Source organism: Podarcis cretensis (assembly GCF_951804945.1).
Source record: "Podarcis cretensis genome assembly, chromosome: 7".
Taxonomy (NCBI): Eukaryota; Metazoa; Chordata; class Lepidosauria; order Squamata; family Lacertidae; genus Podarcis; species Podarcis cretensis.
The window spans coordinates 1,378,598-1,596,929 of NC_137176.1; the positions used below are offsets into that span (position 1 = coordinate 1,378,598).

Sequence of the window (218,332 nt, forward strand, 5' to 3'; positions counted from 1 at the left end):
CCACAGGCAGCAAGAGCCTGTGGCCGTGGGACTCGGCGGGCGCCAGAAGCGCCCCCCGAAACGGAGAGGGGACCTCGTAAGGGGTCTCTGAACATGGAGGGGGTATCGCGGTGCTGTGAATCGATCGCTATTCCCGTGGAGTGAAGCCGCATAGCTGCTGTCGGTGAGCGCTGACCTTTCTTCCTGGAAACATCCAATTTTGAAAAGCAACAACCCGTGAGTAAGAAAAGACAATTGGAAATAAATAAATTCTTATAAATTCGCCCGAAAGCGGAAAACATAAACAGGAAGTCCGTCTTCCGCTTCTGTTTAAGATTTAAAGCAAAAGACTTTGATGTTTGGAGCCTTTGAAGAGGCGTTAAAAACAACCAATCTGTGCATCCATTGAAGCTGCTTTTAAGCTAAATCAGGACTTAACTTTTCTAAGTGACTTATTTCTTTTATGGACTGTGTTTCACTTCTTCTGGAGTTTACAACTTTATTGAGAACCCAGGTAGTGGAGCTGCCTGATTAATAGAACTGTCAGAGTGCAGATTTGGATACTTTGCAACTTGGGCTTGTTACAATCTGAGTTTTTGTGAATTTGCTACACTGAAACATCCTTTCTGGCACTTATTAGAGACATTGTAGTGCTTTTTAAACCAACTCTGCCAACTGCAAGAAAAATTGAAGGTTCTTTGGAATTTAGTGGGGCTGTGGAAATTAATTGGACTTTAACAATTTGGCTTTTTCCCTCAAGACATATTTGAACTCCCCCTAGAGGTCTTTGGATTTACAGTTGTATGTGACTTTGCTTTTTCTTTCCTCTCCTCCTATTTGACTGTTTATTCTCTGGGCTGCTGGATTCTCATGGGAACAACTTAGTTTGACCTTGACTTGTAGACAAAACTGGAATGAGTGGCACTGGAAGAACAAGAGCGGCTAAAGCGAAAGCTAGACAAACAACTTTAAATTTAACTTCACAGCCGCGCAGATCATCTGTTCCTACTGTTTTGCTGCCAGAGGAAGAAGATACTGAGCAACTACAGCAAGAAGATATGGCTGCAGGAGGAACTGGCTCAATATTAGAGAAAATTTTTGAAAAACTGGAGGCTTTGGACAAGAAAGTGGATGAACAGTCGGCTAAGCTTGATCAAAACACAGCCAGTGTAAATAAATTAACTGAACAAGTTGCTTTGAACACTCAATCAATTGGAAGGTTATTTGAGACCACTGCAGAAAACCGCAAATTGGCCGAGGAAGCCAGCCAAAAAGTAGAAGAATTAGAACAAGAGGTAAGACCACTGCACAAATTGGTCGGTGAACAGCAGGCGTATTTGTCTATGATTGAATTGCGGAATCGGGAAAATAATCTGAGATTGAGGTCGATACCAGAACTTGAACAAGGGAATCTAATTGAGTTCCTGACAAAAGAATTTTCCAAGTTTTGGCCTTTGGAGGAAGAAAAGGACTTTAAGATTGTGACTGCCTTTAGACTTGGAAGAGTAGCAAGGAAAGTTAAGCCCAGAGACTGCTTGATTACCTTGAGATCTAAGGAGGAAAGAGACAAAATATTAGGCCTACACTACGCAAAGTCACTGGATATTTCGGACAAAAGAGTTGAAATTTACAAAGATATCCCGAAACAACTTTTGGACCTTAGATCCACATACACTGAACTAGCAAAACTGCTGAGGAGTAATTCAATTGTTTTCAGGTGGGAATTTCCCCAAGGATTATCCTTTACTTTTAGAGGGAAGAAGGTTAAAATTAAAACAGCCGAGGACAAAGATAAATTTTTGAGGGCCTACGGAGAGAACCTTCAGAAAGGGATTGAAGGACCTTCAGGGTCTGAATCACCACCTGTACCTGCACCTTCGGGATCTGAAGAACCGGAAAAGATACCACCACCAGAGGAATAACAGATTTGTTCAGGATGTCTCTGCAACTTCTGAGTTGGAACATTAATGGCTGTAATTCCCCGGAAAAGAGGAGAATTTTTCACATATTGAGAAAAGAACAATAGGACATAATCTGCTTGCAAGAAACGCACTTGACTAGGCTCCATAGAAAAGTGCTAATAAATAAAAGATTAGGCCAAGAATTTATCTCTTCGGATCGAGTTAAGAAAAGAGGAGTGGTGATATATGCAAAGGAGAGCCTGTCACCAAAATTTCTATTTAAAGATGAGCAAGGAAGAATTTTGGCAATTGAAATACAAAATCAGGGAGAAAAGTTTTTGATATTAGGAATTTATGCACCAAACGAGGGGAAATCGGAATTTTATAAGAAGTTGCATGAGATAATGCTGGACTATCTGGACTATGACAACATCATCATGATGGGAGATATGAATGGGGTGGCATCAACCAACATGGACAAGTCTCAAAGCCAAAATGTGACAAAAGACGGCAGACTGCCTAAAACTTTTTTTGAACTGACTGACAATATGGACTTGATTGACATCTGGAGGACAAAGAACCCCCTGGAAAGAGAGGGAACATTCTTCTCTGAAGCCCAACTGACATGGACAAGAATTGACCAAATATGGATAACTAGAGGTCTGGCACCCAAGACGAGAAAGGTGGAAATCTGCCCAAAGACCTGCTCCGACCATAACGCTGTAAAGATGGACATGAGACTAATCCCAATTAGTCCTTCCATCCTTCAGATGGAAGATGAATGACAACCTGTTTAGAGATCAGGAGATTACCAAAAAGGCCCAAAAAGCTTTGAAGGACTATTTTGAGATAAACTTGAACACTACGGTGGAAAAAAGAATCATCTGGGATGCAAGTAAGGCAGTCATGAGGGGGTTTCTGATACAACAGAATGCTGCAAAGAAAAGAGCTCAAAATGAGAAAAAAGATAAGATCTTGGAGAAAATCAAAGATTGTGAGAAGAGGTTAAGAGTGAAACCGAAGTCAAAGGAGATTTTGAAAGAAATTAAATTTCACCAAGCACAATACTCCAAATTGATAAATCAGGAAGTGGAGTGGAAAGTTAAGTTGATGAAACAAAGATCATTTGACTCGGCAAATAAATGTGGGAAACTGCTAGCATGGCAGTTGAAAAAGAGACAAAAATTAAATACGATCACCAATCTAGAGATTGAAGGAAGAAATATTCAGAACCCCGTGGATATTAGGAAGTCTTTCCAGAGATATTTTAAACAATTATATACCCAAGGGCCGCAAAATGAGGCGGAGATAAAACAATTTTTGTCAAAGAATGGATTACCAAGGTTGTCTCAAGAAAACAGATCAATCCTGAATTGTAAAATAACACCACAAGAGATTGAAGTTGCTATTCAGAACATGCAACTGGGCAAATTCCCAGGGCCTGATGGGCTTACCTCCAAATATTATAAGACATTGAAAGATCACTTGATACACCCACTAATGGAGGTTTGCAATGAGATTATGGAGGGGAAGAAAGCACCGGAAACGTGGAAAGAAGCTTTCATCACATTGATACCCAAATCAGAATTGGAAAAGACACAACTTAAGAATTACCGCCCCATTTCCCTTCTCAGTGTGGATTACAAAATTTTTGCAGACATTTTAGCAAATAGATTTTAAAAGGTTTTAAGTGAGGTGATCCATAAAGATCAGGCAGGCTTTCTCCCAGGAAGATATTTGTTTGCCAACACAAGGAATATTATTGACATTTTGGAACTTCTGCAAACAAATATTAATACAAGAGCAGTGTTAATATTTATAGATGCGGAGAAGGCCTTTGACAACATTTCTTGGAAGTTTATGAAGAAAAATTTGGAAGGGATGGGAGTGGGACGGGGATTTGAAAATGGGATAGATGCAATCTATTCAGAACAAAAGGCCAAATTGATAGTTAACAATGTGGTGACAGAAGAGTTTAAAATTGAAAAAGGAACACGACAAGGTTGCCCTATTTCCCCTCTGTTAATCATCTCGGTCCTGGAGGTGCTCTTGAATATGATTAGAGGGGACCGGTTGGTGGAAGGAATTCAGGTCGGAGCGAAACAGTACAAACTCAAGGCTTTTGCAGATGACCTAGTTTTGACTCTACAGGAGCCAGAATCTAGCACGAAAAGGGCATTACAATTGATTCAAGACTTTGGTCGGGTGGCGGGATTTAAACTAAATAAACAAAAAACTAAGGTACTGGAAAAAAATTTGACAACTTCAGAGTCAGAGAGGTTTCAGAAAGAGACAGAGTTAAATGTGGTTAAAAAAGTAAAATACCTAGGGGTGAACATAACAGCAAAGAATCTGAGTTTATTTAAAGACAATTATGAAAAGTGCTGGTCAGAAATCAAGAGGGACTTAGAAAGTTGGTCAAGACTGAAACTTTCCTTGTTGGGCTGAATTGCTGCTATAAAAATTCCTTGTTGGGCCGAATTGCTGCTATAAAAATGAATGTATTGCCAAGGATGCTGTTTCTTTTTCAGACTTTACAGATTGTGGACAAAATGGAGTGTTTCCGGAAGTGGCAAAGAGATATTTCTAAATTTGTCTGGCAGGGCAAAAAGCCCAGAATTAAGTTTAAAATACTAACTAATGCTAAAGAAAGAGGGGGGTTTGCCCTGCCAGACTTAAGGTTGTACTATGAATCAGCAGCTTTTTGCTGGCTGAAAGATTGGCTGCTTCTTGAAAACACTGATGTTTTAGATTTGGAAGGATTTAACAATGCTTTTGGATGGCATGCATATTTGTGGTATGACAAGGTTAAGATTCACAAGAATTTCAAGAACCATATTGTAAGCTATCCATATAGCTTACAATACAATTTCAAGAACAGCTTACAATACTCTTCTAAATGCTCACAGAGTGACTGTTGAATTATCTGTTCTAGGACCTTTCCTGGTATTGATGTCAAGCTTACCAGTTGGTAGTTACCTGGGTCTTCCTTTCCTCCCTTTTTGAAGATGGGGACAACATTTGCCCACTCTCAGGCTTTGGGGAATCAGATCCCTTCCCCAGTGGCAGTAAATAAGCAGATCAAACAAAAGTAGCATTCTTATCAGTTAGTTTCTTTAATAATCACAGTGAGAGACAAAGGAATGCATCTCTCTCTAGAAATGGTGTTGCTCCCAGTTAAGGTTCACCCCCTCCGTCCCCCTTAATCTACGTCACTCCTACGTCAGTTAATCTGAGCTTGTTGCCATTGTGCTTTCTGTTCTATCACTCTCAAAGCCCGTCTAGTCTTAGGCGAAGGGGGAGTCAGGAATGCTGTCCAAGGACAATGAATCTGCCAGCTCTCTCCTGGTGTTTCCTCTTCTAGCTGTTCCTCATCCAGTATTTCCCAGCTTTTCCCCTCTGGACTGTGCTCTTCTGCAAACCACTGTTCGAAATCAATAGTGTCCTCCTGCCCTTGGGAAGGTTCAGGAGAAGGAGTGGGGGCTCCCACCATTTCTCCTCAGTCCAGCCCCTGACACCTGCCTCCAGTCTGTAGGGACCTCACCTGTTCTCCAAGAATTCTCAAAGATCATAGACAAAGGCTCTGAAATTACATCCATAAGCTCCCTTTAGTACCCTTGGATGCAGCTCATCAGACCCTGGAGATTTGAATTCATTTAAAGTAGCCTGGTGTTCCCTTACTCGTGGCTGATTAGCTGCTCTCCCGGTGCAAAGGTCAGAGGGGGCAGGGTTTCTGTTGAGGCAGGTGATTAGCTGTGGGAGGAGCTTATCAGAGCTTGCAGGGCAGCGGCGCGCGCCTAGTGGCGTGCACAGTTTGATCCATCTCTTAGATTTAGGGGAGCTAGTCTCAAACGTTTCTTGGGGGAGACCTAGGGTTTTTTTTGGGGGGGGGAGTTATTTGTCCTGTCTGCACGCTTCTTATGATGGAGGACCGCTGTAGCCACCCCCAACGACACGTTCTCAAGATGGAGAGTGAGGGAACAGCTGCAGTCACCTGCGGTTCCTGCACAATGTTTGCCATCTAGTACAGTGCATTGGTTTTTGCTTTCATTTTATGGATCAATGGTCTCCTTAAATGTTCATGTTAAATTGCTGTTTAGGGGTTGTTTTTAAAAGTCTGGAACGGATTAATCCATTTTGCATTAATTTCTATGGGAAAGTGTGCCTTGGTTTTGGAACGCTTTGGTTTTGGAACAGACTTCTGGAACGGATTAAGTTTGAGAACCAAGGGACCACTGTAGTACTTGATACCTAGACAGGCTGGTGCTGCAGCTGCATTGAGTTACAAACATGTTGTTATAAATCACTATAAGTCAGCTCTCACAGAAAACAGTAGACTGAAGCAGTTTGCTAATGACTCTGTAAAACAGGAGTGGATACAGGGTGTTAATTCTAGGGCATGGAGAGGAACAATATGGAAGCAACTGCGGTTTGACTCTCTGTAACAAAGTTGCTGATATTATGTGCCAGCATCCACACCTGCAAATTCTGCTGCAGGAAAATACCGGGTGTGAGAGCTGAGTTGTATGTTATGCAACTTATTTGTTGTTTGTTCATAGAATCATAGAATCATAGAGTTGGAAGAGACCACAAGGGCCATCGAGTCAACCCCCTGCCGAGTAGGAAACACCTGCTTGTTATTTAGTCATTAGTTGTGTCCGACTCTTTGTGACCGCATGGACCAGCGCACGCCAGGCACTCCTGTCTTCCACTGCTTCCCACAGTTTGGGCAAACTCATGCTGGTAGCTTTGAGAACACTGTCCAACCATCTCGTCCTCTGTCATCCCCTTCTCCTTGTGCCCTCCCAGCATCTTTCCCAGCATCAGGGTCTTTTCCAAGGAGTCTTCTCATGAGGTGGCCAAAGTATTGGAGCCTCAGCTTCAGGATCCGTCCTTCCAGTGAGCACTCAGGGCTGATTTCCTTAAGAAAGGAGAGGTTTGATCCTCTTGCAGTCCATGGGACTCTCAAGAGTCTCCTCCAACACCATAATTCTAAAGCATCAATTCTTCGGTGATCAGCCTTCTTTATGTTCCAGCTTTCACTTCTATACTTCACTCCTGGGAAAACCATAGCTTTAACTATACGGACCTTTGTCGGCAAGGTGATGTCTCTGCTTTTTAAGATGGAACCTGGAATGTAAGAACCATGAACCTTGGTAAGCTGGATGTGGTCAAAAATGAGATGGCAAGAATAAATATTGACATCCTGGGATTACTGAACTAAAATGGACAGGAATGGGCGAATTCAGTTTGGATGACCATCATATCTACTACTGTGGGCAAGAATCCTGTAAAAGAAATGGAGTGGCCCTCATTGTCAACAAGAGTGGTGAAAGCTGTACTGGGATGTAATCTCAAAAATGACAGAATGATCTCAAAGAAGTAGGAGGCCCAGGGTTCGCTCTGATTGTTTAGAAATACACAATCGCTTTGAGGTCCTCTCCGCTAGCATGGAAGACGAAGAGCAGACTCCATTTGAGGATCTCTCCCTCATTACAGTCGATCAGGTATATGAAGACGAGCAGCAAAGTCAGTCCTCAGGGAATGTGCAGGCGACCTTGGAACGGACAGCTCACGGAAAAACCCCGACCAAACCTAAGAGGAGGCGTGTAGTGGTGATAGGGGATTCCCTACTGAGGGGAACAGAAGCAGTGATCTGTGGGCCTGACAAGATGTCTCGGGAAGTGTGCTGTCTCCCCGGGGCTAAGATCCAAGATGTAACTGAACGACTGCAAGGAATCATAAAACCCACTGACAAATACCCCTTCCTCTTGGTTCATGTAGGAACCAATGACACTGCAAGCAATAGCTTCCAGAAGATCAAAAGAGACTACAAGGCTCTGGGCAGGAAATTGAAGCAATTAAATGCACAAATTGTCATCTCATCTGTCCTCCCAGTTGAACGACGTGGCCCAGGGAGAGAGGGAAAAATAGTGGAAGTGAACAGCTGGCTTCGCAAATGGTGTAAACAGGAACAGTTTGGATCACGGACTGCAGTTTCTTGAAGACTTCTGGCAAGCGATGGGCTGCACCTCACAACGGTTGGGAGGAATGTTTTTGCCAAAAATCTCAGAAACCTCATCAGGAGGGCTTTAAACTGACTAATGTGGGGGAGGGAGACAGTGCTCCTGAAGGTAGGAGTCTATCAATTGATGAAGATGATCATCCAAATGTCATAGACCAAATGGAGCAAACAGCACGCAGACCTAGTGGTGGGAGGAAAAAATCCTTAAATAAGAGACACGGGGGAATGATTAATGGACTTCAATGTCTGTACACTAATGCGCAAAGCATGGGAAATAAACAAGATGAGCTTGAGCTCTTGGTACAGCAAACTAAATATGACATAATAGGCATCACTGAAACCTGGTGGGATAAGTCCCACGACTGGAATGTAATAATGGAGGGATACAATCTATTTCAGAGAAACAGGCCAGACAAGAAAGGAGGCTGGGAGTTTGTTAAGAGGGAGATAGTAAAAGCACAACTTCAGGCAATACCAATGAGACGGAAACATGGAAGGTGCCTAAAGAAGCCAGGGTGGCTATCTAAAGAACTTTTAACTGAGTTAAGATTAAAAAAGGATGTGTACAAAAAATGGAAAAGGGGGGAAACCACCAAAGAGGAATTCAAACAAATAGCCAGCACGTGTAGACACAAAGTCAGAAAAGCTAAAGCACAGAATGAACTCAGGCTTGCTAGAGAGGTTAAAAGCAACAAAAATGGCTTTTATGGATATGTTCGTAGCAAAAGGAAGAACAAAGAAACAGTGGGGTCACTCAGAGGAGAAGATGGTGAAATGCAAACAGGGGACACAGAAAGGGCTGAACTCCTCAATGCCTTCTTTGCCTCAGTCTTCTCCAATAAAGAAAACAATGCCCGACCTGAAGAATTTGGAGCAAATGATTCAGCAGAGGAAACACAGCCCAGAATAACTAAGGAGATAGTACAAGAATACTTGGCTAGTTTAGATGTATTCAAGTCTCCAGGGCCAGATGAACTGCATCCAAGAGTATTAAAAGAACTGGCAGGTGTGATCTCAGAATCACTGGCAGTCATGTTTGAGAATTCCTGGAGAACAGGCGAAGTCCCGGCAGACTGGAGGAGGGCAAACGTTGTCCCTATTTTCAAAAGGGGAAAAGAGAGGACCCAAATAATTACCGCCCAGTCAGTCTGACATCAATACCAGGGAAGATTCTGGAGCAGATCATTAAGCAAACAGTCTGTGAGCACCTAGAAAGGAATACTGTGATCACCAAGAGTCAGCATGGATTTCTGAAAAATAAGTCATGTCAGACTAACCTGATCTCGTTTTTTGACAGAATTACAAGCCTGGTAGATGAAGGGAATGCTGTGGATGTAGCCTACCTTGATTTTAGCAAGGCATTTGACAAGGTGCCCCATGATATTCTTGTAAAGAAGCTGGTAAAATGCGGACTTGACTATGCTACCACTCAGTGGATTTGTAACTGGCTGACTGACCGAACACAAAGGGTGCTCATCAATGGTTCCTCTTCATCCTGGAGAAGAGTGACTAGTGGGGTGCCACAGGGTTCTCTCTTGGGCCCGGACTTATTCAACATCTTTATCAACGACTTGGATGATGGACTTAAGGGCATCCTGATCAAATTTGCAGATGACACCAAACTGGGAGGGGTGGCTAACACCCCAGAGGACAGGATCACACTTCAAAATGACCTTGACAGATTAGAGAACTGAGCCAAAACAAACAAGATGAATTTTAACAGGGAGAAATGTAAAGTATTGCACTTGGGCAAAAAAAATGAGAGGCACAAATACAAGATGGGTGACAGCTGGCTTGAGAGCAGTACATGTGAAAAGGATCTAGGAGTCTTGGTTGACCACAAACTTGACATGAGCCAACAGTGTGACGCGGCAGCTAAAAAAGCCAATGCAATTCTGGGCTGCATCAATAGGAGTATAGCATCTGGATCAAGGGAAGTAATAGTGCCACTGTACAATGGTGCCCCTCAAGACGAATGCCTCGCAAGACGGAAAACCCGCTAGACGAAAGGGTTTTCCGTTTTGGAGGTGCTTCGCAAAACGAATTTCCTATGGGCTTGCTTCGCAAGACGAAAATGTCTTGCGAGTTCCTGCGGGTTTTTTTTCCTTTCCCCCCCTTTTTCTAAGCTGCTAAGCCGCTTATCTGCTTATCCGCTAAGCCGATAAGCCGCTAAAAGCCGCTAATAGCGCTAATCCGATAAGCCGTCAATGGGCTTGCTTCGCAAGACGAAAAAACCGCTAGACGAAGAGACTCGTGGAATGGATTAATTTCGTCTTGCGAGGCACCACTGTATTCTGCTCTGGTCAGACCTCACCTGTTCTGGGCACCACAGTTCAAGGACACTGACAAACTGGAACGTGTCCAGAGGAGGGCAACCAAAATGGTCAAAGGCCTGGAAACGATGCCTTATGAGGAACAGCTAAGGGAGCTGGGCATGTTTAGCCTGGAGAAGAGGTGGTTAAGGGGTGATATGATAGCCATGTTCAAATATATAAAAGGATGTCACATAGAGGAGGGAGAAATGTTGTTTTCTGCTGCTCCAGAGAAGCAGACACGGAGCAATGGATCCAAACTACAAGAAAGAAGGTTCCACCTAAACATTAGGAAGAACTTCCTGACAGTAAGAGCTGTTCGACAGTGGAATTTGCTGCCAAGGAGTGTGGTGGAGTCTCCTTCTTTGGAGGTCTTTAAGCAGAGGCTTGACAACCATATGTCAGGAGTGCTCTGATGGTGTTTCCTGCTTGGCAGGGGGTTGGACTCGATGGCCCTTGTGGTCTCTTCCAACTCTATGATTCTATGATCTCAATATGAATCCAAGGCAGACCTTTTAACATCACTGTAATCCAAGTTTATGCACCAACTACCGATGCTGAAGAAACTGAAATTGACCAGTTCTATGAAGACTTACAACACCTTCCAGAAATGACACCAAAGAAGGATGTTCTCATTATAGGAGATTGAAATGCTAAAGTAGGAGTCAAGAGATAACAGGAACTGGAAAGTTTGACCTTGGAGTTCAAAACGAAGCAGGGCAAAGGCTAGTAGAGTTCTGTCAAGAGAACAAGCTGGTCATCACAAACACGCTTTTCCAACAACACAAGAGACGACTCTACACATGAACATCACCAGATGGGCAGCATCGAGATTGATTATATTCTCTGCAGCCAAAGATGGAGAAGCTCTATACAGTCAGCAAAAACCAGACCTGGAGCTGACTGTGGCTCAGATCGTCAGCTTCTTATAGCAAAATTCCAACTTAAACTGAAGAAAGTAGGAAAAACCACTGGGGCAGTAAGACACAATCAAAATCAAATCCCTTATGAATACACAATGGAAGTGAGGAACAGGTTTCAGGATTTAGATTTGGTGGACAGAGTGCCTGAAGAACTATGGATGGAGGCTCATAACATTATACAGGAGGCAGCAACGGAAACCTCCCCAATGAAAAGGAAATGCAAGAAAGCAAAGTGGCTGTCCAATGAGGCCTTACAAATAGCGGGAGAGAGAAGGCAAGCAAAATGCGAGGGAGATAAGTGAAAGATACAGGAAACTGAATGCAAATTTCCAAAAAGTAGCAAGGAGAGACAAAAGGGCCTTCTTAAATGAGCAATGCAAAGAAATAAGGGAAAACAAGGCAGCCCAAAAGGTTGCACATGGAACTGCTGTAATGCTCTATGGTTCCGGGTGCTCTTCAATAGCAGCTGCTGCTGAGGAACATCTGAGCCTCCCAGCAGCCTCTTTGTAAGCACAAATCAATAATGTCCAGTTTCTCCGCTTATTCAATCTTTAATGCCTTCCCCATTGCTTTATTTGTTTTTTTAAATAATATTTATTCGGAATTTAAAAATTACAAAAAGAAAAAGGAACAATACAAAATACAGAACCAAAAAAAAAAAAATACGACAGCAACAGAAAAAGAAATAAAAAATAAAAATGCATTCACTTAAAAAAGGAAAAGAACAAATTAAACCGTTACATAACTTTCTTCCTTTACTTATTTCCTTGACCTCCTCTCACCTCCCAATTTTGTATTCTAGTTCAAATCATTATTTCAGCAAATCCTTCCAACCTTATTTTCATTTAAATAATTTAATTTAGTATATTATAATTTAACATCCTCTCTTTCGTCAATTTCATCAATTCATTTTTACTTAATCCTTTATATCATTTCTACCAAAACCACCTAGTTTTCTTTTTCCAACATCTTTCTAACAGTCCTTAATTTTACAAGATTTTTGAAGATATACTTTAATTTTTTTCCAATCTTCTTCCACCGACTCTTCTCCTTGGTCCCGGATTCCGCCAGTCATCTCAGCCAATTCCATATAGTCCATCACTTTCATCTGCCATTCTTCTCGGGTGGGTAGTTCTTGTGTCTTCCAATACCTTGCAATAAGTATTCTTGCTGCTGTTGTAGCGTACATAAAAAAAGTTCTATCCTCCCTTCGCACCAATTGGCTGACCATGCCCCATTGCTTTAGCACCTTTGGCCCCTCTTCCAGATGGATGCATCCCCATCATTGATGTGGGTGTCTCACATTTCGGAAGCTATACAACATCATACGGAAGACCCTGTCCAGTGAATTCATTCTCAAGCCCAGCTTTAGTGATCCTTGTCAGATCCAGGAATACTTGTGGCCTTTTGCTGCAATCTCCTCTAGACAAATTGGTTTCAAGCTCCTTTGTTCACGCAGAAGCAGCTTTTCTCAGCCTTCCAGTCTCCTTTATATGTTGTCTGACATCACAGTTAACACAGACCGTCTCTTAGTAGACCGTCTCTTAGTAACCAAAGAACGCAGCAAACGGGGGGGGGGGGGGGCTGGCTGGAGAAAAAGCGGCCACTGGAGCCCTGAAGGCAGCCAGCCTGCCTCCCAGCAAAGCTTTTAGGCTTCAGTAGGGAATGCAAGAAGCCCAAAATGGGGAAGAACTGGGAGCAGAAGAGGAAGAGTTGGAGGAACTGGGAGGCATCAATGAACAACTAATAAGGAAACACCAGCTGCCACTCTCAGCACAGTCAGCCTTCAGCTATGTTCCCCCCCGACGCAAAGATCCCCCTGAACTCAGCTATTTTCACCAAGAGAGCAAGGTGCGTAGAGCAGAGGGGAAGGAGCAGTCGTGAGGAGGAAGGAATCCAGTTTTGAACTGCTGTTTCACTGAAGGAACAAAGTGGGAAGGAGGGGGAGAGAGTGAAAGGCAACTCAAAACTTTAAGCAGCTAAAAGCAGCTAAAAGGGAGCCAGTGTGGTGTGGTGGTTGAGAGCAGTGGACTCGTAATCTGGCGAACCGGGTTCACGTCTCTGCTCCTCCACATGCAGCTGCTGGGTGACCTTGGGCCAGTCACACTTCTCTGAAGTCTCTCAGCCCCACTCACCTCACAGAGTGTTTCTTGTGGGGGAGGAAGGGAAAGGAGATTGTGAGCCGCTTTGAGACTCCTTAGGGTAGTGATAAAGCGGGATATCAAATCCAAACTCTTATTCTTCTAGCAAATTCTCTATTAGCAGTTATATCTGTGCTACAGGTAATTTCTCAGTATTTGCACACACACAACCTTCCATTGGTGCCAGCTCTGGACTGGCCCATTTGGAAAATGACTTGTCCAGACTTCCACTTGTCCTGCGCCAAGAAAGCATGGGTCCAAGCGGTTTTCTGTTTGTCCTTCCACTTTCCCTGGGAAAACCCAACCTTTACTGCTCAATCCCTGGAACATCAATCCCTGGAAAACCTGACTGCCGTTTGTTAAGTGGTAAAGTTCAGCTTTCCCTGGGGAAAAGTGGTGGGAGAAGTGGAAGTCTGCATGAGCCCTAAGTGGTAAAATGAGGGTCATGTGTCTGCTTTTTCTCCCTCACAAGGAATAGTCTCCCTCACAAGGAATAGTCTGTATTTGTCCTTGGAGTCATTCTGCTGGTTCTTGTTTCCTTAGACTCTTGTTTCTTCTTACTCCTTCCTAGATCCTTCTGTTTAGTCCCCCCTCTGGGATCTGAGCTTTTCTGTCCCTTAGGAGAGTTCTGTGTCTCAGAAGGTCACTATCGAGAGGCTTCAGTGGCCTCCATCTTCACAAAAGCTCTTTAACCTATTACATGATACATTAATTGGGAAGAAGCGTGTTGCCCCGACCTGTGTGGGACAGTTGTAGCAATGCCAAAGGCAGTGCTCCAATCTATGCGCAGTTCTCGGCTCCAGATCGATTTTCAGCATCAGGGCTGAATGTGGTGCTGCCGTCATGAAAAGCGCACGTGGGCGTTGTGCTCACAGCAGACTCAACCAAACCTCATTATATCTGTCAGTTTTATTGGTATGATTCTTTGTAACCTGTGTCATCTTGTCAGTTAACGGCATGGCATTTCTTCCCCCCTTTATTTTTAAGCCAGGAATTGTTTCCCTGTACGACTGCATCTTTAAAAGACCCATGAGCTATGACGAAAAACTCCACCGCTGTGACAGAGAACACGCCAAAAGCAGAGGACTTCATATTAATGATGAGGTGACCAAATTGATGATCTCTTGACTGGGCTGCAGTTTGACGGCAATCACTATTTGCTCATCTTTCTGTTCTCCCAGTCATGAGAACTGTAGCTCCCCTCCTCCTTGGCCACTGGCCATGCTGGCTGGAGCTGGTGGGAGTGGCAGTTCATCAATAGCTGGGGAGCCACAGGCTGCCACACCTGCTGCAAAGTGCTTTGCAAATGCTAAACGATACGTGTAGGTTTGAGGAGGCGACAAGAGCAGCTAGTGGTCACTCTGAACCCACTTCATGGACCATAGCTGTGTCAATTTTATGAATGCTCCTCTCTCCCACCAGCAACAGTAATGATACTAAAGACTATAGACAGTAAAGGACACTGACAATGAAGTGCACCTAGAGGAGGGCAACCAGGAGCACCAAGAACACAAATGCAAACCCAAAGCACAGTCCCATGAAACACCCACCACCATTTATAGAACCAAAGAGTTGGAAGGGCCTCCCGGGGTCATCTAGTTCAGCCCCCTGCAATGCAGAAATCTTGGCAGTTTCCCCCCATCCAAATTTAAACCAGACCAGACCCTGCTTAGCTTTGCAAATGTGCTAGCAATTTTATTGCTGCACCACTAGGAGGACACAGGCCTGTCCCTCCACCCCCACCCTGTCCCCCTCCACCCTGTTCCACCTTTGCTCTGGATGTGGATCAAAAGTGGGAAGGCACCTGACAGAATGATACCACAAGATGGGCAGGGAGCGGAGGAAAGAACATTTTGGCAGCAGCCCTGCACTAACCACCAGTTTCACCCTCTTGACATACTCAGAAATAACACCTAACATTTCTTAACAGGAAAAAGCAAGGCCTATGGCAGTCTTGTCCTCCTCTGAATATGGGCGACGCATAGACAAGCCCGTGGAGCAGCTGGTCCGAGACCATGTGCGCATTAAACACGTTCAGGCGGAATTCTACAGGAAAAACGGAATAGCTTGCTTGATAGAAAAATCATCCAGAAACATTGAAGCAACCTAAGGCTACTTGTTGTGATTGATAGCAGGGAAGAATTAATGTGCCTGGGTTTTGTTTCTGTATTATTTCCTGTACTGTGCTCCTGGGATTTTGGGGGAAATCCAATATTGCATCATATCATCTGATGAATTCTTTGCAGGGTTGCTAAATTAAGTGAGGCATGTTTTACTTGAATGTGCCTGTAACATGGCAACATTTATGCAACGAGCAGCTCAAAACAGCATTCTACAAGGAGCATTAGCTCGTAATACAATATTCGGGGAAGAGGGCGCAGTTGCTCCCATGACAAGGGGGTTTCCGCTTTTTTCAGTGCATCCTGCTTGCTAAAGCAGCCATGTGCTTGTCTGTGAGTACTAGACTCAACCATTTCTTATGACATGCTAATAATATGCAGGTTAGAGCTTTGATTCACAAATCAATGGATGTTAGATCACAAATGAAGGTGCTGACAACATGCTTTTGCTTAATGTGTCTTTTCTCCCCTCATTCTTGGAAACAAAACCTTGTTGCATATCTCATCGTTACCATGTCTTATAGTGTTAACAGCTTAGTATAGTTATAAAGCAAAATTCTTCATCCATGCATTCAGAATGCTCAGATAATGATAAATCTGCAAAATAAAAAAGCTTAGGAAAAGATATGCATTTATTTGACAGTACAGTATGGACATCATGATTCACAGAGCCAAAGGCAGCCCACCAAACTTGGGCTGGAGCTGTGTCCAAGTTCAAGGGTCACCAACCTCACATTCAGGTGTTATGGCGCCTGCAAAGGCCTTCTTTGCTGCATCTGGGATGAACCATAATCCCCAGATTCATTTTAAAGAAAAGCTTATAGTATTTTAGAATCTGAGATATGAAGCAAAATATATAAGCAGCATTCCGCCAATTTTTTGTGAAAAACTAGCCTGCTCCAACCCCTCTCACTTACTTCCCCACTCTGGTCTGGGGAAAAATCCCGTGGGTGCCCAGAGGAAGAGCTGCCTGAGTAGTGAGAAGGGGAGGGGGAGCATAAGTGCTCTTTGAGAGAAGGAACACAGGCATTTGCGGTCTGCGAGAGAGAGATGTCTGTGTGGGTGGCAGACCAATGGCTGCGTTCCTGCGGTCGGTCTGTGTCTGCTTTGTTGAGATTCCTACACTGCAGGGGGTAGGACTAGATGACTCTACAGTTCTATCACCTGATGGTTCTACGTGCACCTGAGTGGGAATGTAGTGTGGGCACCATGTAACTTTCTTGGTACTGGGGAATGCTCCCTGTTGCAATTAGCAGCAACATCCTCTGTGTGTTTGTCTGAGAGAGAATCAATATTGTACAATCTCCACACTCAGGATCAGCAGGACATAGCAGACTTCCCATTGTAAGCCAGAGGTTATCCAGGTGTGCAAATGATGGCAATTACTAAAGTCTCCCCAATTTTCTATTACGCCACTCCTCCATGGCAGCCATTTTTTGAAGGGTGTCCATGGCACTTTCTCAGAATTCAAAATGTGCCAGGCGATCCCTGCCCTAGTGCTTGAAGAAGGGAATTATTCAAATCAAGATTTACAGCCCCAAATATCTATTTAAATCTCTATTTCCATACAGTATTGTTATTGTTACAGCTCTTGGCCTGTAGCTGTAAAAAGCAGGCAGACACAACCATGGCTGGAGGTGAGAAGCAATTTGGAAGAAACTTACGAGCCACTTGGACTGGCAGTGATGTTTCTTTTAGTGCCATCACAGGTATTATTGTAACTTTAAGGGGCCAGAAGCCGAAGGGCAATGTCTAAGCGACCTGACACTTTGGGGTCCAAGCAAATGTGTCTGGAAGTTGTGTCTGGGATGGGTTTTCATTTAACTGCTTTAAAATGGTTCTAAGATGTTGCAACAAGAAGGGGAAGGACTTCTTAGGGGTGAAACTAACAAGGTTGGAGCACTTTCACTGCAAATGTGGGTGTTTTTTCAGTGAATGAGTTTAATCCTTTCCCCCCCTGTATAGTCCAAATGGTGGAATTAGCCCTAGAAGGGGAGTTTCCATTAGCACCAATATAGCAGCTTCAGTGTTAGTCTTCATCAGGATTGCAGTGGGGAAGAAATAACTTAACACACCTTCCTGTAATCCCTTAGTAAAACAGCCTCTCCTTCTAGCTATTAACATTAAACATCACTTTAATGTCACTGCTAGTTCAGCTCACAAATTCAGGCATCCGTGAAGAGTCAATAGCCTGAAAATAACAAATCTCTTGGCATTTCCTGTGGCAATTTGTTTTGGGCCGGGGGGGGGGGGGAGTGTAGCAAAATATTTTTCCCAGTTTTATTTGGGATGAATACAGTCACACTAAAAAATAAATTTAGTTGAATTTTACCAGCCTTTTGGCACATTCTCTTTATGTATTGTTAGAGGACTGAGCTGTTCCACAGTGGAACGGTCTCAGGAGGTGATGGACTCTCCTTTCTTGAAGGTTTTTAAGCAGAGGTTGGATCTGTCATGGATGCTTTAGCTGAGATTCCGGTATTGCAGGGGGAAGGCCTAGATGACCCTTGGGGTCTCTTCCAGCTCTACAATTCGATAACTCAATGACTGGCCCAGAAAACAAGATTCAGTTTTTTAAAAATCACAGTAGCTTACCAAGTCCCAAATTTAAAATAATAATAATAATAATAATAAACCAATCTTCATAGATCTGTCAGCATCATTTGGATTCTATTTCAATCACCAGCTGAGCCTATAAGAGTTAGAAAAAATTTTCTTGTGCAGGTATTCCACTATATCACTTCTGGTCTTCAGTGACTCAAATTCAAAAAATGGAATCTGAAAGTTAAAAGGAAGGAAGAATGTATTACTGAAAGCATTTTTCAGGAAGCAAACTCAGATAATTTTTCTTCTGTGAAATTAGAGGAATTGGTCTGTTGCTTATTTTTTCTTATGTATTGTATCCTATAGTTTTTGATATAAGAAATAAAAAGAGCAATAAAATTTTAATTAAAAGTCAATCCACAGCCACTATAGCACATCACAACTGATACAACAGGCAGAAAAACAATTGAGTGGTCTGCTGAGTGATCTTCAAGTGGTTCATGGGGGGGCAGGAGAAGTTTGGAAACTACTTTTATAGATCTATTCCATCTTTGGGAAGAATTATATACACCCAGGGTAGAATTCTCCTAGCAATCCCATTCACCAGTGGGGAGTGAACCACCCAATAACAGTACCTCTGCCTCATCTGGAATGAGTTTCCATTTATTAACCCCAATCTAGTCCATTACTGTGACCATGAATTGTTTCAGGATGCCCATAGCCTTGCCTGAAGTCAGCGACAAAGAGATAAAGTTGGGTGTCACCTGTATATTGGTGACACTTGACCCCAAATCTCTGCTTCCATCTGCTTCATGTAGATGTACCACAGCCTGGAGCAGAGTGTGGAACCTTGTGGGGACCCCAAGCAAAGCTGCCATAGGGTCAAGCGGTGTTCCAACAGCCCCACCCTCTGGAACTGCTCCTCCAAATAGAAGCAGGACCAGTCCTAAGCAGTGCCTTCAACATTCAGCTCAGTCAGACTGTTAAGAAGGATGCCATGGTGAACAGTACTGAAAGCCGCTGAGAGGTCTGAGGAATCCAGCAGAGCCACGCTCCCCTGCCCTTCTCTTTCTTGGGAAAGGTCATTTCGTTATGGCCAAGGCAGCTTCTCTGTGCCAAAGCCAGTTCTGAAGCCAAATCAAAATGGTTAAAAAAAACCCCAAAACAAAACAAAAACCCCAGCTTCATCCAGAAGTATCCTAGCATTTGCCAGCTGCCACTCTCTTCACCAACTTGCCCAGGAATAGGATATTAACCACTGGCCTGCAATTGTTGACATTTTCCAGGTCCAGATTAGCATTCAATGGGGGTAGGTATCAGCTCTTAAGAGCCCAAGCTTCAAGAGAGAGTCTGAGGCAGCAATATGGATTTCCAGTGCTACCTGCTGTTCACACTATCTTGCCTGCAATTTTCCTATCTGCTTTGAACAGCCACCATTTGATTCACCCCAACTACTACAAATATTTACCTGCACAACTTCGTAACCAGCTAGCCGTAGGTGCCTTTGCTTAATGGCCTCTTTTCCAAGAAGATTGTGACTGTTGGTGCAAAATCTTCTTTGATCATCAATGCAGAGAGCTATTCTGCCAATCAAACACAAAATAAGATTAAATATTTATCGCATTTGAATCAAACTTTTATGACATCCTGCATAGTTGTTGTTTTTTAGGTTATTACACGTCTTGGGTAATACAAAGACCTGACAAAACCTCCATTGTGCAATGTAGCTGCCATTTCCCTGCGGTGGGATGTCCTATTGCTCTTAGCATTTGAACCACAGAATCTTGTGAAGTACCTCGACCCCAGGGGAAGATCCCACAGGAGGAGCACACCTTGCCATGGGCTGGTGCCACAGAACAAGTTCTTTGAAAGTGGTCTGTCTCTCAGGGCAATTGTTTAACTGAAATGTTTCTGGAGTCCTGTGGGATGCAGCCCCAGGGAAGCAACAAGCAAAGACACAAACTGAAAGAACAGAAAATTGTACACCACTTGCACTACTTTGTTTATATTTAGCATCTTGCTTACCTTTGGTACGCCTCTTCATGTCTATTAGCTGGTAGTACAAATCCTTCATCATTGAGTTTAATCTCAATATCTGGTGCGAGGAAGGAGCATGAAAAAAGTTACTATGTTTCTATAGCAGGGATGGTCAACAGGTAGATTGCAAGGGCTCTGTGGTAGATCGCTGCCCTGCCCCCCCCCAACTCAAAAAAAGAAAAAGGAAAGGAAAAAAGGCCCAACAATTTTGACTTCCTAAAAAAATCTCTACAATTTTGGTAGATCACTGCCAGTTTTTTTAATAGTGGGAGTAGATCTCAGTCTCTTGAAAGTTGGACATGCCTCTTCTATAGCATATACTATAAATGATGTGCCTCTTTTTGTTTGGGCAAAACCACCCAAAATACTTGAGCATTATTCTTCTTTACCATCTGGAATGTGGAAAGCATATGTGGGCCTTTCTGCTTCTTATCTACACTTGATATGAATGCAAAGTATGAGATCTGTTAAAAGAAATCCATCTCTCATAATAGAAAAACATTAAGTATTAAAGGTAGCAAGAGGATAAAAGTATCCTCTACAGTGGTGCCTCGCAAGATGAAAAGAATCCGTTCCGTGATTCTCTTCGTCTAGCGGTTTTTTCGTCTTGCAAAGCAAGCCCATTGACGGCTTAGCGGATTAGCGCTATTAGCGGCTTAGCGGCTTTTAGCGGCTTAGAAAGGGGGGGAGGGGAAAAAAGTTGGAAAAACTCGCAAGACATTTTGTCTTGCGAAGCAAGCCCATAGGGAAATTCATTTTGCGAAGCGCCTCCAAAACGGAAAACCCTTTCGTCTAGCGGGTTTTTCGTCTTGCGAGGCATTCGTCTTGCGGGGCACCACTGTACATCCAATTTCCAACTCATTTAGTCTGCATGTGAATGGAAAATGGGGGGTAGGGGGTGGATGGGTCAAAAGAGGATTTCTATGATGGTAAGGACCCCTTTTCCTTCTGCAGAATAGTATAGTATCTGGCAGTCAACCGGATACTGACACACACAACCATGGGAATTTCCCGCAATATTATGCTGAGCAAGGAGGCATTTGGCAAGTAACTCTACTATTTAGGAGAAGCAATCGTGTCAGGGATCAGCTATAACTTTGTGAAGGGTTTGTTTGTTTGTTTGTTACTGCATTCATTCATGCAAAGTACAGGTCTGTTGAAGATTAATGCAGCATTACTTTACACACTGAAACAGAAATTTTCATAATTATGGGACTATGACCATTAACATTTGCATTCAGCAAGACACGCATTAGCAACAGCTTCCCTACCCAGAGTATAGCAGTATGGTGTCAACACGTGAGAGGCAAAATATATCCGGGCCCCCAAGAGGTCAGTGAGGCCAGCCTTTACTCTGCTGTAGAGGTGACTGTCTACCAAGGACTCCATTGAACGATCTGGCGTGAGAAAGGACTTGACAATGTACTTGGGAAGGAGTTGGGGACCCTATTAAGAAAGGAGAGAAAAATAAGCAGTTTCTTCCTGCAGGTAGAAATACTAATAAATATGCAAGCAGTTTGGTACAAGGACAGGAATGGGTTGTAAGGGAACACTTGGTGGCACAGAACAAGTTATTTGCAGTCTTTTTTTGGAAGGTCCTTATATAGCTACTCCGCTGAACTGAAAGCCCAACGGGCCACGCACGGAACACTAAGCTACCAGCAAAATTCAGTATGACTGCTGCTATTGACAGTTACTAATTAGCATCATTACTTAAGGCTGCTTATTTTATTATGCAACACTGTTGCCTATTCTGAATAAACATGTGCAGGATCAAAACATGCACAAAAATGAATAGCATATTCTCATACCTCGTAGGAAGGACACTCCAGTGTAACTGTTAAAAATAGCTGGGTCAACTGAGAAAGAACAGACTTCTTCAAACCAGGTCCTTCAGCTGGGATAAAAGAATCAGAGGCATCAAGAAAGATGGTTACACAATTTATTTCCCTTTTTTTTAAAAAAAAAAAGGGGGGCTAAGAAACAGCTGCTTAAAGCTATTTCCTAAGCTTTCATTTCACAGGAAAGCTACTAGAGTCACCAAGGGGAGTGTAAAGTAAGATTTGCTACCAACTCTGCTGTACAACTAACAAAATACTGGGAGGCTACCCCTGAGCTCCTGCCCCACTTCAATCCTACTGCAGATGTAATTTCCCAAGGTCTCTCCAAGACCCACTCCTGTTCTCCAATGTGAACTCACAACTTCCATTACTAGCCCATGTGAGTTAACAATGTTACCAGGGGCATGTCATTTATATGAGGTGACATTTCTGAACATCCACATCCCTAGACAAGCTATATACTTACCTTGCAACTGCTGCAGAAAATAGGGACTAAAGACTTTTGCCAGGAAATTCAGGGGATAGCGTTCAACTAGGGTGCATGCATGAAGAAGCCTCAAGAATACATGAGGCTGAAACTGGGCCGATCGAGTGCTGAGTATCCTTTCAAGCTTTTGGAAAAGGGAAGGAGCACACGGAGGCAAATAGTTGAGTTTCCCAAATGGAATAATCTGCTCAGCGATCTGAGCAGTGGTGAAGTTGTCAGCATTGTAGATGAAACTTTCTGCCACTGCATTGAAGATGCTTTTAGAAAGGATGCGCTTCCTGCTGCAGAACTGCATGACTTTGGAAACGGCACAGGGATGCATGGTGAAGGCGTATTTGGCAACATGTCTTTCTAGAGCTTCAGTGAAGAACTGGTCGTTGTGTCCAAAATGAATGAAAGCCTCCAGCACCTTTTCTAGCTCATTGTCAGTGAAATATGGGATGTGCCGTACTGAATGCTTGCAAAGCTTTATCACTAGAGGAACGGCTTGGGTTTGATCAAGAACCACCAGAGCATTTAACACTGTACTTGTCATTTCGGGGCTGAACTGAGGAACCCGAGTTACAGTTAAATTGCTCATTTTGTTTAATAGGGCTTGGTACTTTCCTCTCTCCCCGACACCCAGCTGCAGCATTTTGTAGACCATAGCCATTTCATCAGCCTTCCAGTCCTCCAGGTTTGTACTTTGAACTTGGTCCATAATTTGTTCCAGAATAGCACAACTTGGACCCTCTAGATTGAACAAGGATTCTCCAAGAACACACAGATTTCTAATAGTCATCTGGCCTTTATCAAGACGTTCTTGGCTCTCTGACACCAAACGAACCATCAAGGTACTCCAGGGATCTACACGTAATTTTATCAAAGCATTTAGTGAATTTACAAGACCAGATTCAGATAGGCTTGGTGATTCTTGTTCCAGCTGGAAGCAAAGTGACCTGAAGACTTCATCCTCCATCACCTCTTCTGGATTATTCAGCATACTGTCCTCCAGTTGAACATCACACAACCGCTGAAGGACAGCTGCCACCATGGTGTCAGATAAACTTTCCAATGTGCTTACAAATCTGAAAATGTCTTTGTATGAACAGAAACAGTTCAACTTCAAAAACACCTGTTCATCTGTCCACGTGCTGCCAGATTTTACACTGTTACCAGCTTCTCCATGGAGTTGCACCATTCCCGTAACATAGCCGGGGTGATTTCCCAGTTCCATATGGTAGTTTCTACAAGCCGTGCACTGAAAACCACAGACTGAACACACTGTTCGCAATGTTGAAGAACCATGGGGACATAACCTGAACTGCCTAATTTGCTGGCCAAAATGGTTCAAGGCTGTGCCTCGAGTTAGTAGCTGCCTACATGCTTGCATTCTACAAATAGATGCCTGGATACATCTAAAATTCATGGAAGCCATTTCAGGTCTGCTTTGAACATTTCTCCCTGAAAGAAAAACAACAACTAAAAGTCAGAGATATCCTGGTTAGCCTTCGAGAGCTTTTATTATTATTATTTATTTTTTAAAAAACAGCATGAAAAGAAAGGTCAAGAGATGGCACAATGAGGACTGTGTCCATCCCATAGTTCTACAGAAGGGGAGACTAATTACATAACATAGTACTGTCCACAGAATCAAGTGTCTTAATAACCTCAAATTTCCATATTCATGGAGAATCACATTTCTAGCCATTATAGATGCAAAGAAGCTATGCTTCAAAGTGTGATGGGCAGTAGCTGTTGAAATTCCAGGAGCCTGGAGTAAGGGTTGGCTTTTCTTAGTATGGAATCTGGATTTCCGCCGCATGGAATTTACATTATTAAGCATGGAATACTAACTTCTTTACAGTGAACAAGAAGTGAATAAATAAATGCACTGAGCTGAAATTACAGGCAGACTGATGATCCACTGGCCCTTGGCCTAAGTATTAATCCTTTACTGGCATACACAGGTTACAAGTATAAGTCAAAGTGTAAAATTGGCATCTGTTCATGAAAGCAGATACTTTAAGATAAAACAGATAAACGTCATAAGGTTAAAAAGTGCCTCTCGAGTCTTACAGCAACATCATTTCATGGCATCTCTCAGAAATTTTGCTACATTCACCATAATGTCAGTAGAAAGGAAACCTTGGATAAATCAGGGCAATTAAACCTTTCTTTCAGCATGAGATTTAAGTATTTCTTGCCAATTTCAGCATAAAAATGGACAGTAAAATAAAACATGTTCAATGGTTTCAACCTGTTTTATACCACAAGGACAATGCCTTTCTAAATATGGGATTTTCAAGAAGCTTCCTTGCAGAAGCAAGATGGAATGAAGTTACATCTTGCAACGGGGAAAGCTCTATGTTGGTGGGGATAGTATAGGTGATGTAAATATGGAGTGATCAGGCCAAAGAAAAGTAAGATCCCTAACCCCAATCAAGAGAAAGATTTATGGGCTGTAAGGCTGAGATTTTGGAATTCAATCTCTAGAAACCTGTGCTTGTTTGAAATGCTTCTGACAGTGATCTAAGCAAATGGTACCAGTATGGGCAGCCAAGGAAATCAGTGCATGCAATTGGTCCTAAAGAATTAGAATGTTAAATCCTTGTGCACTCTCAGTCCTTGGAGGACTGCTGGCCTGTGGGGGTCAGGCACCACTGCTTGCCATATCTTCCTTAATCACACAGATGCACATTGGTTTGCCTGCTACTGAAAGACAGCATAGAACTGGGAGAGCTGGTTAGGAGGGCAAATTTCCTTGCCCACCCCACAAGCATTTGTTAGACTTAAGAGCCTCAGTAAAAAGAAACCATAAGACATCCAAACAAACATCAAATCAAACTGTACCACATTCTGGTACAAACATTGCAAGCTATATCTCTTGTGCTGAGCTGTGGCGAGAAAGGACTTCAGTTACGTTCTCAAGAGGCCACCCCTCCCGCACAACACAACACCAGCTGGTTCTACCAGAAAATGTTGCATTACATTATGACTCAGGCGAAATCTATCTAAACTTCAGATAGAGAGGTCACTTTTAGCTAAAAGCATGGGGGTTCATTAAAGGACAAACATATGTGTGTGCTTAAAACATACAGATAATTATCACAAAAACAGCAAGGCAGCAAAGAGGGAGCCAATTTGGCTTCCCTGTGCAGGGAGGAGCCACCCCCGAGAAGGCCCTCTCCTGCGAGAAGGGCGGGCCTGAGGGAAGGGAGTCCTTGGCGGGAGGCGCTTCCTCCCCGCCTCGCGGGGCCGGGCCTGGGGAGGCCTCCCGGCTCTGCCCTGCGTCTGGGGCGGAGGCAGCGCTCCGCACATGCTCAGGCGCGCGGCCTCCTGAGCCCTGACATCCCGCGCGCCAAGGCCGGAGGCGAGGCTTCGCTCGCCCTCTTCTCCGGGGCTGCCAGGGAGCCTTACCCGCTTCTCCGCGGAAATGTGGAAAGAGCGGCGCTTCCCCTCCACTACCCGCCTTCCGGTTGGGGTTCGGCCTAGTTTTTCGGCAACAGGAAGCGGGGGTTCAAATGCACGACCCCGGAAGTGAAAGGGCCTTCGAGCCGCCTGATGGAGCCGGACCACAACTCCCATCACCCCCCGCGAGGGCCCGGCGCGCAGACTCAAGACCGGTACTTCAGAAGAGTGTCCTTGTTTCTGCCGGAATGCTTGGCTCCCTTGGGCGGGTCAGGCCTCGCCCTCCAGCAACCACGGGAGCTCGCCCCGCGAGACAGTCCGGCCTCGGCGCGTGCGCACTGGGCAGCCCTGCGCCGGGGGGAGTCGCGGCGAGGAAAAAGAGAGAGAGAGGAGCCCCGAAGCACCGCCTTCCCGTCCCTTCTCTACTTCTCCAGTCTATGGTTCGAGTGCCGAGCGCCCAATCGGGCGCCTTGTCCCGCCCCCCTTTTGCTCCGACTGGCAGCTCTCCTCTTCCGCTGCTTCTTCTTCCCCGGCGGGCGGGCGAGCAGGTCTGGGCCTGGGCAGGCGCGCGGGGGGACGGGACGGGCCGGGCCGGGGGGGCCCGGAGGCCATTTCGCCGGGGCGGGAGCCAAGCCTGGTCCGGGGGCGGCGGGGCTGCCTGGCCGTCGCCTCCTCCTCCTCCACATGGTCCTTTCCGCGTGTCTCCTTCAGGCTTTCCTAATGCAGCTTCTCTTTTCTGTCGCGGGCAAGAAAATGGAACGTAGGGAAGCATTTTGCTCCGTCCACTTGCACAGAGTGAGGGGGGTCTGACTGCAGTCAGGAAAATAGGACCTACTCAGTTGCTGCCCCCACTGCTGTGATTATGTTTTCCTAAGCAAGAATCAGGATGATGATCATGATGATAATAATAATAATATAATAATAATTTATTACTTCTACCCCGCTCATTTGGCTGGGCCTTCCCAGCCACTCTGGCCATCTTCCAACAGGTGACTAAAAACACAATAAAAGATCAAACATTTTAAACTTCCCTGAACAGGGCTGCCTTCAGATGTCTTCTGAAAGTCATATAGTTGTTTCTTTCCTTGACATCTGGTGGGAGGGCGTTCCACAGGGCAGGTGCCACCACCGAGAAGGCCCTCTGCCTGGGTCCCTGTAACTTGGCTTCTCATAGTGAGGGAACTGCCAAAGGCCCTCGGAGCTGGACCTCAGTGTCTGGGCTGAACAATGGGGTGGAGATGCTCCTTCAGGTATACAGAAATAAGGATAGAGAGGTTTTTCCTAGAGGGGTTTTCCAATTAGCCTTGAGCTCCTGGATTTCTGCTGCCCCAAGCAGTAGCCTGTACTGCCTATTTTGGTTGGGCCACCTCACTTGGGGTGGGTAAAGTATGTCTAACCTGATCCTGCACATATATTCTTGGAGGCAAGTCCCACTTTGTTCAGTAATGTGTATAGAATTTTGGCCCTGAACTTGCTTTCTGAAGGGTAATATATTTGGAAGGCTGGGGGGAGAAGAGAAGCAGGAACTGCCGTTTCTGGAAAGGATTACAGTCTCATTGTTGCATATGAAGTAACCCCTTTGCTTTTCTCTCTCTTTTCTTTTCCCATGTACTGTAGTTGATCTTTGAAAGATGTGCTGTAAAACAAACCGTAGGTTTTTGCTCCTTTATGCGAGCCAGAAGGGTCAGGCAAAAGCTATAGCTGAGGAAATATACCATCAGGCCAAGGACAGTGGGCTTGAAGCAGATCTTCACTGCATCAGTGAGTCAGACAAGGTAAGATTCTTTGAACACCCCGTTCAAATATACAGGAGTGGCATATTTGCAAATGACTTTCCACAACATTTCTTTGGATCATTCAGAGCTTTCCTTAGAAATCTTTCCCCTCAAAAGGTGCATCTTGATTTTGTTCTCTTTTTGTTGAAGTCTTTGGGTAAAAAGGGTAATCAACGTAGATGGTAGTAACATGTTAAAGATTGCACCTTGTACCAGGTTGCTCACACTGCAGATTTTGTCCAAGGGAAAAGAAATTGGAGAGGGGGAAAGGGAGGGTCATGGAATCATAGAAATGTAGAGTTTCAAGGGATCCCGAGGGTATAAGAAGGCAGAAATGTGAGCAAATGCACTTATGCATACTTGGGTTTCATCTTGATTACATTTGCATTTCTTCTTATGCCCCCTCATGGAAGTTATCCTGTTTTATCCTTAGGACAACCCTATGAGGTAGGTTAGGTTGAGAGAGTGATTGGTCAAAGTTACCTAGTGACGTTCATGGCTGAGCTAGGATTTGAATACAGGACTATCTTACCTAAGTTCAATACTGCAGGAAATCTACTACACTATGCTTATATATTGCATAGATTTGTTCGTGGAGAATTAGGATGCAAGAGGTTAAATTGTGGACTGAGTATATATAATTTGTGAGAGTATGTGATTTTTTATTCCAAGCTCAACTATTGCATCTAGCTTTGGATCCTTGCAACATGTAAAGTCCTACCTACTGTACAAGCTGAGGCAAGACTTGGAATTAGAACCATTATTCTGTTTCTTTCACTGGTTGTAAAACTCCACTATTTGTGTGGGATTCAACGAATGACTCCCATCCGCAGAAGCCCTGTGCAAGGACTTCTGCTTCTGCAACAGGGCCTTCCTCCCCTCTGCTGCCCCCATGCACCCCCTCCTGAAATTGGCTCAGGGGTCTGTGTCAAGAAAACTCCTGGGACAGCCCATGTGGGGAGGAGGGGGGGGATTCTTCTATCTGGAAACCAAAATGCTTGCGCAGATGGAATCATCACCTTAGTGTGATATTAAATTCCTCCCCGTAGGAGGCTCAGAGCTATCAAAATAGATTTTAAAAAGCTAATTGAAAAACCTGATGAATTGAAACATCACAATGGCTTAACCCCACATTACTGGATGTTCAGCTCTGATTGTGTGCGTCCAAATACCACCCAGTTTTGAACGTTTCTGCATTATGCTCCAACTTTGTTTCTTTCAATTTACAGTATAACTTGAATAGTGAAAAAGACCCCGTGGTTATTGTTACTTCTACTACGGGTACAGGAGAGCCACCAGACACAGCAGTCAAGTTTGTTAAGGAAATTAACGATAAATCTCTGCCGTCGGACCACTTTTCCCATTTACGATACGGATTGCTAGGTAATTTGCTTGTAAGCTGCTATTCGTATAAAGCAGGGGAGAAACCTTGTTGCAAAAAACTGCAGGCTGGATCCAATATATTTTTGATCAAATTGCTTAACTCTGATCACAGTTAGTATAGCTGTGCAGCCCTCATTACGAGTATTGATGAGGCACCACACAGAATCAGGGCACAATTCTAGCCTCTCTGAAATAAGGATTTAGCTGTACTTTCTTCATTGCGAAATATGAGCTATATATTCTTAAATTTTACAATTTAACATCCTTTGTATTTTTAGACTGTTTTTGCTATATCTTTCCGTATTTTAAAATTATGATCCATGAAAGAACTCTGATCCAACAAATGTGATTCCAAAGTCGATGGCAAATTGGTATGAATTTCAATTGTATAACCAAAGGGGATTATTTCATTTATGATAGTGAAATAAAAAATAGCACTATACATTTTTTTTACTTCATGTGTGCTGTTGAATAGGAAACCAGTAAAAAAACCAACATGACTTGGTGTCTTAAGTTTACTTATTGAATTTGAACATGCTTTTCTGCTTTTAAGGTACTATCAGCCATATATAGCCAGCTATTCTGCTAATTAATTAATTTTGTCTTTTAAAATTTGGAAGTCTGAAGAATAGGATGATGACTTAAATACAGGCATCCAAAACTTAATTGTGGAAGAGGCTTTGCCTATTGCACTTTGGCGATTGTGAATATTGCCCATAATTTATTGACTTTTTCACTGATAATTCTGGTGCCTGGCTACTTACCTTTATCAATGAGCAATTTTTAAAATTATTTTTTTTGTAATAGCGGTTGATTCCCAACCAGATTGCACGGCGGTAATGGTTTTCTCTAGATAGCTGTTTGGAGGGATGGGTAGGAGCAGCAGCCTAAGCCTCCAGGTTGCTAAAATGGCGCATGGCCCCACTTTCTGCTTTTGTGGCCCCCTTTCTTTCTCCTTTCTGTTTCTCCTGCTGCACAGAGGAAGTGGCTGTTCCTAGAGCAGGTCTGTGTGCTTCGCAGTTACTTCCAGATAGCCTGAGAGCACTACGACACCATGTGGGGCCGCTGCCCAGCAATTGTGCCACACGTCATCTATTTCCAGCATCACCTGGGGCAGGCAGGGAGGGGTGAAGAGTGAGAATGAGAACCATTCTCTCTGTTCCAGTCCTTATGCCAAACATTTCAAGCTGCGTAGAAGAGAAGTGCTTCTTTCTGAATTAGTATCTTAGGGCCAGTCCAGATTGGACTGATGGTGGCGGCGGCGGCAGCATCAAGGAGGTGCCAGTTCCCAGTTCAGAAGAAACATTCTTGTTCTCCTCTTCTGAACCGCCTGAATGGTTTAGAGACTGAGATGGGTGAGAGAGTCAGCTTTGGAAAATTCCACCCTGCCTTACACAGTTGGACTCTGCATGGAAGAAACCATTGTCTACTTGGCACCATCCATGTTTGCACAAGGAGGCCTGTGTTGGCAATCCTAGGAACTTGTGCTTCTTGTTTTGTAGTTTGTCTTACTGCTGCATTAAAGCTGGAGGGCAGAGTTTGATTTATTCTGAAACACCTTCTCCAGGGAATTGATCTGATGCAGGTTTTCTTGGTTTGCCTTTTCCCTTACTTTTATTTGCAGGCCTGGGAGACTCAGAATACACATTTTTCTGCAATGGTGGGAAGATAATAGACAAACGATTTCAGGAACTTGGAGCACAACGCTTTTATGAGGTTGGACTCGCTGATGATGCTGTCGGGTAAGAAACCTAAATTTCTCTGATGAGGTTTTGGTTAAGTCGCCTTGTGTGGCATTTGTTCCAATCCCCACCCCCACTATTTATAGCCCCATCTGGACACCAATTTAGAAACTGAGGAGGAGCAAAATAGGAGAGATCTGCCAGTGAAATAATTTACTTTTCCTCAAATTAAGCACAAGGGTGGAATGACTCTCCACTGCTCCTAAAAATTTCATCTCTATCCTAGATGAAGATTGCTCATGCATCATGCTTCCTTCATTCCCCCAGGAAATGTTCCCAGAAGCAGACAGTGTGTCAGCAGTAGCCATGGGCAGTTGTGACGGTTCAAGTTAAGAGCATAGCTTGCTTAGCCTCAGCTGAAATGACCCCACTGAGTCTTTTTGCCTACTGGTTCTGCAGAGCTCCTGGGCAGAAACATTCCCAAACTCCTGTGTGCAGCTGCCTTCACTGCTGCCTTGCCCTCCCGCTCCATAGCTCTTCTTGGAAAGAGCCTCTTGTGACTTGATCTCCCAGAAGAAGTAAGAGGAGTTGAAATTGATAGACATGGTTGAGTTTCTCCTTCTTTGCCTCATTAAGTACTGCTATTGTTTTCGGGTTTTTTGCAAATGCAGTGCAAAGAGCAGCACAGCACAGCCCAGGAAGTAAATATCTCACTGGGGCTCTTGTGATTATATCAGCTCATAGAGGGCTCTGGTGTGCTGCTTTTAATAATGGCTTTTATGTAAAATTAATGAATGTTAAAATGATGTTGGATTGAAATGAAACGGCTTTAGCAACAAGGCTAAAAAAAGTATGTAAAAAATGGATTGATAATCAGATGAAAATATGAAGCTATAATATGTTAAGATATAGAATTAAGATAAAAACAAAGAGGGAAAGGATTTGCTGAATTAACCATGTGAACTGGAATACAAAAAAGGGAGGTGTGAGGAGATCAGGAAACAAGTAAACAAAATATAAGATATGAAAAGATTGATTTTTTTCTTTTTTCTCTTTTTCCTTTTTTTCTAATTGTTTTTTATTTTCCAGGTATTGTGTTACAGATAGGTAGCCGTGTTGGTCTGCCATAGTCAAAACAAAATAAAAAAATTCCTTCCAGTAGCACCTTAAAGACCAACTAAGTTAGTTCTTGGTATGAGCTTTCGTGTGCATGCACACTTCTTCAGATACACTGAAACAGAAGTCACCAGACCCTTCTATATAGTGAGAAGGTGGGGAGGGGTATTACTCAGAAGGGTGGTGGGATTGGGTGATTGGCAGATAGCTGTGATGTATTGTGTATTTTTGTTCGTATTTTTGTATTTGTAATTTTTTTCTTTTTATTCTGTAATTACTTTCTTTTTTCTGTTTGTAAAACCCCAATAAATATCTTCGAAAAAAATAATAATAATGGCTTTTAAAGTGGGAGAAAGCCAATAGCCTGCACACGTAGCCAGAAGAGCGAACTCAACCATCATAATTAATAAAGTTTTAACCTTAATAGTCTTTTCAAATTCATGTATCAGTGGCATTTAACACCCTACAGGATAAGCAAAATTTACAAAACTCTACTATAAGATGCTGGAGATCCAGAGCAATTTGAGCAAGAAACTTCATACACGTTTCCTGACCACATGTCATTATAAAGAAAAATTCTGGAACAACATATGAAGAAAACCCAAAATGATTCTTTTGTTCGCAGTCCAGACAGAAATAGAAAAGGTGGACATACAGTTAGTCACATAACTTCTGATAGGTGCAAGGCTGTGCCTTAATCATCTCTGGAGAAACAAAAATCTACCTCCTGTATCAGAATAAAAGGAAAATATGGGAAAAGCCTTATTATTTAGATTAACATACCAAATAAGAGCTAGCATCAGAACAGTAAATAAGAAAACATTTTTTTAAAGATGGGCACTTCTTCTAAGTTTCTGGAATGAGAAAATTAAATATAATACCACACATTGTAACTTTTCCCCACTACTATAAAGCCTGTTAAAATATGTTAAAGTCCTGTCTAGTGAGATATGAGTGCAATGTCTCAGTTCTTGCTTTTTCTTTTGTAAACCGCTCTTTAAAAAAACCAACATAAACCTTTGAAATAACTTGTAAACTGTGTTTAAATAATCTGCAGGTGCTGTTTGGGTGCTGACATTTATCCTGATCTTTTCATACATACTTTTTAAAATTCACCTTTTTTGCTTGGTTTCAGTTTGGAACTGGTGGTTGACCCTTGGATTGCTGGACTTTGGCCTGCCCTCCACCAAGAATTTGCATCCAGAAAGAAAGAAAGAAACCACACTGAACAACCTCCATCTCTTTGTGCTGATGCAGTTTGTAACTCATGCATAAACTCCAGAGTAGAGCGTTTGAAGCTAGAAGTTTCAGGTGTGAACAATGATCTCCTAGCAAAAGCAGTTACTAAGTCAGAACTTCCCCTTCAAGGCTCTCAGCCTTCACTTTTCCACTCGGTTCCTCCACTGTCACAGTTGGCTCTTAATGTTCCTGCTTTGCCACCAGAATACCTAGAAGTGCACTTTCAAGAAAGCTCTGAGCAGGTAGGTCTCCCACAGGGACACCATTTCCAGATGTAAAACTCCGATCTTCTGTAAGTTTGCATTTGGGAACTAAAGATGCAACATGATTTTAAAGTTACTTATTTGTGAAGAAGGGAAATGATTTTATTATTATGTTTATATCCATTTTTTTCCTTCAGGGAACGCACATTGGTGCATGTGGTTCTCCTTCCCCCCATGTTATCCTCACAAGTGGGGAGAGGAAGATAAGAGATGATTGTTTTTACTGGGAAAGACCACAATGGCTTTCTTCTAAAGTTGGAAAGTTAAACATGTTCTCAGCTCTTTCATTGAAATGATAGGCCTTGATGTGCTGGGGGGCAGGGCAGGATCATGTATATATTTTACTGTTATTTCATATAATGGTGTACAAATATTTATGTGCTTATTCCTTTGATCTAAATTTACGTCAGCTTGTTTTTAGGATCCCAGCCTGTGTTGCGTTTCAGAGAGCTCCGTTTTCCAGGTTCCTGTCATCAAGGCTGTTCAACTTACTAGGGATGATGCAATTAAAAGGACTTTGCTGCTAGAACTTGATATTTCTGTAAGTTGAATTAGTTTGGATTTTTCTGATTAACTTGACAGAAATGATAATGATGATAAACCTACAGTACAAGACAACCCTTTTGAAGTCCACTGTCCCAATTTTAACACTAAACAAGTTTTAAAATATGATTTTACAAGGGGAATCTGCAATAAATGTTGCAATGTGAAGTGCTCCTCTTTTGTGTTCCAACCAGGCAGCTGTTCCCTTTTCCAAGACATTCCATTCCCTCTTCCCAGGTTTCTGGGTATCACCAGATATATCCAGTCCATCATTTCATGTCCACTGAGACTTCTCAGTCCACAATGAGTTGGTTTGGGCTGCTCCTGCATTAAGTTCCTCCCTCCCAAATTCTGTAAAACTTTGGGATTACCTGCCAGTGCCTCCTTTTGATGTGTCAGTGGTGCCATTTGGACTACCTAAGGATCCAGACATGGCCCTCAATTTGGTAAACAGAAGTGTATCAGTACATGCTGCAGTAGATGTTCAGGTTAGTATAATGAAACACTTCCTTCACGGGAGTTTATAGTTGCCAATGAGCTGCAAAGGTCCTGGAGGACAAGAAGGAGCACACATCCATTGCTTTGACAAGTGTTTATTTTCACAAATTGTGGCATTAAAAGAGGGGATTGTATCTGGCTAATATGTGGAGAAGACCACTGATTTCAATAAGTCTAAAGATTCCTGACTGACTTATTTCCTTGTATTTATAGCACACCTTATGGTGTCCATGTAGTTCTGAGGCAGTTTCCACTCAGACCCAAACCTGCTTAGCTTTAGCAAGGTGGTGTGCTCATGCACCGTCAGCCCATACCTTGGGATCAAGTCTGTTGGAATCATGGGTTTCCTTGGCTAGGTCTTGCTGAGATAGAATAACCCACAATGTTTGCATGCAATGTAATAGAGGGAAGGAAATGGTGTATGGCACGTGTCTTTTCAGTTTCACATGGACCAACTTGTATTTTAAATACAGAAAACCACATTTAGCTACCAGCCTGGAGATGCCTTTAATGTCATTTGCCCTAATTATACCAGTGAGGTGGAAGAGCTTCTTCATATCTTGGGACTGTCAGAGAAGAAAGATTACTTTGTTTGCTTGAAGGTTAAGGCAGGCACTAAAAAAAGAGGTAGGTTTTATGCATTTACCATGATATTGCATGTGATACTGCCCTTCAGAGAAGAGAAGAGAAGGGAAAACTCATTTTGTGTAACTGCCCCTTCATTTTGGGATCTCAGGAGTTCTGTGCAAATTGCATTTCAAGTTAAAATACCTGAGGCACTTGTTAGACAGTCTTGTCCCCAAACCTGTGCCATCTGTCTCTTAGAGCCTTGTGACATATGAGCAGGACTTGGACTCCAAAGCTGAAATAATTTTAATCTTTTTACAGCTTCTAAATCATTGCCCTTTCTCTTCTCTTTTCTGAGATTTTGCATATGTGATCCTTTGACCAAGTAGCAGAGTATCTAAAAATGTACTCCAGTTTGATTTTGAAAACTCCCAAAGTTACAGGCAGCAGATGTACTAGCTGGATATCCTATTTGATGTCAGTGGGAAAACAGAAACAAAAATAGACATAGATGGGTTTTAAGGCATTTCAATTTCCATTAGATTTTTAAACTGAAATGTTTGGGGGGCATTTTGTTCTTTCTATTCATTTTAAAACTAATGCACACCCCTAGTTCATATGCCACCAGCATATGTGTGAAGTTGGGGAGCGTTGTCTCAATGTACACCCCTTCCTTAGTCCTGAATATTTTCAAATACAAGCCTAATTTATCACAATGTAACTTACATAAATGTAACAAGTGTAACACCTTACTACTATTTTGTTTGCCCATTTGCCTAGTTTGTGGAGATTCTTTTGGAGTTTTTATTGGTCTCATTGGGATTTCGCCACAATGAATAATCTGGTGTCCCACTGCAAATTTGGCCACTGCTCTGTCTGCCTCTGCATTCTGATAACTTCTGTACAAGTTAAATAGTCCTGATTTAAATGATTACAGAATCTGTGGAGAGCTTGTTGTTTACTTCCCTGCTTTGTGACACTGTCAGTCTACTTTTGCTTACTTAAAAAAATTACTGATTGTTAAGGACCTGTCCTCTTATTCCATGACTGCTAGGTAACAGTCAGCTTCTTGATGTAAATGTTAAGGAATCCTTGATAAGGTTTGAAGGAAACCTAGGATTCCCTGGAATATAATTTGAAAGCTGCCACTCTACATGAGTGAGTCTTCTAGGAGGTAGCTTTTACAACTCACAAGTAATCATAAAGAAGAGTGGAACTGTTTCTCGATATGTTCCCAATTTAAATTTATTTTTTCTTCTTAAACAGGAGCAGCTGTGCCACTGTATATACCTGAAAATAGTACTGTGAAATTTATTCTGACGTGGTGTCTGGAAATAAGAGCAGTTCTCAAAAAGGTGACTTTTTACTTTTTCAAATAACTTTATTATATCCATTCTTGGTACTCTCTAAGGCAGTGTTTCCCAACCTTGTGCCTCCAGCTGTTTTTGGACTACAATTCCCATCATCCCTTGCCACTGGTCTTGCTAGTCAGGGATGATGGGAGTTGTAGTTCAAAAACAGCTGGAGGCACAAGGTTGGGAAACACTGCTCTAAGGCCTAGACTGGTTGGGTGGTTCAAGCCTACATTGGAGAAGTTTGGAACTTGGAACCATGGACATCAGGTAGCTGACACAGGGACTTCCCATATAAATTTATTTTTGCCTGAGGTCAAGAGGAAGACATTCTCAGTTGCTCCGGTTTTAACTGTTAGTCTCTGAGCAGTGCAGAATCTTTGCAATAAGCTCTCAGAAAGTAGTTTGTCCCCTGAAGCCGTCAGCCCATTTGTGAGCTGTTGCGATGCCATGGAATGTTCATGGGGTGGAGGAGGCCGGATTCCTATCATACTGAAGCCAAGGAATGAGGCTTCCCTTGGCCAAGAGCCTCCCATGCTTAGAGCAGCTCCCATTTCCAGCTACTGCCAGACCCATCAGCAGAGAATCCCTTTCAGGTTCTCTCTCTGCACTGCCACTTGCTCGCTCACTCGCCCTTGGCTTGCTGCACCAGGCCTCTTTTTCTGGACCTGGAGCAGCAGAGAGGATTAGGAAATTTTCTGCTCACGACAACTGCCTTGTTCCTCTCTGCTGCTCTGAGTCCAAGAAGAAGTCAAGTGCTGCTAGTGAGAGGGCAGAAGAAATAAGTGCTGAGAGGCGCTGCCTTTGCAGGGCTCAAAGTTGTGGAAGAATAGTTAACAAATACATGTTTGAACAAGCAGGCTGTATTGATATCTGCTATCAACGCTCTTCCACTAACTAAAATAATCAGTAACTGGATACCAGCAACGATGAGCAGCCAGCCAGATGAAAGGCTTTGTAACTTGAATACAGTGAACCCTCTGGATACAAATGTAATTCGTTCCAGGGGGTCCGTATGTACCCCGAAAAATCCACAAGAAGAGGTGCCACTTCTGTGCAAGCACGCAGTGCAATAGAGCGCCTTTGCGCATTCGTGCGCAGCGAAACCCGGAAGAATACACTTCCAGGTTTGCCACGTTCACAACCCGAAAGTTACGTTACCTGAAGGTAATGTAACCCGAGGTTCCACTGTACATCTTCCCTTGGTGCTAGATTAAACATGTTTGTGGGTTAATTTTGGTGGGCCTTTCCCACTAGACCACTAGATGTCATCAGTAAACCACATGTAGCAGCCTCTATGAACTGCTGTACCTTCTAAACACACATTTGAAGGCTTGGAGACTGATTTCCCATGAGCAGAACTTCAGTTGCGTGGTCCTCCTGCTGAGCTGCTCTGGAGACAGTGTTGCGGAATGTCTCCCTGCCCTTGGCCCCTTCCGTGCTGCTCTGGAGATTGCAGAGCAGAGGGGGAATTGTCTAAAGTCACTGCCTCTTTTCAGCAGGAACCTCTGCCTGATTTCAGGAGACCTTCCGTTCACAGAAGTCACATTTGACTCAACCCTGGGCGTTCATAAATTACAGAGTTATAGGTCAGAGTGCTATCCAAAGCACTCATCCCGTGTATATGTTACTCAGCATGGTGACTTACATACTTTATGCAGTTTGCTTCTGTCAGCTGTTATTGTGGTGCTTCAGTGCGCAAACTGCTTGGGCAAGTCACTCAAGTCAGCCTAAAAGATATGTAATTGGCCTCTCCTGGTTCCCTTTGCCAAGCAAAAGCTGCCTAGGTGACTAGACAGGAAAGCTTTACCCAGCTTGATCCTTCTCCTTGAGCCTTCTCCTTTTAGACCAAGAATGACAGACACACTGGGCCAGAAGGCTAATAGGAAGCTCTGTGGGCGAGTACCCTTTGCAAACTGATTTTCAAGACTTGCCTCAACAGTTTTATTACAAAGGATATCATGAGATAACACCATGTGTGCAACCCTGAGCTCCTTGGAGGAAAGCCATGTATCCTTTTCTTAAAGCATTTTATTAAAAATATTGTAACAATGCAAAATACCTTTTTTCAGATAACACAACAAAAATTGGGACCATAAAAATATGCTACGTGTTACAATGGAGAGAAGAGTAAGGCAGTGACAGTGGTACATTTCATCAGCCATTCATCCAGACCTATCCAAAATCATCCAGATCTCTGGGGATTGCAGTCCATGCTGCCTGGATATCTGAAATAGAGCTATGGCATGTGCCACAAAATGAGTCTGAAGCCTGTTAGTTTTCTGGTTGCTTTCAGTTGGCAGGTCAGCTTTTCAGCCAAAGCAAGCATCCAGACCTGTGCACACCAAGTTTTGGGTAACCCATTCCCTCCAAACCTTCAAGCACCTAGCAGTCTCAAGTCTTGCCATCCATAGGAGAAACACCACAAGGTCTTTATCTTGCCCTTACAAACACCCAATAAAGCTGAAACTACTATTGTCTGCAAGAACACTCTACACCAGATGTTTTGCATTGTAAAATATGACCGGAATATGTTAAATTTTGTCCCCCATGCTGCACCCCCTCCAACATTCTGGAGTGGTGGAGCCCCTAATAAAGGAGCAAATAAATGGGAGGGGTGTGAGGTACCACCTGTGGACCAATTTCCTCATACTAGGATTGGGACCTGTATCCGTATTTCCCACCCACAACCTGGAGCATGGCTCTCCTGGTACAGCAGTCCCCAGGCATGTTCCCGTAACATCCTCAACCACCTGGTTTACTAGGAGCCGATTCACAGAGGGTTGTCTGTACCTGTTCTGCGTTCAAAGGCATATTATTAGCAAAGAGATACCTAGAATGGTACAGCCTGACAGCCTCCCTTCCTCTCAGCTGAAGTCACTTCCTGCCTGACTAAAGGCTGGGTGTGCTAAGAGTGGGAGCAGAGATGACCATAGTTGGGAGAGTTTTTTACCACTAGGTCCAAACAACGAAAGGACATTTTAGCAAGAGGTTATTGATGTTTGTGAGGTTCTGCAGAGCCCCTGCCTTACAGGAATCCTTAGGAACACTGTTTATCACAGATGTGACAGAGGATGCGGAACATAAGTTGAGAATAATCAAACCAAATTAAAAACAGACTCTTCTCTTCCGCTAGGCATTTTTGCGCTCTCTGGTAGAATACACCACTGATGCTAGAGAAAAAAGGAGACTGCAAGAGCTGTGTAGCAAACAAGGATCCTCTGACTACAATGCTTTCATAAGGGATGTGGGTGTGTGCTTGTTGGACTTACTCCATGCTTTTCCAGCTTGCAAGCCTCCCCTAAGTCTTCTCCTTGGTGAGTAGTTGCATGGAATAGACACAGCAAGAAAAGGAAGATATTGTGACCATTGTAGCAAATGGATGTCTTGGAAATAAGGTTCACTGATTGCGGGAAAATTATAAGTCTGGGCAGAGTTACCAGAAATGCAAAGTAAGATTTTCTCTTGCAGCTACCGTATTTTTTGCCCTATAGGACGCACTTTTTCCCCTCCAAAAATGAAGGGGAAATGTGTGTGTGTCTTGTGGGGCGAATGCAGGCTTTCGCTGAAGCCTGGAGAGCGAGAGGAAGCTATCAGCAAGCCTGGGGGCGCACAGAGCGCCCCCCAGGCTTCGGGCTTCGCGCAGCTCTCCGCAAGCCGTGGGAGGGCTCCGCAAAGTCGTGCAGCTCTCTCACGGCTTGTGGAGAGCTGCCTGTTCTGGGGGCTGGGGTCGGGGGAAGCTCGGGCTTCCCCCGCCCCAGCCCCACGCCTGGGGGGGGGGGAATATATTTTTTTTCTTTATTTCCCCCCAAAAAAACTAGGTGCGCCCTATGGGCCAGTGCACCCTATGGGCCGAAAAATACGGTATCTCCATCCTGGCAGCAGCTAAGAGAAAACAGTCTAGAATTCAGGGTAGAACCCCAGGGCCAGGGTCAAAGATAACATTTGCAATCACTGGAACCAATTGTGATACTGCATTTTTAATAAAATCAAAAGGTTGACACCTGTTTTCTGAAACTTGTACATATGGGTGTGTCTTCTTTAAAATGTTACAGGTAAATAAAGGAAAAATAATTTCTGAAGTTGCTCCGATTCTTAGGAGCAGTGGAAGATGTAGAAATACATACTAGTGAAGCTTATTTTCCTGCTGAGACCATACAGGAAACGTGTGTGATTAGAATAATAGAATCATGGAGGTGGAAGGGACCCCAAGGGTCATCTAGGCCAGCCCCCTGCAATGCAGGAATCTTTTGCCCAAGGTGGGGCTTAAGCCCACAACCCTGAGATTAAGAGTCTCATGCTCTACCAGCTGAGCTATCCCAGATGTATTTCATTTGAAAACATTAAATGTAAGATCCATGCATTGCTGTATTTTAGAATTGCACATGTGTGAGCAAGTGCGCCTGACTTACAGCCCTTTGCCCCACACCTGTGGCCAGAAAGCTGTGAACTAGAAACTAGAAATCTTATATATTCAGTAGTTTAGCTTTGGCTAACCATCTTTCTCTGCCTCCCTTCTCCCCACTCCTTCCAAATTATTGAGATAATAGTACTGGAATATCTGGCAAGGTTGTTTATAAAAATTACCGAGATAACGTATGTCGAGCTCTTTGGAATGCTTTAAAGCGTTATGTAAATGCCTGTCATTTAGTATTGGAAGTGTCTTGATGCTGTAGGTAGGTGAGAGTAGAAGGAAGGATGAAATCTTGCATTCATTCACTTCTGTTCTTTTCAGAACATCTTCCTAAATTGCAAGCCAGACCCTACTCGGCTGCAAGGTAATGCAATATCTAAGTTTAATTTTAATTATAAACTGGGTGTCTTTCTTTCTTTCTTTCTTTCTTTCTTTCTTTCTTTCTTTCTTTCTTTCTTTGGACCTCATCCTCCTAGGATGGAGAAGGCTCCTAAGGTGCTAAACCGGGCTTCTTCAACCTTGGCCCTCCAGATGTTTTGAGACTACAATTCCCATCATCCCTGACTGCTGGTCCTGCTAGCTAGGGATCATGGGAATTGTAGGCCAAAAACATCTGGAGGGCTGAGGTTGAGGAAGCCTGTGCTAAACTGAAAATGTTTTCAATAAATAACACATTGATCCCAGGCATCTGGAGGCATTTCCCGTATGCCTCTACTTCACTAACTCTCATTGCTTCATTACTGAACAACTAGATGACTCACAGCCGAATGCATGAAGGAACTTTTTGGAACCTGTTGTTTCTGAGACATTACAGAAATTCTGTGTGTGGTGCTTATTCTGTGATGGCTCATTGGTGCACGCAAGTAACAATGTGATGTTACAAGATCCTCAGTAAAAATCATTTTAAAGGTCTTGTATAACCATTATCAGGAGAGAAAATGATTTACTTAATTTTTTTTCCAGATGGGGTTTTTCATACCCATTTGCGGCGTGGGGGGTGAGATGCAATATCTGCTCACCTGACCTTTCCTACACTGAGATAGTTGTTTCCTTTAACTGTCCCAAGTGTTTGATTTCCTTTTAATTGTTTCATTGCAGCTCCAGTTTATTTCAGTCTGGAAAGATGAGTTTCATCTTTAATGTTCTGGAGTTTCCCACCCATCTAGGTGAACTGCGAAGAGGGGTGTGCACCGGGTGGCTGCTTCAGCTGGTTTCCCCAATCCTTCAGTCAAGTACAAAAGCAGAGGAGCTCCTAATTCCAAAGGTATCAGAAGACAGCTAAGTTCTTGGGCTTGTGTGTTCCTAAAATAAAGGCCATCTTTTCCACTTTGTTATGATTTGGGGGCTTGGAAGCGGCAGCAGGAACATCAGCAGTAACTGATGTTGCAACTATTTTAGGAAATGGAGTGGGTTTTTCTTTTCTTTAGATGAATCCAGTTAATAGGATTTTCCAGTGCCTGCATCTCTAACTGTGGGGCCTGGGGCTTGCAGTTGCATCCCACTTTGGAAGTAAAGGAGGGTTGCATAAGAAGTGAAAGAACCAGGAAAGGACATGTGGAAGATGGATGTATATGGTTAAAAATGAAAAGTAGGTTTTGCATGGCAAGTTTTAGTTCCAGACTTGAAACTGCTGAAGTCAGTATTGTTCTAAGACAGACTGAATGGTTCAAGGAGGAATGAACGTTCTAGGTTTCCTGCTGGAGTTGATGATTGCTTTTCCACCCCTCTGCACCTGACGTGTGGTTTAAAAAACACAAAAAGCTCCTTACGACTTAGTTGACAGGATGGTCCAGGATGGAGCAGCTAAGCTGCTCCTGGGGGAGACAGCTCACTCTTGCATATTTGGGTCATCTAAATTGAGAAAAAATGGGCAATTAATAAAAGAGTGCATGTTTTCTGCAAGTGTTCTGTTGAAGTCTGTCTGGGAGTTATAAGGATTTTGGCATTCATTTGAAAAATGAAAAACTTGGTTACAGGGATTGGTTTGTGGCAGTATAAGGCACTTCGTAGCCAAAAGAGAAATGGCAGCTACTCCAGCTAGTTACTTCATGGCACCCAAATATTTGCTGCTAGCAACAGCAAGTGCCTTGGGTTGTGTGTCACAACACAGGACTTAATGTGCCTTACAGTTGGAGAAAGAGTGTTTTACATGGAAATCTGTGAAATACCCTATTTCCCTGAAAGTAAGACATCCCCCCAAAATAAGACCTACTTCCAGTTTTGCCTCTCGCTGTAATATAAGGCCTCCCCCCAAATATAAGGCCACCCCAATAATAAGGCCACCTTGGAATATAAGGCCCCCACAGCTACCGTAAGGCGTTGTACCATATACAGGTAATAAATTTCCTCTTTTTTTTGTTCAACAATAAATGTGTACCGTATTCGTCTTCATGGAAAAATAAGACATCCCATGAAAATAAGACCTAGCGCATCTTTGGGAACAAAAATTAATATAAGACACTGTCTTATTTTGGGGGGAACAGGGTAGCTGTGCTGATTTTAGCTCATGGCGTATCTAATTCTTATGAAAATGTGGAAGACCTTTATTTTAGTGGGTGTTGTGGCAGTGCATTTTTTAATACAAATCTTTGAAGAAGGGTATAGTTTATAAATGTATCTGCTAGTTCTCCTCATCTACATTTTAATGATACTGAACTGCATTGTAGATTTCCATATCTTCTCGTCCAGCAAACATTTTTCACTTACCAGAGGATCCATCAATTCCCTTTATTATGGTTGGTCCAGGAACTGGAATTGCACCATTTATTGGTTTCCTGCAACATAGGTAAGCCCATGATTTATATTTTTAAAAAACCTCTCCTCCCTGCCAGCTTGTAATGTTTAGGAAAGTAATTCACAGCACCTGGAGATGCCCGTGGCAGAGGACAGGGGGGAACAGAGTGAAAAATACTAGTGGGAAGCAGACAGATTCAGCAGTATATATCAGCCACCACAAAGGCACAGAGTCCTTCATCCCCTGAGGCAGGGAAAGTTATCTGGTGTCTTGTATAATGTACAGAAATGGATCTTCACCCACGCACATGGTGTGGGCTGAGGCTGGGCAGCTGACACCCTCGTCATGTCCTTCCTGGTGACAACATCCCACATGGTTATGACATGTGCATGAATACTGTAACCGCATGATTCTCCTCTCTCTCTCTCTCTCTCTCTCTCACTCACACACACACACACCCACACACACACACACCCCTCTACCTCCAGGGAAGGGGCTCCCATCTGATGGTCTCTGTGTGTGTTTGTGAGTAGAAAGGAGCCCTGCCTTGGGAAAGGGACTCTTAACTTTGTGTTGCCCCAAGGGAAATCACAGTTAAGTTGGTGGGTTTTGTTTTGTTTTTTATAGTGTGACCATTCCAATTCAATGTCAAAAAAGAAGAAGAAAGGGCAACCATTATTTATTTATTTTCCACATTTTACTTCCCACTGAATTACATTAATCATTTAAGGATTTTTTTTCATACTGAAGGGATGTGACTATAAAAGAAGGGGGTTGTTGTTTTGCTTTTTTGTTTTACTTGTTTACATCCTGTATTTTATTCTGTGGACCATCCTGAGATCTTATAAGGAAGGGCGATATATAAATCTAATGAATTAAATAAATAATGAGGAGTCTGTTAGATTGGACCATGAAGTGAATCAGTCTCCAGTGTTATTCTCTATGGGATGTTGCAGGCCGCTGGTAATGTTCTGCTGCCTTTCCTTCAATTAATATCTCTTAGTTTTATGAATTGCTTTCTTTTTAAAAAAAGGTAGTCAACGCCACCTTATCTGACATGCGCCAGGTCATGGAATGAAGGCTTGATGGGAATGTTGTACACTTTAAGCTATACATTATGACCACAGATGTATGGAAGGGCTCAAATGCAGGATTGCACATTCCAACTCTGTTTTGATTTTATCTGTTGTGTTTTCATTTAGCTCAGTAATTCTGAGCAATGCATTAAGGCTAACAGATTGTTGTTTTCCACACACCAAACACGTTTTCTTGTAGGGTGTGTAGATTTATATTTTTTCCCCCGCACATCAACCAGGCTTGAAGATCATTGTTGTTGAAGTTAAGCTGTGCATGTACCAAATGTCCTGCCTTTAACATTTGACTCTCATCTTTGTAGTTCTGTGTTTTCCAAATTCACATTTGATTTAACAGGATTTTAAAGTGTCAACTTGCTGCCTTGGTTTTTGTAATTTAGGGTAGAGAAGTAGGGAAAATAATCTAAAGACGTATCTGTATGTGGAGCATGAAATTGAATTGTTGCAAAGCCAAATGATTTCTTTTTTAAACTGGGTAATAAATTCTTGGGAAAGCGTTACATGGGACAGCCAGAAGCTGTCTTCCAGAATGAAGGGGAAACAGATTTGCTATCATTACTGCTAATAATGAGAACTCGTGATGTTTAACAAGCTGCTGTGACTAATTTATTCAATATTATTTCAATGGCTTGAGTATTTTATTGAAAGGCAGCTTGTAGCAGCTGTGAATTAAAGTGGGCTGAAACTTTGATGTAGTTACAATAGAAAGTATTTCAGAGTTATAATGCCACTGTGAGCCCACTGTTGGTGCTTAGCGGATATCACATAGTGCAAATGGAGAATATGATAACCTAAAGGGAGGGAGTTTGCATTCACCAGGCATTTAAATAGTCACAGAAACCTTGGGCAATTTTTAATGAAAAGTTAGGGCATAAATTAATTTTATTTATTTTCATCATTTATAAAGAATTATATACTGCCCTTCATCATAAGATCTCAGAGAGTGATTCAGAGAGTAAAATACAGGATAAAAACATGAAAATAAATAAAATGAAACAACAAAACAATAAACCCCCTTCCTACATACACATTTAAAAGACTTCAGAATATTAATCAGCCCAAGGTCTAGTTGAAGAGGAACATTTTCACCTGGCACCTAAAAATATATAATGAAGGTGTCTGGCGAGCCTCCCTGGGAAGAGCATCCCCCAAATGGGGAATCACTACAGAGAAGGCCCTGTTCTTGTGTTGCCCCCCTCCGGACCTCTCTAGGAGGAGGCACACAAAGAAGGGCCTCGGAGGATGAATGCAGAGTACAATGTGGTTCATATGGGGAGAGGTGCCCCCCCAATTCATTTTCAACTTTAATTCAGCAGGAGCTGCATATATGATGTATACCAGTGCCCCACATTCTGCTAGATCTCCTTCCCTCATAGATGCCCACTCAAGGGCTTCAGACTTGATGAATGAACTCAGAATGAACAGAATGAACTCAGGCTTGTTAGAGAGGTTAAAAGCAACAAAAAAGGCTTTTATGGGTATGTTCGTAGCAAAAGGAAGAACAAAGAAACAGTGGGGTCACTCAGAGGAGAAGATGGTGAAATGCAAACAGGGGACACAGAAAGGGCTGAACTCCTCAATGCCTTCTTTGCCTCAGTCTTCTCCAATAAAGAAAACAATGCCCAACCTGAAGAATTTGGAGCAAATGATTCAGCAGAGGAAACACAGCCCAGAATAACTAAGGAGATAGTACAAGAATACTTGGCTAGTTTAGATGTATTCAAGTCTCCAGGGCCAGATGAACTGCATCTAAGAGTATTAAAAGAACTGGCAGATGTGATCTCGGAACCACTGGCAGTCATCTTTGAGAATTCCTGGAGAACAGGCGAAGTCCCGGCAGACTGGAGGAGGGCAAATGTTGTCCCTATTTTCAAAAAGGGGAAAAGAGAGGACCCAAATAATTACCGCCCAGTCAGTCTGACATCAATACCAGGGAAGATTCTGGAGCAGATCATTAAGCAAACAGTCTGTGAGCACCTAGAAAGGAATACTGTGATCACCAAGAGTCAGCATGGATTTCTGAAAAATAAGTCACGTCAGACTAACCTGATCTCGTTTTTTGACAGAATTACAAGCCTGGTAGATGAAGGGAATGCAGTGGATGTAGCCTACCTTGATTTCAGCAAGGCATTTGACAAGGTTCCCCATGATATTCTTGTAAAGAAGCTGGTAAAATGCAGTCTTGACTATGCTACCACTCAGTGGATTTGTAACTGGCTGGCTGACCCAACCCAAAGGGTGCTCATCAATGGTTCCTCTTCATCCTGGAGAAGAGTGACTAGTGGGGTGCCACAGGGTTCTGTCTTGGGCCCGGTCTTATTCAACATCTTTATCAACGACTTGGATGATGGACTCAAGGGCATCCTGATCAAATTTGCAGGTGACACCAAACTGGGAGGGGTGGCTAACACCCCAGAGGACAGGATCACACTTCAAAACGACCTTGACAGATTACAGAAGTGGGCCAAAACAAACAAGATGAATTTTAACAGGGAGAAATGTAAAGTATTGCACTTGGGCAAAAAAAATGAGAGGCACAAATACAAGATGGGTGACACCTGGCTTGAGAGCAGTACATGTGAAAAGGATCTAGGAGTCTTGGTTGACCACAAACTTGACATGAGCCAACAGTGTGACGCGGCAGCTAAAAAAGCCAATGCAATTCTGGGCTGCATCAATAGGAGTATAGCATCTAGATCAAGGGAAGTAATAGTGCCACTGTATTCTGCTCTGGTCAGACCTCACCTGGAGTACTGTGTCCAGTTCTGGGCACCACAGTTCAAGGAGGACACTGACAAACTGGAACGTGTCCAGAGGAGGGCAACCAAAATGGTCAGGCCTGGAAACAATGCCTTATGAGGAACGGCTAAGGGAGCTGGGCATGTTTAGCCTGGAGAAGAGGAGGTTAAGGGGTGATATGATAGCCATGTTCAAATATATAAAAGGATGTCACATAGAGGAGGGAGAAAGGTTGTTTTCTGCTGCTCCAGAGAAGCGGACACGGAGCAATGGATCCAAACTACAAGAAAGAAGATTCCACCTAAACATTAGGAAGAACTTCCTGACAGTAAGAGCTGTTTGACAGTGGAATTTGCTGCCAAGGAGTGTGGTGGAGTCTCCTTCTTTGGAGGTCTTTAAGCAGAGGCTTGACAACCATATGTCAGGAGTGCTCTGATGGTGTCTCCTGCTTGGCAGGGGGTTGGACTCGATGGCCCTTGTGGTCTCTTCCAACTCTATGATTCTATGACTGCACCAGGTGCCACATAAGAAACCGATCTTCTAGCACCTACAGTTTGGAACTCCCTATTGACACCAGGCAGGCACCTTCACTTTTTTTGCACTTGCTAAAAACATTTTTGTTCAGGCAAGCCTATACAGATAAGAAAAAGTTTGACAGGTGCTTTTATCTGGTTTTTAGCGTACTGTTGATTTCAATGTTTTTTTTAATGTTTTAAACAGCTGTTTTTAACTGTCTTTTTACTGATAATTTCATTGTTTCATTCATTTTGTAAACCACTTTGAGGGTGTGTGGCTTTTTACAATCAAGCAGTATATAAATTTTTGATCTAAATAAATAAGCGTTCTCTAAAGGTTGGAACTAGCTTCATTGTTCGTGGCAACCATTCAGCTGCTTTCAAGGAAGTTTGGAAGCTGCCTTGTGTTCATTCAGACTGGCTGGCTGGCCCAGGATTGACTGCTTTGGCTGGCAGCCGCTGCTCTCCAGGGTCAGCGTCTCAGGAAGGTCCTTCATTCCCCCCCCCCTTTTTTTTCTTTTTTGGCAGTATTTTTATTAAGTTTACTTATCATTACAGTTATTCGATTCATTATTCAAAGCATCATAAGATACATAAAGAAAAACCAGAATAATTCAACATCTTTGAAAATGACTTCCCTTCACCTCATTGTGGGTCCTTACTTCTTCTTTTTCTTTTTAACTGTGTCCCTTTTCAAATTCAATTCATTGATCTCACATAACGTAAATTATCTGTCTGTTAACTAATTTGCCAAAATTAATCAAAGCATATTAGAGATTTTGTTTGGGAACAGTGTTTTTCTAAGTATACTCTGTAAAACTTCCACTCAGTTTTATATTTTTGGTTTGTTTGATTCCTGATTGCCTCTGTCATCTTTGCTAGTTCTAAGTATTCACATAATTTATTTTGCCATTCTTCCTTGGTTGGAATTTTCTCTCCCTTCCAATTTTTGGCAATCAACATTCTTTCTGCTGTTTTTGCTTACAGGAAAACCCTCTTATCATTTGGAATATCATCTGTCAAAATGCCTATAAAAGGCTTCAGGTTTTTTCGCATTTGTTTGTTTAAACATTTTTTTTTTAGTTTTTTATGTTGCAGTTCTGAGCCATTTAAGGCTTCATAGGTCAAAACCAGCAGCACTTTGAATGATGCCTGGGAATTAATTGGCAGCCATTGCAATTGGGGCAGGATCAGTGTAATATTCTCAGACCGCCTTCTCCCAATGATAAATGCAACAGATTAAATAATAAGGATGAAAAGAAAGGTGTTTCGGGCCTCATGTCTACTTCAGAAATCTTCTTTCTTTAAATTGATTTAAAGAAATGAGGACATCATTTCTAATCATTACTGAGTTCTCTTGTTCCAGCCTGCAAGAGGATCCATGAATAGGTTTTTTAATGGTCATTCTGATTCTTCATGTCACTGCAGCGTGCCTTCAAGTAACATGTGTAAAAGATTTTGCTGTGAACTGCCATTAGAAAAGGCACCTGGCTCCCTCTTTGACTGGCTTCATCCATATCCCTGCAAGCAGCAGAATCGTCATTATCATGAGGCCTAGAAACTTACGAGGCCAAGGGAGGATATTCACATTTTGCAGCAGTGGGCACACTCTGGTCCAGAATCCTTTGTGCTGCTATATATGCATGTTTATACCCTGCATGGGGTCTCCATGTTTACTTTAATGGAGGTGACATCTAGATATCTACAGCTCAGCCCATTGCACACTGAATGACTTCATCTAGTGATGTGAGTGAGGAATTTTGTATGCATCTTGGATCCACTGCCCATAAGATGCCACTGAATTGAGTGGTTAGGCTCTCTCCCTCCTCCTTCCTTCCTTAGTGTTTATCTTCCTGTGTTGCAGTATTGTAGCACAGAATATTGAATTAAGGATCTTTTCAAACAGCCGTGATCAGGAGCAAACCTACTCATAACAGTGCTCACAGATACTTGAACAGAGGAAGTGGAAACTAGATTTGAAGTGTGCCCTTAGTGCAGATAATTAAAAAAAATCAGGGCTGTATGTGCACACTCCCCATGACAAGAAAGGTAGATTGGCTGGATCATGGGTAGGCAAACTAAGGCCCGGGGGCCGGATCTGGCCCAGTCACCTTCTCAACCCAGCCCACGGATGAATCAGCGTGTTTTTACATGAATAGAATGTGTCCTTTTATTTAAAATGCATCTCTGGGTTATTTGTGGGGCATAGGAATTCGTTCATTTCTTCCCCCCCCCCCAAAAAAAAAATATAGTCCGAGAGTGTCTGAGGGACAGTGGACCGGCCCCCTGCTGAAAAAGTTTGCTGACCCCTGCTAGATGTTACGGACAGTGTTTGGTGAAATCTCAGACCTGATAATAGGGCTTTGTAGGATTTCAGGTAGTCAAGAGTGTTGAAGATAAACTTCTTGGCCCATCCCATGACAAGCAGAGCCAGAATGAATGATGCGAAATAAATGTAAACCAGCATAACGAGTGCAGGCTTCCATCAACTGGGGCCATCTTGAGGTTTGGCCTCCAGCTTCCATCAGCCCCAGCCGGTTGGAGAGAGCTGTAATACAGGATGCAGTATAGGGCATGCACAGTCTTAAGTTACAGGTTTTTTCAAAATTCTCTTTCAGACAGAAGCTCCAAGAAGATCACAAAGACTGGACATTTGGAGAGACATGGTTGTTTTTTGGCTGTCGCCACCAGGTCAAAGATTACCTGTTCCAGTAAGTTGTTGCCTTGTGCTCTCTTTCCTCTCAGCCCCTTGCCCCCTAAGCTGCTGTGCAAGGGAATTATGTCTTTACCCTTGCAGTGATTCTTAACTTTTATCTTTCAGAGAGGAGCTCAGGTGCTTTGCTGAAAGTGGCACATTAACTCACCTAAAGGTTTCTTTCTCAAGAGACGCCCCAGCTGCAGTAGAAGCTGCCACTCCTAAATACGTTCAAGATAACCTTCGGCTTTACTGCAAAGAGGTTAGCAGGATTCTGCTGCAGGAAAAAGGGTATTTTTACGTGTGCGGGTGAGTCATGCCGAATTTTATGAAACTTGGATTTGCAAGAACTTGTAGAAACGTTAACTGCTTTTAGATTAGCAAGAGCTGGGAGCAAAAGATGAGAAAACAAAATTAATGGGAGCCCAGGTGTGGTGGTGGGTTTGTTTGTCTTTTCCTGAAGAGAATACTCCCTTTAGGCACAGTTTTATAACATCGCTGCTTGTGAGAAGATGAGGATTGCAGAAAGAGCTGCCCAGAGAGCTTAACAAGCTGAAAAGTGAACTGGAAGGGAGGGCAGCAAGCTTTGTATGGGGCTTGTTGAGACAAAACAAAAGAGCAAGCCAGGGTGCAAGTTAAGGCAACAAGGGCGTTAGAGAGAAATAAGAAGGCCATGTTAAATGCCCTAAATGCCCTGCTGACACAAGCATAGTCTCCACTCATCTGGCTCTAACAGAAGGACTGATTGGTGTCATTTTTACATGGACATGATCTCACCCAGTGGAGCTGCTCTTAAGTTGCATATGCTAACGTAAACTTCATGGTTATTACCATCTCGGTGGTTAGCCCCTGTTATGTCCCATTAATTTCAGTACAGTGGTACCTCGGGTTACATACGCTTCAGGTTACAGACTCCGCTAACCCAGAAATAGTACCTCGGGTTAAGAACTTTGCTTCAGGATGAGAACAGAAATCACATGGTGGCAGCAGGAGGCCCTATTAGCTAAAGTGGTGCTTCAGGTTAAGAACAGTTTCAGGTTAAGAACGGACCTCCGGAACGAATTAAGTACTTAACCCGAGGTACCACTGTAGCGGGAATCTGAGAATGTGCATAAACTCACCTATCAGTAGAATTTAGAAGTGTTTGAACTTTGGCTGGACCGTGCCTTGTGTCTATAAAATGCATAAACCTTATTTGAGGGATCTTTGAGAAGGTTGGGTAGGCTGTTAACCTAAAGGAAAATGCAGTGGTTCAAGATTGTGGAATTCAAGGCTGTAAGAGGTGCATTCAGTTAGCATTATCAGAGTTTGTACTGAGCCATGACCTCTAATCTCATCAAAGCTTCCACCTCTCCAGTATCCTTGAATGTAGAAATGTCAAAGTCAGCAGTTTGTGGCGTAGGGCGAGAAAACCTCCTTCAAGTGCCAAACGCTTTGGCAGCATCTAATCTTCCTGCAGGTCAATAGCTATTTAGCAACTTAACCTCAAACATCTCAAGAGCCCTATTCTATCCAACTGCCCCTCTTTTAGTTTAGATGCTTGGCAGATGAAATAATGCCTAAACATTGGTCAGATGTTCTAAGTATTTATTTAGTACAAATGTAGTTAATTGAGAGACTTGTTTGAATCCTAAAGCCCTATGGGCATAATCCACTGGGTGGTTCTCCTGCACAAGCTGTATTGGGGGGGCGGAATTGGAAATGTGCAAAAGCATAGCAGTACATTTGAACAACTCCCATTCATTCCAGTGGGGCAGGAGAACCTCCCAGTCTAGCATGTAGCTTAAATGTTACCAAGTTAAATTCTAAACCTTTGTTATACTCCAAATTCTGGGGGAAACAGAATTTGTATTTCTACATACACAGTCTAGCAGGACTGCAGAGCAAAAACTTCTGCCTTTTCAGGTGTGCAGTTAGAAAGGGGTAGTCAACTTACAATGGTGTGATTGACTTTATACAATATGTCAGATAATACATGGCCAGTTGACCAGTCAATTGATTTTAAATGTGACCACTTCATTTACGCGTGCGCGCACACACATATTGTACTCTTCTCTTTCTGATAATTGTCTGAAAGTGACCCCACCTCCATCAACGATACTGGTTTGTCTGCTTGACTGATGATGATTTTTCCCATTTTTTCAGAGATGCAAAGAATATGGCTAAAGATGTGAACGATGCTTTAGTAGATACCTTAACTTCTGAGAGAGGAGTTGATAAACTGGAAGCACTGAAGATGCTTGCTCTGTTAAGAGAAGAAAAGAGATATTTGCAAGACATCTGGGCCTAGGAACTAGCCACTCTCTGCTTAGTCCATTTGGCATTGATGATCTATGGATAACCTTTTTATGCATATGCTGGTTGGTGGTGACACAAGTCCTCAATATCAATACCTAATTGATATTATCCTACTTAGCCTGCACAGTTGGAATCACTCATTTCAGAGAAATTTTGCACAATGAAAGGAACTCTTCAAATATGCCATCTGTCAGTGCCTTTTAATTTGTAGGTATTTTCTCAGCAAAAGTTGTCAGATGGCGTTTATTTTCTGGCTTGGAGCACCAGATGAAGTAAATATTTAAAGCAATCCTACATGTGCTGGTCTTTCTCTTCTGTTGATCTGGAGATGCATTCAAAAATAAGGTAGTGTGTGCAGCCTCTACCACTTCTGCTTGGGCAATAGGGTTTTCTTATTGACTGCCTCATCAGAGATCATCCACCCAACTTTTGCACCTTAGGATGGAGGTGGAAATTGTAGAGGAACCCAGTCTTTTAAATAAGGAAACTATTGATAGTTGATTTATTAGCCTTTTAAAGTGTTGATAGTATCAATTTCAAATGATTAATAGGACGATCATGAAATATCCTTACAGAAAAAAGAATAGGACTGCAGCCTTCACATGACTACATAGAAGTTAGAAACAAGATAGACTGGTTTTAGATCACTATGAGAAAAGATACTTAAACCACTAATTTAAATTGTGTTTCTTGCTTTGTAATTAATGAATTACCTGATGATGAGTGGATACGGATTGATTGCTACAAGAAAACAGACCAGTTTACAGTTAAAGGGTTTACAGTTATACGTTGCTTTACGAGGAATGTCCTGTGAACTCAAGCGTTGCAGCTTGCCAGGCAGACTAATCCCTCCTCCCCCCCCCCCCGCATGCTAGGTGGAGATTCTTCCCATCGCCCTCCACAAAGCCAATTGTATTGGGGCAGGGGGAGAATGGAGGAAGCTCCATTGTGCAAGCAAAAGGACTTGCTAGGTGAATCCTGCCCAGTCTTCCTATTACCCAGGAGCGTCATCCAAAACCTCTGCACAATTCGATCTGAGACAGGGGGAAACATCGGTTAATGGGCTGCTTTTTGGCCTGACGTTCAGATGGTGGAATCCTCAGCAAGATCATTGGCTTGGCGATGAGGTCCACAGTCCAGTTTATTAGCTGTAATGAGTTATGGCCAAATGCCCAGGAATTCCAGAGCCAAGGTTAGTAATTGATTACTATTACTGGGCAAAGGAGAAGAAAAGTAAATTTTACATTTAGTTAAGTCACATATTTATAATTTTTTGTAATAATGCACGAGCTGTTTAACACTTGTTTCAGAAGTCAAATATTTCTCCCCATATTTTTTTCTTGCAACCTTCAATCAACCTTTGCTTCAATGTCTTTGACAGAAGGTTGTGAATTTTTTAAGAGCTAAATGGACATATGTCCTTAGATTTCATTTCAAAATTATTTTCACAAATTATTTTCACTATAGCACCTGGATGGGCTGTCAGGATCCTGGAGTAAAGCAATGGACTTGCTTTTAGGCGCAAATAATTATTCCAGTACACTAATTTTCACCTCTGAAGTTGCATCCATGGGTCATGTCCAGTGCTCGTGGTTCCACTTGCTCAGCAGAACCAAATTGTTCCATGTGCGTAGAACAAAGAGGCAGTGAAGCATTCCACAGTGACACTAGAATTTGGGGACATCACTAATGGTTGAACACTGGAAGGTTTAGGACAATCAAAGAAAGTATTTCTTCACATAGTGCATAGTTAAACTCTGGCAATCGTTGCCACAAAAAGCAGCAATAGCCACCAACTTAGATGGCTTTGAAAGAGAACTTTGGGGCTGCGAAGACAGGAACCTGACTCATGTAACGTTGGATACAATGCATGGCTATGGTTTTAAATGCAAACAGTATAATTCCAATTGTTTTGATGGAAATTAGAGCATTGTTTTGATGGAAATTAAATTATTTTAAATTGTTGGGACTTAAATGTGTTGAAACTGGACTGAAACATGCCCAGTGTTTGTGAGAAAGTGCAAACTGATTTTATTTTCAATATATATTTTAAAACTAAAGCGGTTCAGAGTTTTTCTTATCTTCTTTGAACCATTTGACTGGGTTACAAGGTTGTCCTTAGACCAGGAAGCAAATAAACAAAGCAGATTCTCTTTTAACACCTGCTTGAAATCCACACATAACGTTCTTTGTGGCAGAACATTTTGATGTTAAAAGCAAAGGAGCAGTGCAAAAACTGGCAACTCCCTTGGATCTACCTTGATACTTCCTATAATTATTTCAAATGTAACTTCTGAAGATATTAAGGGAACAGCTCAGTCACCCCTGCAAAGAATTCTGTAGTTTCATTTCCCTTTTAGCATTGCTCTTAAAATGTTGCTGACACTTAGTTTAGGTGGTTTATGGATCTCTTAATGCTAATGCTGATGGATTTCTGATGACCTCTAGTTTTTATAGATGCTGATTACTGCATCTGTAAAGAACTCATAGAATTTTAAAAATGGAAGTGCTGTTGTGGGTTTTTTGGGCTTTCACTGGGTGGTCAGTTTGTTTCCAGCTGCCACATGTTCCTTCTGTAGTTTATTGCCGTAGGTTTTCATCTTCCACCTTTGCTACTTACCAGGGTAGCACTCAGTGGAACTATCACCATTCAAAGAATGATTTGAAAAAATGAAGCAGTGAACTCCCCACCCCCACCCCAAGTTTAAAATGTGGAAGTTAACACACGCCACCCACACGTTTTCACCAGGTACCTTCCCAAGGAGAGTGTTCCATAACACTGGAATGTAGTGTAGTGTTCCTTCTCCCCGTGTTAAAGAAATGTGACTTAAGAGAGAGAGGACTTAAAGACTTAGGATAACTTTGTTAATAATCTGTTTATTTACAAATGTACAAGTTGACTGTGATGGAGGCACAGCAGTCCACAAAGGCAGTGTCACTTCCAAAGCAACCACAGGCTCCCCAGCCAGCCAGCTCTAAACAACCAAGACCTGCTAGGCTCTCTCCAGCGTCTCTTGTAGTTCCAGGCAAAGCAGCCTCCATCCTTGCACCATCCTGGGCATTGCTGTCACTGTGCATGCCGTGTGCACAAGGCCAAGACAAATGTTCTAGGGGGGATTTTTAATTGGTAGTTTTATATATACACACAGACACCTGCTCCAGGAAGGAGACAGTTGTCCTTTTCGTGACAATTGAGCTGTTCACATACTGCTCAGCTGGCTTCAAACGTCCTAGGCAAGAGGTTGTGGGAGAGACTCACCTTGCCCCCACGCTGGTTTTATCATAGAAAACATTCCAATAGAAACAACAGGAATTAAATGCTTATCTGCACACCTAGCAGCTATGTGCCAATGGGGAAGAGCACACTGGGCTGTACAAAACTCGATGGTGCATTGATACCGAAAGGCTTCCTAATGGCAACACAATCCAATCACAAAGAGCCTCAAATTTCAGTGAAGTATCAAAAAAATGATACTGAGTTGAATGCAACAGTGTACACACTCTGAAATCAATAAGCTTAAGCTCGTTGTGCCCATTGACTGCTGTGGGGTCTCCTCTGAGGAGGGCTTAGTTAGAGTCACCTTATAGCAGGGGTGCAAATTTCCAAGGGCCTAGTTGGCCCAAAGTTCCAGGTGGTGACAGAGAAGGAAACATCAGGCCCTCCTTTCCCCCCATGCAGAATGAAGGAACAGGAGTGAAACTTGACAGGTCAACTGTGCCGGCTGCTGCTAAGTTCTACTTGGGTTTCCATGGAAATTTAGCAGCAGCAAATGAGCTGTTGTGTGTCCACCCTTTCACACTGCCCTGTGCCAGTCTATGAGAAGGGGCTCTTGGGAAGGAGGGTGGCAAGAGGAACATGCTTTGTGGCTTCTGCAGGTGGTGGGTGGGTTGAGAGCTGACTTCTAAACACAAAACAACCCTAAGCATGGGTGTAAAACATGAGTATTCCTTGATGGAGAGAAGGGAGGATGCAGTAAAGAAGAAGCATGAGATGGAAGGAACAGGAAACAAGGGCGGGGAGAACTGATGAGCAGAGGAAGGTGAGGCAAGCGGAGGAAGCACTGCATTTTCAGGTAGGAGAGAGCTCCGGCCTTGTTTTTTCATCCAACAAATTTGAGGCATGTCTGTTACTTCTTAAGGTCAGTTCTATGCCCAAAGATTTGTGGACAGCATCCAGCAAGAAAAGTGTGTCCCAGGTTAGACAATGGAAGAATTCTGTTGGCTGAAGGAAAGCTTTGTCAATTCATGGATCTGGGGCGGTTAGGTGAGCAGAAAGAGGCAGGCAACCCCTTTTGCCACAGCAGAAATGGGCTTCCAAATCCCACTGCTCTATTGACACAGTTGCATCACCACAGGAAGCCCTAGCACAATCCAAGCAAGAGGGAGGAGTTTAAATACACTGAAATCCATGGCTGAAGGCACAGCTGACTCTAACAGGTATGACATTTCCTGTTCACTTAAAGTAAACCATGGTTAAAAGTTCAAAAATTCCCATTAACCCTGAGCAGGAATGTAAAATAGGTAAGATAGGAATAGAGCCTGAAAAACTCAACCAGTCTTGCTAAAAGAATTGAAAATGTTAGTGGCCTCAGATCACTAATTCCCTCAGATGGAGGGAATCGGCAAAGTCAGGATATGATGAGAAGAGAAACTAGGCCAGAACCATAGTCATGGTACCTGCGTTTTGTGTGAAGAAGAAAAATCTCTCGGGAATCAATACTGCAAAATGGGGAATGCCCATAAATGAATATAAGGTTAAATACTGTAAATTAAGGGGTAGAAGTGGTTCCCGGTTGCAAAAGGGTTGGGTGGTGGTGGGCAGTAAGAAGGAACCCTGTAAAAACTGGCTTTGAGCTTTCAGGCTTTTTATGCAATACAAGGGGTAATTGGCTATTCTTTGACAACAAAATGGCAATGTGCATCCTAATGAACTACTTGACTCGCCAAGGCATTTTAGCATGGCTGCAGTCCTACAGCCACCCATCATGTCCCCCAGTAATCTCACCTGAGATTTTAGATGCTCTTTCCTCACCAATACAGAGGGATCCTTTGCAGCTGCAGAGGGATGGGGAACCCCAGAGGCAGAAAAGGACAGCTGCGGGAGGGGAGCCAATTCCCAACTTGTTTTAAGAAAACCATCAAGGGAGATTGTGTTACGTTTAACAAAAAAGGTGTACTGCAACTGTAAATTCGTCTCAAGCAGTGCCGATTAAGAAACTATTTGTGCAGCTGCCTCTGTGTGTTTATTCCCTCAAACGGTTTGGCTCTTAGGGAAGAAATGTGTTCTCAGGACCAGGTATAAAAAACAGGAAGGAATCTGAGGAAAGAAACACAGTGTCTTCTACAGAGGCACAGAAAAAAATATCCACTATGCTTTGCGTTTCCACACTGTAGCTCTTGCATTTCCTCTTAAGGCCTGACTGCCGCCTTGTGAGTGTCAGTGGCCAATGGTCTCTTGCTTCAAAATAAGAGGCCATTTCCATTGAGCCAATGCTGTCTGTTGCTGAAGACAAGCATGGGGTTGCTAGCTTAAGGTGAGACACTGAGCTTCAAATTTGTGTGCTTGGAGGGAGGGCAAAAGCAGTCGTGTGTGTGCAGAGCTAAAGAATCAAGCGCACATCCAAAGAGCATAGAGCCCTGGCTTGCTCTCTCCTTTTTCGCTACCATGAAATGTTACATCATATTTGGTATTTACTTTAGCAAATAGAACATATACACCTGAGCTATACATGCTGTGAAACCAGCTGGCTGAAGCATTTAATGTAATAACTCTGACATTCCTTGCAACAGAATAGTAGTTTTTCTTTGAAAAAAGGCAAACCTATCATTATTGATAAAAGCAAGCAACAGCAAGAGGGCAGTGAAACTGGTACAAAATTTGGAGCCCCAATTTATTTCCTCTAGTTTGTCATCAAGCACTTCCACTATTTACATAACCAGGCATGATGAGAAATCTCACTTGATGCATCAAAACTATTGCAATAATGCTTTGCTTAATATACTTTATGCTGTTTTTAACTTCATGAATAATAAAAAAGAGCCATTAAAAATAGAAGCATTTGTGCTTTCCATCTCTTCCTAAGGGAGGCAGACAAAGAGTGTGATGGATCTGCAAGCCAGTCCGGGGCCATCTTTCTGCTCTGGTGGCTTTGTGAATGTCCTAATGCACAATCCAGGTGGAGTCCATGCAGATACATTGCAGGGGCCACCCATCAGGCAGAAGTAGATCCTTAGTAACATGTGGAAATAATTTGACATGTCTTCCCTGCTTCCGTTTCACAGAATCATCCCAGCAGATTGAAACAGACAAAGCATGCACATTTCTGATGGGTTCTATCACTCAATGGCTCCATTTCTCTAGCACCTCTTTTACCAGCATCCCTTGTGCCAGAAGTAGCTTGTAGTCCTGCCATAAACTATTCCCGGTTTCCACAAGGTCCAAAACAAGTTCATGAGTCCCAAGTATCCAGCCAAGAAGGTGCCAATGACCCTTGAAGGGGAGAAGGACTTGCTTCCATACAAATCAGGATCATTCCATTCAATAATCTTATTTGTGGCAGGGAGGAGGCCTCCCAGTTGTATAAAAGTTTTCTCCTAGGCGGTCTCTAGCAATTAGGAGGATGGCAGCATGTTGACCAAAACACGATTGGCCAATGCAAAAGGACCCCATGATCTAATTCTACAGTACAAATATTGTACTGAAATGCAACATTTTAGAAAGGGAAACCTTTTACCCACACAAGTCAATGTTTTGTTGACGATGGCAGCAACATGATGTCTGAGGATCCAGGCCTTGGGGACGAATGTGAGTTATACAGATTTTCCCTCTTAATACTCATCATAGTGGTTCAGATCTGTAAAATAGGCATTGGAATATGCCTTTGCAGTGAGATGTGGATTAAAGTACTTGTTTTGCTCTTCTAGTATCAGGTTATTTTTGTTAAATGCCTGGGAATAAGAAAAGGGAGGGGGAGGAAGAGTTTAGAAAACACATCATTCAAACTGAAATAATAAAATGCAAAACAGGGCAACTGATCACTAAAAGATATGCACACTTATAACATTATCTAGGAGGAGGAGGGGTAGAGAGGGCAAAAGCAACACCAGAGGTTGAAATTGGAGAGATAGCAAGAGGAAGCTATTGTAAGAAATATAGATTTAATAAGGAAGGAGGTTGAAAAAGAGAACTGAAGTAGCAAGAAGATGTTCAGGACAAGAAGAGTGGGAAGAACACGAGGAGGAGGAAACCCGAAAGGTATGACTTTGTAAATGTGTAACACCTTTGAGGAGGCAGCAGACACTGCCATGGTTACTCTTATTCACACAAGAATGACAAGAAGGAAGTCTTCCTGTGGAAATCTTTTCCTGTAGTCTCCGTGTGAGTAAAATAATGTGTGTAGTTTTTTGTTTTGTATTTTTGCCTTCAAGCCCCCCCCCCCTCAAAAAAAGTTTTGACCCATTAGAATACTGGTTCCATAAATCTGAAACATAACAGCAGCAGTCCCTTTTTGGACCACAGTAATTGTCCAGAGTATCTGCACATCTAACACCTTTAAAGAGCACCAGCCCTATCCATTCCTTACCTTGATGGCTTCTACAGAGTCGTACTTGTCCAGCTTGTTGATGTGATTAGTGATGTTGGTATTCAGAGGAGCCGGTGATACTGGGTGGATGACAGTTGCATCGTGCGACTGCTGCTGGTACCGTTGGCAGTAAGTGTAAACCAAAAGGGTCAGAAGGCACCCGAGAATGCAGCTGCTCAGCCCCACAGCAGTCATATGGAACATATTAAACTCTACAGGGTGGAAGAGGCAAAGCAGAGTTGGCAGGTTTTGCTCATGTTTGATTGATATCCAGACAACCTGCTTATGCATCGCTATGTCAGCACATCGTATGCACCATGCAAAACAGGCACAGCGGGGGAAATAGACATAGTAAAACTACATGCAGGTCTTTCTTTTTTAGTAGGCATGGCTGGGCTGTTCTCTCTCTTCATTCTTCATGCAACTTTCTGAGAATCTAGCATTCTTTTTTAAAAAAACAACAACAAAAGAACAAATATGTTTCTTGTCCTCATGACTGGGAAAGGCTGTGGTGTGGGATTAGGAGTTCCTGTGATCATAAGATGCTCTCATTGGAGAACTAGAAGAGTGTTACTATTCTGATTACTTATATACTTCAGTTTATCCAAAGATCCCAGGGTGGTGTACAACATTAAGAACATAATCATAAGAACAGCCCCCCCCCCCCCCATATTTAACAGGCCATACATTATCTAATGGCCAAAGGCCTGGGGAAAGAGAAATGTGTTCACCTAAAGATATGCAAGCCTCTCTGGGGAGAGCATTTCACAGTCGGGAGCCACCACAGAAAAGGCCCATTCTCATGTTGCCACCCTCCAAACCTCTCAGGGAGGGAGGACACAGAGAAGGGCCCCGTTCTGTCTTCTTGCCCGCTTTGTCTTCCCCCTGAAAAACTCTGCTGGAGAGCCTCCAGAACAACAAGTGGCTGCAGGGGGAAGGGAAAATTATTTCCTCAACACTTTCCTCCTGTGGGAGCCTCAGCTTGACTGCAGTGCCTTCCGCGAAGGGGAGGAGTGAAATCTCGAAGATGTTTCTCTTTGAAGTGGTGGATGAAATAGCTTACTTATTTTACCAGCATTTCTAAAAGTAGAGAACTGGTGCAAAAGGAGTAAGAAGCTACAGGGAAAAGAGTTCCCAAGAATACTGGGAAAAAGAACAAGCCAGTATTAAACTTAAATCTACTGCTGCTTCCTCTGGAACCCCTTTATTCACTCACTTTTTACAGTATATCTAAATGATATTGCCATCAAACTGTTGTTCTCTTGTGTTTCCCCCATGCTGCTTTGTCTCTTTGGGGACGGACATTAATCCAACTTTTTTCCTTTTTTATAGACAAACGGAACAGCAGAGCAATCTCTGCAAGTGGAGATAGCCTTTTCCGTCCCTGGTGCTTTCTAGATGTTGTGGACTCTTAATAGTCCCAAAACATCTGGAGGGCACCTGGTTGGCAAAGGTTGTCTTCATGTTACTCTTCTGTCTGCTTAGAGGGGCATTTGCAGTCACATTTTGGGGTGTTTTAACCAGGCCCTGAGAACCCACCTTTCTCATGATTGCCATTGTCGGAGGTGGGGGTGTTCCTTTCTTTCATTCAATTGATGATGATAAACACTGCTACAATGTAAGTTTGCTTCATTTTCTTTTTAATTATTAAAATATTCATACAATAGCACTTGAACATAATTAATCGCTCTGGAATAAGTCCACAAATTGAAATAGAAGAATGGGGAAATGGTGGTTGCTAAGGGAAAAGCAATTAAAGGAGATGGGGCCAGAGAAGACCATTTCAGGAAATGGCCAGTTAAGAAGCAGGTTGCACCGCTGCTGGGAGAAGCAGGAGCTACCATACTTTTCTGTGTATAAGACTAGGTTTTTTTACTTTAAAATAAGGTTAAAAATATGGGGGTGTCTTATACATGGATAGTGCATATGTCCATTTTCTAAATTTGGGGTCCCCAAAAGTAGGGAGTGTCTTATACATGGTGGCGTCTTATACATGGAAAAATACGGTACTTTCAGCCACATCAGAGAAGATGCCTTCACCAACCTAAGGCTACAGTTCTAAGCACACCTTCATCCACACTTCCGCTTATCCCATCGCTTTCCCCTGGGAAAACCTGCTCTTTAGCACTGAATTGGAGGAAATATCAATCGAGTTTCCCACAGATCGACGTTTGCTCTGATTCAGTGGTAAAGAGCAGGTTTTCCCAGGGGAAAGTGGTGGCGCAAATGGAAAGCCGCACGGGACAAGCAAAGTGCGGACGAGCCCTAAGTCCCATTAAACAGAAGGAGCAAAGATACTTTTAGGGAACTTGCTACAAAGCTGCCCGTCCCATCTCAGTACGGCTAGTCCACTTTTGCCTTTGCTGTGGTGGCAGAGCAGCGGAAGATTTCCATGGGGATAAAGTGCTAAGGACCCAAGAACAATGCTCCAGCATCACTAAAAGGCTCAGAGGGACATTCTGCAGAGAACACCTGGGGCTTCAGAGGAATCCTAGAACGGTAGAGTTGGATCTAGTACCTTTTGATGTGTGTTTTATTGTTTATGACTTTTGTTATGTTGGTAATTATGTAAATCCTGTCGTGTTGTAAGCCGCCTTGAGCATTGTATTAACTATGGAAAGGCAGCATACAGTTGATGATAATGATCTAGTCCAACCTCCTGCAGTGCAGGAATCTCAACTAGGTTGTCCATGACAGATTACAAGACTTCCATCCAACCTCTGCTTAAAAACCTCCAAGGAAAGAGAGTCCACCGCCTCTTGTGGAGGTCTGTTCCACTGTCAAACAACTCTTATTCTGGTTTGCTTCACTGCTACAGTGCCCCCAGGCAGCAGCAAGGCAGCGCTGAGAAAACAGGACAAACTGCAGCAGAATGAATCCACCACTGGTGCAGCCTTTTTGCGTTAAGACCATGTTGCGAATTACACCCACAATAAAACACCAGTCCGGGGGGGTGGTTAATGTCATGCAAGAACAACAGCCTTAAAATTCTGATTTCAGGATTCTGCTTCACACGAATCTCAGTTTTCACTGTATTTTTTAAAAAAAGCATGTTTCTAATACTGTGGGTTAAACTACAGAGCCTAGGACTTGCCGATCAGAAGGTCGGGGGTTCGAATCCCCGCAACGGGGTGAGCTCCCGTTGCTCGGTCCCTGCTCCTGCCAACCTAGCAGTTCGAAAGAACATCAAAGTGCAAGTAGATAAATAGGTACAGCTCCAGCTGGAAGGTACCGCTCTGGCAGGAAGGTAAACGGCGTTTCCGTACACTGCTCTGATTCGCCAGAACCATTTAGTCATGCTGGCCACATGACCCGGAAGCTGTACGCCGGCTCCCTCGGCCAATAAAGTGAGATGAACGCCGCAACCCCAGAGTCGGCCACGACTGGACCTAATGGTCAGGGGTCCCTTTACCTTTACCCCTGATTCTTATTTATACATGCTATGAAGCCTGCGTTCCTCCAGTGAAACCTCCAGCCAGCACAAGGCGATAGATAAGAGGCCTTCCTGTCCTTACCTTTCAGCGCCAAAAGGCAGCAGTGGAGACAGTGGGGGCTGCAGCCAGCCCTTTCCAAGAGTGCAGTTGCCAAGTGGATGGCCCCATGCCAAGGTGACCATCCACTGGCGTGGGGACACCATTGAGCAAAACTCCACGAAGCCATACCCTCCCTCTCGTGTTGTGGTGTCTGGTATTCATCTGCAGCCACCAAATGTATTCTTTAAAATGTGAAAATAATGTTTGCCAGAACCTTGGAAGTCAGTGTAGTTTCTCAGTAAGATTTACACTCACTATAAAACCAGGCTAGGGTGGCCCACAGAGCTCCTTGCCCTCCCCCTGACTAAGAGAAGCAGAATAAATGCTTCAAGCTAAGAAAACTCAATGTCACTGTTTTCCATAATTGACTCTTTTCACTTTGCATAACTGCTCCTGATAACATAAATCCAGCGTTCATTGGCTTTTGTAGATATGGTGCACACTTTAAATTTTAACACTGAATGCACACGATTTATAGTACAAATCTGACCCAACTTCCTCTTGAAAGGAAACCGAGTACTCTTTGAGGTATCAAGGACCCTAATGGAGAAGAAAGTTGTTTTCTGGCTTCCTCGTTTCAACCCATAATTTAGAAAATAGTGGTGTATGGATCTGTACATGGATTGAAAACAAACACTCTCCTTATATGGTTGAAATACCCCGTTTCCTTCACTGACAATATACAGGCACCAATTCTGAGACATTGTAAATACTGTTCCCAGAGCTCAAGTCAGCAATTACATGCCTATTTTCAGACTCTCATTTAAGAACTTTCCTAGTCTCATCTGAGATGCACAAATCCCCGGGTTAAGTACTCAAAATGGGTATTGATGGTTTCTCTGATTATAAGGATGATGGCAACTTATGAGTGGGAAGACTCGTCTTTTGGGACTCTGGAGGTGAACTGAAGATGATCTCTGGACTAGTCCTGCCTTGGAGAGTCTTCTTTTGCCATTCCTCTCCTCTTTGCTTTAAACAAATCACAGTCAAGTTGTTGTAATAGGCCACTGAAGGACCTTTCTCCTGTAAGGCTGTGTGCTCCCTGAACTTTTTTTAAAAATCCTGCTTTAAGTATAACATATGCAAGGTAAGCAGCTGTGCCTAGTTACTCTTATTTTTACTATTTTTCAAAATGTATTCTGCTTCTGTTAGTCACAAGGAGGGAAGGAGTGAGGAGATTTCAGCAGGCATTGTTTTAGGACTCCTGCATAGATTGCCACTTATTTATTTAAATTGTTTTATTTATGTGTTCCTGATTTAAATTTGTACCCTGCATTTCCAATCAAAGCAATTTATACTGATCAATCTGCAAATGTACTAGTAAATAATATTATCTCAGACAAATGCCAAATAATAAAAGGTACTAGACAAGGCTATCCCTTATCTCCGTTGTTCATTTTGACATTAGAAATATTGCAGCAGAATATAAGGAGAAACAAGGAACTCAAAGGAATAGAGGTGGGACTCAGAGCCTATAAATTAAGGCCATTTGCTGATGATGTGGTGTTAACATTGGAACAGCATATGGTAAGCATTCCCAAAGCATTAGAAGAAATTAAAAGGTTTGGAGAAGTGGCGGGTTTCAAAATAAATACAGATAAAACAAAAATGTTGGTTAAAAACATGGATGAGCAGTAAAAAGGCCTTAGAAAAGATTTCTGGCCTAAAGAGGTTAAAAAGTAAAATATTTCAGGATTTGGCTGTTGGTGAGAAATCTCAACTTATTTCAAGATACCGGTAATTATATTAAACTGTGGGAAGAGATTAAGAAAGAATTGGAGATTTGGGAAAGGATGAATAAAACTTTCACTATTAGGCAGAATTTCAGCCATTAAGATGAATGTACTACCTAATATGTTGTTTTTATTCCAATCTATTCCGATTGTAAATAAGTTGCCTCAAAGAATGGAAAAAAGATGACTTTTTCTGGCAGGGGGAAAAAGCCATGAATCAAACAAAATCTTGATAGAATCATAGAATCATAGAGTTGGAAGAGACCACAAGGGCCATCGAGTCCAACCCCCTGCCAAGCAGGAAACACCATCAGAGCACTCCGGACATATGGTTGTCAAGCCTCTGCTTAAAGACCTCCAAAGAAGGAGACTCCACCACACTCCTTGGCAGCAAATTCCACTGTCGAACAGCTCTTACTGTCAGGAAGTTCTTCCTAATGTAAGAAAGATGTAAAGAACGAGGAGACTTTGCCTTGTCAGACCTACAACTGTATTATGAGGCAGCCTGTTTGTGTTGGCTAAAGCAATGGATCATATTGTAAAATGCAGACATTTTGGATTTGGAAGGCCTGATATAAAATTTGGCTGGCATGCATGTCTTTGGTATGGGAAAGCTAAAATTTATAAGTGTTTTACAAACCACATCATTAGGAAGAATTTATATAGAGTTTGGGAGAAAAACAAAATTTTGTTGGAAAGAAAAATACCTTTGTGGTTATCCCCTATTGAAGCAATTACAATTAATAAAATTAATATGGATAGACAATGGGTGACAAATAGGGAACTGCTGGATTTTACAGGTAGGGAACCCAGACTGAAACCTATGGAGGAATTAAGGGTTGATTACAGTACCACAAGTTACTTGATACGTTTAAGATAGATTCAAAAAATGGATTCCTGGACTGTTATGTAGTGAAGTTTCACCCTGGGCCAGCAGGGGGATACTGTATATAGTTTTCACTCAGGTCTGTAGATAGTTTTCACTCAGGTCCACGTCAGTTATTTTAGGCGGGAACTCTGGGCTGTTGTTGCTACAATGTTGACAGCCGGCTGCCTATAAAAGCAGGCCGGCTGAGCTGTTTGCAGTCAGTTCTATTCCAGCTTACAAAATAAAGAGCTACTTGGAGAAATCGCTGTGTCGTCTGCTATGTCAACCCACAACTTAACACGGACCAAAGTTCACAATTTGAAAAACAATTATTACAGAATAAGGGCAAGCCATTATCTAAAAACTATAACTTTTTATTAGAATAGGAAACAAAATACGAGCTAGTCAAAGCTTCAATGACACATTGGGCAATAGATGTAGGATACAATATAGACTTAAACCTCTGGGAGAAACTCTGGAAAAACGATTCAGAATTTACTGCATTCTATTAAATGAAAAAGAACTTTATGAAAATGATTCATAGATGGTATTTAACTTCAAGTAAGTTGGCTAAAATGCTTAAAGCCGAATCAGATATGTGTTGGAAATGTAAAGAAATGGAGGAAACTTTTTTTCATATGTGGTGGACATGTAAAAAGGTAAAAGAATATTGGGAAATTATTTATAACAAGTTGAAAAAAATGTTCAAAACAACTTTTTCAAAAAGACCGTAGTCCTTTTCGATGGGAATAATTCAGACAGAAGTTCCTAGGTGTCAGGAAAAAAATATTTATGTACGCAACAACAGCAGCTTGGGTTTGATTGCTCAAAAATGGAAAGTGAGGGAGTTTCCAAGCAAAGAGGACTGGCAACTTAAGATGTTAGAATATGCAGAACTTGTAGGTTTAACATATAGAATAAGAGAGCAAGAAGAACATATATTTAAAGAAGAGTGGAAAATATTTATTTAGTATATGGAAAATAACTGTACACAGCTGAAAACGCTGGCAGCATTAAGATAAAATCAACAGTGTAAGTAATTTTGAGTGTTGTAAAAGTGGAGAACTGATAAAATGGCTAGAGTAAAATATGCAGGAACGAAAGATAAACAGAATGAACCATGGAAGGAGAAGGAGAAGGAGAGAAGTCGTTGGATATTTAACAGTATGTAAAATGTTTATTTTGAACTGAATAATTGAAAACTTAATTCAAAAAATGGGGGGGGGAATGTACCCTGCATTTCCAAACAATCACTGGTGGACGAAGGGGGGGCGGGGTGAGGGGTCTGCCCCAAGTGCCATCACAGCTATCCCTGGGACGCGTGCCACACCCCCGCGGGTGGTGCACCACACACCCAGGAACCTGTGCCAGCCCCGCCCCCGCCTGTTCTCTGCTCCCGGGGCCAGAGCACGTAGCTCCGCCACGGCATGCAATATAAAATGATCCTAAAGCAAGAAGGTAAGAAACAAAACAATGACAACTGCCAGTTTTACTGAGTTGCAGACTTAATGTCTGCACATTCAAGGCTCAAATTCTGTATCATTCTACGATTCTTCCCCCCCCCTCACTTTTTTAAAAAAACCCAAAGCAGCCTGAGCAGGTTGTGAATCTGGGCAGAAGAAGAATGGATGGAGAAAGGTTACGTAACCCACTCAGTGTCCTCTTCGGCTTACAACTACCCTTCCCAAACGGCTTCTTCATCTGGGGTCATCTTCCCACCCCAGGTGGAAATGCAGCTTGGGGAGGTTGAACTGAACACCATCCAGGGTCTTGCCTGATTGGACTTTCTTCCATGCAGGTTTGTTGCTTTACATTTAAAAAGCAAGGAGAATGGAGGAAAGCATCACATCCAGGGTAGCAGAAAACAGCACAGAAAGAATCAGGGAAAGAATGCAGAAAAATAATCAGGGGTGGAAAGAAACCTGGGGAGGAACACTTACCGCCACATCGTTGTTCTTTGATGCTGCTGGTCCTTGCTACTGTTATGTCTGCAACAGCAAACAATTCAATTATGCAGAAGTCATAAAGAAAAACAGCCCAATATAATTCTTTAACATTTCTGTTCAAGTGTGAACAATATATATATCAGTCTGGTATGAATAATTCTTAACTCAGCAAGAATGCTCTTCACTATCAATCACACACTTTGCTAATTTGCTGTGGAAAAAGAAAACACGCTTCATTCTGCAAACATAGCTGCTGTGGCCCCAGTTATTTCCAGTAAATGCTAGCAGGACCCCGTTTGTGAGACTTCATTGTGAAGCTCTACACACCTCCCCTTCCCACAAAGAGTTGGCAGAGCCCACACACTGTAGGCAGCTTACGTTTTTGTAAAATGATTTGTAAAAATTACACACTTACTGGATTCCAGATTAGAAGACAGGAGAAAGAGATAAGCAATACCTGGTATGAAATTGGAATCAGAAATACATGGGTGACTCTCAGTGGTATTTCCAGAACACTGGTTACCCACAGGAAATAAAACATTGCACTGGCGGGTACGGAACTGGACTCCGGATGAATCGCAGCCAGACCACTCTGACCAGTCCGACCAGCTATCTGTAACAGCCAAGAAATAAAGAGGCACATGAAGGGGTCAGCCCACACAGCAAATTGTTTTTAAGTGTTTTGTATACTTTTCCTATGAAATAATCCATTTTTATCGCAAAGTTGCCCTGATTCTGCAAGGAAAATCCATGCACACACAAAAAGGATTGCTTAACTTGAGGTGGTTACCATGCACAAAGGATGCTGTGAATGTTCAAGAAATGCACATCTAGATCTTGAGACTGCATGTGGGGTGTCCTCAGATGGACTAGGACTGAGTCAAAGCCAATCACCAGCTTGGAGGGCTGGGGGCGGGGGATGAATCCAGCTATTCCCTCCTTCAACCAATAACAAGTCATCAAAGAGTACAGTGTACTGACAATTTGTACAATGAAGAGATGCTCACATCCAGCAACAAGCAAGGAAGCCACTGCTATGCAGGAGGTCACAGAGTCTGAGGCCCAAATGTGCATATTCTTTTGATTCTTTCTTTGAATAAGCAAGGCAGGCGGCATCTCTTACAAATCCTGTGGCTGCATAGCTGACCTACAGCGAAACCAGGGCTGGCACCACATCTCACATTCAGTACAGAAGGGCTGCTGTCACAAAAAGGTACCTCTGTGTCAAGTTCTCATCCAGAAAGAATACGACCACAGACCCTACGACCTGACATCAGCACACAAAGTTCCATGGCCACTTCTTTGCATCGCTAGCAGAGGCTCAACGCGTGATGTGACAACATCACAATGCAATGTAAATGAGCCCTCCTCTATAGGGGGGCACTGAACCTGAGGATGCTCTTTGTGGTGGCAGCTCTTAGTGATGTGTGGGGTCGGTCTAGGACATTGCCGGTATCAAGGCAGAGATTGTTTTACAGCCTGGTGTGGAGACTTGGCACCACCACGGAGCATCTGGGCGCCTCAGCCTCACCATTTTCACAGGGTTGTGGAGATAAAATGGGGGTAGGGAGCTATTTTGTTCTGCAGAAAAGCAAGAGAATGAATGAGCTGGGCTTTCCTGTACCTGGGCATTGCTGTGTATTGCAGAGTGCTTCTTCGGTGTGGAGTCCTAGGCAGATATCACCTCCATAAGCTGGTGCTGGGTTGCTGCATGAGCGAGTCCTCATATAATGGCCACTTCCACAAGTAGTGGAGCACTTAGACCACGATGACCAGCAGGACCAACCTCCATCAACTGGGAAATGACAAAACTACATTGTTTCTTTCCTCTCAATATGGAGATAAATAGTTGAATTAAGAACACAAGAAGAGTTTGGCAGACCAGGGGCCTTTGGGAACCCCATAAGCATGAGGGCTTCAGCACTCTTCCCCCGGTAATTTCCAGCAACTGGTATTCTGTGACATGCCACCTCAGACACTGCAGGTAGTACACCAGGGGACAGCAAACTTTTTCAGCAGGGGGCTGGTCCACTGTCCCTCAGACACTGGGGGGGGGCAGACTGTATTTTGAAAAAATAATAACAAACGAATTCCTATGCCCCACAAATAACCCAGAGATGCATTTTAAAGGACACATTCTACTCATGTAAAAACACACTGATTCCCAGACCATCCGCGGGCCGGATTGAGAAGGCGATTGGGCCGCATCCGGCCTCTGGGCCTTAGTTTGCCTGCCCATGTAGTACAAACTCATCATGGCCAACAGCCAATTAGAATCAAGGGTCATCTAGTTCAGCCCCCTGCAATGAAGGGATCCTCTCCACAGCCCCCCCTGGGTGGGCTCAAACCACCAACCTTCCAATTCACAGCCAGATGCACTGACCCACTGAATCATTTTCATTTGTATTTCATAGCCAAAACCCCCATAAGCAATGGCAAGAGTCTCCAAGCAAAAAGTTTCAGGCATTTTTCTAGATTCCAAAAATTCAATGTTTTAAAATTGCCCCTCTAGAAAGAGATCACAATATTTTTATTGATATAGGACAGAGGGACAAAAGCCCATCCCAATGGTACATTTTCCAAAGTAGAGGATGATGGGCCTAGTGGCATCTGACAGAAAAATCAAGGAAATTTGAAGCCCTTTCAAAAGTAACTTTTGTGCCTTCTTTCTACATCTCACTTAAAAAAAACACCCCAAAGAAACCACCACCACCATAACCATCATAATTTAAATAATAAAGCAAAAGGAACAGTAAAACAAGTCAGCAATCCAACTGTAAAAATTAATATTTACACAGTGATTAAAAGACAGCAGAGACAACAAAGATACATCTCCTAATTAAAAGTCAATTGAAATAAAATGCTAAGCACTCTCAGCTTGGAGTAAGTCCCACTGAAGTCATTGAGGCTTACTCCTGTGTAGACATGCATAGGATTACACTATGTGTATAAAATCTCTACTACTGTCCTTAGAAACTTTTTTTTTTAAAGAAACCCTTTTGTTCATTTCCTTGGCCACTTACCTGGGCAAGGGAGCATGTTGCATTCCTGGTATTCCAGGGGTGGTCCCAGACATGGCAGCCCCCCATACTTTGGCTCAGGATTGTTGCAAATACGCTTGCGGTTTCGAATGCCTCTGCTGCAATCGCGGCTGCACTGGGACCAGGGAGACCAAGGGGACCAGGCACCATTAATGGTGTGAGCTGAGTGACGCCCAGAATGCAGGAATTCACCTGCAAGAAACGGATGCACATGGTACACAAAAATGTGCATACTAAGGAACACAATGATGGTGTTTTGTTTTTTAAAAAATACTGTTCTGATTTAATTTGAATTCTCCCACCAGTAATTTTACTATTGGGATATTTAAAAAGTGTACACAAAAAATATAATTTGGTATCAAATCTGACTGTAGTGCAAAGCTGACAGTGGCATAGACCCAAAGTGGCCTTGCCAAAGTCATGAAAAACAGCAATCTGGAGGCAATTAAACAGGGCAGGGCTAAATACTGAAAAAACCAACTGAAGCCCAACAAAAGCAGAATAGATGTATAAAATTCAAGAGCGTTAATTTTAGTCAAATTGATTCTTTTCCAAAAATCTACTGAGCCGTATACAACAAATATGGGGACCTGCAAGGCATATTTAATGAACCCAAAGTCCAGTCTACATTTCTAATCAATTCTGTGTCCTTTTTATGAGATATTTCTGATGATTATTTTTGTGTAGCATGATTTGTGTATGACTCTTATGAAGTTTTATTTAAAAAAAGGTTATTAACTGATTGATTGACTGACTCTCTGCACAACCTACATTAGGTAGGTAGGTAGGTAGATGCAGTGCTACCTCGAGTTACAAACGCTTCAGGTTACAAACTCCGCTAACCTGGAATAATTACCTCGAGTTGAGAACTTGCCCCAGGATGAGAACGAAAATCATGTGCCGGTGGCGCAGTGGCAGCAGCAAGAGGCCCATTAGCGAAAGAACGCCTCTAGTTAAGAACAGTTTCAGGTTAAGAACAGACCTCTGGAACAAATTAAGTTCATAACTAGAGGTACCACTGTAGATAGGAAACCTTTTTTTATCACAGCCCTGTATACCTGTTTGCTTAGGGGCAAATCTCATTCCTCTCAGTAAGGTTAAAGGTAAAGTGACCCCTGACCATTAGGTCCAGTCGTGGCCGACTCTGGGGTTGCGGTGCTCATCTCGCTTTACTGGCCGAGGGAGCCGGCGTACAGCTTCCGGGTCATGTGGCCAGCATGACTAAGCCGCTTCTGGCGAACCAGAGCAGCACATGGAAACGCCATTTACCTTCCCGCTGGAGCGGTATCTATTTATCTATTTGCACATGACGTGCTTTCAAACTGCTAGGTTGGCAGGAGTAAGGTTACTCCTATGTAAATGTGCATAGAATTGCAGCCTTATGTATCAGATCAACCCCCCCCCAACCTCTCTGAATGTATCTGTGGTCTGTACAGCAACATCCCTCCCTCTCATAGGAAACTCCCCCAGGGCCAGACTTAGGGTAGCACGGGTGGTTCCCCCACACAGGGCGACAAGCTGAGGGGGTGCAAAATTGGGAAGATCCATTTGAGGGTGCCAAATTTTTGTACAGGGTGTCATATTACGAAAGATAATCAAAGTTCCCACATGACACTTCCCAAAACTGGGCCTCTGAGAAACAAGAGGGAGGTACTGTCTTGTTCAAGAAACACCAAGATTTGCAGAAGTCAACGTGCTTAAAGGAAAAGGACCCTAAAGAGGCAACCCCATAGTCCAGCAGGGACTGAGCTTGCTTCCTGGACACAGAATGCTGACTGGACAAGGAGAATAAGGGCCTGGCTGGCTGACAGGAAACCTGAACAAGATCAGTCCACAGCATTAGCATTTCGTTGCAGGCCCCAGTTGTGTGGACATTCACATATAGCAGATAAGAGATGTTCTAAGGATCTCACGAACATTATCTCAATAATCCGTACAAAATATCAGCAAGGTAGGCCAATAGTATTTCTCCATATTGTAAATGCTGGACGAAAAGAGTAGCTAGACTGAGACCACCTAGTGAGTTAATGACAGAGGCAAGATTTGAATCTTGGGTTTCTTGGCTCAGTCTCCTAACCTGCACATTGGTTCTTTTTCGCTCTCTTCCTTCAATCTTAGAACTACTTTCATTTCCAGACTCTCAACCGTTGCAATTACCAGGCCATTTTTAATTAAGAAAAAAAATCAAAGTTAAGGGAGACAATGATAAAAGCCTTTGGATATTTGGGATGCTGCCAGAAAAAGGAGCGTCTGCTATTGTTGTCTCCTGGCCCAGAGTCAAGGATGAGCTGGAGTAATGGACAAGTTGTAACAACATAAGTTTGGTGGAGCCTTAGGAAATGCTGCACAATGGCTACAATGTTGCTGCAGTGAAAGATCTGTCCCTGGGAGATTGTTTAAAAATGGGGCAGGAAGGCACTGAGATGAAGAATGTGGCAAGAAATGGCACCGCAAGCATTTCAAAGCAGCCATATTTCCACATTGTACTTAAGCACTGGGTGAGAAGGAATTCCATGTGGGCAAGAGGACAGACTGGAAGCGCTCTGTCCTCCTCTGGGCTCAGCTAAGAAACCCAAAGGACTGTCAGAGAAGGAAAGTCCCCTTCTCTGGGCTCCTTTTGGCAACCTATTTATTGAGCATTCATTCTTATTTACTTGCACAAAGCTTATGCAGAGGTCATATTATATCGAACATTTGTTCTGATTTGTTTGCAGGGAAGTTAAGACGACAATGAGCAGCCATCCTGCGCTGCTCACACGGCGGTTATACATCTTCCCATTAATCATTTGTTCATTCCACACTTTTCAGTGCCTGTTTCGAGCAGCAAAAGGGTGCCAGAGAGAGTGCAAACCTATATTTCCAAGAATGTGCTTGGATTCATCCCACAAAATAGTGACAGTTTTGAAGGGGCTTCTGTTTGCAAGCTGCTATACTATATTCTGAGTTTTGCTTCACAGACACATCATGCTTCCATTTTCACCAGAAATTCACCTGCCTACCTCTACACACATGCAAACAAGAATCAGAGAGCAAGGGAGCTCTAGCCAACACCTGCATGTGCTGTGGCAAGCTGCACTACAGCAATAAAAAACTGAGGGAAAACAGTGAGGATAGACTAAGCCCATTCACTTCACCTGTCTCAGTCTCTGGCTTTTAATAGCACAAAAAAGTACTACGGCTGTGGCTGATTTCAAAGGAGGGTTTGGTTGAGGGATAACCTGGCTGAATTGCACCTGGCAGTATTGCCACAGCTTCCAAAATGGAAACTACACATTATCTCAGGTTCCCAAACTGAAGGGGAAGCTTGAAATCAGTGGCTGGGGGCAAAAAGTGATTATTCTTCCTCTCTCCATTCTTCCCAGCTGTTGTCCCCTCAGGCTTATTTAATATTTTGCCATCCAGCAGGAGATATGTGATTTTTAAACTCCAGGCAAGGAGCACTGGTGACTCTCCTAGAAATCTTTTTTAAAAGGTAGACTTCATGAAGCTAAGATTAGGTGGACGCATGACATGCAACTGACTGACAAGCTACCAAAATACGGGACTGGAACTAGGTACCAAATGCTATTTTGCAGGGATTTGTGGTGGGTGAAGCAGCATGTGAAAGAATGGGCTGCACACTCATCAAAGGAAAGGATGATATAAAAAACGGGGGAACTGCCGACTTTTTAGAGGTTAAGATACAAGTTCAAACCAATCTCAGACTTGACAGCTGGGCAGACAGTATTAAGATGAAACCTGTTAAGGGAAAATATAAAGTATTACTCACAGGGAGCAAAAATCAAATGCATGAGATGGGACATAACTGGAAAAACTTTTAAGTTTGCCAAGAAGGGTTTGGGATAAATAATGAATTACCAGGAGGCTGATGTTGTGCCAAAAAGGGAATATGCCACTTTAACTGGGAAGCACCATCATCTCTGAATTCTGAGAAATTTCAATAAGATTCTATGGAGTACTGGCAAATTGGCACACAATGTAAAGTTCTGGGTGCCACAACAGAAAGAAGCAGAAAACACATTGAAAAAATGCCCCGTTCAGATGAGAGCAATGAAGATGATTAAGGGGGGGGGGGGATCTAGACTGAAAATTGTAAGAATGAAATCAGAAGCCTGGTTATATTTAGCTGCAAGGAAGGAGACTGAAAGTTGAGAGGTTTCAAATATGTAAAAGATGTCAGGAAATGAGGAAGAGCTATAGCTTTCTACCAGTTTCAATGTTAGGAAAAATGTCCCAATGATAAGAGCTGTTCAGCAATCAATCCAGCTACCTAGGAAGGTTACAGAATCTTCTGTGAGATTTTCAAGGAGAGGCTGAGCAGGCAAGAAGGCTTCCAGTGCATGATATATTGCATTACAGAAGAAGGCTGGGGAAAGGAAGGCACCAGATTCTGCCCAATGTTCCTACCGTATATCACCACACTTTGGGACATGGTCTCCCCCGCAGCAGCATTTTCTCCTTTGCCACAGAAAGGAATGGCTCCCGTTGACTGTGCAGTGCGCGCGGGAGAGATGTATGTGCCACAGGAGTCAATAGCTAATTTACTTTCTTAATCAAAGAGCACAATGTCAAAGGGGAGCCACGAGAGATGGGCAAATTCTGCCACACTACTGACACTGGAATCATCAGTATCTGACAGAGGCAGTATGTTTGATCCTCACCTGAACTTTGTCCTTGAGAACAGCATGTGGTCCCTTAATCAGTAACAGATTTCCTGCAGTAGCAGGAAAGGTCTCAGCTGATGACCTTTGAGGACCCTTTTATGCCTAGGGACCCAATTCAGGCTGATGGCAAAGTTGGTGACTTCTTGGGGCGGGGGAGGTTGCTCCTGGACTGACGATATTATTGGACGCACCTCATTATGATCTTCCACAAAGCGTGTCCTGCTTTTGCCCACTGTGGCAATAGGTGCTTTGCTAGTGGTTCTGTCAGTACCAACAAAACCAAAGTCACCTCCTGCCATAGCAATGGCAAGAAACCTAAGATTCTGATGCACGTGGCTGCTTACCATCTGTCGAGCATCCAGTGGTCCCGTCGCTGGAACAGTAACGCATTTCAATCCTCTGCCTTCCCACATCTAACAAACTTGCATCAGGCAGCCGTGCCTTGCAGGTGTATCGGAATCGTTGTTCATAGTGCCCACCGTTGTCGGAGATGTTCACCGGAGTCCATGGGGTCCAAGGAGTTGTCTTTTTCAACTCTGGGCAGGGGCTGGTGTTGCAGCCTTGATACTCCTGAAGGAAAGGGGTTGATTACTTCTACTTAGTGTCTAGCATGGCCCACAAACACCTTGAAACTTTGCATACACTCTCTGGGCCAAAGGGGTTTAGAAACTATAATATCATTGTTTAAACATGGAAATTAAGGTTATTTGGGTGCTCCTATACTCACAATGCCTGCATTAATAAAGCACAACCTTACTATAATATTCATTATGAGACAAACCCAAGAACTAGACTGTAGGATTCCGAGGCAGCAGCTGCTACCTTTGACGATTTTTAGTTGGTTTATTTCTTTATTGGATTTTGTTGTTGTTGTTGCTCCCAGAATAGCTTTTAGAATTTTTCTTGGCACCTGTCTGTCTCGAGGGACAATGGAGTGCATCCCCAATGTGTGTGTGTGTGTGAAATCACAGCACCTGCTGTGGCTGCAGAAACTGGTAACTCATAACTGTTGCCTCCTGTGTTGTTTCTGCTGCATTACCAGCACTGAAGTGACCTCCCTGGGGTGCAAGACTGGGCAGTGTATATGAAAGTCCTGGGCTGCCCAGATGACAAGACCCCCCTCTTGGCCTCACTGATGTGGACCAAAGGAAAGCAGAGCAATATGTTTGGCACCAGCTTGGCTGCAGGAATTGCCGGAAGGAGGCGTACAATACGCCACCCAACTGTCTTAGGGACTCCACTCCGAATTTGTGTAGGATTTACTCCTTAGTACTATCTTCTCCCGAAGATTTCCCCTTAAGGTAGTGGGTAAGTATTTAGAATGCCTCTTACATAACAGAATGGCAGCGAGGCTCCGAAAGGTTGGCTGACTCTTTTCTAGATTCCCACCCCCAAAAAGTGTTGCTTTATTGGGAAACGATGGATGCCACATCTTTTGTAAGCTCAGCCTGCCCCAATCTGGTGCCTTCCGAATGTTGTGGACTACAGTTCTATCAGCTCAGGGTTCTGCTGGCTGGGACTGATGGGATTTGCAGTCCAAAACATCTGCAGGGCACCAGGTTGGCAAAGGCTGGCAAACCACTTTGTTCGAACCAGCAGCCACTGAACCACTCACATTTTACTACAAAGTCTTCTCGTTTTTAGGCCCTCGGGTTAATGCTGCTCAGCACATAATCTCTGGCTTTTCCTTCTAAATATACAGTTAGCACGAACAAGCTATAACGCAGCTTCAAACGAGAGTCATAATTACAGCAGCTAAAAAGAGTAGCATTTCCCCCCTTCTACCCTGTGCACTGCCATTGACTTTTCACGGGTAAATGCCAAATCACACCCTTCAATATAAAAAGCCACGGCAGGTCAACACAGGTCTTTGCTTGTGCTGTCTTACGACATTGCACACTCTCTCTCTCTGACCTTTTTTTTAACCATTCGGAATTAAAGGTTCTCCAAGGAAGATCAAAATAACCCTTTCCACTCCGAAGACTGAAAGGGCACCATTCCAGAAGCCTGAATCTGCCATTCCCAGAGGCCACTGAGAAGAAGTGAGGGGATCGGGAGCAGGAGACTCTTTATTTATTTAATTTATGGGTCACACTTCAGTAAAACTACAGGGAAAACATGCAAGTGAAACAACAATGAAAACAAGGACACAGAGCAGATCAACACAGCAGTGAAACTCAACAGAGCAGATCAAACAATCATTAAATCCAGCTTGCATCCCATGCTAGAATGCCTGGACAAATGAAAACATCTTTCCCTGGTGCATCACGGTTGGCACCAGTTGAGCCTCCCTAAGGAGGGCATTCCAGAAGCAAGGGGCCATGACCAAAAAGTCCTTCTCCTTGGTAATCACCCAGCTCGCCTCAGGTGCAAAACAGAGCCGGTGCCGAGGTCTCAGGCCACTCCAGATGTTAGAGGGAAGCGTCAGGGCTTTGTGTTGTGCCCTGAAATGGACACGCAGCTACCAGCATTGTTTAAGAGCAGGTTTTGAATCATCAGTCCCAGTTAGTAATCCAGGCTGCATTCCTTGCCCTCACTCCCCCTCCAGTGGGACTTTGCAGGGTGGGGGAGTCACTGGAGCAACCACAGCCCAGCTGTTAATCGTGGCTGCTATGGAGGGTGGTGCTGCGGAGAATGACCAGGCCAAATCAATGCCAGATCCTGGCTGATACAGTGATCAGCTCTAGGTTGGTCCCAGTGCCTCACCCAACAGCCAGGAGATCAGCTTAAGAGCCATGGGATCCTGGGCCAGCTCAGCCCCAACCCTCCTCCCCACCCTGGATAACCCCAGCATGTGTCCCTCCTACACAGTTGAGCAGAAAGACATCTCTGCTCAATACACATACACCGTACAAGACAAAGGAAGCAACTGTTCTGCCAGTTGCTGCATTGTGTACCAACTGAAGTTTCTAAGAAGTCTTCAAAGGCAGCCCAACAAGCAAGGAATTGCAGTAGTTTAACCCAAGAGGTTTCCACACCTGGTCAACACAGGCCAGGCTCTTACTGTCAGTATACATCTATCTATTTATTTATCTATCTATCTATCTGTATCTATAGGTAGGTTGGTTGGTAGGTAGGTAGGTAGATATTAGGTTTCACCATTACCAGTTTGTGTCAGTATCTCTGTCACAGCTTAGTATGCTACAAAATCACCTCATGAATTAAGGTCATAAAAATATAAAATACCATATTTTTCGCCCCATAGGACGCACTTTTCCCCCTCCAAAAATGAAGGGGAAATGTGTGTGCATCCTATGGGGCGAATGAGGCTTTCGCTGAAGCCTGGGGAGCCCCACCGCCAGCCCCGCAAGCTCGGGGGGCAGCGGGTGGGGAAATATTTTTCCCCCTTTATTTCCCCCCCCAAAAAAAAATCTAGGTGCGTCCTATGGGCCGGTGCGTCCTATAGGGTGAAAAATACGGTATGCATATACACATTTAGAGCAATTAATGTGTGACTCACCACGCTGCAGCCGGGACAGTCAGGGCCATTCTCACAGGTTCTGTGGCGGGCCTGGATCCCGCCTCCACACTGGGATGTACAACGCTCCCAGGCACCCCAGCCAGTCCAGAACATGTGTGGAGAGCACAGCAGGTGCTCGTTGCAATACCTGTGAGAAGGAAAGCAAAAGAGAAAAGAAACAGTATACCTGGTCACAGCTATTTGCATTATTTAAGAACAGGGTTTAGTGCTTTCACTATCAAGAAGGTACACATACATTTCTGAAGACCAATGTGAAGCTGAATATGATTGTGGTCTTACCATAATATTTTGTGGTAATATATAGGGCTGGTCTCTGCCTCAAAAAGGTTACATTCAGAATTTTGAAAAAAAGGGCAAGATGGAGGATGGGGAGACGAATTGTAACAATAAGGGATGCATGTGAACAAGTGTGAGTAAAAGAACCTACATACACACATGGTGGGACTGTTGTCTTTTGAGAAAACACTGTGTAGTTATTTTACATATTTTATGTGCCATAACAAGGAACTTATTACCACATGTACCAGTGGTACAGTGGTACCTCGGGTTTCATATGCTTCAGGTTACATACGCTTCAGGTTACAGACTCTGCTAACCCAGAAATAGTGCTTCAGTTAAGAACTTTGCTTCAGGATAAGAACAGAAATCGCGTGGCGGTGGCATGGCGGCAGCAGGAGGCTCCATTAGCTAAAGTGGTGCTTCAGGTTAAGAACAGTTTCAGGTTAAGAACGGACCTCCAGAACGAATTAAGTACGTAACCAGAGGTACCACTGTATTCCTGTCAGGATATATTCAAGAGACCGTGACCCATCTTGATTTAGTTTTTGCTGGTAGCAGCTAAGATCTGACTTGCTAGATTTTTGAAACATGCAAATAGACCAAAAATTTTAAAAGGTTGTCTGAGTTCTAGGCTATTGCAGCTATGGAAAAGAGGGAGTCTGTTCCGCTGTCAAACAGCTCTTACTGTCAGAAAGTTCTTCCTGATGTTTAGTCAGAATCTCATGTCTTGTAACTTGAATCCATTGGTTCAAGTCCTTCCCTCCAAAGCAGGGGAAAACAAACTTGCTCCATTGTCTATGTGACAGCCCTTGAGATATTTGAAGATGCCTAGCATATCTCCTCTCAGTCTCCTCTTTACAGGCTAAGCATAGCGTACACAATTCCCTCCACTGTTCCCCATAAGGCTTTGTTTCCAGAACCTTTATCATCTGGACTGCACACATTCCAGCTTGTCAAAATTGACTATGAAGGCCTTTTCAGTTGTGGATTTTTCAGCTGCCAAAGTTTTTGCTGCTGTTTTTTTCCTGCTTTTTTCTATGTATTGTTGTTTGTTGTATGGCTTTTATTGTAAAGCATTGTTCTTTTCTCCTGGTGCTATGTTATGCTTTATTTTCTTATAGTTTTGTAAGTTGCTTAGATACTTTTTCTGTAGCAACCAACTTATAAAAATTAATAACATGATACCTGTCAGATGCGGGTGGTGGTTGCTCGTGAGTAACCAGGCAGGACTCCAACCTGTCTTTTACAAGTTTTATTGGTGCAAACTATTTACAGTGCAGAACCAACAAGTTCATGTCCATCTTAGTCACTTGCAGGATCTGGGAGTGGCCTCTTCTGGCTTCTCCCCAACATAAGAACTTAGTCACCCCAAATCTCCTCCTCCCCTCCTTGCGTTTCACCCCCCTGTGCAGGCTGGGCGATGGAAGTGGCGTGTCTGCCTCCTGGCCAGCCTGGCCAGGTGAGGCGCTTGGGCTCTCAGCAGCATCTTCCAGCCCTCTCCTCGCTTGGCTGGCCCCTTCCCTTTCTGCTCCACTGGAGGTGTGGCTTTCCCCACCGCTGGACAAGGAGCTGCTCCTCAGAAGCCTCATAGGCTCTCTGTATTCCCCTGCCTCCCTCCCCTGTTCCGATGGCAGTCCCCTGACAATACCCAACCGAAAATTGCCCCATATCAAGCACTACGCGTTCAAGGATATTGTCTCTACTGGCAGTTATGGAACTTCTCTCTCTCTCTCTCTCTCTCTCCCTCCCTCCCTCCCTCCTCCCCCCCCCCTCTCTCTCTCTCACACACACACAAAAAAAGCACAGCAGACAACTCAAGCCCAGTACATGCACAGGACTCTCGACTGCAGCCAGAGAATTTGTAAAAACTGCTTTGCTTTTAATAAAACAAAACGAGACATGAAGCCAACTTCACATTTTCCTCCCAGTCAGAATGAGCCACGGCACACATGTTAAATTGCTGCACCAAGCAGACAAGCCCCAGAAGCCTCCAAGTCTCATTGTGGGGGTGAATCTGCTGGAACGCAGGATTTTGAGCAAAGTCTGATTAATCCTCTTTCTGGAAGCATTTCAAGCTAGCAGGAAGTGCTTTTCCCCAGCTGCTCTTCCCCTGCCTGTTAATTTCTTCTTTTCTGAGGACCCAGAGGGCTTATGTTTTGCAGCGATTCTGCAAAACAAGCAATGCAAGGGTTTTAGATCTGTGAAACTGGAGACCTCTGCACTGACCCTGCGTCTGAAAGTGATGAGGGCAGAAGTGAGAGGGTGACATGGAAAAATTGCCAGGCCAGTGACATGACCCTTGATGCATCGACTGAGGCCATAGTCAATCTCCCCAAAGATAGCAATTGCTATTTGAAGGTGTGGAAGGGAGAGGGGGAGGAGCGACAGATGATTAAAAACATGCACACAAGCTGGTCCCTTCCCTCCAGTGACTCCAAACTCAAGCTTGTTTCCTGGAAAAGAATTCATTGTGCTCACACAGACTTCATATTTCCCTCCATAGAATGGGAACAGATGCTCGTTCTTATGGTGACTGAGCACCTCACAAACGCAACACCAGCACACTTACAGGGTTGGGGGCAGCAATACTGGCGGTATTTGGTGATGTAGCTTAGTAATAGTTACGATGAGGCAAAAGGAATTAACTACAGCAATTATCTCCACGTGTCCCAGGGCTGGGAGAAGGCTGGCAGTGACCTGCTCCCTTGCCACACCATTTACTTGCATGAGCAGTTTTTGCTTCTTTCACAGCGGTCTGGCTAGTTGCATTCTGCTTTTCATTCCACAGAACTTAGAAGATGCCATCAAAGATAAAAGCCTGCTCTTTTCCACGCAGCCTGACCCTTGGCTCCCCTCCTTGGTCATTATACCGGTGGGAAGTTTCAGACTGCGCCCAGGAAAGCCCTGGAGCTTCTGAGAACTCAGCAAGAGTGGACAGCCTCCCCAAAGGGCAGCTCTTCCTGCATTATTACAGATCTTCCCTTGCAAAGCCCATCTGCAAGGAAGCCTTGGGCATGTTCTGGGTTGCTTCCCCTGAAAACATGCTCCAGAAGATTTTGCAACGCCCCAGATTTTTGTTTCAGATGTGCTGGGGTCCGGAAGCAGACAGGTCAAGTTGTAAAGAGTATCCTGACAGCAGGAAATTTTAAAACCTCTGCTTTAAAGTGTGATGGAGCCTGTGTGGTGGAAGCATGAGGAACCCCAGCTCTGCCAAGCTGGAAGAGGTGAGCTTTATATAGCAATTAAAATACTTTTTAAGTATAGTCTGCTTTAATGTAACATAGATTGTTAGGCAGCTACAACCTTGAAAGCATTCTCTAGAGCTTTACAGAGCCTTAGAATACTCAGTGAAGAAATCAAAAACCAGCTGGCTAACAATCCAGTGCAGAGATCATACACTTTCCCCTGAATTGCAGGTTTTGAAGGCAGTCATGTGCCAGGCTAAAGGCGCCTCAGGGAGAGGCAGAACTATGTGGCAATGCTGATTTGGGGAGATCCCAACTAAGTGAAAACTGCAACTGAATTTTTATTCCCTCAGTAACTATAAGGATGCTACAAGCAGAAATAGCAGAAATCGGAGGAGCAAAGGCTGATTGACACAAAGGAGGAGAAATGAAAGAGGTTGATAGAATCAAGGAGACACCTAAAGGTTAAGTCAATGACGAGGAGAAAGCAGCTTACCTTTCTTCCCGGTTCTGTCCCACACACACACGGCCTCCATGCCGAGGGCTTGGGTTGGTGCAAGAGCGCTGGCGGACTTGGAAGCCTATCCCACAGGAAGTGCTGCAAGGGGACCAAGATGTCCAAGGAGTCCAGCCTCCATTTCTAGAAGAATAAGGGAGCAGAACTCTGAACCTACGTGGGAAACAGCTGTTTGGAAGGGATTGTGGAAATCTGGACTGAGGGGAAAGGGCAGGCAAGGAAAGAGTTAAGCACCCCTTTCTCCCACTACTCCAGTGATTTTTTCTTTAAAAAATTACATCCTATACACATCCAAAGTTGACATTTTAAGGTTTATACCTAAAAGATCCTACATTTACACCTAAAACATGTATGGAGTGGCCCAAAGTGCGACATCAATACCCATTTGCAGAAAAGTTCCCCACCCCTTCAAGGTCCCCTCCTCTTTCTTTGGCTCACCTGGAGCAGTTGGCCACTTCTAGACTTGGCCCTTCACACTGCCGCCCTCCGCATTTTGGAACTGGGCTGTCACACGAGCGTCTTCTGCAGAGGCAAAAGCCCACACTGGAGCCGTCCACGTGGGAGCAAGACTTCCACTCTGACCAGGCTCCAAAATGGCCATCCACAGTCAGATTCCTTACCTAGAAAGCAAAAGGCAAAAAGACAAGCTCTGGTTGCCATAGTTAAGGTAATAATCACAGCAGTCATGGAGCTCAGCTCTTGCTGAATTATACTGCTTTCATATGCTTGAATATTTCTCATTAAAAAAAAACAAAAAACACTTCTGCATTTCAAAAATTAGCATGCCTGGGGAATAGGGCTTTATTTCCCTAATGTGACAGCTTTCCATACGCAGGGAGTTTTTGCATATAGGGAAAATTTAAACATGGGACTTCCTCACTTTCATCATGAAGTGATACAGTCCTATGAGGACTGTACTATGATGCGATTCTGCTGGCAATGTGTGTCAATCGCTGTCATTTTACCATTTCCTCAAAATTCTAGACCAAAAGGCTTTCTCCATCTTTTCTACAAAAGGGGAAATTATCTCATTGCACACAAGACATTTTTCATTATGCATGTTGAGTATTTTTGCCTCTTCAAGACCCAGCATGTACAACTGGAGCTGCTGGATCATGGCCACAGTGTGCCCAAAACGTATTACCAGCTGTCTCACATACCAGCTGTCTCTTAGCAGAGGCAGCCAGGGTTCATCAAGCCATTCAACACCCCGAACAGCTGTGCTATATGCAGCAATCTGCAGATACTATGATTGTGTATCAAAAAGACTGGCTTCCTGCTGCCATCAACATTACCTTAGGTTCTTCGGGGAAATTGTTCAGTTCACAGTTTTGCAATTCAGTTCATACATATAGACCAGAAATAAATTGAAGTAGATACTTGGTGCATTGAGTTGAAACATAGGCTTAAAAATAAATAAGCTGAAAGTAGACAGCCATTTTAAGTGTTGGGGAAGTTGTTTCAATACACAATCTCTACCTTAAAAACCAAACACCTTGGAAGGCAGTGAATGCATGTCAGAAACCCTTCAACCACCCAACAGCATGCCTGTCTCCCTTCATTGATAGTCCACTAGCTGTAATCATTGATGATATATGATTATGTGAATGACATTGGTCACCAGTGCAACATACCTCAAGCTTAGAGAAAAGCAGCATATTCAACTAGCATTGACACAGATAAAAGGCTATCATGCAGTGCAAAGGTGTAAGAATGAAAGAAAATTAGTCTGGACTCAACAAACCCATCAGGCAGATCACCGGGAGCAAGTGTGACATTACCAAGTCCCATGAGCAAGTTAAACAAGGCTGGGAGCAACAGGCTCAAGAGTCCTCCAGCCTTGCTCCCATTTGCCTGGCCTGGCATTCCTGCCTCTCCAACCCACAGCCCTCCGGGGCCAGCTTACAGCATCACTTGTCACTGGGCCCCTGGGAGGCTTCCTGGCAGTCTTCCTCTTTATCAACCTCTCCTTTCACGGAGCCCCTTCTCCTCAGACTCGGGCTCGCCTACCTAACTTGCTAGATTTTGACTGCTCAGCCCCCTGCTTCCGGTCTGAACTCTTCTGCCTCAAGACTCCCTTCTTCCCACTCTGCTCCAAACCTGCATTTCCCTGAGTGCCCTGCAGCACAGCCTTGGATTCCTTCCCACTTCCTGCCAACAGCACACATCTCTTGGGATGTCCCAATCCCTGTGCGAGGCTTCCGCAGCCAGCCTGACGTTCCACTTCTCTGCAACAACTGCAATTGCCAGCATCCTACAGCTGCAACAGACGGATCTTCTCTTGTTATGCATGTGAGACTGTTGGTGGATAACTTAATGACTCAGACATACAAATCATGCTGCGTAACAGCTTGCAGAGGAAAGAAGAAAGGTTCAGCCTGTGGCTCAGATCAGAGAGACAAGAAGGCTTGAACTGACATTATTTGTGCATAATCACTTCCTTGACCCAAATACTCAGACTTACTTCTGCGGGAATCACTTGGGCTCAGGGAAAAGAAGAATCTGAATTGAACTTACTGGACACAATGAGATGCTTTGCTCCCACTGACTCATACTCAGGCTTTCTTCCAGTGGTGTGCACTTCTTGAGCACCAGGTCCCAGCCGCAGTAAGGATCCTGGGATCCAACACATGCGCTGGAAACACAAACCCAAAACATCAGACTGCAGTATAATCGTGCACCAGGAAGGGCTTCAAGTGGGTCCACGCTCAAGAAGGCATGTGCTGTAGAGGGGCACAGAGGACTTGTCAACCTGGGAAGGGAGCCCATCTAGGAGAAGGAAAGCTCTGATCCTAAATCTCTGCTGCCTTGTGACTATATTCATTCATGAGAAAGGCTTTGGGATTAGACCCTGAGGAAAAATCTGTACCACCTGCCTTGTGGGACACATTAAGGAGAAGAAAAGGCTCAGGAGTGAACCCTGCACAAATCCAGAGTGGAGTCCTGAAGGCAGCTGGGTGGCGCCTGGTACACCCCCTTCCGGCAACACGTGCAGCCAAGCTGGGGCGAAGCCTTTTGCTCTGCTTCCATCTGGACATCAGCAAGGCTGAGAGAGGGGTCTTGTCATCTGGGCAGCCCAGGACCTTCATACATGCTGCCCAGCCTTGCACCCCCGAGGTCACTTCAGTGCTGCTAACACAGCAGTTTGACTTTACCCCCTGGAGGAGCACTCCATTGTCCCTCGAGACAGATGGATACAAACAACCTGTGCTTGAGAAAGAGCTGCTGTTTCTAGCAAAAGACCTATCACACTTGACAAGTAGGGCAGAGTAGGAGGGAGAATTCTAGCCCTTCCCCAACTCTCCTCCCCATTCCAGAGAGGTCTCAGAGGTTGAATTTCCCTACAGATAATCTCCATTTGTTGGAGCAATTACGGTAATAGTTTTCTGGAGATGTTCTACTTTGTCCCAAAAGGAAAAGCACTGTAGATTACCATATTTTTTGCACCATAACACTCACTTTTTTCCTCCTAGAAAGCAAGGGGAAATGTCTGTGCGTGTTATGGAGGAAATGCCTACGGGTGGCATGCCTATGGATTTTCCTCCTCTAAAAACTATGTGCGTGTTATGGTCGGGTGCGTGTTATAGAACGAAAAATACGGTATATTACTGAGATTAGATAATTATTAAACCCTTTAATTGGAATATTAAACAACTAAAGCTTCAGCTGATTAATTGATAGGAGGCTATTTTGGATGGGTGCAATGGACCTCAACTGTCCTTGAGCACATGTGCAAACCAGAGAAACTGTGGCAACCATGCACATACCACAACTACATGCACATACCACACCACTTTCTCCTCAGCTAGCAGTAAGTCTTGATTCCCCCCCCCCCCCCCAAAAAAAAAACCTCTTTATTTTATGGGGGTTGATCTTCATAGATAATGCATCTTGGAGGAACCCCACCCCCCATTCAATTAATAGATTAAGTGGAAGTTGAATGATCAACTAAAATTCTTTTGGATTGGCTGGTGGCCCCAACAGTAATGCGTTTTTACAAATCCCTGATATCTTTGAATTCTGCACTTCTCACAGTCAGCCAGCCAGATACCTGTGTGTTTTGTAAAACAGACATCTCTTCAGTGGGATCTTCACCACACTTCTCTGAAGGCCCACATATAGAGCACTCTGGCTGTGTAAAATCTGCAGACTCCTGATGGGCTCCCACTGCTTCTTTGGGAATATGTCAATCTCCTCCAGCAAGCAGCTGCTCGATGTTTGATTAACTGGAGCAAGTACTTTCTTAATAGTGCCATGATCTGTAACGGCAAGAGAAGGGAGTTATTTGTGAAAACAATGATGCAAGTAGAGGATGCATGAAACCAACTGACACTGAATTGACCAAATGGCCCATCTTGCAAGGTGTTGTGTAATCTGACTGGAAACAGCTCTCCAGGATTTGGACTTTTAGGCAGATATATGCAATAATTGCTGCGCTGCGCAGGAGTGTAACTGTGCTCCAGAGCACTGATTGGCAACTAGTTTCAACCCAGGGCCTCTTAGAATAAGGGATGGGCAATGGCTGACCAGGGTACTGCCCCAACTGGACAACCAGTAAATCTCACTCCTATGGCCACTATTCAATCCTTATTCTCCTCTTGCCTTAGGCTTCCAGTTGCTGATCCATGGGGTGGTGAACCTGCAGCACGGGTGGCACAAGTGATACTGGTATCATAGAATTGTAGAGTTCCAACTATAGAGTTGGAAGGGACCCCAAGGGTCATCTAGTCCAACCCTCTGCAATACAGGAATCTTTTGCCCAATGCGGGGCTCGAACCCATGACCCTGAGATGAAGAGTCTTTTGCCCCACTGGCTGAGCTATCCCGGCTGTGACAGAATCACACCTGCACTTCTGCCTGCCTCTCCTGATGGATGCTCTCTAGATCAACAGACTACAAGCAAGAATGCCACTCTCCCACCCTTTAGACTGGCAGCACACTTGACCAAAAGGTTAATCACAACTCTTGTTTGGAGTTCCTCTGGGCAGCCAGCCACTTTCCCTTCATACAAAACAAGACCAGGAATGCAATACCATGTGCAGAGAGACCCCTGAACCGTGCAACGGACTCCTGTTTGCTCCTCCCGTGGCCCAAGGGCAGCCAGCCATTCAAGGGAAGGGAGGCCTGAGAGCATCTCCTGTCCAGCGCCTCTTGTTGCCCAGTTAGGCCTGCAATTGTTGGATAAAATACCATGGGAATGATCCAGTCCAGTGAACAGGGACATAAGCATAGATTAACTCCCACTCTTCTCTTTCCCAGTGCTTCCTTTGTATTGTGTGGAGGCCTAGATACCTAAGCTTAAGTCAAGGAAACATTCTGTTTGTTCTAATATCCCATTCTGTTCATTTCTGTTTCTGTAATTATTACCATAGATCATATTCTGTCTGGGGCTTGGAGGGAAAACTGCACTTTTTATGATTTTTCGATCGCTCAGATATGCTATCCTTAGACTATTACACAGGAAAAGTTAATTTAAAATTAAATCAAAATGTAACACTGTGAATATTAAATCTTCGTCAAGAAAACGCAGCTAGGTCCAGAGAAGCGGACACGCTCCAGAGAAGCGGACATGCTCCAGAGAAGTGGACACGGAGCAATGGTTCCAAATTACAAGAAAAAAGATTCCACCTAAACATTAGGAAGAACTTCCTGACAGTAAGAGCTGTTTGACAGTGGAATTTGCTGCCAAGGAGTGTGGTGGAGTCTCCTTCTTTGGAGGTCTTTAAGCAGAGGCTTGACAACCATATGTCAGGAGTGCTCTGATGGTGTTTCCTGCTTGGCAGGGGGTTGGACTCGATGGCCCTTGTGGTCTCTTCCAACTCTAGGATTCTATGATTCTATGAGGTACACAAGCCTTTGTTCGAGACAGCGAAGGCGGGAGACAGGCGTGTACATATTCTGTGGACAGAAAACAGCACCAAACTTCTGAGGAAACCAGGGGACAAAGTTCTACATATCTCTGCCTGGATCCAAAAAGTGATGAGTGGAAGGAAATAGTGCTCTTTTGAAAACGTGCTAAAGGGAGGACGCCACACTAACTATAAGGGGTAGGCTCTATAGCAATCCTCTTGTGAAAGGAGAACATGGATTTAGTTTTCCTCTTCTCATTCAGTGCTCTGAACAGCTCTTCCACACAAGGAAGAAGGGCATTTTGGGATCCATCCCTCACTGCAGTTCCCTTGCTTGTTGCAACCTTCCATGGGTCTCCACTTGCACACATTACAAGCTGGATCCTGAACACAAACTGGTTCTGACCTGATCTTCTAAAGAGAGAATTCTGAGTCTTCTGCTGTGCTGCCATAGAAATTAAATCTGGTGAGGACAGGAATCTTAGCATTGCAGCTGTACTGCTGCTGTAACCAGTTAATCCCGAGAGTATTTCAGATGTAGTAATAGTCCCTTAGAAAAAGCTAATATGAAATATTTCAGTTAATTTCTTTCCTTATGCAACAGCATCAGGCCAGAGAAGCTGCGGTGAAGGAGGAGCAGAATTTGCAGTCTAGGAGCATCAGTCTGGAATGGCTGTGTGCAATCCCTTAACCACCAACCGTTTCCCCTCTGCACCTCCCCAGCTCCACTTATGAAGCAAGCTTACTTATGGGTGTCCTGGCTGGAGGGGCAAAGGTGTGGGGGAGGAAAAGTGGCTGATGAGAGAAGTAGGCAGAGAAAGATTTATGCAGGTGATGATCCATTAAAAATGTGCAGATAAGTGAATTCATCTGCAAACTCCTCAGATACATTAAAAGGCACCATCCAAAATGATAATTCATTTGAGTTCCTTGAGTCTATCTTGAGGACGCCATGAGACAATCCGCTTTACATTTTCAGAATCAAGTAAGTATTTTGACAATTGCTTGTCATGCTGTCCAAATGCTTATTCTACAGCAATAGGATAATTATGGTTATCTTTTCACATCCCTCTGAATGAGATTTCTCTCATTCAGCCTTGTCCTTTTCCGAGTTGTGCTTTTAATGGCTTCATCTCTACACCCGGTGATTATTCAAAAGAAAAGGCTGTGCCCTAGTCAAAACAAAGAGTTTTGATGAAGAACAAAAGAATCAGGGAACAAAAAATTCTGTTTTCCTAACCCGTCTATCATGAGACAAACCTGTTTCTGAATGGGATGTGACTGCCTGGGTTTCCTCCCCAAAATCAGGCAATGCACATGCTCATGAAACAAAACCCAGGCCAAGCACCACATCACACATACCTAAGGACACCTCCCTCTTCTGGCGTACTATATCAGGCCTCCTGGAGAATGATCGCAACATGCCAGTCTGCGCTATCAAACCTCTTGAATGGATGCAGTCCTATCACTCACTCGATCGAGACCAGGATGCTGAGTCCAATCAGCTAACAGTATCCCCAGAAAATTTACCAGCCTGGCCTCCAGTCAAAAACCTCATTATGCAGCTAAAAAACAATAAAGCACCAGGCATTGATCACTTGCCTCCAGAACTCTTGAAATCCAATATTGATTGGTGGGCACCCCTGCTTGTGGTAATCTTCTCACTTATTGACTCATCTGGTCTACTCCCAGATGCCTGGGCCACAGCGGTATATTCAAAAAGGGCCTCACATCTGATCTGGCTAGCTACAGACCAATCAGTTTGTTACCTATAACTAGTAAACTATATGCAAAGCACTTCTATAACAAACTAGCCGACTGGATAGACGATGAGGCTATTCTCACTGAAGAGCAAGCAGGATTTAGGCAAGGCAGATCCACTCTAGATCATTGCTTTGTTCTAGCATATCTCATAGACAAGTAAGCTAAGAAACCATGTGGTGTGCTTTACGCTGTTTTCATCAATTTGAAAGCTGCATTTGACTCAATTTCGCAAATAAGACTCTGGGATAAGCTGAACTCCTCAAGTATAGACAAAAGACTACTGTACTTGATCAAATGCTTATATGAAGATACAGTGTTGAAAGTGTGCTGCTCCACAAATGGACAACTTACAGCATCTATACAAGCCACAAAGGGAGTCAAGCAAGGGTGTATCCTAGCCCCGACACTGTTCAACTTGTATATAAATGACATTGTCCAGTGTCTAACATCTCCACCCCTAAATTGGCCACAAAACCCATCTCAATACTATTATATGCAGATGATGCGATTCTTCTATCCCAAACAAAAGTAGGCCTAAAAAGACTAATCAGAGCATTTTCAGGATATTGCCAGAGAGAACAGCTGGCCATGAATTATCGTATTTTTCGACCTATAAGACGCACCGTATTTTTCGCTCTATAAGTCGCACCAGACCATAAGACGCACCTAGTTTTTGGAGGAGGAGGACAACAAGAAAAAAAATATTCTGAATCCCATAGGCCAGGACAGCAAGCGGGATCGCAGCTCAGTGATCCCGCTTGCTGTCCTGGCTTATGGGATAGCTGCGCGCAGCCTCTCCCGGGCAGCGGCATGAATTCTCCCCCTGCCCGGGAGAGGCTGTGAGCGGCTAAGGCTCCCCCAAGAGCCACGCTCCCTTTAAAGAGCGCGTGGAGCGTGTGTGCGGCTCTTTAAAGGGAGCACTAAGCAGAGCCTCCCACCTGCATTTGCTCCATAAGATGCACACACATTTCCCCTTACTTTTTAGGAGGGGAAAAGTGCATCTTATAGAGCGAAAAATACAATACAAGAAAACAATAGTCATGGTTTTCTGAAGAAACTATAGGGCCCATAGATGGCGCATGGACAACCAGCTAATTGAACAGGTCAAAGTTTTCAAATATCTTGGCCTTATTTTCCAGTCTACAGGGTCATGGGGAGCACACCAGAAATGTGCAAGGAAAAAGCATCCCAAAGCGCCAAAATTCTGACACGCTTTTTCCACACAAAATGTGGTAAACATATACTCTCAGTCCTGGAAGTGTTCCAAGCTAAACCCCTAGCACAGTTGTTACATGGGGCTCAGATCTAGACAGGCACTCACCTTGCATCTACGGAAGCTGTCCAATCAAAGTTCTTAAGGCAAATTTTCTCTGTACTACCCTGTGCCCCAAGCACATCATTGCGCACAGAGGCTAATCTTCCCTCAGTAGAATTACGGATCTGGCCTAGGACACAACTCTTGGCTTCACCTAAACTCAAATCCCCCCAGTCTAATATCCCTAGTGCTGCAAGATTGTCACAAGAGCGCCTGGACTAAAATTGTCTATCAAATATTTCACTCTTGTGGTTTATCACCACAACAGCTACTCACTTTGGGTTTTAGTAAAGCAAACAGTCTAATTTGTCAACACCTAAATGATATCGAGCGCCAGAACAACTTGGTTTCAATAAGGAAATTTTGCCCATGGTATGCCTATTTTCCACCTTCCTTCCCATTTTGACTCTCTGGCACCCTATCTGCATAACCTAGCAATTCTAAAATATAGATACGCTTTTACTCTCACAAGATTGAATGTATTGCCCTTGGCTGTACTTGAGGGACGATTCCAACAGATTCCACATGAAAAACTCTTATGTCCCTGTGGAGATGGCAGTCCCGAGTTGGTGGCGCGTGCCCTTCTGGCTTGCACTCTTGATTAAGACTTGAGGAATGAGATTATCACCCCTCTTTTATTGTCCATTCTAGGTCGCTCAAGCACTGCCACAGGGTCCTTTCTCTTGGCAGATTAAGATGAGCAGGTGACAGCAAAGGTTGTAAGGTTTTTAGCTGGGGCAATCAGAATAGGATCCACTATTTGACTATTGATTCAAAACCCTAAAATGTATTTTAGATAACTGACTTTTTATTTCTATTGTTTGTATAACATTTTATTGTTTTATTGCTATGACCAATGGCTGACGCAAATAAAGATTCATTCATTCATACCCCAGAAGCTTTTGCTCCTTACAGCCTTCTAAAACAGGTTGCTAGAAGCAAGCAGCCAAGTGGGGGCCCTTTCTTGATTGATTCTGTCCTTCTACAGTACCGAGGGAGAAGGCATTTTAAGACTGGTTAGGGTAAGGCAGAGGGAGCCAATGTGATACCTTCGAGACATTATTGGACTCCAGTTTCCACATCTTCCCCAGCCAGCATACTCAATGCCCAGGGAAGACGTGAGCTATGGTCCAACAATATCTGGAGGGCCCCACACTGGGGTATGGCAAGGGGATAATGACCTCTGTGACACTGAGGTATTCCTCCAAAAGAAACCTTCTCCCTGCAAATAATGGGCTTTGGCAAGACAAGGTGCAGCCTGTTTGTCTTCTGCTGCCAACCCCAGATACCGGGCCCTTTGCCCATTCCCCAAACCACATGAGAGCCACTGTCCCATGGGGCTTCCATGGGGCTGGGATAATGTTCAAGTGACCCAAACACATAGACATGAACGGACGCCATAGTGACTTTAGCTTCCTATGGAGTTTCTGAACAGTACTCACACACTGTCCAGCTATGCCATGTTTAAAACTGCTTTTAATACTTCCTTCATTTTCAAATGTGATTTGCTCAGTGGCCCAGGAGGTCTCGGGTGAGAAACACTAGACCAGAGGTTATGAGCACAAAGTGCTGTTTTGTAGCCATGCCATGTATACTGAAGCAGAAAGGAAGAGGGTGCAACTCCACAAAGGGCTGATGCAGGAAGATATACTGATGCTTCAAAAGTAATTACTATGCACCTTTATGGAAAACTGGAGACTACAGGATAAATCTCTACAAGAAAATGTGATACTTAATTTTCTTATTTTAAAAAAATTCTATGAGACTGTATTTGAGCACTTGGAAGGAGAGGGAGAGAGCGAGTGAGGAACAAGGCAAGGCAGATAGAAATAGAGAAACCACTAGTAGTGGCTCTTTCAAGATTTTTGTCAGCTCAAAGGTTCACTTCTGGTTCCTGCCCTGAGACCACGCACACACTAGAAACATCCCTGATCCACATATCCAGACTTGCACATGAACTTACGGTAAGTATGCACAGTCCAAGCACAGAGAGATTTATTCTGCTGGGCTGCGTGATAAATTGCGAATGGGCCAAGGCACAGATTTATATAGCATAGCAAACAAGTACAGTGATACCTCTGGTTACGTATTTAATTTGTTCCGGAGATCCGTTCTTAACCTGAAACTGTTCTTAACCTGAAGCACCACTTTAGCTAATGGGGCCTCCCGCTGCTGCCGTGTGATTTCTGTTCTCATCCTGAAGCAAAGTTCTTAACCCGAGGTACTACTTCCAGGTTAGCGGAGTCTGTAACCTGAAGTGTTTGTAACCTAAAGCATCTGTAACCCGAGGTACCACTGTATATGTATTTGTGGCTGCAGAGGTGAACAATGGGAACCTGTCTCATTTTACCTAAGTCTGGCACTAACACCTTCCAAGCTTCAGGGTTAATTTCTCTTTTTTGCTGCAACTCCCAGCCCCCCCCCCCGACCACTAGCCATGCTGGCTGGGGCTGATAATGGGAGCCACAGTCCAACAACAACTGGAGGGTAAGGTGTTGGCTACAGAGGCAGTTTTAGCTCAACAACTTTGGGTCTATCCAGAGTGTAAATGACAACTATCCAGAGTGTAAATGACACACCACTGTGTCTCCAGTTACTATGGGCAAGGACACTGTGGTTCTCCTAAACAAAAAACATACCCATATACGAGGGTCAGGGAACATTCCTATATGATACAATGGATGAACATTCTTGAGCTCTGTCTGCAATTAACAGCAGCCAAGTTGAAAGAAATCCAATAATTACAACCTTGCTGCTAAAAAGACTTCTGCTACAGACACACTTTCCCAGCTAAACACAGCTCACTGTTGTTAGTTATAAATAAAAATGAATGGAGGGAGAAGTTTTGTACACTACAGTGGTACCTTGGGTTACATATGCTTCAGGTTACAGACTCCGCTAACCCAGAAATAGTACCTCGGGTTAAGAACTTTGCTTCAGGATGAGAACAGAAATCGTGCTCCGGCGGCACGGCAGCAACAGGTGGCCCCATTAGCGAAAGTGGTGCTTCAAGTTAAGAACAGACCTCTGGAACAAATTAAGTACGTGACCAGAGGTACCACTGTATTAGTGTTTTTAAAATCTTCAGAACTCAAAAGACATACAAAAGATCATCAGTTGCATCTGAGTAATTTCTGTCTCTTAGCTTTTTCCTGGCTCCTACTGCACCCCTTGGCCCTGTTTCACTTGCTTCCTTTGCTTCCCATACTATTTAATGTTTCGAGGAAAACATGCAATATGCAGATTCAAGGCTCTCCACTATAAGTCCTGCCTCCATTAGTGCTGCCAGGTAGGAGGGTAAATATCTGCAACACTACACTGTCTGAAAGTGAAGAACTCTGCAGGGTGAAATCTGGTTTAAAACTACTAAGCTGTAAATTATATATGACATTGTATTTTTAAAGCCCTGTTTTATGTATGCACACAAAGTGTGATGCATCTACAGTTATGTACTCATCATTTTTGTGAATGTTATTTTATGAGTCATTTAGTGTGCATTTTGAACAGCTGGTTTTAAATTGTTGTGTTTTTATCATTTCATAAGCTATGTTGAAGGAGGGGGGTTGTATATCCTATGAAGAAGAATTTAAATGGGAAATAAGTAACATAAGATAAGGTACCATGTGGTTGCTTTGAATGAAGCACTTCAAAATTGTAAAAATATAAAAGCTGCAGCACACAGATAAACATGTAAAATTTGAAATAATATGTGATCCACATCTACCTGTCACAAGCAATGCCATGAAATTCCTATGGGGATTTTGAGATGGATAATGAAATCAAGGAGACTGCAGTAATGGAAGACTTCAATTACTCCAATATAGGCTGGGTACATATGTGTTCTAGTCACAACACAGAGATTTTTTTATTTTTAAGATACCCTAAATGATTGTATGGGGACGCAGGTGGTGCTGTGGGTTAAAGCCTCAGCGCCTAGGGCTTGCCGATCGAAAGGTCGGCGGTTCGAATCCCTGCGGCGGGGTGCGCTCCCGCTGCTCGGTCCCAGCGCCTGCCAACCTAGCAGTTCGAAAGCACCTCCGGGTGCAAGTAGATAAATAGGGACCGCTTACCAGCGGGAAGGTAAACGGCGTTTCCGTGTGCGGCTCTGGCTCTGGCTCAGGCTCTGGCCAGAGCAGCGATGTCACGCTGGCCACATGACCCGGAAGTGTCTCCGGACAGCGCTGGCCCCTGGCCTCTTAAGTGAGATGGGCGCACAACCCCAGAGTCTGTCAAGACTGGCCCGTACGGGCAGGGGTACCTTTACCTTTACCTTAAATGATTGTACCCAGAACTTTTGGTGATGGAACTGGCCAAGTAAGTGCACGTGTGTCAGGGTGGAGCACACAATCCTGGACTTAAGTGGTGTCCGGAACCTGGTGTGAGATTTAAGCGTTGTTGTACCAACCGGGAACAGTGACTATGCGCTATCAAATGCAACATGTATGAAAGTGGACATTTGCTGGGAAGGTCAAACATGGTCACAAGTGATTTGAAAAGAGGAACTTTGTAAAAAGGACGTTGAAAGGCAAAAACAAGGGAGTGAAGTTTCTCCAAAAAGCTTGGGGGTTATTTAAAACCATGGTAATAGAAGCTCCATTAACATGTATTCCACAACAGATCAGAAAAGGTACACTGGGGCCAAGAAGATTAACAAGCAGAGTCAGACTGGTTAATGAGCAGTCCCTCCCATCAAACACCTCCACCACCTCTCCCCCCCCAAAAAAAAATATCCGAAGCAGGGGATTTCCCAGTGCTGTTAACAAAGCATTTACCTGTGGCCAAATAGATGATGTGAAAAAGCATGTCCTTGCCTTGAACCACATCCACCACCACGTGGGAAAAACGGCTGTTGTCTTCCATGAAGTAAGGAAAGGGTGAGATGGGCTGGATCACTTCATGCATCAAAATAAATTTCTGGGCATCTTGGAGATTCCTCTCTGTCAGATTCAAATATGCACCCTGGTCCATGGTGCCACACTGAAAAGGCATAGGTTTTCTACTATTGTCATAATAAAAGATTTAGCGAATGAAGACAAACCCTACATATCCCTAGATAAGAGAATCCCCAAGCTAGTTCTTACATAAATTTGTGCAGTAATGACTGGTCATTGAGCTACACAATGTACTTCAAAGAAAAATGTTTTTCCACACTGGCAAGCCATTCATACTTCCTCTGCAAATATATGACAAAATAAATATAGCAAATAATACAATAAAGGGCAATGAAAGAAAAAAGGCAGGAGAAGGTTTTTTTGGTGGCCATATACATGTATCCCAAATATATGAGAAGAGAATGTAGGGTTTTGACAGATGCCTCCTCCTGCAGCTGCAGCAGCAACTCTTCAAGGGCCCTCTTCTCTGCCATGGGGCCTCGCCTGAGACAAAAGCCAGGGTGGAGCAGGACATTCCTTGCCAAGCTCCATCTTGCCAGACCAAAGAGAGCTGGCCGGAGGCAGACCGTCTTGCTGTGTTCTCTCAGGCTGATTAGGAAGAGGATGACCTACATATCCTCAAATTCCAAAGGGTCTAAAATCATGCTCAGGTTGAGGGTAGATTTGTCTACATGTTTCCACACCACCTTTCTCCTGCCTGTACAAAGTTGCCTCCTTCCTTTCCACACAAGAGGCATGCAGAGGAGGATAACAAGCAGAAATAATTGTTTTCCCCCTCCTGTTGAGCAACCTCAAGGTTTCCCTGCCTTCATGTTGCCTCTGGCACTTGTACTTAACAGCCAATTAGTCACTGATGACTCTGATGGCTCAGATAGGACATCTTCCTTTTTTATTTTTCAAAACTGTTACTGGTGAGTTAGTTTAAAGTTATTTTTTTTAAGAATAAAATGCTGCATGTGGTTACATTTAAGCAATCTTTTCTTTTTTAAAAAACCAACAACCTACTTTAAAGAACAAAATCAAGTTGTGACGTTGGTCTGAGGAGGGGTGGGGTCCATGATGTCATAAGGCAGCAGCCAACCCACAGTTTGTCTGAAACAAGACAACTGTTTCATAAAATAAAGTCTTTAAGCTCTCTTTGGCTTTTAATACTCAATCATTTTGTTCTTTAAATGAGGACTGGGTGTCTTGTTCGACATCTGAAGGGGAGAAATTATCCAGTTCTGTATCCACTTGTGACTTCACTTGTGTTTGGACAGAATAATTTTGTCTCCACAGAAATGAAGTTGGGGAGAACTTGCTAAAGCCTCCATAATAAAAATGGGCATTCTGCGTTTGCACACTGCCTACTCAGATTCAATGATATTTTTCTAAGGACATTCAAAGAGTACCATGTCCTTTCAAAGTTTTTCTTGTGGGGGCTGGGAGACACTTGCAGAGAAAGAGTTGTACTACTGGTCTCATCAAGCCTCATTCTATTGCTCTTAACCTTCCTTAGAGGCTTCTCCAAAGCAGGAATTTCCAAGATTACCTCACGATTTTAGGTGACTTTTGATGGCAATTCTAACCCCAGGTCTTACCAACTTTGGCCACTGGTTTACCAATCCAAGACTTCCCAACCGGACACCCAGTGTATATAAGAAGCACATCCTGAAAGAGCCACGGGTAGGCAAACTAAGGCCCGCGGGCCAGATCCGGCGCAATAGCCTTCTCAATCTGGCCCACAGACGGTCCAGGAATCAGCGTGTTTTTACATGAGTACAATGTGTACTTTTATTTAAAATGCATCTCTGGGTTATTTGAGAGGCATTGGAATTCGTTCCCCCCACAAGGTCTGAGGGACAGTGGACCGGCCCCCTGCTGAAAAAGTCTGCTGACCCTGTGCTAGGCAGTGCTTTTTTCAGGGGGTACTCAAGTGGCACAGTCCTGGCACTTCTTTTTTGTTGTTAAAAAGTGTGGCACTTAGTGTAGCAACTTCATGGTGAGTGAAGTTTTTCTAGAAAAAAGCACTGCTGATAGAGCTATGCCACAACTTAGACTCATAGAATCATAGAGTTGGAAGAGACCACAAGGGCCATTGAGTCCAACCCCCTGCCAAGCTGGAAACACCATCAGAGCACTCCTGACATATGGTTGTCAAGCCTCTGCTTAAAGACCTCCAAAGAAGGAGACTCCACCACACTCCTGGGCAGCAAATTCCACTGTCAAACAGCTCTTACTGTCAGGAAGTTCTTCCTAATGTTTAGGTGGAATCTTCTTTCTTGTAGTTTGGATCCATTGCTCCGTGTCCGCTTCTCTGGAGCCGCAGAAAACAACCTTTCTCCCTCCTCTATGTGACATCCTTTTATATATTAGAACATGGCTATCATATCACCCCTTAACCTCCTCCTCTCCAGGCTAAACATGCCCAGCTCCCTTAGCCGTTCCTCATAAGGCATCGTTTCCAGGCCTTTGACCATTTGGGTTGCCCTCCTCTGGACACGTTCCAGTTTGTCAGTGTCCTTCTTGAACTGTGGTGCCCAGAACTGGACACAGTACTCCAGGTGAGGTCTGACCAGAGCAGAATACAGTGGCACTATTACTTCCCTTGATCTAGATGCTATACTCCTATTGATGCAGCCCAGAATTGCATTGGCTTTTTTAGCTGCCGCGTCACACTGTTGGCTCATGTCGAGTTTGTGGTCAACCAAGACTCCTAGATCCTTTTCACATGTACTGCTCTCAAGCCAGGTGTCACCCATCTTGTATTTGTGCCTCTCATTTTTTTTTGCCCAACTGCAATACTTTACATTTCTCCCTGTTAAAATTCATCTTGTTTGTTTTGGCCCACTTCTCTAATCTGTCAAGGTCGTTTTGAAGTGTGATCCTGTCCTCTGGGGTGTTAGCCACCCCTCCCAGTTTGGTGTCATCTGCAAATTTGATCAGGATGCCCTTGAGTCCATCATCCAAGTCGTTGATAAAGATGTTGAATAAGACCGGGCCCAAGACAGAACCCTGTGGCACCCCACTAGTCACTCTTCTCCAGGATGAAGAGGAACCATTGATGAGCACCCTTTGGGTTCGGTCAGTCAGCCAGTTACAAATCCACTGAGTGGTAGCATAGTCAAGGCCGCATTTTACCAGCTTCTTTACAAGAATATCATGGGGCACCTTGTCAAATGCCTTGCTGAAATCAAGGTAGGCTACATCCACTGTGTTCCCTTCATCTACCAGGCTTGTAATTCTGTCAAAAAATGAGATCAGGTTAGTCTGACATGACTTATTTTTCAGAAATCCATGCTGACTCTTGGTGATCACAGTATTCCTTTCTAGGTGCTCACAGACTGTTTGCTTAATGATCTGCTCCAGAATCTTCCCTGGTATTGATGTCAGACTGACTGGGCAGTAATTATTTGGGTCCTCTCTTTTCCCCTTTTTGAAAATAGGGACAACATTTGCCCTCCTCCAGTCTGCCGGGACTTCGCCTGTTCTCCAGGAATTCTCAAACATGACTGCCAGTGGTTCTGAGATCACATCTGCCAGTTCTTTTAATACTCTTGGATGCAGTTCATCTGGCCCTGGAGACTTGAATACATCTAAACTAGCCAAGTATTCTTGTACTATCTCCTTAGTTATTCTGGACTGTGTTTCCTCTGCTGAATCATTTGCTCCAAATTCTTCAGGTCGGGCATTGTTTTCTTTATCGGAGAAGACTGAGGCAAAGAAGGCATTGAGGAGTTCAGCCCTTTCTGTGTCCCCTGTTTGCATTTCACCATCTTCTCCTCTGAGTGACCCCACTGTTTCTTTGTTCTTCCCTTTGCTACGAACATACCCATAAAAGCCTTTTTTGTTGCTTTAAACCTCTCTAGCAAGCCTGAGTTCATTCTGTGCTTTAGCTTTTCTGACTTTGTGTCTACACGTGCTGGCTATTTGTTTGAACTCCCAGCCATCATGAACTCCCTTTCCTTTTAGTATTACTGTCCATGGAATCTCACCCAGCACTTCCCTAAGTTTTATGAAGTCGGCTTTCTTAAAGTCAAGAAATTGAGTCCTAGTATGCTTGGCTGCTCCTTTCCGCTGTATAGTAAACTTCAGAAGAGCATGATCACTCGCGCCTAATGATCCTTCCACTTCTACCCCACTAACCAGGTCATCAACATTGGTTAGGACCAGATCTAAAATGGCTGTTCCTCTTGTTGCTTCTCCCACTTTCTGGACAACGAAGTTGTCTGCAAGGCCAGTGAGGAATCTGTTTTACCTCATGCTCTTGGCTGAGTTTGACATCCAGCAAATATCCGGGTAATTGAAGTCCCCCATTACTACTATCTCCCTTCCTTTTGCATGCTTGGCCATCTGTTCCAGGAAGGCATCATCTATGTCCTCCGTTTGGCTTGGGGATCTATAGTAAACTCCCACAATGAGGTCCCTGTTATTCTTCTCTCTCTTAATTTTGACCCAAATGCTCTCACTTTGGCTTTGAGGTTCTAAATCTTGGATCTCTTCACAGGTATACACATCCCTGACATATAACGCCACTCCTCCTCCTTTCTTGTCTGGTCTGTTTCTCTGAAATAGATTGTATCCCTCCATTATTACATTCCAGTCGTGGGACTTATCCCACCAGGTTTCAGTGATGCCTATTATGTCATATTTAGTTGCTGTACCAAGAGCTCAAGCTCATCTTGTTTATTTCCCATGCTTTGCGCATTAGTGTACAGACACTGAAGTCCATTAATCATTCCCCCGTGTTTCTTATTTAAGGATTTTTTCCTCCCACCACTAGGTCTGCGTGCTGTTTGCTCCATTTGGTCTATGACATTTGGATGATCATCTTCATCAATTGATAGACTCCTACCTTCAGGAGCACTGTCTCCCTCCCCCACATTAGTCAGTTTAAAGCCCTCCTGATGAGGTTATATCCTGATGAGAATATAACTAATGAATAAACTGAAGTGATGCAAACCAGTAGTTTTTGCTGCTCTAATCTTGCTCCCCTGATCACATGCTCCATAATGCCCAAGTTGAAACATGGAAAAATCACCAACCCTCGGGGTGGTCACCTGCCATGTGCGATGTGCTGCTTTGGGTGTGCTTCCTTCTTAGTGTAGAAGTGCCCTCAGTGATCTCTGCGGATGGGACATTCTGGAGCTTGTTTGTATCAGGTGATAACATATCATTCATTCAACCAATGTAGAGGCATGGAAGGTAATTATAAGACCTCAGAGGATGCTGCTTGGAAGGCCATTTGCTTTGAGCCTCGCAGAATATTCATCCATTTATCACTGTACACTAACACACACTCTCAAGTCACATTAGTGGGAATGATGGCTCGATTTGCTCATGTTTTATTCAGTCCACAGCCACATTGCCCGTGGGGGTCTGCTTTATTCCCTGGTCTAGATTAATGTCACCCATTACCAAGTGGCTGCTTAGGAAGATTTCTGCCCGTTGGCTCAAAGTGAAGTTGGGCACACCACCTTCTGGTGAACCCTCACAGGGGCATTTCCTATAGCAATTTAGATAGAGCTTCTTTCTAATCATCCCATCATGACAAGGAAACTGGAAGTATGCTGGGCTGAGACACAACAATCCGCCCATCATCTCAGCTACTTTTTAAAATGCAATAGCAGTTTAAAGACAATTCATATAATTCAGTACCTCCCCCCTGCCCCCACCCATTTCTCTCCAAGTACCTGAAAGTTGGGGTTAGGGTTGGGGTAAGGCAGCCAAGCAGAGCGGGAGTTCTCTTGGAACTTAAATGGCCCACTGAAGACCTGAGTTATTGCAGTCATGTTGAATACACAAACGGCTGAAACTGCTATGCTGTTCCTTAAAAAAGAAGAAGAAACACACACAAGCAACACCACACACAAACAAAAGATGAAGTACTTCAAGCAGACTGAAATACAACTCTTTCCCTTCATAGCTATAAAAGGGCACTGCTAGCATGTTAACAAAGAGGTGGGAAACCCAAGGTCCTCCTTGTGCTGCTGGACTACAGCTCCTGATCAACAGCTGGTTGGCAGATGCTGATGTGAGTTGGAGTCCAACGATATCTGAAGGGCCACAGGCCACCCCTGTGCTAATACCCACATGTAATTCAACTGTGAAAGAAAGAGGCAAGAATGGTGTGGTTTGCTCATTGTCAATTTAGGGTTTGGCAGGGAGAAAAGGCATGCTCACAGGTGCAACATCTTACTTCATTTGTTTGTCCAAACCCCTCAAAATTCTGGATCTAAGGAGGGCTGAAAGCTCTCTCTACTTATCCAGGATTTTTTTAAACAACTATCACCCACTAACATAAATTGAAATAATGAAATCTGCCACTCTGAAGCTAATAAAAACTGTCTAGGTGGTGTGTTGTTCGATAAGAGATTGAGTGTTTGGGGGGGGGGGAGGCTCGTTTAATTTCATTTTACACAGGTTGTACAATGACAATAAAGGTGTTGTTGTTGTTGTTGTTGTTGTTGTTGTTGTTGTTAGCTTCCGTTTAGTTCCAGCGTCACTGCAGAACAGCATCTCTATGCTTCTTGACTGACTAGCCTGTGTGTATCTTAAAACACATTAAACATTTGTTTAAGATCATCATTGACCTGGGTCGGCTAATTACCCAAAGGTTCTGCCCTCCAGGGAAAGAGATGGCACAATGTAGAGCTCCTAAGTAGGAGCGCTTTCAGTTGAGTGGCTCAGATACAGAAGCAAATTACAAGCTGGTGCTGTCAGAAAAGCACAAGGAAAACTAGCTCAGCAGAACAGCAGATTGAATTGGAAGTTTTAAGAATATTGATAAAAAGTTTAGCTGAAGCAAGATAAAAGATCTTCAGTGCTGAGTGGAAGCAGATATGGAAGTACTTCAACTAAATAATTCATGGGGTAAAACACCAGCATTATATTTCTGTCTAAGAAAAGATGTAGACAGGAGTTGGTAGACTTTAACACAAAACATTCTGTTTAAGTGAAACTGTTAGAGCAATCCTACTCCCTAAAAAAAGTATTCCACTGCCAACACTGGGGCTACCACAACTACCAGAAAGAAGTTGATTTATATAATTTGCATTGGCTTCCAATTCAATTCAACATGTTGTTCATTGCCTTTAAAGCCCCCCCCCCAACCCCCAACTTAGAACCAAACTTATTTGAAGGACTGTCTTCTCCTGCATGACCTTGCCTGGACACTCAGATCTGGGAGGACGGTCCTGTTATTACAGAAAAGGTCCTGTGCTGCATTCTCAGCAGGTGAAGCTCAGCTGGTGGAAACAGAGGACGAGGTCTTCGCCTTTGCAGGCTCTGCAACTTTGCACCCTGCCTTGAGAGGCCCTCATGGGTCCTCCTTGATGAGATCTGAACAGTATTGCTCTTTAGGGCCTTTGGCCTATTATCAACTGCTCTCCCACACTACATAATATTGATGCTGCGCTGTGGTGACTATAGGTGTTTCCTTGCCTGCTTGTTTTTATGCTTCTTTTGTTTTTAAAAAAGGATCTCATGATTGTTTTTAATGGACTTGTTAGTAGCACTGAAGATTCTTGATGAAGCCGAAAGCACAGGAGACAAATATTTCAATTAATAAATAACTGCTCCCTTAGACATATAATCACAGACTCATAGAATTGCAGAGTTGGAAGGGACCCCTGCGGTCATCTAGTCCAACCCTGCAATGAGGGGATCTCAACTAGATCATACTTGACAGGTGGCCATCCAATCTCTGCTTAAAACTCCTTTCAAGGAAGGAAGTTTCCATTTAGTTGTGTTAAACTAAAAACTCCATCAACAAAAGTTTTCTGGTTTGAGAAGTTTGCCTGCCCTCAGGTACCTGCACTTCTATAAGCAATGGATGGATGTATTTCCGTCAACACTTCCTATTCTGTTCCTCCAAGAGCCCTTGTCTCAGAATTTTTTCAGTATCAATTCTATTTCCCAGGAGGAGCAGGCAGCACAACTCTTTTCTCTAATTCATTCTGAATATTCTAGAAATAAAAATATTTCATAAACTACATACATATTAGTGGTAAAGATCCCGTAGATTAAGTCCAGTTCTGGCAGGAAGAACGTACTCTGTAATTCATTGTAGTAAAATGGGATTTCTCCAGGGCGGGAGCAGTTCAAACGAGCTTTCATGAAGGTGGTCCAGGTGTCCTCCAGCAGGAACCTGCCTCCAATGTCATTCTTGCAAACTCGAGCAGCTCGGGAAAAGACTATTTTGCCACAGTCATACTCCACTGCGTTCTCTCGGAAGAAGAAATAGACGAAGTTCCCAATGTCATAAGAAGACACAAAATTTGGTTCTGAAATGCATCGATAGACAAAATATCAGAAAACAACTATTTTCAAAAGGAGAAACAAATGTTACACTGGACTGCTGCTGCTGTTTAAAAGCCACATCTACTTGTGATTGTGACAGTACCTATCTGTACATTTAAATTGTTGATGCTTTATTTATTATTTTATCCCTGTTTAGGGAAGCTTTTAATGTTCAATGCATTATTGTATTTTAATATTTTGTTGGAAGCCACCCAGAGTGGTTGGGGAAGCCCAGCCAGATGGGCGGGGTATAAATAAATTATTGTTGTTGTTGTTGTTGTTGTTGTTGTTGTTGTTGTTGTTATATCCTGCCCTTCCTCCTAAAGAAGCCTAGGGCATGACTTGAGAATATTCCAGCCAGGTGGTGCTTACTCCCCCACGCTCAGCTGCCTTACAGACACCTGCTCTTTTAACTGGTTCCATCCATTCACTCCAGGTCCTTCCTTTGGAAAGGTCTTCCGCTGAGTCTTTTAGTCCTCATCCCCAATTGTAATCAAGCTGAAGCACAGCTGACGCATTTGTACACATTCGTCCCTTGCCATCTTTGTCTCTCTCACCATGTTGTATTCCTCCATTTCCAGTTCCTTGGGGATCAAAGCCTGTCTTTTTTGCTTTTGCTCACTCAGCTCTGTAAATTGCCATGTGCATTAAAATAATAGCAATGAATTTAATGATGCAGTCCAAAGACTGAGAAGGAGTCCATGTGTCAAGGATCTTTATAGCTGACAGTGCAGGAGACTGAACCCATAACCTTCTGCTCACAAAGCAAGCCCTCTGCGACTGAGCTGTGGACGTGTCCCTGCCTCTTCTTACACTCTCTCACCTCCTCTCTATGTTTTCCTCTCCTTTTCCTCCCCACTCACCCCCTCCATCCATGCTGAACTGCCAACTTTAAACCATCAGTGGTTGAAGACTTTCCCAGAGTCTGCAGAAACTGGCAACAACCTTTTCAAAAGCACCAAGAAAGGACTTGTGCTCCTTCAGAACAATATTTACTCACGTAAACAACCAGTTGTCTCTGCACTCACCATTAAGCCACTTAGAGTTGTACTGTGCAGTCCGGAGAGGAGGAGACACCCCCAAGCTGCGATAAATTGCAGGATCCCTTCCTGGGAAGTCCATGACTGTTGCTGCATACAGCTCACCAGTGCTTGCAAGCAGAGCGGTGGAGTTGTGCTGGGGGCTGTATGGACAGCGAGCCATGCCGCTGATCTGATCATGCGTCTCTTCCAGGTTATTTAGCTGCAGCGGAGGGAATTAAAACCATATTACTGAGCAGGAAACTATAAATCAATCTACAACATTACGTGCCACAACAGAGCGTGCATCTCTCAGTCCTCTCACACAGAGGAACAACCACTTTCTAGCTCTGTGGTGAGTATCTGAAAAGAGAAGGCGGCACTCCCACTTGCACACTTTGCAATCGAAAGAAATCTAATAGAAAATCACTAGCATTAACTCTAATTGCATTGCATGGTCTCCCTGTTAATGATACCACCTGTGCATCAAATTCAAACAGTAAGAATGCAAAGAAAGGTGTTCCAAAAGGAACCTGCCCCATTAACTGGAGTACACTCATCTCAGCAGCATTGTGGGACTAGCCTGTTTCCAGAGTTAATCCAGCAGAGATATGATGGGATATGGTTCTCTTTTGCTAGAATTCTTTTGCTTTCATTACCAGCCTCAAGCCTTCAGGATACAAGCAGCTTATAAATGAATACATAAATGAGCACAAAAATAAATAATTTCTAGCAGAAAATAAAACCAGGGGCAGAGTGATAGATCTCTTGGTGTAGGAGGCTCTGCCATCAAACATGCATCCAGAATCTATGTTCTGCTATGTTATTTTTCTTCCCAAGTTCTAGACATTGCTCAAAGCGAGAGGCACAGTAGTGTAGGAAGCCCCCAAAGGACTTTTTTTTAAGCTTCAAAAAAGTTACATGTTGCATTTAATATGGGATTTCTAGTGAATCCAGGGACTAGCAAATCATCACAGGTACTGAAGGTATGAGAGGAGATGCTATACTGGGCCATCCTTAAAGTACTTATTTTTCTACTCTTGCTTCATGCCTGTCAATTTTTTTACTTCTGCAACATATTCAGACAAAATATGACTATTTATGCACTTTTCAACCTGATACCTAAAAACATTTGCCTTGTTAACTGCGAGTCCTGTACAGACATTCTGGATACTTACAACGTGGTTGTTGGATCAACTACCTGCTCTTACTTAATATCCTCACAGGTATATAGAAAGAACCGCACACAATTCTGCTCCTTGTCTCTGAGCGGGTATAATTCTGCAAGGCATACGCACATCATGACCAAAAGGTTTATATTGTGCTTCTAGATAGCATAAAGACTCCATTTGGTTGCAAGCCAAAATGACTTATTTGTGATAGAAACCAACTATAAATACAGGAACTTCAAAAAGGGGAAATCTTAATTTAAATTGGCCTTATTTCTCGATTATTATTTTAAAATAATCTAAATTTGCTTAATTTAAATTAACTAATTCTGACAACAATCAAACTCAGGGTCCTTCTCACCATCCCAACAGAACAAAATTTCAGTCTCCTTCCCTTTACATAACTTACATAGAGACTCCTCCCCACGGCTCATGAAACTCAGTGCTGGCTTGCAGGCTGAGGCTTAAGTGGGGCTGTAACCAACTGCACGGCCAGGGAAGGGATTGATAATGATAAAAATGAAATTGCATGAATAGTATTCAGGTTAGCCCCAATATTAAAGCAAGCTCTCCCACAGATTTCATCTAATTTCAACCTATGAATTGCCATGAACAGCATCAGCTAAGCAACCTCCAGATATTTCCAGTTACCTCTGCATCTTTCCTCCAGCTGGCAGCAATAATCATGACTGCTTACCTACTTTATTTGTCTCTATTTATTATATTTCATTCTATTTCTATAGAAGCAACGCCTCCCTTTTTATGGATGCACATGTTGCAGCTACAGCAAAGCGGCATTTTTCCACCTCCGGCGTGCTAAGCAGCTGGTCCCTTACCTTTCCCGCCCTGACCTGGCCACAGTGATCCATGTGATGGTCACCTCCAGGCTTGATTATTGTAACTCGCTCTACGTGGGGCTGCCCTTGAAGCTGACCCAGAAACTCCAGCGGGTGTAGAACGCTGCGGCGAGGCTCCTTATGGGGCTCTCACCGCGGGATCACATTCATTCAGTGTTTTACCAGCTGCACTGGCTCCTGGTAGAGTACAGGGTCAGGTTTAAAGTGCTGGTTTTAACCTTTAAAGCCCTATACGGCTTTAAAGCCCTATACGGCCCTATACTTACGGGACCGCCTCTCCTGGTATGTCCCACAGAGGACCCTATACAGTCCACAAAGAATAACATCTTGGAGGTCCCGGGTCTCAAGGAGGTTAGACCAGGGCCAGAGCCTTTTCAGCTGTGGCCCCAGCCTGGTGGAATGCTCTGTCACAAGAGACATCTTTCCGCAGGGCCTGCAAGACAGAGCTGTTCCACCGAGTCTTTGGTCTGGGCCCAGTCTGACCCCCTTCTTTCTATGGGACCCTGTATGTAAGTGGCCTCCTTGGCTCTTTCTATCGGCCCATATGGGACCAGCATGGGTGGCTGGGCCTGGTGAACTTTTAATTTTATTTTGATTTTAAATGTGATTTTGAATTGTATTTTAACTAATCATTTGATTTTGTGTTTTTAATGTATTAATATATTTGGTGTTAGCCACCATGAGCCCGGTCTTGGCCGGGGAGGGTGGGGTATTATTATTATTATTATTATTATTAATAATAATAATAATTCAAACTAACTTTTGTATTGCCACCATGCACTCTTCCTATCTTGGAAACTGTAGTTTGGTAGAGCGCTGAAAATCTTCTCTTAACTTGCCAACAGGACCAGAGCCTAGCATGTAAAGAACTGCAAAAAGGGCCCCAGGTGGATCTCCCCAGAAAGGGCGTTCTCCCGGGCAGCCCTAGCATCCTTCCACCCCACACAATCCCAGAATCCAGGGCTCCCTGAGAAGAAGGAATGAGTTCTGATCCAGTTTAATTCTGTAGTGTGGATTTGTCCATATTCTTACCGTCCGATTAGTGCAAATGGGCGTAAACGCATTAGTTCCACATGCAAAGAGTCTGTCCCCACCAATGAGAAGGACACGGATATAATTCTGGCACTCCTCCTAACATCAAAAAAGAAAGAGAAAACAGGATCATCAATGTCCCATAAGCAGTGTATGCTAAGCAAAACCTCTTTTCCAAAGGGGAAAAGAGAGGACCCAAATAATTACCGCCCAGTCAGTCTGACATCAATACCAGGGAAGATTCTGGAGCAGATCATTAAGCAAACAGTCTGTGAGCACCTAGAAAGGAATGCTGTGATCACAAATAGTCAGCATGGATTTCTGAAAAATAAGACATGTCAGACTAACCTGATCTCGTTTTTTGACAGAATTACAAGCCTGGTAGATGAAGGGAACGCAGTGGATGTAGCCTACCTTGATTTCAGCAAGGCATTTGACAAGGTGCCCCATGATATTCTTGTAAAGAAGCTGGTAAAATGCGGACTTGACTATGCTACCACTCAGTGGATTTGTAACTGGCTGGCTGACCGAACCCAAAGGGTGCTCATCAATGGTTCCTCTTCATCCTGGAGAAGAGTGACTAGTGGGGTGCCACAGGGTTCTGTCTTGGGTGCGGTCTTATTCAACATCTTTATCAACGACTTGGATGATGGACTCAAGGGTATCCTGATCAAATTTGCAGATGACACCAAACTGGGAGGGGGGCTAACACCCCAGAGGACAGGATCACACTTCAAAACGACCTTGACAGATTAGAGAACTGGGCCAAAACAAACAAGATGAATTTTAACAGGGAGAAATGTAAAGTATTGCACTTGGGCAAAAAAAATGAGAGGCACAAATACAAGATGGGTGACACCTGGCTTGAGAGCAGTACATGTGAAAAGGATCTAGGAGTCTTGGTTGACCACAAACTTGACATGAGCCAACAGTGTGACGCGGCAGCTAAAAAAGCCAATGCAATTCTGGGCCGCATCAATAGGAGTATAGCATCTAGATCAAGGGAAGTAATAGTGCCACTGTATTCTGCTCTGGTCAGACCTCACCTGGAGTACTGTGTCCAGTTTTGGGCACCACAGTTCAAGAAGGACACTGACAAACTGGAACGTGTCCAGAGGAGGGCAACCCAAATGGTCAAAGGCCTGGAAACGATGCCTTATGAGGAACGGCTAAGGGAGCTGGGCATGTTTAGCCTGGAGAAGAGGAGGTTAAGGGGTGATATGATAGCCATGTTCAAATATATAAAAGGATGTCACATAGAGGAGGGAGAAAGGTTGTTTTCTGCGGCTCCAGAGAAGCGGACACGGAGCAATGGATCCAAACTACAAGAAAGAAGATTCCACCTAAACATTAGGAAGAACTTCCTGACAGTAAGAGCTGTTTGACAGTGGAATTTGCTGCCAAGGAGTGTGGTGGAGTCTCCTTCTTTGGAGGTCTTTAAGCAGAGGCTTGACAACCATATGTCAGGAGTGCTCTGATGGTGTTTCCAGCTTGGCAGGGGGTTGGACTCGATGGCCCTTGTGGTCTCTTCCAACTCTATGATTCTATGATTCTAAAATGTCAATTTAGAAAAAAAAAACACAAAAAAACAAAAAACCCACAAAAAATAGGGGAAGCCGGAGCATGAGCGAAAAACCAAAATCTAGCTTCCGTTTTGAATCAGCCTTTCATAGAAAATTTTTTGAAAGACAAGTTGTATTACTATATTCCTTCCACTAGGGTCGTAAGCTCCAGTCCTGCGTAATTAAAAGTTCTCCAAATAGCCGGGGGGGGGGGGAGAGAGATAAGAGAGGTTTTTATATCTTCAAATGACAATAATTTTGTTTGGCTAGGGTCCTAAATAGACTTTTTCAAAATACAAAAAAGCGACCAGGTGTGCAAATTTTATTTACTTCACCTCCCTTCTGCCTTTAAGTTCAACTTTTTAAAGTATTAATGGCGTTGGAAGTCCTTTTTCCACTACGCAGTTCTTTGTTCTAAAACCGAAAGTAAGCAACAACTTCACGTTCTTTACCCTCCATTACATCAAAGGCTGTTATTTTCAGAAATAAAGTCACTCTGTCCCCCCTTTTAACTTAGTAGTCTTTTGTTTCTTTTTGGATGAAAAAAAGTTAAAGGAGAGAAGGCAACAGTAACCACTAGCAGCAACTCACTTTCCTTTTTCGCTGCTCTGTGCGACACGCTGCGTCTGTGCTGATCCCAGATGACAGCTGAGCTCTGTAAGCTTCTCACTTTTTCAATTCAAATCCTTTCTTTATTAATCACCATCCAATCTGTACTTTTGGGTCCGAAATTTCTTATAATTGAGAGCGGAGCGCTTTCCCTGCAAGCTCGGGGCTTCGCTATTCGGAAGTAGATAATGGCTTCCCTTCGCCTGCTATCCCCACTCCGCCGTACTCCTCACTCCTTGCGCCCTGTAGCACCCCTTTCTTCTCGAAATAGCACGTGATTTCGCTTGCGGCAAAACCCCCCTTGCGGGAGGTTCGCGCTCCACCGGAAGTCCAATCAATTCCTAATTACAAGAAACCCATTGATCCTTTTGAGAAGCTCTGCTGCATCACTTTCTCTATGCTTTGTTGTAGCAGTTGACTCAACTGTGGCAAGGGCCACTAAAAAACTTAATGCCAGTAATTCAGGCTCTTTTTTCCTCCAACCTCCAACAAACAATGAAGTACTCCATTCTTTGCTGTATTGCACATTGAATTTTCTAATACTAAAATGTCACAATGGTCCTCTCTAACTCTACGATTCCTTTCTTTACATGCGCTCACATTTTGCACCCTGTAACTCTTCCAGGCATTTTAGATTTGGTATAACTCTTTGGGGCCATACTATCTCAGGTTCATAAAGGAAGCTGTATGAAGCCCACCCTTCCCCGTGAAAGAGGGAGAGATGGGGAGGGAGAAAGGGAGTATTGTGGCAAACTCAGTTATTGATATGTGGGGGTCATTTCAGAGGAACAGACACTCCTTGGAGCAGGCACTGCACCATCCACACCTGGCGATGCAGAAACTGTCAAACATTCGTAGAGTTGGTCAAAGGAATCAATCAATCTCCAAGTTTTTCTGCCTCTTTCAAAAGTATGATTCAAGGGTGCCTTGGCTGTGACTGTGCTCATAATTGTGCAGCTGGACATTTTTGTGGAGGTCAGCTTGTCCATACAAGAACTGTGTGCGTTGTGGGCAATGCCAAGGCAACCCTTTGTGGTCTATATATGCAGCTACCATTATATGTGGCATGAAACAGACCGACTGCAGTCACAGAATGCATTCAGCCCATAGCTTTGAGGTATGCAGAACAAAGAGTATTCAGATTTCTACCTTGAAGTACTATCTCAAGGTTAATTATGGATTTTATAAGATTTGTAAACGCCAAATAATCTCTGGTGTCTGTACTATATGTTGTCATGCAAGCAGGAAACAAATTTGGTAAGGCTTGTTTCTATTTTCATAGTCCTAGTGTTTTAAAATTGCATCTGCAGATTTTTAAACCTCCAGCCTGACTTTTTCCGGAAGTAAGAATGCATTATGATTGGTTGTTATAACTGCAAGGATATGCTTCCTGCTTTTATCACTCTACCCCCCTCAAAGGACTGAATTTGGAAACAACAACAAAGGTCTATTTGCTGTACCATTCAGGTGCTTCCAGCACCCCAGAAAGTCTGCAGACAAGGCTGAGTGAAATTCAGTCTGGTTACCGACTTTGTCCCAGGACCAAAGAACAAAGCCTAAGGAGTTCACTGTAACTCAAAAACATGTACCCAACATGGTAAATACTAGCAGGTTCCCATAATAATATAGCTCCAACTGTTCTGCTGTGGTGTGAGAGCAACCACAGTACAAAGACTCTTGAGTGGGACTTTAAGCATGCATGCACAAAGGTGAACCCTCCAGTTCCTAAGCCTGCCAAGTGTCCATGCACTGGATGCAATATCTGCATGAGGTCTGTGTGTGTGGGTCCAAACTGGAGTTAACTCACATAGGACACTGCACAAATGTGCAATCCAGTAAGCAGATCCCAACAGGTCTTTAGGCAGGAAAGATGCACACACTGAGCAGTGTGGTCTTGTTCCTTCACTATGTACAGATGCTAACTTGATTAGAACCTTGCTTGAATGAGTCTGCAATCCTGTGAACATTTTCAAGTAAACATGCATAGGCACAAGTGGACAGATGAACTTTCTCACTCAGATCTAGGAAATTAATTATTTAAGAAGGAGCTACTCACCTTTGATTTGCCTTTACTGTAACAAGCCTTTGTAGTAGCTTCATCACAAAACCACTCCACTCCCTAGCACACAGAAATAAATAAAGATTAGATGCAGAAAACAACAAGCAAAATGCCCAGGAGCAAGCTTGGAGATCGTGTGTTTCCATTGAAATAAACAACAATGATTTAAAATTGCATGGGAGAGAAAATATAATGGCTGTATTTGGGCATCACGGTAAACCATAAATCATGGCTTGCTGGGCACGAGTGAATCATGCCTGTTTTGCTTCTCCACGCTAGCACTGGGAGCAAGCAAACCGCAAGCCCTGGCTCAGCATCGCTTCTGAACCAGAAGTCGTGGGTTGTTTTGCTCCAGATGATGGTAACTCACAGTTTGCTTTTGGCTTAGCAATCACGGTGTGCTTCTTCCGCACTCAAGAGGCAAGGAGTGAAGCAAGTAAATTCATTCACGCACAGGATGACGAAAGACCAAAATATAACTGTGGAGAAATTAATTCAGGGCCACACGGAGCCACATTTGTTCACCTGTTTCCCTTGTTCATGTATGAGGTGTGGCTGGGGTGGGTGTGCGGTTCAGGGTCTTGTTTCAGCATCAAAACCCTTAATGTGCTGAACAAGCACATTAAGAAATAAACATGTTTTTTATTATTTAGAATGGCCAAAATGTTTACGTGTTTATTTTAAAAATCTGTATGCTGCCATTCACCAAATGATTTCAAGACAGTCCAGGACAGCATACTAAAAACCATGAAATACTATAAATAACAAATAAACACTATAAGGGATTAAAACAAAACATGAGGATGCAGGATGGATAAAGATGCATGTTAAAATCAAAGACATTTTAAAGACCTAGGTGGAAAAAAGCAGTACCTTGAAAGCCAAGGAGATGACTGCAATTTAGCTCCCAGGCTATATAGGGCATTGCTGGGAAATCTCCAACGGGTCATTTTCCCCAAACCACGTCCCCCTGCTCTACATCTGACATCATATAAGGTAAGGCTCCCTGTTGAAAGCAGAATTTGCAGGAGCCTCTGATCAGCTGATGCCTGCAAATCTTTGTATCTTTGCCTGTGCAGTATATTGATTTCTGCAGTACTGCTGTTGAAGTCACAGAGTAGGCCATTTACCTCCCTGTTCTATGGACAACCTTTGAACATTCATTCCCTGCATTCCTTGCAACCAAGTCAGTGTTCATGTGAACCTAACCAGTGTGGTGTCATAGAGCACCAAACGAGGACTGAGGAGAACGGTGTTCAATTCTCTCTCTCCTGAACCATGAAGCTCACTGAGTACCTTTGGAGCAGTCAGCAACACTCACCCCACTTCACTGGGTTGTGAGGATAAGATAGGGAGAAGATAGTATGTGTTGCCTGGAGGATATAAATATTATATTTATATTTATATATTTATTTTCAGGGTTTCATTTTCCTCTCTAAAAAACCTTACACTATTCAGTCAGATATTAAAAGTACATAAAATTAGTATATTATTAATTATTTATTAATAATGCATTATTAATGTATCATTCTATATGATTAGAACTTCCAAATTATACTAAAGATTATTATACTAATAATCCAAATTATACTAAATCCCTATGTGGGACTGATATACCACTGTACTGCTCCAAAGGGTTCCTCCCTTGACAAAGGGGGGAGTTGAAGGAAGAGTTGAAGTCATCAATTCTTTGTCTGCTGAGGGACCAATTTCCATGGAGACACAGCCGTCAGCTGAGACAGACTGGAAGAGGGAGGGAGACCCACAAGATACTTTTTCTTTCCAGGCATAGGCTGGATATCTGTAGAACCTTTGCAAGTTTTCACTTGACTTGGCTAGTGCAATTGCCTGTACCTGACTTCAGCAACCCTACAATTGGCACAGAAACTAGAGCTGTGACTTCTTGATTCTTGTTTAAATAAATTCCCAAAGCCAAGAATCAACACTTGGCAAGTAGCATCATGCAAGCAGCTTTTCTTGGAACCTATACTTAGTTTGCTGTGAAATAATAGGCGGGGGTGTGTGTGGAGAGTATTTAACAGCAGGGATAATAGCTCAAAGATAATGTGATTTTCCAAACTTTCTACTGTCAAGGAACCTTGTTCACATTGACTCGCATGCAAAGTAATCAAGCTGTGATTGTCCCATGTGTTGGAGAAACTGCCCCATAATATTCCACATTTCAGAAGGAATTGGTCCTGATTTATCACTGCATCCGAAAGAAACTCATTGATGTGGTTCATTGTAAGTCGGGGAAAGTGTTTCCTGGGGTTTGGAGAGGGCTCACCCTGAAATGTCAGCGCATCATTTTTTAAAAGTCTCCTTGAATCAGGGAGGGGAACAGCAAATTCTGGAAGCATATTAAAAGCAGACTTTCGGATAAAAGTCAACAAATTCATGGTTGCGGGTTCATCGGGGAAGGAGTAGGACGTGTACCTTGCGGCTGATAGGAGCGGAATTGTTTTTAAAGGCTCCGTTCCTGAAAGTGTAAAAAAGTAAAGGGAAATGGCCAAGCATACCAAGCAGCATAGCTGTCAAGCGTCCCTTATTTGGCAGGACAGTCCCTTATCCCAGCGCCATGTCCCGCTGCTGTCCCTTATTGATGATGTCCCTTAAATAAGCTACTGAAGGTAATGGGGCCCTTTCTATCTCCAGCTGTGCTTTGTCAACAACAAATTGTTGCTGTTTTTTTGTGTTGAACATATGCTATATGGTAATTTATGTACCTAATGGGTATCTAAAGCAATTTGCACGCAACAAAATATGTATTTTATCAAAGTAATTGTTGATCCCTTATTTTGGCTGCTGATCCCTTATTTTCAAATCTGTAAGTTGACAGCTATGCCAAGCAGACTGCCCATACGTCCACTGGTGGCAAAGCTCCACGTAAACAGCTGGCTACCAAAGCTGCTCGGAAAAGTGCTCCCTCTACTGGTGGATTCAAGAAAACTCATCGCTACAGGCCTGGTACTGTGGCGCTGCGAGAGATTCGTCGTTATCAAAAGTCCACGGAACTTTTGATTCATAGAATAGAATCATAGAATCATAGAGTTGGAAGAGACCACAAGGGCCATCGAGTCCAACCCCCTGCCAAGCAGGAAACACCATCAGAGCACTCCTGACATATGGTTGTCAAGCCTCTGCTTAAAGACCTCCAAAGAAGGAGACTCCACCACACTCCTTGGCAGCAAATTCCACTGTCAAACAGCTCTTACTGTCAGGAAGTTCTTCCTAATGTTTAGGTGGAATCTTCTTTCTTGTAGTTTGGATCCATTGCTCCGTGTCCGCTTCTCTGGAGCAGCAGAAAACAACCTTTCTCCCTCCTCTATGTGACATCCTTTTATATATTTGAACATGGCTATCATATCACCCCTTAACCTCCTCTTCTCCAGGCTAAACATGCCCAGCTCCCTTAGCCGTTCCTCATAAGGCATCGTTTCCAGGCCTTTGACCATTTTGGTTGCCCTCCTCTGGACACGTTCCAGTTTGTCAGTGTCCTTCTTGAACTGTGGTGCCCAGAACTGGACACAGTACTCCAGGTGAGGTCTGACCAGAGCAGAATACAGTGGCACTATTACTTCCCTTGATCTAGATGCAATGCTCCTATTGATGCAGCCCAGAATTGCATTGGCTTTTTTAGCTGCCGCGTCACACTGTTGGCTCATGTCAAGTTTGTGGTCAACCAAGACTCCTAGATCCTTTTCACATGTACTGCTCTCAAGCCAGGTGTCACCCATCTTGTATTTGTGCCTCTCATTTTTTTTGCCCAAGTGCAATACTTTACATTTCTCCCTATTAAAATTCATCTTGTTTGTTTTGGCCCAGTTCTCTAATCTGTCAAGGTCATTTTGAAGTGTGATCCTGTCCTCTGGGGTGTTAGCCACCCCTCCCAGTTTGGTGTCATCTGCAAATTTGATCAGGATGCCCTTGAGTCCATCATCCAAGTCATTGATAAAGATGTTGAATAAGACCGGGCCCAAGACAGAACCCTGTGGCACCCCACTAGTCACTCTTCTCCAGGATGAAGAGGAACCATTGATGAGCACCCTTTGGGTTCGGTCAGTCAGCCAGTTACAAATCCACTGAGTGGTAGCATAGTCAAGACCGCATTTTACCAGCTTCTTTACAAGAATATCATGGGGCACCTTGTCAAATGCCTTGCTGAAATCAAGGTAGGCTACATCCACTGCGTTCCCTTCATCTACCAGGCTTGTAATTCTGTCAAAATACGAGATTAGGTTAGTCTGACACGACTTATTTTTCAGAAATCCATGCTGACTCTTGGTGATCACAGTATTCCTTTCTAGGTGCTCACAAACTGTTTGCTTAATGATCTGCTCCAGAATCTTCCCTGGTATTGATGTCAGACTGACTGGGCGGTAATTATTTGGGTCCTCTCTTTCCCCCTTTTTGAAAATAGGGACAACATTTGCCCTCCTCCAGTCTGCCGGGACTTCGCCTGTTCTCCAGGAATTCTCAAACATGACTGCCAGTGGTTCTGAGATCACATCTGCCAGTTCTTTTAATACTCTTGGATGCAGTTCATCTGGCCCTGGAGACTTGAATACATCTAAACTAGCCAAGTATTCTTGTACTATCTCCTTAGTTATTCTGGACTGTGTTTCCTCTGCTGAATCATTTGCTCCAAATTCTTCAGGTCGGGCATTGTTTTCTTTATCGGAGAAGACTGAGGCAAAGAAGGCATTGAGGAGTTCAGCCCTTTCTGTGTCCCCTGTTTGCATTTCACCATCTTCTCCTCTGAGTGACCCCACGGTTTCTTTGTTCTTCCTTTTGCTACGAACATACCCATAAAAGCCTTTTTTGTTGCTTTTAACCTCTCTAGCAAGCCTGAGTTCATTCTGTGCTTTAGCTTTTCTGACTTTGTGTCTACACGTGCTGGCTATTTGTTTGAATTCCTCTTTGGTGGTTTCCCCCCTTTTCCATTTTTTGTACACATCCTTTTTTAATCTTAACTCAGTTAAAAGTTCTTTAGATAGCCACCCTGGCTTCTTTAGGCACCTTCCATGTTTCCGTCTCATTGGTATTGCCTGAAGTTGTGCTTTTACTGGCAAAATATAGTATTTCCAAAGGTGGTTTGATTACACCGCCTCAGAAAACAGCTACATAATTTCATAATTCCATTTAGTTGCGTTTTTACTATTGTTATCTGTTTGCCTTCACATCTTATGCCATGTATTCAAACACCATGTTTTTCAAAGGTGCAATGCAACCAAGAATATAATTTGACAGAACAAAATGACAGTAATCAGTGCAGGCTTCAGGTTTGCAGGGCTGGTGAAAGGGGGCTCTGGCAAAACCCGTCATCCTCCACCCCAGGAGTTTGCTAGCTGATCAGGGAGAGAGAGGCAGTGGGGAAGCAGCTTCTCCTTTGCTGCCATTGCTACTCACTTGCTCCCCCTCCAGGCCTGGGTTTGGTGAGCACATGGGCAATGACAGCCAAAGGAGAAGCATCAGGGGCAGAAGGTCCTTGGCAGAGAGCCTCTGCCAACCTCTGACCGACACAGATTGACCGTACCCATGCGACAATGGAATAGCATCACTGTGCATCGTTCCAAGATGTGTTAGTTGTTGTAGCTACTGAATCATAGTCAGGGAACGGAGTTTATTGCTTACTGAAGGAACCAGGGGTGTTTTACCAATAGAGGCTAGTGGTGCAGGGCACCAGGGCGCCAAGTTCTGGAGGGCGCCAGGGAAGAGGCGGAGGCTGGACGCGGCGCCTCCCAGCATCAGCTCACCGCCGAAGCAGTACTGCGCCCAGCGCCTCCTTCTGCCATGGCCACCGCAGCACCAAGCAGCCAGTTGAGCCGGGAGGCACCGTGTCCAGCCTCTTCCCTGGCGCCCTCCAGAACTTGGCGCCCTGGTGCCGCCCTCCAGCCACTGCCTGCCACCTCCAGCCCCACCGGCAGCACCATTCTCCCTAAATGGGGGGGGGGGAGCGGGCACCGGAGGGAGCTTTGCACCATGGCGCCGGATATGCTTAAGACGGCCCTGGAAGGAACACACGTGAACATGAGAACTGCCTTGCTAGATCAACTCCAGTCATTTCTCCAACAACCGTAAGACAAGACAGCTCTGGAAACTTACAAGCAGAGCACAAGGGTTATGGCCAAGCCGAGGTTTAATTTAGCAGTAGTAGTTAACAGCAGTAACGGCCTCATCCTCCATTTAAAGCCATTCTGCTGCCGCCTGTGGTGTCTCTCATGGAGACAGAAGATTCTTCAATCCAGTAGAGGTTTTACTCAGTGGAAAGGAGACTGAGGTGAGTTTTGTCAATTCGTTCTCTCCTCTGCAGGTCCCCCTTCCCTCTGAATCTTATGTGCTGTTCTGAAGGGTCCCCCATTCAGGAATAGATGGGGGCTGCAGTGAGGACAAACTGGAGAAAATCTCCTCCTTCCCGGTTCTGCTAAAGCCTCTGCTGGATCAAAGTGTCTTCTGTCAGCAGACGGTCACCAGTGGATGCAACCCATTTAGCTAGTGGGGACTGTCACATCTAGCCAGACCCCCAAAAGGAGTTATGCACTTGAGACTGGTGAGACTTTGCAAAATTGGGGTGGCATGAGCAAGTTCTTTTTACCAGTTCAAAATACTCTCCCTAAGACTTGTTGCACCTGGAAGAAGTGCTGCTTTCTCTGTCGCAACAGCTCATGAGGAAGAAAGGAAAATATCACAGCCCACATTCAGAGAACCTGCGACGTTCTCTAGCTGCATGGTAATCTCAGAGGGAGAGAAGCCACTGCCTGAAGAGTCATCACCTCCCGCTCCTCCCAGACTACCCTGACCAGAGGATGCACTATTGTCAGACTCCATCAGATCCTCCAAGTGTCCCTCGATTACAGGGACAGTTCTGGATTTACAGAAACTGTCCCGGTTTCTGACTTGATCCCGGAATGTCCCCCTTTTCCTTAGGACATCCCTATTTTCATTGGAGTAATGTTGGAGGGTATGGAGTTATCTGACCCCCGAGCCATCTGAAGGGAAGTTTTTTAATGTCTGGAAGTTTTTTAATGTTTAATGTTTTATTATGTTTTTATATATGTTGGAAGCCACCATGAGTGGCTGGGGCAACCCAGTCAGATGGGTGGGATATAAATAGTAAAGTTGCTGTTGTTGTTATGGACATCTCTATTTTCGTCACAGAAATGTTGGAGGGTTGTCAGCTCAGGACACCCCTCACTTCCTCCAGCCTGCAGGAGGCAGCTTTTACAGAATAGGGCGATGGCCCTTTAAAAGAACAAACCATTCTCCTGAAGGGGTAGAGCAAATGCAGGTGGCTCAGGCCAGCCAACCAGCTTTTATGTGACTTCAGGATGCTCCTGAGGTAGCAGTTCTCCTGTCTAAGACTTAGTCAAGATGACTGAGACCAGGATAGGCAACATGGCAGCCTGCAGGTATTTTGGACTACAACTCCCATTATCCCCGATTATTAGTCATGCTGGCTGGGGCTGGAGGGCACCATGTTGAGAACCCCTGACCTGACTCTGTAGGACATTCTGAGTTCTGCCTGGATATGCCATTACTGGAACTTTTGTATGCAGTGCATATGCTCTGCCAACCAGCAATAGTCCTTCCTCTTTCTCATTCCTAATAATAATTCACATGGTGGTTGTCTTTAAAAAAACAACAACAAAAAACAGTACTGCATATTTTCATGGAGCAGCCCCCTCAGAAGCCAGCATCCCTCCCAGCTCCTCTGAGCAGCCTGCATTTTAAGTTACTTTTTCAAACAGTTATGGTACCAACACATGGCAGCTGAGGGCATCTTAGAGATGCAATGAGCATTATTCAAAACACTATTGAGAAGCAATTATGAGAAAATTCTTCAAGCTGTGTCAAAATGTGCTCAAACAAATTTGGCATTTATTTCCAGCCGTACCCTTTAGCAATGCTTGGCAGGATTTTTGGAATAATGCTGTCAAACTGGTAACATGTACTGTGGTCTTCTGTCAGAGAAATTCTGTAATCAAACTGAGGCAGAACTGAAAGGATAGTGGTACATGCTTTAAAATAAAAGCTGATAAAAGCCAGAGTGTGTATGATATCAATAGCTGAAGAATCTATATGGATGGCTGTAGAGAAAGGTTAGTGAAATATATAATGTGTTGTGCTATGCAAGCAGTCTTGCAGGGAACCTGGCATTACAGCAGATAAATAACTGTCAGGCCAAAAATCCTATGAATTGTAGTTTCTACATTTCTGTTTATTACAATTATAATTCCAACTTTTTTGAACTTCAGTCCTTGGTGAAGTAGCACATAGCTGCATTTGTTCTTACCTGTGCACACATTTAAAAGACATGTGGACATGCATGAATATTACCCATAGATTTATAACTCAGTCCTGTGCATGCCTAATCTCCAGTAATACCCATTAATTTCACTCGTCTCTCTCCTAGGCAAGTATCTATGGGAAGCTCTGGTAACCACACAACAAAAATATTTGCCTGGCAAAGGGTGAAGCCGCCCTCAATAAATACCCCATATATGCTAGTATTTCAACTTCACTCACCATTAACCTCATTAATGCACGGAGTAAAACACCTGCACGGCTATAGTGCATGACCGTATGCCTCCTTCTCCCCCTTTCTAAAAAAATTGTAGGCGGTTAATTTGGACACATTGTGCCCCAAGAGCACAGTGAAAATGGCCCTGAGTAGGTTCCTCTTGTAGCGGGGCGGCTTCTAATATACAGTGGTGCCTCGCAAGACAAAAAGAATCCGTTCCTTGAGGCTCTTCGTATAGTGGTTTTTTCGTCTTGCGAAGCAAGCCCATTGACAGCTTAGCGGATTAGCGCTATTAGCGGTCTAGCGGCTTTTAGCGATCAGCTGTTAAGCGGCTTATCAGCGGATCAGCTGATAAGCGGCTTAGTGGCTTAGGAAAAGGGCGGAAAAAGCGGAAAAAACCCGCGGGAACTCGCAAGACATTTTTGTCTTGCGAAGCAACCCCATAGGGAAATTCGTTTTGCGAAGCGCCTCCAAAACGGAAAACCCTTTTGTCTAGCGGGTTTTCCGTCTTGTGAGGCGTTCGTCTTGCGGGGCACCACTGTAAAGGCCTTTGGCTGCCAAGGCAAGCAGGTGTTTTGTATGTTTTTTAAAGGCATCTTTACAAGATGGAATATAAAGGCAATTCAGTAACAGCTGAAACCCTCTGTGCAATAGGAATACAAAATGCAGACTCAGGTAGGGATCATACGCACAATTAGTTTCCATGATTATGCTTAGCTTATGGGGAATAATGATGTGAATGCCATCCACATCATGGCTTCACAAACTAAGAGCCAATTTATACGTTAGATTTTGAAGATAATTCACACATGACCTTTTTAGGTTAAGAGGAACATGTTTGGGAAAGTATTAGACACAAGGGCGTATTAGCAAAGAGCCAGGATTGGCTATAGTTCTCTCTGACATACTTGGTTGCCAGCCCAGGTTTTCTGTCAAATAATGTGTGGCAGAGGTGCTAAGTTGCGCCTAACATGGGGGGGGGGGAGGCACGCAATACAGGTGCACTGGGCTTCTCAAAGGGTTGCACACACACACACACACACACACACACACACACACACACACACACCTACCTTACCTGGCTGCATAACATATGGAGCTAAGACATAACTAAACCTTATCTATCTATAAGAAATGTAAATACAAACCATCAGCAGTAGCAACCATATTGAGCATGTACAAGTCATGGTAGATACATTTGTCTATAGGTCACTGTAGGTTGTACCCACTTCAGACTGCAGGTGGGAATTCACTTGATGAAATGCCCAGAGAGAGAGAGAAAACCCTCTGCACAGAAAACTAGCTATCAAGGACAGAAGGCAGCAGAACCACATGCTCATAGTCCCTGAAATGCTAATTGCTAGAAGAAAGATGTATTAAAATAAGCCTACACAACTTGTCCCAAAAAGCTGTTCTGAGATTTATTTTAAAATACTGTATAGTGAGAAATAAAATATACAAGAGAAGCCAACTGTGCGGATAAAATTCAATAAAAATGCTTTAAAGGGGATAAAAGAAGGGGGAAACAAAAGAAAAGTCAATTGCACCATTTGACATCCAGAAGCTTTTTCACATCTTCACTGGAAACGTTTTAATGTCCATTTGTTTTGCTTCTTTTTTAAAAGAGGGAGGGGTAAAAGTTAACTGCTTACCTGGATGAGAGAAAGATCCTCACTATGTAGCCTGAAGAGGTAGTTTCTAAAAGAGGGAAAGGAGAAATGGCATCAGTTAGGCAGGTGAACCAGGAGACCATGGCTCTTGGATATTCTTGATTTAGAAGCTTAAAAGCCTTTGTCACAGTAAACCTGGATTTACCACTGACAGTGCACTTGACAAATAGCTGCAGCCGCCCCTGGCTCTTCAATAAGGAGTAAACCTATATAATGTATCTGTTAACTACACATTGTGTTTAGCTTAGCAGAACCAGGAGTTTGGAAGATTTCCTACTGAAATCAAACAAGCCCCTGCAATTTTGGAAATCTACTGCCTGCTGAAAACATTTCTATTTTGCAAAGAAGTGTTGGCCACTTGTTCTGTATTTCATTATTTTATAGTTTTATGATGTTTCATGATTTTATTGTACACTGCCATGGTATTTTTCAATGAGTTGTCAATTTAGAAATATTCTGACAGAGAAATAAAACGTTTCAAAACTTGTTTGTCTTGTTAGGTGTTTCTAAGTGTACACTGAAGCTTGTCAAAAGCAGAGAAATGTTTGATAATTTTACTGTAGGCATCTTACCTTAAGCAACTTAGGATGAGATCTACATTTTCTTTCTTAGTTTCTCTAAAGTTTACTCCCACTGACATTTTGAGTGACTAGGAGGAGGAGATACAAATATCTGTGTGTCTGTTATATATCAAATATTTAACTCTATAGACTCTTGACATGTGGAGCATAGACAGAGAGGAAGTCCCAGAGCCCAGGGTTGTATTCAAGTAGCACTAAGTAGGAATGACCTAGGCTTGTACAATGTGACTCTCCTCCCCTACACCTTCCCCTTCAGGAGCAGTTTTGGGGACAGTGGGGGGTGCAGGGAGAGAAGGGGAAGGGAAGGGGAAGGGAAGGGGGAGTCCCATTGCACAAGCAGAAGTCACTCTGTGCAATTATTTGGTTGAATACTGCAAAGGTCCTTTAAGGACCTTCCTTCTTTTCTTTCTTAATCTACAGGAGCTCATCTTTTCATACATTTTACATGAATATTTCTGTAGACTTTCCTGCAGCAAGCACAAAAATAAAATATTCCTCTAGACAGCAACTAGATTTTCAGGAGCTTGATAAAGATGGGGTGAAAGTTGTTGGAGAAGCTTCCTCTCTCCAAAGTGGACTGTCAGTGACTATCGGCTCAACCCCACATATCTTGTTTCTGAGTTGGCCAGATAATAGCCCTCAGAGAAGGGCAGTTTGGCCTATGGGCCTTCAGCTGCTTATCCCTAATTTATGCAGAATAGAAACCCAGTTTTAGGAATTGCAAGGCTGAAGGTTTTTTTCAGTTGACAGCCTCTCTCAGATTGCCTTCCTGTAGCAGCAGTGCATCTGCTGTTTTCTATTTGAGAAAAATGAAGAGCCGGCCAGGAAGAAACAACCTTCCTTTCCTACAGTAGCTCATTGTCAAAAACTTCTTTGAAATTTTCACCCTCACTACTGTGGTCTCCATTAATAAAACTCCTATTTCTCTCTCACACACACATTTTCTCTGACAGCATCAAATCCGCAATGTGTAAAGACAGGACATCTCTAGTGCAGCCATGAAGACCTTCTTATACAGGCATCCATATTCCAGTGGCACTTTGGATCTCCCATTTCCAACTCTCACTCGCTCTTGGTTACAAACTTTAATGAAACATCATAAAAATAAATGTACTGTTGTGGCTGCTGGCTAACCATTATTTTTGTTAGGTGGTTGCTGGGTAACAGCCCAAGATAATCTGTTAGTTTCATTAATTAACATGAATATCAGAAGGTGGTCTTTGATGCAGTCCAGTCATATAGATATTTATAAAATCTGTAATAGGAGTTAGGGAGGTTTTTTCTGACTTTGAAAACAATTCAAATTCAGGTTTGGCCATCATCTTGAACAACTGTGGCAATGATTAATGAGAGGAATAACCTAAAAAATTCCTTCACCTTTTGATGAGCAGCTGTTCCACTGTTTGAAGCCATAAGGTTTTAGAAACAAAAAACCAAAGCAACCTGCTTCAGCCCAGATCTGAAAAACCATATTTTTCTTTTCTGCAGAACCTAACCACCACCACCTGCACAGATCTCTTTTGGTTGTTTTTACAGCCAGGGCACGGGTGGTAGAGCTATATCAAAGGCAAACCAGGAGAGTACAAGCTGGGTAGGATTCATGGAGTATCAGGGCAGAGCAGGCGGAAAAATCAGCAAGCAGGTTCATGGCACATTCCAGGAGTTCCAAGTGAGAGCTTTTCAGCAGCCTGCTAACATTCTCTTCCTACTTCCTTCTAGAGGGGCTGATAGGAGCATAGCTGTCAACTTTTCCCTTTCCTTGCGAGGAATCCTATTTGGAATAAGGGAATTTCCCTTTAAAAAAGGGAAACGTTGACAGCTATGGGTAGGAAGCTCAAATGAACTGGCATTGAAAGGCAGGACTGGGCTAAGGAGCAATGTTCACCAATTTGATCAGAACTGAATTTTAACAAACGTAAGAAAGAACTTTCATCCATGCACACTGCAGGTGGTGACATGACATGTTTTATTTAAGTTGCATTGCTTCATCAAAACAAAAACAACACTTTGGGGGTTAGCTGTTTAAATTTTTTGGGCAACTAATAAAACAAACCACCAGTCATCATCTAAGCCACTTCCTTAAAGCAGTATTATTATAGCTCAGTCTGACCCCAGAAACCCAGGACAGTCAACATCTGTAGATAGCTGGAATCAAAAGCAGGATAATAAAAAGGGCAAAAATATTGCATGCTTAGGGCCACAACAGTTGTCTCCCAAATTAGAATCATAGAATCATAGATCATAGAGTTGGAAGAGACCACAAGGCCCATCGAGTCCAACCCCCTGCCAAGCAGGAAACACCATCAGAGCACTCCTGACATATGGTTGTCAAGCCTCTGCTTAAAGACCTCCAAAGAAGGAGACTCCACCACACTCCTTGGCAGCAAATTCCACTGTCAAATAGCTCTTACTGTCAGGAAGTTCTTCCTAATGTTTAGGTGGAATCTTCTTTCTTGTAGTTTGGATCCATTGCTCCGTGTCCGCTTCTCTGGAGCAGCAGAAAACAACCTTTCTCCCTCCTCTATGTGACATCCTTTTATATATTTGAACATGGCTATCATATCACCCCTTAACCTCCTCTTCTCCAGGCTAGACATGCCCAGCTCCCTTAGCCGTTCTTCATAAGGCATCGTTTCCAGGCCTTTGACCATTTTGGTTGCCCTCCTCTGGACACGTTCCAGTTTGTCAGTGTCCTTCTTGAACTGTGGTGCCCAGAACTGGACACAGTACTCCAGGTGAGGTCTGACCAGAGCAGAATACAGTGGCACTATTACTTCCCTTGATCTAGATGCTATACTCCTATTGATGCAGCCCAGAATTGCATTGGCTAACCTGCTGGGCAAGTTTAAGCATGTCTGACTCTTAACTGTTTGCAAGATTTGTTCGTTGGGCTGATTTGAAATTAGTAAAAGTCTAGGCTCATAGCAGTGTCAAGATGCACTCTACTGCTAAAAAAATCCACTCTTGACAGAAATACAAAGAGCAGTAACAGACAGTGCTTTAACCTGTTGTGAGTCAGCTTCACAATTTGCATGAAAGGGAGAAACACCCACAAATCAAATGCTAATTCAGCCACTCCCTCCCTTACTGTGACAGTCTAACCAGAACTGTATAATATGATTCTCTTGGCTGCATCGCTGAGCTTCAAGTCCTAAACACTGCAAGGACTGCAGAATCTAGTTTTCTTAGAAAAGTGGTTACCAAATATCACAGCTAATTTTGAAGTCCATAGCTTGTTGGCATGTTACATGGATATAAATGATGTATTTTAATCAAATATGCATTCAAACAAGAAAAGTAACCATCTGATAAGAGAGAATTTTTAGAAAGCATTGTCTCACCTTGCTCCAACAACAAGTTCTTTTTGTCTTGGATCAAATGTTATCTGAGAGAAGTCGACAGCATTTTCTGCTCTGAATATATGTAACCAAGGAGCAATCTCTATACAAACATAAATTTGATAAATACATAAAATCAGATTATTAGCATTAAAAATATTTAGCATTTACATAGATTTTTCAATGCTATCAAGGAACTCTGCCTATCTTATTTCATGAATCCTTACAACAGCCTTGTAAGCTGCTGTTTCTTTAGCCCTGACCTTGGCATAGTGCTAGCCTAAAGCAGTCCTCTTGATAGAGAGGTTTCCAGGCACAGACTCATGTGCTTCTTTCTGTCTATTTCTCCTCAGAAGAACTGGAGGTGGTTTCAAGATTCACACGTTTCCTGGTTTTGCATGAACCTGGTCCCCTTACACAGCTACCTGTAAAAGCAACTTCAAGCTATGGTTGTCAACTGTATGGTTTAGGGTGGATTTATGCTTCATGTAGGTGCACATGCATCGTGAAAATGTGGTGTCATGGTTAAGGTTATCAGACGTCCCCGTTTCCCGGGGATAGTTCCCAGATTTACAAATCTGTCCCCAGACAAAATCCATCCCCAGATTTCATTTAATGTCCCTGGATTTATATTTTAAGTGTTGCAGATTTATTAGTGGGGAATGAATGTTGCGTGATTGGTTCAACGGCACAAGACACATCATATGGGGACTTCTGGCAAGGCAAAATGGTGGGCACCATGGCAACAAGCAGCTCCAGAAGCCAGCCAGAGTCAACTGTGCTACCGCTGCTGCCGCCACTGCCAAGCGGGAACTGGGGACGCCGGGCGCATCAACTGGGGGAGCCACTAACACACCCCCCCCCGCGACCCAAATCAAGCGGGGCGCAAGAGCGCCCGGCCAACTGTCCAGAGGCGCTCCGGGGCCAGGAAAACCATGGAGCCGACGCAGGGAGAAGGGGGAAAGGAGAAGGAGGAGGAAGAGAGATAAAGAGGAAGGAGAAAGAAGAGGGGAGCCCTGACCTTGCCGCGCCACCGCCGCTGCTGAGGAAGAGAGGTAGGAGAGAGCACCGGGAGGGCAAGGGCGCATGACCAAGCCCAGACCCAACCCGAGAGAGCAGGCAGGGGCCCCGAGGAAGGCCATGCAACAGAGGAGAAATATTACATTTTTTATAATGTTAACGAAGAAGAAGCCATTTGCGTTCATGTAAATGCAATACAGTCCAGAGTTAACACAGATTGGTGTTCCTGCTTTCCTTCAGTTGCCCAAGGCAATATTTGCTTCTGTCGTTCTTATTATGTGTTTTGTATTCCAACTGAAGTTGAAAAGTGTCCCCGGATTCACTGGGAAAAAATCTGGTAACCTTAGTCATGGTTCTCACACACCCTTTCGGCTATTCAATGAGAATGCAAGGAACTGGGTTTTCATTTTTTAAATGGAAAGGCCAACCATGTAACAATCAGAGGAGAGAATAAGAACAGACAAAACCCCCTGTAATTTAGCAAGAGGACATGGTTTGTAAAATTACAGTGAGCAGGTTTTGGAGGGGTGTAAACAATAAAAACAACACTAGTATAGATGAAACAGAAGTTGCAGCTGAAGACTGTGACCAGTCAAGACATTCAATAAATTTAGATGAAAGAGAGGGGAAGATAGCAAAAATGAAAGGATCAATGAAAACAGGGAATATTAGAGTTTGCTTACAGTTAAAAGGCACCCAAACAGACAAAAAGAGAAAAGGTTAAAATATAAGAGGAGAGCAGCAGGGTCAACTGACACCAAAAAATCAATAGGATTCAGACCATAGGAAGAGCCCTGCTAGATCTGACCGGGCACATGCTGCCTGTTCTTCGCTTCTCACTGTGGCCAGTCCCTGGAATGCCTCAAGAGAACAAGGAATGAGCTGACCATTGCTTTTAAGAAAGGAAAGAGGAGGAGACATCAATGGAAGGTAAGTGGTGGGGGTGATAAGGGATAAGGGAGGCAAGAAGATGAGACACATGAAGAAGATGATGAAGAAGAAGAAACAAGAGATGAGTCAAGAGTGTGGTGGACATCATTGCTACCTTCCTGCACCCAGCTACATTCCTAGGTTATTCAACTGAGTTTTTTCTGTTTTGCTTTGCTTTCTTTGCTGGGCCTGCTGTTTTTTTCTGTCTTTCATGAAACTAAAAACAAATATTTTTTTAAAAAAGCAAGAAAGGAAGGAAGGAAACTTTATGCATAAAATAGTCAGCAGACAGTGGGAGAAAATTACATGGAAGAAGAAGGGCTGGGAAAGGAGATGAGGATTAATGGGGGGGGCGGGAATACAAGAAAGAGGAAAGGATTGATGAAGGAGGGGGGAAAGAGTGAAAGAAAAAAATGCAGATGAGGGAAACGCAGAGATTAAAAATGAAGAAAAAGCAAATGAGAACGAGGTTTCTGCCAAAGATGCTCAAAGCTGCAAGAGATCACAATGGGTGAGGCAGTCATGAGCAGAACCTTGAACTGTGCTCTGCAGGATGCATTTATTCAGTGCATTGACAAAATAGTTAAGACACCCCCCCCCCCAGGAGATGAGCTGGTGATGCTCTGCCCCAGCTGAAGCTTCTAAGCAATCTTTGAGGCATGTGGTACTTGAAGAGTATGTGGACACAATCGTCTCAATCTGCTGTTTCCCCCTCTAATTTTCTTGTGGCATCCATTTATATTCCACTCCTGCTTTATCTGTTATTGTTCTTATTGTGTTTTTTGGTTGTTTTTAAAATAAAGCTGGAAATTGAGCGCGGATGTTCTGTAACGCCAAGAAACTGAAGTGAAGTGAAGTGGAAAGCTAATGCTTGGCACTTAGAGGATATGCCAACCCCCTTCCAATATAACAGAATGTTCTGCAACTACAACATGAAGAGTCTAATTTATCATCTTCGTTAAGTCTATGTGCTCAATCAAAAATTCTGTTTCAAATGGGCAATGAAACAAGACACACACAACCGCATTTCAAGCTACTCTCCCTTTCCATATGTCACCAGGGCAATTCCAGGAGGCTTGTAAAAGTTTTGCTACATTTGTTCTGCCTTCTGTTGCCGGAGATGCTCATTCAATTAATCTTCATTTATGACAGACTGCAATCAGCCCATTTGTTGTGGACTTCATAAGGATCGGATGCCTGAGAGAATCTTTTCCCCCAAAAGGCCTTCTGTTTCTGCAAACTAGGATAATGCAAGTTGATTTACAGCTCAAAGAGGAGTCTAACAGGGCTTCCTCAAGGTAAGTGTGCACAAGATTGTAGCCTGTCCGGTTTAAAGGGAGATGATGGAATGATATCAAACTCTGAATGAAAACTTCAAATTATAAATTCAAGGTGACTAAATGGGAAATCATTCTTTTAGGATTCTGGCCACAGCCCCTGATCCTGTGTTGGAAGCTGCACCGGAGGTTGTTCTGGTCCAAAGAGTAGCTTTGGGAGAAAGATATGGGAAGATGCTGTAGGGAGGAAGAGCCAAAACAGGTCCTGGTGCATGCAGAAGCAGCCTTGCAGTTCTCCAGATCCTAGCCAGAACCTGCCCTTCAGAAAATATTGTTCTTGTGCTGAATTTCAGATGGCACAATCAGTGGCTCCATTGTTCTTCCACAAACCCTTTTTTAACCCTTGCCTGGCCTGTGCCCTCCACTGAATTTTACAGAGCTGATTTCAGCAACTTTAATTGCCAAGTAAGTAAATGAATCTATTTCAGCAGATCGTCATTACAGTTGCAGCAAGCAAGGGAACTCAGCTGTGTGTAGCAGTTACTTGCATCAGATTGTTGTGGTTTAATTCCTTGGGGTGTATGCTAGTTATGCAAAAAAAAAATAAAAAATAAAAAAATACTGCAAGAAGAAATTGGTGCATTATTTATTTGTTCGCCCTGATGACTTCCTATCATCCCACTGAGTAATCACTGTTTACTTTTAACAGCATCTGTGCTGGTTAGTCCCCTCATTCATACATTCTAGTATGCCCCTTCTCCCATCTGTAGCACCATTGCTAACTTTCGTAGCTGCTCAAATTGCCAATACGTTCACTGCTGGTACCCTGAAAGAACACTGGCAATTATGGCAGTCCCTGTGGAGAAAAGGAGGCTGATTAGCAGCAAAACCCACAAAGACATCTTTAAGTCTGGTCATTAAGCAGTCGTACGTCTGATCAGAATCAATCAGAAAGAAGAACAAGGAGTCTCAAGTACAAAGAATAAGGCCTCACACCTGAAAGCAGCTTACAACCACAAGTAAACACCACCTTTATGTTTATGCAATGTTCTTTCTCTAGCTCTCTTTCATCAGGATTTAAAAGAGGTTATGGAATCATTTTCAGCTCCCTGCAAATGGTGGGAAAGCAAAAAGCAATATGGTTGTCATGAGGAGCAGTAGCTGAGTGGGCTGATGAATGCCAGCATTATTCTCCCTTGGTTTTGCCCTATTTTTGCTTCCCTGAGCCCCTGCCTCATCCTACTCTCTGTCCCTTAGGATCTGTCTGCTTCCCCATGTTCCTCTGGCACTATCACTTAGTTGCATTTCCAGAAAGCAGTTGTGCTGTTTCTTGCTTTCATAGCCCTGCCTTAAACCTCAACATTTGGCTTCTAAGTCTGTTAAGTATGGCAGTCTGCCCCAGCATGAAGTGGGCTGGTTGCTAGGCATGCAAATAGGTGTGAAACGGGCGGGGGGGGGGGTGAGGATCAGAGTAATGGCTGCTGATGTCACAAAGTAAAAGTGCTATTCCCATATGCAATCCCTTTTTTTAAAAAGTCCTTTGACATCTCAAATGAAAGCTTGCTAGTTTCTCACATACAAGTCTATCATCTTCTGCTTCCTCCTAAATTTCAAATGGTCTTGGGTCTTTCCTGACCACACCAGCAAAGAGGTTCAGGAAGAAAAAGCAGTTAGGTTCATAAAGGTGTGAAATGCTATGAGTGTGTGTCATTTTCTTGGCCTAACAGAACGTCAGTGATTTCTGGCTACTGCTAAACTTAAATAGAACTATCATAATTAAACACAGTAATTTTGAAAATGTAATAGTAGTGTTTCCTTTTTATAGCATTATGGGTTAAATTCAGATGTAGTACTCCAAAATTTCCACTCTCTGTTGACTCCCCTTCTTTGTGGAGTAAAAACAGGCTGTAGCTTGGCCTATGAATATATATTTGCATAACTTTTCTTGCAATATCTTTGGGGAGAAGCAGCTTCAGGACAAACAGATAGAGCTTTCTTTCCTGGTGCAGCAAAGCTCTGGTGCTTGGCTGTCAAAACCTGCTGGCATTTGGTCTTTTGCCTTCATTGCTCATTCCATAGGTGCCCCCTTTCCACCCAACTGAGCAAGAGGGCTGCAGAACGACAGGTAAGATTCAACGTAAGGGAGTGAAAAGTGATGCTTACTGAAGCAAAGAGTCCTAACTCCACATATATACTAAAGTCAAAATTGGCTATAGCTCCACAGGAGATGGAGGTCTTGGGATCATATACAGATACAGATATAGGCGCAGGCACACGTGCACACGCACACCACACCAGGAAATAATGAAATCATTCAATTCAAACCCGGAAATGGTGAGAGAGAAATGGAGAGTTCTTGTGGCTCGTGAGGAGACCCTCCCTGGAGCCCGAAGAGGATGTCAGTTTTGCCTGACCTTGTTCATCTGAACTTACCCTCTGCTGGTTTGACCTTGCCTCACCGGAACCTAACCCATGCTTGACATGGCTCTGCTTCTTGGGTTTGGAAAGGATGCTAGCAGTATGTGATCTAGAGTCCCTGGGCTCTGTGCTTGGGATAGGTCTCCCTTTGGCTAGAACCCCATCTGCTAGCTGGGGCTACTGCCCCGGACAAAACAACAGCAGCCTTTTAACAATGCTGGCTTGAGAGATAATGACTGTTCTTGGGAAAATAGTGCGCCAAACATTTTGTGGACTCACAGCAGTCGTTCCCCCCCCCCCCTTGGTGAGCATTTATGAACTAGCCCACTGATTCAAAGGAGTGAAAATTAAAATGCAGGTCAATTATGAGCAGAGATTTCCAACCAATCTGTTGCAATCTCAGATTTTCTTAATACAGACAGAGGTCTATAAGGAAACTAGCCAAAGAACAACAAATCAGTGCCAATTTTGCTATTCTTTGCCAATGTGGTATAGTGGTTAAGAGCGGTAGACTAGTAATCTGCTAAACTGGGTTCGCATCTCCGCTCCTCCACCTGCAGCTGCTGGGTGACCTTGGGCTTGTCACACTTCTCTGAAGTCTCTCAGCCCCACTCACCTCACAGAGTGTTTGTTGTGGGGGAGGAAGGGAAAGGAGAATGCTAGCTGCTTTGAGACTCCTGAAGGGGTGTGAAATGCGGGGTATCAAGTCCAAACTCTTCTTCTTCTCTTCTTCTTTATTTGGAAATCGCCTTCTCAATCACTTACCTTCACTTGTAACAACAGGATGCTCCACCCGCTGGCACTGGGAATCCTCTGTGGACACTGTTCCGAAGTATATCATCCCCAGACCTGTGACCAGTATCACCATCCAAATGCCATCCTGCACGTTAGCCATGTTTTCCTGTGCACCGGTCACATCTCTCTTAGCCGGGAACTCTTCTTGTCTTCAGATGCGAAAAGGCCCTAGAGAATGTCACAACATAATTACAACTAAACCAACAATGGCCAATCTTCGGTGACAGTTGACTCTTGAGATGTTGGCCCAAGGACCCAAAGTGTCTTTGCCACTTGACTCAACCTCTTCTTTTTTTTTTTTTATAATAATTTTTATTAATTTTCCACACAAATAATAAACAGCAATGTAACACAATATAACTTCATACTCATCGGTTCATAACCTTTTTTCTTTGACTTCCCCATACCTCCCCATCCCTGCATCCTTGTTTGATAATTCTTTAGCAACCCTTAAGTCCATTATCTTAATTCCTTTTCGTAAATATTTCTTAAGTTTTTTTTTGTTTACTGCTGCAATTCTTTACTTCTTACCCCCTGACATCTTAACATTCCTCAATTTTACAATTATTTTTAAGATATATTTTGAAATTCTTCCAGTCCTCTTCCACTGTCTCTTTCCCCTGGTCCCGGATTCTGCCCGTCATCTCGGCCAGTCCCATAAAATCGATCACCTTTGTTTGCCATTCTTCCAGAGTAGGTAATTCTTGCGTCTTCCAATACTTTGCCAGTAGAATTCTTGCTGCTGTAGTGGCATACATAAAGAAAGTCCTATCCTTTCTTCACACCACTTGGCCCACCATACCCAAAAGGAAAGCCTCTGGTTTCTTAGGAAAAGTCCACTTAAGGACCTTCTTAATTTCGTTATAGATCATTTCCCAGAAAGCTTTAACCTTTGGGCAGGTCCACCAAAGGTGGTAGAAAGTGCCTTCAGTCTCATTACATTTCCAACACTTATTATTAGGCAAATGATAAATCTTTGCTAGCTTGACTGGGGTCATGTACCACCGGTAGATCATTTTCATAATATTTTCTTTTAAAGCATTACATGCAGTAAATTTGATACCGGTGGTCCATAATTGTTCCCAGTCAGCAAACATGATATCATGACCTATATCTTGTGCCCATTTGATCATAGCTGATTTCACCGTTTCATCCTGTGTATTCCATTTTAACAGCAAGTTATACATTCTTGATAAATTCTTAGTATTGGGTTCCAACAATTCTGTTTCTAATTTTGACTTCTCTTTCTGAAATCCTATTTTCCTGTCCTGTTTAAACGTCTCATTTATCTGATAGTAATGCAACCAATCTCGAACCTTAGGTTTTAGTTTCTCATAACTCTGAAGTTTCACCCTTTCACCATCGTATTCTATGATCTCATGATATTTTGGCCATTTAGAATCCATATTAAGCTTTTTTACTTCCCTAGCTTCCATTGGTGACACCCACCTAGGGGTTTTACTTTCCAACAAGTCTTTGTATCTAATCCAAACGTTATACAATGCTTTCCTTACAATATGGTTTTTAAAACTTTTATACACCTTTACCTTGTCATACCATAAATATGCATGCCAACCAAAACTATTGTCATACCCTTCCAGATCCAAAATGTCAGTATTCTCAAGAAGTAGCCAGTGTTTCAACCAGCAGAAGGCTGCTGATTCATAATAAAGTCTTAAGTCCGGCAGGGCAAACCCCCCTCTATCCTTTGCATCAGTTAAAATCTTAAATTTAATTCTGGGCTTTTTGCCCTGCCAGACAAATTTTGATATATCTTTCTGCCACTTCTTGAAACAGTCCATCTTGTCCACAATCTGCAACGTCTGGAATAAAAACAGCATTCTAGGCAATACATTCATCTTAATAGTAGCGATTCGGCCTAACAAGGAAAGTTTCAGCCTTGACCATATTTCCAGATCCTTTTTAACTTCTGACCAACATTTTTCATAATTATCCTTAAATAAGTTCACATTCTTGGATGTTAAGTTTACCCCCAGGTATTTTACCCTTTTTGTAATTTCCAAACCTGTTTCTTTCTGAAAACTCTCTCTTTCTTCCATTGTTAAATTTTTTTCCAACACTTTCGTTTTTTGTCTATTCAATTTAAAACCTGCTACTCGACCAAATGTTTCAATTAGTTCTAATACTCTTTTAGTACTAGTGTCTGGCTGTTGCAAAGTCAATACTAGGTCATCTGCAAATGCTCTTAATTTATAATGTCTAACTCCGACCTGAACTCCTTTAACCAACTGGTCCTTTCTAATCATGTTTAACAAAACCTCCAGGACCGATATAAAAAGCAAAGGGGATATTGGGCAGCCCTGTCGTGTACCTTTTTCTATAGGTATTTCTTCTGTTACCACGTTATTTACAATTAATTTGGCCTTTTGTTGAGAGTATATTGCACCTATACCGTTTTCAAAACCTTGTCCTACCCCCATCCCTTGGAGATTCTTTTTCATAAAAGTCCAACAAATGTTGTCAAAGGCTTTCTCCGCGTCCACAAAAATCAAAACTGCTTTCCTATTAATGTCAACGTCCAGCAGCTCCAAAATGTCTATAATGTTCCTCACATTGTCTGACATATGTCTACCTGGGAGAAAGCCTGTTTGGTCCTTATGAATCTCTTCTGCCAACACTCTTTTCAATCTTTTTGCCAAAATGTCTGCAAAAATTTTGTAATCCACATTGAGTAAAGATATAGGGCGGTAGTTTTTAACCTGGTTCTTCTCAGTCTCTGTTTTCGGTATAAGTGAGATGAAAGCCTCTTTCCACGATTCAGGTGCCTTTTTCCCCTTCAAAATTTCATTGCAAACTTCCTTCAATGGTTGTATCAGCCATTCTTTCAGCATTTTGTAGTATTTGGCCGTCAGGCCATCTGGTCCTGGTGATTTTCCCAATTTCATATTTTGAATGGCACCCTCTATTTCTTGTTCTGTTATTTCCTCGTTTAAGTTCCTTTTACTTTGTTCTGAGATTTTTGGTAAACCGTATTTTCTGATGAATTCTTCTATTTCTTGCTCGTTGGTTGGCCCTTGTGCATACAATTTCTTAAAAAAGCTTTGAAAACAATTGTTGATCTCGTTGGGTTTGTGGATAGTCTTTCCATCCATTTCTAAACTTGTTACCGTATTCATTTTCTGCCTTTTTTTCAATTGCCATGACAGAAGTTTCCCACATTTATCCGCTGATTCAAAAGTTTTTTGTCTCATTTGCTTTATCTTCCATTCTATTTGTTGGTTCATGAGTTCCATGTATTGCATCTGATGAAACTTTATTTCTCTCAAAATCTCATGGGACTTTGGTTTGGACCTCAACTTCTTCTCTCCTTCTTTTATTTTTTCTAAAATTTTTTCCTTCTTTTCATTTTGTTGCTTCCTCTTAATAGAATTTTGTTGAATTAGGAAACCTCGCATCACGGCTTTGCTTGCGTCCCAAATTATTCTTTTTTCCACATCTGTTTTCCTGTTGATCTCAAAGTAATCTTTTAATGTTTTAAGGGCCTTCTTATGGATCTCTTCATCCTTGAATAGGGTGTCATTCATTCTCCATCTAAAGGAACCAGTTGTTGTTAGTTTCATCTCCATCTTGACCGCGTTATGGTCGGAGCACGTTTTTGGGCAGATTTCTACTTTTTTTGTTCTTGACGCCAGACTACTAGAAATCCAAATTTGGTCTATTCTTGTCCATGTCATTTTTGCTTCTGAGAAGAAAGTTCCCTCTCTCTCTAAAGGATTCTTTGTTCTCCAAATGTCAATCAAGTCCATTGTTTCAGTCATTTCAAAAAAGATCCTTGGTAGTCTCCCTTCTTTCGAGATCACTTGTCTCTGTGCTTTATCCATGTTTGTTGAGACAACTCCATTCATATCTCCCATCATTAGGATTTTATAATCTAAAAAGTCAACTAATGTCTCATGCAACTTCCTAAAAAATTCAGCCTTCCCTTCATTTGGGGCATAAACTCCCACAATTAATATCTTTTCTCCTTGAATTTGTATTTCAATTGCCAGGTATCTTCCTTGTTCATCTTTAAATATTAATTTTGGAGCCAACTTTTCCTTTGCATAGATCACCACACCTCTTTTCTTTACTTTGTCTGATGAGATGAATTCTTGACCGAGTCTCTTATTTATTAGTAATTTCCTGTGTATCCTGGCAATATGGGTTTCTTGCAAACATATTATGTCTAATTGTTCTTTCTTCAAAATGTGAAAAACCTGTCTTCTTTTCCGAGGAAGGTTCAAACCATTACAGTTCCAACTAAGGAGTTGCAGAGACATTTTGTATTTAGGTAGCTGTTCCTCCAACTGCTCCAAGCTTCTGCTCTTCCTCCGATGGTGGTAGTGAAAGTCCAAATGACAAATTTGCTATATCGGGTGGTTCCCTCTCCTCCACGGTTCCTTTCTGCAGATCCTCCAGGTACTTCTCCAGAAATAGTTCTTTGTCCTGAATTGTTTTTATTTTAATCTTCCTTCCATTGAAGTTAAAGGACAATCCTTGTGGAAACTCCCATCTGAATGGTATAGTGTTTTTCTTCAGCAGGTCTACTAAACTCTTGTAATATGTTCTCACCTCTAAAATGTATTTAGGAATGTCCTTAAAAATCTGTATCTGGCAATTTTGGATCACCAATGCCTTTTGATAATGCAAATTCAATATTCTATCTCTTTCTTCTTTTGATCTCAGTGTAATTAGGCAGTCCCTTGGTTTTTTGTCCTGCCTTCTACCCAGTCGAAAGGCTGATATTATCTCAAGTTCCTCATCTTCCTCCCATTCCTCCTGCCAAAAAGTTATGATGTTCTCTGTGAGAAATTTCACAAGGTTGTCCCCTTCCCCTTCAGGCACCAATCTAAATTTTAAATTCTTCTCTTTACGTTGAAGTTCCAGTAAGGAGAGGGCTGCATCATGCTCATTCACTTTTTTAATAATAGGCCCAAATTTTTCCCTTGTCTCTTCAGCCGTTATTTTTGCACTTTCTGCAATCTTTCGTGTTTCTGAACTTTCCTGAATTAATCTATTTATAGAATCTGTGTTCGATGCAACACTAGCCGTATTCACATCCAACCTTGTTGTCAACTCTGTTAATTTTTTAGAATTCTCTGTCGAAAGTTTTGTCAATGCTTCCAGGGATTGATTTATTTTAAGTAGAGCCTGAGTCATAGGATCCATAGAAGCTGGTGTTTTTTCCTGCACAGCTGCAGTTCCTGATATAGAGGCCCTTTTCTTGTGAGATTGTTTTGCTTTCTGCCTTGTTACTATCTCTTCTGTAGGGGCACTCATATCCTCAAGGTCGTTTTCACAGAGTTGATTCCCAAGTGGAAAATCCCACTGTTACTTTTTCAAGTGCAACAGTTTCAGATAGAGCCCTCTAGAGGGAGCATTCAATTGTATCCAAATGGCAAAGATAGAAGAAAACAAAGAAGCAAGGGAGTATAACAGTAGCCAAAAGTTTCCAATGTCCAAATTGTAATGTCTCTATTTTTCTATGTGGCCAAAATGCAGCAAAGTACATCTAAGGTCCGATAACTTTTTTGCAAACAAGTCCCCACTTCTCAAAGTTTGACAGTCCACGTCCCGGTGTCTTGTTTGGGCAGCCCGACCCCAGGGGATTTGGCAATGGAAGGTCTTAATTTTCCATTAATTTTCCAGCAGGTTAACAACGTTCCAATCCCTTCCCCCCTTCTCCTGCCAATCTGGGGGGAGGTTTTAAGTCCGATGTCAGTTTGACAGCTTAAAAAAATTAGAAAGGTTCCCTTTAAGTGCAGCTTGATTTTCGTTGCTTTATTCCTTCTGCAGTTCCGGGGAGGCAGACTTCCTTAATTTTTGCCTTTCCCGTTTTCAGCCAATTTTTTTTTTTTTTTTTAAAGTCCCGTTACTTTTCCAATCTTACTCACGGGTGTTGTGGTCAAATTCCAATTGCAGGAAGGAATCGGCGCTCTCCGCTCATGGCGACGCGGCTTCACTCCGCTAGCTGGGTGACGACTCTCAGCACCGCGCTTACCCCGATGCCGCTCAGAAGCCTTTAAAAAGGCTCCCTCACAGTACCGGGGGGCGCAAAGGGTGCCCACCGAATCTCCTTTGTTCACAGGCTCCGCGCCTGTGATTTTAGGGGTCCCCCGCTTGCCGTAGCGGGTAAGACCCGAACTAACGGAGCAGTCCTGCCTCGGAGCTCGAGGCTCGGACCGCCATTAAGCGCTGGCGCCGACCGGAAGTCACCTTGACTCAACCTCTTCAAGGGTGATCACCTGACACCTCCAAGTGTTAAGTGGTCCCTAATTTAGGATACTCAAAGGCAGGACAACAATTTATCTTCCCCTCTTACAGGAACTAATTATTCTTATTTAAAGAGATTTATAGTCTGCTTTTTTAGGAGGAAGTCCTCCCAAAAGTGGTTTACTACATGCGTAAAATACAAATCCAACTCATAAAATGTTCTTAAAATATACTATCAACAGTGACAGCAGAATCAAACACAACAAAGTAGCAACAATAAAACTTAGCCATGACCCAATAAGCAGCCACTATTTATGACCTTGTGGAGAAGAAATCAGCATAAGGCCCACTTTAAAAATGTGAGGGATGGGGCATGCCTGATCTCTGTAGAATGACCGCTCTCCCCATCAACCGGAGGGCGCCCTTTGTGTGGCCATGCGCAGCACCCCCAATCCTTTGAGACTCCCGGCAGAACGCTCCTGCTCCACCTCCCCACATCACAGCCATTGAGGTTCCCGCCAAACCTCAGGTCAGAATGAACCCATTTTGACGGGCGGAGGCAGAGCCAGGAGAGCGGACCAAGAAGGGGTAGCCATCACTCCTTTGCATATGAAGGGGGGTGGAGCCTACTTGGGAGCCCCCAGTCAGCTCCAGAGCTTCACCCGCCCTACTCTCCCTTTGTTTATGCTCTTTATTTCAGGTTAATCTCTTTACAGGTATGCGGGCGCTGCTATGGTAGCAAAATGTCACAACTTTGGTGGTCACAACTTTAGGCCTTGGGTGGAATCCTTTAGTCTATCTTCCCTAAGTGTGTGGTGTGTGTGTGTGTGTGTGTGTAGCGGTGACACATGCCTCCACCCCCCACAGTGGTGATCCCACGGTTCCCTGTTAAAGGGGCTGTGTTGATTGGAGTCACTGGCCATATACTGAAAGGTTGTCAGTGCACTCCCCTGTGTTGTGGTGAAATGGGGGTGGGCTCTCTGCTTAAATCCCCAGACAGATCTGTTAACCCTGATGTGCCCCAGATCCCCAGCTGGGGACTGGGAGCGATAAACGCCCAATGCCAAGGTCTAAGCTAGCTCTCAGAGTATGGGCTGGAAACATGGGTGCAGTCCTTTAAGTAAACTGGTCCCAAACATATAAAAATGTAATTATATTAGTTAAGTTTCTATTTTCATCATGTAGCCTTAAGAGCACAGCGAATAATGCTGCCTGCAGTGGGAGAACCAGAAGAGGAAGGAAACATCCATGCAGCTTTTTTCTCCATGAAACAAGTTATGGAAGCAGCAGCAAAAAAAAGTGTTGCATTTATACAAGTATCACTCTTCTTTTAAAATAGTCTATAGAGGTCCTTCAGAATGCATGTGTTCCAGGGCAGTGCATCTCTGCTATGAATATTCTATGAATCCATGCTCAGAGTTTCCATGTGAGAGCTTTGTTTCATACATCTCTGTTATATATGTAGCAATGTTGTCATCCTTTTTATATAGATTGCCCAAGAGGAATATAAGAATAAATGAGACCTATTAGAGAATGCTGCTATTTGCACCAAGGCAAAGCTCCATTTTATCTCTTAGCAGGAAATGATTCAATGTACTTTTCGTTTATTTTTCTTTTTTGCTTAGCCACAAAAGCTTGCAGGGCAGCAGCTGAAGAAGGAGCAAAAAGGGTTTGAATCTCTTAGTTAAGATTATTTCCTGGTGTCCCCTTTAATTCCTCTTAAAAGAATAAAGGCACAAGAGTCTGAGTGAAGTAACAAAAGTAACAGCTTGCAGGGCAGCAGCTGAAGAAGGAGAAAAAAGGGTTTTCTCGTGTGTGTGTTTGTGTGTGTTTGTGTGTGTTTCTTTGTGGCTGATTAGCTGCTCTCCCTGTGCAAAGGTCAGAGGGGGCAGGGTTTCTGTTGAGGCAGGTGAGTAGCTGTGGGAGGAGCTTATCAGAGCTTGCAGGGCAGCGGCGCGCGCAGTTTGATCCATCTCTTAGATTTAGGGGAGCTAACACCCCAGAGGACAGGATCACACTTCAAAACGACCTTGACAGATTAGAGAACTGGGCCAAAACAAACAAGATGAATTTTAACAGGGAGAAATGTAAAGTATTGCACTTGGGCAAAAAAAATGAGAGGCACAAATACAAGATGGGTGACACCTGGCTTGAGAGCAGTACATGTGAAAAGGATCTAGGAGTCTTGGTTGACCACAAACTTGACATGAGCCAACAGTGTGACGCGGCAGCTAAAAAAGCCAATGCAATTCTGGGCTGCATCAATAGGAGTATAGCATCTAGATCAAGGGAAGTAATAGTGCCACTGTATTCTGCTCTGGTCAGACCTCACCTGGAATACTGTGTCCAGTTCTGGGCACCACAGTTCAAGAAGGACACTGACAAACTGGAACGTGTCCAGAGGAGGGCAACCAAAATGGTCAAAGGCCTGGAAACGATGCCTTATGAGGAACGGCTAAGGGAGCTGGGCATGTTTAGCCTGGAGAAGAGGAGGTTAAGGGGTGATATGATAGCCATGTTCAAATATATAAAAGGATGTCACATAGAGGAGGGAGAAAGGTTGTTTTCTGCTGCTCCAGAGAAGCGGACACGGAGCAATGGCTCCAAACTACAAGAAAGAAGATTCCACCTAAACATTAGGAAGAACTTCCTGACAGTAAGAGCTGTTTGACAGTGGAATTTGCTGCCCAGGAGTGTGGTGGAGTCTCCTTCTTTGGAGGTCTTTAAGCAGAGGCTTGACAACCATATGTCAGGAGTGCTCTGATGGTGTTTCCTGCTTGGCAGGGGGTTGGACTCGATGGCCCTTGTGGTCTCTTCCAACTCTATGATTCTATGATTCTATGAAAAGGTGGCAATTGTTATGACACTGGCTTTGGAGCAGCGTCCTGGGAACCCTGGAGTTGAGTGGAAGGCAAGCTCCTCCAAAAGACACAATCCCTTACAATGTGCAGGTGCACAAGGAACAATGGTGGGGGCCCCCTCACATGAGGTGGCATGCATCCCTGCTGCTTCCTAAAGGAGGCGCGCTGAGTGCCAGGACTGAGGTGCGGTGCCAGTGCAGTGCCAGGAGCAGTGGCTTGGCTCTGATGTTTGCTCCCATGCGTTGTCCCTTCTCCTGTCAGTAAGCGGCAGCAGTGCCTGCCACTGGGAATCCACGGCCAGTATTGTCCAAAGTGACTGGCAGCAGCTCTCCAGGCTTCATGGAAAGGGGCATTCACTGCCCTCCATGGAGGGGCCAAGAAATGACCCTGGACACAAAGCAGACACTCTACTGCCAAACTACAGTCTTGCTCAAGAAATATGAAAAATGACTCCGGAGCAAATCCCATTAAATTCAGTGGAACTGATGTGCTCAGGAATGAAGCCATACAACCTAATCCTAACCAAGACTTCCCACACCAGCCGACAAATATTTATTTATTTGTTTGTTTTTGTTTGTTTGATGGAGAACAATAAAGGCCATGCCAGAAACATACCATCTTTGTGGCAGCATCAAAGGCAAATACTTTGCTCCAAATATAAAGGACCGGTGTGTAAAGTTTCCTTCACACATTGTGGTTTGTTTTTAGGTTTACACTTTTGCACCTAAAACCTTGTCTAAATGAGATAAGCAGAGGCTTCAGGAATAATTTTCAGATTGCATCAGCTGTTCTGACAGCAGACAGACTAGATGATCACCTATAAACAAGCAATAGGAATGCATTTCATATACTGCCAAGGAGTTGGCTGACCTCTGAGGTCTTTTCCAACTCTATGATTCTGTGACTGAGTTAACTGTCAGCCTTCACTGGTATATATATCACCAAATGTCAGTGAGATTTGTTTTACCCTATACATATCAAACCTGCCTCCATCACCCAGCCCCAAAGAAAAAGCCTCTATCCCCATGGCTTCAATATTTCTGGGAATTTTGTATCTCTGCAAGACTATTCTCGGTTTGGCAATTATATAACATTCCAGCTTTACATGATACGGACACAACATTCACTGCACTGAACTGAAGATGACTTAACAGCCAGCAAGTTGTTTCACCCACACATCCAGGGTAGCCTCTGCTTGGAAATAAAAGGCTACTCAGACTGATAAACAGAAAAGGGAAATCCCATAAAGCAGCATGGAAAAAGTCACGAGGCAAATATTGCTTTCAACAAATGCTGATCACCAAACATAATTGTTTTATCAAGCAGCAGTCAAGGAAAGATTAATTGCTGTGGTCTTCCTAGAACTGATGTGCTAAACTCATAAAGTCTTCATTCCCCACCCCAAAAAGGTTAAATCAGATAAAATATATGGGCTGAGAGGTGGGGGGGAAGAAAGGGGAGAGGGAGAGGGAGAGGGAGAGGGAGAGGGAGAGGGAGAGGGAGAGGGAGAGGGAGGGAGGGAGGGAGAGAGAGAGAGAGAGAGAGAGAGAGAGAGAGAGAGAGAGAGGGAGGGAGAGAGAGCGCTAATAGCCTTGGAAAGCTATTTCCAAGATGTCAACTTATTCTTTAATTATGCACAATAGGTTGACAGCCTGAGGAAACATTATGAGTTGCCTGTGAGAGCCTTATGACGGAAAGTTTACTTCTGGGAAAACTCCACTGACTTCTTCCTAAGCCTTCCACAGGAAGTGCTCAAAAAGTGCAGGGCCATCTAAGAGAGACCAGTCCTCTCCCTGAATTACGACAACTCTCTTAATGTGAAGAACTGGCACCTGAGTTTATTTGCTTTCCTCTTTCCTCTTCATCCCTTTTTTTCCTTTTGTGTAACATATTTTATTTTATAAGCCTGAGAGCAGGGACCATTTTTGGGTTGGTTTTTTTTATCTGTAAGCTGCTCTGGGAGTCCTGTCTGCTGAAGAAGGAGATAAAATACTTTCAGTAATTTATGTGCGCAGAGAACTGCAATTTGACTGTCTCCGTTCCACCAAGTATTACATTAAAAACAGAAGGTCTGATGACACCGTTCCCGTGAGTCTGCCTTCCTCTGAATGCCACACCAGTCCCTGGGAATCATGTGTCCAGTTACAGTCTGGTTCTGCTTGCAGGCTCTCCATGTAAGAACCAGGTGCTGGAGCAGACAGGGCTCATCTTTTGCTATGTTCTCAAAGCAACCTTTGAGACCAGGTATTTGCTCTAGAGCAGCTAATAGGAACAGGAGTCCACAAATGCACCTGCCCAGCCACCAGTGGCAACCACAAGATGAATTCTGCCAATGGCTAATACTGAATGTCCACGCACAGACAACATACCCCTTCCAAAGGAGCTTCACCAAAATTTGGGGCAAAGTGGGGAAACGTGGAAAAGGTGTTAGAAATTAGCCAGGTGCCAGGCGTATTTTGCACACGCATCTCCTTTCCCAGGGCAGGAGCAATAAAACACAATACCAAAATGTGTGGATTTCTGAATAGGCAAGACTCCTGATAGCTCTGAGATATACACTGGAGAAGGGGAGCTCCAAAAGTTTGTTTTAGGGTGAAGAGACCATCAAATGCTTATTTTCTATTCAGTTATTTTATAAACCACTTAACAGACGGTATCTCTAAACATTGCATATATCCTCAGCATCTACATATTCAACCAAGAGTTTGGAACTGGAAACTGATTTCAGCCATGCTTTTGACTTCTGGGGGTTTTTACACCTCTGTGTCAGGCAGGGTTCAAATGGGACCCTCCAGGTCTCTCTCTCTGCCCAGGGCACACACCTTCCTCAACTGCTTTTGTGTGGCTGGAATGTATCAGAAAACTACAAAATAATGCCTCTTGCTTGCCAGGATGGAGAGACGGGCAAAGATTGTGTGGGGCTGGACTGCAGCCTAGTGCACAAATGAAAGAGCTGCACCTGTTGCTCTCCCCACTTTTGTCCATGGCTCCACCCACCGGGGGCATGCGGCCCCCAGGAAGTTTGCCCATGAATCCTGGCCAGTGGTTACTAAATATATAGGCTGTGGAAAAGTCAGCGAATTTCCCTCTTGCATTGGACAAACATGCACTACAGTTCCATGCACGTATGGCACCAAATAATTCCACCTCTGCTCCCCCCAGCCTCTACTATCTGTGCACATTTGGCGTCAAGATGGAGTGCAGTCATAGCAAGCAGGGCTGGCTCCCTCTAACCTCCACTCCCCATTTGTCTGTTTCCACTGTCTTTCCAGTTGATTTTGTACTCCTTCCAGCTGGAATTAATCCTACATATAAGACACGATTAGATAGTTTACAGTTTATGCTATGAAAACTGAATAGGGAATATGAGCAACCTCAGGCAAATCAGTCATTATCATCTATTAATCTGGAAGGCCACACAGAATGACTAAATCAATGAAGAGGCATTGAATGGTTATTTAACTCCTTCTATTCTCTTTAAGGTAGGGACGCAGGTGGCGTAGGGACGCAGGTGGCACTGTGGGTTAAAGCCTCAGCGCCTAGGGCTTGCCGATCGAAAGGTCGGCGGTTCGAATCCCTGCGGCGGGGTGTGCTCCCGCTGCTCGGTCCCAGCGCCTGCCAACCTAGCAGTTCGAAAGCACCTCCGGGTGCAAGTAGATAAATAGGGACCGCTTACCAGCGGGAAGGTAAACGGCGTTTCCGTGTGCGGCTCTGGCTCTGGCTCTGGCTCTGGCCAGAGCAGCGATGTCATGCTGGCCACGTGACCCGGAAGTGTCTCCGAACAGCGCTGGCCCCTGGCCTCTTAAGTGAGATGGGCGCACAACCCCAGAGTCTGTCAAGACTGGCCCGTACGGGCAGGGGTACCTTTACCTTTACCTTATTCTCTTTAAGAGCATTTCACCCTCTTCTGAGTATGAATCACCCCTCCTGGTCAACAATTAATCACGAGATCGGTAAAGAACATATTTGTAACCCTAATGTGCAGAAGAGGTTCACAAAACAAGAGGCACTCAAGCTTTGACTCGGGAAATTCGTTTCTAAAAAGCTTTCTCATTTATATTCTCTCTGTCTGCACTCCTCTCTGGATTATATTGATGGTAGATGGAGAGATGCAGTAGTTAGCAAAGCCTGACCACACAACCTTAATTAGTCATTCCTTATGCACAATTTCCCTAATCTCTTGAGAGACAGGTCAAAGTTATACTTCTAAAAATTTATAATCCACAAATTTGTGCACAGATTTTAACTCTGGCCACAACTGATAACTCACTGTAGAGCAGCCCCATTAAAATGGAAAATTCTGGAGGAAGTTGTGAATTCATCCTCTGCTGTTGCAAGCATTTGATGTATTGTTTTTATTCACAAAATCATTTGTTCTCCACCTTTCTGGTTCAAAATGAAGCACCAAAGGCCACTAAAGAATAAGATAAATGCACGAGAATTGAAAACACAAATGGCAGACCTGGCTTTTCATTGAGAGCAAAACCACATCTAATATAGGCGGCAGCCCTATTGCTGAAGCAAAAGTTTTCCTGACTGAAAGCATTTCAGCCTTGTTTAGAATGTGTGTTTGGTAATCTATGTTGCACTCCAGGAAGGACTGGAGGCCCCAGGGAAACAATGGCCCCAATCTCCATTCTTGTCAGGTGATCTAAAAGAAAGTCATAGTCAATGGTGTTAAAGCCAGTGAGAGAGAAAGCGGAACAGAAGCACACTTCTCCTGCCCAGCTCCCAGGGCACATCATAAGCCAGGACAACCAACGTTGTCCCAGTCCCAAGCCTGGGAAAGAAACCAGACTGAAACAGAACTAGCTAATCAGTGTCATCCAGAAATACCTGAAAACTGGGTCACCGGCCCTCACTTTAACTCCTTGCCCCGTGTTGGAATACTGGCGACTGGGTGGTAATTATCCAATAGAGCACCATCAAGAAAGGTCTTTTTAAAGCAACTATCTTACTCTTGCTTCTCTGCTGCTTCATAAACAGAAATGTACAATTGCTCTTTCAGTTATATAGTAACAGGAGACATGCACTCCCATGCCTCAGATCTGCATAATGAACAATCAAAACAAAAGCCAAGCAAAGATGGAAAGATTTAAAGGAATTTTGTCCTAACAAATCAGTTCAAGCAAACCAGCAGAAATCAAAATCCGGCTATCTACTGCATTTTTGTTGAGATGTTATTATCACTCTTTTAAAAAACAAAACAAAAAACCCCAATAAAAATAGGAAGGGGTAATGTCAGATTCTTTCATTTAACCCATTTGTATGAACGATTGTTAAAAAGCAATATGAATTCCACACACACTGAAACATGTTTAGCCCCATAAAGTATAATGACATTTACCACACTAATATCATTCACATCAAGCAAGCTCATAAAAGAAGCTGATTGTTCTCTCCCCCAGCCCTTTCCAATATCACTTAATAGGTCTCTAAGGACTTTTATAGTCTTATTAAAGGACCATCTAGGCTTTACCATAACCAAGATGTAACCTGTGATTGATTAAGAACCCAGAATGTGGAAAGCCCTTTCTTTCTGCAGTGTAGTACAACTTATGATCTCCAACAGAAAAAATACATAACATTTTTTTTAATTCATCTAAAAATACAGGAAACTAATTTTGTGTTTCAACACAGGAGCATTTAAGCAACATAAAGAGCCCATCAGACAATCCAATCCAGGGTTTAACAGCAAAATACTTATTCCTCTGGAATTTTCCCCTCACACACAAAATATAATATATTTAAAGCAGCTCTATCCATGCTACAATTAGGAGGTGAGAAAGCTACAGTGATGTTTTTAAGATTGTGCTCCCATATTTCATCTTGAAGATTTTAAATATGATTTTGGTTTCACAGTCCCCAACCCACCCCATAGTTCCTGGGGTAAACATCAAAAGATGTCGTGGTTTTACTTCTCCATCTTTCCTTATGAATACAAAACAATGTACAGGTTACATACGCTTCAGGTTACAGACTCTGCTAACCCAGAAATACTACCTCGGGTTAAGAACTTTGCTTCAGGATGAGAACAGAAATTGTGCTCCGGCGGCTCAGCGGCAGCAGGAGGCCCCATTAGCTAAAGTGGTGCTTCAGGTTAAGAACAGTTTCAGGTTAAGTACGGACCTCCAGAACGAATTAAGTACTTAACCCGAGGTACCACTGTAATTCACAAGGAGTAACAAGGCCAGATCAGGAGTGCCAGGCCTAATGAGCAGGCCAACTCTTCTCGGTAGGTCTTGCCCCCATGAGGCAGTTGTGGAGACATGGGGGGGGAGGGGGGGCGGCAGCAGGAGGGGCCGCCTCAGCCCGCCCAAGCCAAAATCCCAGACAAATGCTTAAATATTTTAAAAAATCCCCCTGGATGCCCATGTTCTGTGTACAAGATGACCCCCAATTTTTTACTAATTTTTTTTTAGCAAAAAACCTTGTCTTATACATGGGAAAATACGGTATATCCTTGATATACAGACTCATTTGGCATTATGCCAAGCCATACACAATTTTAACAATGGCTTGGCATGGGTCTGAACTGAAAAAGCAGTAGTTAAGACTGCTCTTTCTCCCAAGGCTGTTGTACTATAAAAATAAGAGCTGACTTAGGAAGCTAAACATTGCAAGGATGAAAAACAGAAGCTGAGAAGCTGCTGTAAGCCAAGGTTTGCCCATTGTGCATTTGGAAACTCAAACCATGATGTGGTTCTAAGCAAAAACAACCAACCCCATAATTTAACATGGCAATTGTCTGAAATGCACCAGTGCTGCTATCAGAATGACTTGGGCTGATGTCAACCATACAGATCTTTCAGAAAAGTCCCTTTTCTATTGTTTGCATATGTAGGAGCACAAGTTCATATTCTAGCCATAGTTGGCATAATTGTATAGACTGACTGGAGCAATGGAATCAAGCCTTGTATTGCACTGGCAGTATCCTTAGTGATTTCGGGATACGTTTTTAAAGTTCAAAGGCTAGGAAATTGGAGGGTGTGTTTTCAATGTGGTAACACAGTACTTAAAATAGAAGGGCTGCACAAACACCCAAGATAATTGCTCTCTGAAATAACAGAGGCAGAAAACAACAGCTGCTGTTTGGACACATCAATGTTCAGTTTTTCTAGGATGTCCTCAATCTATGAAATATTGAAATCAGCATTGCCCCTTCCCAACAACATAAAAAATAGTCAACTTTTTCTTGTCCTGTGATCAATAGCCATCTCTGCCTTGGTTTTCAATTGAAAAACTTTTAAGATGAATAATGCATTATAGAGCTAAAAGCAAACATATTTTAATATGGGAAAATTTCATGAAAATGAATCTACATTTTTTGAATTGAGTAGAATTAAAGGAATTTCCCACTTAAAAAAATAAATCAGAATTCCACACCTGTATTCATGAAACTATTTTCCTTTGAAATGAAGGACATTAAATGGGAGGTATTTTTGTTGGGCCAAGTGAAGAGAAAACCACTCTAGATGCTGTACAGCTAATAACTAAAGATATTCATTTAACCCCCCCCCCCCATCAATAGGAAAACTGACTGCAGCAATGTGGAATTGAGATCAAATGCAAAATACCGGGTGGGAGCTATTAGGCATGACTCCACTTGCAAGAAATCATCCCTTTGCTGAGACCTTCTCTTTTTCCAGTAGAGCAAAAAGTCAACAAGGTCAGCAGAACCCCACAACATAAAACCTACTAGTTGTTAAGATTTTAAGAAAGGCATGACCATTACTGTGCTTACAGCCAAAGTTTAACAAGGCAATAATGATGTGAATGACTGGTAACTGCTTAGATTCAGTAGGTTGGTCTGACACAGTCAAAACATATATAAAAAATAAAAAAATTGTCCAGTAGCACCTTAGAGACCAACAAAATTTGTTTTTGGTACAGTGGTACCTCAGGTTAAGTACTTAATTCATTCTGGAGGTCTGTTCTTAACCTGAAACTGTTCTTAACCTGAAGCACCACTTTAGCTAATGGGGCCTCCTGCTGCCGCCGCTGCACAATTTCTGTTCTCATCCTGAAGCAAAGTACTTAACCTGAGGTACTATTTCTGGGTTAGCGGAGTCTGTAACCTGAAGCATTTGTAACCTGAAGCGTATGTAACCCGAGGTACCGCTGTATAAGCTTTCGTGTGCATGCATACTTCTACAGATACCAGTGGTAACCTCTTAGTTTGTAAGCCCACAGGCAGAGACAGCTTTGTTTTAATCGACTGAATGCAAGTCACCCTGGGAGCAGGAGACACTAACTACTTGTGCAGCTTATGCACAATCACTGTGCAGAACAGGCAAAACAGTTACATGAAGCACAACACTGCTGCGATTTTCCACCTTTGTGTTAACCACAGAGAGCACACAGTCCCCTTTTCTTGGTGTTATATTTTTGGTCATTACTGTGTTATGTATTTTTGTGCTTTTATATTGTAAGCTGCCCTGTAATCCTCGGATGAAGGGTGGTATAGAAATTTAACAATAATTTTAAAGCCTAACATTTCCAAGACTGCCTCTCTTGGTGTTCCAGACTAGTTGGCCATGTGTCCAGGCTCAACCCAGGGCCTGATCAACTAGAGACCCAGGTCACCTAGGAAGAAACATTCTTGGGCGCACATTGTAGACAGTTCAGTTTCCAAATAAGCCGGGCATCTAAGCAGGCAATGCTCACCACATTTGGGGTGGGGGGACACAATTCATCAATATTTGACAATGAGTTTGGAAATGTGTCCAAGATCTTGAAAACCAAAAAATGCTGCAGCCCACACTTCTGGGTTTGTGGGCAAGGAACTCGGGGAGGGCGGTTCTGATTGTTGTTTCAATGTTAACAACCACAGTCTGATTTTTCTTAGCTAATTTCCTGGCAAAGGAGTTATCAGGCGTTATATTCCATCCAGCAAACGTGCTGTTGTTTTCTCAATGTCCAGATTCTGAGCACATTTTGGCTGTGCAAGTTAGCTGCAGCCCACTCAGTTAAATATGCACTGGAATCATAGAACTGTAGAATCCTTAGGGTCATCTAGCCCAACCCCCTGCAGTGCAGGAATCTCAACTAAATCATACATGACAGATGACCATACAAGCTCTGCTTTAAAAAAAAAACCCAGTTAGAAATTCAACAACATGTTAGAATTACTTCTGCTCCCTCACCCAGCAGGTGTATAAATCCCATTGATTTATGTAGTGCCACTAGCACATGACATTTTACAGAGTCTTAAACAAAAGGAAGTCTGGTCTCTGCCCATGAAGCTTACAATCCAAACTAAATTTCAGTAAAATACCAATATAATCAGAAACAGGTTGTAGGATCCATTGTATATTGCATTACACTTCACTGCTCACCAATTATATAAGACATCTTACTCGTTACCTATTCATTAAATGTCTTCTGGGTCAGGGGGATAATGAGGAAAATGTCACAGGAAGAAAGGTGAGTTCCTCCCCCCCCCCCCTTGAAAGGCACAAACGTAATTCCCAGAACAAATTGCCCGCACAGGAACATATATAGGATGGAACAGGATAGCATAGGATGCTCTGTTCTTGCAAACAGCAATCTGTTATTCACATTTTAATATCTTCAGTGTCACCCTCCAAAGTAACATGTACAATTAAGAAGAAATAGAAAGATAATTTCCCCCCTATGCAAACGTTAAGATGCACACAGCACCAGAAGAAATTGCGTCAACCACGCAACCAACTTTAAACATTTTCATTAATCTTCAACACCTTCCATCACTATTCAAATGCTAATTATGTGCAGTCTTTGTTTTTCCCAGCTAGCAGCAATTTCATCTGGAAATAGAAATGGAGTAATTATGAGAAGGGTAGCTCAGAAATGTGAGACTTGATACTTCTTGAGGACATGCATAGACCCCAAGACTGAAACACAAAGTCCAACCCCACCTACAACATATCTCTGTGTGTCTGTCTCAATCAACTTTCTTTTTCAACACAAAACACCCACCCAGCGACTTCAATCTTGAGTGGGGAAAGAGTCAATTTGATGCTCAAAGTCTCTACTCCCCAAAGCTGCTTTTTGACTAACAAGAAGAAAGATGAAAATACCCAAATTTTTTTTTAAAAAAAACAACCGCTCTCAAAGAGAAGCCGAGGGCAAACCAAAAAAGGGGGGCTCTGAATGGGAAAGCAGCCAGAGTACAAAGGGTTAAGGAGTGCCCCTGCAGCCGCCTCCTCAAGACTGCAGCCTCCTATGGTTGCTTTCAAAGTCAGGGAAGCATAGGTGGAATCCACACACATATAAAAAAATGCTGTGAAAATTATTATTTTTTAAAGTTTTGGAAAATATATTGAATTTGCCATAGCTCACCATTGCCATCTAATGTCACATTTGTATATTATACTTTACAACACACTTAAAACGTTTTATTCGCAGCTGTATAGCTGAGACCATAGTTTCAACTTGAGAGGCTGTACTAAAATGGATCTTTTTAAATCACTGCAAAGCATAAAGGATCCGAAAATTATTCCGTCCAATCCACACCCTAAAGCCAACCCCATCAAATATTGATCAGTATTTGCTCCTTACTAAGCCCGTTACAGATTATAATCAGGGGGATTTGGGGTAAAGAGTGCCTAGATCCAGCTGCCTCAGGTTCCTAAAGGGATGTTGTTCTCAAGAGACAATAGTGCACCTCTGGGGATGAAGTCATCGCAGCGCCTGCTGTGGCTGCAGAGACTGGTAACTCGTAACTGCTGCCTCCTGTGTTGTTCTTGCTGTGTTAGCAGCACCAAAGTGGCCTCCCGGAGACGCAAGCCTGGGCAGTGTGTAATGAGGTCCTGAGCTGCCCCCCCCCCTTGCTGCACTGATGTGCTTGGCTGCAGGGGTTGCCAGAAGGAGGCGGACAAAACACCTCTCCAGATTTGTGTTGGGCTTACTCCTTCGCCTTTTCTTCTCCCAAAGGTGTCCCACAAGGCAGTGGGTGATCTATCCTATGGGGATAGTGTAGGAAAATAAACATGGCAGGCAAGTCACACGCAGCGTGTGCACCGTGGGAGGTAATCTATTGGTGCAGTCAGCTGCCACATTCCTTATTTCCCTAGCGTGGGCACAGGCAGGCGGACATCCAGTCAGGGTAACGTCCTCTTCCACTGGTCTGGAGCATCCTCCCCCTGCATGCGACCTGGGAGGTGCGCCTGGCTCTGGCTGACTCCACAAAAGAGCCGAGTCACGCAACCATTTTCTCACTTGCAGTTTTCTCTTGTCTTGTCTTGTTCTCTCTTTTGAGCCTTGCTGCTTTCCTGCAGCCACTTTGTATTCTTAGTGTAATTTTTCTGTCTGCTGGCTCTTAGCCAGCAGCACATGAGTTCAGTCTCCATACAGTGGCAGAGCAAGGGGGTGCAGTGGGGGTGGAAAGCCCCAAGTGTCATCCCTAGGGGGGTGGCATTCGGCGTGCCGCGCGCCCGCTGCACAAGCCGCCAGAGGAAGGGGGGAGATGTGCCGCTTGGCCAGCAGCCTTCTTGGCAGTTCGGGAGTTGCGGGTGGGATGTGTGTGGCACTCCCGGCTGGAGGAGGCAGGCAGGCAGGCAGGGGAGTGGGAAGGGGAGAGGAAGGAAGCGGGGTCGGTGGGTGTGCCTTTCATTCTGCCTGGAAGCCGGCGTGGTGAGTCCAGAATTGGGGAGGGGGCGTCATGGGAAACGGACCCCCCAGAAGAACCCAAAATGGGGGGCGTGGGGTTGACCCAGGACTTTCTCCCCTCCCAGCCCCTCACTGCTGCCCTCCCCTCCCGCTTTGCAGAGAGGAAGAGGGGCTGTTCCTGCTGCCCCCCTCCAGATCCAGAAGCTGGGCTGGGGGCGGGAGGTGTTTCTGTGGTCGCTGGAAGCATCAGAAACCATTTCGTGTATTGCAATGCGGATGGTGTCTTTCTTAGTTTATTTATTATAATTAAAACTGTATCCTGCCCTATACCTGTAGGTCTTAGGGCGGCTTGCAACACAAAATTGCAGCATTTACTTCATTTACTGCACGTTCATTCCCACCATTTCCCACTGGGAGCTCGATATGGTGTGCTGTCTATGGTTTTCCCTCTCTTCATTTCATCCCTGCAGCAACTCTGTGAGGGAGGCCAGGCTGAGGGGAGGGGCTGGCCAGGGACACCCAGGGAGCCTCAAGGCCCAGGGGGGATTTGAACCCGGGACACAGTCCAACACTGAACTGCATTAGAGTGGGGGGCTGCAAGGGGAGAATAGGCAGCATTTCAGGGGGAGGAAAGAGAGCGTATTTCAAACAGAAACCCTGAGCATTTTTTAAGTACAAAATGATGTTATTTGGACATTACTCAATTTTTAATTGTGGCAGCTTAGCATGTTTTTTCTTGCACACCTGACATGGATTCAGGTAGGGCTGCCATACGTTCGGGTTTTCCTGGACATGTGGGGGGGGGATTCAGGGAATATGGAGACCCTAATTCAGCGTTAGAAATTAACCCCACAATCTCCAAATCAAATACATACAGGATTAAATAATAATTATTATAAAAACAGTCCATTTCCTTCCCACCCACTCATTGCTATTTTCAGCTACCAGGCTCCCCTCCAGCTCCCCCACCCCTGTTCTCCAGGGATCATTCGTAAATCAAAAGTATATTGAAAGGAAAGTTACTATGATCACTGGGGGGTGGGTTGTGGATTTGCATAACATCTGCTCTATATAATACACAAATTGTTGTGCTGTTTTTCAGTTGGAGTGAAGGGCCCAAAAATAAACTGGTTCTCTCTCTCTCTCTCTCTCTCTCTCTCTCTCTCATACACACACACACACACACACACACACACACACATGCCTGAAAGTTGAAGCTTTCCCAATGTGAACAGGTGAAGCTTTCCCCATAATTGCATTTCCATGGGAGAAAAGGGCTTAACCTGTTGAATTTCTGCCTTCCACTCAGCTCTAAAAGGCACAAGAACCTCAGCTGCTTTTGTGCAACTCCCTGACCATCCCTAGCGAGCAGGACCAGTGGTCAGGGAGGATGGGAATTATAGTCCAAAAACAGTTGGCAACCCAAGTTTGGGCTGACTTTGGGTAGATGGGGGGCGGGTAGTCAGACATCCCACTGGTGGGAGTGGGAAGTTGGGGGCTGGGAGGGTAGAACTGACCGACTGTCCCAGGGCCAAAACTAGGCTTTCTGTAAGTATCTTATTTTGCCTTCTTTTAATAATTTCCGGGGGGGGGGGCAGGTTGACAAGAAATTTTCCGCACCAGGTACCACCTGACCCTGCTATGCCACTGTCTCCATATGAGATGAACTCACAGTTTATTGCTTAACTACTAAGAAAAGCCTGCCTTTCAGGGATCAAATTGTGAACTGAAATGTGAGTTCTTCATAAGGCATCGTTCTTCATAAGGCATCGTTTCCAGGCCTTTGACCATTTTGGTTGCCCTCCTCTGGACACGTTCCAGTTTGTCAGTGTCCTTCTTGAACTGTGGTACCCAGAACTGGACACAGTACTCCAGGTGAGGTCTGACCAGAGCAGAATACAGTGGCACTATTACTTCCCTTGATCTAGATGCTATACTCCTATTGATGCAGCCCATCGTCGGCTTTCTTAAAGTCAAGAAATTGAGTCCTAGTATGCTTGGCTGCTCCTTTCCGCTGTATAGTAAACTTCAGAAGAGCATGATCACTCGCGCCTAATGATCCTTCCACTTCTACCCCACTAACCAGGTCATCAACATTGGTTAGGACCAGATCTAAAATGGCTGTTCCTCTTGTTGCTTCTCCCACTTTCTGGACAATGAAGTTGTCTGCAAGGCCAGTGAGGAATCTGTTTGACCTTATGCTCTTGGCTGAGTTTGACATCCAGCAAATATCCGGGTAATTGAAGTCCCCCATTACTACTATCTCCCTTCCTTTTGCATGCTTGGCCATCTGTTCCAGGAAGGCATCATCTATGTCCTCCATTTGGCTTGGGGATCTATAGTAAACTCCCACAATGAGGTCCCTGTTATTCTTCTCTCCCTTAATTTTGACCCAAATGCTCTCACTTTGGCTTTGAGGTTCTAAATCTTGGATCTCTTCACAGGTATACACATCCCTGACATATAACGCCACTCCTCCTCCTTTCTTGTCTGGTCTGTTTCTCTGAAATAGATTGTATCCCTCCATTATTACATTCCAGTCGTGGGACTTATCCCACCAGGTTTCAGTGATGCCTATTATGTCATATTTAAGTTTGCTGTACCAAGAGCTCAAGCTCATCTTGTTTATTTCCCATGCTTTGCGCATTAGTGTACAGACACTGGAGTCCATTAATCATTCCCCCGTGTCTCTTATTTAAGGATTTTTTCCTCCCACCACTAGGTCTGTGTGCTGTTTGCTCCATTTGGTCTATGACATTTGGATGATCATCTTCATCAATTGATAGACTCCTACCTTCAGGCGCACTGTCTCCCTCCCCCACATTAGTCAGTTTAAAGCCCTCCTGATGAGGTTTCTGAGATTTTTGGCAAAAACATTCCTCCCAACCGTTGTGAGGTGCGGCTCATCGCTTGCCAGAAGTCCATCTTCAAGAAACTGCAGTCCGTGATCTAAGAATCCAAATCGTTCCTGTTTACACCATTTGTGAAGCCAGCTGTTCACTTCCACTATTTTTCCCTCTCTCCCTGGGCCACGTCGTTCAACTGGGAGGACAGATGAGATGACAATTTGTGCATTTAATTGCTTCAATTTCCTGCCCAGAGCCTCATAGTCTCTTTTGATCTTCTGGAGGCTATTGCCTGCAGTGTCATTGGTTCCCACATGAACCAAGAGGAAGGGGTATTTGTCAGTGGGTTTTATGATTCCTTGCAGTCTTTCAGTTACATCTTGGATCTTAGCCCCGGGGAGACAGCACACTTCCCGAGACATCTTATCAGGCCCACAGATCACTGCTTCTGTTCCCCTCAGTAGGGAATCCCCTATCACCACTACACGCCTCCTCTTAGGTGTGGTCGGGGTTCTTCCGTGAGCTGTCCGTTCCAAGGTCACCTGCACATTCCCTGAGGACTGACTTTGCTGCTCGTCTTCATATACCTGATCGACTGTAATGAGGGAGAGATCCTCAAATGGAGTCTGCTCTTCATCTTCCATGCTAGGGGAGAGGACCTCAAAGCGATTGTGTATTTCTAAACAATCAGAGCGAACCCTGGGCCTCCTACTTCTTTGAGTCACGTTTCTCCATATATCTGGCTCCTGTGTTGGTGAACTAGCCTCCTTCTCAGGGGAGTCCCCTGTCTCCTCCTTGGTGGAGACGGTGTGCTCTGTTGCTTCCAAGAAGAGCTCCAGCTCTCTAATTCTTTGGAGCGTAGCTACACGTTCCTCCAGTTGCTGGACTATGTCTTCTAAGAGGGCAATCAACATGCAATTGCTGCAGGTAAAGCTGCCTGCAACCTTTGGCAAGATGGCAAACATTGTGCAGGAACCGCAGGCGACTGCAGCTGTTCCCTCACCTTCCATCTTGAGAACGTGTCGTTGGGGGTGGCTACAGCGGTCCTCCATCATAAGAAGCGTGCAGACAGGACAAATAACTCCCCCCAAAAAACCCCTAGGTCTCCCCCAACAAACGTTTGAGACTAGCTCCTCTAAATCTAAGAGATGGATCAAACTGCGCGCGCCGCTGCCCTGCAAGCTCTGATAAGCTCCTCCCACAGCTAATCACCTGCCTCAACAGAAACCCTGCCCCCTCTGACCTTTGCACAGGGAGAGCAGCTAGTCAGCCACAAAGAAACACACACAAACACACACACACACACACACACGAGAAAACCCTTTTTTCTCCTTCTTCAGCTGCTGCCCTGCAAGCTGTTACTTTTGTTACTTCACTCAGACTCTTGTGCCTTTATTCTTTTAAGAGGAATTAAAGGGGACACCAGGAAATAATCTTAACTAAGAGATTCAAACAAATCTGCAAAGTAGCTTCCAGCTATATTGAGGGGAATTTGCTCTGCTACTTCACTTCACTAGCATGAGTGAAGGAAGGATAATACTTATTCAATATATCCTTTCCTACTATCTTTAACATTCCCACATGCACACTGTTACTAGCCAATCAGACAATGATAATTTTCCAAAACAGTTCATTAAAGAAAAGGCACAAGGTTGGTTTCTTTATCAAGCACATCTGTATCTCACCTTTCCTTGTCAATGTAGTTGACATTATTCCCTATTTAAATAGCCAGAGTAGACCAAGGCCCTGGGTCCAACATCAATATTCTGCCAAGGACCCTGGGGCCTGTACTAGCGATCTTGGCCTCCAAGGCGGAGGACGCAGCCTACTAAGCCCTCCGAGATGGATGCCAAGTGCTCTTCAAGCACATGTGCCGCCAGTTTCTCTGAGTGGTGGCCAGACTGAAGCTTCTCGGCTGGCCTGCCTCTTGCCTTTGGACATTCTGCCTGCTGCATTTCAGCACCCAGTAACTGACCTCTCAGGGATCCTGGTCTGGAAGCCAGATGCATCCACACCAAGTCTGGATTCAAGTACCACTGCCAGTGATGCAGATATGTATTTTAGGCTCTGAATGCAGCAGTTTTGCTTGGGGTGCATGTGAACTCTTTAGATAGCAATGTGTACTGCTTATCTCACTGTGGTGCAGTGGTTAGAGTGTCTGACTAGGACCTGGGAGACCAGAGTTCAACTCCCAACTCAACTGTGAAGCTCACTGGGCAATCTTTGGCCACCTTCATGGGATTGTCTGAGAGTAATATGTGGGGGGACAGAACTACATATGCCAGTTTGAGCTCCTTGAAGGAAAGGTGGGATACCAAAGTAATTAGACAGACAGACAGATATTTTATTTATTCAGACTCTTTTAATGGCGAGAGAGAGAGGTGGGGGGGTAACATTTAGCTGAGTGGGGCCCAGGATCCCAAAGCTCTTCCCTGATGGCACCAGTGACCACGCTCCTGGTCCTACTCCATCATTCCTCCTCCTCCTCCTCCTCCTCCTCCTCCTCCTCCTCCTCCTCCTCCTTTTCTAGTTGAAGCCTGGCTTGAAATGTATTCTTGCCCATCATTTCCCAGCCCACTCTCATGCCAAGCAATCAAATGTCAGTCTAGGCCAGTCCAGGCAGTAGACAGAGCTACAGAGAACACTTGCCAAACAAAACACTGTCTCAAAGGGCGGGCAAGCAAGGATAACAAGGTGGCAGGCAATTTCGCCTCCTTCCAGGCTGGACTCTGAATACAAAGACAGCCACCTTAGGTGTGCTGAATTCATAATAAAATGCACTAATGAGACGGATTTCAGAACCCTCGGTAGGGTTACGTTCCCCGAGAAAAAGAAGAGCAGAAAGAGGCATGAGTAGAAAAGGGAAACTGAAGGGCACAGAAACGTCCTTTAGCAATTATAATGATCTCAGGAATTAAACGGAACGCTTTTCTTCACAGAAATCAGTATGTAGATGGACGTGTGACCCCAGAGCTCTGTGGGTGCTTCTCTCCACTGACTGCAGGAGGTGGGGAGAACAAAGACTAGAGGCAATCGTTTAATTCAGATGTGTAAGAACGATACCCGCCAACAAAAAGAGAAAATCAATCCACCACAATTTTCCCAATTATTCCTGGTTTTAAAGGTTTTAAAGGATAGCACACCTCAAATTACTACGATGCCTTCGGCTTTTCACTGCTGTCTCCACAGCTAGCCAGAAATGTTACACGTGTATCGGAGCTATGTAAAGACATTACTAGAATTTTACTGCTGTATCTGGTAATTTCTGTGCCTGGACCAGGCTCTTAATTGCACCAGCCATTGGGTACTGTCCAAAACGCTGGTAGACCAGAAATCCCAATTTCTTGCTGCTCAGCAGCTTTAGAACAGTGTGGTGGGTGTTGTAGTTCAAAACTTCTGGAGGGCACCAGGTTGGAAAATGGTGTGCAGAACATCTGTAAAGTTTTGAATCCAGCTGTTCTGTTTGGTTGCAGCCACCACGCCAATGAACGAGGGCAACTCTGACACTCTTGCCTTCCATGCTGCTCTCACTGTGCCTCTAAGTTGACAATGGATTTTTCACCCAACATCTTGAAGACAATCATTCCACACTCTAGATAAAACATCACACAGCATAGCGTACCCTTGTCCAATTTTCAGCCAGAGGAGGTGGCCCCTTTATCCTGGCCTAATTACGTAAATGTTCATTTTTTTTTGTACAATTACAGGAATTTTAGTTGACAAAGCTCTACATTCAGGCTATGGAAGTCATGGCCCTCCAGATGTGGTTGAAGCACCAATGTTGATGACCTGGTTAGTGGGGTAGAAGTGGAAGGATCATTAGGCGCGAGTGATCATGCTTTTCTGAAGTTTACTATACAGCGGAAAGGAGCAGCCAAGCATACTAGGACTCAATTTCTTGACTTTAAGAAAGCCGACTTCATAAAACTTAGGGAAGTGCTGGATGAGATCCCATGGACAGTAATACTAAAAGGAAAGGGAGTTCATGATGGCTGGGAGTTTGTTAAGAGGGAGATAGTAAAAGCACAACTTCAGGCAATACCAATGAGACGGAAACATGGAAGGTGCCTAAAGAAGCCAGGGTGGCTATCTAAAGAACTTTTAACTGAGTTAAGATTAAAAAAGGATGTGTACAAAAAATGGAAAAGGGGGGAAACCACCAAAGAGGAATTCAAACAAATAGCCAGCACGTGTAGACACAAAGTCAGAAAAGCTAAAGCACAGAATGAACTCAGGCTTGCTAGAGAGGTTAAAAGCAACAAAAAAGGCTTTTATGGGTATGTTCGTAGCAAAAGGAAGAACAAAGAAACAGTGGGGTCACTCAGAGGAGAAGATGGTGAAATGCAAACAGGGAACAGCCCATAATAACTAAGGAGATAGTACAAGAATACTTGGCTAGTTTAAATGTATTCAAGTCTCCAGGGCCAGATGAACTGCATCCAAGAGTATTAAAAGAACTGGCAGATGTGATCTCAGAACCACTGGCAGTTATCTTTGAGAATTCCTGGAGAACAGGCGAAGTCCCGGCAGACTGGAGGAGGGCAAATGTTGTCCCTATTTTCAAAAAGGGGAAAAGAGAGGACCCAAATAATTACCGCCCAGTCAGTCTGACATCAATACCAGGGAAGATTCTGGAGCAGATCATTAAGCAAACAGTCTGTGAGCACCTAGAAAGGAATACTGTGATCACCAAGAGTCAGCATGGATTTCTGAAAAATAAGTCATGTCAGACTAACCTGGTCTCGTTTTTTGACAGAATTACAAGCCTGGTAGATGAAGGGAACGCAGTGGATGTAGCCTACCTTGATTTCAGCAAGGCATTTGACAAGGTGCCCAATGATATTCTTGTAAAGAAGCTGGTAAAATGTGGACTTGACTATGCTACCACTCAGTGGATTTGTAACTGGCTGACTGACCGAACCCAAAGGGTGCTCATCAATGGTTCCTCTTCATCCTGGAGAAGAGTGACTAGTGGGGTGCCACAGGGTTCTGTCTTGGGCCCGGTCTTATTCAACATCTTTATCAACGACTTGGATGATGGACTCAAGGGCATCCTGATCAAATTTGCAGATGACACCAAACTGGGAGGGGTGGCTAACACCCCAGAGGTCAGGATCACACTTCAAAACGACCTTGACAGATTAGAGAACTGGGCCAAAACAAACAAGATGAATTTTAACAGGGAGAAATGTAAAGTATTGCACTTGGGCAAAAAAAATGAGAGGCACAAATACAAGATGGGTGACACCTGGCTTGATAGCAGTACATGTGAAAAGGATCTAGGAGTCTTGGTTGACCACAAACTTGACATGAGCCAACAGTGTGACGCGGCAGCTAAAAAAGCCAATGCAATTCTGGGCTGCATCGATAGGAGTATAGCATCTAGATCAAGGGAAGTAATAGTGCCACTGTATTCTGCTCTGGTCAGACCTCACCTGGAGTACTGTGTCCAGTTCTGGGTACCACAGTTCAAGAAGGACACTGACAAACTGGAACGTGTCCAGAGGAGGGCAACCAAAATGGTCAAAGGCCTGGAAATGATGCCTTATGAGGAACGGCTAAGGGAGCTGGGCATGTTTAGCCTGGAGAAGAGGAGGTTAAGGGGTGATATGATAGCCATGTTCAAATATATAAAAGGATGTCACATAGAGGAGGGAGAAAGGTTGTTTTCTGCTGCTCCAGAGAAGCGGACACGGAGCAATGGCTCCAAACTACAAGAAAGAAGATTCCACCTAAACATTAGGAGGAACTTCCTGACAGTAAGAGCTGTTTGACAGTGGAATTTGCTGCCAAGGAGTGTGGTGGAGTCTCCTTCTTTGGAGGTCTTTAAGCAGAGGCTTGACAACCATATGTCAGGAGTGCTCTGATGGTGTTTCCTGCTTGGCAGGGGGTTGGACTCGATGGGCCTTGTGGTCTCTTCCAACTCTATGATTCTATGATTCTATGATTCTATGATTCTATGATTCTATGATTCTATGATTCTATGATTCCTTCCCCCTTGGGCCAGGCTGACTCAACAACACAGGTTCCTCACCCCTGCTCTACATCACCTTAAATTCTTTTCTAACGCCGTTTTTACACACTTGTCACTCCTTGCATATCAAGCGTTTCTTGCTGCAATTTTCTTAAGTGTTGATCTTATTTAAGTAGATAAAATACCTTGGTGTATTTCAGACTCCAAGCAGTACCAGTAATCTCATTTCTTGCTGCCAAAGCCTGGTTCTTAATTAAAATAAAATCCTCTTAGGTTTCAAGTTGAAACTTTAAGAGCCATTTCACTGGTCTCCGTGTTCCAATTAAAATATCTTCTCTGCTGCCTGCTATTCTGCTTTTTCAACTGTGTCTAACAGAACAGTATATAAGTAAAAGCAAGTAATTATTCCATGGGCTCCCTAGAAATGTGGAATGTTGTTGTATGAAGTACTCAGCAATTCTCAACCACATTCCAAATGTTTACTCTGCCTATCCAGATCTCTTCAAGTATGGCCACTCAAACAATTACACCAGACTGTGCTAACAAACACTTACCATAAATAGTTGACTATACTGGTAGTTGGTTACTGGGGGTTTTTCAAACGAGTTTCTCAGAAAACAGAGAATATGCTCCAACTTTGGGTCACTTTTCTGTAGCTGCACTCCTCAGGCACTGGAGTCTTCCAACTCATGCTAATAAAGCTAAAAGATTTGTCTTTCCAATTTGTTTTATTGAGCTGGCAAGAGATAGACCTCCAATCGGGAAGTTCCTGGTTAGAATCTGGCCTCTGCCATGAAAGCTCTAGGTGGCATGAGGCAGGCTACTCAGCCTGTGCTCTTCTACAGTCTGAAGGTGTCACATCTGGCAGAGTTGTTGTAGTCCCTGGCTTGCACTAGGCATTGAAAATGCCAGTGTTTGTGTGTCTTCAGGAACAAGTGGTCAGTTCAAACATGGTTCCAGCTCACTCGCTTACAATTCAGATCAAGGCAAACCAAACTGAGATCATAAATGCCGCCTTGAAGCACCACAAGAGAAAAGCCCACAACAATTTTTACTAGCTTACTTATTTGTCAGTCAGTCATACATGTCACTGATAGCCCCAAAGAACCACAACTCACCCAGTTTACAAAAAAGTTCCCTTTCAGTTTGCTTGGAGGCAATTGTTAGTCATACCAGCAAAGAGGTGAGTCTCTATTTAATAGTCTGTACAGCAGTCTCTAGCTCCCTGTAAACATTACCTTGATGTATTTTCATGTAAAAAAACTGGGGGCTTTTAAACTTTCTGATTAAGACAGCCAATTGGCAAAGGGAGATCAGAATGCACACATTCACTGTCAAATGTGTCCAACTCAGTCATGGCACCCTGCTAAGAAGCCAGCCATGGGGAAGAATAAATGGCTATTCTTTCAGAAGTCAGTTTCCAGAACTACCAGTGTGGGTGGCGATGTAGGTTTCCTTGGGCCCTTGCAAACTCTCTTGACGCCCTGCATTTACATGGCTGGAAAAAGACCAGTTTCTGCTGTATAAACAACATCACCTCTTTTTTTAAGTTATGTGTCCATGCATCAGTTAAGAGGACAAGGGCAGCTTTGTGCAAGAGCCCCCTCGGCCAAACACGGTTTTACCTGTATCCACAGCAACCATGAAATCTGCACACAACTTTAATTTCAATAGGAGCCAAAGGCCAGGCAAACATTCATTTAACACATCTGAGAATGGAGCAGGGGGTCTCTTTGGTTTGTTTCTCTTTGCTGAGAAACAAGTAACTCTCTGGCACATTTCACAAACAATGCAGAAATTAATTTGTTTTCCAACCAGGAAACAAAATTATCTGCAATTTATTTATTTTGCAACTTTTGTATTAGTCACGGGAAGACTGCAATAGGTGTCAGAGGCCCTTCTGCAGCCCCTTGCAAGCAGCAGCCACATTAGCAGTGATGGCGTGCTGGGGGGGGGGGAGAGAGTGGGAGGGAAATCAGTATTTTCTAAGCAACACCATGACACTGTTTAAGGAAGCCATCCCACCCACTGGGATGAGCAAACTAGGATCCAGCGGATCTGTTATTCTGTCTTAATTTAACCACATAGTTTAACCATAGTAGGAGCAGGTTGGGTTTTTTTGAAAATTTACCCTACGTACCTTAACAACTAAGTTCCTAGCCTAGGAACACTCTTCAAGCTACGCCAGCTTAACTCCCTCCCCCTCTGCTCGGGAAGATGCTCTGGTGTATCTCCTCTATCCTGGCTCAGCTGCAAGCCTGTGTGTCTGCAGGCTCCAGCCTGTCCACGGGGCAGACTGAAGTTGTCGCCTCAAGTGGCAGAATCCCATGAAGCAGGGACATCCCATCTGCCTCTGCCACTGCTGGATTGGCACAGTGGCGGCTTCCGGCAAGATCTCACAAAAGATCTGAGAGATCTCTCAAAATCTCACCAGAAGCTGCCACCTCACGGGCACCTTCTCATTTTAGAGTCGGAAGGGACCCTAAGGATCATCTAGTCCAACCCCCTGTAATGCAGGAATATGCAGCTGTCCTATATGGAGTTGAACCTGCAACCTTAGCACTATAGAACCACACTCTAACCAACTGCTGCATTAAGGAAATGGTCACACTGCACAGGCGTAGTGTCCAGAAAGAAAGAGAAAAGAGAAAAGTCTAAACCACAGAGGCTAGGACTTGCCGATCAGAAGGTCGGCGGTTCGAATCCCCGCAACATGGTGAGCTCCCGTTGCTCAGTTCCTGCTCCTGCCAACCTAGCAGTTCGAAAGCACGTCAAAGTGCAAGTAGATAAATAGGAAGGCAGGAAGGTAAACGGCATTTCCGTGCGCTGCTCTGGTTCGCCAGAAGCAGCTTAGTCATGCTGGCCACATGACCCGGAAGCTGTCTGTGGACAAACACCGGCTCCCTCAGCCAGTAAAGTGAGATGAGCTTTACCCCAGAGTCGTCCACGACTGGACCTAACGGTCAGGGGTCCCTTTACCTTTATGCTCTCAGAATATCAAAGGAAATGGTCTGCACTAATATAAACATGTGATCCATATACATTATCTCAGTCATTTTTAATACAGTACTGACTTACTCTTTCACAGTTCTTGTCATGTGCCCATACTGCTGTGGAAGGCAGACAGCATAAAATATGTACACACACAAACACAAACACACACGTTCCATGTGGTTCAATGGGGCTCACTCCCAGGAAAGCAGGTACAAGAATGCAGCCTGAGAGACAGAGGCTTCTGTAAAGATGGCTGACAATATCATTGCTGAAATGAGATTTGAACCTAAGACTCCCCAGCTCACATTTTATTTATATAATGCTATCAGCGTTCTAAACTCTGTGGGGAAACAGTAGCGGGAGCCAGGGACATACAATAGTACAAGGGAATAATATGGGCAAATATGTTTACATATGCTTAAAGCTTGATTGACAATAAGGATTTATAGGAAATGTGACATCACATTCACAGCTGGGGTGCCTGGTGCAGAGGAGAATAGGGGGCCTTGCACTTCTGATTGCGGTACAGAAGAGGGAGTTTCAGCAGAGGTAGCTTGTAATGAGAGGCTGGAAAGTGAGGTTCTCTTGGCAGTTCTTAGAATCACAGAATTGTAGAGCTGGAAGGGACCCAAGGACATAGCTGTCAACTTTCAGATTTGAAAATAAGGGATCAGCAGCCTCCCCTGTCCTTGAGACAGTCTACGGGATATCTAACAATCTGGGATAGCAGCGGGAAGCAGCGGGAAACGACACTGGAATAAGGGAATTTCCCGCAAAAAAAGGTAAGGTTGACAGCTATGCCCAAGGATCATCTAGTCCAACCCCCTGCAATGCATGAATCTCGGCTAAAGCATCCATGACAGATGGTGCTCAGTGCAGGGTCCCATGAAAAAGCCTTTTGAGTGTTGGCCCCACCACTAAGAAGTGACTTGCCTCTGCATTTTGGTGACAGTTGCAGACACAACACTTTCATCAGGCTTTTTATTGGTGGAGAGTTGTGATTAGTGAAGTCAGTTTTCAGTACAAAGCTGTTACTCTGTTAGTTATGTAGCAGTTTTGTACAAATTGACTTAAATTGGCTGTATTGTTTTGTTGTTGTCTTTGTCCATAGAGTTTTTTGTTGTGATCACTGCAGATGGTGACAGGAGTCACGAAATTAAAAGACGCCTGCTCCTTGGGAGAAAGGCGATGGCAAACCTAGACAGCATCTTAAAAAGTAGAGACATCACCTTACCAACAAAAGTCCATATAGTTAAAGCCATGGTTTTCCCAGTAGTGATGTATGGAAGTGAGAGCTAGACCATAAAGAAGGCTGATCGCCAAAGAATTGATGCTTCTGAACTATGGTGCTGGAGGAGACTCTTGAGAGTCCCATGGACTGCAAGAAGATCAAACCTCTCCATTCTTAAGGAAATCAGCCCTGACTGCTCACTGGAAGGAAAGATCGTGAAGCTGAGGCTCCAATACTTTGGCCACCTCATGAGAAGAGAAGACTCCCTGGAAAAGACCCTGATGTTGGGAAAGATGGAGGGCACAAGGAGAAGGGGGCGACAGAGGACGAGATGGTGGAACAGTGTTCTCAAAGCTACAAACATGAGTCTGACCAAACTGCGGGAGGCAGTGGAAGACAGGAGTGCCTGGCGTGCTCTGGTCCATGGGGTCACAAAGAGTCGGACACGACTAAACGACTAAACAACAACAACATGTTTTGTTATATTTTAATTTGCTACACATTGCCCTTTCTCTGACTGTTATGGAGAAGGGCACTATAAAACTAAGTAACTACACAAATTAATGAAAATAATGCCTTCTTTTTATTGGACTCTCCCCCCCCCCCCCAGCAAAATGTACAATAGGATGCAGTTATTCCTACAAGCAGCTATAGTAATGAAATCTGCACTGTGTGGTGTAGTTGGCAGAAAGGCATATATATGCACAGGACTCAAAAAGTTAACTTGCAGTCACAAAATCATTTTTTTCAACCAACAAAACAGAAGTTGCATAGTTCAAAAGTCATCCACAACAGCTTCTTTAAAGAAACTGAATGCTTAGTGGGTGGGTTTCTAGAGCCATAAATTCCAGTCTGACAGTGTGTTTCATCAAAACTACATCCATTATTAAGCAAGGGGGAGCACTCTCCTGCCCTGCTCTTCCGTGAGCCCCTCTCCTCTCAGATGGTTCAGCTATGTTCTAGAAGAATAGCAGAGCAAAATCAATATGGAATGGATGCACCTGCCCCAATCTGCTTCTAATTTGCCATTATCCCTCTCTAGTTATAATTAATTCTGTGCAGCCCCTTTTTGAGACTTTAATCTTTGCAAGGGAAAGAGGGGACAGGGAAGATAATCTGCTTCCACTGAACATGCATTTTTCATACCCTAGAGGCACATTTTAAAAAATCATCTTAATAGGTTCTGAAAACTTACAGGGAGGTTGCAAGATTGCCAAAATTCAAACCAAAAGAATATCCTCTAAGATTGTTGTTGTTTAGTCGTTTAGTCGTGTCTGACTCTTCGTGACCCCATGGACCAGAGAACGCCAGGCACTCCTGTCCTCCACTGCCCCCCGCAGCTTGGTCAGACTCATGCTGGTAACCTCGAAAACACTATCCAACCATCTCGTCCTCTGTCGCCCCCTTCTCCTTGTGCCCTCCATCTTTCCCAACATCAGGGTCTTCTCCAGGGAGTCTTCTCTTCTCATGAGGTGGCCAAAGTATTGGAGCCTCAGCTTCATGATCTGTCCTTCCAGTGAGCACTCAGGGCTGATTTCCTTAAGAATGGATAGGTTTGATCTTCTTGCAGTCCATGGGACTCTCAAGAGTCTCCTCCAGCACCAGAATTCAAAAGCATCAATTCTTCGGCGATCAGCCTTCTTTATGGTCCAGTTCTCACTTCCATACATCACTACTGGGAAAACCCTAGCTTTTACTATATGGACCTTTGTTGGCAAGGTGATGTCTCTACTTTTTAAGATGCTGTCTAGGTTGGTCATTGCTCTCCTCCCAAGAAGCAGGCGTCTCTTAATTTCGTGGCTGCTGTCACCATGGCTGCTGTCACTCCATGGACAAAGACAACAGGCATATCCTCTAAGATTAGGCGATACTCAATGACTATGATAAAAGTTTCCGAGTCAGGCTTGCTTGCTGGCACTTTTGGACTGTTGCTATTTGGGGGTGGGATTCAATCACATACCAGCAAATTCAGCTCACCCAGTTAAGTGGATTTTGAGCTCTTGCACAACAAATCCTCTTCCCTCCTAAAATTAGACTTTCTGTGACAAGGGAAGTAATAAATTGAAGCAACAAGTAATTTTATAACTACTTGGCTCTAGCTGGCCACTGCTGAACTAGAATGTAAAAATCACAAAATCAAACCCAAATAAATAACTCTTGCTGGTAGATTTCTGTGGCTGAGCTCCAATGGGCTTCAGGCCACTTCAGAAGCAGAGGGGGAAGGAGAAAGGCACCAACTTCAGGCCACCAATAACATCAGTGAGAAGATATTTTTTATGCTTCTGTGGCTTTTGACCCCATTGGCCATGGAATCCTTCTGGAGTAGGTCAAGGAGGAGGTGCTTGTCATAGAGGATCATACTATTAATAGTGTTGACATCTTTTAGGAGGGAAAGAAACTGAGAGTCCCAATTAAGTCCACATTGAACAGAATCAAATTTTCAAGGCAGTCTATTTCATTATCCAACAGCTGCGCCATCAGGAAGACCTTCCTAACATTTATTTGAAAACCACTTCCTTTCAATTCACTGTGTGGAATATTTCACCAAGACAGAAATAAATCCTCACTGGCTTGCAGCTTGTTTCCAAGCACAATTAATTGGCAGGCCTGCTTTCAACCCACAAAGCCCTAAATGACCTGGGATCCAAGTATCTCTGGGACCATCCTTCCCCATATCTGTCTGCTGGTGCATGGAGAGAATGGCCAGGGCCCTGTGGCATTCTGCCGAGGGAAGCCATCCCCACCTCCAGATGCACTCGCCTACTTCACCTTCCTTTAGGCATTGGTTGGAAAGGGTGTCATTCATGATTTCAGTTTTCATTTTCTGCTTTTGTAAGAACAGCGCTGAGCTGAAAGCAGCTCAACAACAAAAATATTCAAATTTAGTAAACGTTAAAAGTAGGTAAACATTACCATCACTAAAAGCATATCAAAAACACAACAGCAAATAAAGCAAACAACCCCAAACAAATTCATCAAGCAATTAATACAATTCAATACAAGCTCATTGTGATTCAAAATATAAATGGATGCTGAGCACCAACCCTGTGCTAGCTGACATCTTTCTCTCTGGAAAGAGGCTTCTCTCAAGCTTTTGGCACTGTTTCATTTGGAGCTGCCCTAATACTAGGGTGTTCTGTAGTCAATTTATATTGTTTGTTTTGATCTATGTGATGCTATTTATGTAAAGTTGCAAGTCAACCTAGAGGCCACTGGGGTTCAGGGGGTTAAATGTCTTTAAAAATAAACACTACTACGAATCCTGATACACAAATTCCAAAAGCAATTCACTGTTAAAAGATCAAAAAGCAAATGAAGAGATAAACCCACACCATGTTGCCAGAAAAAGAAAAGAAAAAGTTTTACAGCAGTTTGCCTGAAGTATGGGAGAGATCTACAGCTGAGCCAAGATTCAGTTTGCTCATATGCATATCTGATATTTCAGTTGCAAAACTGGGCCCTCTCCACAACTCAGGAACATGCGGAATACACTCAGGCACAAGCTTTATAGTGATGAGCACAAGCAGCAGTAGCCAGGGTCTGGGAGATCAGGGTTCAAATCCTGATTCAGTCATGAAGCTCACTGGGCGCCCTTGGGCCAGTCAGCCTAACCCACCTTCACAGGGTTGTTGTGAGGAGAACTTTGGAAAGGAATCATGCATGTTGTACTGAGCTCTTTGAAGGAACAGCATGAAAAAGCTATCATCTGCTATATGTCTTTCTGTCTGCCCATCTGTTCTCTATGGGTTTGGCACCTCTTGAGATGGCACAAAATGTTCCCAAGGTGGAGGTAGTGGTCTTTGTTGACATTTGGGTGCCAGTTGCCATTTTGAATCAAGATAGTGGATTAAAATGTACTTTCGGTACGGCTTTGTCTCCTCCTCCTTGGAAGCACAGGCTAGATACCATCGCCAAACTTAGCAGGAGGGTTTCCAAAGGCGGGTGGCCCTCTTCTTTGATGTTTGGATGCCAGGAACCATTTTGAATCAGGATGGTGGACTAAAGGATGACTTTGGTATAATGGGTCCGAATTCACAAATCACAGTATTTGGGGGTTTCTACAAATTCCTGGGCAACATCGAGAACTCCCCGCCAGCACACAAATAATGATTTTGGCACCAGTGTTGTTAACGGAAGTGTGCTTGCAACATCCTGTTAACTACAGTATTGTCAGGATTTAAAGTTTAAGGGGGGGGTGGAGATCACATTGTAAAGATGCCGAGTTAACAAAATAGAAGGGTTATCAAATGCCAATAACTGTTACAGAAACTCTCAAGACTATAAAATGTATACAAGCTGACATTATATAGGGCACGCACTATCCAGGCAAATGTAAGCCGTTTTCAGGTCCCACTGATTGCACTGGAACAGAATTAAGCTGCTGTTTAATTCTCCTCCTGAAATGCATAGAGGAGAAAAGTGCTCAATATTGGCTGCATCATTTCCATAGTGTATACATTAGTCCATTTATGCAAGGCTTTTACTTCATCCTCCCCCACAAGCTTTCCTCTTCCTCTCTTTCAATATTCCCTGATATTTCCTCATTTTAATGATGGCCCTTTATATAACCCATGGTTTCTTTCTCCGCAGATATCATTAGTGGAAGCCACCCAAAGTTCCAAAACTCTAAAAATCCCACAGCTTTCAGTGGGGGGAAATTTTAGCACGTTTTCCCACTGAAATCATGAAAGCATTTAACTTAGACATGCGTCACATGTTTTGTGTAGTAAGTTTTATTTAATGAATAATAATAAAAAAGCATAGGAAGAACCCTGCTGGATCCGACCCAAGGCCCAACGGCCCCAGCATTCTCTTCTCCTGGTGGCCAAACAGTTCGCTATGGAAAGACCAAAACAGGACCTGAGGGCAACTGCTCTCCCCTCACTTTTGATTTCCAGCCCCTGGTACAGATGGGCACACTGCCTCTGACAAGGAGAACACAGCCATCCTGGCTAGTAGCCTCTGACAGCCCTGAAAATAGTTTTAAAAAACCGACACGCCACCTCCTTTCAGTGCAGTATTTGTGATTCGTTTATCTTGCTCACCCAATTGCCTTCTTTTAATTGCCATTAATTTGAGCTGAAGTGGCTGAGTCCAGCTTGGAAAAGCATTTCCAATTCCTAAGTGCCCACTCATTTTTTTTTTTGGGGGGGGGGATTACAAGCTGGAGAATAGGCAGATTTTTTATTTTATTTTTAATGCACAAGCTGCAAATTTTGGGGTGCCATGGAGACCAGCACTCGCGTTTTCCTCCAGCCTGAGATCTTAAGCCACCCTACATTTCCAAATTCCATTAAGCTGTTTGATGCCAGCCTGTCTTCAAATGTTAAAATGCATGTAACAGGTTGCGGTCTCAACTTACCGCCCTGCCCTGCTTCATGTTACCACAATATTAAAAATAACACACATGTAGAAGAATGCTTTTGTATACGGAAGTGTTAAAACCATTCCCGGCATAGATTCATTATTGGTTCAGACATACGACTGCAAAAAGTTAACCTTTGTGGAGCTTTAAGCTGAAAAAGAGGCATGGTGGTTTCACTGCTTTTCTAATGTTACTGACAGATATATATCCCCCAGATTATCCCAACAAATAACTCGACTGGACTGTGTATATACACATTGCTTCATTGTTAGGGGACATTCGGCAGAGAAACATGTGTGTATACCTTTAAGAAGTTTCTGGGATTAATTGGCTGCAGCTGGCCGTTGCTATAAAGGAAAAAAGCTGAGTTTTGTAGCCTGCCTGCAGGAATAACACCCACCAGAGTTTGAGTTTATTGTTTAGTAATGAAGTTTTCGTTTTAGTTTGGGTTTTTACACCTATGTCTCCTGGAGTCACTCTGTCCTCTGCCACCGGCTGGAAATCCCCCTCCAACATCCATATGATAATAAGCTCAGGAGAAATGAACTGTATCATTCATTTCCTGATGAATTCAGGAGTCCTGAGAACAAATAAATACTAGGTAGAAGTAAAACAAAAGTCCCCAACACCAACTAATTCTTAGTATTTGGGTGCACTAACAGTAGCACTTCATCTGTCTCCTGAGAAATCTCTGTGTGGGACAAGTAGCTACAGTTAGAACTGGATATGGAACAACTGATTGGTTCAAAATTGGGAAAGGAGTACGGCAAGGCTGTATATTGTCTCCCTGCTTATTTAACTTATATGCAGAATTTGGGGGGGCACTAGGGGCGCATTGGAAGATGGCCGACAATAACATCTCTCCGACCCACACGAGGTAATTAAGAGGCTGTGATGGGAGTAAGCAGCCTCCCGCCCCCCCCCAAGTGAGTGGGGGGACTGCCCTTGCCTGCTGTGCCCTATACCACCCCCAATTTTGAGGGGGTGGGGGCACTAGGCAGAAAGCCCTTGTGTGGACTTCGGCTCTCCTGGACGCTGTCTCTGATTTGCGCCTCTAGCTGCAGCAACTTCAAAAGAAACAATTAGGAGGAAGCTAATGCCCATATTTCAAGGAAGAATGGGGAGTAAAGACTGCTAATTGAAGAGATCTCTGATAAAGAAGACGGGTCGGATAAACAGGAATATATAATGAGAAGACACACTAAGGCTTGGTATGTCGGCAACGGGACTGGATGGAGGGGGGAAACTTTCCTTTCTTTTCTCTATGTGATTAACCGAGAATCCCCCCCCCCCCGTCAGAAATGCCGCTTAAATGACCTAAGCTGGTGATTTAAGACTGTGTGGAGATAATTTTCTAACCAAAAGCATGTTTTAAGGTGATCGTGGAAAGTATAAGAGCTTTGGGATGACGCAGTAAAAAACGTTGCCATTTTGGCAAGTTCTGTTGAAAGACTTATGTCTGGGAGGAGGAATGGATCTGTTTTCATATTGTGGGCGACTAAAGAAGGCGACAGATTTGCGAAGATTAATGATGGAAAGAGTGTTTTTATTTATGAAAGTGATGATATATGGAAACCATCTCGATATGGTGATTGGACAAACGGAAAAATTCACACAGGATTATAACTAGTGTTTTACCTGCTTAAGGAGATTATCAGAAGAGATCACAAAGAAAAAAGAAAAATATATGAATAAGATGAGATGTGGGAACAGCAAGATAGGACTGGATAGAATTGTGAACATTATTTGGACAGATTTGTGGATATTAACGCAGCAGCAAGAAGATGATTGGAATCCCCTTCGGAACTTGAAATATGGGTCCCCCAACAAAAAATTTTAAATTCAGCTTTGTAATTCGGAATTTATGTGATGTGATTTTATTTGATTTGATTGGTCAGTTAATAAAAATTATTAAAAAATAATAACTTATATGCAGAATTCATCATGCAAAAGGCTGGGCTGGATGAATCCCAAACTGGAATTAAGATAGCTGGAAGAAATATCAACAACCTCAGATATGCAGATGACACAACCTTGATGGCAGAAAGTGAGGAGGAATGAAAGAACCTTTTAATGAGGGTGAAAGAGGAGAGCGCAAAATATGGTCTGAAGCTCAACATAAAAAAAAACACGAAGATCATGGCCACTGGTCCCATCACCTCCTGACAAATAGAAGGGGAAGAAATGGAGGCAGTGAGAGATTTTACTTTCTTGGGCTCCGTGATCACTGCAGATGGTGACAGCAGCCACGAAATTAAAAAACGCCTGCATCCTGGGAGAAAAGCAATGACAAACCTAGACAGCATCTTAAAAAGCAGAGACATCACCTTGCCAACAAAAGTCCGTATAGTTAAAAGTATGGTTTTCCCAGTAGTGATGTATGGAAGTGAGAGCTGGACCATAAAGAAGGCTGACTGCCGAAGAATGGATGCTTTTGAATTATGGTGCTGGAGGAGACTCTTGAGAGTCCCATGGACTGCAAGAAGATCAAATCTCTCCATTCTTAATGAAATCAGCCCTGAGTGCTCACTGGAAGGACAGATCCTGAAGCTGAGACTCCAATACTTTGGCCACCTCATGAGAAGAGAAGACTCCCTGGAAAAGACCCTGATGTTGGGAAAGATGGAGGGCACAAGGAGAAGGGGACGACAGAGGATGAGATGGTGGGACAGTGTTCTCGAAGCTACCAACATGAGTCTGACCAAACCACGGGAGGCAATGGAAGACAGGAGTGCCTGGCGTGCTCTGGTCCATCGGGTCATGAAGAACCGGACACGACTAAACAACAACAAACTGTAGAACAGATATGAGATTGTTATTGAGAGCTAAAAATCAACTCTGAAACAAAAAAAATGGGGATTGTAGGCCACATTGCAGGAGCAGAAGTCAAGCTCACAGAGCATACTACCTTTCCTTCTCCCCTCTTGCTGCTGCAGGGATAGCACTCCAGAAAACTCCCTTGCAAGATTCCTTGTGCTCTGGGATAACATGACGTGAAAAGGTTCTGAGACGAGACACATAAACCCAGTTGTATATGGATAGGGAGGGTAGCAACGCACCAGAACAATCTATCCTACTTCTGATCAACTACTCATATAAGAAACAAGCAGTTCTAGAAGATGTGGTTATCTTTTTAAAAATAATATTTTTATTAATTTTCACAATAAATAAAATCATTACGTTAAAGAAAAACATAAGACATAAGATAAAACATTTAAAACAACTGTGTACACACTAAATATTAAATCCACATTATGGGATTATTTGAACCCCACACCCCCCGATTTCCCTCCCCTGGTTCCTTTGTATTATCTTCATTTATGCATGTCAATAAAGTCTTTATTCCTAATTACCTCCAAATTGAAACATTACAAGTGTTTTAAAAATCCTGCTAATGCATTCACTTCCTTGCAATGCTTTTGTAAATATGCAATAAACATTTCGCATTCTTTTTTATATTTGTTATTGTCTTGATTTCTTAGTTTCCCAGTTAGTTTAGCCGCATATTCCATTAAAGGTAAAGGTAAAGGTACCCCTGCCCATACGGGCCAGTCTTGACAGACTCTGGGGTTGTGCGCCCATCTCACTCAAGAGGCCAGGGGCCAGCGCTGTCCGGAGACACTTCCGGGTCACGTGGCCAGCGTGACATCGCTGCTCTGGCGAGCCAGAGCCGCACACGGAAACGCCGTTTACCTTCCCGCTGGTAAGCGGTCCCTATTTATCTACTTGCACCCAGAGGTGCTTTCGAACTGCTAGGTTGGCAGGCGCTGGGACCGAGCAGCGGGAGCGCACCCCGCCGCAGGGATTCGAACCGCCGACCTTTCGATCGGCAAGTCCTAGGCGCTGAGGCTTTAACCCACAGCGCCACCTGCGTCCCGCATATTCCATTAACTTCCGCATATTCCATTAACTTAATTTGGCAGTCTTCCTTAGTGGGGACTTTGTCTTCTTTCCAGTGTTGGGCTAGCAATATTTGAGCAGCCGTTGTTGCATAGATGAACAAATTATTGTACTTTTAAGGTAGATCCATTCCTGTAATTCCTAATAGAAAAGTTTCTGGGTTTTTTAACAAAGATTATTTTAAACCTTTTTTTCAGTTTGTTATATTTCATTTCCCATTTTTTTTAGATAACCTTACATTGCCACCACATAGGACAAAACTTATCTTCCACTTCTTTACATTTCCAACACTTATTTTCCCTTGTTTTGTACATTTTTGCCAATTTAACCGGTGTTAAATACCACCTATACATCATTTTCATAAAATTCTCCTTAAATAAAGCACAGGCTGTAAATTTTATATCGTTCTTCCATAGTCTTTCCCAATCTGCCATTTGAATATTATGTCCCACATCTATTGCCCGCTTTATCATAACACACGTGACCTCTTCATCCTTAGTTTCCCATTCCAACAATATATCATACATTTCTGATAATAATTTATTATCATTTTCTATTATTTCTCATTGGAAATTTGAAATTTCATAGGGGAATCCTTTCTTTTTAGTATTTTTAAATACTTCATTTAACTGAAAATATTGTAACCAATCTGTTACCTTCCCTTGTATTTCTTGAAATTCCTTCAATTTTAGTTGATTATCAATTTCTGTTAACAGCTCTCTATATGTTGCCCAATTGGTTTTCATATTTAATTTTTTCATGGATATCACTTAATATTACATGTTCAATTCTGTTTCTTTTTCTTCTATTGTTTAATCCATTTACATTCCAGTTTAATATCCTCAAGTCAGCCATATTTAGTTTAGTTATTAAAGTCTTGTCTTTTCCTTTTACCTTTTTTCTTTTTCTTTTTACTCCCTTTCTCTTCTTCTTCTGTGCTATTATCTGATATTTCTTGCTCCTGCCCTCCTACTGCTGCCTCTGGTAATGGTTCAACTCCTCCTAATTCTTTGTTATATCTCCTCCAAAATTTATCAGCTTCAACTGCGTCTCTAAATCTGAACTTTTTCTCTTTATATGTAGAGTCCTTCTGGAAACTCCCATCTGTACTGTGTGTTATTCTTAAAGCATCAGTTAGGATTTTATAATGAATGCATTTCTTGAGAAGGCAAGCAGGAATCTATTTAAGAAAAATGATATTTTGGCCTTCAATCTGAAGTCTCTTACTATAAATGGTCTGAAAAATTCTGTCTTTAATGGATCCAGAATTTAAAAATACCAGGCAATCCCCTGGCATCTTCTTTGCCAATTTAGATGTAATTCTAAAAATCCTGTCCATTGAATTGCCCAGGATTTCTTTGTCGATTTCCAACCAGGTTGCTAAATCCTCAATTAAATATTATTTTAAATCCTGCTCACCTTCTTCTGGTACTCCTCTCAGACGGCTCACCAGTTCTTTCTGTTTAATCACAACCACCAAAGCATCCCACGCCAATCCCTGAGATGCGGAGACTCTGTCTACATCTACCTTTAGTTTTTCCTGTTTTCTTTTCACACCTTTCACCTCTTCCTGCATTCGTTTAGTTTTCTCTTATACCCTTTTTAGCACAGTTTAAACTTGTGTAGTTCTCACATTTAATTCCTTCATTTGTCCCATCACCTCTAGGACAATCTTTGGTTTTTTTCAATTTGGGTAGCTAATGCGCCTACAGTTTCTTTTGAAGCCTTGCCTATTTCATTTTAAATTCTGAAAAAAGATCAGCAAGTTCAGATCTAGTATCTGTCAGCATCACCCTTGAGCCAGTGCCACCAACTGGACTCATACACTTCAGCCCCGACTGGGCTAGGCGAGCTGGGTAGCACTTCCAGAGACCACCTTCTGCACAGGAACAGGTCAAAGTGCTGTGGTTCACAGCTTAGAGTTGTGAGCACCGGATTCACTCCAGCAAGAAGACAGTCGCCGCACAGCAGAGTACAGCAGAGTATAGCAGAGCATAAACGACTTGGAGAACAGCTCTGTAGAATATCTTCTTTTATTCTATCTACAACTATAATACACAACTATATACAGAGCTAAATGAGGTCTAAGCGAAAATGCTGAACAGCACTGAGTGTCTGCAGCTGCTCTTAGCAGCAACCTTATCTCTCTCTAACACTGTCTCTCTCTCTCCGACACTTTGATGTGAGGCTGGAGCGGAATAAGTAGCGAGCAGAAACCGCCCCTCCTCTCTGGAGAATCAGCAGAGCACATCAGCAGATTCTTGGATATGGGAGGGGTGAAATCTTCTCATCCTCCCCCATTTCATCCAACCATTCAAGAATCTAAACATAACTGCAATTTTTTACACACACACTCCAAAAGTTGTTTTCTGCTTACAACCTTTGTTAATATATCTGCAGGTATCTCTCTCCCCTTATCTAAGACACTTTAACAATACCATTAAACAGTCATTACAATCACTCTGTGTCGATTAGGAAAGAGTTAAAACATAAACCTCAACCTGCAGTTTACACAAAATACACATTGTGAATACACAAATGAATAAGCAGCTTCTAGAAAAATCTTCATACACGATTCTTTCTCTCAGATGCAAAATGACATTGCTCATTTAGGCAGATTTAAACAAACCATTTTTTTGCACTTAAACACACGCTTACTCCTTCAATCCTGATCCTTTTAACGTATTACACATGAACCACTTAAGGTCAGGTAAGGAAATAAATAAAACGTTTTGTGCTACTACTGTCAGCACACTTCATGCTAGGTTTAAAAACCCCACCAGAGTTGCACATGACCGCAGCCTTAGCGTACTCTTCAGAAAACCTTTTCGGTGGTACACCCTTGGTTGTTCTCTCAGATCTGCGCAAAACTCTCTGATCCTCTTGTTCTGGTGCCTCCTCTTTGGGAAAATGGGGAGCTAAAGTATATGAAGCTGCTAAGTCTGAGTCAGCGTCAGACTCTCCTGAGGCTTTTGGGCTCTGATAATCTGTGCCATCATCTCAATCTACACCGGCATCAGAATTATCAATCACATCAGAACTTGCCTCCCTCTTAACTGTCTTTGCCCCTTTTGCACCATCATCACAAATGGGATGGCACTGAAAAAGGCCAATTCTGTCCCACTTTGGATTGTCATCAATACTCCTGGTCAGACTTATGGTTTTCGTGTCTGTGATCAGGACATGATAAGACCTTTTCTTGTATCCTAGGAAAACACCATGTTCTCCACACTTGCTCAGTTTGTCACCCTGCGAGGTGTGCACCCAAACCTCCGACCCAAAAATTTTAAAATGCTTTACACATGGCTTTCTTTTGTGTAGCATCTCATATGGGGTACAACTTATAGCAGACTGGTACCTTCTGTTATACACGTGACAGAAAAACGAAAGAGCTTCGGCCCAAAAGGGATTGGGCAGCCCCAAATCATGTAATAGTGTTCTGATTCCTTGTTGCAGGGTCTGGTTTACTCTCTCACATAAACCATTCTGCCAGGGCGATCTGGGCGTGGCAACCCTATGCTCAATGCCCTGTTCAGAAAGAAAAGCCTCAAACTCTTCTGAACAAAACTCACCACCCTTATCACTGAAAAAACAACGTACGTTCTCATTATGTACGTTCCTGAGCCATTTACAAAACTGATGAAACTTGGTAAAGGCTTCAGACTTTTTCTGCAACATATAGACCCATACATATAGAATCATAGAGTTGGAAGAGACCACAAGGGCCATCAAGTCCAACCCCCTGCCAGGCAGGAAACATCTCGAATAGGAATCTATCAACACCATAAATTGCCTCTAGAGAGGCCACACTAAGTCTGCATGAATGACTTCATATGGTTTCTTGGCCTCTCTCTCAGACTCTGTACCTTTGGGAGCTTACCTTGCCTTACTCTCAGCACAAGAAACACATTTCATGTGGTAGGGACAATCTTTCAACTTCATACCCTCAACCATATTAGGCATTTTTGCCACAGCATGGTTCAAATGACCATAAGCAAATGACCATAAGCAATGAATACATTGGTCATGCAACTTCTCATTCTTATCAACAGATAAATTGCAACACTCTTTCTCAGTTGCTTCTGCAGTACATGAAACAAAAGGCAATTGGTAGAATCATAAAGTTGGAAGAGACCACAAGGGCCATCGAGTCCAACCCCCTGCCAAGCAGAAAACACCATCAGAGCACTCCTGACATATGGTTGTCAAGTCTCTGCTTAAAGACCTCCAAAGAAGGAGACTCCACCACACACCTTGGCAGCAAATTCCACTGTCGAACAGCTCTTACTGTCAGGAAGTTCTTCCTAATGTTTAGGTGGAATCTTCTTTCTTGTAGTTTGGAACCATTGCTCCGTGTCCGCTTCTCTGGAGCAGCAGAAAACAACCTTTCTCCCTCCTCTATGTGACATCCTTTTATATATTTGAACATGGCTATCATATCACCCCTTAACCACCTCTTCTCCAGGCTAAACATGCCCAGCTCCCTTAGCTGTTCCTCATAAGGCATCGTTTCCAGGCCTTTGACCATTTTGGTTGCCCTCCTCTGGACACGTTCCAGTTTGTCAGTGTCCTTCTTGAACTGTGGTGCCCAGAACTGGACACAGTACTCCGGGTGAGGTCTGACCAGAGCAGAATACAGTGGCACTATTACTTCCCTTGAAACCATTTACACATTTAGCATACAGAATGAGCTTGCCATCTCGACGAATTTCACAACGAGATTTAGCAAACACCACCTTAAACCCCTGACGATCAAGCTGGGAAACACTCAACAAATTGTCCTGAATATCAGGCGCATACAGGACATTCTTAATTGTTGCATTCAGGCTCTTTAAAAACACAGTTCCCTGAGCCAAACTCCTGAGAACAGTCCCATCTGCTTGATGAATTGCTTTCTCTTGCTTCTCAAGCTGAACAAAGAGACTTTCATCATTGGTCACATGGTTGGTACAGCCAGAGTCGATCACGAAGAAACTCCACCCACATTGATTGGAGCAGCGAGAGAGCAAAACCTTTGAAGTAGCAGGTGCTTGGGGATTTCGTCCTCCTGCCCCTCTGCCTCTGAAGTTTCCCTTCTTCTTTGAAGATTTCTTGCTACACTGGAAACTCAAATGGCCTTGTGTTCCACACAAAAAGCACCGCAGCAACTTTAGAGCTTTAACAGTAGTTTCACTTTCACTTTCCCCTGCTGAAGACTCAGGCACATTTTCAAGCACATTTTTAACAGCACAGTCCCGGCTTTCTCTAACAGCCTGTCTGCGATCCCATTCCTTCAAGAGCACGCTAGACACATAATCTTCTGTTAGCCGGTCAGCAGGCACCATAGAAATCTGGGCAGCTACTCCATCGTAAGAATCGTCTAGGCTATTTATCATCAGCATTGCAAACACAGCCTCTGAAATAGCCAGGTCTCGCTGAACAAGGTCCTGTCTGAGGCGTTTTAATTGAGACAGATGGCTAGGCAAATCACCACCTTTCTCTAACTGCAACCTGCACAGCTTCTTGAAGAAAATCACACTGGAACCGGCATTTTGCCTCAAATGCATATCACTCAGCTTATGCCAAACAGCTCGTGCAGTCTCTTGACCCTCTAAGTTCACCAACAAGTGGTCTGAAACACTCAAAACAATTGTCCCCTGGGCATTCATGTCTGCAGCATGCCACTCAGCCCAATCATCATCATCCTTATCGGGAGGGTCATCTTCTATTGTGTGAAATAGCTTCTCCCTCTGTAAAAGCGCTTTCATCTTGACCTGCCAGACAGCATAGGTCTAGGGTGTGAGGAGAGGAAAGGACAGAGCCATGTGGCCAGAATGTGCACTGGCCATGTCTGCTATTACTGAAAGCAAGAAACCTCCCTCGTGCAACACAGATAGAGCCTGGGACTCCTTCAGCCACTCTCTCTCCCACTCAGAGCGCAATTAACAGGCAAACAGGGATGCTATCTTCTTCTCTTTGAAGTCAGCAACATACCTCCATAAATCAAGCAGCAGCAACAGCAACAGCGGCAGCTTGAACACTCTGCTCCAAAACAGCTCTGCTTCTAGGCACCACAAATCAGTCCAGCACGCAGCCTCCGTTCCGCCGTCCAGCAATCAGCAACAGAACCCTCTGGCGACTGGGATGACTGGGATGACTGGAACGACTGATCAGACGACTGGAACAACGACTGGGCCCATAACCGATGTCAGCATTGCCCTTGAGCCAGTGCCACCAACTGGACTCATACACTTCAGCCCCGACTGGGCTAGGCGAGCTGGGTAGCACTTCCAGAGACCACCTTCTGCACAGGAACAGGTCAAAGTGCTGTGGACTCACAGCTTAGAGTTGTGAGCACCGGATTCACTCCAACAAGAAGACAGTCGTCGCACAGCAGAGTATAGCAGAGCATAGCAGAGCATAAACGACTTGGAGAGCAGCTCTGTAGAATATCTTCTTTTATTCTATCTACAACTATAATACACAACTATATACAGAGCTAAATGAGGTCTAAGCGAAAATGCTGAACTGCACTGAGTGTCTGCAGCTGCTCTTAGCAGCAACCTTATCTACACACTCAGTCTCTCTCTAACACTCAGTCTCTCTCTCTCCGACACTTTGATGTGAGGCTGGAGCGGAATAAGTAGAGAGCAGAAACCGCCCCTCCTCTCTGGAGAATCAGCAGAGCACATCAGCAGATTTTTGGATATGGGAGGGGTGAAATCTCCTCAGTATCTTCTTGCAAGTAGGCTTTTCTGCTTGGTGTTGGCGTTAGGACTTTCTTTGCTGCCATTCCTACTCTTAAATTCTACACCAATAATTTCTCAAACTTGACCACTTCCTTTCAATTTCCTATTATCCCTTAACAGTAAGTTTCAAAACATATAGCCTCTACCACCAAGTGCCAAGCTGTTTGGCCTTATCAACACTTTGTCAAGGTGTTTCCATAGAGGCTGGAAAAATACTGTACAGCTTTCTGCTAGTTTCTCTTTGTTCTAGCCCCTTTACCAACCCCAGGTTCTTAGCCTGAGTACTATAAATGATTTACAAATCAAAATTTAAAAGAAATAAAAACCTTACATACATATATACTTTGTCTTATTTTAAAGATATAAGGAATAAAGTAATATAAAAGTATGATATGTAGAGAGAATAAATCAAGATGAGGAAGAGATGCGTAAGTAGCAGTCTTTTCACACAGAGCTATTTAGTACAGTGGTACCTCTGGATGCGAACGGGATCCGTTCCGGAGCCCTGTTCGCATCCTGAGTAGAATGCAACCCACGACTGCGCATGCCACGATTCGCCACTACCGCGCATGCACGTGACGTCATTTTGAGCATCTGCGCATGTGCGAGTGGCGAAACCCGGAAGTAACGCGTTCTGTTACTTCCGGGTCGCCGTGGAGCATAACCTGAAAATGCTCAACCTAAAGCATATTTAACCCAAGGTGTGACTGTATATAAAATAATGTAATCCAACAGTAGAGTTTATCTCAATTCCAGTTGATTTAAAAAATTTAAAAAAATAAACCAAGGAGTTAGTTCCACTTGTTGTTGCTTAAATATCCAGTAGAAATAAATTTAGGTATTTCAATATAGTTTTAATTTTATAATAATCAAAAGTAATTTTGCCAAAATATAGCTATGATCCACTCTTTTATTCTTGAAACTTGACACAAATGTTTAGTCTCAGTTTCTCCAATATCTCAAGCTTCTTTGAATATGAAAGTATTAATAACTTCCCAAATTAATCAGAGTCAATTAATTCCACCAGGTTTGTTCTAAAAATCAAAGATATATGTCCAAGTTCAATACTGATGTAACTATAATCATAGGTCAAGGTCAAGTTTAAATACAGTCTCAAGTTCAGGTCAAATTTAATTCAAGTTAAAAGTTTTTAAAATCCATAAAATATCCAGATTGGTATTTTAAAAGCTATGTAGATTCCTTGTCCATTAGCTGGCTTTAACTCAAAAAATTAAGTTTTTTCCACTTGTAAAGGTTCTCATGCGATATAAAATACCCACAGACAGGAGTAGACTTCCTTTTTAGCCTCCTGTTTTTTGCCGGATTAATTAAATTCAAAGTATTATTGAGAGATTGTTCTCCTCACCTTTGTAATTTGGCTTGGCATTATTTGGAATGATAGTCTGCTGCTGGCTGGTTCAGAGGCTTCGCTCTGCAGAGTCGTGCTGGTGCCTAAACCACTGGCTTTTTGCTCGGCTCCCCCCCCCCCCACTTCCCACACCTTTCGGTACAGGGGCAGAGACCAGAGCTACCGAGCTGCCGTTTGCGGTCTGCAGGATCCCTCGACACCTCAAACACCCTTTTGAGGCTTTTGGGGAGATGCACTTTGCCTCAGAGCTTCCCCCGATCCTCTGCAGAGTCCGAGTTTGACAGAGCTGTCAAATTCGTGGTCCATCCGCCATTTCACAGCTATCTGGAAATCTAGAAGATATGATTATCAATGTTCCCCATCCTGGGGCCCTCCAGATGTTTTGCACTGCAGCCCAGATTCTGAACCACAGGCAATGCTGAATGGGGCTAATAAAAGTGATAGTCCAAAACATCTGGAAGGCGCCAGGTTGGGGAATGCAGATCTAAATGCCCCTTCACCATATACAAAAATGTGTGAGTGCAGTAAGCAAATGTAGCAGAATATGTAAACGCATGGAAAGCACTATTAATGTTTGGGTCTGATTAAAATAGTGACTGCACTAATAAATTCAGCACTTGTGATGAAACCAGAAATTAAGCCAAAGTAGCCACAGGGAGGCATATGCAGAAGATGGCTCCTGCCTGGGCCTCAGAGTGCGGGGCCAGCAGAAAAGCCAGTGCTGGGCAACCCATTTATCATATGTGTAGAAAGGTAAATGTCATAAAATGGAAGCGACCGTCTCCCAAGAAAACAGCTTTACACTGCTTATTAATGGCTCTCAGGAATTCATTCACGTGTGGTTAATTAAATCCTGACACCAACAAGCTCTTTAAAGAAATGAATGGATTCAGTATAAACACAGATAGTTTAGCACCACAGGGATCTCTAACATTCGTCTTCCATGAAAAAGATGTGCTAATTGCTCCCTTAATCATCAGGTTCTTAATGATATTTTGACACAAGGAAAATCAGTGTGTCTTCACAAAGACATCTGCAGTAAAAAGAATAGTCAATGAAGAAACTGAAAGCCTATAGAAGACACTTTCCAATTGCTTCTTATGCTGCAGCACAGCAGAGCACACCCCTGGCCCCATCGAGGTCCCACAAACCCCGCCAGTCAAGGCCTTAGCATGGCCTGAGGACCCCTCTCTCCCAGCTGGAGAGATGTGGAACAGGCTGGCCCAGTGCAAGACTAAGGGCAAGGCTCAGTCATTCTGGACACACTTCCACGCGAAGTAAACCCCAATGAAGTCATAGAACTGCACTGTAAAGCAGTATCTTCAGCAGGCTGTATCTCCAAACAACCCTCTTCATCTGCAAAACAGCACTGGGTTGCCCTAAGGCGAACAAATCACAGATTCCCTCTCTTCTATTAGCTGCATTCACACTATTTAACCATTTTTTCCAGCCTCCAACCTGTCATTCTCAGCTGGCCACCAGTGCCCTTCAGCACTGCAATCAAGCTACACAAAAGCTAAGACACCTTCACCCTGGTATGGCTCCCCTTTATCACATACACAGCCCAACAGGACAATGACAATAATCCACCAACAGCATACAAATCAATATGGCTAACTTGATCCAAAACACCCACCCACCTCACTCACACACGAAAACAAAGATCACCACAGCCAATCACAAACAAACAATCACATCCTAGGCCAACCCCAACCTCTCTCACCACCAAAGGAACACAAGTGAACAACACAAGCACGCTGACACCAAACTACATACATTAAGCATAATAGAAACACCGCTACCCCACCCCACCCCCATCCATCTCCCCTCCTTCCACCCTCCTTTCTTCTTTTTTTTTCTTTTCTTTTTTCTTCTCCCCCTAATGCCTCAACAAATGAAATGGATTTGTAAAAATGTTACATGGGGGAAAAAAAAATACGAGGCATTACACTTACACTGTAAAACAAGAAAACCCTTAATAAAATATATTTAAAAAAAAAGCCTAAAGAGATGAAAATCTCTTCCCTTGAAGCAACACAATAGCATTCAGAATAATGTAACAACCTAGTACTCTAGTGCAGCCCTGCAATGAGGGAGCAAGACCAAAGAAACCTCAACTCAGGAAGCCATTTAAAGACCAGAGGGGAACAAGAGACCAAAAGGAGCATATGCAATTTCAAGCACGATAAGGAGGACTTTTCTCCACTTCAGTTACTATGAATTGTTGCTTTTTCCTTGTTCAAACATCACCACCACAACTCTGCTTCCTGCAAGTGAAGACACTCCCTCGCCTACCTGCCTACCTTGGCAGTTCAGCTGCCTGAGGCTAGAACTCTAGGCAACGCCGCCGTCAGAGAATCATAAAACTGTAGAGTTAGAAGGGACCCCCAAAGTTCATCTAGCAGGATGGATTTGATTTAAATCAAATTTGATTTTAATCAAATTTACTCAGTAAGACTTGATTTAAATCATTTTTTACAGGAATCTTTTGCCCAACATGGGGGCCCAAAGACCCTGAGATAGAAGTCTCAATCTGACAATGTTTAACTCTTCCCCTTTGGGATTCTACATAAACACACAAATAGTCAAGTGAAGCAGAAAATTTTGTCCATTTCAATAGTGTAGTTTCTCACCCTCTCCGACATTCTCTCTCTCTCTCTCTCTGCTGGCACCATTCTTCAAAAGGGCAGGTGCAGGAACTGGGGAAATTGACCTTAAAAGTTTCACCCTGTGGAGACCAGAAAGAGGGAAAGTAGAGAAAGTAGCCTTGCTGTAAATGCTCATGGAAACGGAGGAGAAAGGGCATGAAAGGGAGCAATGCTGAGTCAAGAGGCCTTTAGACCAAGGAGGCATTTCTATACAGGAAGAAGAGTTTAAAATGTGAAATGAACTTCCCCAAATGTGTCAAACTCTAACTTGCAAACCTGATTTAAGCACATTTAAAACTGTACTTAAAACTGTGGCAGGTGTGAAATTGGTGGCAGCACAATGTTCACGCAGCCCTGATGCCATTGCATTATATCGCTGGGATCTACCAATCAGGGGCGGGAGGGCATACAGACTTTCTCCATCTCTAGGAGTGGTGGTGTAAGCCCACCCTGAAAGAGCCGGACATGGATCTCAGAATTCTCCGAGTCATTGCTATGTATTTTTAGCTATCTGGTGCCTTAAGCTCTGGTTTCAAACCATGTTGCTCTAAGAAGAAGAAGAAGAAGAAGAAGAAGAAGAGCAGCAGCAGCAGCAGCAGCAGCAGCCAGGAAAAGCGACTTAGGGAGCAGGTCTACCTCTCCGTGGGCCAGGGGAGGATGCTCCCCTACTTTCCTTGGGGACCCATTTGCCTTATATCGGGTGTTGGTGGGACCAGAAGGAGATCCTCTGAAATGGAACGGGGAACCTGGGAGATGCAGGTTCAGGCAGATCCCCATTCGTAACCATTTCAGAGGTTTGTAAGTGGAAGAACTCTTTGGATCAAGGTCAATTTTTCTCAGGCAATGTTGTAGCACAACATTTTGAAATTCCCGTTTTGCAGGGGATTGTAACTCTCAGGGTCTCTTCCAACTCCACAATTCTATGAATCTATGTAAAACAGCTCTCCTGTGAGTGGAAGTTGCCTTCCACATACACAAGGATGGCTTTGGACAAAAGTCTGCTTCCAATTTCACATTCCATTTCGTTCTCTCCCCCCACTCCCATAAACACACACTTGCAGAATCGAAGCATACTCACAGCCTGAAATATATCTTTTCTCTGCACTGCAGGCAATATTGAGATCGCTTCCCTCTGGGGTCCCCTGTTTGTGCTGTTTCTAACATTACGCATGTCTAGAAATGACAAAAGCGCAGGCACCAAAACGCCACAGAAGCGAGTCGCAACAACAGCACTATTCCATGGAGATCATAACTCTTGGTGTGCGCGTGAGTCTCGGCTGCATAAATTAGCCTTCTCAATGCAACTTTGTTTTTTTCTCCCACTCTGACTTGTCTAATCAGATTCCAATCATACAAAGAAAATTACACAGCTGCTTAACATTCCTGCTTCCATTGACTTCAATGCAGACAAGGCGTCCGCTGGCTAAATATCTTCCCTGTTGGTTTATGCAGGATCAGGGCATTAGGTCAGTGTCAGCCTCTCTGAAAGAAGGGGGGCTATCAGCTCTCTGCGTGTGCACAATAGACAAATCCATGCTGACAGAGATCCCGGCATAAGCAACCAGACACTGAGGCCGCCTTTAACTCCTGCCATTGTTACACAGGTGTCACTGACAGATATTAAAGCTGACGGGAAAGGTCACAAAACCCCCTCAAAGCTGGCTGCATTTGCAATAACTAAAGGGGCCTGCAGTCTAGGCACACCAAATTCTAGTTTAGGAGCTCACATCTGCCTTTTCATTTTTCTTCCATTTGAGCCAGGCATGTTCAGAATCCAATAAGTCTCTTACATGGACACAAGTTGAAGCACCCCACTTGTGGGCAAGCCTTAACCATGCCGAAATAGACTCTACCCTGAAAAGTCACGTAACCAGGGCTTTTTCCAGCTGGAACTCAGTTCTGGCACTTCTCATGTGGGCGCCATTGTCATTATAAGAGAGCAAGGGAAACGTTCATGGTGAGTTTCAGAACCTCTTTTTCTTTTCTTTCTTTTCTTTTTCTTTTTCCTGCAATCAGATATTATTATTAAAGTTTTCTTGGTTTACAAAGGTATGTGCAATGTCTCTTTTTCAAGTTAGGAACCTCTTTTCTCTCTCTCTAGAAAAATTGCACTGTGTATAATCAGAGACCATCCTCTGCTGTGAAGTGACACATTTGTTTGTGGAATTTGTATCTTACATTTCCACCATAAGACGATCAAGGCAGCTTACAAATATAACAAAACAGAAGTGAAAAACCAAGCAAGCGAAACATAAATGTAATCAAACAAAGCCATCCAGAATTGTCCCTGGAAAGTCACTTTTCTTCTTTAAGTTTTCAAAGTTTTTAACCTAGCTCAAGGTTGTCACCTGAACTAGCCAGATGTTTAACTGATAATCAATCTGAGTCAGTTCATCATTTGAAAAATAAGACTTTAGCGCCGTCTTGCCCCAAAATGGCAACTAGACATTCTGCTTTGCCAAATGTAACCTTGGTTTAAGGAACCATTTGGCCCCTTACTTATATATCTGAGTTTCTAACTCTGTGCATCAACCTTTTTATATATACTTCTTGCAAATTTATCTTATTCAACATTTGTTTCGGGTCTTTAAAAAAAAATTGGGGTAATGTTCGAATATCACAAAGGCACTCCAATCTGTGCTGAGCCAAGCTACCTTCTGTTGGAAATCAGCTGCATTGGTTTTTTCCTAAGCCAAGTTCTGCAGGAATCATTGTGGGCTCGGCCAAAGCAAAACTGAGTGCAGCTCCACAGCAACCTGACTGCTGTCCCTGTGTATGTCTTTATACGCCCCCAGTTTTCAACAGAACAACTCCAGCCCATGAATGCATTTGCAAACAAAGATGTTGAGTCCTACACAGTTAATATTAGGACTTTAAAATACTGTGGAAACTGATAAGCCGATAACAGTGTTTACAACAGATAGCACTGTAATTTTTGCAATTAAAATGAATACTTCTGTTCTATTGTGTCCTTTCACAAAGAACGTTTCTGTATATAGAGTGATATCTTCTGCACTGGCTTGCCTACCATCAGACAGGGTCTATTCTTAAATACAAAATAACCCAATAACTTTAACAGCTGCTGATGTTATCACAGTACTGGATAGGTCTTATCTTGATTTCCTGTCTGCTTAAATATTAACTATTCTTCTGGAGCAACTAGGGGGACAAATACTGGCACATTTATGTGAAATTTCAGAAACCTGGTTCTGGATCCAGCCCTCTCATTTTGAAATATGCTATTATTGGCAAGTTCACCTCTGGGCAGATCCCCCCGGGGCAACAGAACTGTGGCAGGCGTCCTCCCTTCAGAGGCTGCCCAAAGAATTCCAAAAGAAGGTGTAACCTCTTGCCAATAAATAGGTGCAGCAGTTTTGAAGCATTTTAGGATTGGCCAGGACTTGAACTGGGAGCCTCCTGAAAAAGGAACACGTCAGGGCTGCCCTATCTCTCCATTATTATTTATTTCGGTCCTGGAGGTGCTGTTGAACATGATTAGAAGGGATCGGTTGATCAAAGGAATTCAGGTCGGAGCCAAACAATACAAATTGAAGGCCTTTGCAGATGACCTGGTTTTGACATTACAGGAGCCAGAATCTAGTACAAAAAGGGTTTTAGAATTGATTCAAGAGTTTGGTCATGTGGCAGGATTTAAATTAAACAAGCAGAAGACTAAGGTTTTAGAGAAAAATTTAACACAAATCGAAAAAGAAGGGTTTCAGAACGAGACAGGCTTAATTGTGGCTAAGGAAGTGAAATACCTAGGTGTTATGGGTTAAGGGGCTGCTTGTGCGTAAATGGTTGAGTTCTTAACTCATGCAATCAGTTTCTAAAAACTCTCCCAGACCGCGGAGCCATGGGTGCATGGCTACCTCAATCGCTGGCAGAATCCGTCAGTGGGCGCTTCCGGAATTTACGCCAACATAAGAGTTCCTTAACGGAAACTCTCCTTCTGGATTCTCTGCGTGACAGTTTCCTGCGCGGAGTAGGCGTCCCCAGCGGAGGTCCTGAGACCTCTCCGCTGTTCTCACTGGAAGTATCCTGGAGCCATCCCTCCGACTGAGTTTCTGCGGGAACTCTCTCTCTCCCCCTGCTGGTTCCTTCCTCAGCATCCGAGGGTCTCCTAGCCTCCTTGAGCCCTTCCACCACCTGACTCTCTGATGGCAGTTCCCTGACACTAGGGATTAATATGACTGTAAAAAACTTGAATTTATTTAAAGATAATTATGAAAAATGTTGGTCAGAAGTTAAAAAAGATTTAGAAATTTGGTCAAAATTGAAGCTTTCCTTGTTGGGTCGAATTGCAGCTATAAAGATGAATGTACTGTCAAAAATGTTATTTTTGTTTCAAACTTTGCAGATTGTGGACAAGATGGATTGTTTCAAGAAGTGGCAGAGAGACATTTCTAAATTTGTCTGGCAGGGCAAAAAGCCCAGAATAAAATTTAAAATATTAACTGATGTGAAGGAAAGAGGGGGGTTTGCCCTGCCAGACTTTAAACTTTACTATGAATCAGCGGGTTTCTGCTGGTTGAAGGATTGGCTGCTTCTTGAGAACACTGACATTTTGGACTTGGAAGGTTTTAACAATGCGTTTGGATGGCATGCATATTTGTGGTACAACAATGTTAAAGCACACAAAGTTTTTAAGCATCATATTGTCAGGAAAGCATTATTTAATGTCTGGATAAGGTATAAAGATTTACTGGAAAGCAAGACCCCAAGGTGGTTGTCACCCATGGAGGCAAAGGCCCTGAAAAGACCTTTTCAGGCCCAAATGGCCAAAATATTGGGAGATACTAGAACAAGAAGGAGATAAATTGAAATTGCAGAGTTTTGAGAAATTAAAAGACAAAGTGCGAGATTGGCTTCATTACTATCAAATAAGAGAGGCCTATAATGCGGACAAAAAATTGGGCTTCCAGGTGGAAAAATCGAAATTGGAAACAGAATTGTTAGAACCTAAAACTAAGATTCTTTCAAGAATGTATAACTTGCTGTTGAAATGGAATACTCAGGATGAAACAGTTAAATCAGCTATGATTAAATGGGCACAGGACATAGGTCATAACATTTTGTTTGCTGACTGGGAAAAGTTGTGGACCACCGGTATGAAATTTACGGCATGTAATGCCCTAAGAGAGAATATTATGAAAATGATTTATAGGTGGTACATGACCCCAGCCAAGCTTGCTAAAATTTATCACCTGCCTGATAACAAATGTTGGAAATGTAAAGAAACTGAGGGTACATTCTTTCACCTTTGGTGGACGTGCCCGAAGATTAAGGCTTTCTGGGAGATGATATATAATGAACTGAAAAAGATATTTAAATATACCTTCCTTAAGAAACCAGAGGCCTTTCTCTTGGGCATAGTCGGCCAATTGGTGTTAAAGAAAGATAGAACGTTCTTTATGTATGCAACAACAGCAGCAAGAATACTCATTGCAAAGTACTGGAAAACACAAGATTTGCCCACCTTGGAAGAATGGCAGATGCAAGTAATAGACTACATGGAATTGGCAGAAATGACTGGCAGAATCCGAGACCTGGGAGAAGAAGCAGTGGAAGAGGACTGGAAGAAGTTTAAGAACTATCTGCAGAAACACTGTAAAGTGTACGAATGCTAATATGATGTTGGATATGAAATAATATGGCATCAGTGGTACAGTGTTAAAAAATATGTAAAAAATGTAATAGAAAAAGGGTGGAAAAATAAGGTTATATTATGTCAAAGTAAACAATATGTTAAAGGTGTTTAATTATAAGGAGGAAAGATTGGAGACATAATAGAAGTGATTACAATAACCAGAAATGAGTTTTGAAGAAGGGTAAGGATTTGCTGTATCTGATTGGACAAAGAGGAATACAAAAAAGGGAGGCGTGAGGAGGTCAAGAAAGAAAGTTTTGTAAACATGAGTCTGAAAACTGGAGTTTTTGTTTTTAACTTTTTCTTTTTCTTTTTACTTTTTTATGTGGTGTACCGTTTTTGCTGTTTTGTGTTGTTTTGATGTTTCCTTTGTTTTTGGAAAACCTGGTTCCCTTGGGATGAGTGAGTGACCTCCTAAGTCTCTGTGGCTCCCACCTCACCTGCCCAGACAAGCTAATAGTTGGACAAATCTATCCATTTGGGTTTCTCTCAGATTATCACTTCTCCGATCTCAAATTCAATTTGTCACATTTCCACATCAATTTGCCATTTTAAAAAAAAGTTTGCATGAAAATTTGCATGCATTTTTGCCTGCTAAAATGCATTTTGGTATGTTATTTTAACTAATTATACATTTGTGTATGCGCTTTCCCCTATTATTATAAAAACGTAACTGATAGAATTCTACAGGATGTGGTATTAGTGTGTGAAAACAGTCCAGATCTGATGATTCCCCAGATGCTGGAGATATCAGGTGCCATCCTGGCGCCCAGGCATCTTCGTTTGGTCACAGGTGCCTAATGCTCCTGGCGCCTGGCTAATTTCGACACTGGCTGCACAGCAGCAATACATGTTCACAGTTAAACATAAAGCGCCAATAAAAACAGTAGAAAATAATCATTCAAGTGGCAGGCTGCAACAGCTGCAAAGGCCTCTTGGCCTAAAAAAGTCTTCCAGAGACACCTGAAAGTCGAAAGGGGAAGTGCCTGCCATTTCTCTGCTGGAAGAGTGTTCCACAGCATGGGATCAGTGGTGATAAATGCCTGGTTTCTTGCTGAGCCAAATTGGGTCTCTGATTAACAGCTCTCCTCTGGATGATCTCCAGGATCTGGCTGGGATCCTGGGTCAGAGCTGGGATCCAAACCCCAAAATCTTGGCACTAGAACTCCCGGCGAGGTTTGGAGCTTTGCCTCTGGCCTTACCTAGGTGCCACATAACCCAGCTTCATTAGGGGGGATGAAATGCCCCATACTGGCATTTCCAGAGGAAGGTCTCCTTTAAAAACCCCACTAAATTTGGCATAACTTTGAAGGGGGAAAGAAGGAAAATGGAGAGCAGGGATTCCTCATACCCCAACAGCTCATAATCAGTGTCCTGAAGTGGTACCTGCAAGGAGGTTGGGGTGGGGCAGGAACCCTTCCCTAAATTAAATGGGGAATGTTCAAGAGGGAGGAAATTAACAAGGAAATATTTCCCCTTCCACTCTCCACAAACCTTCTCCACCCATAATGTGTTGTTTACATTACTATCCGAACACAGCAGGGAGAGGGGATGTGGGGAAAGTGGTTTTTCTCTCTGTCCACACGCCTCGCTTCTCCTGAGCACCAAAACCAGGGTGGCGTAATGGCTGGAGTGTCTGATGAAGACCTGGGAGAGCAGTCTTGGAATCCCCACTCAGCCATGGAGCCCACGGGGGAACCTCGGGCCAGTCACCACCTCTCAGCCTAACCTCCCTCACAGGGCTGTTGCCATGAGGATGAAGTGGGGAGGAGAGCCATGGACACCACCTTGAGCTCCTCGGAAGATAAAGGCGGTACGTCTATAAATGGAACAAGCCCTACTGAAAGCCTCATGTTCCAGACTAACTGGGTCCTTGAGGAGGAACACACCTGTTTTTTGCATGGATGGGGAACCTTTTTCATTCCCATCTGCACTACCTGCCAGGGGTGTGGCCAGGGCAAAAGAGGGTGGGGCAATGAAGGTAAATTCCACCTTTGCTACTACACACATCCTCCAGGCAGATAAGCAAGGAGCATCATCATCCAGCAAAGAAATGAAACAAAACAAACTCAGGGTGAGGGGGGAGCATGGCCTGGGGAGACTGCCGAGGGCCAGTTAGGGAGGCTTGGAGGGCCACATCCAGCATTAGGTTGCCCACTTCTGTGTTAGGGATAGGAGTACACTGCAAAACATTGTCAGAAGTCAGCACCTGTAGCTAAAAATAACCACAGATAGGGGTGCTCCTGAGAAACGAAACCACATGTCACCTGCATTATTTGCACACATTATTTTGCAACAGAAATAAAAGGGAGTATAGCACATTAAAAAAAGAAACATATTGATAGATTCCACAGTAAAAAGAAAAAGAATGGTGCACAAGTTCATCACATTTCAACAACAAGCATTATCATTCCCATTTCAACTGTGTCGCTAAAGTTCCATCAACTATTATATGCAGAGGCTGGGATCAATGAAACCACAAGAAGAAATCCATACTCATCTCTGCCCACAAAAAAATGGTGTCCAAACAAGATTTGCCCTCCCCTTCCGCTTGCCTGCTTGAGTGTTGGTGGCCTGGAGGCAGCCTAGATGAGCCTTCCTCATCCTGCTGCCCCTCCAGATGTTTTGAACTACAACTCCCATCAGCCCAAGCTGGAGGGCACCAGGTTGAGGAAAGGCCAGTAGAGAGCAAATGTACTACAGGAGAACATGTTTCTTACCAGCTTGTCTGCCAAGGAAACTCTATTGTGGCTGCAGAGGCTTCTGATACATCCAGGGGCAGTTGTTCCCAAGCTTTCCCCCCTCATGGACCCCTCTGAAAATTGCTGATTGTCTTGGGGGGGGAGCACTTAATTCTTTTTCTGCCTGTTGCAGCAATTCTAATGTGCTGTGCTAGATGCTGTATGATTTTTAATTGCATTTTTATTGCTTCTCTGTTATCTATTGTATTTTATTGCATTACAATCAATGCAACACGATTCCTGAAATAAAAGCAGCAATAAAAATACAATTCAAATCAATACGAATATTGGATGCAATGGATGTGCCACCCCGTCTTCAGCTACAAATCCCCAGACACGCTGTGCACCACCTGAATGAAGTTCACAGAACCAACACCCTGTGTGAAATGAGAATGCCCCAACCGAAAGCAAACCTCACACTTCTCTGAACTGCAGCTAAACCCTAGAGAAGGAAAACTGGTGAGCAAACCATTTTCCCGGGAAATTTGTCTGCTGTTACTGATCTTCCAATCCATAACCTTGCAGATGAGCAATGGCACAGTCAGGTAATTTTAACCTCTGGAACCAATGGTCTCATGACAGGAGGGAATGCATATTACCACACTTACTTCAAAATGTGGTCAGCCACCCCTGCTGCATTTTGAGAACTCTCTTGTTCGTTCTGCCAGGACCCCGGCCCCAAAGACCTGCTCCAATGGAGTCACTGTGGATCAGTCTCCAAACAGCCCTGGCGTTTACCAGAGCAGTTTGAAAGCGGCTGAAGTAAACAAAGTTCACAGCTGAGACGTATCAAGAGCATGGTCTTAGTCGTAAGAGCATAAAGGGACAGAGCAACCGCCCACAAGAAATCTTCAAGGGCCACGTCTGAACCAAAACTCCTCCATCGCCTCCCTCACTCCATGGCAGCCACCTGATCCCACTGCTACCTTCCAGTTTTCTTCTCATATCCAGAACTAATTTCCTTTCCCCACATTTTATTCACCCTTCCCTCAGGCTACCAGGACTTTTTGTCTGCCTTTGCTTTTTAAAAGGTGTGGGGGTTTTCCTAGCTGTAATTATAAAACAATTAAGATATTACGGTATATTACTTTTGAAAAAACAACATGAGACCAGCTGCCTTTTGCTCTGCCAGCTAGCAGCAGCTTCCTGAACTATCCCATCCTAGCTAGTCATTATAAGAACTGTAACTTGAAGAGTTGGCGGCCAAGTTTCTTTTTTTCTTTCTCCACCGCCATTCCCCTTTCCTTTTGTGCTATGTATTTTAGATTGCAAGCCAGGAACACTCTTGGTTTTTATTGATCTGTGAATGTGAGAAAGCTTTAATTAAATCATAAACAACTATAAAGGCACAATAATCAAGATGCAATTAACATTGTCAATTAGGAGAAAGGCATGCATTTATAAGATACATGGAACACTGGAAATTGCAGAATGCACAAAAAAGTATACATTTCCTACAACAGAGACACAAAACTTTTGACCAAAGAGAGACCCAAATGTACATAAATCCCCATCTGCCTGCATAGCTTCACACCCAATTTTACAAAGAACTAATTTTCAGCGGCAATTGAGGAGATTTTTAAACAAATGCATGTCTTTTTTCTGTTTCCCTGGAGCATTTGGGCCTTCCTTCGCCACTTGCTTTTCAAGAACAGCAAAAGCCCATTGGCCCAGGAAGTGTATCAGCAGCTCCTGCAGTCAAGGGTTCCCTGGGGCAGCTTTCCAAAGCTGCATAGGGCTGTTTGCTGAGGGGCACAAGAATGAGCTTATCAGGCAGGGTGGGGAACTTGGCGAAAGGCTGTGTCTTCAGTACCTAATTTTACCTGCAAAAGCCTGTTTGGGCTCCAAGATTCCTCAGATTTTTGGAGGGATTCAGAAGAGCAGACTGCCACCTGTTCTTGGCTGGTCAATCCTGCAACGCTCCAGGCTAGATGTTTAAAACTAGTCTACCATGAACAGCTGGCAAAAACTATATGTCACAGAGAGGTCAGTTTGAAATATGTTTTGGCACGCCTGATAGAACACTCATTCTTTCAAGTCAGCAATACTTTGCAGAGACAAATTGGAAAAGACAAAACCCATGTGCCTTGTGTTTTATAGCCGATTTCACAAGAGAATGTAAAGGAGAGTAGCATGGAAGAGAAAAAGCCAATTGATTCTCTCTAGCGTATTTTTATCTTATTATCATTATTTGTTAAATTAGTTTGTAACTTTATCTTGCCCGATGCCATATTAAATAAATACAAATACATATACTGAGGCATTTGAGAGTGTGGGAGGATAAGAATCACGACTCCTCTTTAACAATTACCGGTAAAATATTTTAATGCCTTGCTCATGTGACAATACAACAAGCGCTCATAATGTTGATCAGACACTCAGCTTAACTGTTAGACTTTGTCAAGGCCTGCCAGGACTCAAATCAGGAGCCTCCTGGTCTATTGGCTGATGCCGCCTGCTGAGTTGGTCCTGGAAAATCCTGAGGTCTGCAGTTCCAGAATGGGGGTTGTCCTCTGTGACGGAAGAGGCACTGCTCGGACAGAATGAAAAATGGAGGGCAAATAAGGCTACACTCCAGACTGCAGCATGGGATCATTCACAAAAAGCCACAGGCTCTCCCTAAGTTGGTTTGGAGATAAAAGCTCGTGGAAATGGCTTTGTGGCCTGAGAAACAGGCTACCTTTGTCCCTCGCCCATCTGGCTCACTGTCTCCTTGCGCTGCCTCCAGCCTGCTTGCTCCACTGCCCATCCCTACAACCTCCCTTCATCCTACTCAGCTCAGACCAAACTGTGTCTTCTACCTCTGCCAGTGCATGGCTTGGTCTCTGGGCACCCCTTTCCATGGTTGCCTGCAGTGGGAGTGAGGAACCTTCAGACCGCAAGTCCAATTCACTGGTGCCGTCAGCAGATGGCCAGGAGCACAGGGTTACATCCTGCCTTGGCTGCGCACATCTTTTTCCATGATGGAAGAGGCTTGCTCAGCCAAGGTGGCAGGATTTAATACCTGCTCATCAAATGTTTTGATCTCATCTTATCAGTAGCAGGTTTTTGGGGCTCGGGAGGGGGGAGCTGTCTGAAAGCCCTTGGCTCTGAGCCTTCCTCCTCTGGGGTTTCCCTTGGGGGCTCCTCAGCTGGCACCTCCCACCACTCCTCTTCATCCACCAGTGCATGACAGCTGAGCCCGCCCACCTGTCGAATTTGGCCTGCCAGGGGCAGGGAGATAATAATCTGGCCCACAGGCCATGAAAGTTTATCCACCCAGGGAATGAGTCTTTGGACCAAGGTAGCAGCATGCAAGTGCTTGACCAGCTAATGCAGTCTTACACAGAAGCACAGCATCCAGATCATGGAAAGTACCAGTAAGTCATCACTCGATGCTGCAGTCATTAAGATACATCAGCGCATGTGTGATCTGGCCCTTAACCCTACTTCAGAAATTATATGTCTGACCAAGCCCATGCGGAAACAAAGTGCTGCTTGCTTGTTGGTTATTTATTTACTTACTTGAAACATTTATGCCCCACTGTTTGAGTAAAAGCCTCCCATAGCAGTTAACATAATTGCACATTTAAAATAACAACAACTCCCTCCAAAAGCAAACTTGAGTGCAGAGTGCCTGCAGTTTTGTGGTGAACAGTACTGAGGAACAAGAGGAAGGTATCAGCATGTTCAGAGTAACTCGAATGTCTACAGGAGATTAAAAAAAATATTTAGGAGGGGAAATCTAAGGAAGCAAAGAACTTGCTCAAGAGCTCAGTTGCTTAGAACATGGTGTTGATAATGTCAAGGTTTCAGGTTTAATCCCAGTAAGGGGCAGCTGCAAATTCCTGCATTGCAAGGGGTTGGACTAGATGATCCTCAGGGTCCCTTCCGATTCTACGATTCTAAAAAAGAAAGGAAAACAAACCACCCATCCCAAATAGCTGAATGAGGCCTGAGTACACTCAGTGACCATGAAATAGTGAGCATCTGTTGGGGAAACAAGAATGAAAACTGGAAGAGATGGAGAATATGATGCAGTGCCCTGAAGGAAAGGATTTCTTCCTGAAATCCTAAAATGGAATGCTTCACATTGCAACAGTTTGTTGCAGCTCCCACCTGTAGTTATATAAAAGGGATGTAAAACAGAAGTAGCAGCTTGACAGGCGTGACGATGGGGGTTTCCCACTTGGCGTGGTCAACCGGCTCCAAAATTCCTTGGGCAATCAGCTTGTCCAGTTGTTCGTGCACCTTAGCCTTGAGAGCAAAGGGAACCCGGCGTGGCTTTAGCTTGATGGGGGCGACATAATTGAATACGACCTACAGAAAATTCAGCATTTTTAAAAAATCTCCACTCTGCTCAAATAACAGAATAAAAGGTGACAGTGTTTATTTGTAATCTTTGAGGAGATCCTGCTGAACATGCACACAGTTTGTACTTTGCATCTCTGAGGTGCTTCAGAGAAAGAAGGAGCACACATAATACAGTGGTTTTCTCATCAGCTAATTCAAAGAACTGCAAGAATATATGCCCAGAAGGAGGGAAATTATAAAATTTAAATTACCACCTATCCAAAAACTCAAGCACCATCTCCAAATGCGTGAGCCTCATGTTTCATGGAACTTACTAATGGGCTGTTTGAATTATACAGCTTGACATTTTAAAAAATAAAAATCATTCTGCCCCAAGCATGTATGCTTTAATAGAATGCTATTTAAATCTGAACACTTCAGAAATATGTGGTTCTTATAACCACCCCTTAAAAAAAACACAACCACTTGTTTCTTAAAGGTTCAATTATTTGCTTCTAGAAAACGTTAGGATATTGGCTAGATATAAACTTATAAATCTAGCTAATCAATTTGTTTTCTGAGATATGCGAACCAGCACATTTTCTGTCAATTAAAATGCCATAAGGATTCTTTTCTGTTTAAATTTAGCATTTACACTTGGCAACAAACTGATACTCATTTATCAGTTCAGTACTCGGCACAATAAGGACCATTTGCACAATACGTCAGGTTATTCTCTGAAGATTTAAAGGCCAATAAATCAAAACAGTCTCTGGGGCCTCTTACACAAGGAGATACCTATTTTATGAGCAAGCAGAACCCAACTGGTATTCTGGCTTCAGATGGTGTATAATAAAAGTTATTTCCCACATTACACAGAAACAAAATTGTGCGCTGGTAGTAAGTATTTATTCAAACAAAGTCCTGCATGCAGACACAACTCCATGACAAGAGTTCACAAGCAGTCGTTTGTCACAGCCACACATGGACAATATCTATATGGGCATCTTCATCATTCAACAACTGAACCCACTGAGTGAGAATACAGGAATCAAGCGTAAAGCCAGCCACTGGGATGCATGCATGCACTAACACATGTGCTTGGTGACACAAGATACATAGGCTTGAAACTCCACAGCATAATATGCAAGCAGTAATTCACTATTATAATATTAATAATATTAATATTAATTTTAACACCCAATCGAGTGTTAAAAACAATACAGCATTAACTATTAAAAACGTCCCTAAACAGGGCTGCCTTCAGATGTCTTTTGCTCAAGGGTCGCATAACTAGTTAGCATGTATATTAAACTTCACAATACATGTAAACAATGAAGCATGGCTTTTAAAATGCCAGCACCCAAATCCCATCTAGTCCACCCAAGCAGTGTTTGAAATTAGCCAGGTGCCGGGTGCATTTTGCCCTGGCTCTTAGCCGCCTGCAACCAAGCGAAGATGCCTGGGCGCCAGGAAGGCACCTGACATCTGGAGGTGCCTGCCTGGGGATCCTTGGATCTGGACTGTTTTCACACACTAAGACCACATTCTGTAGAATTCTCTCGGTTATATTTTATCTGCACTATCAGAATGAATTTCAGGAAACAAAATGCTTCTTCTGTGCAGTCTGAACAGAAGCACTGAACGATGTTATAGTTAATTGTTGTCACTTGTCTTCACTTACCCTGCTCACAGTTGTGAAGAATATTTATACATGATGAAAGGTCTGTATCAATGTTAAGAAAAAGAGGTCAGAATAGGCCAATATATATGTGGACTGTCCCTGGATCAAGTGATTTTCTTCTTTAAGTTCTCAAAGTTCTTAACCGAGCTCAAGGTTGTCATCTGAACTGGTGAGATGTTTAACTGAGAATCAATCACAGTCAGACCATCATTTGAAAAATATTCACTTTAGAGCCGTCATGCCCCAAAAAGGCAACCAGGCATTCCGTTTTGGAGACTGTAACCTTGGTTTGAGGAGCCATTTATTGCCTAGCTCATATATCTTGGTTTCTAACCCTGCATCCAAGACCAAAAAAATGCAGCCAAGAAAGGCCTGCCTGAGTCTTTGCCTGTTGACTGATCAAAAGTACTGTATGCTGCTTTATAAAGCCTTTAAGGATAAATGGACTCTTGATAAAAGGATTCTTCTTTTTTAAGAGTTATTAATTTCATGCTACTGTGATAGTTTTTCATAAACAGTAATGTCTTCTTATTTAATGTTTGATGCAAGTTCCCCAATGAATCATTTTAGTTAAAAGGAAAAACACAGGTGTGGCGAAATCAGGTGAAACTAACCTATTGTGTTTTTAATATTCAGTTGGGAGCCACCCAGGGTAGCTGGGGAATAAACAATATTATTATTATTATTATTATTATTATTATTATTATTACCCGCCAGATTACAGCTCCTACAGCCCTGACAACTGGCTTACCTGGAGATCCTCTGTGCTACGCCTGCTTTAAAGAAAGGACTATCAAATGGGCCAGAGTCAACCTGCAAACGGAAAGGGCTTTGAATTTCATGGAATTGTTATAATAGCAACACATGCCCTCTGATTCCGCTAGAGCAGGAAGGGCCAGAGCTCAGTGCATCTGCTTTGCATGTCAAGGGCCCCAGGCTCAAACACCCAGACAGGTAGTGGATTCCAGGTAAGAGAAGGCTGGAAAAGGCTCCCTGTCTGAAATTAGGGGCAGCTGCTGCCAGCCTGTGTAGACGCCACTCCGCTAGATGGGCCAGTGATGGGACTTGCTCTAAGGCACTTTGCTCTGTCAGACTGAAGTAAATAGGACAGGATTTTAGGTGCTGGTTGTCTTAGACCGCAACACGAGGAAGAAGCCCCAAAGAGCCTAAGCTTACTAGCTTCTTTTAAGCTGTCTTGTAGGTGGGTTCACAAAAGTTACAAGGCTGAAAAATAAAAACTTCCAGAGAAAAGAAGCTCCATCGCCTGTGGTCAGCATAGAAACATAGGCTAGTAGGCTCTCAGTAGGGTGTAAAAAGAAAATAAATTTGCCTTCTCCCAAGTGGATCCCTCAGTTGCCTGCAAGGAATTCCTGGCCAGTTGCTAAATGCAAGGCACAGGTTTCTATCCTTTTGCTTAATGAGCGCAGCATTATAGAAGCCAAGTCAGAAATTTAACTTGATTCTTCAAAGGCAATTTAGCCAGCCAAAATCTCCTTTCTCCCTTCCTCAAAGATCAGAAGTGCCAGATAACATCAAGGACGGTTCTGCATAATAGAAAACATCTGCGCAAACCCTTTGGCTTTTGACTCCACCACCTTCCCTCTCAAATCGATCTGGTTTTTTGGCGTGTGTTCCCCCCCCCCCCCCAACAAGGTGCCCAAAGAACCTTTTCTGGAGCCTTCCTTGTGGCGCCCCCTGCCGGTCGGGGCGCAGACTCCCACAGCGGGAGTCCAGAATGTGCAGGAATTGGTAAAGTTAAAAGAACACCGACGGCGCGACCTCCGAAGCCTCCGCGGAGCGCACGGCACAAACACGCCGCCTCGCCGCCTCCCCTCCCCCCCTATCGCGGGCAGCTCCCCTCTGCTCCGACGTGCTCTCCCGCAAAGAGGAGCCGGCCACACAAGGGCTCCTCGTCACCGCGCAACAGCCGCGGCCAGAGACCGCTCCTCGCGCAACGTCCCCGCCCTCCCGACGGCTTTTCGTCCACAGACGCCCCTTGCTTCCCGCACCTCTTTCCTCCACCCGTCGAGAGCAGGTTTGCACTGGGAACGCCAAGTTTCCTTTCCACCCGAGAGCCCCCCGCCCCGCCCCGCCCAGCGCGCTCCTTCTTCACCTGGCAACGACATCCAAGCTTGCAAGCCCAGCGAACTCCGCGGGGCTTCTCGGAGCGGGAACACTCGCACGATCAAGCGAGCCTCGGAAGGGCTACTCGTGTAAACCCCGCGGAAATCCACCGGGCTTGCCTTGCGAGCAATCAAGGAAGGTAACTGAAATGATCCGACGCCGCTTCCCGCGAAGAAGACCCAGGCCCCCGGGAAATTGCCTGCAGTGCAGAGGGTTGGACTAGATGACCCCCGGGGACCCTTCCCACTCGACCATTCTCTAATCCCAAGGATGTACTGAGACGGGGGTACTGACGGGGTACTTACCCCAGGGGAAGCACCATAGCGGGGCCCGCGCCGCGTGGATGTCGCCGAAGGGCAGATCCGACGGCAGCTGCGGAGAGCTCCCGGGGGCAGCCCCGGCAGCGGCAGCGGCAGCAGCAAGGGCGGCGCTTGCCGGACCTCCGCGCTCATAAAGCGCCCGGCGGGGATCCTGGCGAGGCTCGGCGGCTGGAAGGGTCGAGGGGGCGGGAGGCGCCGTCCGGAGCGGGATCCGCGGGGCACGAGCGGCAGCGCAGGACCAGGCGCGTCCGCAGCAGGTCCCGGCGGAGGCGGCAGGGAGGCTGAGGCTGCTGCTGCCGCGGTTGCCGCTCCTCCTCCTCCCCCGAGGGGGAAACTGGAGCCGGCGGAGCCCCTTCCCGCCCCTCCCTCGGGCTCGCCCACAGGGGCGGCCCGGCCCGCCCTCCTGCTCCGCCTCCGCGTCCGAGGTCCGCGCAGCGCGCTGCTTAGAGACCTCCCTCCCTCCCTCCCTCCGGCTAGGAGCCAGTGACGTCTGCCTTTTGTGCCCGTCGCGGCTGCCGCCTGCTTCCCCGGGAGACCGGGCAGCATCTCTCCCACGTGCAAGCGCGCCCGCGGGCTTCAGACGTGCTGCGGGTTGCGGAGTAGGGTTGCCCCGTTTCAGGGTGTGAAGGAAACTTTCGCGGGGAGGGGTAGCCTTCTCCCCAGAGAAGGGGACAGACGGCGGACTTGTGGGGAGGGGAGACAAGACCACCAACACATCCAGATACTTAGCTGTCATTTAGAAAGAAAGTCAACCAGACATTTCTGAAGAAAGTTAGAGCAGAACCCGTGGAGAGACAGCGCTAGGGCTTTGGCGCTGGCCAGAGGGCGCCGTTGCTAAGGACACTTGATCGCGGTTGCTAGGCAATCGGAGGATGGGATGCTGACACTCCTACCTGGAGTCCCTCCCAGAGCACCAGGAGAAGCTGGATGGAGAAGGGGGGGGGGGACATGTTTGTTAAAGCACTGTCCTGGTGTCAGCATGATTTAATTCACTCCCAAGTGTGCTTCTTTCTTTACAGAATGAAGCACAGTTGACTGGATTTGATTTGTTTTACTTTTCCAAAGTAACTCCCTTTGAGGTGGACAAAATGTTTTGCGTGTATATATGTGTTTTGCTGAGAGTTGTGAAAATGCACAAATTTGTTGCAACTTGCTGTATATTCTTGATTTTCTTGATTTCCCACCCAGCTTGCTTGCTTGTGTCAAGCTTGCTTGTGTTCCCCCCCCCCCCACTCCCCATTCTTATATTTGCAACAGCCCTGTGAGGTAGGCTGGGTTCAGTTAATATATGTACATAAGCAGCAGGTCTCATCACTTGGTAGATTGTGGGATGTGGGGATGCAGGAAGCCCAACCCATATGTAGTGCAGCCGGCCCAGGAAATCCAGCTGACGTCCCTGGGAAGCAGTTTGTTTCCCCCTGTCTTATGTGGTAGGTGGGTAGCTCAGCTGGCAGAGCACGAGACTCTTAATCTGGGGGGTGTGAGTTCGAGCCCTGTGTTGGGTGAACTATTCCTGCATTGAAAGGGGTTGGACTTGTGGCCCCTTCCAACCCTATGATTCTGCGTATGGTGGTGGGAACTCTTAGGTCTTGCCCCACTCCACCAGGTTGCAGCCCCTGCCAGGTGCCCCCTTTTAGCTCCAGACTCCAGCCAGCATCTCAGGCTCTGGGGCTCAGGAGAGGGAGCAGTCATACCTCCTCTCTCCCACCCTCACATCCCCTCTTGCCCAGGGCCCTGAGATGGAGCCCGGCCACCAATTTAGCGGCAAATCATCCAGGAAGGAGAATAAACTGACTTTTTTGTCTGCTTCCACAGGTAAATATAATGTGAATGACATGGATGAAGGTAAATGCCCTTCTGACCCTGCATTAGTGTTAGAGAAGAGATAACGGAAATTGGGAATCTTGTGAAATCTTCCATCTTGTTTCACCCAGTTATTGATGAGCCTGGATAGCTCAGTTGGTTAGACCATGGTGCTGATAACACCAAGGTTGCAGGTTCGATCCCTGTATGGACCAGCTGCATATTCCTGCACTGCAGGGGGTTGGTCCCTCCCAACTCTACAGTTCTATGATTCTATTCAGCTTTTTGTTCACTTGTTTGATAAAGTACTGTATCTGTTTCCCAGCTTCCCTGCAGGTCCCATGGATATTAATTTCTGTCAACAAGGAGAGCTGTTCCCAATTCTTTTGTTACTTGATTGTTTGGATGGCAATGCCTATGTAGTCCAGTCAATTGTAGGCATTACTTGGCCCTATTTTACGCTTTTAAAAATACCAGCCATCTAACAGCCCTAAATCTTACATTGGACGCTTGGTACTGATCACTCTGGAATACAGCTGTTATGGAGAAAATCACACATTATTTTGAGATTTCATAGAATCGTAGAATCGTTGAACGGTAGAGTTGGAAGGGACCCCCAAGGGTCATCTAGTCCAACCCCCTGCAGTGCAGGAATCTCAATTAAAGCATTCATGGGAGATGGACAAGGACCTCCAGACACTTTTTATATGATTTTGGCATCATTTCCAAGACAACCCTTGTCACAAGGCTGGCAAATCTGGAGCTAGACTTGAGGATCTGATAACGTCTTTACTCTTCTTTACTTAGACTTTGTTAAAATATGTGCAACTACTCATTCTATGTGCCTATTTTATAGTTTTGTTTTTCATCTTTCATTTTTTGTCTGTTATAATTGTTCTCTCTGTTTTATATACATTATAAAGTGAAATAATAATAAAAACCTTCGCCAAAAAACCATCTGTCTCAGGATATCCATGGGTGGAACGAGGGTTGGTGGAATCAATTAAGAACCTGGTGGATGCTGACTGAGTTTACTGGTTTTTAGATCTCAGTAATAGTTATCTGATGAAAGATAACTTTATTGGTCAGACAATATATTTGAATTCAATAAATCTGAATGAACTTTGCAAGTCAGAATGTCTTTAATCTGACACCATTATGCTTATGGGGCCTTGCAAGGAAAAAGAATCAGATTGGTGCAGTTTTATTATTCTGATGCTCTCATGACAGAGTTTCCCACATTTGCGTCTCCAGCTGTTTTTGGACTACAACTCCCATCCTCCCTAGCCAGCAAGGACCAGTAGTCAGGGATGATGGGAATTGTAGTCCAAAAACAGCTGCTGTATGTTATTGTCTTTTACTCTCTACAGAGGATGGACAGAGAGAGAGAGAGATTGTAAACAAAGCTTTCCCCGAAGATCTTTGTCAGTTAAGAGGGGGCTAAACCATTCTTCTTAAACAAGACTGACGCATTTTATGTGCCGACTCTGCAGTGCAACACAACTACCAGGAGTCCAAAGCATTTCTTTGTCCCACCTTGAAACTTCTTGCATAATACAACCAAGAATTCCGTTCAAACTTTGTGCAGCTAACTGAATCACAATAGCTTCTTCTACTCATTGTATACTTACTATGCTACACTCACACTTGTTATATTTGACCAGCATACTCTACTTTTAGTGAAACTGTGAAGACCTACATCTGTTAGCTTTATTTTGGAAAAAACGTAGTATGAAAACTAGAGCTTATAAAACATTAGAAGTTTGGGAGTGGGATTCAAACCATGCATTTTTTCCTTTAATTTACACATTTGAATGTTAGAAATTGGTATATAACTTCATAATTCAAAATTCATCAGGCCTGGTTTTTCCATCTATATTCAATGAGATGTTTCCTGGTTGGTTGAAGGAAAATATGAAGCTGGTTGTGTTGCAAGGCAGCTGTCAGACACTGCCAAATGTGAGAGGAATGCAAGTTTCCCAGATGACTTGTTGCCCTGAAGAGCATCAGCAGGCTTGGAAATTGTTATAGGTAGAAGGAAATGGTTGAAGGTCTCATCCAGAGAAGCTTCTGCTTGTTGCCTTAAAGAGCCTGTTATGTACTGAAGTTCTCACCCTGGGCCAGCAGGGGGATACTGTAGATACTTATGCAAATGAAGGATCGAAAAGTGACGTTCAGTGATTGGATAGTTTTAGAAAATGGCAACATTGTTCTGGAGCTCTATATAAGCAGGCTGACTGAGCTCCTCAGTTTAGTTCTGTTCCAGCTTACAAAATAAAGAGCTGCTTTGGAGAAATCGCTATGTCATCTGCTATGTCAACCCACAACTTAACACTGGCGACGAGGATGGGATCGATGGACATCAGAGCACAGCCAGATGCAGCCATCCTCTGAACTGAGCTGAATCACAGAGCGAAATCACTGAGCGAAATCACTGGACAGAACCAATTCAGAGCTGACTGTTTTGGCTAAGAGCACTGTGTTCCATCCATCGCCCTTCACGCCGGCATCGGAATCATGGCTTCACTTGTGCCTCTACCGCCGTTTGCGCCAGCCTCTGAATCATGGGACTCCTACCTCGCTCGGTTCGACTGCTACCTCCAAGCCAACAAGCTGACAGCAGTATCACAGGAGCATAAGCGGGGCCTATTCCTCAGCCTCTGTGGGCCTGAGGTGTTTGAGATGGCCCGAGCATTGGTTGCACCTGAAGCAATCCAGGCAACACCATGGGACACAATCCAAGAGAAGCTCCGCAACCACTACGCGCCAAAGCCGTCCAAGCTTGCTGCCCGCCATGCGTTTTACCACCAGAACCAGGCAGAGGGGGAGTCAATCAACAGCTACACCACCGCCCTCAGACAGGTTGCAATGCACTGCGAGTTCCGAGACTTAGATGATGCCCTGATGGATCAAATTGTCTGCGGGGTCCGGGACATCCATCTGCAACAGCGTCTCCTCGCCAAGCCAGACCTCACGCTGCAGAAAGCCATTGAGGAGGCTGTGGCCTCAGAAGCTGCTGAACGCTCCGCCCAGGAGATCCGGAAGTCCAGCAGCCCGCGTCTTGCTAGGAAGCCAGTTCCAGTGCATCATGAAGAGGCCAGCAGTGATGAGGCATCCTCCAGTGAAGAAGATGACGTGCACCAGACAAAGCGGGAGCGCAGGAAGTTCCAACAGAAGTCCAAGGGCCAACCGGAATGTGCCGGCTGCGGAGGCAACCATTCCTGTGCCAAGTGTCGACTCAGAGACGCCATCTGTCAGAAGTGTTCCAGAAGGGGCCACATCGCTAAGGTCTGCCGATCGGCTCCGTCTGACACCCCCCCCTTCACCAACGCGCAAGTCCAAGTCTTCACTCCAGTCTGCCAAGGAAAGCTGTTTCGCTCTCACCAACTGCCGCTGCCCGTCTGGAACCACGATTGGCCAAACCGACTCGCCTACGTGACGCAAGCTCATTGAAGGAGCTCCATGTGACATGGAGATCAACACCGGGTCTGCCCTGTCCATCGTGCCTTGGAGCACCATCAAAAGACTGGTACCCAGAGTGTCCAAAAGGCAACTCAACTCTCACCGCATACACCTGAGAGACTACCAGGGAAACGACATTCCCGTGGTAGGCGTTGGCCAGTTCTGGATCGCCTTCAAGGATTTTTCGGGCCTGCTCCGGCTGGTGGTGGTCGAAGGTCAGCGGCCAAGCCTCCTAGGGCTAGACTGATTTGATGCTCTCGGCTTGGAAGTCACCGGCATCAACTGCATCTCTAACGCAGAGACTGAGGGTCTGGTCAAAGACTTTGCCGAGGTTTTGGACGGCACTTTGGGGCAATATACAGGTACGCCCATCTCCTTTAGCCTTGATCCACAAGTCGCCCCCATCAAGCTAAAGCCACGCCCGGTTCCTTTTGCTCTCAAGGCTAAGGTGGACGAACAACTGGACAAGCTGATCGCCCAAGGAGTTTTGGAGCCGGTTGACCACGCCAAGTGGGAAACCCCCATCGTCACACCTGTCAAGCCAGACGGGTCGGTGAGAATCTGCGCCGACTACAAGTGCACGATCAACAAGGCACTTCAGCAGCACGCTTATCCGGTTCCTGTTGTCCAACACCTGCTGCATTTCCTGGGTGAGGGTAAGGTCTTCGCTAAGCTGGACCTTGCCCAAGCCTATCAACAACTGCCCGTCAATGTTGCCACTGCTGAAGCCCAGACGATCGTCACCCACCGAGGGGCATTCTGTTGCCGCCGGTTGCAGTTCGGGGTGAGTGTGGCTCCTGGCATCTTCCAAAGCCTTATGGAGCGTCTCCTGCAAGGGCTTCTGGGCATGGTACCGTATTTTGATGACGTCTTGGTGTCCGCAGACTCACACCAGCAGCTGTTCGAGCGCCTCCGTGCCGTGCTGACCAGGTTCCAGGAGGCCGGACTCAAGGTAAAGAGGGAGAAATGCCAGATCGCCGTTCCACAGGTGGAGATCCTGGGCTATCTTATCAACGCCTCCGGCCTTCAACCGACCACATCCAAGATCCACGCTATCCAGCAGGCCCCCATCCCCAAGAACAAGACGGAGTTACAGGCGTTCCTGGGGCTGCTGAACTTTTATAACATGTTCCTGCCCCACAAAGCCACGGTGGCTGAGCCTCTTCACTGACTCCTCAGCACAAAGACGCCTTGGTCCTGGGGTCATCGGGAGACGGCCGCCTTCAACGTGGTCAAGGCTCTCCTTTCATCGGACAGTGTGCTGGTACAGTACAGTGAAGCCAGGCTGCTGGTCCTTGCCTGTGACGCCTCACCTTTTGGCATCGGCGCTGTCCTTAGTCACCATTTTCCAGACGGAAGAGAAGCACTGCTCGTCTACTTTTCCAGGACGCTATCTCTGATTGAACGGAATTACAGCCAGCTCGACAAGGAGGCACTGGCACTTGTGGCTGGAGTGAAGAGGTTCCATGAATACCTCTATGGCAGGACTTTTGACCTCATCACTGACCACAAGCTGCTCCTAAGCTTCCTCGCCGGTGATCGTCCAACTCCACCGGTCCTCTTGCCGCGCATGCTGCGATGGACTGTTTTCCTGGCTGCCTACCATTACCAGCTCGTCCATCGCCCGGGGAAATCGATGGGCCATGCCAATGCCCTCAGCCGTTGCCCTCTTCCAGCGTTTGTGGAAGACCCATCTCCAGCTTCATCGCTCTTCCTGATTGAGGATCTTCCGGCAGCGCCTGTATCGGCTGCCACTGTGGCCTCCGCGTCTGCCCAGGATCGCACCATCAGCCGGGTGCTCAACTGGGTGTGGAGGGGGTGGCCACAAGGGCCTTTTGCATCAGAGTTCCAGCCCTTCGCAACCAGACAACATGAACTCTCGGCTCATTGCGGCTGTCTGCTGTGGGGAGACTGCGTCGTGATTCCCCAAAGACTCCGTCAACGCATCCTGGAGGCTCTGCACGTTGGCCACACGGGAATTGTCAAAATGAAGGCGTTGGCTCGGTGTTACATCTGGTGGCCTAACATGGACGATACCATCACTGCCTGGGTGTCCGCCTGTCAAGCGTGCCAAGAATCGAGGCCTGCACCACCGGCAGCTAAGGGACACACCTGGGAGACGCCAAAGACACCCTGGTCGAGGGTGCACATCAATCTGGCTGGCCCCTTTCACGGCCGGACCTTTATGGTAGTGGTGGACGCCTATTCCAAATGGCTGGAGGTTGCCCTGATGCCCTCCACCACTACCGAGGCCGTCATCCGGGTGCTGCGAGGCCTGTTTGCAACGCATGGGTGTCCTGATGTCCTTGTCTCCGACAACGGACCGCAGTTCACGTCAGGCACGTTTGAGCGGTATCTTTTGGGACTGGGCATCCGCCATGCCCTAACGGCACCCTTTCATCCATCCAGCAACGGGCAAGCGGAGAGAATGGTGCGCTCGGCAAAAGAGGCACTGGTGCGCCTGGACCGGGGAGACTGGCACGAGCGGGTCGCCGAATACTTGTTCGTGCAACACATCACCCCTCATGAGGCCACAGGGCGGAGTCCTGCTGAACTGCTTATGGGCCGCCGACTCAGGTCCCCGCTCGACCGGCTGCACCCGGACTTTGCCGTGGCCGAACCCCCAGGCTGTGCCAACGCGCTACGGTCATTTGTTCCAGGAAACCAGGGCTTTGCCCAGAACTATGTGGGGGACATTCCTTGGGTGCCAGCCACAGTAGTGGGAGTCACTGGACCTCGCTCGTACCAGGTGGCACTCGAAGACGGACGCTTGTGGCGCCGGCACATAGACCAGCTTAGGCGCAGGGTTGGGGACTTGGACTTGCACTTGCGGCTCAAGAAGAGACACGTACAGATGGCGAGGCCCCACCTACACCTCCCTCGCAAACTGCCAGCGTGGAGCCGAACCAAGCCGCTTCAGAGGGTCTGCCAGACTTACCACAGGCTCAGACCACTCCACTTGCGGAGGCTCCACCCACAGCAGCGGATCCAGGGGATTTGGTTTCAACGCTACCTAGGGTCGCACCACAGCCTCAGCAAGAATTGTGTGGTCCCCCGGACTTGGCTACCAGTCCCCGGCGGTCTGGCAGAGTTTCCAAGCGCCCAACTTATTTAAAGGACTATGTTGTTGGACATGTATCACTGTTGGTCTAAGTATGGGAAATGTAACCGATATGCTTTTGTGCCTAATTGAACCATTACGCGTAGTGCTGTATATAAGGGAACCATTACGATTGTAACTAACGCCTTATCTCGGTGGGGAGGGGTGTTATGTACTGAGGTTCTCACCTTGGGCCAGCAGGGGGATACTGTAGATAGTTATGCAAATGAAGGATCGAAAAGTGACGTTCAGTGATTGGATAGTTTTAGAAAAATGGCAACAGTTACATTGTTCTGGAGCTCTATATAAGTAGGCTGACTGAGCTCCTCAGTTTAGTTCTGTTCCAGCTTACAAAATAAAGAGCTGCTTTGGAGAAATCGCTGTGTCGTCTGCTATGTCAACCCACAACTTAACAGAGCCCCCCATTTCCCCCATCCTGAAAGCACAGTGGTAAAGGAGGATGGTTGACTCCTGGGATAGCTCAGTCAGAAGAGCACTAATTTCAGGGTCCTGGGTTCAAGTCCCACTTTGAGCAAAAAAACCCTGCATTTCTGACCCTTGTGATCCCTCCCAACACTAGGATTCCTCCTGCTCTTCCCGGGTTTTCTTGCGGCAGTGAATGGTGAGGGAGGACCATCCTCTGGGTAAGGTAAAGGTAAAGGTACCCCTGCCCGTACGGGCCAGTCTTGACAGACTCTGGGGTTGTGCGCCCATCTCACTTAAGAGGCCAGGGGCCAGCGCTGTCCGGAGACACTTCCGGGTCACGTGGCCAGCGTGACAAAGCTGCATCTGGCGAGCCAGAGCCGCACACGGAAACGCCGTTTACCTTCCCGCTGGTAAGCGGTCCCTATTTATCTACTTGCACCCGGAGGTGCTTTCGAACTGCTAGGCTGGCAGGCACTGGGACCGAGCAGCGGGAGTGCACCCCGCCGCAGGGATTCGAACCGCCAACCTTTCAATCGGCAAGTCCTAGGCGCTGAGGCTTTAACCCACAGCGCCACCTGCGTCCCACTCTGGGTACCAGGATATTAATATTATCCTGCTGTCTTGATATTCTCTCTCCTCTTGGCAAAGTAGGAAAAGTCAAGCGCATCCTTAAAGCCACTTCAGTGAATGGAACTTAATATGTATGCAAAGCATTTATCTCTCCCCCCACCAGTTCATTGTTAGCTCTTAAAATACTAAACCTATGCCAATACAGATACACGCTCTTCAGATTAATACATTTATAAGCACTTCCCTGTCTTCAGAGCTGTCAGCTGTTTCTGACATGTTGCTGCAGGGCTATCTAGTTTATGTCAGAAAACTGACTGATGCACTCTAGGTGAAGCAGATGCAATATTCCCCCCAGGAAAGCATAAAGACATAAACAAAGTAATCCTATACTTTGGTGGTGGGGGCGGGGGGGGGGCAGAGATACACCACTGCTAAAGGCAGCTCAGCCCATGACAGAAAAGGAAAATGTGGCAGAAATATTTTTTCCAAAGATGCTGCTAAAATACCAGTCACACCTCCAGCATCCTTGACATCCACACAGTACCCAGACATGGAGAGACCCAGCCCATTTGGATAATCTGTGGGAGGGGCCACAACACCCACAGTGCCCCCATCAAAGGAGTCCTAGTCTTGCAGGCAACACACACACAGCTCCCAAGCGACCCCAGGAAGAGGTCCAAGACCCCAACTGCCATACCTCACCCTCATGCAGAAGGACCCAGCCTCAAGGGCCAATCAGCTCCCCCCTGGCAATCCTCACCCACCCCACAGCCACTGGGCTTCTTTTCCTCCTAGCAGTCCAGCCCTCCACAGGGCTGTAGAACACAGGCCAGGTCCAGGCATTTTGACTGAAAACACTTCAGTGCTGCATGTCAAGAAGTATGGATTTCCAAACGGGAACCAGTGACTGAAAAATTAAGAATTTCACATGATTCTGTGAGGATTATCCCTAAACTTTAAGCCAGTAAAGGCTTAATGAAAAAGGCTCTGTCAGCAGGATGAGGTCCACGGCCAGCCATACAAGTGCATAAAGCAAACACATTAGCAGTTGAATCAAACAAAATATTCGGGTTCTCTTTGGAGCTCAATATTCAAAATTTGCAGGCCTACACTTCTCATTCTTTAATTTGCAATATTTACCTTTGGTATCATTTTTCACATCTGCTTTCCACACAAGAAACACATAGGAGCAAGAGATCAGTTGTCCAAAGCAAAACCTGCAATACAGAACTTCTGTCCGTGGTGCTGGGTCTATAGAGGGTCCTTGGCAACTCGGGTATGTTGCCACTTGCTGCATCAATTGTCAAATGATGAACAAAGACATGTGTACTACTGACCCCGAGTGTCGAGTAACCGTGCAATGAGAATCCAAAGAATGCATTTGCTTATAGGCCAGACTTAGGCAACTCAGCCAAGGTGGGGAACCTTCTGTGTAACCTTGGGAGTACCATACCTTGTTTTCTGGCACTGCATTGATGTGACCAGAATGGCACCTCTACCGAAGTACCTGTGTGTTTGTTGTGGAAGTTTCAGGGTTGTGTCCGGTGTTCTACTACCAGGATCAGTTTCCATGAAAGTTTGATCCACTTTTCTGTGCTGCCTTCCTGGTCTGCTTCCTGATGGGGGGCTCCCCATGCACATCAGGGGGGCCCCTGTGAGAACTGGATGCTGGACCAGATGGGTCCCTGGTCTGGTCCAGCTGGACTCTTCTTGCATTCTTAAGGAACCTGCTCATGCCTGTTGAACCTTGGTTGGATCCAGCAAGGCTCTTCTGGTTTTCTTAGTTAATCTAACAACTCAACCCTAGTATTTATTTTTTATTTATTTTTTAAAAAACCCAATAAAAGCTAAGGAGTGTGAATAAAGCAAAAAGTGAGCATATTTCTATAAAACCTACTCTATTGGACAGAAAGAATACCATCCAGTAGATATATGAATGGTAAATTCCGTTACATTTTTCTCACATCCTCAATCAAAATGATTAATGAATTAATAAACTATTTATTGTTACACCTCTCTCTCACGTCCTCAGGCTCCCTCCCTTATGACATACCTCTTGGCTGTAAACTTGTGTGGTTTCGTAATCTCTTATTTAACCATAACTCTTATTTTTGAAAGCAAATGAATAGCTATAAGTATATGTTCATAAATAAGCTCAGTTCAATTCAGTGGGACTTATTGCCACCTAAACAGGTACAGGAGTCATAGCTAAGGCTACCTATTGCATGCACACCTACCTAGGAACAAGGCACTTTGAACTCAAAAGAACTTATTTATAAACAGGCACCTGCAAAATTACACAGTAAGTGAATTTTATAGGTGGTCTCAAGTGAAGCTATACTCGGAGCAGACTAACTGAAATCAAAGGACTAAAGTCATGACTTACTGTACTTAAATCTATTGATTTCAACGGATCTATTCTGAGTATGACTTACATACGACCAATTGTTTCATGTCCTTTGCCAATTGCAACTCCAGACTCTAAACTATTTCAGACTCCTTATCATACTGGCAATTTATAACATGCTGCTCTTAATTTCCTGCAATGATACGGCATTGATCTGGCTTAAACATGGGGAACAAATGGACTCTGAAATATTAAGATTCCTTTGAGATAGCTGAACACTTTCTTCATTGTATTTTCCACACTCCACTCAATCACTGCAGATAATTCGTCACTACCTAGGGGTAGAAGTAACTCCAAATGCACCTACTTTATCTACTAGCAGGGCCAGCCTGATAAGGAATAAACAGCAGCAGGGGACAGAGATCTACAGTGGGGACAAGGGTGGGAGGAGACCAGCAGCGCCTCCTATTTGCCAAGAGGTTGCTTTGAGGTGGCATGGGGGGCACTGCTGAGGCGGAGGCAGGTCCAGCCTTCAGGGGGCAATGCATTCCTTGGAGACAGGATCTGCTGCCCTTGTGAATCCTGCCTCCTTAGGTAATCTCCTCACCTTTCCTCAAGGTTGTGTGCATGGTTTTCCACCCTCATTTTATCCTCACAACAACCTGAAATAGGTTGTTTCTGAGAGAAAGAGTAACTGGGCCAATATCATCCAGTGAAGTTCATGGCCAAGTGAGGATCTGGACCCAGATCTCCCCAGGCCTAGTCCAAAATTGTAACTACTACACCAAATGTTTTGCTCGGGAGGGATTTGAACCATCAGCCTTCTAAGCTTTAACTGACATGGATACTTAGCATTTGAGTAGTACTTCACAAACATCATCTTTTGGCCTTATGACTACACTGTAAGCTAGACCAGACTTATTACCCTAATAGTGCAGTTCTGAGGGTGAGATCCAATGGCTTGCCTAAAGTCACCTAATAAATTCAGAGCAGAGGTAAGATTAGAACCAGGGGGTTCTTATTACTGGTTTTAAATACACCTGCTTAGAAAATAATCCATGGTAAATACACTTGCCCCATCAAACAAAATGAGACTTCTGAGAAACATGCCCAGGAATGTGCCATCAGTCACAACACTATGCTGTGTCTGCAAAGTGTTATCTGGTGACAGTTTCAAGTCATCACCTGGTCAGATTAATCACTGAACACTGTCACAACAACCCAAAGTAAAGAGACAAGCATCTCAAGAATTGTATTATTGAAAAGTACACAAAAGAGGAAAGTACAAATGTACATAGAAACACATTAAAGTGCACAAGATTTTTAAAAAAGCATCATGGGTAAAGGAATTTGCAGCAAAGTCCATTTGATGGGTCTGTAACCTGGAAAGGAGGCCATGTGAGAGAAAAGAGCCAGTCTGAATTTTGGCCATTTGAATTTGGGCAAATACTTCTTTGGGGCTTGCTGGCAAGAAGCAGGTGTATGTGTATCAGGGGGTTTGTGAATGCTGTTGTTGTTATTTTGGGATCGATGCTATTAGTGCAGCTGCCTGCCATATATTCCTCCTTGCTTCCCACCTGCTCTTTCCGTACACGTCCAGTATTTTTGCATTGCAAGGAAACTGGCACTGGAAAGCTGCCTTGGAACTTCTTAGCACTCAGGGAGCAGGAAACAATGCAACACACTCCTCTGAGACGCTCCGCTGGTAGCAAACTCCT

General features: G+C 44.0%; 4 protein-coding genes across 12 annotated transcripts; 2 read left to right on the top strand and 2 right to left on the bottom strand.

Annotated features, from left to right (window-relative positions):
- The first annotated feature begins 12,711 nt into the window (after nucleotides 1–12,711).
- On the top strand, nucleotides 12,712–15,842 carry CFAP90 (cilia and flagella associated protein 90). Its single transcript, XM_079983694.1, has 3 exons — nucleotides 12,712–12,991; nucleotides 14,269–14,385; nucleotides 15,212–15,842. The coding sequence occupies exons 1-3, from the start codon at nucleotides 12,806–12,808 to the stop codon at nucleotides 15,389–15,391; spliced, it is 483 nt and encodes a 160-aa protein (XP_079839820.1). The 5' UTR covers nucleotides 12,712–12,805; the 3' UTR covers nucleotides 15,392–15,842.
- A 173-nt stretch (nucleotides 15,843–16,015) lies between these two features.
- On the bottom strand, nucleotides 16,016–25,806 carry FASTKD3 (FAST kinase domains 3). Its single transcript, XM_079983607.1, has 7 exons — nucleotides 25,710–25,806; nucleotides 22,290–23,753; nucleotides 21,794–21,879; nucleotides 21,254–21,428; nucleotides 19,971–20,040; nucleotides 19,414–19,528; nucleotides 16,016–18,179 (listed from the first exon to the last, which is right to left on the bottom strand). Exons 2-7 carry the CDS (start codon nucleotides 23,725–23,727, stop codon nucleotides 18,081–18,083), a joined length of 1,983 nt encoding a protein of 660 aa, XP_079839733.1. The 5' UTR covers nucleotides 23,728–23,753; nucleotides 25,710–25,806; the 3' UTR covers nucleotides 16,016–18,080.
- Nucleotides 25,807–25,847: 41 nt separating this feature from the next.
- MTRR (5-methyltetrahydrofolate-homocysteine methyltransferase reductase) lies at nucleotides 25,848–54,667 on the top strand. Of its 5 annotated transcripts, none has more exons than XM_079983568.1 (15): nucleotides 25,848–25,915; nucleotides 27,318–27,475; nucleotides 28,705–28,858; nucleotides 30,483–30,600; nucleotides 32,792–33,137; nucleotides 33,580–33,699; nucleotides 34,673–34,826; nucleotides 36,033–36,121; nucleotides 39,255–39,435; nucleotides 40,854–40,896; nucleotides 41,631–41,796; nucleotides 43,199–43,317; nucleotides 50,233–50,325; nucleotides 50,436–50,618; nucleotides 52,455–54,667. In XM_079983568.1, the coding sequence occupies exons 2-15, from the start codon at nucleotides 27,332–27,334 to the stop codon at nucleotides 52,597–52,599; spliced, it is 2,055 nt and encodes a 684-aa protein (XP_079839694.1). In that variant the 5' UTR covers nucleotides 25,848–25,915; nucleotides 27,318–27,331; the 3' UTR covers nucleotides 52,600–54,667. The 5 variants fall into 5 exon arrangements, with proteins under 5 accessions (XP_079839694.1, XP_079839695.1, XP_079839692.1 ...); XM_079983569.1 differs by lacking the exon at nucleotides 25,848–25,915 and adding an exon at nucleotides 26,117–26,140; XM_079983566.1 differs by lacking the exon at nucleotides 25,848–25,915 and adding an exon at nucleotides 26,232–26,248.
- Nucleotides 54,668–55,464: 797 nt separating this feature from the next.
- On the bottom strand, nucleotides 55,465–205,195 carry SEMA5A (semaphorin 5A). 5 transcript variants are annotated; one of them, XM_079983485.1, is made up of 22 exons: nucleotides 204,892–205,178; nucleotides 134,365–134,562; nucleotides 127,958–128,057; nucleotides 124,018–124,063; nucleotides 113,842–113,904; nucleotides 109,615–109,713; nucleotides 106,566–106,779; nucleotides 105,236–105,521; nucleotides 102,930–103,065; nucleotides 97,138–97,342; nucleotides 87,489–87,696; nucleotides 85,955–86,072; nucleotides 83,876–84,057; nucleotides 83,417–83,560; nucleotides 79,436–79,583; nucleotides 76,320–76,545; nucleotides 71,294–71,503; nucleotides 69,895–70,065; nucleotides 68,728–68,883; nucleotides 68,265–68,312; nucleotides 60,191–60,402; nucleotides 55,465–59,555 (listed from the first exon to the last, which is right to left on the bottom strand). In XM_079983485.1, exons 2-22 carry the CDS (start codon nucleotides 134,492–134,494, stop codon nucleotides 59,436–59,438), a joined length of 3,222 nt encoding a protein of 1,073 aa, XP_079839611.1. In that variant the 5' UTR covers nucleotides 134,495–134,562; nucleotides 204,892–205,178; the 3' UTR covers nucleotides 55,465–59,435. The 5 variants fall into 5 exon arrangements, with proteins under 5 accessions (XP_079839611.1, XP_079839612.1, XP_079839615.1 ...); XM_079983486.1 differs by lacking the exon at nucleotides 204,892–205,178 and adding an exon at nucleotides 189,194–189,322; XM_079983489.1 differs by lacking the exons at nucleotides 55,465–59,555; nucleotides 60,191–60,402 and adding exons at nucleotides 60,410–60,634; nucleotides 66,164–66,277 and having other exon boundaries at nucleotides 204,892–205,193.
- Nucleotides 205,196–218,332: the final 13,137 nt, after the last annotated feature.

Coding starts and splice junctions, on each gene's coding strand:
- FASTKD3 (XM_079983607.1), bottom strand. CDS start 23,727: ATGGCTTCCATGAATTTTAGATGTATCCAGGCATCTATTTGTAGAATG. Junction 20,041..21,253: donor ACCATACTGCTATACTCTGG/GTAGGGAAGCTG, acceptor TCCTCGCACCAG/ATATTGAGATTAAACTCAAT. Junction 18,180..19,413: donor CTGGTTACGAAGTTGTGCAG/GTAAATATTTGT, acceptor TTTAACTTTCAG/ATTCCATTTTTTGAATTTGA.
- CFAP90 (XM_079983694.1), top strand. CDS start 12,806: ATGCAAGAAGCCCAAAATGGGGAAGAACTGGGAGCAGAAGAGGAAGAG. Junction 12,992..14,268: donor ATTTTCACCAAGAGAGCAAG/GTGCGTAGAGCA, acceptor TTTATTTTTAAG/CCAGGAATTGTTTCCCTGTA. Junction 14,386..15,211: donor GACTTCATATTAATGATGAG/GTGACCAAATTG, acceptor ATTTCTTAACAG/GAAAAAGCAAGGCCTATGGC.
- MTRR (XM_079983568.1), top strand. CDS start 27,332: ATGTGCTGTAAAACAAACCGTAGGTTTTTGCTCCTTTATGCGAGCCAG. Junction 36,122..39,254: donor TAAGAGCAGTTCTCAAAAAG/GTGACTTTTTAC, acceptor CTCTTCCGCTAG/GCATTTTTGCGCTCTCTGGT. Junction 50,619..52,454: donor GGGTATTTTTACGTGTGCGG/GTGAGTCATGCC, acceptor CCATTTTTTCAG/AGATGCAAAGAATATGGCTA.
- SEMA5A (XM_079983485.1), bottom strand. CDS start 134,494: ATGGCTAACGTGCAGGATGGCATTTGGATGGTGATACTGGTCACAGGT. Junction 87,697..97,137: donor CATCATCTATTTGGCCACAG/GTAAATGCTTTG, acceptor TTGCCGTTACAG/ATCATGGCACTATTAAGAAA. Junction 83,561..83,875: donor GAAGTGGCCAACTGCTCCAG/GTGAGCCAAAGA, acceptor TTATTCTTCTAG/AAATGGAGGCTGGACTCCTT.